The 226,604-nt window shown below is 44.6% G+C and overlaps 6 protein-coding genes across 16 annotated transcripts; 3 read left to right on the top strand and 3 right to left on the bottom strand.

Annotated features, from left to right (window-relative positions):
* Nucleotides 1-2,414: 2,414 nt before the first annotated feature.
* On the bottom strand, nucleotides 2,415-13,463 carry smek1 (SMEK homolog 1, suppressor of mek1 (Dictyostelium)). Its single transcript, XM_018733863.2, has 15 exons — nucleotides 13,322-13,463; nucleotides 11,905-11,960; nucleotides 11,551-11,649; nucleotides 10,415-11,032; nucleotides 8,697-8,774; nucleotides 8,419-8,535; nucleotides 8,150-8,266; nucleotides 7,200-7,331; nucleotides 6,811-6,913; nucleotides 6,254-6,412; nucleotides 5,679-5,848; nucleotides 4,826-4,968; nucleotides 4,173-4,363; nucleotides 3,647-3,873; nucleotides 2,415-3,439 (listed from the first exon to the last, which is right to left on the bottom strand). Exons 1-15 carry the CDS (start codon nucleotides 13,461-13,463, stop codon nucleotides 3,314-3,316), a joined length of 2,478 nt encoding a protein of 825 aa, XP_018589379.1. The 3' UTR covers nucleotides 2,415-3,313.
* A 3,337-nt stretch (nucleotides 13,464-16,800) lies between these two features.
* Nucleotides 16,801-21,650, bottom strand: eif2s1a (eukaryotic translation initiation factor 2, subunit 1 alpha a). Of its 2 annotated transcripts, XM_018730391.1 has the most exons (9): nucleotides 21,617-21,639; nucleotides 21,474-21,528; nucleotides 19,607-19,877; nucleotides 19,432-19,511; nucleotides 19,140-19,291; nucleotides 18,778-18,884; nucleotides 18,314-18,411; nucleotides 18,029-18,172; nucleotides 16,801-17,892 (listed from the first exon to the last, which is right to left on the bottom strand). In XM_018730391.1, exons 3-9 carry the CDS (start codon nucleotides 19,845-19,847, stop codon nucleotides 17,767-17,769), a joined length of 948 nt encoding a protein of 315 aa, XP_018585907.1. In that variant the 5' UTR covers nucleotides 19,848-19,877; nucleotides 21,474-21,528; nucleotides 21,617-21,639; the 3' UTR covers nucleotides 16,801-17,766. The 2 variants fall into 2 exon arrangements, with proteins under 2 accessions (XP_018585907.1, XP_018585898.1); XM_018730382.1 differs by having other exon boundaries at nucleotides 21,474-21,650.
* An 814-nt stretch (nucleotides 21,651-22,464) lies between these two features.
* On the top strand, nucleotides 22,465-26,785 carry LOC108923005 (V-type proton ATPase subunit D-like). The gene is made up of 9 exons (XM_018733446.1): nucleotides 22,465-22,655; nucleotides 23,791-23,908; nucleotides 24,082-24,161; nucleotides 24,275-24,342; nucleotides 24,441-24,485; nucleotides 24,868-24,971; nucleotides 25,503-25,569; nucleotides 26,261-26,339; nucleotides 26,428-26,785. The coding sequence occupies exons 1-9, from the start codon at nucleotides 22,615-22,617 to the stop codon at nucleotides 26,570-26,572; spliced, it is 747 nt and encodes a 248-aa protein (XP_018588962.1). The 5' UTR covers nucleotides 22,465-22,614; the 3' UTR covers nucleotides 26,573-26,785.
* A 3,150-nt stretch (nucleotides 26,786-29,935) lies between these two features.
* pals1a (protein associated with LIN7 1, MAGUK p55 family member a) lies at nucleotides 29,936-56,538 on the bottom strand. Its single transcript, XM_018733435.2, has 14 exons — nucleotides 56,396-56,538; nucleotides 39,225-39,742; nucleotides 37,667-37,875; nucleotides 36,116-36,193; nucleotides 34,185-34,334; nucleotides 33,937-34,098; nucleotides 32,865-32,942; nucleotides 32,298-32,481; nucleotides 32,084-32,155; nucleotides 31,922-31,993; nucleotides 31,472-31,639; nucleotides 30,984-31,186; nucleotides 30,623-30,733; nucleotides 29,936-30,276 (listed from the first exon to the last, which is right to left on the bottom strand). The coding sequence occupies exons 2-14, from the start codon at nucleotides 39,676-39,678 to the stop codon at nucleotides 30,100-30,102; spliced, it is 2,118 nt and encodes a 705-aa protein (XP_018588951.1). The 5' UTR covers nucleotides 39,679-39,742; nucleotides 56,396-56,538; the 3' UTR covers nucleotides 29,936-30,099.
* Nucleotides 56,539-63,630: 7,092 nt separating this feature from the next.
* fut8a (fucosyltransferase 8a (alpha (1,6) fucosyltransferase)) lies at nucleotides 63,631-123,359 on the top strand. 6 transcript variants are annotated; one of them, XM_018732584.2, is made up of 12 exons: nucleotides 63,631-63,796; nucleotides 80,390-80,433; nucleotides 102,426-102,441; nucleotides 102,660-102,908; nucleotides 111,123-111,241; nucleotides 112,091-112,256; nucleotides 113,667-113,781; nucleotides 117,190-117,427; nucleotides 119,660-119,906; nucleotides 120,836-121,012; nucleotides 121,111-121,261; nucleotides 121,889-123,359. In XM_018732584.2, exons 4-12 carry the CDS (start codon nucleotides 102,706-102,708, stop codon nucleotides 122,216-122,218), a joined length of 1,746 nt encoding a protein of 581 aa, XP_018588100.1. In that variant the 5' UTR covers nucleotides 63,631-63,796; nucleotides 80,390-80,433; nucleotides 102,426-102,441; nucleotides 102,660-102,705; the 3' UTR covers nucleotides 122,219-123,359. The 6 variants fall into 6 exon arrangements, with proteins under 6 accessions (XP_018588100.1, XP_018588090.1, XP_018588070.1 ...); XM_018732574.2 differs by adding an exon at nucleotides 80,013-80,074 and having other exon boundaries at nucleotides 63,632-63,796; nucleotides 102,426-102,908; XM_018732554.2 differs by having other exon boundaries at nucleotides 63,632-63,796; nucleotides 102,426-102,908.
* A 43,518-nt stretch (nucleotides 123,360-166,877) lies between these two features.
* On the top strand, nucleotides 166,878-226,401 carry gphna (gephyrin a). Of its 5 annotated transcripts, XM_018732801.2 has the most exons (25): nucleotides 166,878-166,995; nucleotides 184,245-184,323; nucleotides 190,210-190,267; nucleotides 190,564-190,656; nucleotides 192,515-192,609; nucleotides 192,744-192,810; nucleotides 194,436-194,708; nucleotides 195,001-195,129; nucleotides 197,015-197,149; nucleotides 205,600-205,641; nucleotides 206,848-206,922; nucleotides 212,089-212,131; nucleotides 213,912-214,049; nucleotides 219,726-219,818; nucleotides 220,270-220,325; nucleotides 221,158-221,277; nucleotides 221,902-221,960; nucleotides 222,056-222,209; nucleotides 222,311-222,432; nucleotides 222,540-222,627; nucleotides 223,092-223,165; nucleotides 223,421-223,485; nucleotides 225,483-225,586; nucleotides 225,709-225,805; nucleotides 226,008-226,401. In XM_018732801.2, the coding sequence occupies exons 1-25, from the start codon at nucleotides 166,932-166,934 to the stop codon at nucleotides 226,139-226,141; spliced, it is 2,457 nt and encodes an 818-aa protein (XP_018588317.1). In that variant the 5' UTR covers nucleotides 166,878-166,931; the 3' UTR covers nucleotides 226,142-226,401. The 5 variants fall into 5 exon arrangements, with proteins under 5 accessions (XP_018588317.1, XP_018588340.1, XP_018588324.1 ...); XM_018732824.2 differs by lacking the exon at nucleotides 195,001-195,129 and having other exon boundaries at nucleotides 226,008-226,400; XM_018732808.2 differs by lacking the exon at nucleotides 205,600-205,641 and having other exon boundaries at nucleotides 226,008-226,400.
* Nucleotides 226,402-226,604: the final 203 nt, after the last annotated feature.

The following is a 226,604-nucleotide window of genomic DNA, read 5'->3' as shown; positions in this document are numbered from 1 at the left end:
TAATGCACTGTGATTGCCTTGGCAACGTTATGACGTCATGGCACCACTTTTCAGTAGAGTAATATATTCCCAACAACTTGCCTGCTCCTCTACCTTCCTTATGTACATTAAAGGTAGTCTTGTGAACAGAGCAAGAGATAAGCTTATGTTCACAACTTTCATTACATTTTGTATTTATTTATTAGATGCTTTTCTCCTGGGGGATGCAGTGGCACAGTGGGCTGGACTGGGTCCTCCTCTCTGGTGGGTCTGGGGTTCAAGTCCCGCTTGGGGTGCCTTGAGACGGACTGGTGTCCCGTCCCGGGTGTGTCCCCTCCCCCTCACGCCCCGTGTTGCCGGGTAGGCTCCGGTTCCCCCCGACCCTGTATGGGACAGGCGGTTCAGAAAGTGCGTGCGTGCTTTTCTCCAAAGTGACTTCCAGTGAACTCTATGTAGTGTTATCAGCCCACACCTTATTTACCAAGGTGACTTACACTGCTAGATACACTACTTACACTGGGTCACTCATCCATACATCAGTGGAACACACTCTCTATCACTCACACATTATGGGGGAATCTGAACAGCATGTCTTTGGACTCAACTCAACTACATACTGAACACACATTCATTCATTCTCCCCCATTTGATATTAATTACACCCATGCATCTTTAATGTGTCCTTTATAAGGCTGTTCTTCCAACTGCATGTACCTTACGGGGGGTCGGGTGGGATCATAGTAGTGAAATAAGGTGATAAAAGTAATTTAAGAACCTTAAAAATCCCATTGCCAGAACTGGAAGAGCACAAAGGTCTCATTCATCAGCCTCTCAGGTAGCTCTTATAAGGTACCTTGACCTCAGTCTCTCAACTGGTGTTCCAGGGCACAGTGTATAACCCTAACCCTCCCTGTTCTTCAGTGACACCTTCCCTTGGCTCTGTCTTGTCTTCATAGGTTCCATCATTGCTGTGCTGCTGGTACTCTGCTCCTTTGTTCATTACAGATGTAGGTTTCCGCTCTTATCGCAGCTTGTTTCTCACATATAACTGACATATACAACTCAAGTCTTTCTCAGATGGAGATCCTCTGTCTCAAATCACATCCCTTCAACGGCTGGGAACTTCCTATCAAATGAAACAACTCTCATTTCATCCTCTTCCTGAATCAAAAGGCTGGGATTAATTAGCAACTCAGGTCTCTGCTTCTCCCAGCACAGTGAAGCATAACCTCGTCCTCCAGTTACATCATGCGTAACACCTGCATGATCTGCCCATATTTCAGAACACACTCTACATAGCTCCTGGTTGAGGGCAGGGTGACTTCCCACCTAGACTGCTGCAACTCCTTTTCGTAGGAGGGGTAGCCTCTGCCATTCGGCTGCTCCAGGTGATCCAGAATGATTCTGTACAAGTTGTTTGACCCACCAAGCGTTCAAATACATCTCCCCTCCTCGTTTCTCTTTGTAGGCTTCTGGAGACTGCCAACATCATGTTCAAGACTCTGGTTATAGCCTACAAGACACTGAAAGGATCTGCAACCTAATGTCTACAGGACCCCATCTCTCTCTAGCCGAGCAAGAGCGCTATGCTCCTGCACCTCTGGTTGCTGGGCAATCCCACTGACAAGGACCAAAATCAAAAGCCTGTTGGTCCTTGCTTTTCTGTACCACGGTGTGAAACAACTATTCCAGTTCCCTCAAAAGTGCAGAATCCCTTTCTGCAATCAAGAAAGGTTTTAAAAGTATCTTTCAAAACCCGAGTTCCTACTGCTCCATAAATTATCAAAATACATTACGTACCTCACTCATATTGGATTCTATTAGCATGAAGTGTGCAAGCACAAATATTGGACAAGCAGTGTCAATCACTTGTCTGCATTTAAACCTATTTGTCAGGTGTGAAGAGCATTTCTTCAATATGAAGAAAAGCAGCTGTTAATGAATGTAAATGTACTCCTGCTTAAATGGTCTTCTGTTAAGAACCAACAGTAAGAGTTTAACCTGTGATCAACAATGTGTTACGACTAAATGCTTAAACTGTATTCATCACTGACTATAGACACCACTATGAAAAATGGCACTGTAGGCTCAAATGAAATTGGGGAAAGAAGTATACAAACAGCCCAAAAAAATTACATGTCTTTTCTCTCTCTCTCTCATGTTCAGCTTGTCTCAGGAGCAAAACCAGATGCATCATTTCAGAATATTACAACTTTTGTAAAACCCAGTGGAATTACAGTGACATTTTATAATGCTGTTTTATTATAACTGACAGCATCTGACATTTTGTTTAAAATATAAATTAAGTCACAAAATAGTATTGCTACTAGATGAATTTGTTCTTTAGTTAACCCTTTAGTTACACCAGAATCACCTTGAAGTGAATGACAAAGATCAAAGTAAAACACAATGCATGTACCAGCACAACAGTGAAATTATATTACATCAAAGATCTTTTTTAATGGTCCCAAATATACTTAACAACTAAGAGTACACTCATGAAAAGAAAAAGGGAAAGATATGACAAAATGATCACATCTAGAATTCCACTCAATCTTTAATCAAGAAGGGGTAATATTTCCAAAATCTGCAGTTTCAAAGGGCAAAAGAAGAACGATAAAAGAGGGGGACTCCTCTTCAACTGCTCCCCCTACAGAGGTTTTAAAAACCTGATTTAAACAAACTGAAAACATCCTGAACATTTAAAGGCAGGTCTTAAAAAATGTAAAGAAAAAAGAAAGAAACTGCTGGCATTTTAGGGGAGGAATTTCTGTTGCGTGATGACACTGGTGACATCAGCATCAACAACAGCTTAATACTTCTTCCGAAGCTTTCAGAGTTCTGGTCCAGAAAAAAAAAAAAAGAGAAAGAAAAGAAGGAAAAGTATAGTCTGCTCTGACAGGAGTGGTCACTGGAGGGTGAGTGGTGGTGGTTATGGATCTGCAGGCCTACTTGGGCCGCTACATTGTTCATCCCTGAGAGGGGGGTTGAAAGTAGGGTCCGAAACCCAAAAGCGCTTTTGGGTGTCATCTTGAGTCCGGTTTCCTCCCCCCAGAACTGCTTGTAATCATCTTTTTTCGTCCAAGAATGCTGAAATTCCTCTTTTCTTTCTCATTTCCTTCTCAGATTGGCACTTGAACGACAAAATTGCGTGTGAAGCTCAGAGTTTTTGGGGTCTTTTTTTTTTTAAGACCTCTACACCCACAACAATATGTGGACTGTAATAACCTGTTTATTTCACTTTTTTAAATCCATTACTGGAGCTGTTGGAAGTGAAAGTTTCCTGACCATGTCTATTAAAGTTCAGGGACAAGCATGAGACAACCAGTTATTTCTAAGAGCTCAGCTTAGACTTCTTGGAAAGTGGTGGACTCTCATCCCTGTTCTCTGAATCATCTTCATCATCATCCTCCTCATCATCATCATCATCAGGGTAGTCCACCAATCCTACTAGTCCACCCTGGAGGGAAAACAAAACATCTATTTAAAAAAAGTGACCAGTCCCACAACTGTCAAAATGGCATTTTTCTGGGTTTTTGACTCAAACAAAAAGGAATGAAGCATTCACAATTTATAGTTAAAAGAATACTTATTACAATTTCCCCCCATTTTTCTTATAGCAGAAATTGGATCATACTCTTTTAGCCATAAAATGGCACCAGATTACCTTGGTGGTGATGGCAGGAGCAGGAGGTGAGCTTTTAGCTCCAGAGCCTGGCGACCCAGGGGAGCCAGTTGAGCCCGGGGAGCCTGGTGACCCAGGAAGGTGGCTGGCAGAGGATGGGCTGGTGAGACTTGCTTTGGTGGTGCTAGAGAAAGACAGCTTGAAGCTAGGGCTCTGGCGCCCTGATAAGCTTGACTTCCCTAGCACCTCCTTCTCCTCTGCATCTTTTACTAGATGACACAAAAGAAGAAACACAAATAACTGCTTGTGTATCACCTTCAGAAACAGAACTACAGGGAAAAGGATGAGGAAACTAGCTATCTGCAGCACTTGTTACCATAGGCTCATGCAGTAAAATACAAGAAACTGAAAAGCATTTTCATTTTATTCACTAAACTGATGTACACATCACAGTCAAGCCACAATTTGCTGGATTTTTAAGCAAACTGCTTAAAATCAAGCTGCCACTTCAGGTTATAACATGTTCTAAATAACCACATGTGCATAATAATAAAATTTTTGTACATACATTTCCTCCTTTCCATGAACTTGCTAATGGGGTCCATTAGGTCTTCATCACTCTTCATTTTGTCTGAGGGTGGAACAATAGCCTCTCCATCTTCTAGGTCATCCTCATCAGTGTTGAACCACATTTCCTCCTCATCTTCAAGTGTGCGTGCATCCCGCCGATACCGATGATTCCTCAGGATTGACCGCATGCTGTATACACATGGACAAATCCAACTGTTTACTGTAACCTAAAAACTTCACTATAGCCTATGCACAGCAAGGAAGATAATCAGAATATATTGAAATCAGTTCATTTAATATAGCACTTGCCAAAAGGGTGCCTCAGAATGCTTAACAGAAGATGTATGTTAAGTGTAAAAACAGACATAAAACACAGCACAAGGAACAGCAATAATGCATAGTAAAAAGCAAATGCTGAGGGGGGGGGAAAAAAAAAAAAAAAAAAAAAAAACTGCAGAGGAGGAGGGGGGGGAAAAAAAAAATTCTTCTGATATGTGGGGGGGGGGATTCTCTGAGGGTCCAAGGCCAAATGGCCACCCACCTCTCTTAGGCATGGTAACCATACATAAGGTTACATTTCCATTTCCATAAAGGTTTTAACTGCTTGTTCTGCTACAAAAAGAAGGAACATTGGACTTTAGAGTGTTGCACCTGTCCAGTTTTGGGTGGTCTTGCCTCTCCCTCTGTTGTTCGTAGCGTAGCTTCAGGCCTTTGAATGTCTGCACATAATCTACATCTTCAAGTGCTTTCCAGTAGTTCTCTACAACATGAGCTGTCAGAGACTTCATATCCTCCTGGAACAGAATAGATCAGTGTAAGGATAACTACAAGGATTCATTTACATTTACATTTATTAATTTAGCTGATGATTTTCTCCAAAGTGATTTACAATATAAAGGTTACAATTATTTGCCCATTTATACAGCTGGGTAATTTTACTGGAGCAATTTTAGAGTAAGCACCTTGCTGAAGGGTACTACAGCTGAAGGCAACCTTTGGATCCAAAGGCTATAGCTCTAATCACTACGCTATCAGCTGTAAAACTTTAGATTTTACATTAATTTACTCATCAAAAGCTATAACCAAAGTAACTTACAGGTGAACACAATGTAAGCACAATAATATTTGTCCATCCCACATTGACTTTTTTTTCCCCCCCAGACTACCTTTTTCACAACAAAATCATTTGTTTTCTTCAGAGAAGGTCAAGGGTTTAAATAATCCTATAACGGATACTTTGAGTAAAAAAACAAATGTATCAATTTTCCCTCTCCATTTTAAGAATACTACAGCCTTTCCTACTTGTCCCTTCCTTTCTTATGCTCTTTCAGTAGCTCGAACCAAACACGAGTACAAACAGAACTGTTTCTCCCCTGACCAAATAAGTACTGTGGGAAATCTTGGATGAATCTGCTAATTAGTTTGTGTTCGGGGGGGAAAAAAAAAAAAAAAAAGAAATCCGTACCCAAAAAATGGTTTGTGCAAAATATTGCAAGCCACTTACCACTCTGATATACTCAAACATTTCGATTATTGCAGAGTTCATGAGGTTGTAACGAGATCCATTGTTAAGGAAGGCTTTTACCACTGGTTCAAACAAGAAGTTCCTCATGATGTAGCGATTGTAAAACTCATCTTTCAACCCAATTATTTTCCGCATGAAACGAAGAGCACCTGTGCAAAGAAGTTTGATAAATGTTTTGCACAATGTATAATACAATCTGACCAACTGAATTTGTAGCTTTTTTGGCATATCTAATATCTGAACACATTGAGAAAAACTTGCCTCGGGGAAAAAAATGTTAGTTTGATCCACAAGTGCCAGTGTTTGTACAATGCTCGCATACAGACAATACCTATGCTTTAACTTAAATAAGTCATCTAAAACAATCACATTACTACTTTGTACAGTCACACCACTGTGTACTTAAATAGAGCAAACACTATTGGTGCTTTATGTTATAACATACAAACTACATATGATCTACTGTGAACTTCACTTTTGACTTTCAGAATATATGGGCATGACAGGAGATAACTACTGAACATTTTTTTATTTGTTTTTGCTGGTTGACTCACAGAGTGCAAGGAAGGCATGTCGGGAGGCCATGAGCACCAGCACCCTACGCAGGATGTCCTTGTTGATGATGTAGTTCTTGATATGGTAGGTGTGGTGTTCAACGCAAAAGGTCAGCAGCTCCAGAATCAGTGCCAACAGTTGTGACGTCTGGAAGTCATCTACCCAGGGCATGGACAAAATACATATTTCACTGTAAACTGAATTCTTCACTTTCTGATATGAATAAGGAAATATTCTTAATGGATGCTGATAGATTTCACAAAAAAAAAAAAGAAATCAAGTTTAAAAGCAGGCTGAATTAATGTGGAAAGCTAAAGTTGCAAAACATTTTATTACAAGTTAACTCAGAAGTTACAGAATGTTGCATTCAGTGTTGCTGATGTTAAACATGAAACACTACAAAAGTAATAATGCACAATTGTTGATCTAAAGCAACAAGATGCATGTCATTACAAAGAATCAAACACAATGATGGATAAAGCCATCCAGCCTTAGAGACACAGGAAGCAGAAAATGATAACATGCTCCCAGAGTTTAGAGGAAGTAAAGATCTCACCTTTGCTGGGTTTCTCATCTGTTGTGTTGGCCAGCAATGGTGCAGAAAGAACATGCATGCAGTGCTTGTAGAAGAAACTCAAGAACTCAGATTTCTCTGTTTTCTGCAGGAAGAAGCTCAAATGGTGATCAGCTCCAAAAAACACATTTGAACTACTTTTTAAAGACTGAAGGGTTGCACACACTGACACTTGACAGCTAAGTAAAATGTTTAACTTAATAGTTCTAAGTGGCTGAGGCAGAACACAACTGCTTCACTTAACCAGTTTCCCTTGGTTCTGTTTAGCAGCTATGGGTAAAAAGTACTACAAGTGCTGAACTATATGTGAAAGCCTCACAACTAAGAACAATAACAATAAAACTGCTAAAAGCCATGCAGCTGAGCCTCACATTGGCTGTGGCCAGCATGTTCTCCGGATCCACCAGGGTGCGTAGCAAGCCCATCAGCTGCACAGCACCACCCAACTCTGGATCCGTGTCACAGATCATGTGCTCGATGATCAGGTTGATCAGCAAGATGTCCTGAAAATACAGTGAGGCAAGTCAGCAACATCTGAATTCATGATCTGTCAAAGTCATTCATGAATAATAAAAAAAAAGAAAGAAGTCCTTTCATGTAAAAAGTGTTATAATGTTCAGAAAGGTGTTTTAAGGGATATGTAGGCAATGTATGCACACCTATCACAAAAGCATTGGCACAAGGACAACAGTGAAGTATCACAACTCTTGAGATGCATTGCATATTCCTTTACCTCACTAGGCAGTTTAGAAACAAATTTAGTTATTTTCTATGCTTATAGTCAATGGTGGTTTCACAGGAAGCAAAAACAATGCATCAGTTGTACAGATATTTTAAGAACTCGGCATGCATGGGGAAGAAAGCTGTTTGAGACATTAAAGAAATTCTTACAACTGAAATAATTTGGGAAATCACCTTATGTCATAACAAACCACTAAACCAATCAGGCAAGATTGCTTTGGATTTAGAAACTGTAATTCATAATTTTGTTCAGTTAAAGCACAATGTAATTTAATTTTCAAGTTATTTCTTGCACTTGCTCTGTATGCTTAGGCCCAAGCATACTCTGCAGCCAACAATTCTGGATCAAAATCATTAGATAAGATTTTAACTACACCTGTTAAAACAGGTGTACCAAACAGCCACCTTACTGATGTTGACAAGAAAAAAAAATGCTGAAAGCCTTACCAACCAAGTTGTCCATATTATAATGCTTCTGTGCTAGTTTGGTGAAATACAATACAAAACAAAAGCTACAACCAAAGTAATGAAGTCAACAGAACCAAGCAGATCCTAAAGATTCCAGAACTAAGTTACTCACATCATCATTCTGCTGAGACTCCTGCATAACAAACTCCCGTACCATGGAAGGATTGTACTCCACCAAATAGGAGAAGATGTCAGTTGCTGCACTGCGCACTTGGGGGTCGTCCATTCCCTGCTCACCATTGCATAACAATTAGTTTTCACAATTACACAATGTTACTAATTCTGACAAAGTAATATTTCTGTCACTATACATCTCAACATAATAAATTTCAGTGAAGAGACATTCCGCTAACTAAAGCGTCAATCAAGCAACACTCTTACCAATATAACTTCAAGTGCTGGTAAGATGCCCATATTTGACAATGTTTTGAAGAAGGCATCTCTGTTTTGAGGTTGTAATGTTTGAGAAAATGCGCAAAATTCCTTCAGGAAATTTACCTGCATAGGGTGAAAAAGTACTCTGTGAAGTTATGAGTATGGTAATGTCTACAATTACAGTGAGGGTTGATTTTTTTCTATTTTTATTTAAGCTGAGCTATAACATAAAATTTTAATGCAACATAGATATATCAGGTATTTTCAAATGTAAATATTTTTACCAGCTCATGTCTTTTGTCGTCATCTGTTGCTTCATCAGTTAGTTGTGCAAAGAGATCTGTCAGGAACTTTTCATCGTCCTGATTTTGCATATGGGGTATAAGAAATATTAATTAAATTGCTGCAAGCATACTACTAAAACATTTCAGAAACTAGAGTAAACAATGCCAAGACTCCTTACCTTACTCATCTTACAAGCAGGCAAATCTTCAATAAATAACATACAATGAACAGACAACAGACAACTGCTATAGTACAGCTTTCACAAAATATCAACCATGGATCCTCTGGGTCTTTAGGTAAGAGTTGTCAGTCATTTAAAAAAATAAAAAAATAAAAAAACCAGTTTCAGACACCTCCTAAATATTGACATTTTCAAAACATCCATACTGAATTAATCATATTTCATTACTCATCCAATTCTAAGAATTCTCAAATGAATGTAAATGGAAATTCTTCTACAACTACTTTAAAAACCATAGGTATAGATATATTTATATTCTTAACCCTACAAAATTTTAAGGGATTACTTTGAACTCCAAGTGAAACTAATACATGTGAGATTTCTCTTTTATAAATTTAATCACATCACAACCATAAAACATGTTCATCCTCAGAAAAATCATTTCCTTTTAAATTTTAACGCTATTTATGTATGCTCCTGGCTCCCTCCCAGTGGTGCGATGTTTGAAATTTTAGTCATTCATTTAGCTAAAATTTTGTCCAAAGCAACTTAAAATAATTTACTGATTTATACAACTGGACATTTTTATAATGGAAGCAGTTCAGGATAAATTCCTTTGTGAATGATATTACAGTGAGGATTCAAACCCAGGTCTTTCAACTTCAAGACAATGAATAAACACTATCCCATCTGCTGCCTTGGTACTATTTTGTCAACATCTCAAGTTGTAGATGTTGGAGTTCACAGCACAGAACTGAAATTTAACATATTCCCTATAATAAATCATTGCTCCTCGGACCAGAAATGCTCCTGACTATATATTGCAATGATTAAAAACACATTCAGATCAGAGTTTGTCTTACCAGCGTTTACAATTTGACCAGGGGAAATAAATAATTGGGGCAAACAACATTTAAATTTTAATGACATTTCAGTGTATTTTGCTTGATCATTTTCCTTGACTGAGGACATCAAATCATTAATGAGTAAACTTGTTTGGTAGTACTGAGGCATATAGTATTGAATGTTTATTTAAAAAATAAAAAATAAAAAAAAAAAAAGGTTTTCCACGTAACTATCAGGAATATTAAATTTTGTTGTCCTTATTAATCGTCCATTTTTGAAATGAAAGTCAACATTGTAGTCGGTCAAAACAGCAACACATAAAATACTTTTTGAATGTAAAACTAAAACCGTCCGCTCTTTACTTTATACACAGGTTTAACTTATTTACTTATGAGAAAAAATTACATGAAATAATACTAATGCAAAATTAAATTTTTATAAAGCTATGCTGTTATTTCAAGTTCAAAACTGCTTCTGCAGTAGCCCTCATCTGCATAAGTATAGAAGGCGAAAAATGAATAACCAGCTACACTTTTTTTTTTTACAACTATTCAGAAACAAAGTTTGTGGGTATGTGTAGAGTCCAAAATACACAAACAATATCTCACCAGCAGAGATGCACCTTCAAAAATGCAGAACTGCAAAACGTGATTACACACTAAAAACGCACAACATATTATAAACACTTACCTGCAACATTCCAACAATTTCCACTTTGTTAAAAAAGATAAAAGAGTGGAGAGTGGACAGCATATTCTCCTCAAACACCGAAGGGGTGGGGAGGACCATGTCCTGAATGTACTGTACTCGATACGTCTGGTGGATTTTCTGCTTCAGTTCAGGGTCTGATATGGGAATGACCTCCTTGAACTTTGCAGTCTTTGTCAAGAACTCCCTGTGTCTCCTGGGCTGGGGCAAGGAGGGATCAAACTCCAGACAACCAATCACGTCCATGATACATTCCTCTGAGAACATAACCTCGAAGAGTGCTGTTCTGTTCAAGAGAAAGATTCCCTTTATGATCTCATACAGATGATGTAGCCCCTCATGGTTCTCCAGATCTTCACAGACATGGAAGAGCTCCAGGAGCTTCTTGATGTAGCCCTCATTCTCCACAGCAAGGGCAAGCTTCTCGCGGCGCAGTGGTGATGGCAGTGATGATGCCACCAGCTCCGCAACCTCCTCCAACCGGCTCAGCTCACAGGGAGGCAGTTCCAACCCAGGGGATGACATGTCATCGAAGCGCTCCTCTTCAGACTCATCCACAAGCTCCTGGGTGATGTCCACTGATGGATCTTTACCCTGGACCTGGTAATAGAGACATACATATATATATATATATGCCTATATAATTGCAATAAAAACAATCTTTATATCCAGAACAGACAAAAAACTCACGAACACTGGGATCACAGCAATGCTGAGTTCGTGGCTCAAATGTATAATGTAAAATCTAAATTGGTATTTCATCATGTCTTATTAGCAGGGTGTGAGTGATGGAGAGAGTGTGTTCCACTGATGTATGGATGAGTGACTCACTGCAAGTAGTGTACCATACTAGCATTGTACATCACCTTGGTGAATAAGGTGTGTGGGCTGATAACACTACATAAGAGTTCGCTGGACATCGCTTTGGAGAAAAGAATCTGCTAAATAAATAAATGTAAATGTAGCAGTATGAAATAACTATTTTGCACAAACTCAAGGTAAATATTTTTAGCACCTGAAAAACTTTGTGTACTACACATCTTTACTGCATAGCTTGTTTATTCGTGATGATATACAAGTCACTGAAGTGCAAGATGGACCATCCTAAATTGTCTCACCTGGCATATTTTCTCCCATATTTCATCACATCCTGCCTTCTCTTGAAAACTGAGTGCCAAGTCATAGTTTTCTGCTTCAGACCATACAATTAATGTGTCCTACAAAAATCAATCACACACATAGGACTCAATACAATTAACTGACAGAATCATCAAGTAATGCTTTGGGTAAGGTCAGCATAATAAAAGGAACCAGACACTGCCACACTCTACAAGCAAGTTATTTCAATTACACTGCTTCAAAAAAGATGAAGCCAAGCTAATATATTGATTGAAGATTACAATTTTATCGCAAGGATAAAACAGTATTTTATAGCAAATCTGTAACTGATGGTGGGGCCCTAAAGTACTGACCTGCTGTTTCTGGTATGCAGTGTTGGGATTTATTTTTGATTCCAGCAGAAGAGAACCTGTAACAAAATATTTATATTAGACATGCTGTATCAGCATTCATGATTTTACTGCAAACAAAAATGCACAAAACATTTAGTTGCATTATGCTTCATACTTAAATCACAATGTAAGCAATATTAAGTCAATGCTTGATCCCTCACTTACAAAATCTGCTATTTTTTCTAACAACCATGCCCACAGAGATATACCGCAGTACAGGAATAAAGCGTACATAAAGGTACCAAGAAGTGAGTGACTGTAACACAGAGTGCTAAAACACAGATATTAACCAGTAAAGAACACCAACAATCAAACAGAGCTGTTAAAACTACCAGTTCCCGAACAGACAGTTAGAAATTAACACTGCTACCGTGTGACTGTATACTGTTGCAACTGATGTCCACATTTGTTTCATCTTGTACTCTTATCAGTACATAATTACAAAACAATGTCAACAATGAGCCTTTACTAAGTCGTGCCAGTCACATGTTCTGAACTATTAAATGGTCTTCTGTACTTATGGTGCAACAGAAAATTGTTCTTTAAGACTAAGTTGTGGTGTGAATTCCTGTGATGTATAAAAAAACCATCTTAAACATGTCAGACTGAGTTAACTATACATAAAAATTGTACAATATGTAGAGTTAACAGCAGCTTTAAAAGAGTAACCACATCATGTGTACTAAAGTTCAAGTTTTGTTAAGCTGTCCACTTATATTGAGCTGCTTGCAGAAGCAAGTACAATTTCAGGATTAATTATGTTTTTAACCAAAGAGGCTGTGGAAGTAGAAAGGTTGGAAAGTAATGCTCATCAAAGAACCAAAGATCAATGCAAGAAGGGAGCAAAACACAACACAACATTTCACAGAGCTCACTGTCTTGAGTAATGAACTATAAATATTAACTGTAACAGTGTATATAATTACATAAACATTAACACTTCAGTCTGGCTGCCAGGCGGCCAATTTCAACATAACTTTTAGGCAGCGAATACTAACAATCAATCTGACAAATGTGCTGATTGAAAACAACTACCTAGACAATGTATAATTATAACCTTAATTTAGCTCACTCCTTTTTTCCTAAACGCGACTTAAGGTGTTGGTTTTTGTGACTGAACTGCTTAGTGATTTCATATTTTGGGTACTGTAGCAATTGATCATGCTAAACACTTTGATCGAGGTACTGCAACACGACGGTCTCTAATGGACACCTCATAATGAGGAGGTGTCCAAACCTCTACGCCACCTGCTGACAGACACGTAGGTAAGTATATCCTATTCACTGCACGCTCTCGGCCAAAGAAAGCTACACATGCATGTGACATGCTGCTCTAATGCAGACAGAGCAGAGGCAGGGGGGAAGGAGGAGGACTCACCGTCGCTCTCGGCCCGGACCAGCAGGGACATGCCTTTGAGGCGCTCCACGTACCCGGAGGACACATGTCCGGTGCCGCGGTCGTCCCACTGCCGCTCCTCGTTCAGGGTGTAAACCTTCACTCGTCGTCGAGTGTCCGTCATTGCTGCCCGACAACAACACCCGTAAAATCCCGCACACTGCGAACCGAACGGCCCCGGAATTGCTAGGCACCTCTCGTCTCGTTTTGTGTTATTTTCCGCCTCCCCTTCTCTTTTGTTTAGTTTAAGGCGTGCGGGTGTTCACTCAAAAGCTTCCGAACACGAACATGACCAGCGCGTGGCGGGAACACTGGGCTCGCGCGGGGCCCACGGAGCCGCGAGCCAGCGAGCCGACTAGCGAGGCCTCCTCATTACCGCCATTATTATATTCAGATGTTGTTATTAAAGTGAACGAGCCCCGGTCGTTTAAAACGGCGAAGAACTATGAATTAAAACGGGACGTCTTGTACAACTGCCGTACAGTTAACACACGCTACCTATATATCGGAATAAAACTGAAAAGGTGAGAGTGAGAGAAGAGTCTTCGGAGCAACAGAATCAGTCGTCTTCAGCGCTTGTTGTTTCTCATTGTCTTTCAACGTAATAACCCGGACGAGAAGTTAATTACGACTATTTCCACGACAGTGTACGTACTAAATAGTTCTGCCATCAGCAAGCCGGCTGCCTCTGTGTAGCTCGCTAGCAGCACATTTATTCTTTATTATTTATATCTTGCCCGAATGTTCCGCCATGTTGTTCTGTCCTACGCTCGAGCCGCCGAGGGACGAGCCTCTTCCCGCTAATTCGCGAACATATCGATTTTTTACACGTAGAAATCGACACGATAATCGTGTGTTTTTTTTACCAGCTTTTTAACGTTTAAATAATGTCCTTGGTAACTTCCGAACGTATTATTTTGATAATTTCAATTCCGTCAGTCAGTATTCCGCCATCTTGGGTCCCCTCAGTGTGTTAGCACAGGGTCTCCTGTCCACCGACGGCAGGGGCAGTTCTGTGTAATTTAAAGAGATAGTACCTTTTTAATTAATTGAGCGACTGCGATGAAGTACTGTATCCAACAGTCCTGTATAGAAAATAATATTAATTATACACACACACAGATTTAAATACTTTGAGGTGGTGAAGTCTCCTCAGCAAACTGGGCTTATTATGGCTATTTAACACTTTGACAATATTTGTCTTCATGTGTAAAATGAATTTTGTACAGTGCCAGTTGAGTTTACTTGTAGGGGAATTAGTTACCTTTGTGAAGCATTTGGTCAGGAATTTGATCAGGAAATGAGTCATATCTTTCCAGTTTTTCTGTCAAAGTTCCCAGAGATTTAGGACACTTATGAGTCTGTTTTCACTCTTCTGCCCAGTTTAACCTATTCAAGGGTTGCCCAGATGTACTTGCACTTTTGGCTGGTTTTACTCTGTAAAAGTATATTAAAAATAATCAAATTAGGTATAAACCACAGTTCCTGTAATTAAAGCTGTTTTGGTTGAGGACTTGGTTCTTCTGCCCATCATGTAAGCTGTATTTTGTGTAGGTTACTGTCTTAATATGAATTAACAGCAAGTATTTTTATTCTAAGGGTTTTCACCCTTAAGATATTTAACCCATGTTGCTTTGGTACAGGTGTGTGGTGCTCTCACCATTTCTCATCCACAATATGGTAAATACTAAAATGTTACACACACATACACTTATGTCTGAAACCGCCTGTGCCAAGCGGGGTTGCGGTGAACAGGAGCCTAAGACGGACACACCCAGGACGGGACGCCACTCTGTCACAAGGCACCCCAAGCAGCACTCGAACCCCAGACCCACCAGCGAGCAGGACCCGGCCAAGCCCGCTGCACCATCACACCCCTCACCCAGATAATATAAATAGTTGCAAAGTTAAGTAACTTCTGCTCACCTTGGAAACTGATTACTTAAACTAGAAGGGATAGCTACACTCATAAATATTAACCCATCAGAACATTGAGTGAGCTGTAGTTCATCAATAGATGACAGAATCAGAAACCTTAGTGTCAAGAATGATGTAGGAATGTGTGTGTACCTAAGTAACAAACCCAGTTGCTCTATATAGCTGTATTAAAATTTGTATGCTTAGTACAGCCATGTATAATCTAATAGCTTCTCGCCACCATCTACATACTGCTGAGCTTGAATTTTCCACTGTTTATTCTTTTGCCCCAGTTCATCCACTAGATGTGAAGTTACCTGGTTGTAAGTGGTGACTGTGAGCCCAGTCACAACAACCTCCCAGGAGTGTTTCTCATTGACCTTCATCGCTGGACAGAGCCATGGTGAAGAAAGCAGGGCAAAGCAAAACCAGACGAGCTCAGCGAAGTGCGAACAGCAACAAGCGTCTGTGGAAATAACTGCCGGCACTACTGAACACAAGCATCGGTCACGGAAACTAAACGCAATGTTCTGAATCCCAGCATGATGGCAAGGGAGGGAAACAGAAGAATGTCCACGAAAACACTACATACAGGAGCAGAATAAGTAAAACGGAAATCTTCGGAGCGAACGCATCACATGAGAAAACAGACTTGTGCAAGTGTTTATTTGAAAATGCTAAATGTTTTGATGAAGCACCAGACAAGGTGAAACAAAAAAATGTACACATGCTGTGCCTAGGACAGTATTTGCACCTTGAAGGTGTAAAAGAGCTATGTTTAAGACTGAAACATAGCTTGACACTCCTCTTGCTTGATCTTTCCAGTAGTGGAACCTCGTTCTCAACGGACGGCTGAAGGAACAGGATGAACTAGTGGCCCCTTGGCACACAGCTCCACGTTGTGATGCTGCCAAAGATGAAAGTGCATAGCTGCTCACTGTGTACCTGTGAATCAGTTCAAGTGACCATTCTGCTCCCCTGCAGTGTCTGCCAGGCTGCTGATAAGTACAGTGCTGCTTGAAAGTATGTGAACCCTATAGGGGTGGTTTTTAGTCTTGTATAAAATATTAAAATAGTTAAATCTAAATCTTAAATGCTAAAATGAATTACTTACACACCTAACTGCTCTTACCTACCTGGTTTAACCAATGCAACGTTGGTGTCATGTATTTTAACACCTGCATTACTTCCACTTTTCTACTGGACACGATTTCCTCTAAACCAACATATGGAAGTGGTCATTACACACCTATTCACAACATTCATCCCCACCACTGTGATTTGAGTCTGTAACCCTCAGGGTCACCTGCTGCCACGGCAAAACTAAACTTCTGAAATGTAAACCATTAAAAGGTGGTAATGTCAGTCAACTGACTGAACTACACTTTAATGTTCTTCATCAAAGCAATTTTTGAAGAAATTAAATCAGTCATGAAAAATGATTATAATTTTACACACACAAAACAATTCACTGCAAATAATAGACATGGAATTCTGAGATGAAGCATACTGTACACTTCTGACAACAGAAGAATAAACCCTATTAAATATTTATCTAACTAACTCACATTACAACTGAAATGACCAACTGCAGCTAATTTAAAAAGTGTAATAAAATAATAAAAGTATAGTTGCTCATAGAGATGGATGTTGGAAAATGATTCTATTCCATTGACAAATGCTATGTAGAGCAGGGAATGAGCAAGTCCACTATTAACGGATAGCGTGTCCATCTTAGAAGATACTGCGCTTATTGTCGAAGTCAAAAAAAAAAAAAAAGTCTTTTCATGATGACTCATGGAATAAATGTTAACCGAAATGCCCCCATTACTTTATATCCCTTAATACATATCCATGCTACATAAACTTGAGTTTTAACTTCAAAACCTTTATTCCGAAGAGGCACCGACTCCTTACCTTAAACAAGCACTGAGATTACTTTGAGTATTAAAAATACACAGCACTATTGGTTCAGTCTGAACTCATTTAGAACAGTTTTGCAACCACTTCAGTGAAAGAAACCCCTGAACAGGGCTCAGGGGTCCAAATATTTCCAAACTCTGTCCACACCAGCTTGAGCCATGAATTTTGCTCGTTGGACTGCAGGTTTGTAATGTCATAAAATCCTAAATATACCTTTTCACATATTTTAAGATGCTTTCTATTAATATCATTTACTGTCTGATAAAAAGTATTTATAAGTATCTGTGTATCTCTTTTTTCCTTACACACCTCTCTTTGAGTATCATTACAGTAGCTAATAAAGACCAGGGTGAGTATGTGCTCCAATGTGTATATGACACTGAACGCCATCCTCAGCTGTGGTCCTCTGTAGGTCTGTTTGGAGTTAGGCCTCCCATCTTGTAGTGTTAGTTTGGGATACACTTTATTTAAGAGTTCCACTTCAGAGGGGCATCCTGCTTAACACAAAGCTGCAACTGTCCAGCTGTGTGGCCTCATCCTACTGGCCTTTCCCTCCATTTCGCTGCTCCTGGCCATCTTGCAGACCACTAGTCTTCAGTCTTGGCCTCAATCTCCTCTGTGTCATCATCACCATCTACCTCTGCGTTTTCTCGCTCGAGCCGTTCCAGTTGACGTGCCAGCTCTGTCTCGTCCGTGTCCGTCACCACCTTGGGCTTGTCACAAAAAGGGACACAATGCTGCAGTCACCCAAGTGGACAACTTTTAGTAGGTGAACACACAGATCCTTTTGCTTATGTCAGGCCATGTCCTTCAGCCTCTGACTCTCCGCAACACTCAGCTAGTACTCACCTCCATCTGAATGTTGAAGACCCCCCTCTTCTCCTCAATCTTCTCTTTGATGGCAGTCATAGCCTGGTTGAGAACAGACAGGCCTTCTGTGCGCTCCAGTGTCGTGGTGGTCATCACATAACGTGGCGGGGCTATCAGGTTGATCTGAAAGCAGGCAAACTTTTGAGTCTTATGTCAAGATGTTTAAGTTCGTTGCATGTAACTTAAGACACCAAAACTTGAGGCATTGGTCAAGTCTTGCAGATATTTGGCTCTCAATATGACTTGACCCTCACTGTCACATACCTTGATTGGCATTGCTTCTGTGGAGCAGTTCAATCCTGCTCTTAAAGCCTCTTTCACTGCGTCGATGCCCTCATAGCCATAGCAGGCCACCTCAACATCTGCAACGCAGTTCCAAATACTTAAACACCAGATTGAGAGCCACTTCGCCATTAACCCGCAGCGGATTTAGTAACAAGTTGTGATCCTGTAAATTTAATCTTCATACGCAATGCTTCACCTGGCAGGCACACCTGCACTGCCTGCATGGGTATAGATACGTGTAAAATTCCCTATGAAATTTTAAATGCTTGATGCAATGTTGTTGCAATCATTTATTTGATACTTTTTCAAATCCAAATAAATGTGTGATTACTAACACAAAGCAGAGAACCATGAAAGCAGTATTTGACTTTTGTTACGCCCTTGCTCAATTTCATTAAGTTTAAACCATTCACCCTTTCAACAGAGTCACGGGAATCCCTCACCCGCTCTGATCTTCACTGCCTGTGGGGTTAGCCGTCTGTTGATATTGTCTATGAGGACCCTCCTTTCATCCTCTGTCAAGTCTAGACCATCCAGTATGGAAGGGTCTCTGCAAGTGACCAAAACAAGACGACAGTAAAGCACAGAACTCAGGGATTCTGTTTGCTGTACTTTGCTTTACAAATGAGAATAAAAAGCAATACTGCTAAAGCTCTAAAAGTAACCCACTGATGTTGTGCAGTGTTTCTGGAGAGAGCAGAAACAAATTATTGACTAAAGGGTTTACCTTAAAATGGGAACACTAATGAGATGTCAGCGGCAGTCCCGTATTAAAATTGAAGGACTGCTTCACATGAGTACTCACGACACAGCTTGCTTGAAAACATCATAGGCGCCGTATCCAGGGCGCTTGTACTTCTCATCGAAGACCCAGGCAGTGCGCTGGTACAGGCTCTCCAGCTGTTCATCCTTATTATAGTCTAACACCTCAGCTACATGGCGCAGGATGCTGTACACCTGTCGCAAAACAAATCATCAGGAAATTAATGGAATTAAATGCACTGTTTTGCACTACTGGTCTTAAAGTTGTTACGTTTTTTACAGTACAAAAGACTCGAAGGCAAAAAGATGCAGACAAACAAGTAGGATTGGCTTACAGTTTTGGATTTGGTGAACTTGTCTTCGCACTTGATGGCCTCCTCAGGTGAAACTCTCCTCTTGGACAAATCGATGTAGCCTGGAAAGAGTCAACAGAACCGCCTTAAATATTCACAATAATACTTTACAGGCATGAAATATTTAACAGGATTGACCGGGGTCACATTTGCGTACCTTTCTCCTTATCCACGCGGATGACCACAACGCACTCGTTGCGCCCGATGCGGATGAGCTTGTTAATGGAACGGATGCGTCGGCGGGACAGCTCGCTCAGCAGTATCATGCCCTCGATGTCGTTGTATTCCAGCAGGCTCACGTAAGCGCCCATCTCGGCAATGGAGCGAACATTCACCATCACCACATCCTCCACCTCCGGAAATTTGTGCTGATAGAACCGACAGCTGGGTCCCGGCATTCTGAAAGCAACAGGAGGCCACAGACAGATCTGGAGAAACAGCAAAAATTAAAATAAATGTGTGTACCACCTTAAATTCCAACTAGAATCAGATGATCAGTGCACATCATTGTTTACAGTGACATAAAATATGTACAAATCTTTACACAATTCTAGAAAAAAATTTTAACAACCATTAGAAAATCGATACTCATGTCTATTGGTAATATAATAATATACGGATAAACCTTGACGCAGCTACTCCTGTAATGTAACATAAATGTTTACATATTAATATATATATATATATATATATATATACACACACACACATATATTATTAGGAAGGTGATTAGGAATTGTCAATACTTAAAGTTTTTTGCAGTTACTCGTGATGAACTTTGGTTCATATGGTTGAAAGAAACTAACTGTACTTTAGCATTATACATCCGTATCTAAGTCTCTCTGCTAATGTAATGTACACACTGTATTTTCTATGAGATGTACATCACTTTGGAGAAAAGCATCTTCTAAATGAATACATGTAAATGTAATATACAGGTCTTTATTAGCTTTATGACAGATTATTTTAAAGATTCAGTCCTGTCTATTGATCATATTATGGAATTTCATATTGGAATTTAAACAAGGATTTCAGTGCCTTGTGTTCCACTCATGCATGATGGGTATCTCCCATTTGCACCAAATCATAAAGTCAGACAGGAAATATGACACATTCTTTCTCACTGCAGATTTATGTCATGTAATAAATAAAACATATGGGAAGCATGGTGGCATAGAGAGTAGCGCTGCTGTCTCACAGTGCCTGGGTGGTGCAAGAGGACGTGGGTTCGATCCCCACTCAGTCTATGCGGAGTTTGTGTGTTCTCCCTTTGTCTGCGTGGGTTTCCTTCGGTTGACATGCTGTTCAGGTTCCCCCATAGTGTGAGAGTGACAAGAAGAGTGTGTGTGTTCCACTGATGTATGGATGAGTGACCCATTGTAAGTAGTGTATCTAGCAGTGTAAGTTACCTTGGTCAATAAGGTGTGTGGGCTGATAACACTACGTAGAGTTCATTGGAAGTCATTTTGGACAAAAGTGTTTGCTAAATAAATAAACGTAAATATAAAAAGTAATTTTGGAGGAAAAGCACAAATCCCTGCTATACAGCAGAAATTAACACAATGAATGTCTGAAAGGGACAAACTCCCAATCTTGTCTTGCAGCTCAGCTGTGCTACAACAAAGTACCAGGCAGGAGAGCAGAGGTCAAGTGTACAGACAGAGGTCTGTCCTGGTTAGGGACATTTCAACGGTGAAAGGCTGTAAACATCAAAAAGTATCAAGAAACATCATGATCATGAGAGAGAGAGAGAGAGAGAGAGAGAGAGAGACCAGGGCGTGTACAGTTCACACTGCCTATCATGATCATCATCAGCATCTGCAGGGAGAGCAAAGATAACTGCTGCTTTTCCCCCACTCACTCATTCATCCACCCACTTAATTACTGTTTATTCATCATCCTTCTTCAGGCAGTCCCTAAATTATAAATAAAATTCAATTCATTCATTCATTCAGTACTAACCCACGACGATCATCCATGATTCCATCCATCCATTTGATTTTCGTTCAAACTCGAAAACTCACCTTTCTGTATTTCTATGTATGTACAGAGCCAAAATCTGAGGTATTTCTTGATCGTCTGTAAACCAAGCAGCAAATGTTATCGGATTAAAACCACAACGACGGACCAAAAACCCCGTGACAACGCGCGTCGCACGGTTACCAACCGCTCGCCGACGACGGAAAGTCAGTCTCAGCAACAGCGTTGGAGGCGCGCGCGAGAATCACGAGAATCACGAGAACCACTAGAATCGCGAGAATCTCGTAAATCACGGCAATCGCGAGAATAGGAGCCACGCTTGTTAGAAAATTTATGAGTTTGAACAAATTTTTTAATTGGACATCGCTGCACATTTCCAGCCACTGTTTTTTTAAAAATAATTGTGATTAAATTTTTCTTTCTTGTTAAATCCAGATTTCACTTAAATATAAGTTTTCTTTAAGTAGGTTTGGATTTAAAGAAAATCCAGTCTGGCGTGTTGTGCGGCACTGCATCGCCTGATCATGTAAACCAAGGTTTGCGATTGCCGCATCATCTTGGTTGATACTACACTTCTAGATTCATTTGGATAACTGTTAACTTAAATATATACTGATCTTCAATTGGATAAATTGGCACAAATAAATTACGCGATTCACTAAATCATATCCGTGTAAATCAAGATGATTTGTACTGACCTTTTGTTTCAAATTGGACCATATTTCAACACTATGCTGCACTCTTACTTACGCTGTGCAGTTTGGACATTTCATATACCCCTTGTAATCCTTTAGTAAAAGACAGCTGAGTATGTATTCTCGTGTGTTGGATATATACATAGATTTAGTAAAATCATAAACAAATAAGGTAAAAGAATGTCCTAACATAAAGTGAAAAAATAGGTTATTTTACTAAGAAAAAGAATATGAGAAAATGTACAGCACTGTATTTGTAGTGGTAGTTCTGTGAAGTAAACTACAACTCCCGCCATCCTCCAGTGGCACGGCACCCACGTAGCCCAGCTTCTTCGGCCCGTCGGGCACGTCGGGGCGGACGTCTCGCGGAAGTCGGAAGTTACAGATACGTTTAAAATTTCGAACGCGGAGTGTTGGTTCGTGACCGTATGCCGGTCGCGACAGTGGTTGAGACCCGCTTTGCCCTTCCGTATGCGCGCGCGCCGCAGACATGTCGGGCAAAGACCGAATCGAGGTGTTTCCCTCTCGCATGTGAGTGACTCCGTCCGCCAGCTCGTACCGACACCCAACTCGCTCAGCTGCAAGCAATCATTTCATGCATCATCATCATCATCATCATCATCATCATCATCATGCATGGCTGCCGAAAAACACGCGATGTGTTTGTTGTTCTTCGCAAGCGCGGCCACAGACAGAGAGTCAGCCGCCCAAATGTCACACGCCGGTTCGCCGTGAAGAAGAACTGTTTCAAACCATGAGCATGAGAGACAAAGAAGTCCAGCTGACACCGACATGCCATGGTTCTTAATTACAGTAACATTATTCCGCTGACACATGATCATAAACAAACATTTTTGAACATCAAATTAATTTAATAAAGTGAGATTTTTAGACTTAGTCACGCCTCTCCAGCAAGTGGTAATTATTATTAATTAATATTATTTATTGTAAATATTAACGACCCGCGTTACTGTGTGTTTAGGCGGGAAGATTTGGTTATTGTAAATAGTTGGATTATGGGTAAATTGTTAAGAACGTCTTAAACCATCGGGATCACCTCTGGGGAAAATGATGGGGAGATGCGTTTCCCAGTTTCTTGAGAGAAAGCTTGGTGGCGGATAGGTGATCACGTGACCTTCACTGTACTGCCTAGGCTAAGGTAGTATATACTAGTAGTGTAGGAATTAGCTGTCTCAAGAATATATAAACATTGAGACAGATGTTGTACAGTATATTCTTAAAGAGACAATGAAATTAGGCAATTTTTAGGTATGAAATGGCACGGTTAATATTCCAAATGAGAAATGTGTATAAAATACATGATGATACTCAAAAATCTCTGTTCCTCAGAACTGCTAGATCCCTTTCAGCCTTCGAGAAGGGTGTCAGAATTCATTGTTTTTGGTTCAGCCTCCTCACCTTCTCACAGCTCCGTATGCTTGCCTCACCCCATCCGTCACAGTGATCTTGTTTCCCATCAGTTGTGTAAGCAGCTCCTCGCGTGAGGTGCGCTGGCCGGAGCAGTGGTGTCACACGCACGAGCTGTACTTAGATAATTGTGTTTCTCCATCTGAAGCGCTGTGAAATGCACTTTATTTTTCCGGAGTGGTGCGCCGCCGCTTTCGTAAATGTAAGTGTATTAAAGTGCTTTTCCCTTGTCTTTCAGGGCGCAGACCATCATGAAAGCACGCCTGAAAGGGGCGCAGACTGGCCGAAACCTGCTCAAGAAAAAAGCAGACGCCCTGTCCTTGCGTTTCCGCCAGATCCTGCGTAAGATCATAGAGGTGTGGTCCGCAGCATCCCGCAAACATCTGCAAGAGCTGAGGAGCTCCCATCCATGAGTCAAAGTCGAAATGTCCGTCATAAGTCATCGTCATAAGTCTGGATAGCGAGAGCGTTGGGTCTGAATCTCATATTACAAAAACAGTGATTTGTACCTGTTGGTGTTTCTTTGCAGACAAAGACCCTTATGGGAGAAATCATGAGGGAAGCTGCCTTCTCCCTGGCTGAAGCTAAGTTTGCTGCAGGAGACTTCAGGTGAAGCTTCAGTGTGAAATACATCTTAAGTATCTCCTTATTTCAGTTTGTTCTGTCTTTCTTTGGCCAAAGGTAACCACACCTCTCATTGAACTTTTGTGTCCTCATTCTAGCACCACGGTAATCCAAAATGTAAACAAGGCCCAAGTGAAGGTCAGGGCGAAGAAGGATAATGTAGCAGGTGATCTTCCTGGACCATCCCTGGGCTTTCTTGTACGTCTTAAGTCTTTAGCTTTTTTCGCTGCCGAGTTCTTACTAGTTTTTTTGTCATGTTAACAGGTGTCACTCTGCCAATATTTGAACACTATCAGGAAGGAGGTGACAGTAAGTACCTCTGATCTTTCGACTTTCTCTTTGTAGTCCCAGCTTCCAAGTCACAGTAGATCAGATTTAAGCCAGATGGCTTCATTTATGGCTGCATTATATTCCTTTTATCCAAAGCAACTTACTTAGGTTAACAACAGCAAAGTTCATCTTGAGATTTAAATCTGCAATCATTTCTCCAAAATTCAGCTCCTTAATCAGCAGGCTGCGTTCCTTCCTGGGTTGCCTCGACTTTCTTTCATTCACCAATTTCAGCTGCTGCTTATCCAGTCAGGCTCACTCTCACGTTTCACCTGCGTAGTCGGTGTTGTTCCCGTCATTCGGGAAATGTTTTGAGACCGTGGCGCCGTTCCCCTGGTGAACTAATGACCCTTCCTTCCAGGCTACGAGCTGACCGGTTTGGCCAGGGGAGGTGAGCAGCTGGCCAAGCTCAAGAGGAACTATGCCAAAGCAGTGGAGCTGCTTGTGGAGTTGGCTTCGCTTCAGGTCCTGAGCCTCACTTGCGCTGCGTGTCCTTTCAACCACATTCCCTCCTTAACTCTTCCGTTAACGGGGAAATATGCACTGAGTTGGCGTCTCCCTGTGTTTGGGTTTCCTCCTGGAGTCCAAAGATATGTTTCAGGGGATCTGGTGGCTCTAAAATGCTTTTAGTGTGTATACAGGGGCGAAAGAATGTGTGATTGCCCTGAAGTGGGGCTGGCACTCCTCCAGGATACCCTGTTTCATACTCTATGCTTCCAGGGTAGACCCAGGATTGCTGTGATGCTGCAGTACTCAAATGGTCATTGACGACAGATGGATGGATTATTCAAGTGTTTTGTTGGCAGCAGCATTTTTCCACCAATAGTTATAAATGTGAAACAGACATTTTTCTGAAAGTTGAGAATTTTTGGCTTTCATCTGACTGTTTAAGTTCTGTACTGTTGTCGCCACAAGAAAGACAGTGCGTGGTAATACCTGTAGGTGTCCTTTGGCGATGGCTTCTAACACTCCTCTGTGACTCAAATCATCTCACAGACTTCTTTCATCACTCTGGATGAGGCCATCAAGATCACAAACCGCCGTGTGAATGCCATTGAGCACGGTGAGCCTTCATCTCCAAACAGCTTCCTGGAGCTGAGAGATTCTTAACATAGAGTACTTTTTTTTTTTTTTTTTGTTTTTTTTTTTTCCCCCACCCTGCTGAAATTATATGTTCAAACAGAAGGCATTATGAAGGATATCTCAGGTGCGATGGTAATAACGGTCCTCTGTTTAGGCCAAAAAGGTTGGTCAGAATTGATAGCTGTATTGTAGATTTCCCATAAAAAGAAAGAAAAAGAAAAAACAGATCCTTCAAAATGCTTTGTATTTTCTTAACAGTAAGACAAGGGTAAGTCTACTTGTACTACAATACAAATTTTTATCAGTTGTTGGGATCCCTGGTCCTGGTGAGCCTTGTTTTTTTTTGTGTTATCTGACTTGTTTTATAACACAAGTTTTCTATAATTTAATTTTGACTATTAGTACATTTTGAATATTGAAATGCATTTGGTCAAAATGACCATCAGTTAAGAACATTGACTTCAAAATCACAAGTATCAAGGTTACCAGGTTTTGCATTTAAATAAAGTTTAAAAATATTTGATCCTAAAAACATTTTGGTATGCTTAATTTTTTTTTCCTAACAACTGGAATAACTTGGATACAAAAAGATAATCAATAAGGATCAATACAGCTGAAAGTACCATTCTGCCACTGAACTTGACCCTCAGCCATCTCTTTGATTTGTGTAGTGATCATACCCCGTATCGAGCGAACTCTGTCCTACATTATCTCTGAACTGGACGAAAGGGAGCGAGAGGAGTTCTACAGGTAAGTGCACCCTTTCCCTTCACTCTTCTATCTCCATGTGGTTTCAGCACCTCCTGATGTATGCTGATAATGGGTGACCTCTCCACAGGCTGAAGAAGATCCAGGAGAAGAAAAAACGAGTTAAGGAGAAGACAGAGAAAGAGATGGCGGCACGTTTAGCTCAGCTGGGGCCAATGGCTGAGCCGACGAACTTGCTCACGCAGGGGGAGGACGAGGACTTGTTATTCGAATAACCCCTGGACCTCTCTCCAAGCCTGTCCCAAAGCTCCCGAGTGCCTGACGTTTTACTTTTTGTACTTCTTCTGAATGTCATTTTTAATGTGCTTTTAGAAACCATCGCATGTGAACATTTTTTGTTGTTTTTCCAAAAAATCAAATTTAAGTGTTTACCAGAGGTTCATTTTTACTGTTGAAAGAATTATTGACAGGTATTGAGGGGGGGAGTATTAGAAGTATGAAGATGTTATACTAAAAGAAATTAAGTCTGGTAAAAATGAAACATATTGCAATTGCATTTAAAACGTACTGTGATATCCTTAACTAACTTTTTTTAGGACAGACCTAGTCAGTCTAATTGAAGCAATAGTGTCTTTTAAGTGTAAATTGTCAGATGCTTAAAGACCAACCACTACCTTTATGTGCAATTGAATGTAGCAGGTGCTTTACCTTCTGTACAGTGGTCCAGCAGCGCTTTGATATTGCTGCTAATTCACCATTCAGTTGTCACCTGTCTGAGGTTCTCTGCATCTCCACACAAATTGTTCATGTCTATGCATTGCCCCCTTTAATTATAATTCCTGAATTCCCTTGTTAGAGCATAGAATAAACAGGTTAATGTTCACATCAATAATACTCCCCCTTAACACTATTACAAATCAAATGTTTGTGGAAATGTTCAAAAAGACATAGCAATGTTTATCTACACATCTCCACTTACAGCTGTGTAGTGTTCAATTCCTGAATAATAGAATAAGTAAAAAGGGGGGGGTTGTGAAGAGGCACCCTTAGGCACTCCCTAAGGGCATCATCTGCTGTCCACATGGGGGGAGAAGGCACAGGTGAGCTAGGGTACAGCCTCTTGCATGATTGAACAAGCCTTCCGGAGAGCAGAATGGAAGACAGCCAGTGCCTAGAATGTGGTTGTGTGCACCTAGGACTTTTAGAACAGCCTCTTTTAAGCATTTGGAAAAATATTAGTTACTGGTCCATACCAAAAGCTCCTTTGACAAATGTGTGTTTGAAAAGTGCCTAAATTCAACTAGAAAGTCTTTGCCTTTAATTTGTATACGTACCTGTGGTTATTTGCATTTTCTCCATATGGCAATTGTCATTGTGATGCAGTTTTTTTTTAGTATAAAAGACTGCTTGCTTTGAGTGCCAACTTGCTCATTTACAGACTTGTCAATTAGCCCTGTCCTTTTGATATCTCCCACTCTTAAACACAAAGATTAGCTGGAGAACAAAATACCATATTCCACTGCAAGTACTACATTTATGTACCAGTACATACTATGCATGCATTGTAGACGCAATCTCAAAATGCAACCGAAAAGAAAAAACAAACATCTTAAAAACTATCATTCTGATCTTTAATTTAAAGAATTCATAGAATAAAAAAAGATTTTCCACAAAGTGATTTTAATACAGTTCTTTACATTCATTAGTTCTACTTCCAGTTAATTGGCTCATATCTATATCACATGTTTACAGGGAGGGACAAGACACCCCCTCCCCCCAGCCAGCCACACTGTGGAAACGGGAGCAGGTGGAAAAAACCCTAATGGTACATTGTTAACTGAAGGTATCTAAACCAAAGCATCATAAGTTCTAAGTTACCTTCTACAGCTGGGGGTAGAGAAGTCTCAGATCTTAGAGTGCCAGAGTGCTGCAGTCTCCCGTTTCTCTGAAAACAAGGCTCTCAAACACAGCCTATGGAGAGCAATGACAGTTTCTGCACCAACTGCTCGGTGGGACAAAAACTGTGCGTACGGTCCTCCACAGACTGCCTTTGAGGCACCTCTTTTCAAACAATGACTGAAGTTCACTTTCTAGTTACACCAAGTTCCTGGTGGGTTATGCTCATTTGGGTTTTCACTGTGATGTGTTCCTGTGGCCAGCCAGGAATTAAACAGTATCAAACACATGAATTTAAAAAAAAAAAAAAAAAAAAAAAAAACACATTAGCATGTCTGGCACTCCAGGATCAGTGTGGTATACCCTAGTTCTATACCATCACAATCTGTAACAAAAAAGAAACATGGAGTAATGCACTTGGTCAAACCATTTCAAAGAGGGGGGGGAGAAAAAAAAAAAAAAAAAAAAAAAGCACACTATAGCACTCCCCCACCCAACAACCCCTTTTGGGAGTGCCAAATTTACACACACATTTTTGAGAGCAGATGCTAAATCAACATAACAAATATGCCAATACACATTCACTAAACTGTGCTTATGCATGTCCACACAGACAAACTCATTAAATCTAAAGCGTCTGAAATAAATGTAGCCCTGGTCATAATTGATCATTTATTGAACTGTAGAAAAAAAAATAGGCAGACCAAGTTGAATTAATTTATATTTAGTAGCATCAAACAGATGACACAAGTTAAAAAAAAATCTAAGGAAAATCATTGTGCCAATTTCATCCTAATACAATTTGGTGATGAATAAAATGTACATTTTTCTACAGTCATATCACAGGTAGATGGATTTATATCATTGTCATTTAAACACTTCTACTCCTACAATACTGTTGGTTATACTTCTGCAGCTCAAGCAGCATCTCAATACTAAGTATAAGAAGTGTTGCTCCTGCAGTTTTAAGCACACAATCACCGTAACTGTTTGTTCATGCTTTTTTCTAGAGCAGAAGTTTACGGCCTGAAAGACTTGATTTACGTACACACACGGGGTGACTGGTCATAAAAGTACAACCTTTAACAGCTGATAGTCACAGGCAGGGCGGCCACAGACACAAAACGTCTAAGGGATGGAGCTGATCTTGAACCACTTTCACAGAACAGAAGTCCAAAAGTGATCGAGGTTCATCCCTTTCTTATGGTGAAACTGAATGGACTAATGCATCTGCTGTTCAAAAGCCAAAAAAAAAAAAAATGTATTGGATAACATCCTACACCCACCAAAAAAAGTGTAGTTGCAAACCACCTTCTCAAATTTAGTTTATGCCCTCCTTCATAAATAAAAATTAAAGTGACGGTTATTACCATTACTGTATTTAAAATGAAACACTGCCATATGACAATGTTCCAGTCAGAAGACTGGTCACTCAGAGCTTAATTATCCACATCCTTCTGAAAACAATTTAAAAAAAAAAAAAAAAAAAGAAAAACTTTAGTGTGTAGCGTAAGCTGCTGAATATACCCTTTTGTCAACTTTCTTTGCTCAAACTTCATAAAAAATATATTTACAATTATAAATATTAGTTCAAAGTAGTACATAAGTACAACCTATCTCTGCCACCAAGTGCTTGCTTGTATATTTATATATATCTGGAATGTGCATACACAATTTAAGATGAAAATGAACAAAAATAAACAAGGTTGGACAAAAAAAAAAAAAAAAAAAAAAAAAAAAAAAAAAAAAAAAGACCGTCTTAGACCAAAGAAGTAGGGTCTTATCCAGCACAGCCTAATGTATGGTAATTCCAGCACCTGTCACAAGGTGGTGTACCACAGGAGCTCCAGGGTGATCCATGTGCTTTCCAAGCTGTGGGGAGTGGCAAGGGTGAGAGGGTGAGCCTTCAGCGGAGCCATGAGGAAGGCACCCACTGTGGCTCCGTGTCCAGCTTGTTGATGAGCCGTAGCAGCTCCTGATAGGCTTTGTCCAGGTCGGCATTCACAATAGCGGCGTCAAAGAGGTGCCCGTAGTTCTGTTCCATTTCACGGGCCTTCTCAATGATATCCCTCAGCTCCTCTGGCTGGTGGGGGAAGGGTGAGGCAGAGAAGCGATCAAAACGCAGAGGTGAGTTTGTTCCAAAAAAGTTAATTTGCTTGTTAAGTCTAAATTCTTGCAAAAAAAAAGAAGCCAAGACTAAAACAGTTTTCTTATAGTTCAAAGGGGTACATGTGATACAACCACTACCACAATACAATAATACATACAAAAATATAAAGTTGCACAACATTACATGTTTTGTTTGACTTCACAAGGAAGTGCAACAGTGGGGAATCTCACTGCAGTTGTACTGAACTATGTGACATGGTTGCATAAATGCTTATTTGGTTAAAAAAAATAAATCTGGAACATGGAAGAGACTGAGGTACCTTGGGATTCTTGTTCTCCTTGGCCAGCAGGGCACGCAGTCGCTCTTGAGAAGGCGGAGCAATGAAGATGATATAGGGCTTCAAGTCTGAGCAGCGTAAAACTTTCAAAGACTGTACAGAAAAAAAACGGATGCAAAGACATGGAGGACAGAGAGAAGGAAAAGAGGTATAGACACAAGAGAGGATATACAGATGGAAAAAGGGACAGGGGACACAGATAAAGGGCAGAGTTACTACCTTGTACATTAAGAAAGTTAAGCATGCTTTGTGAAATACTGTTGGAGAACGCTAAATAAAGCCTAACCAAGACCATGTATTTCTTGAATGAATCATCAGTCCCATTGGGTGCTGGCCCATCTACCTGTGTGTGCACGCACAGAACGCAGATCTTTCCGGTGTTGATGAGCTGCCGGACCGAGTCGATGCTGGTGCCATACAGATTTTTCTCAAATTCACCTAACTCGATGAACTTCCCAGCAGCAACGTCTGCCTCGAAGGCCTGTCGTGACACAAAATGATAGTCCCGACCGTTGAGCTCCCCCTCCCGCCTGCTCCGTGTTGTGTCTATAGGGGGGTGATGAGATGAGACAGCAGGGGGGGGGGGGGAATATAGATGATGCACACACCCTATACATTAAAAAGTAGTAACATCCTGGTCTTGTGAGACAGTGTCCTCAGACAGGACATTCATTCTCTCCTACAAACCAATGCTTCAGAATAAGGGCAGAACAACCAACCCTAAAAACACTAAAATGTAAAGTCCTGCAAACATTCAACAATATTTCATCTTGCATTTGAGATTTCAAATTGCCATAGCCCTGTCTGTGCCTCCTGCCAAGGGTGTCTTACGTGGAACAGCACCACCAAATCTCTCTGGCTCATTGGACAGGAGCCTCTGTCGCAGTTCATTCTGCCCGCAGTTGGGAGGACCAATGAGAGCAATGGGGCGTTTTCGATTGGCTGGCTGGTGATAAAGGGCCATCTCTTCATATGTCAGGATTTCCTCATTGTCATAATCTATAAAAAAAAAAAAAAAATTGCACTTTAGGCTGGAGAAACTCAAAGTGCAGCACTCCTCAAAAAAGTAGTGAGAAGTGCATTAAACTGAAAATTAAAGTTTTATTCAGCCACATCCTTTTAACTACAACATGCATGTCAAGTATGCAGCCCACCAAAATTGACTTCCATGGTTTAATCACGCTTGTGTTGCATAAACCTGAAAATCCCTAGAAATGGTGAAATTTGAGACTGAATTAAAGAGACTGGAAGAAAATTATACAGGCAAGGCTGAAAGCTCACCATCATTTTTATGAGCATTATACAGGATTTTCTTCCTCTTCTTCTTGTTCTTCTTTGCACACCAAAGTTTCCCTGGTAAAGAGAAGATCAGATGTAAAAGGAAAAAAGACATCATTCAAAAGAAACCATCCAAGGCAGATATTATTTGAGGAAAGAGCTTACCCGACTTCTCCGGCTCCTTGTCTTCCTCTATGGTCTGCTTCATGGCTTCTCTCTGTTGCTGGAAACTTTTCCCTGAGCACAGAGAGAGCAAAAGGTTGTTACTAAAACCATTACTATGACAAAGAGCCACAGATGGGTGCCCTGTCTACAAACAACAGACCTCTCTCTATTTCCTGTTGTACTCTGCACAGGCGAGCTATTTAGCACTTTATACCTGGAACCAGGCCAGCAAGTGGCTGATTGTCTTCATCTCCATCCCGGTAAGCCTGCCACCAGTTGGGGTCATCTTGGCTGATGATGTGCAGGATGTCCCCCTTTTGGAAACAGAGACCCAGCTCACGGCAGGGCACATAAGGGTCATCGGAGGGGTCGTAGTCAAAATGGGCCTTCACATGAACCTGAAAAAGGAAGGGTCACGATAATGAATTCAAGGGTCACGAGTCTTTAGCGCTAGCAACTTGAACTGTGTATATTAGAGCCAAAATGCACATATAGCACATTTATTCTTTGTAAAACCTAGCTGGATAGCAATTCACTAATATAGCAGATCATACAACCTCAAGAATGGACTTTCATTCAGCAATAGAAACATTAAAAATACTCAAAATCCAATAAAAATTTCATGTGAACATGCAATAAACTTCCAAGTAATGGTTTCTGTATAATTTAAAACATTCGATAATTAATAACCTGGCAGTCCTTGTGGGAAGTAGCGAACTTTAGGAGTTAACAGGAATGCAGAGGTGAACAGAGCACCATAGCTGCTGACGCAGCCACTTACCACAGTTTCCTTGGTAGGTGGGGGTTTTGTCTGCGGACTGGGGATGAGGACAAAGGTTAGCATGCCGTGCATTTCAGCCTGAGTGGAGAGACAAAAAACAGGGTCAGCACCTGGGAAAAGACACCGCTGACTGACCTGTCAGTACCATGTGTGTTACTGGGAGGACATTTTACTAGCCAACGCTCTGATAACAGAACTTTTTTTTTTTTTTTTTTTAAAGAAAAATACTCATACCCTAAGAGTAATGTATCCCATGTTCACCAATCAAAATCTTCTAAAGAGGGGCAGGCATTATTGGTAATTTAAAAAGGAACATTATTTGGGCAAGCAAGTTAAATTTAACTTTTCGTTCAAAGATGCTATATTATTACCTGATCAAACTTACTTCTAATGCTAACTACTATAATATATAACCTAACAATATAACATGTTGAGCCATTTCCTGCATTATGACATAGCAACGCGGGTGACTGCAGGGTGGGCAGATAAACATCGGACGCTTTTTGATGGTGAAATGGAAAAGACTTTTTGGTCTTGGAAACAAGTGTTCCATGTAACTAAACTTATCACAAGCAAAAACAAATAATGAAAACAGAACAAAACAGTAAGTGCAAAACAATTACTGTGGGATGCTTATCTGCCGACCTGTAAAGTTAACGGTAAAGTCACCTTCCTGTAAGTTAGCCCCATCCCCTTCTGCTTGCTGTCTGTGGAAAAGTTTTTATATAAACTGACGTGTCAATTCATTTGTCATTTTGCTGATAACTACCCAGTGTTTGTGCAGCTGTGGTCTCTCTCTCTTGCATGGAGGAGGTGGGAAACAGGAATTTAGAGGTTTGGGCACCTTTTAAAGTATTTCTGCCCATTTCGGTTTTATTTTAATTCTACTGTGCTTTGGAGAGTCTAGGAAAAGTAGCATCAAAGCTGAGTTTTGCCAGAATCACAGTTTTTAAAGACAGGGCCTTTTGGCTGTTTCTATTTTAGCCATTTAGTTAATTCACGTAATCTTAAATGTCCTTTCTCTGAAGACTGTATTTTACATTTCACTTTGTTGCCAGGGGACTGGCCTTACTAGTATGTCGAAGACCTCATTTACGTCCTTCCCACGGATCTCAATGCCATTGATCTCCAGGATCTCGTCTCCTTCATGGAGCAGCCCGCTCCGCTCAGCTGCGCCGCCTTTCACAATACGGCTGATGACAACGCTGTCCATGTCATTGCGTACAGTCGCACCCTGGAAGGCAAGCAATCACATGAGGAAGTCCGACAATCAACACTGTGGTAATTTCAATGCTAGGGCAAGAGGAGTCTGACACTTACCAGGGGGATGTCTCTGGCCTTCTCCAAATGTACAATCTTGACTGTTTCACCTCCAAATTGTGTGAGAATCTCTGAAGGTCCATCTGGAGAACCTGAGGGCTCCAGCTGCATCTCCTGCTCTGCCACACTGTCATGGGCCAGCATCAACGCCTGGGCATTCCCATTTACAACACACTCAGTGACATAACTGACACTCACATTCATAAAGTGACTGAAGTCATAAATAGAGTCCTTGCCTTAATGAACATTTATAAAACAGCTTTAACAATACTTAAGTCTGTAAGAATTAGCGCTTAGTACTTAGCGTGTTACATTTTAAAACCCTTCGGTCAGACAAATAAACCAAAATTATTATTGAAATGTAATTCATGCATAAGACCCACCTGTGAAGCAGTATGAAATGAATCAGTTCTCTTGATTATGTGCACCATATGTTTTGAGTTTCCCGTCAGCATTAACGTAAAGCTTTCTACTCCTGTCCACTAAAACACTGTATGACAGCAAAATGATCTCCTTCATTTGGATTTAACTCAACTTGAACACCAGTGGCATGGTGGCACAGCAGGTAGTGCTGCTGCCTCACAGAATATGGCCTGTTCCAGCATAGGTCCAAATGCAGCTCAGGAGGTGTGGAGGCTGCATGAAATCCCCATGTCTACGCAGGTTTCATCCCACAGTCCATAGATTTGCAGCGCAGATTAACTAGACACTCTTAAATTCCATGTGTGTGGCTCTCTTGCGATGGACTGACTTCTTGTCCTGGGTGTAACCCCACCTGCCTTGCAACCAGTGATTCAAGGACAGAATGCAGACTGCCGTAGCCCTGACCAGGACAAGTAGTTAAAAGTGAGTAAACTTGAAAACAGGCTGTGATGAGAGGGCAGCAGGTAGCATAGTGGTTGGAGCTGCTGCCTTGGAGGTTACACGTTCAAACCTTTTACTATAGTGCTCTTGAGCAAGGTACTTACCCTAGGTTTCTCCAGTAAAAATTACGCAGCTGTATAAATGGGTAAATCAATGTAGTTCCATAGTTTAACACTAAGTCGATCTGAAGATAGGTGTCAGCTAAATGAATAAGCGTAAATAATGAAGTCATGAGAAGTCTTATGAAGTCACCTGGGGAGGAGATAGGGTTATGCCAGGATTCCCATGAGGACCTTTATTACTACATGAGGTCAACTGGCAGGATGCTGCGTGGCTAATCCGCTCTCTTGCCCCAGTAATGGAGTAAGTGTCCATAATTGGATGTGATATCCAAGAAGGGTTAATCTCATATTGGATCTGGGGTCTGGCAGGATGTTATGTGCTAGTGGATTAGTCAGACGGACAGGATTTAACCATTAAATGTGGGGGTGTGCTAATAAAACAAGACCTTTAGTAGTACTGATTTTCTGAAAAAAGTTAACATCTGCTGTTTTCTGAATTACATAAATTTTTAGGAGCGCTTTCACAGCTTTTTTGTGCACGTGCTGAAAATAGCAGAAGTAAAAGCAACTGAACGAAAATTCTCTTAAAAATTGGAAATACCCGAGTATTCATCACTGGGCCTATACTTCAGGAATTTCACTAGGATTTAAAGTAAAGTTAAAGCACTGCCTGGATGAGGTGCTCAATGTCACATGGACCAGATACATTTCCTTAACGTACTTTTTGCTCATCCCATTAATGGAAATGCTTCAGTTGCTCCAAGGAAAGGTTACATTGACCCCATGTGCAGTTAACCTCAGTCTTGCCTTCTCCCATTCCCATGCCTTCAGCAATGTTCTTAGCCCAAGCTTATACTGCCATTCCCATGGCAAAGTGCAGAACTATAGACAGTAACACTCCACCTGGATGTTGTGCTGAATCTTATGAGGGACAGATATATGAAATCATGGCAACAAAATACAGAAGATGCAAAGAGCCTTTCAGTGTACAAATGTGTGACACACCTGCAGGTGTGGGGAACTCAGCAAGGTACTCAATTCCAAACCCTCTTTCAGCTGGCTGGATTGTAGCATGGCCTGCACCTGGTAGAAAGAGACACACAACAAGACAGGACTGGTTCAGCTGGGTAGAGGCAGCAGGTGCAGAGCACCCAGAGACATGGAACAGAAAGGAGTGACTCACCAGTGGAACAGGTGAACAGCACCTACACAATAAAAGGGGAATTAAACTAAAGGATGGATGAGGAACACCATGCCCATTGAGAGTAGTTAATTATCTTGAAAAATACCAAACAAAGCAATTTTGGGTGCATTCGGAGTCCGTGAAAAGGCACAGAACAAAAATGACAAACTTCTATGCTGCTTATGACATTAAGTTTAGTATTTGTGAACTGTAAATTTAAAATAGTAACATACAAATTAAAGAGGAAAAAGTCCCTACTAGTTCCCCCTAAGCTTGCAACTGTTGTGTACTGAAGAACCTCAGTCATAAGAGGTCTTCATAAATGCATAACTTCCAAATATACCAACAAATCAGGCCAAACCCAGTGCCCTGACCAAGGCTTTTTACATTTCCATGAACATGACAGTTTTTCATGGACACCAGAGGCAAGACAAATTCCTTTATTTTGGTTTGTTGCCTAAGGGTGTTTAGACATCATGGAGAAAATGACTAGTTCAACAACTGCAAGAAAGCAGATAATTCAAACACACAATGCAACCTGACATTTAGCAATGACATTCCTCAGTTCACATGAACAGGCAGGTCCATTACTCATTACTTAGTGTGAGAGTTAATGTTCTCACAAAAAGATGGCAGAGGAAATGCAACAGTTCTCACAAATATGTTTCTTAAAAAGAACATCATTCCTATACTCAGGAAGGCCAAATAGTGACAACAAATAAAAGCTCGCTCTCTCTCTCACACACACACACACACACACACACACACACACACACACACACACACCATTGAGATTCAGAGCAAAGTGAGGCCCTATTGTCCACATGGTTCTGAACAGAACTCCCACCCTCCTACGAGCAGTCCTAGACTCTAATGAAGACTGTATACAAGGGGAACTCTTTGTCTCTCATTGTATAATAATGAATTTGAGGAAACAACAAGTGTTTATTTTTGACTCATTAACACACTACAGTACAGTAGTTCTGGCCAAAGAACCATTCTCCTAACCCTGGCAGAGAAAAACCACAGCCTTGTTATGAGTTCTTGGCCAAAATGTTTCATTCTTAATTCATTTCTGCTTAAAAACAGAGTGAATTATTTCCTATTTTTTGTGAAAGTGAAGAAACCTTTGAATTTGCTTTTATGAAGATACTATTATGAAGTGGTGAGAACAGATCATTAGGGATACACATCATTTTATGTATTTGAGGTCAAATTTAGTGTTATCCATTAAATGGATAACAACCCATATCCACAGAGAAGCCACCATCATACTTTAAAATAAAAAAAACCTCCTGATTTTGAATACAATACCACAGATACTGTTTATAGTTCGTGTTCTCAGAAGAATGTGAAAGCCAGGGCCTCCTTACCTCTTGAACAAGACTCTGCGCACAGGCAGTAAGGGGAAATGGCGGGCTAGCTCGGTTCATATGCACTGCCACAGCATTATGGATTTTGAATGCATTCTGGAAGTCAGTCTTCTGAACTAGTTGCAGAACCAGTTCCACGTCCTCTTGGCTCTGGACATCACCAAGGCAGTGTTGCACCTGCTTCAAGGACATCAACAGGTCCTCTAGGTCTGTAGAAGGGATTACGCTCTGTTAGGGGTGTCTGGCCGGTTCTGGTCTATAGATAGGCCTCAGCCCTCAATAAAAAAAAAAATAAACTAAAGTAGCTGTTGAAGTGTCAGTTCAAACAGTTATAAGTTACAGAAGTAAATTATAAAACCTAAATCAGACCTTTGAAAACAAGAGCACCACTTCAAAAAAAAAATCCCCACAGAACTAGTTAATGCTGTTAACATGTTCTTTAATATTTTATTTATTTATTTATTTTTTTTTTTTTTAACATGTGACAAAGTAACAAAGCATGGAGCTATGGACCCCTGCTGAGAGCAAAGGTAACAGCAGCAGCTGAATTCTGGTAAAAGCACAGGCTCATCTCCTCCCAAAATGTTAACATCTCAAGTCAAATATCACAGCAACCGGCAGCTACAGCAACATATAATTCAAATCTTACCAGTGCTCCACCACACACCTTTGTCAGACCTCAAGTAGTGACTAAAGCTATCTGAATCTATCTACCTACAATTTACCTCCCAAGAGCCCTCCCGAAAGAGTGCTGCAGTATGCTGCAAAAAACGCATGGGCACGTGCCTGGAAGTGACTGTGGGGGGAGCTTTGTACTTGGAGGGGTCTTTTCTTTTTTGGTCAGCTCTTCCAAGTTTAAATTTTGCATGCCCACACTCATGAATAGCTAGGTACACTTGACTGAGCAGAGATAGAGCAAAAAGTATGGAGAATAGAAGAGCCAAGAAACTTCGAGATAACAGTAAACTCTTAGCAAGACTAAAGCACGCTCAGGTCAGAGTTATATAACAAACTTTTTAATTAAAACTTCCTCCACCTTAGACAGGCACTGCACTGCACCCCACCCCAGGAATTTGACATACAAACTACCACCCACAGCTTTCATTAGTGGCATGAACACTACCTCTCTAACCTCCTTGTTTTGCCTGAACACTGACCATTCAGACCTCGCATGGTGGTTATCTCCAGGTCACGGAGGTCAAACCCTATGGATCACCAGCTGAAATATCAAGTTGTCAAAAAAAAAAAAGTTAGGTTCTTGTGCCCATCTTAGTGTGCACTGTGGGGTTGAGAGGTGATCTGTACACAAAGAAGCAGTGTAATCAAATCAGCTCTCCTAAAGAGTCAAAAGGCTGACATTTATTTTAGCTTGGTCATATTAACCAAACAACATCCAAAAGAAAAGCAGCAGTGAAACTGTCTGACAAAACTAAACAACAAATTTCCAAAGACAACTGGAGCTGGCTGAGTCCTGGAAACACTCCTCTTGCATTCTTAACTGTCAAACTGCTGTAAAGTCTCTCTGTTCTCAGGAGACATCATGTTTATCTCAACTTACCCAACAGTGCAGGGGCTCCTCCCAGTCCCTGCAAATGCCCCAAGGTTCCACCGGGGCCCTCGATGGGATCAAACGTGGGGTTGTCAATGCCAACTTTTGGGTTCTGCGACAGCTTCTTGAGGCGGATGGAGGAGTTGACATCCAACTCCTGTTTGTTGCGTCCCTCTTCTTCCCTCCTCCTTCGCAAGTCTTCCTGGTGCTGGCGGATTCTCTCCAGCTGGGCACTGCGACGTACAGGCAGGGTACGTGCCCCAAGATCCCCGGGGCAGTCCACCGGCATCTCTCTATGCCACTGTGACTCCTCTGTGGCCTCAGCTGACCCTGCCCCAGTCCCACCAGCACCATCTGAGTCTGTCACATGACCATTCATGTGTGAGGTGGTCATTCTGCCACCTGTCTGGCCCTCAGTCTGTGTGTTGTAGGCCGGATGCGCTATGATGGGCAGTCTCTGCATCGCCTTAAAGAAGGGGCCATGACATGACAAGGATGTGCGTCAAGATACTTTCCGGAGATTAAACCTGTAACGGAAGGTAAATTAGAAGTGATGCTAAATTCAGCCTTTATGGAGAAATACTGCCATTTCAAATACTTTCTTAAAGTCATTCAGATAGCTGACCTGGTCAACAAGGGTTGGAGTTTTAATAGTTCTAAGCTACATACCTTTCAGAAGGTATATTACAAAAGGTATTGTTGATGTAATGGACTTTTATATTTAAATTGTTCTATCAGATGTTCCACACTGTGGAGAAAAGCATCTGTTAAATGAATAAATATAAATGAAATCCACTGCACCTTCAAATGTTGTTCTATCAGTAACTGCCTACCAATCTAATAGTTACCACCTACTGCAAGACCAATACAATGCATCAGTGGGTTCAGAGAAATAAGAGATAACTAAGCACAAAGTGAGAAAGATCAGTTTCCCAGTTGTGAAGATCATTTACAAAATGATAATGAAGTTTGACATTGGATTTTTTTTTAAAAAATAACTTGTATTTGTACTTAGTACTGTATAAACAAGGGAACAGTGAAGAATAATTACTTACCAACAAATGTTACATAACAAGGGCTAATGTGAGCACAGAGCAGACACAGGATAACCTCGGGGCACCTTGGCCAAAAACAGTCAGAAGGAAAACTAGCTCAGATAACTCCCACCACCCCCAATTCCTGGTATGCCACCCTAGCCCCCCCCATTCAAATACAAACACCAAGCAACATCAGGGTTCCATCAACCTTTTAATTCTCATGTCAGTTAAACTGATATAATCCAGGCCAGGTTTTTGAATCCACTTGCTATCAATTAAATTGACACTGAAGTTTCTCACTGATAATGTGAGCCTCTCTCAAACCTTGAGCAGAGACACACTGCAGATCTCCACAAACACTTCACAGTGCAGTCACATTTGAGTTTCAGATCACAATGCCCAAAAGAAAAATGAACACATCTATGTTTACTCATTTGTTGTTTAATTTAATTAGTTGTTAGTTTAAGAATGCTGCCATGCGCAAGGACTGCACTGTTGACCTGGATGACTACACGTCAGCAGTAACCAGTTACATTAGCACCTTCATCGAGAACACTGCACCCACCAAACAGATCCGGACATACCCCAACCAAAAGTCATGGATAAACTGAAGTTCGATCCATGCCGTGTGCCTGCTCTACTGCATTCATCTCAGGCAATGCCAGTGACTACAAAAAGGCCAGGTATGACCTTCGAAGAGCCATAAGGGCTGCCAAGAGGGAATACAGACAGACTGGAGTGTCATTACACTACTGCTGACACCCGGCGCATGTGGCAAGGTTTACAGAATATCACAGACTATCGGAGCAGAAGCAGGTGTGAGATCACCGACAGCCGCATCACACCTGACAAACTCAATGAATTCTTTGCCAGTTTCAAGGTCTTGAACAACAAACCACTGGGTATTAAACTGACTGGTGGGAACACACAGAACCCACCATTCACGGTCACATCTGCAGATGTGGCAAAGACTTTTGGGTAAATAAACCCACGGAAATCACCCGGCCCAGACAACATTCCTGGACGCGTACTTACAACCTGCTCATCGGTGCTAGCTGATGGCTTTACGGATATATTCAACTTGTCCCTTGCACAAGCCTCAATTCCCACCTGCTTAAAGAGGACCACTATCCTGCCGCTGCCAAAAACAACAAAGCATCCTGCCTCAATGACTACCGACCCGTTGCACTGACTCCAATAGTGGTGAAGTGCTTTGAAAGAATTGTCATGAGGTACCATCCAGACCATCGCTCCGGACACTCTGGACCCTCTCCAGTTCGCATGCAGACGGAACAGATCCACAGAGGACGCCGTCAGCACAAACTGCCCTCGCCCACCTGGAAAACAAGGACGGCTATTTTCGAATTCTGTTCATTGATTACAGCTCAGCATTCAACACAGCGATACCGTCGAAGCTCATCAACAAGCTTCACAATCTTGGTGTGCAATTCTGCAACCGGGTTCTGGACTTTCTAACGGGAAGACCCCAGGCCGTTAGAATGGGGAACCACACATCCAGGTCAATAACCATAAACACAGGAACTCCGCAGGGCTGCGTGCTGAGCCCCATACTCTACGCACTCTTCACTCATGGTTGTGTGGCCTCCCAGAACACCACCACCACCACCATCAAATTTGCTGATGACACGACAGTCATTGGACCGATAACGGGTGGCGATGAGTCGGCATACAGGAGGGAAGTGGCCGACCTAGCAGAGTGGTGCCACGACAACAATCTCTCCCTCAATGTCAACAAAACAAAGGAGTTGATAATAGATCCACGGAGAAGGAGGAAGCAACACTCGTCGCTGCATATTGGTGAGACAGTGGTGGAGAGAGTGAGCAGCTTCAGATTCCTGGGTGTTCACATTACTGAAGATCTCACCTGGACTCGCAACACAACGCATCTGGTCAAGAAATCATGTCAGCGTCTGCATTTCTTGAGAAGGCTGAGGAAATTTGGCACGCCAGGCCGAATTCTCAGAAGCTTCTATAGGTGTGCAATGGAGAGCGTCCTCACCAGCTCTATCGCAATGCGGTTGGGAAGCTGCACGATGCAGGATCGTAAGGTGCTACAGCGAGTGGTGAAAGCTGCTCAAACCATCTCTGGAACATCCTTACCATCACTGGAGAGCCTATACCGGGCCAGAACCATCAGGAGAGCCATTAACGTCATCAAGGACAACAGTCATCCCCAGCACAGCCTTTTCACACCCTTACCATCAGGCAGACGCTACAGGAGTGTTAAAGCCAGAACCTCAACGTTGAAAACAGTTTTTACCCACAGGCCATCAGGCTTGTGAATGACACCCATCCACTGCCTCTCCACCCATCACAGCAGACAGTTCACCCTCTGAGCCTGAGAGGTGTCAACTACCCCCATCCCTCCTACACACACACCTACAACGCCAATAACATCAGAGACCACAGACTGCCTCCGTATACCTTGCGCACACATATACCCCCCCGCCAACTGCGAATAGACCCAATCTACCTCCGCAGGACTTTGCACATGTACGACTTCCATGTTTACATTGCGCACTGCACACTTTATATATGTATATAACCTTCAATCTTGGATTTTTGTAATTTGTGACTTTGCACTAATAGTAATTTTTGTAAATTTGTGATTTACGCCTTGTTTTCTCCTTTCGTTCTTGTAATTTGTCATAGGCTGCTGAGAGAATTCACAGAGTAAGAATTTCACTGTATGGTGCAACGAACTGTTTACTGTACACATGACAAACTCTGGAATCTTGAATTTTGCTCATCTTCTGTCATGGCTTCACTGCAGGATATCTATTTAGAAGTAGGGCTCTATGTGACCATGCAGTGAGACTGGTGTGGTCTCCAGCTGCGCGTACCGATAACCCCTGTGAACTGTCCATCCACCCTCATCAAAACAGCTCAGATACATTCCTTCTCCCACACACAAACACAGAAACAGAGTTAACAAAGTGAGTCTCAGGTCTCCAGTATACAGCCTCTTATTTCAAGGACATCTTCAATTTTGTATGAAGAGCCATGCTAGACTGGTCACAAAGCACACACACCTTCACTGGGGAAGTGTAGCCACGATCTTGCGAAATTAGCACTGTGACACTGAACCTGTGAACCCATGGGGGAAGGCTAAACCTGTCATAACCCAATCACTAATTCAGTCTCATACCACTCTCTGGAGGCTTTATGGCCCTATATGGGCTTTTTGAGAGGCTTTTATGCAGACACCCGATTTAGTCGCTCTCAGACCTCCCTTATCTATAGAGAGCAGCTGGGCAGTGCTGTTAGTCCTGTCAGCCTGTTAGCCTTGGATTTGGTGGTGACCTTTGTCAATTTGCTGTCTTATTCAAATCATACAAAACATCAGTATTGCAACATTCGCTCAAAAAATGTACTTCACACATAGACAGAATTTTACCTTATAATACATTTAGATGACAATTTTTTCACTATCAAGGAAACGAAGTTTAGCCATTTTACTTGAGACATCGTGCGTTACAACAATTTTGCTCTTAATGGATCCAAAACCAATTAGGATTTTTAAAGAATAATTTGAAACTGTCACAACACTGGTAATAAACCTCAAACGTTATCCAGCCAGTCACTGAACACGCTCCAAGTAAACGACAGTGCTTTCCAAACAGTATACTGAAGGAGAATTAAGTTCTGTTGTGTACTTTATTCTCAATTAAAGCTTCTCTAGCCTTATTTCAGCATTCACTGCACTTTAATGGCATTCAGTATCTGCAAAGTTGAACAAAATTACCTTCTGCTATTCTATGCACCCCTGGAGAGGGAAGGGGAAAAAAATCCAGCAAACATGGCTATATATAAATGTAATAGATTATCCAGTTTTTTTATTACAAGGTACAGTAGTATTCAGCTTTCTCCAAAGTGTGTGACGTGTGCTTCTTCAAAAACAAACCACAAGGTTATAATAATCCTTGGGTCAGTAATGCTTAGAACATACTGACTGATATGTATTTTATCATTTGTGTTAAGAAAATTAGCACTGCCTGGTCTCTTTCCCCTTACTTCACACTACAGATTACTGTGCTCCGACTGCCCCACGCATCACCATGACAACAGCTCTGACAGGGGCATGAGGTCTCAAGGCCAAAAGAAAGGGAGAAACATACAAAAGACACACAGGCTTTACTTGAAATTCTGACTGAACGGAGACCTCTCCTCTGGGTTTCTCTGTCCCACTCCTCTCCTTCAGAAGACCTGGTATCTCTACACTTCCCCGACAGGATGTTTTGGTGAATATGGCAGCAGGGCATGGGCAGGCTCAGAAAACCCAACAACACAAGTTCAGTTAGGAGTCAGAAAAATCTGAAGTAGGATGCAGAAGCAAAAGGGGGGGCAGAGATTAACAGTAGAGCCACATGACATGGTTAAAAGAACAGCTTGTCATGGACCAAGGAATAGTGCCCTGCCTTTAAGACCACACCGGTGGTTTACACACTGGTGTGGTCACCAAGACGAAATCTGTTACACACAAGAGGGTGGTAACTGCTATGTAATTTTTTTAAAAAAAAAAAAAAAAAACCTGTTGCCATGCACACCAGGGTAATCATCACCAAGATATCTACCTCTCACACCAAACGAAAAACAAAGGCCCACCTATATGCAATTCCATTTACTTTTTAATAGTTTTGAAAATCTGAACAACCACTTGTGTGTTGGAATTTGTAAACACTTTCTATATTTTATCTTGCCTGGCTTTTAAACTTCAGCAGTACTACCAATGATTATGTGTACACAGTCTTCAACAAAAGGTGATCATAATGCTGTGCAGGGTTTTTTCCTGCAGATTATAAATCATAATAGAGGCTCACAGGCAGGGAAGTTGAACGATATCAAACATGAAGCGACAAGCAGAGCTAAATTCAGACCCCCTTTTAGGATGAAGAGAACACCTAAAAACCCCATAAATCCCACAGTTTTGCTAATCCTCACAGAGCTGAAACATCATTCCTTTCTTCTACTACTTCTAGAGCATAGGGGGGGAAATCCCATGATGCTGAGCATGAGAATGTGGAGTGTCCTGCAAACAGCATTCCAGAGAAGATCGCCCAGGCACAAGGGACCTATTGTTTGCATGAAAGTGTGCACATGCCGATATGTGAATGCACAGTAAGCATGGGATAACCACAAGTACATCAAACTCTACGTTTATATCTAAGAGCTCAAAGTACAGAAGAACTGTTTTGAACTGTTCAGAGCCCATCCTTGTGGAATCAGCTGGTAGCATGATGGTTAGAAGAGCTGCCTTTGAGTCCAAAAGTTACAGCTGGAATTGAGATTTAAACCTGTAGTACCCTGTAGCAAGGTACTTTCCCCAAAACAGAGCCAGGAAAATTAACCAAATGTGTAAATGGGTAAATTACTGCAAGCAGCTTAACACTAAGTTGCTTTAGAGAAAAGTGTCAGCTAAATTAACTAATGTAAAATAGGGGGATGGGGTTAAAGGAATAACAGATAAGATGGGGTTTAGAAGACAACAGAAAGACAACTTAGGTATTCTTAGAACGAGCTTTATTGCCAAGTATGTTCACACATACAAGGAATTTGTCTTGGTGACAGACTTCCACAGCACAGACAGAATGACAGTGACCAGACAGATGAGAAGATAGAATATGTGAATGAATGATAAAAAAAAATACATAAAAATATTAAGTACCCAATATAAAAAAATAGCCTGATGGTAAATGCGCACTAAAGGAGTAAGAGGATTCAAGAATTACACTCCTCTACAGCATGCAGCAAGAGAGAAACTGAGTAAGCGATGGGAAACACAGGGAACAACTCAGAAGTGATCTCTCCACTGTGTACCTGATGTGTAGTGTACAGTCTGTTCTACACAGCAAGGCCAGAGCCACAGCCAACCAACCAGCTCAGCAGACTTTCAGAGTACTCTTTGTATGACATGCAGTAAGCACATGTGACATCCTGCTGTTTTTCCTCACAGCCATGCCACACCTTGTCTGTGTGTTTAAAGTTTTGTTTGTATGATTGAATGTCAGGTCCACATATTTACAAAAATGGCCATTAATGCCCTGCTTGGAAGCACTTTGCTCCAAGAGTGGCAAAATGGAGAACAGGTAGCTTAAGAGACAAGAAAATAGATTTGCAACCTGAGGTTTTCTGGTTCAAATCCAATCTCTGTCACTACTATAACACCCTTGAGCAAGGTACTTCCACGGAATTGCTCCAGTGAAAACCAGCTTCAAATAAGAGTTGGCTAAATATTTAAGGACGATGTAGGTAGAGGGGGTTTGAACCCCGCTGCTGCTGCAGTATCCTTGAGCGAGGTGCTTATCCTAAAATTGCTACAGTAAGAATAATTCACTATATAAAAAGATAAATTTATACGAACAATAAGTTGCTTTCAGCCACTGTATCAGCAAAAGGGCTGAAATCTTTTTACTCTGTCAACTTGATACAGATCTCAGCCTTCATTCTGGCAGACCATGATACCTGCAAACTTCCCAACTCATTTTAAGGTACAGACTCACTCAATAATCTGATGAAAGTTGAGGACCCCTGTAGTAGAAAAATTGACAAATAACAGAGATAGTACTGAACTCAATTTACTGCATCAAAACTTTACCTTCACATACAATTATGCCACAGAAATATTTTTAACTTTAGTGTTATTTTGAAAACATGTTTGTGGATCATGGACCCCCTGAAGCCCCTCCAAGGATGCTCAAGGGGTCCATGGAACCCAGGTTAAGAAAGCCTGCTTTAGCATAATAATCAGTTCAACCTCTGTTAAGGGGGGAGGAACCCTGTAGGAGCCATTGCAAAAGGAGGTACCAGTGGACATGGTGAATTTTGCAGAGTGGATGTTACTCTTGCACGTGCTTGCTCACAAAGAATAAACACACCATGATTTTTCCTTTACATTTGAGTCAGGTGCACACTGTCAGTAAGACTTAAAGCACAAGCAAGCCTTGCTAGACCTAATGACCTATCCAGGGAGAAAAACTTAATACAATATACAGTAAGCACTCCATATATTTAACATTTTAGATTAAAGTTTAGTACAACTTCTAAAAATCCCACACTAAAAAGACTTCATACCAACATGTAGTATCTCTAAAATACTATACAGAATTTAAATTAGTCTTATGCCACAGCTGAAACTGAGTTAACATCACCCTTATTTCACCATTTCAAGAAACTTGTACCACTAAATTATTTAAATCTCTTTACATTATATTGGCAAAACACCACTAATCCTTGCAGAACTGATTCAGTTATTTATAATTTTACTTTCAACACCTGAAGGACTGCAAGGCAATTGTAAACTTCTGTAGCACACTTCTCTTAAAAGCAAATGTACCACTTCAAAGACAAAATAAGACAAAATGCACTTGTGTTTTAGGAAAGGCCATTTTCAGGCATTTCAGAACAAAGTATTTAGTCATATCTAGAACAAAAACAATGCACAAATAAAACTTTGAAAGAATATCTACCATCAGAAAAATGCTCATCCAAGGATAAAACTCATTCTGTACTAACAGTTACCACTTAAATCAGTAACACATGAACACACAAACAGTTGTGCATAGCCACTCCAAGTGCTCAGAGTTCCTGAAGCAACCATATCTGCCACATCACCCCCTGTTCAGTTGTTGTCTGGTTTCTTGCACAATTGATGTCCAGAACCATCTGCTGCTTAAGGAATAAGCCATGGCAACACTCCTAACCAATACAACATACTTGCAGCAACAAGAGGAGCAAGATTCCCATTAAGACATCATCACTATCCACAAACATGGTGTTGGAGGAGTAGATAAGGCACAACTGAACAGGCAGTCATCATTAAGAAGGAGATCAGTGAACATGTGTACAGTTATTTTGAAATTACCAAGACACATGTAAAGCTTCTCATAAAAAGCAAGGTGATATACTGACTTGTACTATTAGTATTCAACTATAATTTATTATACTTTGGATAATCTGTACTTTTACAGCAACCCAGATTAATGCCGATTTCAGATTAAGGATATCATGATTTGAAAGGTTAGCCATAAAAAAAAAAAAATCACAAAAAATACTTTTACAGTATATAGAGAACATAGAGTTTGCATGTTCTTCCAGTGTTTGTGTGGGTTTTCTCCCACAGTCTGAAGACATGTGAAATGCTGATTAAACTACCCTTAGTGTGGTAATGCTTGAGAGACTAAGAATGTGTGTGTGAGACACTGTCTTGTAATGTAAAAGTGTCCTGTGCAGGGTACTCATTAACAAGTCTTGTACCCTGTGCATCCTGGATGGTCTCTTGACTACTGTGACAATGCACTGGAAAAGTGGTTAATGATAGTGGCTTGAAAGATGATTTATAGAAATAAATTATAAATGTGGCAATAAAAATGAAGGACAATGCCTTTGAACTGGGGGAGAGTGAAAATATTTGTTTAAAAGTCAAATCTTAACAGCAACACATTGTATATAGTTCATTAGCAATGTCATCAAATCAAAATTTATGTGCCTTGGTCACATCCCTACGTCAATTTAACATTCAAAACGCCACATGTTGAAGTGACTCAAGAGTATATTGACATTCATTTTTATATAAAACAAGAACGGTAACTGAAGCGCTCAAAAATTTGACAAATTTAAACATGAATGCACACAATACCAGTGAAAAGTAAGAAAACCTATGCAATACTAGTATGGGACAAAAAGAACAGGTGAGTGAAGCAAAAGCAACACACTGGCGCTACAAATCTTAGGCAATTGCTGTAGAAGAAATAGGCACACATGTAAGATCATTTACTGATCAAACTTCTTAACCAAATGGCTTGGGGGGAACCAGCTGGGTTCCAGAAAACTTTTCACTGGTACTGTAAATTTAAAATTTACAAGCTTTTGGGATTCCCTCTGAAAGTTAATAAGCATTTTGAACCACATAACGATACGGTAATACAGTTCTAAGTCTATAATTTGAAAATGCATTGTAAAAAATGCCTTTCAGGAAATTTAGTGTATGAACTCTTAAATTATTGGGTTCTAGATCAGTGATTTTTATGACATAACTTTTTCGGAATAAACTGGTTTTAAACCAGTTAACGGTAACGGGTTACTAATTTGAAAAATATTTTCATCCTTAGATCAAACAGCTGATTCCATGGGAGTCATACTTGGGCAAATAACAGTTCTGTACATTCAGCATTCAATCTGTTCTCCTTTTATTCAGTCCAAGTCATTGAGGTCACAACTCCAGATTCTTAACTACTTGTTCATGAATATTACATTTCTATTTATTCATTTAGCAGATATTTTTTCTCCAAATCAATGTGCAGCTCAGCGTAAACAAAGTGCACTTCAACAGATGGAGACGTGCACATGCCCCCTCCAAACCTGTCAGTTTATTCAACAGCACAATTTTTGTCAGCATACATTACACAAGTAGCTGCATACAGAATTGAGTACTTTTTTTTTTTTTTTTTTTTTTAAACAGAATGCAGTGAAAGTTTATATAGCAGCTAGACAATCACTATCTCTCACTTTTGTGTGAGAGGGCGGCTTCATTCCACCATACTGGAGCCAGAACCAAAAACAAACTTAATGTTTTTGGCCTTGGACCTCCTGTGTGTGGAAGCAGCAAGGGGACAAAAGCAAAGGACAGAGCAGTTTGTCTAGGGTATAGAAATTGAATTTAATCGGGTTAAGTCCAGCAGGCTTCAGGGAGTAAATCCTATCTACATAGGTACTTTTTACTGGCCAAATAACTCCTGTAGCAGCATTCCTGACCAACTCTAGAGGCTTGATGGCACAGGCTGGACAGGAAGGGCCTGCAGTAGTCCAGGTCACCATGGCCTGAACCAGAAGCTGTGTAGAGTGTGTTGTGAAGAAAGGGCAGATTCTGCAGAGGTTATGCAGGACTGGGCTGTGGCTTCGACGTGTTGGAGGGAGTAGAGTGTTAAGCTGATTGTTACTCTCAGGCTCATTAACGATGATATTGATAAAATGACAAAAAGTGTCCACTTAGAGTTCTTAACAAGTGAACAGATTTGTTTGGACATGAAGGATCTTCGTTTCGGAGATAGGTTGGCAGAGTAAGAAATGAGGCAGCAAGAGACATTATAGGCAATTTCATTGATTGCAGGACATTGCCTTAAAATATCAATGGATCTGTGCCAACTACCTTGCACCTGCTTCACCACACACTAGCACCTTTATCCACCTACTTGTTTCCTTCTCTTTCACCTACCACCTTTGTGACCTTTGAGCTATTCAGTATCTTCTTCCAAATAGTAGAGAACAACAGTCTAGTTCAGTTTAATAGGAAGCAAATTGACTTCTGTACATTTCCAAACTGCAACAAGTGAATTCAATCCTCAGTTTGTGACAATGATCGTCGATTAAGTAAATCCTGTAAAGTGTCATGCAGTACAAGACCAAGCTGTCTTCTCTGGGGTAGTTACATGTGAAGATGTACAAGCCTGTAACATCACAGAGGCAGGCCTGGCCTTGGGCATATGACGATAACCCTCCTCTACAGGACAGACCTGTATCACAAACATGCAAGAACATGCAGAAAGGTACTAAAGATACAGACCTTCATTTGTCTGACAAACATGAGCTAAGTACTCAGGTTTAGACAGTGGCCCATCCAATTTGTTTATTACATGTTGTATGTACCCTGGAGGTGGGCAGCTGGAATGCAAGTTAACATGTGTTTTTCTTACATGCAGGTTACCAACAGATAACATTTAAGTAAAAAAAAAAAATAAAAAAAAAAATTTTTCTTCATAGACGCCTGCATTCATGGGAAGTTTGGATAAAAGTTACAAGTACTACAATGTTATGCTTTTGTCAATAAGCATATTTATGAAGCAACTATCAAGGACATAACAGCAGTTTAATGCTACTGTAATTCTTGAAAGACACCTGCAATGCAGACAAAAAACAGGAGAAAAGATCTTCGTTGCTGTGGCATGAAATGTGGTAGTTAAGGGAGGGGAGTCTGTCACTGTGGAAGAGAAACAGATTGTGTTTTTATCACGGCTGCAGCAATAACAACATTCCGACACTCCCCGCTACTATAACTGAGAACTGCGGGTCTGTCGCAGCAGAGATGTCCGTACCACTGTGTACCAGTGGCAAGAGACAGAAAAAGAAACACAGACAAAGTGAGAGACAGAGCCAGTATGAAAGACCAAAAAAAGTCAGAGAAAGAACAGCATGCTGTGTAAGTGAGTCAGCAAGAGAGAGAGAGAATGAGTCTCCCTATTAGCCTGGGAAAAACAAGCAGAGTGAAAACGGGCAGAGGGTGCAGCGCAGACTTCAGGAGACTGCAATACCAACACATGCTTTCACTCACATACACAGGACTTAACACACCTCTAGAGTATAACACTGAACAGTCAGCAGGGGCATCTCACTTGCATTCATACAGCTCTGTACCATCCCACACAACAGCCCTACAGTTATACAGGTTACAGATTCAACAGTTGACCTTTGAATTATCTATATATCTTGACCTTGTACTGTAACAATAGGTTAAGCTAATCAGTTGATTCCATTAGGGATTACAAAAACATCAGCCTATTCTGAACATGGAATCCTCAAATACTGCACATGCAAAAAGGCAATATAATTTGTCACTGTATATTTCAATGCAGAACTTCTGTCCCTACCATTACATAAGAAGCTGAACCCAGAACTTTAGGCAACCAACTAGTTTCAATTTTGAGCTGTACTGGCTTGTCAGTGGGCAGAAGAACATATGTTTAACACTGTTCATAACGTAAGTCTATCATCTGACCGCACTTCTGCTGACTGGCATAAGATCTAGGACACGAATGGGCCACGACATAAGCCTAGATCAGCCTTTGCCAGCAAAACACAGGACTGCCCTCTGACATTAGATGCAGAGATGTGCTAGGTCAGTTCATTTTGATACATTAAACTACTCTTACTCTATCTGTTAAACGCCACATTACGTGTAGGTGCAAAGCTTCATCTATTTCAAGTCTACCCCATTCATGAGAATAGAGCATATTTTCCTGCATTGGTTAACCAGACACCACCAGATAAGGCCATGCTTCTAAAAGATTATACAAAATAAAGAGCAATGGTGTGTCCACATAAGCTATATATAATGACAAGCTGTCACAACATAGAGGAGAGGTGTTAAGGGTATCGCCATGCAACATACACACTTGAAAAAGTAACCTCACTTACCCCAGTAAAATACCAAACCATTTAAGTGACGATGCCACGAAAAAGCATCTAAAGTTTGCTAAAGCATCTCTGCATTAATTATCAGTAAAGATCATAAACATTGTGAAATTCATCAGCCAAAAAAAAAAAAAAAAAAAGCTTACAAATATAAGCTTCCAGAGTCTATGGTGCAATGCTGAAAGGGCCAACAAAAGCAGGATAAAATGGCAAAGTGACAAAGACAAGTGTTTGTAAGAGATTAACAAACCAGAAGTGCTGTTCCTACCATTATCTACTAGATGAGCCATTATTTACATTTCAGACTTCTCACCTGCAAAACCTTAGATTTGTATCAAGATTATCTAGTGGAACTGAACACAATGGAACTGAATTACTTGCCATGTCCTTTGCTGCCTACACTTACATTTATTTTAACTGACTTTTCCCCAAAGCAGCTTACAATGTTAAGGTATCTACAACAATTTACCTATATATACACAGCTGGGTAGTTTTTAAGTGGAGAAATTTAGGGGAAGTACCTTGCTCAAGGGTACTATAGCTGGAGGTGAGGCTTGAACCTGCCATCTTTGGGTCCAAAGGCAACAGCTCTAACCACTACGCTACCGCTGCCCTACCAATGCTTTCGTCAATGCTTACCTTTGGATCGTGAACATGGCGAGAACATGCAAATTGTACACCCTGAATCAAAGTGGAACCTAAATTTGAATGTGTAGCTTAGACGCTGAGAGGCACCAACACTGTGGTGTGCCACCAAACCATGTTTTTTTCAACCATCAGACATTTAAAAAGTAGAACACCAATATTAAACCCTTGACCTAAACTCTAACACACTGCACATTCAAAAGGCGTTTTCACACAATCCTACGTTAATCCGATAACACAAAAGTTACATCTCAAAGAAACTACCTATTTCACAGCAGAAAAAACAGAGGGGGAGAACTTATCTACCAAGTTTGCACTGAGCTGAAAACACTGATTGACAATACTAGAACAACCTGAACAATATACGACTACCTGTTGAATACAATTTGTTTTGAACAACTTTCATCTTTTTTGGTGAAAAATCCTACAAGGGTTGAGGAACTTACAAAAATAACTAGTGAGTTACAAGAAAAATTCCTCCCCCCATTATATCTTCAATTCTGCTTTACATACAGTAAGAACTGATCCCCTTTAAATTTGAAAACAGTCATAATGCCATAAAAGCAGGACAGTCTAACAAACTGTCCATATTTACATACAAGATTATGTGTAACCACAGAATGTTGTGTAGATTCAACTTCTGCAGTGCGTTACACCAGTGTGATGACCTGCTTAGCTGGGTAACTAATCCCAAGATTGTCCAGAAGGAATTTCCCCACCCAACATGTTTACAAAAGAATGATGGCCAAGTCAGCAGAATACACTCTGGGTCACAGATCTGCATTCAAGCTTCCAACACATCAAAACCCCTGTCCCTCTCTAGTTCAACCCATTAGGGTGACTTAGAACCACAATGACATCTTCCATGGCAACCTGAAAAAATATTCAAGCGGAGGTTCTTGGGCACAGAGGTACTTTGTGCCCTAGGTCTAGCTTCAAACAAAATTTCTATATTATCATCTCAAAACTCTCTCCACTGATAAAAATATTAGAGAACTGTGAGCAAACTAGCCTCTCAAAGTGAGCAACCATGGTCCATTTTCTACTCAAGCACCAGAAATGTTTTTTAAATGCCAAAGTTATTCATTCAACTGTAGCAATCCTGTAGTTCTGAAACTAAAAGCTGTGCCTTGTACCAAAGTCAGAAATACCAAAAACACATTTTACTAAAAAGTGTTGAGAGGGGTCATGAACTTCCAAATCAAATATGTTACACTCTGTCCATATTATTTTGTGCAGATTTTTTTAGATCTGGATTTTGCTAAGAGGATATTAGAAAACAGGACACAGACGGTATTTGTATGATCAATGCCACAGAAATGTGTGACACTGTATACTGACAAAATAAGACAACAACCACAATTATTTTGCTATGCTCAAGTTCAAGACTCCCACCTTGACACTACTCCTAAACACTTTCACTCCACTGTCCACCATAGAACTTCCACTCTGCCTCTGGCCCCTATCTGCATACACACCAAAAAGGATCACTTATTTTCTCCTAGCTCCCATGCTGTGCAATGACCTTCCCGTGACTATAAGATTTACTCCCAGTCTCTCAATCTTCAGTCACCTCTTGAAGACCCACCTTGGAACTGTTTTAGCCTGTGCTTTACTGTACAATTTAGTGGCATTTACTTAGCATGTCTTACATACTGTCCAATTGGAAATAGTTTTATTGGGTATTATTTTCAAACTGATCTTGTGTGACCTAGTATTCAAAATTTTTTACCATGTAATTGCAGCCTTGTACTCTCAAAACCATCGTATGCAATGTACCAACTTAGTGTCACCTTGATCAAGGGGATCCACTACATAAAAAATAAAATAATTTATTACCATAGTGTTATAACTTCAGTTTTTTCAAGGCATACATACATACACACATGTCATTGCTTTACTGCTGTGAGCAAGTCTGATTTCTTTAGCTCGTACAGAGAACAATCATTTCAATCTATTTGTATGGACACTGATTTCTTAAAAAAAAAAAAAAGATTTGTTTGGCACAGTACTTATCTCTGGCACACAGTCAGGTAATTGAACATTTTGGAAAGCGGAAATCACAAGAAATGCAAGATCCCTGTTCGGTAATGAAAGGAACAAACACTTGGGAGAAGACAGAAAAGATTTCTGCAAATATCATCACATCATTAGTTAAAAGCAGGATGAATTGGTGTTTTGATTCATGCCAGGTCTGAAATTTCAAACTGCACACTAAGGCTAAGGCCATCTTTTCAAATTAAAACCTTGCAACATAATTTTGAGCTTATTCACTTATAAAAGGGAAAAAAAAAAAAAAAAACTGCCCAACTTAGTCAACTTGCAAAATCTCACAAGTGGCACCAAATGTCAAACATCCAACGCTGACGGCGCTAAAGGCCTAGATATTTTAAAACTGAAAATGATCAATTTAAAAAAATTGTACTCAAATGTAACCCGCTGACCCCGTGACCTGCTCCTAACACGTAATTAGACGCTTAAACCACCTGCGTGTGACAGTCTGGTCCACAAAGCATGATGTAAACAAAGAGCAGCTTACAGACACATGATGATAATTATCGGTACATCAGATCAGCTCGCAATCGGACCCGGAATAACCACATTCAAATGCGGAGGCACCCGTTCACGCAAACAACCTGGGGAAGAGGGCTTTGAAAGGTCCCGAAGTTATATAACACACAACAACAGAGGGGAGTTATTAAGAAAGCTAAAACGTACGAGTTCGGCTAGCTTCTAGCAGCCCAGTAGCCAGTAGCACGCTAACAACACACACACACAGTCACAGTCAACACAGTCAGGCTCTCCACAGTAACCGGCCACTTCGTCTCTAGCTTACACCACTCACACCGTTTAATCAACCGTCGCTGCTCATTAAGAGTTTTTAAAAATTTACAGTTATTCGGTTACGCTGAATGTGTACAGCGAACATTGTCTCTCTGAGGAAACTTCACAACGACGACGACGTCGGTTGGGAGTGTGCGTGTACCGTCTGATAGCTTCCGAGCATTAAAGTTACCTTAATGCGGGAAAACTAAGGTTTTTTTTTTTTTAAATTGAAAAAAAAAAAAAAAAAAAAAAAAAAAAAAAAAAAGTGTCGTGGTTACAAGCCATTCCCACGTTGCGCCTGTTTTCCGTGGCTTTGTTTAAAATAAAACTAAAAAAAAAAAAAAACAGAAGCGCCGCGGAGGGCCTGTCGCCCGGGCAGCGCTTCGCTTCCCACCTCAGGACCTGTTGCTCGTACGACACAACTCGCCAGAAGAGCGCTTTCAAACTGTGCGAAAGAGCACTACTCACCCCGTTCAGAAAGCGACTTCTTGTTCGTGAACTCCCACTTAGGTTTCTTGCTAGAAAATGCAAAACGAAGCAATTTACATGGCATAAAGAGAGCGTACGAGCGCAAGCTCCCCACACGTCTCCTTTGGGCGTCCGGACGGGAGTGAAAGAGGCTTGTCCATAGTCCGGCTGTCTGCGCGTGACTCCACAGCGCCTCCCGCGTCATGAGACGCCACGTTTGATTGGACGTTGCCAAAGTCGGTGTATGGGTTCACCTCGGACCGTCCTCCAATGAAAGCTTCCCTTACATCATGTGGCTGAAGTACCTTTTTCCCAAAGGACGGTCCAAAGTAGCGAATTACAGCGAAACCTGTCAAATTTCACAGAATCTACAAACAATGAATTCCAGGAATTCCGGGTAGCAAATAAATAAAAATAGGAAAAAACGGATAGCGGGAATATTTCCCCATAAGAAATAATGTGCGAAGTCATTATATAGTGAAGTGATAGCAGGATTTAAAATATGCAGTTAATAGTGGGATGTAGGACCGTAGTAGTAGAGTTTTATTTGATTTTCTCCCTCTTACTATTTTTATTCATTTAGCAGGTGCTTTTCTCCGAAGCAGCTTGCACTGTTAGGTTTGTATAAATACTTGCCAGTATTTACAGTTTTATTTTGCTGTTTTTTTTTATTATTATTATTTTTTGAGTCAGCAAGCTCTCAGTAGTACGTTACATGGTCTGGGAGGTCTTTTTTTTTTGTCTGTTGCAATTATTATTCTGAAATATTAAAATGAGAATGTGAAAAATTAAATGGGCAAATCATCTGTTTTGTTTTGTTTTGTTTTGTTTTGTTTTGTTTTGGGGGGGCGCAGTGGTGCAGTGGGTTGGACTGGGTCCTGCTCTCCAGTGGGTCTGGGGTTCGAGTCCTGCTTGGGGTGCCTTGCGACGGACTGGTGTCCTGTCCTGGGTGTGTCCTCTCCCCCTCCAGCCTTGCGGCCTGTGTTGCCAAGTTAGGCTCCGGTTTGCTGCGACCCCGCTTGGGACAAGTGGTTTCCGTGTGTGTGTCTTTTCTGTTGTCCCTTTTCATGAGTAAATCTTGTGTATTGTATAGTTCAGCACTGTGTCACCGTACTGAGAAGAGCATTACATAAAAATAAAATTTCAGTGAATTAAGGGCGACTTTCTTAACCCCCAACTGTCCACCCATTACCTTGATTTGAGGTTGGGATGCATCTCCCATCCCTGTCTGCCCCATCTACCCTACCTGTTCCTGGATTCAGAGGTAGTTTACTTCCCCTATGCACATCCCCCGCATTTTCTGGGTTTGGGGGTGGGGTGCACCCCCCACTCTGGTCTGTCTGATCTGCCGCGCCTTCGTACACCTTGTGTTCCATTATTGGATGTGCCCCCCATTCCCACCAGCACCTTCTCCCCCGGATGTAGGTTTCTTCCCTTTGCCTATATGTCCCATCTGCTGCACCTTTGCTGAGTTCAGAGGTGGGGTGTCTCCCTCACCCCCCCTACTCTATCTTTACCTGATTTCAGAGGTGAGGTACCACTTCCACTTCATCTGTGCCACTTTCGCTTATGTTCAGGAAAGAGGTGCCAAGCCCTATCGCCAAGATTTTTACAGATCTAAGCACATACATAAATCAAGGGAGATCTGTATTAATAAGCTTTCATTGTCTGTTGTTATTATTAAGCTTTTATTGTTTTTACTGTTGTTTTTTTGACAAATGACAGCTGAAGAAGTGCAAATCAGTTCAAAAAGAACTGAAATCTAAAGCACAGCAGAAAAGTAGTTTCCGCTGTAAATAAAAATATGAAAAATCACAGCATGCAGTTTCATTTTTTATTTTTTGTCTATTTTTTGGTAAATTAAAATAAATACACACACACATTTTCAGAACCGCTTGTCCCATACGGGGTCGCGGGGAACTGGAGCCTACCTGGTAACACAGGGCGTAGGGCCGGAGGGGGAGGGGACACGCCCAGGACGGGACGCCAGTCCGCCGCAAGGCACCCCAAGCGGGACTTGAACCCCAGACCCACCGGAGAGCAGGACCCGGTCCAACCCACTGCGCCCCCCCAAAATAAATATATTTTACGCTCAAATATTAGAAATATTGCAACTGACTGTGAGTTACACACCAGATGTGCCTCCGGGTCTAACTGTAGTTGTGAGAGGCACCAAGGCACGAGCATCCAGTGCTTGAACAAGACAGAAACTCAGTCTACCACCACTGAATGTCTCACCTAATCAAGTTTAGGGCTCGTTTTCCCTCCACAAACAGTCTAAGTTGCATTAGCCTGAAGCCTGAAGCAGCAGACTGCACCTTCCATATCTTCATGTTTGCTCATGCCGCAGGGTTCATTCTCCAAACCTCCCATTTAAATCTGAGCCCTTTCATTCTTTTCCATTCGATAATTACATGGAATACCAAACAATAATTAGATGGGGGTGAAATAAGACTGGCCTTATAAAAGGAAACAAATAGGGAACATAAAACCTTTGAGTCTGACTAACAGGAAAATGATTTGTTCAATTCCCACAAGCATGATATGGTGCACTGATATGAAAAAGAGGCTACAAATCAGGGTCGGAGGGCATGGCGGCTCCTAGCGCAGCTTCTGTGTTAATAGGTTCAGTTTCTTCACCCCTCTGCAGGGATTTCTTTGTCTCCCATTGGGCCGCATGCTTTCAACCGTAAGTTCAGCCATGTAATTACAATACCTTATTTAGCCAGTTATTTAGTGACCAATTTTCTTAGCGATGCTTTAATGTGGGGCTGCCTGTAGTTCTCCTGAAGCCGTGTGCATGCTGGTGATTCCAGGTATTCTGCAGAACTTCTACTGTCCTCCTCATTTCTTACCCTGTGTCCCCGATGAGGCCAGATCACACACGCGTGGAAATACAGCATATCCTCAGTGAATGAGCACAGAGGATAATTTCGGAAAGGACAGGAGTGATGACGTGTCATTCCGTAACCAGGCTGGAGACCTTTCTTGTACATCCGGAACATTCTGCTGCACACCCTGAGGTGGTCCAGACTTGCGCACCACTGGAGCAGTCTGGGAGAAAGGAGGGACCCCTGCCCCTGTCTGCGGGAGGCTGTGATCTCCCTACCGGGCCCCACAGCATGGCCTCCTGGGCGCAACATGCAAACGGCGACGGAGACGGCTACCTCCGGCGCAAGCCGCACGACGTGATGTGGGTGCATGTGTCTATGTTTCGTTTTTCCTCACGTTGTTCTCAGTATCAAAGGGAGGAGTAATCGTATTTCCCGGGCATCCAAAGCCGTGAGGATGTAGTGCTCTTTCACTTTTCCCACCAGCGAGACACACAGAAGACAGCCACCATCCAAACACACACACACACACACCACGACAGTGAACAATGCAGCAGTTTTTCTGCATCAGGAGAAAGCACCCTAACACAAATTACATGACAGTAATTTATAAGCTTTGGCAAAGTTCATCTCCATCGTGCCATTTGTTTACTCTCTTGAAAGCCATCTCGGCAAAGGGCGCTTTGTGCTTTCAATTTGTCTATTTAAAAGCAAATGTTTTGGTACAGTCGCATGGGCAACACTGATAATCTATTGCTTGGCTAACAGTCCTGATAGTCTGATCCAATAAGTTTTCGAGTGGAAAATGTACCAAAAAAAAAGTCAAAAATATGACTTCTTGAAATTAATTTGCAAAACGAATAACGATGTCGCAAGCCTTTCAAAGAGCTACGAGGAAGCAAATAGACTGGATTTCACTGGCAGTCGACCTCAGATGACTGTGCTCTACTTTATATCACCGTTGCATGAATTCAGCACCACAGCTATTAGCTCACAGTTGTTAACGGGCAGATAAGCAAAAGCCGTAGACAGGAATTTCCAATAACTCTGCTGCAAGAAAGAAACTTGACAGTTATTTATGAGAGCTGAATACAGAAAGTGAAAAGAAATAATCATGTCTTGGACCTTGGAAAAAAATGGTAACAGTACTAAGTTATATTATGTGACCTTTAAACTCAGATCTGCAGCAGCAGCTACACTGACACACACTGGGGGGGTTTAGTATAGAGATATTAATTGAACATGCATATGTCACAGAAGTATGTATAATAATATACATGGTAACCAAGAGGAAGGCCTGCGAGCACTGTGAATACAGACAGTTACATAACCGTGGGGGCAGCAGGCGGCGCGGGGGAAAGGCCTGTCACCTCCCAAAGAAAAATCCTGTGTAGCCCTGCTTTGGGAAGGGGTGCGGTGGCGTAGCGGGTTGTACCGGGTCCTGCTCTCCGGTGGGTCTGGGGTTCGAGTCCCGCTTGGGGTGCCTTGAGGCGGACTGGCGTCCCGTCCTGGGCGTGTCCCCTCCCCCTCCGGCCTTACGCCCCGTGTTACCGGGTAGGCTCCGGTTCTCCGCGACCCCGTATGGGACAAGCGGTTTCAGGCGATGTGTGAGCCCTGCTGTGGTGCTTACCCAGCTTTGTAAGCTCGGTTTGCAAGTACTTGGAGTATGTACTTTGGTTCTTTTGCCATAAATTTGGTAGTAAAAACATCTCCCTGGACACTTAATGAAAGGCAAACCTGAGCAGACCAGCAGTGTCCTTGTGTGCCGCAGTACTGCTCTTCTAACACTAGGTGGCACTACTATAACAATAACGTCACTATCATTTCCTTGCGCTTCACTAAATCATATTGCATGTTTCCTTCCTCCGACGTCTGACTGAACAGTCATTGTACTTATCTCTTTCACCTTATTATAGGAGAGTCTTCTCAAGGGCATGTGCGCCGCAGTCTCAATTCACATCCGCAAAGGACACATTCTTTCATTAATTCATTATCAGTACATACTTGCCCAATGCAGGGTTTATCGAGGTTCAGAGTCTATCCTGGATACACAGGGTGTGAGGACAGGATGCCAGTTGGTTGTAGGGAAGAAGTCTCACACACACACGCATACTGAGTGCAGCTCAGAGTCATCAATTGTCCTGAAACACAGATCTTCGTACTGTGGGTGGAAACCAGAGTACCCAAAGGAAATCCACACACACAATGGGAGAACGTGCACACCCCACAGAGACTGAAAGAGATTCAGTGAATCCATGTCTGAAACCCCAGTCTAGGAGCTGCTAGGCACCAGTGTGACCTGCTGTACTGCCCCAAGGAGAAAAGCTGAAAATTAACACTACGTTTTACCAAGTACATTTATGGTTCAGGTAACTATAATCTGTAAGAGTGAGAGAGAAGCAAAAGCGTGAATAAAGTGAGTAATGGCCAGACGGCAATGGACCTTCAATAAGGGCTAAACACTTGGACTACTGTCACTGACGGTTAAGTACAGAAGAAGAGAGCAACACAGTAAACCCGGAGCAGCACAGTAAAGCGAGTATCATCTCGTATAAATGATGGAAAACAAAACAGAGTCAGGTATTGACAAGCTGTTAAACTGCACTCTGCACTTAAACTTAAACTGCACCGCAGCACCATATGCACATTCCACACATGCATTTGTAGCTTATTCCTTGTTAAAGTTAGTTTGTTGACAATTCTACAAAGCTAATTTACTAAGAACTCACGAAAATGGAAATCTCGTCTTAGATCAGATGTGCTAATTACCTCTATTTAATTGGACTTTCTCAGCAAAGTTACTGTCTTATTTTGTGCTGAATAAGGTTCAAGCTGGGAGAGATTTTACATTTTCTACATAATGCTTTCCCCGGTTTATGACTGTAACTACAGGCAAGCCTGGGGAAATATTAACTCGCTATAGACTAGAGGCAGATAAACAGAAAAGCTTTTTATCTGTGAGACATCAACACATTCTTTTCAACCCCGAAGGCAGTGACAAAACTTTAAGTGTTAAGGAATAAACAGTCTGTGACATTGTGCCGTAGCCTAACGGCTTTATGCGGAGCACCACTGAGCCCATGTCGGTGGAAGATGATCCACTAATATTTTGAAAAAACATATCAAATGCATAATAATAATAACAAGAAGAAGAAGAACAACAACAACAATTATTATTATTATTATTGTATTATTTCTACTACCCTGATTTGGACAAGTTAATAGTCAGTCAGTGATCTAGTGAGTGAGTAAGTACTACTTCTGCTTATTGGTTTTGCTATAGTCGGAAAGCCCAATTATCCAATATAATTTTTATTCATTAAGAGAGACATCAGGGGCACGGTGGTGCAGTGGGTTGGACCGGGTCCTGCTCTCCAGTGGGTCTGGGGTTTGAATCCCGCTTGGTGTCCCTTGCAATGGACTGGCATCCTGTCCTGGGTGTGTCCCCTCCCCCTCCGGCCTTACGCCCTGTGTTGCCAGGTTAGGCTCCGGCTCACCGTGACCCCGTATGGGACAAGTGGCTCAGATAGTGTGTGTAGAGCCATTAGTCATTTATAGGCTACAGATGAGTGTTTTACTAAAGAAAAGGAAAACTATTTACATTTAATCATTTAGCAGACACTTTTCTCCAAGGCGAAAACTAAATGCCTCTCTTACCTTTCTTACAAACCTAACGGTTTCATCGTTGGATTTGGTCGTATAGCAGAACGCACAGTTGTCTTCTCCAGCCTCCTGGCTTTAACCTCTCTTACATCCTGCTTTCTGCTCTCCTCTCTCTACTCCTCTTTTCATTTACGCTCACATGTTCTTAGCTCTTCTTACCACAGTACTTGCTCATGGTTCCTACTGACACTACAAAGGGCTCTGCTTAAATTCAGGGTTATATCTGGTATAATCTGGCACCGATATCTGGTTTTCTGCACTATATTTCCGCACTGCTGTACAGTACACAAATTAATGTGCATAACTGGGCATTTTATATACGTGAAGCTTCTCATGATTTTTGGCAGAACAGTGGGTTCTGAAGCTTTGGTAACTCTAACTGTAAATTCTAGTTAGGTGGAGGAATTAACTGCATGAGCCTTCCAGGTTGGCAACGCATATTACATATATCAGCTGGTTGAGTTTCTACTGTTCTTCTTCTTAATAATAATAATAATATAGTTGGGTGAAATAAGGACCGGGATGTAACTGTCGTCGCTGTGGCGCACGGACCCATCCTTTTGAAAACGTCACTTTGAAATAATATTGTTCTGGAATCTATTGACTCGGGGACCGGCGGCCCGATCGCGCTGCGTGGGGGGCGAACGCGCTCCTCGCAGATCACCGGTGGAGCGCGAGGACGACGAGCCGCGGCACGGGTGTAATACCGCAGTCTGGCACTAGGTGGCGCGGCGCGGCGCGGCGCCAATCCAACGTGTCTCTCGCGGAGCCAGGGCGCAGTAACTATCTACACTACAACCCGCTCAGTTCCTGTTTCCGCCTCGGCTTTGCGCTGCATCTTCATACATTTGCGTCTCTCTCCGAGACTTTGCGGATTTTTCGGAGGGGAGTACAGCGCGCGGCCCAGGTAAGCGATTCCCTCCCGCGATGTGGCTCTGGGGAATTGGCCGGCCGGGGAGGGGGGCGGCTGTCAGTAAGTTCTCTCCATCCTCCTCGGCCTGTTGCTGCTCGTCCGCAGCGGAATCAAATAGCTGTCAGTCAGTGGTTCCTCAGAGCTGCGGCGCTGCTGTCTTTAAAAGCCATCGGGTTTGACGCGCGGGGAAGTGGGGGTCGGGCGGGGTGGGGGGGGGGTGTTGGCGGAGCCTCTCGCGCACAAACAACCGTTGTTTCGAATGGCGCTGGAACGCAGCGTGTGTTACCGATTGCGTCGAGAAACGGTGATCCGCCACTTTCGTCCCCCAGTGGACCGTTCAGTGCGTCCGGTGCTTGGGGCCGAACAGAGGGGTGCAAATAACAGTAATAATAACACGGATGACAGTAATAGAAATAAATAATGCGAGTGTGTGTCACTGTGTGTGGAGCTTCGATCGCGGTGCGGCTCTCTCTAGTTCTTCTTTCTCTCTGTTCCAGTCGGAGATGCTCTTCTTCTTCGTCGGAGTCACAGCGGAGGCGCTTCCTTTTGTGTTTTTTGTGCGCTTTTCACACGGCTCGTTGTGTGAACGCGGGGCCGCACGCTGACATTCTCGCGTTCGCGCCGCGCCGCTTTGGTTGTTTACGCGGTTATCGAAAATTCGGTTAAACGTTCTTATCGGCGCCGTGTCTCGCTGCGCTCCTCTCGTGCCACACATTTGGTCCAGTCAGTGTGAATACCCGTTTCGTTGTCAGCCTCCCCCCCCTTCTTGTTGTTTTTGCCCGATTTTCCCGGCGACTCTAATTCGGGGAATTTAATACTAATAATAGCCCGAGTGAACACACACAGTGCGAGCCGGCAAACTGCTGTGCTCTCCGACAAGGGGGGTTTCACACGCGGACTGTCCAGAACCACGGCGCTCCACCTGTGAGCCGTATGTTGTACAGTGAATGCGAAACCGCGTGCTGCTGGCGTCAGGCTCACAGCGTCAAAAGTGTCCCTCGTGGTGGAAACGACACGAGGAGATGCGTTTTGAACGGGGGGGGAACGTCTCGGGGCCGCCGCTGTGCTGCGCCGGCGAGAAACGGACGCTCGCTGCTCTCTGACTGACTCCTCCCTGCCTGACCATCTGTGACGGCGTTTGAGATCAGGTGCGTTTTTCCGCGCGACGGTCGCCGGCTGCGAGGCGGGCCCCCGCGCGCACCACGCTGCACGCCCGGCTCGAGCAACGACGTCAGTCACGAGGCGGTAGGTCCCAGAATTCTGCCGCCTCTGCCTCTGCCTCCCACCCGCGCGCGCGCTGGAATCTCCGGCGTTCCATTGTTGCCGCGCGCACAATGTCTGCGAGGGGGCGGGAAGGGAAAGAAGAAGGGGCTCTCCGCTTCGCACAGGGGAGCTTTTTGTTGCTGTTCGTGTAGACTTATGTCATGGCACCCATTTTCTTTCCCCCACATTTTCTCTCTTCCTCTGTTTAGGACAGAGCGGCTCGACGATTAACTGTGCTCTCTCTGTCTCTCTTACTCTTCTTCTTTTCTTTTGTCTTGCTCTTTCTCTCTCTGTCTGTAATGGCCCCCCCATGAGTGCCCCTTTCCAGGAGGGGATAAAACCTGTGGCACAACAGCTCTGCTCCTCCACATAAGTGGTTAATACAGGTGTGATGGTGCGGCAAAACACACTAAAACACACGAGCGTGTTGCTGGGGACGCTGCTTTTGCCCCGTCGCCCGCCTCAGTGGCAGAAATTCACAGAGAATGGCTTATCGGCCTTTCCTGTATCTCCGTGATAGGGCATCTCAAATATTCTTGGCAAACAGCTTCCGCTTTGGTGAATGAACTCTGCCGTAGTGTACTTGACTTAACGTTATTCACCACGTGTGAATGGTTTCCTTGTCCGTGCGTACACAAATGCACGGGCGCGTTTATTTTTGAGGAACTGACATTTGGTTGTTTCGGTTGTTGGCTACCCGGAAAGGTACGTGATTTTTTGAATAGGCTCAGCACAGCATGGTTGATGACCATGCAAACTTCCAGGTTGGAGACTTTGTTGTCAGAGAAAGCACATTTATTTATTCTTATCGACATGCTCCTGTAGTAAAAGTTCTACACTTGGAGATGAAAATAAAACACGTTATATCTTACATTTATTCGTTTAGCAGACGCTTTTGTCCAAAGCGACATACATCTCGGCAAAAGTACAATTCGTGCATTACATTAAGAGAAATTATTTGTAAACAACCACGAATATGGAGTTAGGCCTGCCATTGACTACTGATGGGCGCTGGAAGCCTCGTTGACTAGTATTTAACGCCGTAAATAAATGTACATTCAAACATTGTCACGTCAGATATGGCGTTTGCTCGGTGCTTGTTGTTGGATGACACTGAGGAAAAAACATCTACAGTTATACCCCAAGATATGGCCGTTTGAGTGACACGGATTTGACTTTACATACAAAGAGTTTTTAATATATTGCCTCCTTCACTTCATTCGAGCTATGAATGAATTCATTTGTATTGTTTTCCTTGATTTCTTTTGTGTTTAATCTTCTTTTTTGCATTAAAGGTTGAATTAATGCATAAATACGGTATTGTACGTATGTTTTGTTGGCGAGTGTTTAAGCGTATTTGTGCATAATAGCCGCAAAAGAGCCGATCGAGTGTGCGACACCCGTCCGGTGTTAGGCAATAATGAAGGGGAACTGCATTGTTATGATAACCAAGGTTAACTGCTGATGTTACTGTAATCTATTTTAATGGGATCTGTGATAATTTACCATAAATGGGTGTCAAATTTGGTGCTCAGGAACACAGAAATTTTTATCATTGAATGATAATTAATGACAATAAGTGGTTGTTATGCCTTTGACTTATGAGAATTTACTTTCCAAAGGGGTTTTCAGGAACACGTTGCCTTTGTAAGATGGGGGAATGTAAACTGTATGCTGACTTTGACCGATGTCGTGTCTGGGAATAAGGGACCGCAGGCAGCGTCGTGGTCGGAGCCTAAAGACGTGAGTTTGAATCCCGCTTCCTCAGCTCAATAAATGGGTAAAGCGTTGGGTGTAGCTTAATGTGCGTACTTCACATGGTAACGCCACATGGATACTTTGTCGATGAGAGGACATACACACCATGTTTCTGGGATTTAATACAAATTCACTGGTCTCTGTGCGTTGCCCTGTACACATTGAGCAGACTGAATTACACTTTCGGGAGGGTCCGTGATTCTTTCCACTTAAAAATTTTGCCCTTTTTGCTCTCTTGTTCCAGTTATAACCCTGAAGATGAACAGAATGAAAGCCGCTAAGCAATATATTAAGTGGATGGGGCCTGCACAGATTTCCCTTAAGAAGTGGTAGTAAATTACTTTGATAAAACTGTCACAAGTAGTTGGAGCAGAGTGTCGGTTAGCGTCAGCGTGAGCGCGGTTGCGTGCATGTCTCTCGCCAAAGGCTTTTTAAGAACTCTTGCGGTTTCTGCGGCTGAGGGTGACACAAAGGGATTTCTGTACGGAGAGATGGCCCTAAGGCCCACAACACACACCTACACACAGACACTCGATATGAAGTAATTGTGTTAGCTAGTTCTTCAGGCTTTCACTAGTGCGTCCTATTCTTTATTGTTGAAGAGTAAACCAGGCCCATCAGTTTTCCTGCACGTTTGTGTGTGTTGGGTAGAACAAGAACTAGAGAGGACGAGCGCACGCAGCATTTCAACACACGTCCGTACGCTCGGTACACGTTCAGGCAGTGTAATTTAATACAAATGAAAGTACGCGAGAGCGCGAAAAGGTGTGAGAATTCGGTGCGGCTCAGTCTGTCGGGCTGCCAAGTGTTTAGCAAACATTACACTGCGAGGCGTGTCTTATCTGCCTTGGCAAGGCCTATCGCGCACTGCGTTAGGCGTCGGACAGGTCGTTTGCTAACTTTTCCTCGAAGGGGCTGAGTGTGCAAGTGTCACTGAGCCGTGCGTTCTCCACACCGCGCACCTTAACTGCACCCGAAGACGTTTACTCGGTGGAACAGTCGCGTTTCCCAGATTGATACTCTTTGTTGTACCCTGTCCTCAAGGATTGCATCTGTACCACGGGTGTTATGGCACGAGCATCGAACCGTAGTGACACGTTATCCTTCATGACGTCTTTATTATTTAGTTATTTGTATTTTTCGCTCTGCCTTGTTTCTGTCGTCATTCGATTGTTCTAAGAAATCTAGTACAATGGTGTGTTTAACGCCATAGATGTGTGTAAAATGGATTGCTGTCTTTCTCACGGGCACGCCTGAGAGAGCGTATAAAATCTACTTAGGGGAGGTGAGGAAAAGCTTGAGGAATCAAAAATAATTTGTTAGCTTTGCAGGCTTGACTCAAATATGACTTGTTGAATCATTATGTAAACACATACTAATAAGGATGGTAGTAATTAATTGGGAATTGCCAGTAATGGTATTAAATCGAAGTACTGACATCGCAGTCAAAGATAACAATAACCACCTCAGTGTGCATCTTGATTTTAGTGATCATAAATGCAGATAGTGTTTGAAATGAGCCGGTTCCCGAAGCATGTGGGTGTGCTGATTCTAAGAATCATTATAAGATAATAAATGCTGTCAGGTCTGTAGCAGGGCTAGTGGACTGAAGTGCTCTCTGACCTTCGTCTTGCATAGTATCATGGCCAATTTTGGCAGGTTTCCATGACAACATCTGTGCATTTCGAGGCAAAGTAGTGCTGGCTTTTTTTATTATTATTATTTAAATATTGTGTGTATTAAGAAATATTCTGCAGCGGTGTGTTTAATGGGTGATATTTATACAGGAGAGGGAGGATGCCGCGAATGGACCATGTGTGATAGATGAGATGCTGTGGAACACAAGGAAGAGGCTAATCACACAGAGGCGATCGCTGGCGGGAAGCCTAATGGCAGCCCCGTAATGTTTTCCGCATGATGAATGCTCAGACAGACCCGTGCTCAGCGGATTACAAGGAAGAGTCGATATAGAAGAGCATCGAAACGACTCCTCTGAAAAGCCAGGCAAAAGTGGAAAGAGTTATGGTGCGGTGACTGGGATGATACACGTGTTCCTCTAAGCTAATTCTTTTTGTTCTTAGTTCCCGTTTTGTTTCTCGTTGGCACCACATGAAGTAGTCAGGACTTCTGCTGTGTAAATAAGTAAGCATTCCAAAATGCTGCCGAACATGCAAGGGTGCTTACCAGTTTGAGCCTGGATAGATAGCCACCGGTCTTGAGAACCAGGATGGAGGACTGAGTGTAGGTCCCAGAGCAGAACCCATAGTGATGAGGGGCCCCTCCCACCCTGAGCATACAGTTGGAATCCGTTGTTGAGCACAGAACCATGCGGACAGGTCGAGGAGAGAAAGCTGGACAGATGCATGATGTAGAGGGAGGAAGTAAATACTTATACTTTAAAGACCATTTAAATAACATTCCTCTCAGCATCTGCTGTGGATTTTCAGAACATGCTGGGCAGGAGAAGGTTGTCCCTCTCATTGTTGACATTAAGTTTTGTTCCTATGCAGCTTTTTTTTTTTTTTTAGCAAACAGTAGAGGGTCCTCTAATACCCACCGGTGAAGTAGTTAGGGTTAGGCCTGGAAACTTAGAGCGGTGGTGTTTTGACTCGGTTGCAGTGATTTCCTCCTTGTCTGTGCCGCTGGTGCCACACCTGAAAACTCCAGAGCTGAGCATCTGCTGCCTTTTTACCTGGCACTTTGAGGCTTGCCGTCTTGCTTTCATTCAGGTGAGACACGCTTGTTGCTTCTCCCTTGCTCACCTGCATTGATAGCCCGTGGTGTACAAAGACCCCGGGGCCAAAACTCAAACTGACATGTGGAGCAAAGCATTTCCGTGGGGTGTGTGAGGTTATGTTTTAGTTATGACCAAGACCTTGTACTATGTCAGATGGCTTGTGGTAGGGTGATATAAATCAAGGCTTAAAGAACAGACATGGCTGTTGGGTTGTGGACGGTGTAAGGATGAGGACACTCTAAACTACTGGTGTGGCAACTTTGCAGCTAAACATGGAAAAGTCGGTCAGTTCATGACAGTTAAGGGTCGGGAGAGGATTTCAGGGTAAGGTGAGTGCTTGGATTTGCTTGGTTGTATGTTTTTGGCACTGTGCTAGTTGAGCACCTCAGTACATCGGAGGGAGCAATATTATGAGAATCACTTCTAGTGTCATACAATGAAATGTCCAAAGTGACGAGAATTTCGCTGCACTGTAATATGCAGTACAGCCCCCAGTCAGGTCATATGCTGGAGAAGATCGTATGTACAACTCACTTGAAAACACAGAGGGAATACCAAGGATGTGCAGTAAGCAAACTTCTGTTGCTATAATGAAAATCACTGCATGCAAAATGATGGGCAGACGACATTGGCTTGCCATGTGGTTGGCCGGCTAACTGGCAGTGAAGAGTGCTTGGTTGTGTTAATTTGGTTGGATGAGTTCCAGTTCTGCCAGCTGTGACTGCAGAACACAGTAAAGGCCTGTTGCAGTCCACTGCATTCGCCGTTCAGATCTCCGCTGGAGAGGATCTATCCGGCGCCTCTCGTTTTCTGGTAATAGCTCCGTGCTCTGTAACAAACTGCCAGATATCGAGCCCCATCCTTCCTGTTGAACGATTCGCAGAGGAGAAGAGCAGATGTACCAAAAGGGTATTCCAGACTGAAATGTTGGCCAAACAGACCAATTGTTACATATTTATCTGTTTTGATTTTATGCCTTCCATAAGTGGGGCACGCATCAATGCCCAGAAGGGAAATGCAAGCCAGGGTGGTTCATATTTAGCTCACAAGTTTCTTTTTGATGTAAAGCTATCACATTTTGAGGTGAGGGGGGCACGGTGGCACAGTGGGTTGGACCGGGTCCTGCTCGCCAGTGAGTCTGCGGTTCGAGTCCCACTTGGGGTGCCTTGCGACGGACTGGCGTCCCGTCCTAGGTGTGTGCCCTCACGCCCCGTGTTGCCGGGTTAGGCTCCGGCTCCCCGCGACCCCGTATGGGACAGGCGGTTCAGATGATGACATTTTGAGGTTATATGACTTGGAGCTCTTGAACATATTGGGGGATGGACCGTTTTGTCTAATCTAGACTTTTCATCGAAGGCCTGGGTTCAAAACCTGGGCCACAGCAATATCAATAAGCCCTGGTGTTCCCTGGAAATGACCAGATGCATTCACAACATATATTGACTTATGTGAGACGACAAGGTGGTAATAGCCTGGTTCTCTCCAAAAAAAATGATCATTGCATCGGAATGCAGGACACTGCTTCTCTAATAGCTCATTGCATCAATCATCCCTCTAATTTTGTTCCACTTAGAGTCCATGCAGCAACTGATAGGCTTCTAGTGATTTCTCAGTGTGGAGGAACAACAAAAAACCATTGGAAAATGTGCCACTCCCGAGCAAACAAAATGCCTTTAGAGTAGTATATGTTTTAAAGCAACTAAAGAAGACTGAAGTAGCTGAAATCATATTACTGTCAACTTCGCTGGGTGGGAAGAAGTGTGTTCCACTTGAGCTAAGGTGTATGCTCAGTTTTGTCCCAGATGAAACCCTCAGCTCAACAATAGTTCCGCTAATAATGGACCCCACTGTAAGCTCTTTGCTGTGATCATCCTTTTTCATCTTTATTTCCCCACAAACTCATGTTTTAAAAGTTAGATTCTCAACAGCCTATATCAAGGTCCACAAAGATCAAAGAAACGCCTGTTTGTGTAATGCACTGATAATTATGGATTTCTTGTTGCCTCTGTAGCCGTACATTTTTATAATAGATAGAAAAGATGTATTTTAAGGGTTTTAAGCAGTTAATGGTAATCAGGTTTTGCTCTTGAAGCAGACAGTCAATGCAGTGAAGCCCTTCATTCAGTAAAGCTGCCGTCTTGAGGACTAAGGCCAAAAAAAGCACAATTTCTAATTCATGTATAGCTCTAACTGACACGTTACCAAGACACTTATTTTAAATAAAAGAGAATGTGGATATTGTTTTTCTTGTTTGTTTTGCCTCTATGTGTTTATGTGTTGAGCCCAGTGAGGTACGCAATATGGAATGCAGAGCATAAAGCACAGTAATCCTTTGATGGCTGTGTCAATGAATTATTTAATTGTAGATATACCCTATTGTCCTCCGCCTCTGAAATAGATCCTGTATGGAATACGTAATCTAAGCCTTGTTACCAAGTAATAAAAACCTCACAAGATATTAAGACCTGTGGAAGATAAACCCGCAAGATGGATTCTCTTCTAGTCAAGATCATTTGATCAGAAGGTGGATAACTTTGCCTGAAAAATCACTATGACTGCAGCCAAAGCCTGTTATCTTTGTTTTAACAGCGCTCGGGACCCAGGAGGCTATACGCTCAAACAGCGTGAGGGAGTAGTCCTGCTCAGCAGCGAATCCTTCTTGGGACAGCGAAGTCAATTCATGTGAATGGAATGATGAGTGATGATTCAAGCACACTGACGTGAATGGTACGAGGGACGTTAGCGAGTGCCGTTATTTTCATTGGTTGAGGTTCAGGTTCCACGGCATTCGTTTGTTTCCAAGATTGATCACGGGCATGGAATCTAGCTTCTGTGATCTTGTACCATTGTGTCCACAGGGTTTTACCCCTCGAGTAAAGTACGTAAGCAGCATTGTTTGTGTGGGTGTGAAGCAGTACAATGAAAATCTCAACAGGTTTCATGTCATTTTTATTACCTGGCATATGTTTTTATGCACCGCTGCCTTGGTTGGAAGTCTGCGTCTACGGAAAATACGCTGCCCCATAAATAATGCAGTTCAGGTGGAGTGATTGCATTAACTTAGCAATGTTTCGGATCACTGTCTCATCTTCCATTGCCTTCACACGCGAAGCATACAAGCGCTTGGCTCTGGTTATGGACAGCTAATGGAAAAACGGAACAGCGGATGAGTCAAGAGCATGTAAGAAAAGGTGATAACATGGTGAGTGCTACCGCACTGCAGTGCTGTCAACTTTTTTTTTTTTTTTTGTTTGAATAAACTCAGTACCATTGCTAGTTTTGCAATGGAAAAGATGTCCTCAGGTGATACCGGTGCCTAGAGTTTGGGCCCCTGGTATAAGAGCGAAAAGAGGTGAACCGAGTAGTACAAATAGCTGGAAGAGGCATCGAATGTGCAGAACTGTTGTCTTTTCAAAAGTTCTTGCTGAAGGTTGGCTTTTGGACTTGAGGAAGAAATGCTTTTTGTCCCCCACTGGCCCCCATAGCTCTACTCTAGGGTCGGAGTATGGTGTCCTGAGAGCAGGAGCTGGAACACGGTACCGTTACTGGTCGGTGGAGGCTGGGCAGCTGCAGTAGCTCCCAGAGGGACCAACCTGCAGAGCGGAGTGCCGCAGCAGCATATGTGGCCCCCCATGCTTGGTGCCAAAGCGAAGCAGGACCCGTCTTGACAAACGGCGTCTAAGACTAATAAAACAAGTGTCTGTCAGAGCCCACTAATACGCGTGGTAATCGGCGTGCCCCACGTCAGAGAGAGCGACGGGCGGAGAACAGCTTGGAAGCGTCTGCGAAGACTAGACGTCCGATTGTGGCCGGCAGAGATTTGTATGGCCCGGTTACTGCGGTCAAATTATTCCGGAAAAGCCGAGGGAATGCTTACAAAAACGAACGCCAGAAGAGGAAAATGGAATTTCAGGGTCCCTTAATGGCAGGGAGGCGCTGCCAGTCACTCCTTGCGGGAGACTGTCTTCCATGCGGCAGGAATGCCAGAGCATTACTGGCAGGCAGTGGAAGCACAGCTGATAACACAAAAGAAGGGCACTCCCCAGGGGTCACGCAGTTAATTCTCACTAATGCCGTATGGCTGCGTGCGGCACGGTATATCGAGAACCGCAGCCCTCAACAGGATGGCCTTAAGTGAGTTTGCAAAGTATATGGACTACTAGGTCTGTACATTTCCGCAGCTGACTGCTACAGGGGGAACCTGTTGCTTTGTAAATTATGTAAATGGTGAATGTCGTCCTCTTCAAGGAATAAGTAGCAAGTTATGTCTGGAAAAAAGCCCAGCTCTTTAAGGTGTAGTTTTTTTTTTAACAGCTGTTCCATTGCATTTACGTTTAGATTCATTCATTTAGCAGGCGCTTTTGTCCAAAGCGACGTACATCTCAGCAAAAATATGGTCAGGTTGTTTGTATTTTTTAATTGTTTATATTTTGGACTGATTTTCTTTGTAAATCGAGTACTTTAAACGTGTACAACAATAAAACCCTTAGAAGGTTTTTTACTGGGCCCCCTTTCAGGCCGTACCATAACTATCCTTGTGCCCTGTATTTTCAGGATAGGGTCTAGGCCACCCCGACCCTGACTTGAACAAGCGGTTAACAAAAGTGAGTGAGTGTTAAATTAGCATAATAAAAAGACAAATACCAAAGTCCAAAGAGAAGGGTTTATTTAGTACCCCAGTGCACTCAGTCCCCAGCTGTTCTCCATGTTTTTGGTCGGTCTTTGTGCAAGCTCAGTGTAAGCCTTGTGGTAGACGCTTAGAGTGAGAGGGGAAGAGCAAATTTACTCTCAATCAAGTGTTTTGGTCTGGTCTGTCCAGTCAGGTTATATGTACATGGAGAGGTTAGGCTGCTTCCTGGAGATAGGATTGGGGTTTAAGGGAAGGAAAGGCAAAGTACTTTAGCTTTTAGGCAACAAACGTCAGCCTAGACTGCCTGATCAGAGGCCAGACAGGAATGGGTACAGCTTCACCACTCAACCATGGAAAGCCCAAGATGGCAGATGGAGATTAGACCAGTGGGTGTCAACTTTGAGGGGTTTTGGGCTAGCAGAGGCGCAGTGTGACTTTCCGAGGCCACATCCATCTCCGGTACAATTCGCAGTCAGCAAAATCATCTTGGCAAACGCTATCCTTTTAAATGAAAGAAGTATTGCCTGAAAATCAATGATTCCTTCCAGTCGATGGGTTGAGCCTTTGCCCAGAAGCCAATGAATGCCATCTGTCACTCGGAGTCTCCGCCCCCCCCCAGGAGGCAGCACATGCCCATCGCCACGCTGAGTAGGCTTTTCACCAGAGCATCCATTAGTTACCTCCTCCTCTCGCTGCCTCGTTTCCTTTCGGGGGCCTGAAACAAAATGTACGACATTGGGGTTGAAGGCTGGTGGCGTGAGATGGAGGGCCCGATTTGGGAGGGTAATGGTCTTCAGTAACGGATTACAGGAAGGTCCGTCGAAAGTCAGACCCTGGGAATATTTGTACAGCTGCAAGACGTGCCATGCAGTAATTAATTTATTCAGCAATTAATTTTTCCCTCTAATCAAGTGATCAAACATCAATATTGAGATCATGACTGAAGGAGAGGTGACGCGAACCATCTCAAACAAGGACAGGTTACACTGTGTCTGAGCAGCAGGTAGCACTGGTGCCTCTCAGCTCAGATCTGGGGGTGAATCCAGCTTAGATTGTGTGGAGTTTGCCTGTTCTTCCCCATATTTTTGTCCAAAGACATATGTTTAACTCTGCGTTTGCTTGGGTTTCATCCCACGGTCCAATGACGTGTGAGGAAGGCGGTGGTAAACCACTTCTGTACTCGCAATTACCACGAAATCCACAAGCTGTTGCCATGCATTGGCTTCGACCTGGCGGTATTTACCCTACCTACCCTTCTACCCTGCTGAGAAGTTTTCATGATTATATGCTGACAAACATTGCCTGCAGTATTGCTCAATAAAATCCCTTTTCCCGTCTCGCCTTGATTAATGTTTACTTTGTCGAAGAAAGGGCAAAAAGAAATCTTTTGTCTACTTTTGGAGTGATACACATAAAAATGCACACCTGCATGCAGGGAGACACAGTGTATATCTGATAAGATGTTTACTATGTGAGCCGAGTGTGAAATGTGGTACGGCGGCCTCTGTCTGCGTCGGGCTGGTGACAGACTGTGATTGACCATCCAGATGGCCACAATTCCAAGGTGTGAGACTCTCAGCAGCTTGTTCTTTCTGCTGAGCATTTTCGGCCTGTCGGTCTCCATTTATTCCGCCGTCTCGCTCCGTCTCTCTCCGTTTCTCTCCGTCTCTCTCGTCTCCATCCGTTCGGTTCGGCTCAATTTCAAGACGCCTCACTGGTACCTTCAAGTGTTATCAAAGCAGGTGGAAGATACACGTCTACCGAAGTACTGTTGGTACCTTCACACCAGCGTAGGCAGAATCAAGACTCATTTTCTGCACTCTGGACTCTGATTGTATGTAATGTTTGTGACAGCATCCATCTCTTAGCGGGGCTAGTTCTGCCTTTTTACGGTACGGAGATGATATACTGTTCCATTAATCTTCCGGAGGGGTTTTTTTTAGCCGAGTTAAAATGAGGGTTTGGACAGTTGAACTGGCTGTTTTGCTTTGTTATGAACAGCAGATGTGTGTGTTTGTGCTGGTAATGACCTTCCAGTAGATCTACCAAGAGTGATACAGAGCATTTTACGTCATTTAAACCCAGCTGATGTGTCTCCTGCTGTTTATTGCAGTGCGGTGTTTGTCAGGCGAGATCAGCGGAGAAGGTCCGCCGGAGAAGGTCCGCTGGAGAAGGTCCAATGGAATTTCCAGTAGACTGCCAAGCTGTGGCCTCCAATTTTCCGGACGGTCCTTTGCAAGGAAGGGATGCTTCGCGAGCGTGTTCTTTCGGTGCAGTTACTGGGCTCAGCCACGGGGTTAAATGTCTCAGCCTCTAATGAGCGCTTAACTATTCCAGCGCGCTCGTACGTCACGTTTTGTGTTCCTCGTCTGTAAAAAGTGAGGCAGAGGCAACGCGCCGATAATGGCACTTACTAGTGGAAGTGGAACCTTTTTAGCCAGGAGACCACTCTTTTGCACGAAATAAACAAGAAGTGCACAATTAAACGAATCTCGATGCAAATTTTGTGCTGAGCGAGGTCACTGCGCTGCCTGCACAGCGCTTGCATTTTCCTGTGATAACAAATAGAGCCACAAGAATTGTAATTTGCATTTGTGAAATGGGGGGGGATAAGTTCAAAATAGGGAGTGAACTTTGAGATGACCTTGGATTTTTTGCGTTTTCCTTTTGTGCCGCGATTTGATTTAATTCGGCTGTGTCGGGTTAGCAGTTGACTTGCTGCTGTGGTTTGTTTTTCACTCAGCTGACTTCCAGCTGGCTCATGGCTGCAGACTCCTCTCAGGATATGGATTATGGGTTCAAAATGTCATAAGCAGTAAAGTGAAATGATGCTTCTGGTGAAACTGCTGTATGCAGGAGTTTGGCTCTTTTTGTTGGAGCACATTTTCATTTATGGAAAGTTCACTGTGTGGTGTACTGCCTTTCTGTGAACTTGTGTAGCCCTGAAAAACAGCGTCATCTCATGCCAATTCATTTCTTGTCGATTTCCTTAAATTTCAGGGGTTAAGTTTACTTTTGGAAATGTGGCTGTCCTTTACGAGGCGCAAAAACACGGCCATCAAGAGAAAACAGAGATGCATTAAATATGGTCATTGTTATTGCTAATATTAATTTATGGGACACCTTGGTCAAAGAGCACTTACTGTATTAAGTTTGTATACTAAGATAATCCAGCCACTCATCCGGTCATGCAGTCTCTCTCTCTCTCACACACACACACACACACACACACATTCCCACACTGGCAGCTTTAAATTCCTCAGTTCACTGGGAACACGTGTACCATGCCGTAAGACTGTACACCTGCTTATGTGTAATTACATGTCAGTACGCAGTATACAGAACATATTCGGATTGTATGGAATATCACCAAACACTCACAAGGCCTGCACCTCCGTACCATCCTGGTAACCATGCCACCCTAACACATATACCTAGTTACTATGAACACTTAGCTGCCACGGCTCCCCAGTTTAGACCCTTGTTTGATAGAGAAGGTCCAAAATTGTCCTCTTCCCCTTCACCCTGACACTCAGGTTAAAACATTGGATGTGGAAGGCCTGAGTCAGTGTCCTCACATGTCTGTGGACTGCGGGAGGAAACCAGAGCACGAGGAGGAAACCCACACTGACACGGAGAGAACACATCGGGCGCACAGGATGAGCCGTATTGAAACCCACGCCCAATCCCTCAGCCCAGGAGCTGCGAGGCACCAGTGCTACCCGCTGCATCACCAGGGTTGTTGAAAGCGTGAGCTGTTTTACGACTTCCAGTGGTAGAAGAAGACAGATGCTGTGAAAGTGCCTTGGGTTGAGGTCCATTAACTCGAGAGGCACGGAATACAGAAGAAGTTGCAGTTTCAGTGCGAGGGATGGAGGAGGTGATAGGATGCTGGGGAAACACCCTCTCCCCCCCCCAGCATTTTTTTTTTTTTTTTTTTTTTAAAAAAAGAACATGAACTCAATTTGCAGGGCTCCTTCAACACTCATCCTGAAGTGTTGGCGTTTTTAAAAAGTAAGTGCAGCTTAGTCACAATTAATTAATGGGAGCTGCGGAGGCTGAATGCTAAACAGGTAATTGCTCTCCAAAATGCCGCCGTGCTCAGCTAGAAGGAGCCTCGCCATAGTTGCTGTGCACGGGGACCCCGGGGAAATGTAACACACACTCTGCGTCTGTGTGTCTTAGTGCGTCGCACTTGTGCGTGCTTACAGTATACGCATGGCTTCATTGACAGAAGCCTTGGCAATCGGTTATTGCAGTAAGAGATGCGATCGCAGCGTCGGCACATTCCCAGGTGGCGGCAGAGTTTGCATGGCTACGGGCGGACAGGGGGCTGGGGAGGGGGGGGGGATTGGATTGGGGATTGTTCTCTGATGAGAACTTTGAAAGAGATTTTGTGCCTAAAAAAGAGAACCGTGATGCTGCGCAAAGCATTGCGGTAAACCACATTCAAATTACTGGGGACTTTCTCAGTCCCCCCCTGCAGCTTCTTTCACACCATCTGCATTTGGTGCTGGAGAAGACGGAAAATTTCGTTTCACTTCCACCAGTCAGAAGGTATGCGACACACACGTCGTGTGTGGAAGTTTCGTTTTCTACTTTGAACATTAGTTTTCCCAGAACTTTTATTAAGGATTCAACTCGCTGAAGGTTTTGGAGGTGTGTGCTTTATACGGTTGGAAAGAAGAATGCTCTTTTGTGGTGTTTGCATTTCAGTCTACGAAGCATTTTTTTTTCTTCTTTTTTTTTTTTTTTTAGCCACATCCCTTTTCTTTGAATTTATTTCCTCATGAGAAAAAGCACAGACTCGTTTTTGAAGGAGCGTTTCCTGAACACGGGTTTAGGGCTCAGAGCCGTGCGTCGACGCGCAGTACCTCGCCCTTGTGGAACACCAGGGCGCACGCTGTCGTCAACCTGAACGTATCTGCAGTGTTGGGCAAGCCGGAGGTGTTCTTTGGGTACAGAGACACGAACATCACACAGATTATAGCTACTGATGGATGACTCGCGTCTTCCGCTTTCAGGAGGTTCCTGCAGAAGGATTCCGAAGCCGTACCTCCAGCTCACCCACGTACATATGCTTTGCCGGCCACCCTCGGCCCTATGTGGTACAGTCGAGTGGTACCTCTGCCTGGATGACCAGTGAGATTCATCACCTTCTTTCCAGTACACACATACACATTGTCTGAAACGGCTTGTCCTGAGTGGGGTCGCGGTGAACCGGAGCCTAACCCGACAACACGGGGCGCAAGGCTGGAGGGGGAGGGGACACACCCGGGACGGGACGCCAGTCCGTCGCAAGGCACCCCAAGCGGGACTCGAACCCCAGACCCACAAGAGAGCAGGCACAGGCCAAACCCACTGCGCCACCGCACCCCCCCCTTCTTTCCAGTACCAAACATTAAATACCTGGTTTTGCCCATGTGTCCTCTGCACTTGCATGATGTTGTGTAAAATGAAACGCTGCATCGTAGCAATGTTTGCTATTTGGTGCCGATTTTGCATATTTGGAGCTCTCTGGCATTATCCTGTCTGATACAGAGAATTAGGAACAAGGAAATCATTGTCACAGCCCGATGTAAGTGACTCACTGCCGTATCACGGTCCATGATGTTAGGTCGTGTTTTTTTTTTTTATTTGTAAAGTGCGTGACGCAGTGCCCTGCTGAGATTTTGAAAACTTCTCTATGGAAGGTTCAAGTGTTATTGAAATCTTATTGTTATGTATCATCTCAGCGTTGTGCTAATGGATATTAAAGGAGTTTTCTAATCGAGCGCGAGAGATAATGTTGTTAGCATCATAAGATCGTTCTTTTTTCACAGTGCTGTCTTGGCGTATGAGAAGAATTGAGGTTTGCTGAGGCCATGGGCTGCTGGTACACCTGGTCAGTGTTTAATAACCTATAGCAACGGTGGCATCATTTTTTGTCCGATACCTTGTTTTCGAGTCTCTGAAGACAAGTCACCTGCACATCTACTGTGGTCCATCACTATCACCAAAACAGCAAGACACATGAGAACAGACACATCTGTCCTGAGCCTGTGAGACTACTGCACATTCAGATCACAGATGAGCTTAGATGTGTTGTGCCACATTTAGCGAAGAGGAAGTGACCCCCATCAGACTTAAAGTCTTTTTGTCTTTGCTTTAAACACAGCATTTCCACATAAGTGCTATTTTTTCTTTGGTTTTCTTGCAGAAAGACATTTTCCTGGATTCCACAGTGTCTGGCACAAAGTGAAGGTACGTGTTTACGAAAAGGCAGAAGCAGGTCCGTGGTACAGCTGGGGTTGTGGGTTGGAAGCATGATGCCTCTGGACACCAGAAGTCAGCCGAGGTCTTGAGGTTTCTATTTTTTGTCTGCTCTCGCAGATCATCTTGTAGATGAGGGCTGTTCAGTATGCGTTTGTGGGATACGTTATTTACGCTGGCCAGTCGACACCTAAAGCGGCTTTCGAAGTCACTTACCGTCACGCACTTGTTTTGACGATTCATAACAAAATGAAGAGCTGAAGCACTAAAACCAATGCACAGTGTGTCGGTTGAAGGCCATAGGTGGTCACCCCTGCTCTTGATGGTCATAGTAACCTTAAAGTTCCATTTATTTATTCAGCAGACACTTTTTCCCAAAGAGATGTACGGTAATTATTAATCACTGTTTAGCTGGTTCCTTCATTATTTTTATTGAATGCCCCTACTTTGGCTTACAAAGCATTTCTTCGAGTACCAGATTTAGATTTTGTGAAGCCCAGGATCTTTACCTTAGTTCATTTAGCAGATGCTTTTGGACAAAGTACCGTACAGTGATTATTTACCCATATTTATCTGACACCTTTATGAAGGGTGACTTAACAATGATAGATAGACTTCATTAAACCGCCTATAGTCAGTCAAACGTTTATACAGCAGAGCAAGGTTTATACATACATGCATAAACACACACATAGATACACACTACTGGCAACTCACGTGAAACACATTTTTTGACTGTGGGAGAAAAGCAGAGCACCTGGAGGAATCCCACACGAACACGGGGGAGAACATGCAGACTCCACATAAACGGAGTGGGGATCAAACCTGCATCCTGTGGCTCAGCTCAGGTGATGTGAGGCACCAGCACTGCCTGCTGTGCCCCCATGTTACCTCCTCAGTTGAGTACTTCTTCTACCTTTAGAGAGACTCTGAACAGGTTTGGTATCCCCTCAAGCAGCAGGATTGTCTACAGCTCAGCAGGAATTTAGGCTCCTTTACAGTCATCCAGAAGCGGATGGCACGTTGGGCACAGGGCAGCCTCGCAGAATACTCTCTCGCCCGTCTTTTCCACATGTGCCATCATTAGCAGTATTTCTAGTGAGTATTTGATGTGTACCAGTCTGCTGCGAAATTTGCATCATCCTGTTTGTGAAAGTTTAGGGGCCGCATTCTTTGGTGGGCTGGTTTTGACGGACAGGAGAGCAGAATGCCTGCGGACCGCGAGCCGCCTTGTCTGCCCACTGAAAACACTAGGGGGAGGAAGCACAAAGTCTGGTCACACAGGAAGCGATAAGACTCGAGGCAGACTCAAGTGCTAATTCGCACTGACGAGTTCATGAGGCTTCCATGCTCGCGAATGTGAAAAGACTTCGGCGTCTGGACTCTGAACTGGACATGTCCAAGTGCACCCCAGCGCGACAGTTCTGAGCTTTCAGCGACGCAGGTATGGATCGTGTTCAGTCTGAATAGCGCTCTGACACTGGCTATGAAACTAGGAAGAAGGACAGGCCATCATCATCACAGCCAGCCATTTGCAGAACTTACGGGAGACAGACGGCCACTCGGCCCCAGCGTAAGAACAGAGTGGCTATCGGCGCTGGGCCCCCTTCAGCAAGTTCACTGGAGCGTGACCCAGGCCATTCCTCTTTTTGACTCGACCGTATTTCCCTCTATCCCCTCTAAAGACAGCTGGGTCAGAAGGTGGTGATTTAGGACTGTAGCCATGGAGGGGATCCTGGCCCGGAGGGGACTGCGGGTTCAGACTGGTGGTGAGGGGAACCAAACTCACGTGGAATGCCAGAACGCCCAGTCTGCTCCGCATACTCGTCCAGCACCTTGCAGAATGGAACAAAAGATCTTCTGGTGGAGCTCAGCAGGCTGAGAACATTGTGGGGCTTAGCAGTCGCCAGAGAGCTTTACTAGCTGTCTGTCCTCACAGATAACACACCAGTGACAGTGCCTACAATTTACTTCCCAGATGTTCTTAACGGATGCATCATCACGGATGCTTCATCGCGTCACACGTTTCTCTTGGCGTGAGCAAATAATTTGATAGGACCTGTGAATCACTGGTAGCGCTTTGTTCCTGGGCGCACAAGTGCATTTTCATTTCCTACTATAAAATATTTTTGATTGTGTGCGCCGTGTGCTCATTGATTGTGCTCGTTGATTAATTTCTCAATCGCATTTTATCACTTCCCGCCCATGTTCTCACGCATTGACTGTAGCTGCAGTTTAAGCCGCCAGGAGAAGAGAAGCAGACGCTACTTAGTGAATCACAGGTGACTGATTTATTGTGATTCTCCAGCTTCCGACCGCCTTTAGGAGCAATTAACTTTTGTCAGAAAAATCCCGTCACATAACAGGATGGCTGTTGGCAAACAAAGTGGAACAAGCATCCTGATAAATATTTCCAACGGGCAGGATGCTTTTAAAGGAGTGTACGAGATGATGTGTCGTCGGCGATGGGTGGAGAGGGCTATAGGGAACGGTTTAGGCCTTCCGAAGCTGGGAGACTGTGCACCGTCAAGGCTGTTCCACATCATTCCCCATTCCGCATGTCCCTTCCTCCCTAGAGTTTGCGCACCACGCGTTATGTTATTCGGAAAGGCCCTGCCTCGATGCATTATCTGAAGGGGAAAGGAGAATAGACTTAAATGCTTGCATTCGTCCTCTCCCTCTACGAAACCTTCCAGTTGAAGAAATATTTCTTGACTCCCTGTCTTGTTCAGCAGAACGGGCACCATTGCACGTTGTTTAGCGTGCCGGTTACTGAGCTGTCTTTTCCAGGCCGCGCGCTGGCAGCGTGTACACGCCTACCTCCATTCCTCTGTGCGAAGGGGGGTGGGGGGGTGCACAGCATGCAGAGAAGCCTGCCAGCAACGCTTGGGGATGTTGTGGCAGAAATAAGTCTCTCGCGTCATCAGACAAAAACACCTGGAAGGTGTAAACCGGAATCAGCTAAATGCAAATAGAAAACATTGCTAAAAAAACATTTGGTAGGAGAAGCTATGAAAACGTATTCCAGCAGACAGCTTCGTTGCCATTTGTTCCGAAAATGCGAAAGTTTAATGGTTAGTGCTATTTGATTTTTGGAGAGTTTGAAAAATTATAGCATTTTTTTTTTTTTATTTAAAAGTGTGTGGAAGTACGGTCCAACTTGTTTTCGAGATCGTGTAAATTACAGTAAACAGTTTGAGTCTCACACCGGTTTAGTACTATAGTGAAACAAGGTCAGATGTTACGTTGTGGTTATGATCTGCCTTGGTCAAAACATGTTGACAGACGCTGGTTTAACGCACCTTCTACAGAAACGGTGCTGTAGTTAACGATAAATGTGGCTTTGTACGGTGTAATAGAAACGTACAGTGTAGATATTCCTCATTACAACTTGTTCTGAAATATTCTCATTTTAAACCATAGCATAGTCATAAAAAACTTTAGTCCCAGCATTTTTTTTTCTTTTTTTTTTTTTTTTAAAACTTCAATTTGGATTCATGAAAACATTTTATCTTAATCCTCTAGATGTAGCTCGAAAGTCAAAAATCTGCAAGTGAAAAATAAATATGAGCAATAAATATATAATAAAGTGGATTTACTGTGGTGGAGACAGAGTTGCTAGGCAACATTTGGAGGCTGTTTACAGCGTTCTTAAGCAAAAAGGCTGTTTGATGAAGCAATAGGCTTTGAGACACAGCTTGTCCCCGTGGCTTAGACTGATGGAGACGACCTGAAAAGAAAGCGGTCCGTTTAATTAACAGCTAATAATACAGTAAATAGGGTGAAGGCCAAATACGGGCTGACCCCCACTGTCAGTTCTTTGCATTGTACTCCTGCCTTCCCCCTCTCTTTCATTTCTCAGTTTGTGGGAATTATTCTTTCGACTGCGGTGAAGCAACCTGTGGAGGATGAAATGAAAGGCCCTCAGGTAGACTGTCAAGCCGCACGTGTGCATATGGGGCATGGGGTAGTCTGTTGGAGGGAGGTCAGGGGATCATTCCTCATTAGCACTGACAGATGTGTTCTTTCAGAGGCAAACGGCAGTCCGCGCTCTGTGAGCTGCAGGCCGTCATGCCGTGTGAAATTGTCGCCGATTTGCTGTAGGCACAGCGAGGTGAAGTTGGGGTGAGTCACACCATAGCCTAGAGCCCGAGGGTTCAAAGGTAGCAATAATACAACGCTGGAGATGAAACATTGACTCGCTAGAAAGATTACCCCCCCCGCATGTACACCCCACTGCCCATGAACATAATGGATTGAATATAACAAGTAATGAAGCTTGTTAGGCTCGTTGCATAGCAACATGCAGAGAGTCTCTCTAAATACAGATTCAGCATGGTGGATCCTAGCAACCAGAGCAGAACTGAAAACAGGAGTTACCTGGAGACTGCACCTGGCAGAGGGGATGACGCGACCTTGGCTTGCCCCCAGACGCTGCAGCAGAGCCGCATGGTGTTTACATTCCTTGGGTCTGCCCGCCTTCCCATCACATCAGGCCGTATAAATAGCAAGGAGCTGCCCATCCATGATGATTGTGCCTCCGGAGCAGCGCCTGCGCCGAGTACTCCGGCGCGCTTCCCGACGGCCCTCTGCGCGTCGGACGCAAGAGCGACCGTCCTTTATCTCGGCTCCGGGAAAAGGAGGGAGATCGGCTCGGGAGAACGGGTTGGATCGAGCCGTACGGGTTTGCGAGGACGGTTTGAGGGGGTCATCTTGGCAGCTGGCCAGCGTGCCGTCCCTCCCAATAAGGAGCCAAGCGCTCGTACGAGCGAACCGGATGGGTGCGCGGGCAAGCGCCGCCGCCTGGAAGTTAGCTCGATTGGAACGGACAGACACGATGGTAATGTTTCTCTCTGTTCGGCAAGACGTTGCCAGAGGACTCGGAAAGCTCAGGCCCGGCACACGCCACACAGAACAACGGAGAACAGAAATGGCAGATAAAAAAAGGGGGGGCCGAATAGAGGAACGATCTCATGAATGTTTTATCTGCCCCATCTCCTAAACTGCTCCGGCGAACGTGGCTTTACCTTTTTAGTTTCGGATAATGCTCTTCCTCCTCCTCCCAGTCCCTAACGCTGCTCGCCTGCATCTTTTTATTTATTTATTTATTTTTTTCTCCCTTCTGCTCTCGCTTTTGATGTACAATCCACAGAGATTAGCGTTCCCCGTGTGGTGCAGCCCCCATGCTGTCATCGCCGGTGCTTATTACACGCGCAGAAAACAGTGCTATCAATAATTCATAACAAAAATTCCACACACAACAATCGACGGAGTATTACTAAACAGCGGCGAAGTGAGCGTGCGGTTTGTTGGCGTGCGCTCGGGGCCTGGCGAGCAGGTCGCAGCTTCTAGGGCCCGCGGGCCTGGAGTCTGGGCCTGGAGTCGCTGCCTCTGCAGAGAGGCTAATCGCAGGTCCTCGCTGGTTTTTCCCGTCTCGGAGACATGTTACAAAGAGGGAACCCTACCACGTTTTAGCATGAATTCCCCACAAAAAAAAAAGGTTGGTTACGAAGGGCTTGTGAAGCGTTTGGAAATGCGGCGTTTTACCGGCGTTCGAACAGCGTTTGCGATTAGCGCTTGGGAAGAAGCGTTTTGCGGAGGGGTTGTACGGAATCACTTAGAACGCGACGCCTGCATTATTGTCGATCGGCTCGTCGGGGGGTGGGGGGTGATGCCGCGCTTAAAAAACAGCGCTCTCTCGCAGCGCTAGCAAGCTGGAAATGGCTAGCTAACCCTTAGCGATCGCTAACTGTTCCGTAGCGTTAGCCAGCGCGCGCGTTTGTGAAAGGTTCATAGTGAGTTGCTAACTGATCCAGTTCTACTGGAAAATTAAGGAACCTCGATTTCAGACTAGGTCATATCTCAGATTACGTGCAGGAGTAATAATTGAAGTTATAACTGTACGTTACGTATTCATCAGAGGACGACGGTTATTCGAAACGCTTTCCTTGTTCAGTAGCTTGTGACAGATGTTCCTTTATTGCCCTGTTTAGCGGCTGTTTACATGATAATTTAGTTTGACGACGTTTTTGTTTTGTTACGGTCTGCGCAACTTCGGAAAATAGTTATAAGGACTGGTTGGGGATGCATCTTATGTTTTCCCCCCCAGTGAAAGAGACATCGCAGGGATCAGGCTCGTAACAACGAGCGAAATCGCGTGGCCCCTGCCGGCACCGTCTCGCGCGGCTTAATGACATCGACGGCCGACTTCCTGCGGGTCTCCTGCCAAGGATTCGAGCGCCACCTCGACGCCGGCGCTCGCTTCCCGGGCGACAGCGTGGGATTTCCGCAGACAAAATGCGGACCGTGAACCTTCCTGTCTCCGTGGGCTCGACGCTGGCTCCGAGCCGCGACCTTGGCGCCGAGACGTTACCGCGGCTCACCCGGCACACGCGTGCAGGCACGGCTGGCGGAATGACTCTCTCGCCCGTTTCCTCCAGGCGCTGGGCTGCCCCGGGGGTTCGGGGGGTGGGTGATGGCTGATGGGGGGGGGGGGGGGGTGGAGGAAGCAGGTGTAGGCCTCAGAGGACGCAAATGGACTGGAAAAGGAACGGAACCAGACCCGCGGGTTAGCTTTCGCGAGCGCAGCCTCGGCTTCCCGGCAGCTTCTGTGGGAGGTCGGTTCTCGCAAACAGCAGCCTACGGGACATGCGGCCCGAATCTGGGGCCCGTCTGCTATTTCAGGCTGAACGCGCGTTACTGCCAGATCACCGCCCCGTCACGACAAATGCTTGCCGTTAAGGTGGGCCCCCATCTTCTCGCTGCTGTGTAGTTTGATTTCGTGCAGTCATGGCTTCCTACAAGAAGTGCAAAGCGCCTCGAAACTCGACTGCTGGCTGCAGCCAGACCGCAAGTCGGCGTTTAGAAATGGGTGAGGGAAAAAAAAAAATCCACGAAGTGCGCCAAACATATGTTTAAAAAATGTGTTTCTTCAAGTATAATGTGTAGACTAGACAAAATTTAAAAGAATATGTTTTTCAAAACACCTACTTCAGGCATGCATTCCACCAGACACCTGGTGTTTAAAAACACCATTTAATACGGTTCTGCCGAGGCCTTCTGACAGCGCGGCTAGTCATGTCGTTTGCTGCCTTTCGCAAGATTTCCTGTGCAGGTGTTTTAACTCTAGAAGATCGGTGTGTTTTAGAACTGCTGTTAAATGTTCAATATATTTGCATAGCTGCACCAAAAAAAAAAAAAAAACTTTAACAAGAAATGCGCATGCCACTTTGATAAAAACAAGAACTTTCCATTGTACGTAAACGTGGAAAGCAGCGGCACGTAATTGCCGCCCTACGCTCATGTTTCGGAAGGTTGCTATATATAAAGTGTTGAACTCTCCAGAGAGGTCCCCTGAAACCCTTTTTTTTCCCCCTTTAAAACAGGTGCTGTGTAAGCAGAGGCAAGCCAGAATTGGACAAGGTGCATTTGTTCTCATTGCACAGCTAATGATGATGGTTTGCCTTAGAAATCACTTGCGCGAATGCCGTGTGCAAAAACGGCAGCGTTCTTAGTCGTCTCATCACTGGCAACAATGAGCTCAGCCAATGGCTGCTCTCAAAAGAAAAAAAAAAAAAAAACAGTTTCGGAAATATATAACTATTTATTAACTTGACTTGCCGCTGACCACCCGCAGGCGGCTCTGACTTCTAAAGGGGTAATTTATTTTATGTGACCATTGATTTGTCCAGCTGTTTCCCTGTGCTTTGCTCCTGTTTATGTATTACTTTAACCTCAGCTGGACGACTGACTGAAACATCTCCTCGAAAGAAAAGAAATTCACCCGAGAATGGAACCAACAAGAATTATGCTGCAGACGTGATCTAATGCCTTTGCTATTGTGTGGGGCTGCTTATAAATGGGACTATTGGGAAAATGTGTGACCGAAAGCCACGGACACTGCATGTGATTACAGATGGGTACGTGTGATACAGGGCGGCATTGGGTAGAGCTGGTGTCTCAAAGGCCCATCCGTGGGAGTTGGTTCGGATGAGGGTTTGAAACTGGCTCTGCGTGTGGAGTTCTTGGCAATGCTTCATTGGACAGGTGCTTATTGATAATGGATGAAGGTATTAATGAATAAATGTAGTATAAAATACACGGTGGCACAGTGAGTAGAGCTGCTGTCTGACGGCGCCTGGGGGGTCCAAGAGGATGTGGGTTCGAGTCCTGCTCAGTCCACGTGGAGTTTGCATGTTCTCCCCGTGTCTGCGTGGGTTTCCTCCGGGTGCTCTGGTTTCCTCCCACAGTCCAAAGACATGCTGTTCGGCTTCACCCATAGTGATAGAGACAGTGTGTTCCACTGATGCATGGATGAGTGACCCATTGTAAGTAGTGTACAGTACTAGTAGTGTAATTCACCTTGGTGAGCAAGGTATGGGTTGATGACGCTGATGCGGCTCAGTGCCCTCGTCCACTTGTGTGTTCAGCATTGCTGTCGTTTCCCTTGTTTTGTTTTACTGTGCCCATTACTACCACTAAACACTCTTGCTGTACACGTACATTCTTTTGTAGACACTAAAAGCTTTATTTGTTTTCTCCACATGAGGGTCACTCCTATTTTCTAGGAGTATTTATGTATTTTATTAATTATTTTGCCGGGAGTACAAAGTACTTCTGTCTTTGTGACCGACTGGGAGCTGCTAGATGCCTGGGAGCGGTGATCATTTTCCCTCCTTCCCTCCTTTCTTCCTTTTACTGCATTATTGGTGAATCGATTAAAACTATTTGCATTTAATCTCGAAAGTGTCAGCGATCAATACTCCCACCTTTATGTTTTGGAGACACAGCTCGTGCCGCTTTCCTTCCTCTTTCTTGTTCCCCTCTGCTACCCCAGCACAGGAGCAGAGAAAGGGCTGCCGGTTGCTGCTGTCATATTCTCATTTCTTAACTAATCCACGGTAAAATGATCAAGACGGGAAACGCGCCAGAGGAGTGCAGTCCTCCGCCCCGGCTGTCCCTCTTCCCCGGTGCGACCCCCTCCTTGAGCCGCCGTCGCCTGCAGCAGGGCCCTGGAAAAGGTCAGCTGTCACTTCTCGTCGTCGGCACATCTCGGCTCGAGATGCGCAGAGGGAGACGAAACAGAACTGACTCAACATTTAGGTAATGGAGCAAAATATCCTCAGCTGCAAGTCGCAGCGAGCCCGAGCGACGCAGGATTAAACGCGTCCGGCCTTACGGCCGTTTCCTCGTCTTATTTCGAATGCGTGTCTTCGCCAGACGGCTGTCCCATTGGGACATCTCATTTACCTTGGTGGGTGTGTCCCAGATATTATTTAAGATGCTGTAATTAATGCGCCAGCCAGCCGTGCACACAAGCAAAACAACAGGTACATGCATACAAGGATCATGAGAACCGCCCATAAATTCATGTTGTTACCGCTCGACTAATTTGGGTCGCGGCGTGGCATCCCAGACACCCCGAAACCCTCCGATTTCGACCGGCGCAGAACGGAAAAGCGCCACCTGCATTTCGTCCGGAATTCCCTAGGCCTCAGTGTGGCGAACGCGCACATCCGCTTGGCCACGGGGCCTGGAAAGGCCCATACACGTACACACTTATAACCAAGCAGACAGGCACGTGGAGCAGAAACGGAGCAAACGCTGGCGCCCGTCAGAACAGACGCGCACGCACAATGCCGGCGCGCCGCTTCAGGGTTCACCCCGGCGCGCGGAGGACGCCGCACGGCTCCAAACCTCCCCCGAAAGCGGTAAGCCGTATCCGTCCCGGTCTTATTCGCCGTGACCTCTCTCCTTTCTGCGCGACCCAAAGTTGTGGAATGTTCCGGAAACAGATTGTTCCGGCAGGTGCGGCACACTCTATTAGGACATTTATTGAATATAAAGCTAATGAAATAAGAGAATTATGGAAGCGTTTTACAGCTAATTGTATATCCCTCCTCCCTGATTAAGCCCGCATTTGCATAATGATTCAGCTGACGATTCCCACAAGGACCCGCTTTAAAACCGTTTGGTCTGCACATTCTCAGCATCAGTGACCTTGGAGGGCAGTCTGCGGGATTTTTTTTCTCCCTCCGTGGTTCTCCAAAACTTGCTGTTGCCTGAAAGTAGAAGGTTTGATTAAGCCAGCTTGGATTTCACGGGCCACAAACCAACCCGAGAACCGTGGCATCCAGGCGCCGTTCGGATCTGGGAACGCTAATGCGCAGAGTAACAGAAATCTGGAAACCTGAGTACCCCGCCTTGTAGAGATCAGCGGCCTCACTTGGGGTCCTTGTTGACACATCCCTCATGCTTGTGTTTCAGCTGTGCACAGCACCAGGCAAAATGGCTAATTAGCTCCCCTCTTTAACAAAGACAGGTGGTTAATTAGTCAAATGAGGTGGAGTGGGGCACAGCTGGATAAAATATGTGTTGGACATGTAGCCTCTAAGATGGCAGTGGACGACTACTGACACTGGCGGATAGCGACAGTTAGTGTCCTTCCAACTTGTCCACTCGGTCCCATGACGCTTTGGCGCTTCCGGACCTGGGGGACCAGTACTCTGGAGACTCAGGTGTATTTCCCTCGAGATCTCACAAACACCTCCCCCCCCCCCCCCCCCAATGGAGTTAATGGACTTATGCGCAGCCCGATTTGAGATACGATACTGTGAGGTGCAGAGAAGAGCATGAAAAATTCAGAACCGTCTTTTGGTTTCCTGTAGAGAGTGATTGCAGTTCTAGGGCAGCGATACGTCACTGGTGTGATACACTAGACCGGTGACATTATCACGCAGTGCTCTGAATACGTGCTTATTCTTATTTGCTGCTTCTCCTTTGCGGCAGCAGAAATTTTTCTCATAAACTCACTAGCAGCTGCAGTCATGGACTGGAATTTCTGAGTAGGACCTTTATGTCTGATGACCATAATAAAGAAGTACCTCTGTGTTTAATGACCATAATAAACCTAAATGTTGCTTCTGATGTACAGTGTGTTAATGATGGAATTCTGTGCCAGTTTACTGACTTGTCATCCAGGATTGGTATTTTTTTTTTTTTTGGGTATTTAGTCAAGGGCAACGGTACATATGAGCGACAGTGGCCGAAAAAATGATGCTTCCGTATTTCCCTCATTGTGGAATCCGCTGAGCTGTTCTTTGATGTTTGTTCTATATTTGATCTTTCCAAGAATGTACAAAGGTATATGGTTTTTATTATATGCATAATGTTTTCTTTGCAAATAATGTGCTTTTATTATTCAGTATTCACCATTGTTAAAGACTTTCTCGAAAGCAACTTATGACGTTAGGTTTCTACCCTAAGCTATTTATAATTATTTACCTGTTTATAGAACTGTGTCATTTTTATGGAGCTATTTATGGTAAACACCTTGCTGAAGGGTACTACAGCAGTAGTGGGGATTTGAACCTGGGCCTTCTGACTGTAAAGTGATGGCTCTAACCACTACACCTCCTACTGCCCCATTTTGTCCCCCCCTCCCCAACTTATTTATTATGACTCTAATAGTTTATAAGTGGCTGTTGACAGGTGGCATTGCTGAGCTTTTGAAAACGTATTATTTCCCTATTGCGGTGAAGTTTTCACGATGTTTATCCCTTTACGGGAGCAGTTGTTGTACTTCGGCGGGTTTATGTAGCCCGTTGCATCCCGTCTGGCTATTTATATAAGCACATGAAAACACTTACACTCGCGTAAAGAACAATAACTGACGGCGGGCGACTACGTGACTGGAAGGCATGACTGCAGTCCTCTGATCAAAGCCACAGCATGGACGTAAACCCCCACCCCTCCATAACCTCGATGTCTCCGTATCGCAGAGGCACTTGCGCAGCCTTCACCGCTCACTTGTCTCTATGCAGCAGGAGCAGAGAACACAGCAGGATCATGCACAGGGGCTCAAAGTATTTGTTCATACCACCCCAGTTTACCCCTGGTCCCTGGGAGCATATTGTGTCTTTTGCAGTAACAGAGGGAAATTTACATACAGAAGCTTTAACCTGACAGGGTTCGCCAAAATACCAAAGCAGAGTAAAAAACATGTTTCTGCCACTGGTCCTATAAGAGGAGAGGCATGTTTCACTACCCTGTAGGGTAAAATGTGTAACCAGGGACAGAAGTGTACAAATTCACACTGATCTCTGCGAACGGTTCGTGAACGGGTTTCTCGAACGGCCTCTTGGGTAAGGCAGGACCCCCCCCCCCCTCCCCCGAGAGCAGCCACAGGTTGTTTAGCAACGCTTTTCCTGGCTTAGTTGTCGACAGGAAAGCGAACTGGCAGCTGAACAGAAAGTGGTTAAAGGGGCAGCAGACCAGCTGATCCCAGCCGGCTTCTTCTGTTAAACAGCAGGTGCTTTGTGAAAACCCAGAACGGAAGAGGGTGAGCCTGGGAAACGCGGCTGCGTGGCTCTTCTGTGGTCAATGGACCTACAACGGGCTGCACCTGAACTTAAGCTAGGCGCGACCTGATGCTTTATTTTAATAAAGTAGACAAGAGTAGAAAGAAAGTGGTCGTCATGTGAGCGGAGAGGTGCTGTCCACCTCACACAGGTCAGGGAGGTCATTGCAGCCATGGTCAGACCCCACTCATAGCCAGCAGAAGAAAGCCTGCAGATGCCACTGACATGTAAATGTTTATTAACCTTAATTTAGGGGACACCTTTATTCAAGGTGACATAAAATGTTTGGTTTGTACAGTAGGATACAGTAATTTACCCATTTATATACCTGGGTAATTGATGAGTACTTTGATCAGGGTATAAAGCGTGGAGGTTCTCGGTTCTGGCTCCGTTGTGGTGGAATGACCTCCCCCTGTCACTCAGAACTGCTGAAACTCTTGTCTTCAAGAAGGGTCTGAAAACTCACCTTTTCCGGACCCGTTTCGCCCAAGATCTCTCCAGCTCGTGTACGGTGTAAATGTTCATGCACCGTAACTTCATGAGCATCACCAGATAAAGCCTTTATTCAGCCGCTACTCCGGCATTGTTTTTGCTTGCTTGTCGACCTTATAATATTATTTAAAGAAAAAAAATTTGGTAGGACGGTATGAGGATTTGTCTGTCCTGCGCTTTATGCACCTACTTGAACGATGAACCTCGGTGCAGCAAGCGGAAGGTAGCAAACTAGGTTTACTTGGGACTTTCATGTCTGCAGCTATGTCTCTTTCTCTTAATGTCATGCATAAATTGTAATTTTGCTGAGATGTACATCGCTTTGGACAAAAGCGTCTGCTAAATGAATACATGTAAATGTATATTATACTGGAAGAGGAATTTGAGCTGGGGTCTTCGGACGGTAAGGTGATGCCTCTGACCGCCGTGGCACCCACTGTTACGAATGGTACAAATGAAAGGTTTTTGTAGGGTTATTATAGCAGTGAAAACAGGGTATGGGAGACGTGGTGTAGAGTGTGTGTGTGTGTGTGTGTGTGTGTGTGTGTGTGTGTGTGTGTGTGTGTGTGTGTGTGTGTGTGTACCTTTGCCGTACTTCTGATTTGCGCGGTAAGCCTGGCTACGTAGCTAGATTGACATGCGAGATCTGCGAATTCAACACGTGAAGCTTTTTATGGGGGCCATCGTGGGCAGCGGTCTTTTCTGTGTACACCAAATACAGTGTGTGTGTGTGTGTGTGTGTGTGTGTGTGTGTGTGTGTGTGTGTGTGCAGGCAATAATCGCAGCTATGGTGCTGCAGGAATCGAGCCTTTATTGCCGCGAGAGGGGACGTTCAAAGTGCATTCCGCGGAAGGAGCAACAGAGACTGTCTTTGGCTTTCGCTTCATTGCATTTTAAAATTATTCTGGCAGTTAGGGATATAAATCTGACATTTATTGTTTTAAAGTAATTTGCCTTTTGTATTATTTAATTAGTTCTTGAAGTTAGGCCCCAGCTAAAGCAATAAGAGTAATGAAATGACTGTGCTTAACATTTGGTTAGCCCTTCTCGCTGCAGTTCTTTAATGTTATCCTTCCTCATGAAAGTCTTTCAGTGCAGCGTAAGCCCCCCCCCCCGAGAGCAGTGCGCCAACACGTTTTTGAGGATCCGCTTAGCTCTTATTGGCACGCCGGGCTGCCAGGTGCTGTCACCTGAAGGATAATTCGGCAATTCGTCCGCAGTTTTTCCGAGGAACGCCCGTTTACCTAGGAGGCTGTGAGGAAACCGGAGCGCCCCGAGGACAAAGCACGCAAACATGCCGGGAACATGGAAGCGACGCAGAGAGACGGGAGGTAGCCGTGGGTGTAGCTGCACTTTCGCTCCAGGTGTTTATATGCGTTACCGTTCATTGGCGCAATCTGATTTATTAATTCAATTAAATAATTCCGAGGGAAGTTGCTGATGTGATAAAAAAATAAATCTTCAGATTAAAGGAGGGAGTGGAAAGAGACCGAAGTTCAAGGTTAGTCAATGTGAAATAATCCGTTATGTTTGTAGCTGAGAGCTGTAAAAGCTCATTTGCGTTTTACGAGTGAATTATTAAACCGGAATGTTCCAGCTTCCTTGCGCCCCGCGGACAAGATCCCCGCATATCGCAGAGGCGTTGCCCATCTCCCGAGTCTTCTGGAGTGCCAAGCCGAGAGGTTATGAGTTCCATTTTTAAAGCCACGCTTTCCGCCGTGTCTCTGGATTTTACCATCTGGTGTCAACGGAAAGTTGATTCCAAGCCCTGGGGTTTCTGATGGGATACTTGACAGGCCCACGAAATGTCAGTCCTCGTGGGAGAAAGCAGCTATAGTCTGCGTTTCGTGCCGTTGAGCCGCTTTTTGAATTTCTCTGGCTCGTTTTACTCTGTGGCGCACCTCCAGATGCACTCTTGGACAAAGATGGACAATGTCGACAGCAACAGCAGTGAACCTTCGGAAAGAGTTGTTTGAATGTACTACCATCTGGCAACATCCATCCTCATCCATCCTCATCCATCCTCTTGCATCCTCTTGTCCAGTGTAGGGTGCGGGTGGTCCAGAGGCCATCCTGCAGATACAGGGTGTGAGACAGCATATACCCCGGGTGGGATGCCAGTCCATCGCATGGCAATCGCGCAAACATTTTGGGCAATTGAGAGCTACGAAATGACCTGAAGCACACCTTTGGATATCGGCATTGTTAGAACATACAAACTGAGCTGGCTTCCAACCAGATACAGACTCATCCAGATTCAAACCCATGTCTGAACCCACGCCCCAGGAAATAGTCAGGTCCCAGCACTACCTTCTGTGCCACTCTGCTGTCCATGTCGGGTCATTGCTGCTAATGTCGGTGAGACTAGTACTGATTCGAGTTCGCGGTGCGGACTCCCACCCTTGATCGGTGCGTTTAACCTGGACCGATACACTATTACGTGCTTTTGTATCAACCGTAATTTGCATTCGATTAGCCACCAAAGAATAATAACAATTTTGCTCACGGAACACAAAGCTGTTTTGAGGCGGTAGCGCACTTGTAGCGTGCGGGAAGAAAGTTTAATTTAGATTTATGACATCACTCGACAGATGTGGACCTCGCTGTGCCGACCGCCACCGTGGCAGCGAATGAGAGGAAGGAGGAATGGACGGCGAGCAGCTTGCTCGTTCGCCAGACAGATGTTCAGTTGTCCGGAGAGAGCTGGGGCGTTCGGATGTATAAATAACAGATGGGCAAAACCGTGCGATGTTTTACCAAAACCTGGCTTTTACAGCCTGCGACTGGGGCCGATACGGGCCCTCTACCATGTTGTAAAGCCCCCCCCACACGCACACATCTTTGGCAGTTTCACTTCATTTTGCCTACCAACAGAAGGCCCGTTACCCACGGATCCTGCGGGTGAGCGAGAAGCAAGGGGACGCCCGTGGTTCTTCAAAAGGTACTCAGTCATAAGCAGATTGTCTGAACTTTGATTTGGGAGAAAAGCGACTCGCCACCTGGAGCATTATATTTATAACGAGCATCAATTATGCAGCCAGCCGCGCCCCACGACCACAGCGAGACACGATTCCTGAGCTGCGCTGGCGTCTCTTGCTTCCATTATTCATCGGCTGAATCCGCAGAGCAAACAAGTCTGGACTCGGTCGTGCGACGGCGCGCCGGAATTGGGCTCTGCGGCGGTCTTGTTCATTTTTCCACTTTGCTCTTCTCGGGCCAGCACCAGCTTTGGACGGAAAATGGAAACGCTAATTGAACCAAAAGGTAGCAAGGGGCCCCCGCATACTAATACTAATACTACTCATTTTGGTGCTTATGAGACATGTATCCAGTGTAGCTACTTTTCTACAAATTTAAATATCCTGGGAGCAATTCGGTTTAACCGTCCCCGATGGCGGAGCAGCACGACCCTCCCGGGAGCCATTCGGGTCACTGATCCGCGTTCGTCCCCTTCGTGCAATCCGCGTCTCCTCGAAAGCGACCGGTTTATTGTTGCATTGTTGAGGGGACAGCAGGTAAAGTGGTTAGAGAGCTACCTAGAGCTGCCACCTTTGGACCCAGCAGACCAAGGTTTGATTCTTCTAATTCCTGGTGAGGTACCTTTGGGGCAAGGTAATTAGCCTAGTTTGTCCCTTTTAAAAATAAACCGTTTGTGAAAACTGGGAAATTACTTCAAGCAGCTAAACATAGTAAGGTGATCTGGAGAAAAACATCCGCTAAATAAAAGGTAAATTTATACCGTTCCGGTTAAAACTGTAAGTCCACGTGCTTGGAAGCAGTTTGTTTCCATGAGGCATTTGGTTAGCAAATTCGATCAATAAATGAGCTGAAATGTCTTCCCAGCTCTTGCATCAAATTTCCAGAGGTGTAGGACACTTGTGGGTCTTCTGTTTCACATTTCAGTCATTGGACCCCATACATTACATTTATTTATTTAGTAGATGCTTTTCTCCAAAGGGACCTCCAATGACCTCTATGTAGTGTTACCAGCCCACACACCTTATTCACCGCAGTGACTTACACTGCTAGATACACTACTTTCACTGGGTCACTCATCCATACACCAGTGGAACACACTCTCTCCATACAAGTGCTGCTCATATTGCCCATGTGTACTCACTCTTTTCACTGGTTGCACAGAGCAATAATAAGTAGAACAATCACTAACAGGATCCTCCGTAGGCTCATATATGATGCCACAGTTAGACAGCGTTGGGAGGGAGGCCGTTACCGGGGCAGCCAGCGTTTGGTGTATCTTTCACAGAGAATATATGAATTTAGGAGAAGGACTGACAGTGTGTGTGTACTTAATTCGAATGAAGATATAAGTCTCTCGCCACGATATCATGTGTACATTTCCACATCAATAACAGCCTAGTGAGCTGCGTTGTTCCGAGTGCCTTGGATCCTGACTTGGATTACTTAGTTGCTTATTACGCATTTCTATACGAGGTGCCTTGCGTAACTTAGAGTTTTCAGACAGCTGGATGGAAATTTAACTTGAATTCTGGGTGAGCGGGGCTTTTCGTGCGATTTGAACCTTTAACCTGTTGCGTTCGGGCAGTTTTTTGGTTGTTCTCCACCCTGGGTGCCTCACGAGGCATCATCCTGCTTTGGCCTGAGCCCGATTCGCTCAGTCACTACATCGTTGAGCGGGGTCGTCGTCCGCGTTGATTTTTGCAGTCAGTTACCTCGTGTCAAGAGCATTCATTTGTTCCTTATTGTTCTTGACAGGTCAAGGGAGCTGTGTGTATATTTATTCATGCTCACATTTCCCCTAAGTACTCTGTTAGAAGGAAAGGCATTTCTTCAGTTACAAGGTGCTGAAAGATGTGTTCATACTCACCCAACACCACCAGGTTGGCTCAGTAGCTCGTTCCCTCCCAAACAGATAACGATAATTGGATATTGGATGCGGCGCAACGGAAGGCGTTCATAAATAATTTAAAATGAAGGCAGTGATAAGTAAGCTTTTGTCACAAAAGAGTAAACGCTCCACCAAGATTTTCATCTGTTCCTCCTCCTTTTTCCACAACGAGGTGGGAGAAACTCCTCTTTTTGGAACCGAACCTACCTTTGGAAGAATGAAACCGTGAGCTTCGGACCTCCCTCGAGAAGAGTGCCGGGGAGGAGGATGAGGCCGTTCGGCAGAGACGGCAGCTCGCTCAATTGAGTATGAGCCTCATGTCTTGGTATATTGATATTTAACTTTTGAGGCGAGATATTATGCTGTAAAGAAGTCAATCTAATTTGAACGCTTAGTGCTGCCTGGGTTATAAATAAAATGGTCGCAATGCATCTTGTGGGCTGACAGCGCACTGGGATGAAATTGCCGCTCAACTCCACTCTCAAGATGCATTTAGAGCGGGTGACAGATGAGTAGCCATTTCCTGTTATTGGGTTTTAAAGATCAAATGTGCGAATGTTTCAGGTTGCCTTAATCTTGTAATAAGTTTATTTTTGATTGAAAATGCAAGGCGCGTTTGGTTCTTAGAGAGGTCAGAAATGTGCAATTTTGTGGTCGAATTCTCAGTCTCCTAATGTGTATGATCTTCCAAATAGTACTATTCAGATGAATGCTTTGCAGATGGCGATGATCTCCTGAACACCCTGGTAAAAGGGCAGTTTTTTAATTTACGCTGCTCGCCTGATCTTTTGCCAGATGTCGGAGGGGGAGGGGTAACCGGGTTTGGCAGTTAGCGAGCCCTTGGCGGACCTCGCACGCAAAACCGCAGCCAGTTCGGACCTGGGGCGGGTGTCCAGTGCGCCTGTCAGTTTGGTCCAGTGAGGGGAAAAATGCAATAACGTGTTACTCGAGATTTGGATAGGTTTTTCCAAATATAGCCGAATCCTGTATGACTGATACGAAAACACTCTCTCGCTGTCAGTAACCACTTGTCCGAGTCAGGGTCGCAGTGGTCCGGAGTCTTTCTTGGATGCAGAGGGCTCCAGGCCAGTAAGGGTACGCTCTGGACAGGACGCCAGCGCGTCGCGGTGATAAAATTACAGGAGACATGGTCATGTAGGCTATAGGTAGCCCTGTAGATAAAAACACAGACCGTTAAACAGAAGTTTGATCAAGTCCCACGATGGGCCCTACACTTGTACCCCGGAGCAAAGCAATTATCCGCTGAAATCTGTCTCTTTGGATGAAGACGTTCGCTTAGCAGCAGCATAATAACGGGGAAAAGTGGCGATATCTTTGGATTTCTCGGCAGCGAGTTTAAGGAATAGACAATTCTAGGCGTTTGGCACTGAGTTTTATTTTCGGAATGTTTTCGTCTTCTCCCTCTGACACGAAGCATTGGCGAAATGAGATGATTTGTGCATGATTAAACCTCCCCAGCCCCTTAATGTGGCAAGCAGGATATTTATCAGAAACGGTGACAGGCAGCTGTATTAATCTAATGAGTCTCATGCTGCATGAGGCTTGGCTCTGCAGCAAGCAAGACTCATACTTGTCACTCGGATAAGGCAGCCCTATCGATGCACATCGAACCACGCCTTTTTTAGCCCGATCGACTGTGGGATGCGTCTGCATGATAGGTGGTCTCACGAATAGAACCGGTTGCCATTCTTCAGTGACGCTCAGCTGAGCTTCCGTAGGGTGCGGTACAAAACAGTCATTCAGCAGTACTATTATTATTATTATTATTATTATTATTATTATTTTTTTTATAGAGCGCTCTTCTCACGCAGTGACACAGAGCGCTTTAACACATATATAAGGCAAAAAAAACAGATACAAACAAAGAAGACGGTCAACGCTCATATCCTTTGTTTAACGTTAATCGCATCGGGAATAATCACTATGAAAAGACGGTTCTGGCTGTGTGAGGGAACTGGGTAGGTGGGTAGTCCTCTTGGCATCAGTGATCACTAACAATCTCTTCCGGGGACCGTAGTCCTGCAGCGCAGCGGAAGGGATGTTTGGGCCAAGCTGTTGACCGTGAAGTCGTGGACTTTTGTACAAGTGAATAAACATATTTGTCTGGTTTGTCTTAATGGGCACCCACTCAGAGGATGCCCAAAGAACCCTCCGACCTTTATAAGGAAGTACCCTGCCAATAGGCGAAGCTTTTTTTTATTATTTTTTATTTTTTTTTTTTATTTTTAACCGCTTCTGCTGCCACCCTTTCTGTTTTATTTATTTTGAGCACAAAAACAGAGCAGCTCACAGCTCCAGAATTATGAGATGGATTGCACCAAGAAGAAGCTGAAATAAAAAGCCCCTTTTCTCCCGTTTTCACGAAAACGAACCGGGTTTTATGATACATGTCAAGCCCGTATTTACTGGCAGCCGAACGGGTCGTGTTCCACCACATCTAGCCTCGGACTCGCCATGTTTTCATTCGTGAGTCTTCTTGGTTACATGGAGAAACATCCACTGTGGCATATTAAATATCATCTACTGGGCACATAATGAGAGCAGTATTCGTTTTCATTTCATCGATGAATTTTCGTGTTACGGAACTGGTTTTGCCATCTTGGGTTGCGCTAAACTTCTGTGGTGATGCCTTAAAGGACAGACGGAACAAAACGTTGCTTTTATTGATCGTTACGGATGGGTTTTGTATCCTGATAGAGCAGGATTTGGAATAAATCTCATGATGTGAACGGTGTGCTCTCTCTGACTTTGGTTATTATTTAATGATTGTAAGGAGACAGGATTTCTTGCAATATCCTCCAGCAGTTTGAGTCCATTTTCATTTATTCATTCATATATAGTATTTGAAAGACAGTTTTGACTGACAGCAGTGACATTTATTTAATTAACGTATGAGGTCACACACTCTTATTTGCGAGGAAGGACTTGCCTTCTTGGAGATGGAAGAGATTTTTTTACATCTCATTTCCAGCTGATGTCTTCCTGGAAGTAGCAAGCGTGAATATTAATAAGGAAGTATACATAATTATGACAATATTTTGAGGTGAAATGTATTTCAGCAGAAAGTGGTGGGAGCTTCTGCATGAAAGATAAGTGCTTTCATCAATTAGGAAGGTATAATAATAGAAAATCCTTGACTGCGGAAGAAGTGTGCCTCTTTGTCCCGATCGTATCACATTTCTTTTTGCGTCTCGGAGGTAGGGACTGCTTGTCGGCAGCAGCGTGTGTAACAGGAGGAGGATTTGTAGTTAGACTACAATGGCAGGAAAGGGTTTTGAATGTTTGCCAGATACAAGAGCAGTCGAGGTTTAAAAGACCAAGAACGCGTGATGAATGTTGCGAAAACATTATAACAATTCACGACGAGGGCATCGTTCTACGCTGAGGAAAAACTTGAGAATGTTATTAGCATTTTTTTTCCTCTAACATAGGCAGCGGGTCGTTTTCATATTCAAATTTTTCAAAGATTAGCATTGAGGTTATCTTGTCAAACTTAAAGCTATGATTTATTATACATATAATATACTTTTGACCCTGTGTCCCCTCAAAATTCATAATGAATTAAGGATACTCTTACATCCATAGCCCGTTCTGTGTTCTCACTACAATCAGTTATACTGTATGTATAATAAATCATGTGTATTATCTCATGCTTTCTACTGCAGATCTCGGTGGATGTGGGACCCAAAATTCCCACCTTGTCGGCCTTCAGAAATAGCACAAAATTTATATTTTACTGACAAACCGCTTAGCGTCTCTTTTCCTTTGTAACATTAAATGGGATTGGGTTTAAAAAAGGCGTGTGGCAACTTTCTGAGCATGTTTTCGAGTAGTTTAAAGTCTCCTCTTTATTATTATTCTATGGCAATTTAGTTGGAACACGAATGTGTTGTGATGTAATTGTTCCTTTTACCTTTTTTTAAATAGGTGACTTGCTACTTTTTAACTACTTCTGCAGCTAAATATTTTGCAGGGATAATTCAAGCACTTTTGCTCCTACTGCGATGTTAACATTGACCTTCAGGTTAGAGTTCTATGTCCTTAACCAGCAGGTGATCTCCTGTCCCTGGTGGTGTCTTCACCACGGGGGGTGTTACTGTTCCATGTGATGCTGAAGCAGGCAGTGCTTTGGTGACTGAAGATTGCTTTCCAATAAGTCTTCAGCTCAGAGCAACACTACGACTTTGGCACAGAATCTGTTTGCAATATATTTCAGTGCTTTTTTCCTTCTTTTGGTTTTACAGAAAGAAGAAATCTCAGGTACTAGTCCTCTACCGGGAAGCCACAGTCCCATCGTTTGTGCTGTCAAAACAGGAGGAAAGGAGAGTAAGGAGGAGAAGAAGTGGACGTCATTCACCTGCAGCGCAAGTGCTGGCGTAGTCCTCTGAAAGACCATGCGCTAATTCGACAGGAGGTGGAAGCCGAACCAAGCTAGACCCCTCTCCTTCCTGCCCTGACCCTGCTCCATCTCCTCCGAGGTGGTGATGATGCCCCTGGGTGCCTTGTGACCAGGGGGTGGGAAAGATGCGCCCGTGGACGGGCTCCTGGCGTTGGGTGATGCTGGTCCTGCTGGCTTGGGGGACGCTTCTCTTCTACATCGGCGGCCACCTGGTCCGTGACAGCGAGCACCCCGAGCGCTCCAGCCGAGAGCTCTCCAGGATCCTGGCCAAGCTGGAGCGCCTCAAGCAGCAGAACGAGGACCTGCGGAGGATGGCTGAATCCCTCAGGTGACGGCACACCCCCTCCCACGCTGAGGGGTGGGGTGGAGGGGACGATGTATGGGGGGCGGGGACACACAGAAGGGGTGATACAGCGAAAAGTCTCCTGGGTCCTGAGAAGAGTTCTTCCTCCCCTCTCCATTACTTGATATTTGTTATGGTTTACCTCTCTGATCCTTAAAGTTCAAGAATTTAAGTGTCACTGACAGTGAGTTTCACAAGACGGTTCCTATGTAAATCACAAGCGAACGAGCGCTGGCACCGTCCAGAGTCCTGGGGAACTTTCCCAGACAAAATTGAAGTCTGAGACTAAATAAACACAACCCGTTTCCCAGAGCAGCTCATAATTTGGACTGACTTCCAGATGAAACTTAGCACAACAGCAGCCCGAAGGCGAAATCCACATTTCAAATGGTATTGTGTTTGTTTGTGATCTGCTCCTCACCAAAGCTTGGGGGGGGTGGGGGCATCTGTGGTGAATGGGAAGGGAACTTTGAATTACACAAACAATCAATACAGGCTATTGTTGGTCATTACTAGGTTTTGCCCCTTCGGGCATAAATCAAGTTCAAGTGCAAATGGCACTGCACTTTCATCATAGAATGGACTGGGATGGGATGGAGCAGAGTCCTTGACAAGTGGCATCATGTCTCATTCTCCAGTGCACCTCCTCACAGACTCTGACTTACCTATGTCTCCTCTGGGCGACGCTGCCCGAGGGCATGGGGAACTCGCTCGCCTTGCCAGTCCGCATCACGCTTCCAGGGGTGACCTTCGGCTCGTGAATGCCCAAGGCGTTTGGTTGATGGAAGGGGGCACACGGAGTTGTTGCACGCTCAGAGTGGAGTGCTTTTACACGTCCATTAGAGGCACGGAACAATGCAGCCCTGCCTCTTAGGCACATCGATCACAAGTTCAGCCTGACTGCAAATACTTACAGGGAGAAACACCAGGCTAGTTGATTTCCCCTGTCGCCGTGGGGATATTAGCTCAATTTAATGTCATGTGATCAGTGTCAAGCGTTTAAAGTATGGCGAGAAACAGTGTGGGGCATAAGCCACCTTGCTGTTTTTCATAATGCAAGAATAATTTGGAGGTCCAAGCTTCCTCTCGTTCCCTTGAGCAGCTTCCGCTCCGCAGTAGGGTCTTGCCCCCTCGGTCCTCGTCGAGGGTCGCGGCTGCCCGTGGACGTGACGGCTGCGCTGACTGATGCGGCTTTGATCGACCTCAGATGATGAAAGGGCGACGGATTCACCGGGAGAGCAGGCAGAACCCTATATGATGTTGCCAGAAGAAAGATGGAACTGATTTGTAGGCCACCGCTACGCTTGGAGATGAGCGGGAGCAACGGAGCAGAGGGAGTACATAAAAAGAGATTAACTCCCCAAAGAGAAGAGAAAGAGGGCCCTTTCTCAAGGCCGCGGCGCGAGATGGTCGGCCCACGGCTTGCTTTCTTCGTCTCGCTGCCTCCCAGCTGTAAGCTCGGCAGCATCTGAGTTGGAAGGGCCCCCTAAATCCCCTCACGTTCCCGCCTCGCTCCCCTGCTGCCTTCCGGGACTTCGCCGTGACCAGGAGGTCATCTTCTCTGAGCTGAAGCGGTGCATTTCTTGTTTCATTCATGCCTGTGAAGTAGGAGTGGAATGTGGGAGATAGCGCTGACCTGCCCTCAAACGCGCTGCCGTCACCCCTAGCAGAAGAGTCCTGTTGGGAACTCCACGTTCTTTTGAGAGCCGCGTCTTGGGCACCGGACCGAATGCGCAGAGATTAACCAAATCAGACAGATGATTTTTTTTTTTTGTTCCGGGTGAGGTTTTTATTGTTAATTTAGTTGAAGATTCGGGTCAAGTGGAAGTTTAGTCTCTGTTCTGGTTGCCGAAAGCGCAGGGTCTCCCCGGCTGCCATTTCCTAGGTTACGCAGGTTATGCAGAATGCAGAGAGAATTCTTATTTTGCTGTCATGGAAACCCGTAAGGGACCGAGGTGATGGAAATGTTGAAGAGGCAGGAGGAGGAGACGAGACGGGCCTCACCTTGCCGTTGGATCCGAACCTCCTTGATTCCTTTGAATTAATCACAGTGAAAGCTGTGTGCGTGAGGGTCGCCCCCTGGCTCTGGGTGAATGAGGCAAGGATGCATTCATGGGTTTCTGATAACACACACTCCACTCCCCAGGTTTCTTCAACCCATAATAGGAGAAAAATTAATTTAAAAAAAAAATTGAAATTGACCATAACTACATCTGGAATATATAAAGATATATATGCTAAATGTATTTTACATATCATACTAATTTACTAATGTCTTAGTAATTTACATGTTGTGTGTGTGTGTGTGTGTGTGTGTGTGTGTGTGTATATATATATATATATATATATATATATATATAATATGAGACAAATATGAAAATATTTAATAACATGCATCAAAAACTTCTTTGTCAAGAAAAAACATTTCTCTTACATGGGAGCACAGACACCCAATAAGCAGAAGGGGGGTTTCCCTCCAGCTATCATTAACTGAGATGCCACGACACACACACACACACACACACAGACACAGACACTAGGGACAGCGTGTCTTTCCCCCACTGCTTCAAAAGAGACACTTTTCACCTGTCTGGGAACCAGGGGTTTCCAGCTACTTAATCAAAACCACCGCAGTTACCGCAAGGAGCCCGTTTCCAGCCCACCGATTGCCATGGCGACGCTAAACTCACACCCTAAGGGCAAACAGTGTGTGACATCTAAATTAAACCCATTTATTTCTGGTTCCCTTTTTGTCGACTTGCCTCTCAAAATACAATAAAATGGAGTAACTGTAGCTTACAAGTATTGTGAGCGGAAAATGTACTTCCTTGTTTCTCCCTTGCGGTGTCGTTTCCTGGCGCGTTTAGTCCAGCTGTGTGCGTGTCTAGTCCCTCCACTCTTTAACTGCGAGATCTGGCGAGATCTCCTTGATTTATTGGATGTAGTATTGCTGCTCTATATAAAGCCATTTACACACAGAGCCCCTTTTGCGAAGTCCTGTCCACTTAGTGCCGCTCGGATGCAGACTGAGGACAATGGCTTCTGTTACTCTGAGCAACACAGGCTGGAACGTTGACCCCTGTGTCATCAGTTCCTTACTCGATTTATATTACTTCTCAGATGGCTTAAACAAATTATTAATATTTGTCTGCTAGGCGCCGTTGTCCCCGTGACCCTATTAGGACAAGAGGGATGGATGGATTGATGGATGGACGGACGTTGTCCAAGGCAGCTTAAGTGTTTGGTTTGTATACTAGTGTACTAACAATGGTATTTTTTACTGGAGAAGCCCATAGCAAGTACCTTGCTCAAGGGTAGTGCAGCAGGAGTGATACCTTCTGATTGCAAGGCGGTGGCGCTAACTACTAAACTCCCTACGCCAAAGTTTTCATAATTGACCCGTTAAGCGATCGTGTGAATATCTCATTGTAGGGTTTCCACCGAAGATATCAGGAGAGAAGAGCAGGCACACCCTCGAGACGGTATAAGAAAGAACCTGATCGCAGTTCCAGATCTTTAACAGCTACGCTGCTTGTTTGACAGCAGCGTAATAATTGGAATACCTTCAATTATTGAATTTTCAGAGAAGGCGCACGAGTATTTTTAATTCCCTGTCGTTACAATACATGGGGGCAAAAAAGGTAATCAGTTATTCCACAAAAAATGTGCGCATTTGTAATGAATCCAAGCTTTTGCCATACTTAATTAAGCTCTATACCCATTGTGGCTGATTTTACATAATACTACTTTTGTTAATGTGAGTGAAGAACGTCTGAATTAATGGAGCGTATTACATCGATGGTCTATTCAAACATCTGTCCTCCGTGGAGATCAGACAACAGGAGACATCAGTATGTGCCACTAGATGAACGGTGTTCGAGTTTCGTAACAGAAGTCAAGTTAGGTCAAAACAAAAAGGCAGACTTCACCTTATGCTTTGCCATAATGTTTATACTTTCAAGTTACTATTAAAAAAGCATTACATAACATAAAATTCTGTTTATTAGCAATTACGTCCCAAAGTACCGCTGGAATAGCTTACATAAACCAGCGTCGCTTGCGTGCCTTTATTTGAAGCCCTTGCCTCTTGAAAGAACTTATTGTCTCTTATGAATAAGTGGAGATAAACATCTGCCGGATGAATAAATGTAATAATAATGTAATGCTGTGTTGTTCGGCTGACAGTTTTATCCAAAGTAACTTAGAATTCTTATCTGTTTGTACAGCCGGGTATTCGACTGAAGGAAATCAGGTTAAGTACCACGCTCAAGGGAACGGCAGCATCAGCCGCTTTGTTGAGATTTGAACCAGCAACCTAAACCGCTACGCTACCCGCTGGCTTATTTTGGTATTACGAGCGTAGCTTTGGGCACCGTGCATTAATGAAAGCGCGATGTTAAAGTGTGTTCTCGGGCTTCGGACTGATGTATGCGTGAATTTGATGTGATATGATAATAATAAAGCCGTTTGCTGCGATATTAGAGTGCGGTAGTTCTTCTGTATGGGAATTTTTGATGGCGCTAATATTTTGATCTCATTACTTTCAAATATCCCACCCACCAGCAGTCAAATGAATGCAGCGCTGAGCATAATATGTTTCACGTTTGCCTCTTTGTCCCGCTATTACAATTAGTCATGTGAATTAGCTCTCCCTTGCATGGATTATGGAAAAGATGAAAGGGAAACGAGAAACTAGGATGGCTGCGCTCCAGCATTTACAGTACGTTGCGCTGTGACGGCGATTGTTTTTGCACGTGGGTGGGCACGGGGGTGAGCAAAATTATTCCACTTTGTTGAGCCTGTGATTTAGCTTTTTTTTTTTTTTTTTTTTTTTTTTTTGTTTGTTTGTTTTACTTATCAGCGTTATTGACTTTTTCGTCTTACTTGGCGTTTTCTTTCAGTAGTTGGTACTGATACCTGGTAGTGTAGTAGTTAGAGCTGCTGCCTTTGAACCCAAGGGTCACAGGTTTGAATCCCCCCAGCTGTAGTACCCTTGAACAAAGGTACGTATCCTCAATTGCCCAGCTGTATAAATGAGTAAATAATTGTAGGTAGCCGAGAAAAGCGTCAGTTAAATGAAAAAATGTAAATGTCTCGGTCAACATGCTGGATTATCGATCTTTTTTTGCAGTGGTTACAGTTACTGTTCATTGAGTTTATATTTTTTGTGCAAATGCATCACCAAATAATTCAACATTAAATAGTAGTTTATGCATTAATAGATAATGAATGCGGCAGGGGGTGTGGTGGCACAACGGGTTTGGCCTGTGCTTGCTCTCTGGTGGGTCTGGGGTTCGAGTCCCGCTTGGGGTGCCCTGTGACGGACTGGCATCCTGTCCTAGGTGGGTCCCCTCCCCCTAACCGGCTCTTGTTTATGCTTTGATCAGAAATTTTGCTTCTTTTTTTGGCTTCCTTGCCCATGACCAGGGAATAACTGGGACAATGGCTAGCGTAGCGGTTAAAGCTGTCGCCTTGCGATCGAAGGATCCGGCTTAGAAACCCCACTCGTGCCGCAGGACTCTTCGAGGTGCTATCCCTGAATTGACGCGGTAAAAATGACCGTCCTAACATTGCGAGTAGCCTTGGACAGAGGTGTGAACCGAATAATGGTGAATAAGAACAGTTACTTGGACTGATAATTGCGGATAGCATGTGTTCCTTTCTTGTTTGCAGGAAGCAGCTTGGGTGTGTGCTCAAGGATCTGTAGGCAGCGTTCCACAAATCGTATGAATGATTCAGAAAGAAGAAATGTTCTCGCATGCAGCATGACAGCGCTTCCTCTTTCTGTTGCCTGCTTTCACATCGCAGCCTACGTTTGTCTGCCCTGAATGTATTATGTATTATGCGTATTTGTATCTGCTCCCGTTGACTTTCAGGTTCTCCGACGATGCTCCGGGGCACCGAACGGCTTTCGGTAACGTGTCCGCTTAGTCACGTGGGATCAGGTGAGCTGCAGGAGTGCTGGGCCTTGAGTTGCGTGAGACACAGGCCATCTGATACGGTGGTTAAGGAGCCTTCTGCATTAAATGCAGGTGAAGCTTCTGGATTGGAACTAAGAATTTTGCACCAGCAGGTGCTTACGCTGTTGGTTTACATATCTTCGGTTACTCGGGGTCATTTCGGGCCCAAATGGTTCGCATCTGCCGTGAAACTAAATGAATCATTCATCCAACTTGAGAAGGACGCAGCAAATTGCCATAGCAGTGTTGCGCAGTGCAGAATGAAGTCCCTGGTTGGTATTTAAACTGCTCTCTGGTTGTAGGTGTGCCAATGAAAGACGGCTATAAAGCATTGAGCGCCGGAGAGTTTACGCGGGGCCTTACCTGTCTTCTGCCTCGCTGCGTGTGGCTCCGAGGTGCACCCCCCAGCCCGGTTCCGAACACGTTTCCGTCAAAGTCCTCCTCGAAACGTGTTCCGCCGGGCCGGGTTTCACGAGAACGGAAACCGATGCTTACCCCTATCCTCGGCTATACCGCGATCCCGTTCGTAGCGCTACAGCGGCGAACGGTCAGGTTTTCTTTAATTCGGAACGTGTGCGTTTCGGTCGCTGTTTCTCAAACTCCGTGGTTCCCACCAGAAGTATTTCCGCGCTGCGTGTAAAAATTAAATGAGGTTAGCAATAGTGTTAAAGTTACATACGTGCTTTCCGACCGCTAGGTGGAAGGTTCCAGATGCGTCGTGATGACACACTACAGCCGACCTTATAATAACCAGTGTCGTTCAGAGCATCGGCACAATAAACACACCCACCCAGCTGGCTGAGATTTTGAATGTCTAAAAATGTTATGAGGCTTTAAACACTACTTTGGGAGTGAAAACCAGCTATGCGATTTTAATTAATTTGAACTTTCTTCACTGCGTACTGTGGGATCTTTCGTCTCGCTCCTGTAGGATACGGTAGGATGGGATAGGATAGGACAGGGTGTGGCAGCGTGGTACTTTATGAATCCCTGCTGGGAAATTCACACATTTAATATACATTGGAAACACACGGACATAAAGCGTAAGAAGTATTGATATGTAACCGTAGTGATATGGAGGGACCTTATAAAGTCTCCTGTATGGCGATTTGGTGTGAGGTGTCTACAGCTGAATTATTCAGATGTCCTTGTTTGATTAAGGCAGCCATGCTTACTTTGTCAATATTATTCTCGTAGATAGGGGAAGCGAGGTGCGAGGCGAGCGCGTGGGGGGTTCTGTATGAGTGTGGGCTTGGGTCAAGAACCTGAGCCTTAGAGCCACAGATGAATCTCAGCGGACAGTTGTCCTTGCCATTTACTCTCTGCTTATATATAAACTGCAGTCAATCACTTTCTGAGCCTCGAAGTAGTTTTGCCCTTGAACAGCCCAGAATGACATCAATATTTCATATCGCCTTCCTCCCCCCCCCACTTCAGTTCTGCATTCTGTTCTCTCTCATATGCAGTCATATTTCAGGCCAGACAGAAACGTACCAAAACCGTTCTGGCAACCAAGTGGGTATGTTCCCTGCAGGCTGTCTGAGAGCCGAAACAGGAACTGCATGTTAGGGGAAGCAGAGCAAAGTATTTTCATTTGGAGCCAAGGAGGACCGTCCTGGAGCGATCAAAGGCACACAAGGCAAAATATTCAAAGCGGTTGCGGCTCTCTCCCGGTACCAGAAACACGATTTCCAGCGCGAATCGCACGTGCGCGCTGCTGCGTTCCGGAAGCGTGGAGGTCGGACCAGGAAGAAAGGTGGTCCGTTGGATTATAGATTCATTCGAAGGGGTGCGCTCTCCCCCCGAGACCGGCTGGCCTTCCTTTTCACCTAATGAACTAGGATGAGCTGCAGAGAAGCTCAGGGGGGGCTTTGCTGGTATAATTTGGTTTGGTGAGTGTGGAAGTGTTTTCTGTTTTTTTCTGCTTTGTTTTTCTTTTTTTCTGACTAGGGGGTTAGGATGGTTTACTCACTTCTTTCAGGTGTGTCACGGGGCACAGAGCATGTGATGAATAGCTGTTGCCAATAAGTGAATTGCCAGCAGTTGCCACGGCTACTGATCACCGGATTAAGTCGATGCCGCATTCGCAGTATATACAGTCCTGGGAAACCAGCCAGGCGGTGCTTACCTTGACCTGGAGTTCGTGCTGTTATGCTCTCACAGACACACACACACACACACACGCGTGCCCATATAGTGTTCTGTGTGGCAAAGACCTGCTGACTTTTTTCTCCTGCAGGATACCGGAGGGACAGGTGGATGTGGGACCGGCCGCAGCAGGGCGCCTTCGCACCTTAGAGGCGGAACTGACCCGAGCTAAGGAGCAGATCGACAGCTTCCGCAGGCAGTCTGGAGGCGGTGAGGCCAGCGGCATGCTATACTCACCTGCCCGACACAGAGAGCGGCGGTTAAAGGCACTGGGACGCTGACTCTGAGTCAGACTGTTGGAAATTGTAGAGGGAAGCTATGAGCTTCATAGCAGAAATAATCCCCTGAGTCAAATAATATTGCCCAATGGAGGAGAAATAACTTTTTTTTATGTCCTGATCAAATTCATTGGTCAGGTAAATACTGGAGCACGGCTCTCGGCCTTCCCTGCGATGATGCCCGACGGAGGGGGTTGCTGCCTGTGTAGAAGGAAAGACAGAGGTGGTAGTCTGTTGTTTTCTTGCCGCCGGACTCCAGAAATGCTCGGATCCCCCGGTCCGTGGCTCGAAGGTGGAGTCGGAATATTTCCCGAGTCCCCTGCCCCGAATCCCACATGGGCTTCTCCAGTTTGAGGGCCTGCTTCTAGCTGGGAACGTGCATCACTTCCTCCTCCTCTGAGCCACTCCTCCTATTGTTCCTGCTGCGGTTTAGAAGTAGTGCCAAGGAGATGAAGTGACCGAACGAATCCGTTAAATGATGTAGGACGTCTTTATAAGCGGAGATGAAACATTTTAAGACACACAAGTTCAGGCTTGATTTCCGTGCTGTTAATAGTACAGTATCTCAACGGAACGCTGTAGGCTTCTGTCCTGTGTCTAAACCGTTCTCATTGCTGCTGTCGTATTGCATGTCGGGACAGCTTTCTCGCAGGAGGTGCATTCATGGTACTGGAACCCTTTACCGCTAAATACGTCACTACCTGCTGCGGTGACGAGAGTGTTGAGATCTGAAGCGCTTTGCCATCCTACGTTGACCTCTCACCTCCCTCTCCTCACCTAGCGGGCCCAGGCAAAGAGCACGAGGTCCTGCGAAGGAAGGTGGAGAATGGCGTTAAGGAGCTATGGTACTTTGTGCGCAGCGAGGTGAAGAAGCTGAGCGGGGTGGATCCAGCAGACCTGCAGAGGCACAGCGCTGTCCTGCTCGAGGACCTGGGCACCCAGCAGAGGTTAGACGCATCGGGGTCTGCCCGGCCTGGGATCCAGCGGCCGAGGGCGTGGTGTAAAATGCGCTCGTACATAAATAATTCCTAACTCCACCCCAGTGGAAGTCGGAGTTGTATTTTTGAAACGTGGCTGAACTTTAAGAATGGGCGCATGCACACGAGATGTGTTGTACGGGGTTTGCTGTCCTTGCGGGGACATTTTCCTCTTTGTTCGTGTCTCCCCAGCGCTGGGAAAACATGCTCTCGCACCCAAACTCACTTGTGTTGTCTTATTTGTGGGGATTTACACGTATTTCGAAAATGTCCCCTTAAGGTATTTACAGTGTACGTAGAATGTATATATTAAAAACGACCTAAGCTACCCCTTGCAGAAAGCAATTATATTGGTTCTGCACCAGTCCGGTCACGATAAGGGAATTAATGGCAAATTCGGCTCGTGCTGGAAACTGTCTGCCGGGTATAGAGGTGTTCCACTGAGCTGCACGCACCTTAGAGCAGGGGTGTAAAAATCAATCTGTACGAAAATCCTCACTGTAATAACTTAAATAACACTGTTATTTGTACATAAATGTATGTAGAGAATTCAGGAAATGCCTTTTTCAGTCTTCCAGAGAGTCTCTGCCTCATTCGTGCAGCTTGCAGAGTCCCACTCGCAACCCCCCCCCACCGTCCCCAGGCCCGCCGGGTAGAGCAGAGCCTGGAAAATCACGTCCGCTTCCCGGAGAGCAGCACACCGGGGGGGCGGGTGGGGTGGGGTGGGGGGGAGTCCCTATTTCCTACCATTGATTTATGTGTTTATTGTAAATAGGTCTGTAATTGCTTTCATTTCGAGTCGGTGATCAGCGACGATCACCCCCCTCTTCATCCAAAACCCCCTCCGGCTCAAGTGTACCCAATCATGTCTCTGGTCCCTGACAAATCCTCCCACTCGGAGGTTCTCACCGTCCCATGAAATTGAAAAGCCTGCTGGCCTCTCGTGGCATGGGCTTGCTTGTTTGGACCTGTATGCGGGTTCGGTAGCACCTCCCCATTGCATAGTCCCCAAGTGAATCATTTTTAAGGGCGTAAATGAAAATTTTAAAGCCTACCCGTAGTTTAAGTGACAAGTCCGTGATTTATAGGTTCGTTGAAAGTGTGCGAATGTACCGAGTTTATGACGGAGATGCAAAACGGTTTATTGAGTCTTGATAGCCGTGATAAAGCCTTGATATTATTTCAGGTGTGTGCTTGCCAACATACTAGCAGGGGACATGAAAAGTGATTTATTGTTTGTGGATTAGATATCCGAACGCTTGCTTGTTTGTTTGTTTGTAATACCTGTCAGTGAAAGACAAGTTCTGTCAAAAGAGGCTTTGGATCGAAGGGAGTGGCTGACGGCGACACCTGACCCTGCCTGTCCCTGTGCGAATTCAGGTCCATCGTGACGGACCTGTATTACCTCAGCCGGGCGGATGGTGCTGGAGACTGGAGGGAGAGGGAGGCGAAAGAGCTGTCGGATCTGGTGCAGAACCGGATCACCTTCCTGCAGGTATGCTGGAGAAACGGAGCAGGAGCATACTGTCGCACCTGGACCAGGTTTTGCTTTCTTACCACACAGAGCACCACTCGCAACATCGCTATTATCCTCATCGTCGTTAATTAATTCATTGTTTAGCTGTGACGTTCACTCAGATCAGCTTCCACTGTATCCCTTTCACGCAGTTTTCTGTTTTTAACTAGAGGTGTTCAGGTTAAGTACCTTGTTCAAGGATACTAGAGGGCTGAGCGGCAGTTTAAATGCAGCAGCACCGGAATCTCCACTGCCACCAAGCCTGCTTTTGACGGAGCGTGGCTAAAGTACTCTGAACTCGTTTACCTGGCGCTTTTCTCCAAAGCGACTTACAATTATTTACCGCGGTTGGGTAATTTTACTGCAGCAATTCTAGGGTCAGTACCTTGCTCAAGGATACTATGCCTGGAGGTGGGAATCGAACCTGCGACCCTTGGGTCCAAAGGCAGTGACGTCAACCACTACGCCACCATCTGTCCCTGCGCGTTTAACCCGTGTCCGTAGTTCGTCCAGGTTAGCGCGGTACCCACCTCGCGGCGAAAAAACTAGGCACAGCAATGCAGCTGAAGAAACTGTCGTTAGATTTTAAAAATAAAAACGACAAATGACTAACGGATTGTACGAAGCAAATGTAATTTGCCACCCACGCCGTCTTTTATTATTACCCCTGTAACTGACCGCACCTCGGTGAACATTTTGATCTAAACTTTAGTCCATTGCTTTAGCGTAGTAGTAGCTATAGCAACCGTTCCTGTAACCGTGTCAAAGTTTTGCAGTTAATAACTTGGCTGACATCACCAGCAAGAGTAATTTTGGGGCAGTCGGAAGAAACAATAAATAACATGAGGGCGCAGCAGCTTTTCTTTCTGGCTTTTCTGCCCTACAACAACTGTCGAGCGGCAGCACATAAAGCACCGGGAGAAATTTGTTTGGAAGCGAGAGCACATGTCCAAAGTAATTCATTTTACAGACGTTTAAGTGGCTTGTGTTGGAGGATGCACCGCAAACATTTTTGCTCTTGTAGACGACTTTTCTTCCATGTGTCTTCGCTTTCGTGTAGAGCAGTAAATGAAAATGCCCGCGGCGGAGCCTTCGGTGTTCGGGACAGATCGGACCCCCGCCGCTGCCCTTTCGCTCCCTCCTCCTCCGCATTCCCATGTTTCTTCATCATATCTCGTCTACCTGCGTTGTCCCTTCTGCTTTGCCTCTTTCTATTCCACCTGTCCCATCCCTGTCCCATCCCTGTCCCATCCCTGTCCCATCCCTGTCCCATCCCTGCTCACCCGTCCCGCTCTTGTATTCCATCCGTCTCTTCCCTCCCACGTAGCCCGTTTCTCCTCTGCGCCGACTCCTTGTTCATCATCCTCATTCCGCATATTTTCACGTGCCTCGTCGTCGGTCTTTCTCCTCAAACCCATCGGCTCCTGTTTCCGTGTCACTTGCATCCCTCCCCCATCTCACGTTATTTGTCATGCCTTTCGATCTTTGAGCCGAAATTTCTGTACCAGCAGCGGCTGCGATTCCCCCGCCGTCGTTCCTGAGGAACGAGTGTGCCGAGCGGCAGCGATTCTCGGTACCTGATGTCCGGTGTCTGTCTGGCCGTTCGGGGGAACGCGTCGATGGTAACGGCTGCCACCGCGTGCTTGCAAACAGGTGTCCTCGCCTGTCCGTGTCCCCATTAGCAGTCCATCCCTCGCCATTCGACATAACCGCTTCTGACAGCGTAAGGATTCCTGACACATTGGGCCCAGCTTGTGGCACAAGGCCCGCGGTCACATGGTCTGTCCTGGAGGTACCGTCCTCGCGCCCCCACCCGCCCCCGCATATCCGTGCAGTCGCTGCGGTCGACAGCGCGCGACATGGCACTTTAACTTCATGCAGCCTCTGGTTTATTGATGATACAAATAATGTAGATCAGTAGCTGTCGAGTCCCCCTCCTGCGGGACTGCAGCGCTAGCTGGTTTTCATACCAATTAGAGATTTAGTGTAATGAACTCTTCGCCGCGAGCATCCGAGTGACGTCCCTGCTTTCTGCCTCTCGGACCTGCGCCTTACCCGGGTGAAGCGTGTCAGTCTCCAGGCTCATTAGCTGGAAATGCCCTGTCATGCGTATCTGAAGAGCTTCAATTCTCCGAGCATCGGACTGATTTATATTTCAGGCGCGATGATTAATTGAACACGATGAGAGAAGACTAATAAGCAAGTAAACATTTTATTTATAAGGCACATTTTAAATCACACTTGCAGTTCACATTTCTTGCTGTACATGTGAACTAAAATCATTAAAAGGCACAGTGAAAGAACAGACTCCCGGATTTGACTCGGTGCTTTAAAAATACACCTCTAACGATATATTTGTTCACCCAGAAGGTTTTAAATTAGGGCTGTTTGGAGAAGGAACTGCCCCTATCTATATTTTTGTATACAGTATGTGTCCGGTCCTGTTTGTATTTGTTCTCGGACCGCCGTTCGGCAAATTGGATGTGGGCGCAGCCGAAAAAAATCGAGAAAGTTGGCAAACGCTTGTTGTCAAATGACTTAACTGTGGATTTAGCCGCTACGGTGTGATGCTGCCGTGAAAAGAGAGGTCATTCGCTTGTCTAATTAATGCTCCGCAGACATGCCCGCGTTGATCTAGGGAGTAAGATTGTGTTCACGAGTAGCTATATTAACGCCTGATCGTCTCAGACGTATTCCCAGTGATGGGATCTGGCATCCGCTGTTATGAATATAGAATTACACGTGTTGCGGTGGATGGATTCATGGATAAATCTCTGTAATATTTAGCCCGATTTGAGCTCTAGTGCCATCAGTCTCGTGTACAGTCGAGGTTGTGTTCGGAATGCAAGAGAACGAGGAGGGTTTTGATGGGCAATTAATTTATTTTAGGCTTCTTGATAGCAAACTAAACGCATAAAAAGTTGTTCAAAAGATATTTCAGCGTGTGAAATTAAAAAAACGAAATTGATGCGCTATAGACAGGCTATATAAGGAAGCACAGAAGTCGCAGCAAAGTGGATACTCGATTCGAGAGATGGAATAAATGGGAAATAAACTGTACCTAAAATTCATTTTCTGTGGAAAGTCATTTTCTGTGCGTGTCAGAATAGCACGCTCCAGTGCATTTCTTCTGTGTGTATGATGATGATGATGGATGGTGTCATTTTGGTTAATGCACACTTAACCAACTCAGTTAGTCCATTTAAATCTGCTTCTTCGAGTAAATGAAAGCACGCGCGGAGGGGGAGTCGGGCGCAGCTGGGAACGGCCACCGAGATCTTGGACGGCGCCGTCTGGGCACCGTTCTCTCCGTTAGCCGCCGAGACTATTGACGGGCACACGCCGCCGTGTTTCCCGACCCTCCCTCCCTCCCTCTCCCTGCCCCAGAACCCACCGGACTGCAGCAAGGCACGGAAGCTCGTGTGCAATATCAACAAGGGCTGCGGCTACGGCTGCCAGCTACACCACGTGGTCTACTGCTTCATGATCGCCTATGGCACGCAGCGCACCCTCATCCTCGAGTCCCACAACTGGCGCTACGCCCCCGGGGGCTGGGAGACCGTCTTCCGGCCCGTCAGCGACACCTGCGTGGACCGGACGGGCGCCTCCACGGGGCACTGGTCAGGTGAGCGTCTGCTCAGAGCCCAGGCGCTCCCCGGTACGGGACGCCGGTAGGTAAAGCGTGGACGTGAGAAAAAAATCCTCCCCGTTTCTCTGCTGTCACAGCTATCCAACCGAAAAATGCTGCATTTGTTTTTGAAGGTAAGCAAACATTTCCTTTTACCGTGGCATGGATCACGGTTTGTATCTGGGTGTATCTGTGTAATGTAATTCGTACTGAGCATTTCTTATAAAATACTGACATTTTCCCTTGGAGGGGAGTGCAGCCAGTCGGCCTTGGACCTCAGAGGCTTTTTTTTTTTTTTTTTTTTTCCCTCCTGTACCAGCTGCACTTCTTCCCCTTTTGCCTTCTGGCTTTTTTCCAGCACTTTCTAGCTGTGTATTGTTGCTATTTCTAATAATACTTGTAGCTTTGCAGTCTATTTTTGCAGCATTCACCATTACGTGCTCAGGGGGAACATGTTCGGAGGGTTACAAAAATGAATTTAATTGAAGAGTGTAGTTAACCTGAAAAGCAGTCGCTGGGGCTCACCTTCCTATTTTTCTCAAATATCACAGGACCAGCTGCCTTTTTTTTTTTTTTAGGTCGAACACAGTGATTGACAAAAGGCAACAAATAATATCGCGGCGTGCGATACACACAAAACACTGGCGTTTTGCAGAGTCTGCCACGCTTCCAGGGCACGTCGGAAAAGGAATCTCTGTTGATGATGTAAGAAGGTGAAATTTTTTTTAAAACAAAGGGCCAGTTATCTGTTCAAGGTGTGCTTAGTAAAATACCCATTGGGTATGCCGAGAAGTTGTCTGGCAACTAACAAAAGGAAACTTTTATTGGGTTTAACTTGTTGCGCAACTCTCCCTCAATAGTTGGGTTTACATTGGCTGAGCGGGCCACAAAATCAGAAAAACGGGTTTTAGACGTTCCTTGGATGAGACAGGATGGGCCACGATGATATCTAACGCTGTGAATGCAGTTGTGGAAAGGCCAGGCGTCTTCCTCTGGATCTGCATTGCTGTGGGGGTCCCGCCATTAATTTTGTGCCCTCATTTTCATACACGGAATACATCCATCTGCAATCCACCCGCAGCCCCAGACAGGAGAAGAGTTTTGCTCTATGAGCATGTTCTCAGAACCTTGGACAGAAGCCCACGATGGCCTTTTAGACGTGCGACGGGAGAAGCGGACATGTCCGACAACAGGGCATCGGTGGGGCCTGGGGATGGAGTTGGGGGAGCGTAGTGTAACACACACATAAATACACACACGCTCAACTGTCAGATGGCAAGGAATGGGAAGACGCAACCAGTGCAAGCTTTGAGGTGTATTTTGGGGACTGTATTCTCCAGTCCACACCATCAATTAAATATGATAAAAAAAAAAAAAAAAACATGGTTGTCAAGTACCAACTGATTTATTCTGATATGCGGGCAATATATACTTTACATTCTTAAGTGTCATAATCAGGTTGCTATGGAAAAGAGGGAGTTAGAGGAGGGTTTTTAGGGGAAAAGTGTGTGAATGAGAGCAGTATATGGAAAAATACTCTATGCTTGACATCTGCTGTCAAGTTTGAGTCTGCAATATGTAAAATATTTTATTTGAAGAAAATATTTCTTCAATATTTGGAACTGTAGTTTACTTCATTTATATTCCAGGCACGTTCTAGCATGCATATACACATGCATAAACATCGGTCGAGAAGATTTCTATTCCAGGAGAATTCTGTGACTGGTTCGCAAACTGTTTACTTCTGGTCTTATAGGAAAAAATGGATTGTTACAGATTTTATCGTCTTCCGGGCTCATCCGATAAAACTATTTCTCAGCATTTTAATTTTTTTCTACCGCTAAGTCTTTTTCTTAATAGTTCTGACAAGGAATGGAAGAAACACTGGTTGAAGGTGATGCAGCCGACAAGAACTGATGACTCCGCCAGAGAGAGAAACGGTTCATCCCACAGGGGAACAGTCTTTTCGCGCTGTTATAGATCTAAACTGGATTACACGGTATTACACGTATAAAATGATACCTAACAGTCATTAGAATGATGTTCATGGCAGAAAGGTGGAAAGGATGGGTGGAGTGATTCATTTACAAATAGTAAATGACGGGAAATAACCGCGTCGCGAGAAGGGAGTTCCATTTTGAAGGAATACGACACATGAAAGCACGATGGAAACTGTTGACGCCGTCACTGTTGCCAGGCTAAAAATGGCTTTGTGGCCTCACTCTCCAGGGGAGGACCACGACCGCGATGTCCAGGTGGTGGAGCTGCCCATCGTGGACAGCCTGCACCCTCGGCCACCTTACCTGCCCCTGGCGATCCCCGAGGACCTGGCCGACCGCTTGCACCGTCTCCACGGCGACCCCTCCGTCTGGTGGGTCTCGCAGTTCGTCAAGTACCTGGTGCGCCCGCAGGCCTGGCTGGAGAAGGAGATCCAGCAGACCACCGCCAAGCTGGGCTTCAAGCACCCCATCGTTGGGTTAGTGGCTCACTGCCCCGCCCCGCCCCGCCCCCGACCCGCTCCCCTTCCCCACAAGGCTCCACCCAGTTTCTCCCACACCCCTCTTTCTTCCTCATCCATTTGCTCCGTTAATCTCCTCCTCTCCCGAACCGTACCGCACTCCAGTTTATCTGTGTCATTCCCCTAGGTTTAACGCACACGTTCCCATCACTGGGGATGACAAAGAAATGAAGTGCTTCTCTCCCTTTGTGTTTTCGGAATGAAATTTTAATGAACTTCTCAATTTTTCGTGCGGCCGCGGCGTCGGGGAATAGCAGCAGGCTGGAAAACGGCGCGGGCGCCTGGAACGAAAGCATCGTTCCCGTAGCGCGTCTGCACCCTGGGCGTTGCGCAGAAAGAGAAGGACCGCAGCGGGCCGCGTGTGCGCGAGCGCCCGGGCGTATTGATTATCTGCACTCGGCACCGAGTGCCCTGGGAGGGTCCGCTTTGCTCTCAGAAAGCGATTAAAAGGAGGGGGAGAGAATAGAGGCGTAAAAATGCCGTGTAGGGAGGGGCGTGCTCACGCAGCGCAGGAGGGGTACAGCACACTTTCGCTGGAGAAAGAGCTTCTGTCAGCAAAGCGCCCCCCGCCACCCCCGCTCAGCTTCCCGCGTCCGGACCAATCGCGGCCACGCAACCTGCTGTTCGCATCGTGAAACTGTTTTTTCTTCTCTTCCCCACGACACCTGTATAATCGCGTTGTCAGAAGCATTCGAGGGTCCGTCCACAAACGCACGCGCGCGCACGCGAACAGAACGCATCGGCGCTCGAACACGACACGCACGCCCTCGCATTCCTGCGTGCGGTCTTCCCAAAAGCATAAACGCGCGCGCACGAGTACGTACGTACGCACGCAGTGATGTGCGGAGCGAGCACGGTGACAAAGCACGATCTTTCCCCCCCTGCAGAGTGCATGTGCGCCGCACTGATAAGGTGGGCACGGAGGCGGCGTTCCACTCCATCGAGGAGTACATGGTGCACGTGGAGGAGCACTTCCAGACCCTGGCTCAGCGCATGCCCGTGGACAAGAAGCGCGTCTACCTGGCCACAGACGACCCATCTCTCCTGCAGGAGGCCAAAGCCAAGTGAGCTCCTCTTGGACTGTGTGTGTGTGTCCTCTGAGTTTGAGTGCGCGCGCGCATGCAGTCTCGAGGATCGTAACCTGCGCATACCCTCCCTGCAGGTACCAGGATTACGAATTCATCAGCGACAACTCAATCTCCTGGTCCGCCGGACTGCACAACCGCTACACGGAGAACTCCCTGAGGGGCGTGATCCTGGACATCCACTTCCTGTCCCAGACCAACTTCTTGGTCTGCACGTTCTCGTCTCAGGTGAACACCTCCGCGCCTGCGTTCGCAGGAGATCGTCGGGGTTGCGGGTCCAGCTAAGGGTTTGGCAAAGGCTAATTAAGCCTGTAGCGACGGATAGATCGCAGAATTACTCTTTAGAAGTTTCCGGCAGTCCCGATCGTTCCCGATCCCAGGGAGAGAGTGAATGAGAGAGAGGGACACATGAAAGTGCATTGAAGTTGAAAGATTTTCCCTCAGCCTGACAGCGTGCCCGTGGCCCTCGAGGGCGTCCTTCAAAACCGGTGCAAACGTGCCCTCGAAAACCCTCCTGACATCAGCGAGTCGGGTGACGTAGCCTGAACGTTAACTCTGTAACCCGGACGCAACCCCCAGGTTAAGGACGCATACATTTGCAACCTGGTGGTTTGCCGGTTCGAGTGCTCAGGAGCCTTAATTTAGTATCCTTGAGCAGGGTGCTGGGCCTGGAGCCCTCCAGTACAATACCCGGTTATACCCAGTATAAATGGCTAGCAGTGTAAGCTGCCTGAAAAAAGTACAGGGATAATATATAATAAGAGCTTAATGGGTTTAGGTTTCTCTCTGACTCCGAAGCGCTCTGCCCCTAATCCGCGCTCCCGCCCCGCGGCCTCGGCTCGTCTCGTCCCGCAGGTGTGTCGCGTGGCCTACGAGATCATGCAGACGCTGCACCCAGATGCCTCCTCCTTCTTCTACTCGCTCGACGACATTTACTACTTCGGCGGCCAGAACGCCCACAACCAGATAGCCATATACCCACACCAGCCGCGCAACGCCGACGACATCCCGCTGGAGCCCGGAGATGTCATCGGGGTGGCCGGAAACCACTGGGACGGCTACTCCAAGGGCGTGAACCGGAAGACGGGCCGGACAGGCCTCTACCCATCCTACAAAGTGAAGGAAAAAATCGAGACAGTGAAATACCCCACGTACCCCGAGGCAGACAAACTGCTGCATCTTTAGGCAGCCGAGACACTTGAATCCGGACAGGAAGGAGAGGGACTCATAGGGGAGGAGGTTTGCACTGCGCTTGTGTGTGTGCGTGTGTGCGTGCGTGTGCGTGCACGCACGCGAGTGTGTGTTGACAGGGTGTCCTACTAGTCGTGGGACCCCGTCCAGGCTGCTTACTCCCCTGCAGTCCCTGACCCTGGTGCCCTCCAGCAACGCCATCAGGGTTTTGAAAAAAACGAATAAACAAGAGACGTGGAAAATGGAGCGGACTGATCTCTTGTTTAATGAAGGGATTGCTGTCACAACTGTTTTATTTAACAAAGCAAACCATCTGATGATGGGTGGGGGGGGGATGCGCTCCCGACTGGAAAATGACTTTCCATCTTTTCGCGTGCTTTTCTTTGTTCCCGTGCTCGCCGACTGAATCTTCCTACCCAGCCAGACTCATCCCTTTCCTCTCGCCCTCTTCCCAGCCGCCGACATTCACTCCGCCTTACCTCAGAGTCTTCATCAAAACGTGTCCGTTCGCTCGCTATTAATTTATACAGAATCGTGTTTCCGGTAGGTGATTTCAGCTTCTTGATTTGGTGCATTTCTGCGGGTGCGCGCGCGCGTATGAGTCCCTACTACGGTGCCTACGGAAGGAAGTTGCTTCTCCTCTTCTTTGGTGGACTGAAAAGGAAGCAGCGCTGACAGTGAAGTTGACTTTACCGGACTCAACACGGTACCGCGCTCCCGCCCCGACTCTGGGCGCAGAGGACGACTGAACCGCACAGAAGGTGTTTTGTCATACTTAATTCTTTGTTCATTCATGTTTGTTTGTTTGTTTTGTTTTTTTTTTTAATATGCTGTACAAATGGAAAAAAAACCACTGACATTGAAAATAATGATGACAATAAAGATGATAACGGTCATGAGAGGTTTTACTCAATCGTAAAGAGATTTTCATAATTTACATATCTGGGGGCTGTCTTTGATAAGAGCCAATGTAAATAAACCTGAGAAACCAATCCAGGGTGCATGGTTTCACGGATGGGAAAGTAAAGCAGCGCCCCAGCGACGCGCCCCAGCCAAAGGGGTGGGCGGTGGGTGGAGCCGCAGGGAGGAGCCGAGTCCCAGCATGCTTAGCGGCAGCCTCGAGAGAACCGGACAGAAGGGGTAGACCGTGCGGGCCTCGTCAACTGCAAGGATGACTTCTCTTGCCTAAAACCCATCTTAATATTTTATCTTGATCCCGTTGTCTGATACCACAACATCTCAATCCAGCATCGCTGATGGTGCCGTCGTTTACTCGTGAACAGCGTTCGGCGCCGCATTGTTTATAATCACACGGTGAAGCGCTAACAAAGGAGATTACTTACTCTTCAGGGTGAAGGGGAGAGAGAACCTGCTATTTCTTTTCAGCTGTCAGACAGCAAAAACTAATTAAGCCTACGGTGACACATACGAAATTACACTTCAAACACTACCTGCATTTCACACCCCCTCCTTCCCAACCAAAAACAGTCCTCAAAAAATCTCTGTTGCAAAAAAAAAACAAAAAAAATAAGAAAAACAGACAGAGCCTCCAGAGCTTTATAAACGCGCAAGTCGACTGGGGGGTAGTTTAATTAAAACACAGCGATCAGCAGCACAGCATGTCTTTAGCAGTTATTTAAAAGGAACATTGGTTCAGTCAATTCTTGTGTTAATTGGACGGGAAGCAGCGCTTCCCGATGGATAAAAGCAGGGCGGTATCGCCTCTCGGCCCTCTAATTTAGAAGCAGGCGTAACATTGTTCGTCAGGAACTGAACCTAAGCGTGCTCGGTATGGTACCTGTGCTCAGGGGGTCTCCGGCACTTACGTGAACCCCATGCATAGAGTCCAGCTGGGGATGGAACCGGTGTTTCAGCCGCAACTTGAGTGCTTTCCTCTCCCGTGTTGGGTCCTCGAGTGGGTTCCCTTCAAGGCTGCTGGGAAGCACCGTAGTTCATGGCATTTGCATACAGTCTAATGCGATCAACCAGCTGTATGAAAGAGAAACAGTTCTCATCTTGAGAGAGTTGGAGAACAAGCGGCGAACATCAAAATTTAAAACGAGCGACGGAGCAAAAACGAGTAAATATAAAACATTAACACGAGCGACGAAACGCGTTGCGGTACCACAGCGTTTCGTGAAGTCGTGTATCTGAGTTTCGTACTAATGCGCGATCAGCCGGGAGTAGGAGGAGGAGATAACGTGATCGTGACACGCGGCTTCGCACGAGCCGTTACAAAGTGAGGTTACATCAAGCTCTTCCATCTTCGCTCGACGTTTTTGTTCCTTTTCGGTAAGGTTCACCGCGCCGTTACGTGAGCGGGAACGGCACGTACAACTCGGGCTCCAAAGGAACCTCCTTTATGACCAGTTCGGCCGGTATTGAAACAGAAGATGCGGATATGAGACGGCGCTGTGTTACAATGAACAATAAAGGCACTGAGGCTGCTCTCTTGTACGAAACAGTAGCTGCTTTTGAAATAAACATGAGAAATACCTCAATACAGCTGTATCTGCAGAGTTTTTGTCTAGGAGCCGATTTGATCGGTTTGGGTGCAGCTACATGTGAAGATGTTTCCAAACTTGAACGCGGTAGCAGATGTGTGTGAAAGCGAGCGGCTTTGCTCTGTGGCCCTTCGGACTGTCAGCAAAACGTGAAACGAAGGTCATTTTCGTCATTCGGAATAACCGTCTGTCGCTTTAGCGGGGCCGCGCAAGATGAGCGAAGCCTGGTAAATTTTACCGAGCGAACGATGTGTCGACTCTGCGCGTTTCTGCGTCACCCTGCGGCGGCGACGCCTTTAAAACACATTGCGAGCCGTTTGTATTGTGACGACCCCGCGTTACTGTTTTAGGAGGGAAACTCCTAAATGTAAATAGTTGCATTATGGGAAATAATGTGAAATGTGGGTATGCAACCACTGGGGGCACTTCTGGGGAAAATCATGGGGTGACTGTGTTGGAGGAGAGTCTGGGGATGTTAAGCAGCTTGGCAAGGCTGGCTGTAGGTGCAGGTTCTGGAAGAAATGGGGTCCTTGGTTCGAAAGCATTGTTGCCCTGGTGCTGGGGTTCAAATGAATTGTTGGTAATGGATGTTGCCTCTACATCCTTCTTTGCCCCAACCCGCTGCACTGCGTGCCACAATATCCATTCTTCAGAGATGCTGAGTCAACGTGGTCTTGGGTCGGTCAGCCACCCGCACATGGGTTTCGGGGTAGCGGAGGCTACGGAAGTGGTTTGCACCGCTATGTCTTCCTGTGCATTTTATTGGACTCTGATAGGAAACGCGCAGTAACGTGAACCGGGCTTCAAGGCCAGATCCGAAAGCGGAGCTCAAGTGCCGCGAAGCTTCAGCGCTACCTGCTGCGTGTCCAGCCACCCTGACATCGCAATGCACCAAGAAACATCAGAATTCTCTTGGGCACGTCACGTTTTATTGCTGACCTCAGTATTCGCTCAGTGATATCACCGCTTCTCCAAGCGTTCTGCCCGGGTCACGCCTGCTTTCTGGGAGACGTCAGCTGTCTTTCAGCAAAACCTTTGTCCATATATCTACTGTACGTTGCTGGAGTTAAGGACAGCTAAGGTTGCACTTCTATTCTTTTAGCATCCCCCCGATCCCTCTTCAATTTCGCCCTTTTTTTCTTCTTTTTTCCGGGAGCATAACTGCTCTCTCAGCGATGACCGGCTCTCGCACCGTCTTTTCCTCCAGTGCTGCAAAACTCTTCCCCGAGCGCCCTGCATTATGATGACCATTACCGTCGAGTGCTTGGCGGATCAGATAGCGAGTGATTTAGCGCCGCGCTCGTCCGGACGGGCAGAGAGAAACTGCAGTGCTACTCTTATCTCCGCACACGCCATATGTCCACACTTTTACATAAAGCTTTTCATTGTTGCCCATCCATCTTTTCCTCTGGCACCCGAAGGAAATGGCTGCTGTGTCATGCACGCTGCCCTTAAGGGCCTGCGGCACGGAGAGCTTTATTTCGATGCCTCGGCCGTATTTGTTGCGGTTCGCCAAATCCTTGTCCGTCCTGCATTTCGATATGACCGTACCCGTGGGCAGCCGAACACCCTTGCGGTGTTCCGGGAAGAAACTGTCCTCTGAACCAAGGAATTTTGTCCTTTCCCACTCATGGCCACCAAACTGTAACATTTCTGTAGAGAGAGGTTGGGACGTTAGACATCAACGAATGTGAGTGTGCCCTCAAGTCAAGTTTTTGAGGTTTTTAAATCACATTTTTATGCAGGGGGGCACGGTGGTGCAGCGGGTTTGACCGGGTCCTGCTCTCTGGTGGGTCTGAGGTTTGAGTCCCGCTTGGAGTGCCTTGCGATGGACTGGCGTCCCGTCCTGGATATGTCCCCTCTCCCTTCAGCCTGACGTCCTGTGTTGCCGGGTTAGGTTTCGGCTCGCCGTGACCCTACTTGGGACAAGCGGCTTCAGACTGTGTGTGTATGTGCGTGTGTGTGTGTGATTTTTATGCATTTAATTTCCTTGGCAGCCACACTATTGACTATTGTGTCACGGAGTCTATATTAAGTGTCCTGCTCAATGATATAACGGCACAGCTCCTTACCTCACTTTTAAACAAAGGTGTTAGGAATTCCATGTCTTTTACCGCTACACCACCTGCTTCCATCACTAATTTACTGTTTGGTTTGTTTGAACTGTTGGACTTTTTGCTTAAATGCTGCCGCCCAACAATGTCATGAGTGCTGGATGAACGAAAAACACCTGCACCTCTTGCACAGATGGATGCCTCTCTGCTTACTGGGAATGCTCTTAGTTGTACATGACGATGACGATGATGATGTAAGGCTACGAGGCTGGTGAGGTTTGGGTATCAGAGCCTGCTGGTGACAGCACTTAGAGCCATCATGTTGTAAGAAAAGCACCAGGGTTCGAATCCCTAATTGTGCTGCAGTACCCCTGGGCAAACTTGTCCTGCTTTGCTCCTGTAAAAGTTATCCAGCTGTGTAAATCACTGCAAGCAGTATACAAAGTTAACGTTTTATGTTGCTTCAGAAAAGACAGCTAAATGATTAAATAATAATACCTTTGCTATTTTAGATCAGCCAACAGTTTTTAATCTTCAGCGAAAGCCCCGTTTTGTGTCATGCGTCCCAGGATATTCAGCTCCCTTTTAAAAGTGAGCAACCTCAGCACTGACTAGATGGAAGTGGTTCAATTAAGGAAACATTTCAATCAAGTTCTTAAGAGCTCAGCCTTCAGGTCACTTGCCAGCTTTCTAAGACCAGCATTTCTTTTCATAGATGTGCCGTTTAGTATTAATAAATATTCATTTTGGAAATCAAGTACTGTGCCTTTTGAGACATTTTGTCCAGATGTTGTTAAGCGCACACACACACACATACACACATACATATACACACGTTGACTGAAACCACTTGTCCCAAGCAGGCTCGCAGTGAACCGCAGCCTAACCCGGCAACACAGGGCGTAAGGCCGGAGGGGGAGGGGACGCACCCTGGACGGGACGCCAGTCCATCACAAGGCACCCCAAGCGGGACTCGAACCCCAGACCCACCGGAGAGCGAGCACAGCCTGCTTTGCCACACTGCTCCACCGCGGCCCCCCAATGTTGCTTGACTTCCCTGAAAATGATTTTCATCTAAAGCCGACTAAGAGTTTAATAAATTCCTACCGCCGAATTCAACACGAGAACCAATCTAGTTAAGTTCCATCCTGAGGAGTACTTCAGCAGGCATCTTTCTAGGTTTTTAACCAGCAGCCTTCAAGTTACCAGGCCATGACCTAAACCGCTCCGCTACCTGCTCCAGCTCTTGCTTTTTTCGGCTGGATTTATTCTCCAGACAGAATGTTTTGTGATATTTTCTTGCAAACAGAGCAGAAAACAGCTGTTAATCAGCGGCGGTTGGTGGGGTCTGTATTTTAATACTCTTCGCTGAGCTTGTGGAGATTTTATGGATTACCATTTGCATGCACTTTTGATGTAGGATTATGTTTCTTGGATATTATTTTAAAAATACCCCTTGAAAAATTGATCATCTTATGTATTTGGAAAACCGCTGTGAAAAATCCAACTTAAAAACAAATGGAAAAGTCAAAATATGAAAAACAGCACAAAATATATGTATATATATGCATGTAATATATATTTAAAAATGTGTTCTTATTTGAACCTGGAACCTTTTTTCAGACGACCTCATCTTTGTTACCGGGATGCCGCGTTGTGCGTTGCGCACACAACCCTGCTGTTGCGGCGTGTTGTTCAAAATCCTTACGTTTCGTGGTCCTGCGTTGAGAAATTAGCCGGAATTTGCTTTTCATCTCTGTGCCGTAATTGAGGTGTCATTTTCAGATATTTGAATAAATATGTGATGAGCGAGAGCGGGGGAAGGACGCGGTGCCCCTGATAGGCCAGCCGCTGTCTTCGCTTCATTCCCCTGCTTCAATTAGGGCTGTGCGAGAGCTCCCTGCTGCCTTTGTTCTGGTGAACAAGCAGAAGTGAACTTCTCTTGTTTAATTAACTGGGTTACAGAGGTTAATAAGTTGTTTTATTCCCTGAAACCATTGGAAGATTATAAGTGTGCCTGTCGAACTGAAAAGGGACTTTGGCCCCTAAGTGGATTTTTTAAAGGACTAAGTAAATTATACAAAGTGTCAGATATTTCACATTTTCACTTTTTCTCATATGGTTTCCACCTGTGGGCAGCTTAGAAAATTGGTTCCTTGTATTTAGTTGTACACCAAAGTGCAGGAGGGTGTCAGAAGCTTGGATCATCCGTCTGTTTACTTAATTATAGCCTATTAGTCAGGGATATTTTAATAAGAATTTTTCTGGCTTTGGCAGTGACCCTGTTGTGGGTAATGTGGCACGGCGGCACAGCGAGTAGCGCTGCTGTCTCACAGTGCCTGGGTGGTGTGAGAGGATGTCGGTTCGATCCCCGCTCAGTCTGTATGGAGTTTGCATGGCGTCTGTGTGGATTTCCTCTGGGTGCTCTGGTTTCCTCCCACAGTCCAAAGGCATGCTCTTCAGGTTTACTCATAGTGTGCGAATGACACACAGAGAGTGTGTTCCACTGATGTACGGATGAGTGATCCGTTGTCAGTAGTGTATCTAGCAGTGTAAGTCACCACGGTGAATAAGGCGTGTGGGCTGGTAACACTAGAGTTCATTGGAAGTCTCTTTGGAGAAAAGCATCTGCTAAATAAATAAAAGTAATGCTATGTATGCTGAAAATGGGAGGACCTTGCAGAACCACATCATGAACACGGCATCATTTCTCTCTGAATTCAGTATAAGCTCGTCTTCCAGAGCTCTCTCTCCACTTTCAGAAAATAAAATGTGACAATGTTGGCCTTACAAAAGCAATGTCAAATGAAGAGCAACCTAGTCAGGGTGGATCCTTTCAGGGAAGTGAGAAGTGACCTTCTCTCTCTCCATCGCACAATACTTCAATATAGCGGGGGCTTTTTCTAAGGAAGCGGAATATTATTTAAAAAAAAGAGAATATTTTAATGTAAAATAATACCATCAGCTGATACTTAATTATTTAAATATCTGGGCAAAACATCTTCGCAGGTTAGAAGTATCGGGGTGTCGCGTCATTTGGAAGAACGGCAGTAACGGAAACGGACCGGTGACCCGAACGCTGCTAGTCCCCCCCGTTGGGCTCCTGCTCTTGAATCACTGATAACGCAACCTGAAGAACTCCATCCGAACATCCGGGCTACAGCGGAAGCCGGCCTGAATAGCTGTGCTGGCTGAAGAACAAGATAACGGTATTAAGTTTGCAGGGTAAGGCTGAGATTATGACTGCAAGGGTGAATGTGCTGAAGTGGGCAGCCTAGTTGAGGCACACTAGTTCATTCTTTGCCTCAAAAGAACTTGACTCTCGCTGTTGCCACCATCCAGATTAGTCTGGCAAAGCGCAACGCACCGGAAGCCAAAAACCCGCTCTTCCGTATGCCAGGTAAATTCTGCCAGTTTTTTGAGGGGTATTTTTTTTGTCGCCTGTTTCTACTTTATATTCTGCTGGATTTGCATAACAGCATTATTGCTCAAAGTAGGTTATCAGATTAAGGAAGAAGAGTAGAGCGAGGCTACGGCACCGCGTGGCTGTTTACCGCGTCCCGCTGCCGGCCTGCGCCTTCGCCCCAAAAGGCAGCGGAGCCGACGCGCGGCAGGACCGCGGGAGCCGTCCTCCGTCCTCACGCTCCGTGTCCCTCCCCCGCTGATGGATATGTCCTCGTCCCGAGCCCTTGGCTCAGCGGCCCGACGGAGAGCGATGGGGCGGCGGGTTGGGAATTTTCCCCAGGAAGCCTCATTTCCCAGGACTCCGCCGACAGGACCGCTGTCTGTTTCCGACCCGAATAATGGGATCTCCGCGCGAGCAACCCGTCCCGAACGAGGCAGGACCCCTCTCGCGACTCATTCCCCGCACCGAGCTGGTGCAGCCGTTCCCGTTGTGTCCCGTTAACCAGAGCAATTTTATTACTCTGCTGCTTAGCCCACACTTTATCCAAAGCAGCTTATGATATTTACCCATTCATATTATACGGCTGGATATTTGACTGCATCATTTCAGTATTTTTTTCCACTGCTTCATGCAGCGGGGGCCCCTCCTGGGACTTGAACCGGCAATTTTCAGATAACAAGTCTGTGATTATGCTGCAAAATCCCCACCCAGGGAGTGTATAGACAGATAATTCTTTGTTTAACGTCGTATCGGTGTAAAAGTAGGGTAAACATTCCGGACCAAGGGTTCACCGCTTGAACTCCTTAGGCCTTTGTTTTCTCCAGGACCCCCCCGGGGAGTCTCACCGAGCCACCGACTGCCGCTGATCGCGTTCGATGTCCACGATCTTCTCCCGCACGAACACCTGACCGGGAATATGGCAGCATCTGCCGCGTTCCTCGCGGAGGATTAGCCCAGGTCTCCGTACGGGAGCGCTTCGTTCCCTGTTCGGAGGGGCGTCGGCATCCGTGACGATTCGCAATTAGTCCTCGAATGCAAAGAGCAGAGGTAAGGCTGCGTCTAATCGACATGTCGAGAGGAAAATAAAACCGACCGGCACGCTTCAACCTCTGGCACTAGCCATTAATAATTTAGCTGTACGAAAAGCTCTCTCTGAATCTTTTTAAAGAGCGCTCCCTCGCAGGACCGTCAGGAGGAGGGGGTAAACGGCGAGGTTCCCGAGCGCTTGAAACGTCTCAACGTAAACGCGTGTCCGGGGAGGGGAGTTCGGCTTGCGGCAGGAGCCAAAAGCGAGGCGTAATTCCCAGCGTCCCATTCTTCCGCTTACGCAGGATTGCCCTTAACGCCCTGCTCTTACCCTTCAGACGGAGAGGTGAGGATGAAAATTCCTCTTGTCCTCTCTCCTACTGGGCTGTTGCGTAGACCTTCGTTACGAGCGGAGAACCCGAAGCCCGGACGGCTGTCGGGAGATCCGCGTGGATGAGAGCGGCGCGGCGCGGCACGGCACGGCCTACGCGCGGGCAAGGCCGGCAAAAAGGCGCCGTCTGATCTGGGCTGCGGTTGCGGGATTTCTGTGTTCTGCTGATAAAGGAGAACCGAGCAGGCCTCCTGGCAGCAGATGCATTTTGATGCAAAGCTGCTGACTGCACCGAGTCGTATTAGGATCCTTTGCCTACAGCCCAGCCCGGCTACCTCGAGGGAGCCTCCGTTTCTAAAAAGTGGGGCCAAGAGAAGAAGGAAGCGTCTTTCGGAGGGGGCGCATGTAGGGGTTCTATTCCCTAATGCACACGTGCGCCTTTGAGGAGCGTCCCGTATTCGGTAGCAGTGGCAGAGCTGTAAACAACACAGCATAAAAGTTGTGTATCCTTTGGCCCTACAGAGGTCCAGCTGTATATCTCTGGGAATGTAAAACTCGCTTCTCTCGCTCCTATCAATAACGGGCACGACAAAAACAATATTATGTATAGAATTTAATACACAGCACAATATGTTCGGGAATTTCTCAGCTATATGCTGCGGACGGAAGGGGGACGCGGTGGTGCGGCGGGTTTGGCCGGGTCCTGCTCTCCGGCGGGTCGGGGGTTCGAGCCTTGCGTGGGAAGCCTTGTGATGGACTGGCGTGCCGTCCTGGGCGCGTCCTCTCTCCCCCAGCCTTGTGCCCGTGTCGCCGGGTTGTGCTCCGGTTAGCCGCGACCCCGCTCGGGACAAGTGGTTTCAGACAGTGTATGTGTGTGTGTACTGCAGATCTACTCAGACTTTATGACACTATATCAGTGAATAAATTTGTAAAACAAGACGCAAGCAAAATTACCTTGTTGAACCTGCGATTCATGAGCAAATACACGGTCGCATACGGGCGGCCCCCACCACCTCCACTCCGAAGACGCTTGTCAAGCCCGAATCTTGGCAGCAATCTTGGAGACCTCTCCATAAACATATCAGAGGCTCAGGGCCACAAGATGAAGAGCAGAGTGGTGATCACAGTTTGCCCCCCCCCCCCCCGAATGCTTACCTCCTGGTGAGCATCCCGACCCAAACCTCAGCACCCCCTCCTCCCCTTGTGGGGCAGGACATTTTCTGGAGAAATACCAGTCCTTACAAGCTCATCATTCTGGTGCAAGTGTAGCTGAACGGGATTCCTACGCATGTGACACGAGGGAATATTGAAGGTCGCATTTTGGGATTGTTATAAGGTTGATAAGGCATGAAATGTGGCAGGCCTTGAGTCAGAGGGTAAGACAGGGCGCGGATATGAAAGAGGGAAGGAGGAGAAGGGTAAATAATTTCGCGGAGCCATCTTCGCGTGGAAGAAGGAATGACTTTGCAGCAAAGTCAAGATTAACGAAGCAGGGAAAGCCTGGAGAAGACAACAATAATGAGGAATGCCAGCTAAATGTCTGAGTGACAAAATAATGGTGGAATGTTGATCGTGTGAATAAATACGCATGCTTACATGTAGATTTTGTGAAAAGGGGCAAGGGATGCGTAGCGGCTCAAGCTGCTGCCTTGCACTCGAAGGGTGCGGGTTTGAATCCCACCTCCTGCTCCAGTACCCTTGAGCAAGGCACTTACCCTGAATTTCCCCAACAGCAATTATGCAGCTGCGCGAATGAGTAAATCGTTGTAAGTGGCTCAACACTGTAAATTACTTTGGAGCAAAACACGAGCCAAATGAGAGAATGTAAATATACATAGAGCAAATTATTCCTCAGATCTACTCCGCCTCCCTTTTCCGGCTCGTTGGGCAGCGCGGGTCATTGTTTCGTTCTTCGGATGAAAACGTCGATGTTTTAGTACATCTGAAATTGGCCCGTTTGGGTTTGAGCGTCTGAGCAGAATTAATAACAACATTTTCTCATTTTACGAGGAGTAGCTGAGTCAGTTCCTCGACCGTGTTGAGCTCAGGGGGGACATTTTCAGAGATGTCATATTTGTTCTGGGAGCATGTCTGTTTCTTATTGCTTCTGCCGTAGCCGTGGTCTTTGAGTCAACCCCCCCGCCCCATCAGAGATGCTCTCTGACACGCCACTTATTAACCTCCCTCCTCCTCCTCCTCGTCCTCCTCGTCTCCCAGGAGATTAACAGCCCCTGCGATAATGATGCAGGCGCTGGCGTTTATGAGAGATACATTGAGAACGATATGCGGATGCGGTCCTTTCCTTTGCGGAGTCGTCTCACGCCGCAATTATTCCACCATCAGCGTCTGGAGATGAATCAGGCCGTGGCGGAATTATGGGATGCCTGTAAAAACTGATATATGGCGAGGCCTGTGCAGTCCAAGAGCAGATGTTCAGTCTGACTGCATGCATTTTCACTTTGACTTAACGGAGCAACTGGACTGATTTGTGTCCTATTCTCCCCGACAAGTAAAAAATAGCAGTTCCCAAAGTTAAACACAGGCCAAGTCTCAGGGTTTACGACAGCGCCGCGAGGAAAATTTAAGACCGTTCTTTTCACGCGAAGCCATTTGTTTAAAGTTGGGCGGAGAACTGACGAGGGAGAAAGAGAGAAAGTGCGAATGCGGCGGTGGACGGGTCACACCGCTTGCACCCCGGATCGAGGCCGAATCCGATAGCCGAAGGCCCGATCGAGGTAATCGATCCCAGCGGGTCACGTGCCTCATCGCCATTAATTCACGGCTTCGCTGACGCCTTTGTCCGAAGCAGCTTACAGTATTTGGCCCAATTACGCGTGCAGGGTTTCTTACTGGAGTAATTTGCGGTAAGCGCCTTGCTCGAGGGGACTACGTCGGTAGCAGGGAGCGGGACTTGAACGGGCGACCTTAGCAAACGAAGTCACGAAGCGCACCGGGAGAAGGATGCGGAGAAGACGAGAAGATGAAACGAAACCCCGAAGCGAGTTTCGCCGCAATCACGGCGTTCGCCGGCCTCCGCGCATCTCCCCGGATTCAAAGCGGACCTCCGACATCCTCGACCACGTGCTCTCTGTCGAAAGAGGCCCGGAAAGGAAATATCAGATAGAGGCATCTCATGCATAATTTGGGGGGGAAATTAGCATTTAATACCCCGTCTATTTTACGTCCTCTTAATACCAAGGACTGTTTGTTTTGTACAGGCGGTGGGGTTTGGCAAGAATTGTCGGTTATGTAAATGCAACGGCACCACGAGTGTTCTTTTGTCACGCTAATCATGCAGCTACAATTAAACGGAGCCAAATAAGAGATGGAGAGGGAGAACGCGAGAAGTGGGGGAGTTTACAATGGGGAGCGTTCATTCAGTATTCCTGGCACAGGAGCTGGCCAGCGGATGAATCCCGGCGTGAGGGGCTGTCAAATGGTTTGTTGTCAGCTGAGTGCGAAATGAAATATAAAATTAAAAAAAAAAAAAAAAAAAATAAGAATAAACCTGGAAATTGAATGGAAAAGGACCGCAATGCTGACCTATTGCTTTACCAGCTGAGAGCTCGCTTTCCTTCAATTTCATCATATATAATGGGGATTGAAGTTTCCATGCAGGATTAATAACGTGGTGTAAAAGAGAGTGCCATTCTCTCGCTCGCACTCATTCTTTAGTCTTTTATGCCGAGGGGAACGAATGCAAATAGGAATATTTCATTGTAGATTTGTTTATATGTGCCCGGTAACTTCAGCCTAGGCCGCCTCTTCCAAATTGGTCACACCTGGATCCCGCTCCCTAACAAGAATCTGAGGAGTCGGGCACACGTGCGGAGGAGAGCGGCGCCGCCGCCAGACTCCGGAACCTATATTTAATGCACTGCTCCGTGGTTCAATTTGCTTCGGTCCTGTTCGGTCCTACTCGCTCCGAGTTTGCTCGTTTTTTTTTTTCTTTCCCTTCTTCTCTCCTTCCCCCTCAGCTGTCTTTTGTGCACGTGGCATAGCTGCAGGTAGGTGGTGTGCGAAAGCAGGGTACCCTTGCTTTCATAATGACAGCCTTATGCGGAAATAAATTTTGCCCTTGTATTTCTATGATCTCCCATATTAACAAGTACATGTGGCATGCCTGAGAGGATCGTTCGCGCTGCAGGAGGTGAAAGTGTTTTTGTTCACGGATCAGAGATAACTCTACTGTACACCGTCTGCGCCTTCAGTATACACGCGCAATCTGTAACATTATTTGATTTCCTTTTCGAAATGACTGCAGGAACGAAGCCGGCTGATCGCCGTTTGAAAAAAAACGCCGTATACCGAATGGCAAACATGGGAACAAAGTGCCATTGTTGACACGCGCATGTGAAACGCTTTGCTTTGAAAGGCCTTCTTTACTCTCGACGCACTGCTGTTTTTGCAACCGCGCTCCTCTTTGCTCCGAGCACACGAGCCCGCTGGGGTTCGGCCGACGTCTGACATCCCGTACGCCCGAATGTCAAACAAGAGCACATTTCCTCCACAAAATATGCAAAACGCGATCATTTGACTAGAAGAAGGGCGGCAAAAGCCAAGGAAGGTGCCGCCGCGCAAAGATCGCTGTTGCAAGAATTGCAGGACGATTGAGACATCCGTGAATCGGACGATTTTTCTTTCGCGGTTTCATAACCCGTATACGTTGGGTCCCGGTGTTGCGGCCACTCGAGGTACGTATCCTCAAAGATGCGAACGTTTTTCAGGTTATTAATCTGTTTTTAGTCGTGCGCTTCTGTGTTTTCATTTACTTCTGTATTTCCGCAGAGTAGGAACGCGTCCTCGGAATATCCGAACGCGGTTCTGTCGAGAACACGCCGAAGCACGAAGCGGAGTGACTCGGGTGCGAAGCTTACGTTCGGCGCTCCGTCCGTGCTACGGATGCTTGAAGAAGGTGTCGTGGAGAAAAGGTGACGAGGGCACGCTGAAGATGCGATGACAAAGGACCGCGGATCTCGAAAGACACACGACGCGGAGATTTAATGGCGTGGAGCTCGGTGAACTTTGGGCACGAAACACAGGGTCTTGACGAAGATGAGAGGTACGCCGGATCAGAAGTACACCGGGCGTCTCTCTCGGGGACACGCAGCTAGCGTCCTGCTCCCCGCTCACGGTTTTGTTGGGTGGTTGGATCATCGCGTGGGGCAAGGCATCGACAAAAATGGAATAAATGAAGTCCTCCAGAGAATGTTTTATTCATGACACTTTTATGTGAGGTTTTTACAGAGCTTAATCTATGAGTAAACTGAAGGATTCCTGTATTTATTGGTCGTTACATAGTGATAAAAGTGACTTTGGATTTACAAACAAAGCGAGTTACAAACGGACTTCCGGTCGAAATCACGTTCGCAGGCTGAAGACGCCGTGTACAGCCGTGCGTTTAGACATGAGATTGAAAGCGTTTAAGTATGCGTCGTGTTCCTTTTCTGTCCGACCTGGGCACCGAGTCCTCTTATGAAACTGTTGAGAATTATTAGCATCACTGAGAGGGCTGCGGGGAGCTTTCAGCTTACAGACGTCAGAAGTGTCCGTACCGTGGCTGTCCACTTTGACCGAGGACTCGATGACCCGTACAACGAGCTGGGAAAAGTGCCAAGTGAAGGAGACGTGGCGTATGGGTCGACTTCGTTGCGTGTGGAAGGAAAGCACAAAGAATAGCTGCTGGAGAACCTCTAAAGAAACATCATTCGCTCAACTGACACGTTCCTCCGACTCACAATGTTAAGTTGCACTTGAAGAACTGGGACAGCTGGTAGTGTAGCGGTTGGTGCTGCTGCCTTTGGATCCAAAAGTTGCAGGTCTGATCCACACTCCCAGCTGTAGTACCCTTGAGCAATGCACTTACCCTAAAATTACTCAGTTGTATAAATGGGTGAATAACTGAAAGCTGCTTTGCAGCTTTAAACTCATCGGTTAAATGGCAGTTACTTAGAGCGATTCACCCATTTGAACAAGTGGGCTGTTTCTACTGGAGCAATTCCGATTACGTACCTTGCTCAAGGGTACAACAGCAGGAGGTGGGATTTAAGCACGGTTCCTTCAAATGCAAGGAGGCAGCTCTCTCTACGATGGCGTCTATTGCCACACCTTCACAAAATCATGTCCAGGGTTGCAGTAATCTGCTGTTCTGCATCCTTGTGACTGACTGAACTTGCTCATCTAACAACCCTGAAGTGCAATGTACACATCTGTTACCATGACAACATAGCCAGGCATTTTTGGTTGCCAGAACAACCGTAGTTATCTGCAGCGGTTCCCCCGAATCAAAAAGTTCTGCAGATAAATGCTGTCTAAATGGCCTTTCACTTTGTTCCTCTGACTAAAATAAGGGAAAATGTAGCAGTGAGAACCAATTACCGGGGGCAAAATAATATAACCATCAACACTTCTGAAGAAGTATGGAGTGTGACATTTCTTTAGCTAATTTTTAAAACGTTCACGGAGCAGAAATATTAACAATTAAAAAATCATCAAAGAATTGTTGTGCATGTTAAAGTACATGTTTCAAGTGAAAGTACAATTTGCGGTGCTATTTCATCCAGTATTTTATCCAAGATAATAAGTGTATTATATAATATAGCTGTTATGTGTTACTATAAACCACTTTGCACATATTATTTTTGCATATTAATAGTCCATGTTAATATGCAGATATAATAAGCGCACATGCACATGTACAATCCATGATTCGCGTTGTTTTTCGTGTGAACCACAAGTTGACCACTTCTCGAGAAAGATGTATTACTTTTTGATATCTCATATACTTTGTTGACATCACTCCGATGCTCCATCTGACGGGAAATGACAATGCAACTATTATGCAGCCCTCATAATAGCGTAAACAATAACTTTAAACGTGAAGATCGGCGTGCCAGCTGTGGCCTGGAAGGTCACGTGTTCGTATCTGGGATGGGGAACTGCAGTCGGACCAGAAACCGAATCTCAAACCCGGGAATGAGCTTCTCGAAACCTGCCAGGCCTTTGAAGTTTAATTGGTCGTCTCTTCGCCCTTCTCGGGGAGATAGCGGCGGTGCGGAGGAACCCCGGAAGCATCCCGTGTGCCTCGAGAGAGCCGAAGATCAAAGCATCCGTGCTGGACACGTGTTTCAAGGTGTGTCCGCGTCTGTGTCTCTTCACACTAATGGCTGTCTGCGCTCGAGCGGTTTGAGAGTAAGCGCGTGCGTGCCGGTCCTCTCGTTCGCTCCTGAGAAACGGAGCATCGATACACAAAACACTTCGTGACGCGCGAGTTCGGCTCATCGCCATTAGTTAGCGAGCTGTACTATTCGGTGCAGCTGACGCAGTTTGATCTGTTACCGAACCCCACTCGGCAGTACAAGAACTGGGCCTCGTCTGGGATTCGAACCAACAACCTTCCGGCTGCGAGGCCGCGCATTCGCGCTGCGCTTCGCCTCTCGGAAGCTCGGCTCATCCGCGAGTCTCGCTGCAGCGAGCGCGGCCGCGGCTGATGAGCTCGTGCGCAGGTACATCCGCCTTGAGGCTGCCTGTGGGCGTGACCGTGCTCACCGCCCGCCGCGCTATGGATATCGCTGTCTTTCGTTGCCGCTCTTATTATTATCAATATACACCTCCTGAGCAGATATCCTTTCCAGGGCATGATGTGCTGAGCATAAATTCGTGAAAATGAAAGCCCTTCTTATACAGTGCAAAGTGCATTAGGAGTTATAATTTACGAGCCGTCAGGCAGCGCATAATCTTAAATTAGTGACTGAAGGTATTATTGCCAAGATGAGTCTGGAGTTGGGCAGCTGAAAGAGGTCAGTTTTCCGTCCCTTCGTTGGCAGATTGAAGCAGCTGGTTAAGCAACGAGGTGGGTAACGGAACTAGTTGGAAAGAGTCGGCGGATCCCTTTTAAGAGGCACTTTTGTTTTATTAAGAAGGATCCGGCGATCCCTGCGGACCGTGGCGGCGCACGGCAGAAACGAGGTTTTGTGTTGTCTCGGAGCGCGTTGGCGTGAAAATTCCGCTCGTATTTTTGGGCTAGGGCGAGGAGGTGTAGATGTGGAGAACTTTGGCTCCCCTTGGTTTCTGAGTTACCCACTGGACTTCGCTGGAGGCGAGTACAGATCTGACAGCGGAGGCTGTTCCGCTGCAGCCAAAAATTTCCACACATACAAAATGTAAAATATGATACCGGCAAGGAGTGGAACAAATAGCGCTACGCCGTCCGTAGTCGCTCTTTTCTAACGGCCGCATGTAATCCAGCACCCGGGCAGCGGGTAGAATGCCACCGTATGCAGGTAGCATCCGTTTATGGCCCAGATTCCAGTGATCTTGCAAAGATGCAATTATCTAGATGGAATCACATGCCAATAAGCAGTCTCTTTGCTAAGTGATTAAACGCACCCCATGACAACATGCGGCTTTTATCGGGAAGCAGCGACCGAGCAGAGACTCTATCGTTTCGGAGTTCGGCGAGACGCACCGAGGCACCAAAGTGCGCGTGACGTTAAAGTGTCCACAATCACCGATAATTTGATGCAAACCAACACAAGGAAAACAAACACAATGGCATCACGTTGGCATATAAAGACAGAGGAGATTAAATGGAAGGAGGGGAAGAAAAAAAGACACGCTTTGCACACTGCAGAAAGTACACGATGTTGCAGCGCGGAGTTCAAAGCGTAATTGGGAACTTATTTAATACTGCTGTTTTTTTAAACACTTTTTTTTTTTTTTCCCCTTCTGAAGATCATTTTCAGCGCTATTCCAGCAAATACGCTACGTGCTGCTGCAAAAGCCGCGAAAGCGCCCCAAGGGAAACAATTACACCCAATACTGTGTCATTGAATCAGACAGCAAAAGTCTGACTGATGTAACATTACTGTCAAAGAGATTCATTTCAGCTTTTGCAAAATTTGTAACACAAAGCTTCAGGATAATACTTGACTTTGAGAGCGTTCAAGTGCTGTGAAGCTTCCCTTCCAGTTCCCTTTTGTATGTTTGCGTCCTCGTCCTTAAACCCTCCCGGTCCTCCTGTTCGGCAACAATGCAGTAATTTACAAGATAATTGGAAATCAATTTCAGGGAAGAATTTGCACCGCATGTCCTTGATAGCGCCGTAATTTATGGACATTCAGAAATGGGAGGTAATTAGTTGTATCCATGCTGCTGCTCAGAAAGTGCAACATTTTCTCCTCTGACTGGCATTTTGGCTTTTTTTTCCACCGTAATCTGGCTGAGCGCATGCACCGCACCCGTGTAATAAGGGCTTGCGGGCCGCGAGTCTGCAGTTGTGCTCCTGGAGATCTGGTGTGTACGCAGGTTCTCATTACAGCTCGGCCCTTAAGCACTTGATTGAACAAATTATTTGCCTAATTAAACTAATGCACCCATCGCTCTCCAGCTCTTATTGGGTTCGAGAGCTGGAGAGACCGGACACCTGCGTCCCTTCAGGAGCAGAACCAGCGACGGGAAATGAACGGGACTAACGGGGCGGGCCTTTGCCGACGCTCTCCGTCCACTCGTCGGAGAACAGAACCGGTGACGGGAGCCACATCGATCGACGCCTGCCGGTCTTCATGTAAACGGCGGCCGCGGGGGGAGGACGCACTAGAGGCCGGCATTGAGCTCAAGGCATATCGATCCCTCTCCTGGGACAGGGGCCAGGATCACAGGCGCTGGATTAAAACTGCTGTCATGAGCAAAGTGGTCTGAAAGAGTTGCGCTCCCACAGGAAATGTAAAAACCACACTTTCGGTGCTTCCTCTCCATGGGATGGACTCTCGTGCCAGCGGCGTTCACAGCCACGAGTTGAGGGAACCTCCGTTGGCAACCGCACTGCTGGTGCCTTCAGGAACTTGGCAAGAATGTGCCATTCAACCTCTCCTGATATAATGGTTATGAAAATGGTCACGAACACAAGAGCATCTCATGGGATCTCCAATACATCTATAAAATGCGCAACTTTTTTTGCTTGCAACGCATCCAGTGGGACAAAAATGTCGTTGCTTGTTGCCGGCATTCCCAAGACATGGTTTCTGTCATGGTGTCACAACGGAAGGAAGCCGTCAGACCCAAGTGCGGAGCGACGGGGTTCAGAAGGGGAATCCGAAAGCCGTGGTCACAAGACAATCCGAGGGTAGCCGACGCACAGACGTTACCGGAGGGACAATCCGAAAGCCGTAATCCCTGAGACAAGCGGGAGGTCGAGGAAACCGAGGGATCCAGAGAGAGAAGGGAAAGGATTCGGGAGAACAGGCTTGAGGACGGATGGAACGGGAAAGGTAAGGAGTCAAGGAGCACACAAGAGTGATGATCAAACGCCGAACAAGGTTCCGAGCTCGCGCGTGCGCCGGAGCGCCCTTTTATGCGGTCGTTCCCCGATCCACCGCAGGCGATCCTCATTGCGCCGAGGACGGCGTGACAGTTACGCTACCATGGGTTCATAGGGAACTTTATGAAGGCAGAAGGTAACATCTACATGTTCACGTTGGAGGACATGGCTGTAAAAACTCATCCTCAAAGGAAAACGGCGTATCACGAGATACACAGCAGAGTCAATATCGCCCGAGGGTGCACTAAGACATCGGCGCACACGGCACAGTAACGTCGCGAGGCAGCCGGTCTTAGAACTTACTGACTACCACGTATGAGGGAGGTCTCGTGTTTTCATGGCCACATTCAACATAACTAAAATACCGATACCACTTTAACTCCAAAGCCCCTAGCCGTTGTCCAAGTAAAACAACTTTTCTTGACAAAGCGCCGCTCCTTAAACCTCATTGTGCCACAGCTCTGCAGGATTTGGGGGATTATGATCTGCACAACCCAAAACAAACTTCTTATTTATTGCTTATGCACAAAAAGCTGGCCCGGGTAACAGTAGCCGGATGCACCTGAGGCTGGTTAAGCCTGCGGGAGCGAGTGGTCCTGAGGGGATGGATGCGGAGTACATTTGGAGGGAGAGACGGAATACCACGAAGCAAGCAGTGCGGAGCCGGAGAACGGCCGGCTTGGCTCCCGCTCCTGCCGGAATCTCGGCCGCTTCTCTGAGAAAGGTATTTTATCGGCTCCAGTAGCGCAGCCCTCACCGTGGACTGGATTATGAAGGATGGGAAGGATCTGCAATCTGAGCGCACGCACATGTGGAAGGACAAGAGCCAACGTCGCAGACTTGTTATTAGTACCATTTTATCGCACTTTAACGTGTCCCGGCTTACAGTTGGAATTCTCCTTAAGGACCTCCTTCAAGGGTACCGCGGTTGGGCTCCTGCTCGATCGTGAAAAGTTGTAAGTCCGTGGTGTTAAATACCACGGAACCTTATGCCCCACGTGGTTGTTGGTTTATGCCTCAAGAGGTGTCCTGCTGCGGAGGTCACGGCTTCACGTTCTCGTACGCATCCCGACCGAGTCCAGGCCTGATTGGCTCAGACGTCAAGAAAGCGTGAGCTCGACAGACACCCGACTTGCTCTGTTTTCAACATCACCGCAGGCACTCCAGTCCAGAGTGGGTTCAAGTACTGGGTTGTATCAAAGTTTAAAAGCTCTGAATTATTCCACACTTTTCAAGAATCCTTGATCAAGTATTTAACTAGTACTTTACTGTTCCAGAACAATGTAGAAAGTTGTTTAATTTTTTTTTGTGTTTTTCTTTTTTTAATGAAAGTATTATCTAAACAAGAGGGCGCGGTGGTCAAGTGGGTTTGACTGGGTCCTGCTCTCCGGTGGGTCTGGGGTTCGAGTTCCGCTTGGGGTGCCTTGCGACGGACTGGCGTCCCCTCCTGGGTGTGTCCCCCCCACCCAACCTGACGCCCTGCGTTGCTGGGTTAGGCTCTGGCTCCCTGCAACCCCGCATGGCACAAGCGGTTTCAGACAGTGTGTGTGTGTGTGTGTGTGTGTGTATTATCTAAGCAATAACAGTCGATGGCAGGGTGGGGGTGCCACAAGGTCATGACAGATGTGAACAACCTTTCTAAGGTTTGCAGCTGGCGTTCACTATCGGCGAGAATTAGCGAGGACAGGCACAGGGGAGGCGTCCAGGAGCCCCACCGCATGACACCACACACCATGTGAATTAAGGACAAAACACGAGCGGGAAGCACACCGTGATCATGGTTGGAAGCAAACGGCCACAGACGAGCTACGGAGGAGGCGCCGGGGTGCGTGCCGCTCTCGTCAGCCGTGGAGTGCGTGAGCATTTGAGGCAGGTGTCCGGCACGGATGGGAGCGAAGACGCTCCCCGCGACAAGCGGCGTTCTCTCTCTCAACGCGCCAATGCAACAGTCAATAACGTGACAACAGCGCAACCTGCCACACGTGCGCGTGCTGCGCGAACACGAGCGACCTTCCTCCAGCAAGCACGGAGCGACCGTCTGCGCGAGAGCCGCCGCTTTCCCTTTTCGTGTGCTAATCGGCCGTGGGGCGAGGCGAGTTTCTCCAAGACGAGCGGCTCTCCGCGAGGCCTCTCCGGCCGGCCCTCGGCCGCGGGACCCCTCCGAACGCAGCGGCAGGCTTCGGCTGGGAAAAGGAAAGATTCTCTTAATTACGCCGGCTGCTGTTACACGAAAAATACAGTAATGATGACGGCGAAAGTGGAGCAAAGCAGGCCTGGCCACGTCTCTCTCCACCGTGCTGGAAAGCGAGAACAGCCGTCCTGGAAACACTCCTCTCTGTCACTGGGGCTGGGATACAGACCATTCATACCATTCATTGTTATTGTTACGAGTAATAATTACTCGTTTCAATGTCGAGGAATGAGGGACGAATGTATAACAAGGAAAATGTCAAGGTCTGGGTGATTGTGGGAGTCAGAAGCAGAAAGTGGATTGAAACTGGGGAAAAAAGCTCAGTTTCCACTACCACTACCATTATTATTATTATTATTATTAGTAGTAGTAGTATTATTATTATCTAATTTGTTCTGGGGAGAGGGAATCTGAACTCTGAACTCGAAGTAGGGAGGAAAGACCGTATGCTGACGAGCACGTGCGTGGATATGGTGTAAAACAGGTGCGGAAAAGTAGCTGCGCAAGTCAGTGTGCGTGTGTTGCGTGAGTGTGTGTACGCATGCTGCACGGTGAGGGGGTCCGAACACATTCGGGCAATTCCGTGCTAATGAAACGTGTATCATACTGAGACGGTCGAAAACCATTCTTGAGGCATTCACGGGTGACGAGCCATATGTCCTACGCTAAGGGTGTGGGTCACTGCAGGCCCCCAAAAGAACTGGAGGAAGAACAGGGGTTAAGGACGTGGACTCGTAACCTCAGGTTTGCCGGCTGAAGTCTCTCTGACGGTCTTCTGCAGCATCCCTCAGCAAAACACATTCAGTAGATACTTTTCTCCAAAGCTGGTGTGGTGGTGCAGCAGGTTTGACCAGGTCCTGCTCTCTGGTGGGTCTAGGGTTCGAGTCCCGCTTGGGGTGCCCTGTGACAGACTGGTGTCCCATCCTGGGTGTGTCCCCTCCCCTTCCAGCCTTGCACCGTGTGTTGCCAGGTAAGACTCTGGTTCACCGTGACCCTGCTCCGCACAAGCGGTTTCAGACAATGTGTGCGTGTGCTTCCTCCAAAGGAGCTTCCAATGAACTGTATATAGCTTTATCAGCAATACCTTGTTCACCACAGTGAATTACACTACCTTACAAAGGTCACTCATCCATACACCAGCGGAACACACACATGCACACGCTCTCTCTCTCACTCACTCACACACTATGGGGGAACCTGACCAGCAAATCTTTGGACTGTGAGAGGAAACCAGAGCACCCAGAGGAAACAGACACAGGGCGAGCATGCAAACTCCACGCAGACTGAGCGGGGATCAAACCCATGTCCCCTTGCACCACCCAGGTGCTGCGAGACAGCAGCGCTACTCACCATGCCACCCATACTTGGCCGGAGTTGTCTGGTAAAACATGCAGGTATATCAACGGCCCGTGTAGAAGCACGGGCTGAAGAAGAGTAAATAAATAATTGATGGAAGCCTGTGGCGGTGTTACTAATGCGACTCTGCTCTCGTCACCTGAGTTTCGGCCGCGAAGGCCATTTGCCGCAGCGCCACGTTTCGCGCGCGTCGGCTCAGGTGCCTCAGAAGCGGGGGCTGTCGGTTGTTCCCTGCCACCCGCTCCACAAGGGTGTATGGGTAGAAAGAACCCCCTCCCATCGTGTGCCCGTCTCCCTGCATCGCCTGCGTCTTATTGAGGCCAGCGCCTGGAGAGCGGTGGGGGGGGTCTCACGGAACAGAGGGCTGCTGTTTGATACGAAGAACAATAGGCGCCGTGCAGCGAGCCGCGCTGGAGCCGAACTTCACTGGGAAAGGGAAGCGATGCCGTGCGATCTCAAAATAGAGCTTTTAGGGAAGTTCGGCGGAGACCGCAGCTCGATGCGTCTAACAGACCTTTATCTCGAAGACAAGGCTGTCAAGTCGCGTCGGCAGCGAGCGCGCGGCTTTTTTGCGCTTGTGTCCTCTCGTAATTACCCATTATTTTTATTCTTCGCTTAGATGACACTTTTCTTCAAAGTAACGCAGAATGTTAATTAGCTTACTATTATTTTCACACGGACTCGACTGCCGAAACAGTTCAGGCCAAGGACAGCGTTCGAGGCTACTACGTCCGGGGCAGCGATTCAAACCTCGGGCCTTCGAGTGCAAGGCAGCAGTTTAACTACAAGGATACCTTTTAGTGAACACATCCTTATTTTGATATCTTTGTCATTTAGTTCCAGTTTTTCTCCAAAGCGACCTGACAACGTGAGAACTTTACGATAAGCGATTTAGAACCATTAACCCTTTACACAGCAGGGTAATTCTTCACTGCTGCTCCTCCAGGTAAGCACCATGATCGAGACTAGTAGAGTGGAGCATGAAATTCAAAGCTGGGTTTCTCAACTGCAAGGTGACACCTCAACAGCTGTGCTGCCTCCTGCCCTGTGGGTCCCGTGGTACCAGGAGGCGGTACGGAATACCCCCCCCCCCCGAGGGCTACGAGCCTGATTGGCGTGCGTGAGGGGGTCCTCCTCAAGTTGAGCACTTAGATCTGTGCAGAAAGCTCCTTGGGGAAGCCTTCCAATGTCCACCTGTCCCAAAAGAGGACCATTAGAGAATGCACACACACACACACAACCCCCATCCCAGCGAGCACAGCCACTCTCCCACAAGGCCCTGTGGCATCCCAGTGCACTGAACCTACTTTGCGTGTCCACTACTTCTTCTTCTCAAACTTTGTTTTCTTCTCCAAAGTGAAAACTCCGGGGGCGTAATCTAATTAACACGGAACTATTTCGAGCGACGCTGTTGGAGCGGTGGGCGGGAAACAAAGCATCTCTTAAGGCGCGTCACGTTATCGCCATGTAGCGTCTGACAATGGCTTCGGCTCCATTTATTCTCTTGTCATTCTAGAATGTCGCCATAATTACGAGAGCGCCTCGCCGCCCACTCGCGCCGCGCGCATCCGTGGCCTCTTGTTGGGGATACATTTCGGCTCCCTTCTGAGGTACCCACTGTGTTTTTACTACACAGCAATGGTGTAATAGCTAATAGAAGGGTTCCCTAACTCGGCCCACCCCCACTTGCCGATTACCGGTTGCTAAGTGCCCCGCCCCCAATAATCCACAGCACAATGAAGGCAGTAAATCCGCTCGGAGGTATTTATGGCGTCTCTTTCGTGAAGAATACGTCCTTCTCCGTAACGAACGTCAGTCCTCACGCAGGAGGGAGGCTATCGTCCTTTCATTACTGCGGAACGGGGCGAGGCTCGAACCCGCAGCCGCTGCGCTGGAGGCCTGTTGCGCTGCCGGAGGAGCGTCCCTCCCTTCCAATCGTTCTCACGGTGGATGAGGTTTCCGCAAACTGCCTCGGCGGAGCTGGGTACCCTTGTAGGCGTCTTGTAAACAAATATTACTGCTTTTATCCCGGTTCATTCAAATTAATCCCAAGTGTATTATTCTCAGGGGCACCGTGGTGCAGCGAGTTTGGCTGGGTCCTGCTCTCTGGCGGGTCTGGGGTTCGAGTCCCGCTTGGGGTGTCTTGCGATGGGCTGGCGTCCCGTCCCCCTCCGGCCTTATGTCCTGCTGTGTTGCCGGGTTAGGCTCTGGCTCGCCGTGACCCCGCTCAGGACAAGTGGTTTCAGACTGTGTGCGTGTGTATCATCCTCTCAAAGTGAACCCATGAAAGTGTATCAATATTATTATAGCTACAGTCCCAGTAACGCGACTCATCGCATGACACGCATGTCGATGCCGCCGCTTCACGTTTATCGCTGCGGCTCCTTGCTCCTAATTACTCGACACGTGTCCCGTGGGAACCCCGCGAGGGCCTGACGCAGCGCGCGCTCCACGTGCCGCTCCGCCTTGACCTTCGGGCGAAAGGACGGCCCGAGGACAGCGCTGCCACCTAGCGGCCGCACAGGGAAGGCGCCTCTTGCCTTAAAGGAGAAATGCGCCCCGTCTGCTCTTCCCGCTCCGTGGAAGGAAGACCGCGAAAACCCTTTCGCTAGCAGTAATGGACAGCGAAACATGTATTGTAACGAATTTTAACTTAGTACATTTAGATGATCGTTTTTTTTCCCTCTTATGTTCGATAAACGTTGCTTTTTATTGTTCTTGTTGCTTCAGATGATCTTCATGAACTCCCCGTTAACTCCTCGAATTCCTCCTGCTTCTGGCTGGTCGTGGCTGGGGACATATTGTGCGTGTGTGTGTGAGTGGAGCGGCGTCGCCTAGCGCTCCACGCCCAGCTGTTCGCGTTTGATGACGCACGACCGCGAGATGGCGCTGCGCGCTTCCTCATTTTCACCGCGCGCCTTTTTCCCGCCCGATCGCGGACCCGCTGACGGCGGCGCGGCGCGTGATCGTCACCAGAAACGACATTATTAGCATTCGGAGCCAGATCATATGCTTTGCACGTGGTAAGCAGCTGTTCCTTCTTAAAAGAACACGTCGGTTCCTTAGTACGGCTGTAGCCATGTTTAAAAAAAAAAAAGCAAAAAAGAAGAAAGAATATTTAATTCAGTCATATTGCTGTGAGCTGCCAGCATCTCTGTGTTCTGTCATCTCTGGAGGAGATGGAGCCTGTGGAGCCCATCAGCGCATCAGCGCATCATCACCGCTACCCTTTTGGGTCAAAGAGGAAATAGGTGGTCCCGTCGCAGAGAAACACCGGAGAGCCGATTCCGCTGCCCTCTCGCCTCCTTTCAAAGAGCCTTCCTACTAAAGGCCTTTTATTTCAAGGAGATCATCTAAATTTAACTGCAAACAGTGTCAGAGGCGAACGTTTAGCCTCCAGATTCCTCGGCGCTTCGAGAGAACTCCTGGGTGTTCTTCGCAAGCGTGAATCCGTCTTTAGGGGTCACTGGGTTCCCGGGTTAAAATGTGTGATTTTTTTACGCGGATGGTGCCTAATGGATATGTCCGGCCTTTGCCTCCAGGTTGTTGGTTCAAGTCCCAGGATGAGCCCTGCAGCAGCACTGATTGTAGAGCTGCATATGCTCTAACATAAGTTTCTCTATTTTAACATCCACCTGTAAAGGATTAAAAATAGAAGTGACTGGGTAAATGGGTCAATTAACCAAATTACAAGTAATAATAGTAATTGATAGTAATTCTGTAATAATAATGATGATGATAAAATTTGGATAATGGTTATATTCAGCTGAGCTTTTTTTTTTTTTTTAAAAGCTGTGAAGTTTAGTAGTTTCAGGTTATATACAAAGTGGGAAGAGCAGGTTTTTGTGCTACTCTTCGGGGCAAGATCAGCGTATGCAAGGGTCTGCTACGTGAAAGGAGGTGGGTTCGATCCCCGCTCAGTCTGTGTGGAGTTTGCAAGTTGCGTGTGTTTCCTCTGTGTGCTCTGGTTTCCTCCCACAGTCCAAAGACATGCTGTGACAGAGAGACTGTGTTCCACTGATGTATGGATAAGTGACCCAGTGTAAGTAGTGTATCTAGCAGTGTAAATCACCTTGCTGAATAAGGTGTGTGGGCTGATAACACTACATAGAGTTCATTGGCAGTCACTTCGGAGAAAAGCATCTGCTAAGTAAACGTAAATGGGAACAACTGCTTTTCTTTATTGTTGGCACAAATCATATTAATCAAACTGCAGCAACCGTGGATCTCTGGACGCGGAGGTGTTTCGCCACGTACCTCCTGCACGGGTCCCCGCGGTCACAAATCTATGGTCATTGCCTGCTTTGCATGCTTCCCCCTCACCTTTCCTCTGCCGACGATGACTATTCATGAGCTAAAGTTCCTTGGAATCCGATAACCCTTCAAACGACTCACATTTACGCTTTATTCATTTAGCTGACGCCCTTAGCCGGAGTGACGTGCATTATTCATCTGCTCAGCGGATGCTTTCTGAAGCAACTTAAATAGCTTGTCACGTTACTAATTTATGGTGCTGGATATGAACTGACGCCATTCAGGTTAAAGGAAATTGCTCAAGGCCATAGCAATGCCTGGCTTTTCAGTCACAAGTCAAGCATTTTAAGAGTTCTAAAGGCTACACAACCTGCCTCAGGCTTTCAACAATCCTCCCGACTGTATTTAGTCAGTGATACAATATTTTGCAAATTTTTATTCTTAGCATATTATTTCTTAGTTTACAACGTCAGGGACGAAAAGCAGGAGCTGATCAATTCCGGTGTTTTTCCTATGTGGAGCGTTTGCTTATTTTTCCCCAAGGTTCAGATCGCACTCCTACTGTAGTACCCTTGATCGAGGTACTTTCTCTGAACTGATGCAGTAATAACGTCCCGTATAAAGGGCTAAATCACAGTAAGCACAAACCTGGTGTTAGTAAGTTACCTTTAACAAACATTTCAGCATAAATAATGCTTAATACTGATAACTTTTCAGTCTTCTCAAGATGCTTTCATGCATTTTTTCATGTTTTACTTGGCCGAAAATAGTTTTTAGGGGGTCACAAGACAGCAAGGCCTCTTAAAGGCCAAGTCAGTAGGAATAATAAATGTGAAGAAATATCTCTTCACATCATGGTTAGGCAACTGCTTTGGACACATTCATACAGTAGCAGGGTTAGATGGGCAAAGTTGCCCCCAGTCAGCTTATTATCATCATAATGATGTCACAATCTGGAGATTTTTATGAAACCTTTTTTCCTTCACCACAGAACAGTGTAGACATACAAAGTGTTAAAGTTTTCTAGATTCTCTCTTTAATTGCGTATTTATTTTTTTATTTGGCTCATGCCTTTGTCCAGACAAGGATGCATATGTCTGAGGATATAAATGACCCTGATTTACTGTCCATGTTTTGTTTATGCTAGTCACAATAAAATGTGATTTGTTTCACATTAATCAAAATATTTTTGTTTCACCAACATATAGATCTTCTGCAGATTTATACAGTATAATTAATAATAATTTTACACTATCATTGTTTTTCTTTTATAGTTTTAAAGAGTGTTCACTAAATGTTTAAATTCCCCTCTCGATAAACTGACATCTAATAATGTCAACCTCAGAACTGGCTGTGGATTGAATTTTTTAGATGAATATAGTAGCACTTTGAGAAACATGCAGCAACTATTGGGTAAAGTGTGTGTAAAGCAGAGGAAAAAACATTGACCGTTTCCTTCCTGTAGTGTGACTGCGGTAAACGTTCAGCCGTTTTTTTATTCCCTGCAAATTTTACCCTAATTGAGTGGTTCACACATATGAGGGAAACCCACAACCGCTTTTTCTTTGACAGATTCTGTGCAGCATGGAATCTTTTTTGCCCAACTGCAAACGTTCACATCACACTTTGGTTTGTTTATGTAAAGCAGCATCTGGAAGCAGGCGCTATAGCGATATAACAATGCATTTCGGGGCTGTGAAAATCTGTCGGAAGACAAACCAGGACAGCAGCGTGGATGTCTGATGAATCCGTTTTCCTTTCTCTGCTTTCTTTCACCACTTTCATAAAGAAAATGACCGACACTGTGCCGGGGTTCATTTAAGATAATTATGAAATCCCGTCTTCCCATTCCGTTTGGGTTTATAGAGCCGGTCTCTCTGATTCGCGCCGTAATTATTGAAACGTGCTACGGCGAGGCAGGCTTTTGCACAGCGGAGCGTGTGTTTCCCAGCACGGCACACCGTCGTGCGAACGCTCGTCCGAGAGGGGGCACAGCGGGGGTCTGCGGCACATGTGATGAAAGCATATGTGAAGGCCCTCTGTTGTCCACTCCTTCTTAATTAGTTAAACTTAATTAGTTAGTCATACCAGGGGTCTATCAGCACACAGTAGATCATTTAGTTTAGGCATTCCTCGGGATACTTTCCCCCGACCCCCAAAATCGCTCGCTCTCTCAACCCCCCTCCAATACCGCTGACTTTTTTTTTTCCAACAGATAAATCAATGGAAAGTTGGACCAAAGTTGCTCTTTGTTTTCTGCAATCGGAGGAAGAGATGTGGGCCAAGACGTCTCCACGCTCCAATTTCTGAGATTCAATTATGGTCGAAATTACAAGACAAAACACATAAAACACGGAAGAGGAATGTTTGTATCCAGCCCCCTCCCCCCCCAGCCCCTCTTAAAAGTGATTTGGAGAGGCGCTCAGATATGCAGCCACAACCCAGCTGGATATGAATCATACACAATGGAGGCTGACATTAGGCCCACATTAACATAAATGGGCTATTGATTTCACCCGGAGTTAACGCTCCCTTCAATTCCGTGCTTTCTCTGCCTGGCGGGTGCGAGGGACAGCGCTGCGTTGAGCGGGAGGCCACGCTGGGGTGTTAGTGAAGAAGGGAGTAAATGACAGGCTGGTGACCCCAATGTCCCCAACCATCCTGCCCCACATGGTGCCCATTTGCACTAAATTTCCTCACTTAGGTGACGCTTTCCTCCAAAGCGACGTACAATGTTAAGCTGCCTACAAGCATTCACCCATTCGTACAGCTGGGTAATTTTACTAGAGCAATTTGGGGTAAGTACCTTGCTCAAGCGTACCGCAGCTGGAGGTGAGATCCAAACAGAAAACCTTCGGATCCAACGGCAGCAGCTCGAACTGCTACTCGAGCAGGTGTAAAGTGTCTAGACTTTTCAGAGAGAAGCGCCGTCATCGTGTCTTGCAGGTGGCGGACGGGACTGGAATCCGTATCTGCGGACCGACGGTCCGGCACGCCGGGCTGTCTGACACCACAGATGAAGGCGTGGGTGGGGTGGGGGGGCCTTCCCTCCAGATACCCCACCCCCCCCGACACATTACTCCAGAATGTTCAAGGCAGAGAGGGACTGCATTGGCTGCAGCTCACAAGTGTCAATTGTAACGATCTTGACACCTTCCCCATCAACCACCCGCACACATGCGCTTTCCCTAAATCGAATATCTATCTTTCCCATGATTGAGGGGTAAGAACAAAGTGTATTTGAGGGAGGAAATAGTGTCTGGGGGGAGTCAGTAGCGACGGACAGTAGATCAGTAAATAAAGATTATAACCCCCCTCTCTTTCGTCCAGCGCCTACTGTGCCTCATCTGGCCCCAAGTCAATTTAATTTAAATGTAAATTTCTGCAATGTGGAGCCTTAAAAGGCTTGTATTTGCAAAAAGAGAAGTTAATGAATGTATTTCAATTTTTATGTAACTCTGCCGCCCTGTGCTCCTCTTTGATACATTAACTGCGTGCTGACAAGGCCGCAGCTACGCTCTGGCAGAAGAACCTCCAGTGCTCAGGCCGCCCCAGTGTCACTGCTTCTCCTGAAGAGGCCAGGCAAAGCTTCTCAGGTGATCTCAGCCTTCCCTTTTTGGACAAGGTACTCCTAACTCTTTATCCAGCTGTAGTCATGGATAAGAAGTTGTAAGCAAGGCCATTTTGCTATATAGGGCCTCTTTGGATTCATTATGTTACAGTGAATCAATCCATCCATCCATCCATCCATCCATCCAGAAACACAGGATGCAAGACAAGGCACACCTTGGATAGGATGCCAGTTGTGAATCTACTCTGTGTGAAATTCTATTCTGGGGACGGGATGCAGTCGGCGTTTCATCGAAAGGTTGGCCGCAACTGCTTTGGTGTCAGTGTTTGGGTTTCAGGTTTCTTCTCCAAGGACTGACTGTTCAGCATGTGCCCCATATCCTCGCTTCCCAAATGTGTCATGCAACCAGGGCAGCGGGTAATGTGGTGGTTCAGTTCATGGACAGGTAATCAGGAGGTTGCACATTCCAATCCCAGTCACCACTGAATCTACCTGGTCTTCCCGCTTGGACGCGGTGGCTCTACAGTTGCTTTCGGAGAGCCTCTCCCTGGATTAGAGCCGCTGTGGCACGCCGTTGGACCTGGATGATTTAGACAGATATGTCCGCCAGCCATATCAGCCTCCTGTAATTAATGCCATTGATTCCTCATCTTTTCTCAGTTAAACTGGGCAAGATCTTATTGCAGACTGGACACTGATTCATAATCGGCCTGCCTCGAAGGAACCTCAGAAACGTTCATCATGCAAAACTGAGAGATGCAGTTTGTCCAACCATTGATCAGTGTTAACCTCAGCTAAACTTTAAGACGCACCAGTTTGTCAAGAGCAAATGTTGCAGGGTCCTTTCAAAATTTTTCAATTAGATTAGACGATTCGGTCGTAAGTGAACTTACTCAGCCGCCCATAAACCTTTAATCATTTGAAGAAGTAAGCTGTTAGGATGAAGTACCACACCACGTTAGTGAACGGTGAGCAGCAGCTCCTCTGTGGGCCTTTAAGTCCACTTACATTTAATTTGCATTAATTTATTTAGCAGACCCTTTTCTCCAAAGCGACTTCCAAAGAACTCTATGTAGTGTCATCACCCAATACACCTTATTCACCGCGGTGACTTACACTGCTAGATACACTACTTACAGTGGGTCACTCATCCATACATCAGTGGAACACACACACTCTCTGTGTCACTCACACACTATGGGTGAACCTGAACAGCATGTCTTTGGAGTGTGGGAGGAAACCAGAGCACCCAGAGGAAACCCACGCAGAGAATATGCAAATTCCACACAGACTGAGCGGGGATCGAACCCATGTCCTCTCACACCACCCAGGCGCTTTCTTTACTCTTGGGTCTTCATCGAACAAGTATTACCTGTCAGTAAATACAGAGATACATATTTTATGAGGACATTGTGGTGAAATGGAAGCAGCCTGGAGGGAGATATGCCAGTTTTCTGTTTAAATGTGAGAGGAAAATGTAGCTTAGATACCTTCAACTTGCAACACACAGTAGAGCCTCTCATTATTCTTGTAATAGGTTCCAGAGCACTGTCTCTTTTCTCAGTCTGTCTTTAGGTGTTTCTTCCTGTTTTCCCTTTCGGAAGTCAGGTTTGCATTAGATCAGTTGCTCCCTTCAGCTGTTACAGTATTCCTGATTAGGGATTTCTAGTGCCACGTAGCTCAAGTCGGACCAACAGCATCACGCAACACCGGCTCTGTCATATTGTATTTGTCCTTTGTCCTGCCCCTTCCTCTGGAGCTATTTTGTCCTAGCGAGACCCGTGAGTCTTCACGACCTGCCATCACGGCTTACATTTCCCGACCCCCTGAAGATCCCGCGTCGACCGGTGGACCAAGGGAGCGCTGCAGAAGCTGCTCACACAGCAGCGGCACTGCGCCGTACTCGTGTGACTTGCGCAGGCAAAGGTGGGCAGCCAGCTGGCCTCGCACCCCCGGAGGTTTTTTTTTTTTTGGTCCTCTACCTGCCAGCATCAGCACATTTCTCTTTGCTCCTCGCTTGCCTTCTGCCTTTTCTCCACAATTGTTTTTAACTCCGTCCTTCATTTATCCGTTGTCGGTAACCGCTCCTCCAGCGCCGGCTCACGGTGGTCCGGGACCTATCCCGGAAACACGTCGCGAGACGGGGTACTCCCTCCCTGGGTGGGGCGCCGGTCCATCGCAGGGCAGTCGCACACACTCGCTTCACACCGCAGGCGATTTGAAGTTGCTAGTTAAAATGAAACACACGTCTTTGGACTATGGGAGGAAACCCACGCGAACGCAGGGAGGACGTCGCTTACCGACGCACACTGACCGGGATTCAAAGCCACGTTCAGACACACAGTCCAGGTACTTTGAGGCGCTGGTCCTACCCATAGCGCCACCGTGCTGCCCTTTTTTAACTGCCTTTTTAATTTTTGCGCTCTGTTTTACTGTACTGCTCGCACATCTCTCTCTGTACTCTGCACCCCAGGCTGGGAAGGGCACTATATAAAAATGAGTTGAAGCAAGCCGAGCTGAACTGAGCTGAGCTGAATATACGACCCCAGAGTGCCGCTCAACAGTAAATCTTCGACGCCGCTCTGTACTCCTGCCTCCGCCGCAGCCTCCGTGCGCCGCCTCCGAAGGCATCAGAAGGCAATAATTTGGGACAGATTAAGAGCCTACGTGCGCTGAAAGAGCAAGAGTCCCATTGTGTTGGCCGGGACAGGGTGGTCATGGAGAAAATGAGCGCGGCGCCGCCCGAGAGCCGCGCAGCCCCCCCGGGTGGTTTAGCCCGATGGGACGTTAACAATCCAACCGGTCGTTTCTGAACGGCGGGCCAGTTTCATCCGGCCGTGTAGAGGTGCCGAAGAACTGCCCTGCCCGCACCCGGGGATAAAAATAAAATGTTGCGGGAGCGGGACTCCATTCGACAGCGCACTTTGAGGGGCAGTGGAGACAGTAGCAAGACAGCATTGTTTCCATACACCGCGGCAGTGAAGTCTGAAACATTTCGCAGCAGCACACGGCAGCCCTCGGGGGGATGAGCAGGTCACGCCGGAGTGTCACACCACATCCGTGTCGCGCGGGCAGCAGCGGCTCGCGCAGTGTGACCGAGTCACGGTCACACCTCGGCGAGGGTTCCTTCACATGTCGGCAGCGAAGTGCCGCTGTCTGGTAGCGACGTGTCAGATGATTAGCGCAATGCGGAGAAGTCGGGGTATCGCGGGGCAGGGCTGTTCCACTTCAGCCTCGGAGGGTCGAGACCCCGTGGTTCTTGTGCCGGTTTTCGTTTTTCTTATTTATCCGACACTTTTCTCCAAAGCGATTTGTAATGATTTACCCAGTTATACACCCGCACGATTTTTACTTGAGTAATTCAAGGTAGGGGGCGCAGTGGCGCAGTGGGTTGGACCACAGTCCTGCTCTCTGGTGGGTCTGGGGTTCGAGTCCCACTTGGGGTGCCCTGCGGCGGACTGGTGTCCCGTCCTGGGTGTGTCCCCTCCCCCTCCGGCCTTACGCCCTGTGTTGCCGGGTAGGCTCCCGTTCCCCGCGACCCCGTATCATACGGGACAAGCGGTTCAGAAAATGTGTGTGTGTGTGTGTGTGTGTGTGTGTGTGTGTGTAATTCAAGGTAACTGCCTCACTTAAAGATACAATAGCAGGAGGTGGGATTTGAACCTAGGTCAGTGCAGGGCAAGGCAGTCACTCCAAGCACTACAGAGCCAGCTGCCGGTGAACTACCTGACCTGACTTACGACCTTTGTTAAGTCCATTCAAATCCTTGACTTTGTATCAAAGTGTCCCATTTCGCACAGTTCTTCACTCTGCTCTTGCTGTGCTTCACATGCTCGAGTCCCACCTGCCTGAAATCCAGCAAGAGCAGGATCAGCGAGGAGGGCAGGTGAGAATCAGCAATGCGACACGCGTGCGCTTCGGAAATGAGCGGGTGCCGATACACGCGCGGAGGCTCGCAGCTTGCGGACGATGAGCCTCCCGCACTCTCTTCGTAACCTAGCGCGGAGGGTTCTTGTTTTTTCATCCAAGCTCAAGCATCCGTGCAGCTTCGCCGAGCGACCTGGGGCCTGACCTTCGCCGGTGAGGCGAGCGGACGGATCCCCATCTGGGTCCCCAACCCCCTGGCCTCATTACAGAAGAAAGAGAGAGGGTGTTGAGAGCTGCGATGGCCTGCAGCCAACACTGGTGAGAGGGTTTCACGCTGTGATAAGAGATGTGAGGAGGAGCAGGACGTGTGATGGGGTGAGAATGGGCTCCTTCACCAACCGTGTAATACAGTTTATGTGGGAGCAAAGTGGCAAACAATCATCTGGGGCGTTGCCTCGTCTCCACCACTTCGAGCGCGTGAACGTGTGTGCGTGTGTGTGTGTGTGTGGCTCTCGAGATGGCGTTCTCCTCACATCCTGTGCTGAGGGATGAAACATTTGTTTTCAGTGATTTGGGACACCTCTTATTATTTATGACTTATGCGTTTAGATGACATTTTTTCCAAAAGTGAGTTAGAATATTAGGTTTGTACACGCTACTGCTAACAATTATTTACGCGTTTATGGAGCTGAGTAATTTTTACTGGAGCAATTCACGGCAAGTACCTTACTCAGGGTATTACCGGGGAGACAGGTAAGTCAAACCTGGGTTCGTTGACTGCAAACCACTCCACTGTCGAGGACAGCCACAGAGTGAATCGTATCTGGGCGTGTGGTTCAGCAACTGGTGGGAGCCTGGAGCAGTTTATTGTTCCTCAATCACACAGCTGTCCTGGTGGTATTTAACACTACCACCCCAGCGGGTCTGTGTCTGGGCAAATCCTGCATCTGATGGAGCAGTCAAGGAGCTCCAGGAGAGGGATTGCTACGGGAGGCTGTCGCTTCAGATCAAGCTAGTTTCCCACTCACCGCGCCCGCCGCTTAGCCTCAGATCCTGGGTGCGGCTGAGGACGCATTTGTCTGGCGCTCTCAGGGCCTCGGCTGCTAAGCGAGGCCTTAAAGAAAAGTTTGGGACTCCTCTCTCTGGCGGCGTGAATGGCAGGGACACCAGCCTGCTGCTCGCCCACCCACACAGGAGCTATTCCTCTAAAGAGGTGGCACTCACTTCAGTGTGAATGCGAATGAGCTGTTCCTTTACCAAGGCTATATCCTCCTCCCCCCCCCCCCCCCAGTCTGAATACAGATAAGCTGTTCTTTCAAGGAGGTGGCACTCCCGCAGTCTGGCTCCCACAAAGCTGTTCCTTCAAACTGCCAAGCTCTCTTTCTTCTTTCAAAGTGGTGGCAGTCGCTCAGTCAGAATGGAGATATGGCGTTCCTCAAGGTCAAGGAAAGATTTGAGAAGCCTGCACAACTTAGAGGTTTCTGTTATTCGGGACTGGGCCAATGGGTGGCTGAAAGGGACAGGGGACTATGGAGCCATTCCATCCATCAGACGGGAAAGCGGCTCAATCTTTTGTGCCGGTTCCTGCTACTAAAAATCCAACAATGTTCCTGTCGTGCAGTTAAGGCCCATGCGCAGTGTGTGTATATTTGTCTTTGGATCAGTGCTTTGTAGCATAAAATGGTATTGTAATTATTCTTTATCTGACTGCTGCATTTTTCCAAGGGGGCTGTAAGAAGCAAAAGTGCTTGCGAAGTCATGAGGGAACAATCATGTGATGACAATCCGTGATGGAATATTGTGCTGAAAAGACAAGGCCATCATAGAACTTGACTAGACACAACTGTCAGGACTGAACAAAAGAAAATTATTACAAACAGAGGCAAGAACCAAGAAATAACAAGCAGCCAAGTCAAAGTTATTACAAAGGGACAAAGGTTAAGGATTCTGAAAAAAATACTCTTATTACAAAGGGACAAAGGTTAAGGATTCTGAAAAAATACTCTTAGAAGCATCGTGGGTAAGACAGAAGAGAAGAGGAGTTTAAAACGGTTCCAAGATGATGAGTGAAGAGATGTCTCTTCAGAAGAAAGTCGAAGGACCAATAACAGCCCCGACGTTGAGCGGAAACTCGTTCTATGGCCTGGGAGCCAGAAGAAGAGCAATGCTTTGGCTGCGTCTGAGGAGAGGGGGCAAGGAGATCAGGCAGGTAGAGGCGGAGCGGCGCAGGAAGATGAGGTGGTACAGACGATGGCGGAGAGAGGTGACAGTCTGTGTGCAGTAAGGAGCTGAATCGCACAGGGATGTGTCGGGTAGGATGAAGGCCTTGATCTGGATCTTGACTCTAATAGGGGGCCAGTGGAAAAACCGAGGAGAGGTGTGTGGTACGAGCGTATCGTCCGGTAATTAACTGTACTTGTGATCAAATGGCAGTAGATTCACATTGCTGGAGCGCAATTATTATTATTATTAATTTTTATTTCCCCTTTTAGATTCCAGACATTACTTGAAAAATACTGAATGTAAAACGTCACATTTGGATGCCTCAAAGTGAATATTGCTGTAATGTATGAATCATGTATGCCGACAGAGGGAAACACTAAGACACCATTAACCACTGACGCACGGGAAGAGTTTAAGACACTTTGAGACACTGCTGAACAGAGAGACATCGGCGCTCAAACTCCAGAAACACAAATGCCAACAGCAAAGGCAACAGTTTTGTAGCTTTCAGCTTCATTTTCGGTAAATGATTTTAAAGTTACGTTATTTGACTACAGTGACTGTTTGGGCGCAGTGGGTTTGTCCAGGGCCTGCTCTCCGGTAGGTCTGGGGTTCGAGTCCCGCTTGGGTTGCCTTCTGATGGACTGGCGTCCCATCCTGGGTGCGTCCCCTCCCCCTCTAGCCTTGCGCCCTGTGTTGCAGGGTTAGGCTCCGGCTCGCCGTGACCCCGCTTGGGATAAGTGGTTTCAGACTGTGTGTGTGTGTGTGTGTGTGTGTGTGTGTCAGTGACTGTTTGAGGATGACCCAGTTAGATGATGGAAGTCAAACTGGGATGAGTTAGTATGCCCACCGCTGGATGATATCTTGTTCTAAGTCCGGTACTTGATTTTTGTGCTTATTTAACGATGTACCCTAATGCCGGCACGTTCCGAGCTGGAGTTCAGGGAAAGTGTCTACTAGATCACTGTGAAATTAAAAGTACAGACACTGTTTTCTCACTGAAATGTTTCAGTTAAAGCTGCATTTGTTTTTGCAGAACAGACAGACTTAAAAAAAAAAAAAAAAAAAAAAAAAAAAAAAAAGAGCACTTTTCCAGAAATGGATGAGTGCTGTTTAGTTTCAGCCCAAATGAGATGTTTCCTTGCAATAAGTGGGATGCGTGTGTTGCTGCCATATGAGAGCAAGAGTTCATAATATTTCAGCATTTTACGTTGTTGATATAATTGACTCTGCCTACAGCTTTCGGCTTTCTAAATAGAACACGTAAAGGTCACGGGTCCCTCCGTCACGCAGAGGCTAAAAATAAGAAAAGAAAAAAGCATGTACCGTGTAAAATTGGGGGCAGTTTCCCACTAGAGATGGTATTATTCACTAGGCGCACGATCTTCCTGTTTTTCTCTTGCGAACTCACACATTTACACTCGTTTCATCTGTGCTAGTCCTATGCAGAAGTAAACATGCGGTAACTAACTCACTTTCCTTTTATCCATTTTATGCATATACACATAGAAGAACACATAACGAACCTTAATGGATCTACAAATGTGTTTTTACTCACGGCTGTTGCTACACTACTTCTTTTATCTGTCTCCATTATATTACATTCGTATTACTTCATTTAACTGATGCTTTTCTCCAAAGAGAGGGTAGGGTAGGGTAGGGTAGGGTAGGGTAGGGTAGGGTAGGGTAGGGTAGGGTAGGGTTGGGTAGGGTTGGGTTGGGTTGGGTTGGGTTGGGTTGGGTTTGACTGGGTCCTGCTTTCCGGTGGGTCTGGGGTTCAAGTCCCATTGGGGGTTCCTTATGACAGACTGGTGTTCTGTCCTGGGTGTGTCCCTCCCCCTTCAGCCTTACACCCTGTGTTGCCGGGTTAGGCTCTGGCTCCCCACGACCCCTGTATGGGACAAGCAGCTTCAGATGATGTGTGTGTGTGTTTTCTCCAAAGAGGCTTGTAATGTTAAGGTACTTCAAACTATTTACTCATTTTTACTGGAGCAATTTTAGGGTAAGTACCTTGCTCTAGAAGGGGGTGTGGTGGCGCAGTGGCGCAGTGGGTTGGTCCTTGTCCTGCTCTTCGGTGGGTTTGGGGTTCGAGTCCCGCTTGGGGTGCCTTGCGACGGACTGGCATCCCGTCCTGGGTGCGTCCCCTCCCCCTCTGGCCTTACGCCGAACGTGCCGGGTTAGGCTCCGGTTCCCCGTGCCCCGTATGGGGTGAGTGGTTTGGACGGTACTACAGCTGGAAGTTAGATTCAAACTGGCAACTTTTGGATCCAATGGCAGCAGCTCTAACCACTATGCGCTACCAGCCGCCCCATTACAGGGCACAACACATACATTCACATGGCACTAAAGGTTAACCTTTAAAAATTAACCTTCGGAATTCTGATACAAGATGAGAGGTTGCTGTGCGGTTGTGCCTCACAGGGTGCAGGTTATTCCCTCTCATACCCTCTTCCTGCCACAGGTAAACCAGTGCCATCACTCTTTACTCCAGCGACTCTTGTCTCCTCTGATGACAAGACCGGGGTAACTTGACTCCGTGCTAATGGAGGAGAACCCGAAACAGCTCAGCTCTGACGTAAGACATTTTCCTCCGCTGTCTCCTGAATCTTTAATTCCGCGATTTTTGCTGCTTCCTGCGTGTTGTCTTCTCTCAAGGAATAGGAGCTATAGTTAGAAACTCCAGTGAAAGTTTAATGATTGAAGTCCTCGGTGTCCAGCTTTATTAACTCTCTTCTCCGTCATGCGTATCTGGAAAGATCTGAGGCCTGAGCAAATCTGCTTTGCCGTATTGACGTCTGTGGTGTCGGGGTGCGGCAGAGATAAAGACGAAGCGAAGCTAGAAGAGAGGTGGTGGGGGGATAAGGGTTAAGGTACCTACAATTATAGCAGAGAAAGTGTGGGAATGATGGTGGGGTGGAACAGAAACAGACTGCTTCCTTTAGCTTCCCTGATCACAGCTGGCCACAAGCAACCGTTGTTACCGCCGCTGTTATGTAACGCAAACACCCAATGCAATCTGTTCCCCTCTAATGGGCTCTCCCGCAGTCGCCATAAGCCTTCTCCCTGGCTGTCGGCTCACAGGGCCCATCGGCTCCGCAGTGAAATTCACTCACTCGTGCAAAATACATTCAGCTTTTTCTAAGGCACAAATTTCAGCGCTGTTGAAAAAGAAGTTTTGGCAAAATGAAAGTATTCTTTCTGTAAATAACAGACAGAAAGTTTGTACATACCCTCAAGAGGTTGCACTTACGATGTCTTTTTCGCAGGCGTGCTGGATGCTGTATTTGTCCGTTGAATGTCAATCACAAAAGTTCATATTAGGTCTGCTAGGAGATTTTGTAGGAGTTCGAGTTTAACATTTTTATTGTTTAACATTTATTCATTCAGCTGACGCTTTTCTCCAAAGTGACTTACAATGTTGAGGCACTTACAATTATTCACCCATTTACACAGGTATATAATTTTTACTGGAGCAATTTAGGATAAGTGTTTTGCTCAAGGATACTTATCTAATGCTTGGTGAAATTCGAACCGACAACCTTTAGATCAAGAGGCAAAAGGTTTAACCACTATACTACCAGCTTTGGATTCCCTTTGCAAATCTGTAAATAATTATTGATTAAACTATGAAAACCGGCAAGCTTCTGCAGAAGTTACAGTTGCTCGGATTGGCAAAGCCCATACGTTTCTTCCCCATAAATGAACCCTGTTCTTCTACATTCAGCCAGGAATGAAGCAGTGGACAGTTCACACTTGAACTCAAAGCAAACAACAGCTTTTTTAATGTTTTTGAAGGAAAATTTTGGTCTCGGCAAAAGAATCGTGGTTGGTTAAGGTCCTATTTCAAAAGAGTATCTCTCCAAAATATTCTAGTAGTCCTGCATATGCTGAGGTTTGGAAAAGTCCCTGTTTCAGTCATCTGCCCTCATCTTTTGACTGGATCAGATGTCAAGCTCCTTTTCCATGTGATTTCCACATTTTCCCAAGATTCATATTAAATATTAGTGTTCCACTAATGCAGGCTCCAAGAAAATGAGAAATGTTGCCTTTGAGACAGCTCCAGGTGTTTTTTCATCAAGTGCAGTGCTTGGATTCACATACGTTAAAGACTCATATTAATTATGCCCAACTTTCAGATGTGAAAAACTGTTCAGAAGTCAAACTCTTAAGCCAAGGTCTTACATCATATCAAAGGCTGAGCCATGACGTTCATCTCAGGACTTTCAGTCCTTTAGAACCTAATTAAGTTACTCATATTCAAATCTATGAGATGCATCAAAACTCAGAGGGATTGACTGTTACATTTCAGTTGTGCTCCTTAAACTGTTTTTCATACGATCTCTAACTGGGTCTGTCAGGTGGTCCATAAGGGATGCACCTTTTCTTCATTGTCGAAGCATCCCTCTCAAGAACATTGAAATCAGAAATGCTTCAGTACATCAGGTGGTTGCACAGTAGAACAGAATTGGTGCCTCACAGCTCCTACACTGTGGGTTCAGACATGGATTTGAATCCAGCTCAGTCTGTGACGTTTGCATGTTCTCTCCATGTTTGTGTGAGTTGCCTCTGCGTGGTTTGGTTTATTCCCACAGTTAAAAGAAATGTGTCTGAGGTTAAGTGTTGCCACTACACTTCTCTTAGTGTGCATGTTAGAGTGAATGGACTTGTGTTCTGTTGAGTGTGTATCTTGCCTCACACCTGGTATCTCAAAGACAAGGTCTAGATGACCAAAACGCTACAGCCCTAACGAATTAAACACATGACCAGATGAAGCAGATCCACATTTCAGTCTTTTGTATCTGTTTACCAACAAGTTGATTACATTAATTTATTTAGCTGATGCTTTTCCCGGGGGGGCACAGTGGTGCAGTGGGTTGGACTGGGTCCTGCTCTCTGGTGGGTCTGGGGTTCGAGTCCCGCTTGGGGTGCCTTGCGACGGACTGGCGTCCCGTCCTGGGTGTGTCCCCTCCCCCTCCGGCCTTACGCCCTGTGTTGCCGGGTAGGCTCCGGTTCCCCGTGACCCCGTATGGGACAAGCGGGTCTGAAAATGTGTGTGTGTGTGTGTGTGTGTGTGTGCTTTTCCCCAGAATTACTTAGAATGTTAATCTACTTACAGTTACTTACCTACTTACACAGCCAGGTAGTTTACTGGAAAAATTCTCAGTATGTGCTTTGCTTAAGAATACTAGAGCTGGAGGAAAGGTACAAACTTGCAGCCTTTGGGTCCAAAGACTGCAGCTCTAACTGCTATATTACCAGCTACCCCGTAATTATTATCCTGAGAATGCAGTAATCACAATATCAAAATTTATCTGGAACCTGAAAAATAAACATTAATTTTTTTTTTCTTCTTTTTTGCATGCAGAAATTTTTTATTTAGGATCTTAACATTTGATAAGGCAATATTTAAATTCTTTGGGACCATTTGTTACGAAAAAACCAAAACTTCATTCTAATTTAATGGCATGAGCAACTAGGCATCAAGATTTAATCTGTTCTGGTGGCCTCTGTAGGGCACATTAAGTTACATTATGGTCCTTTAATTACCTAAATCATTTCAACCTGGCAACGCGTTAGGAGGTGAGAACAATATTGGACTGCTTTCTCCTGTCTCCCGTAATTAAAATTTGTTGATAAATGGTTCTTCTTTCTTCACCCTATAATGGAACACAGAGAGGGGAACAAACACTGATGGACAATTTTTAATAACCACTTTGCAGACATCCCAAGATCTAGTGCCCCAATATTGCTTAGATGGATTCCTCTTGAATCCTCCCTTTGGTTGGTAACAGTAATCTATAGAATACAGAGAAGCACTGTGATGCCATTGGTCAGGTAAGAGAGGCTGCTGGGATGAATGTATTACACTAGTGTCTCATACCTTCGTCTATAATTGTTCAGACTTTGCTGCTCCACTGACAACATCTTCACACGTGATGGCCTGATTTCCTGATTTTGCCCCAGAGCAAAATTTGAACAAATATATAATACATCAAAACTCTTTTTTGCTATCCTTCTCCTAATGTTTCAATTCAGTCAGTTATTTTTGTTTTCCTCAAACAGCTACAAGCACTGCAGAATTTTAACTTGTGCAAATCTTTATAAACAAGGCCTCAGATGCATTGCCCAATCTTCAGTCACGTTCATGTGATTTAAAGTCATCCCCAGTAAACTCTTTGTTGTGAATTTAATCAGATTCTGAAATAAGTCTGAATGTCTGCAATCATACATGAGCTGAACACGTGCACAATCACACACACACACACACACACGGAGCTGGGGCTCACTGTATCTCTGCTCCCTGCTCCACTACCCCTTTCCTATGATGTGGTTCTCACTGAGCAATCTGCAGTCCTTCTTTTACAAAAATCTTTGATTTACTTCTTTATGGGAAGATCTTCCTCCTGCACGATGAACTAGATTGTCCTGCTTCGACTTTTTTAAAATTTAAAATGGACATATTTTTGTTTCTTGATGCTGCTGCCATGGAATTTACACAAATGACTATTGCCAGCAAATAGGAAGATGTGTTGTGTTCAGATCATAGTCTGACGGTATGAAAAATTTAGAACATGCATGTTAATAAGAATTTATCTGAAGTTCACACACACAGAGTCTACAGCCGCTTGTCTCGAGTGGGGTCGCGGTGAGCCGGAACCTAACCCGGCAACACAGGGCGAAAGCCTCGAGGGAGAGGGGATACACCCAGGATGGGACGCCAGTCCATCGCAAGGCACCCCGAGCGGGACTCGAACCCCCAGACCCACCACAGAGCAGGCCCCAGCCAAACCTGCCGTGCCCTCCCCAGCTGAAATAGTGCAGTGCAATATTTACTCTATTTTTGAAGACATACTTATGTCCTCTGTTGCTCCAGTGACATGGGAATGAATGACACCGGTTGTGACTGGTGGTACCTCTCCAGATCTGGGGTGCTGCCCCACATTTCCGACCACGGACACCGAACTTAGAAATACGTGCCTTCGCGAATATTCATGCAGAGAACTGAAACAGAAGTTGTTCTTTTAATCCCTATGTGAAAAGAAAAGGACTTGTTTGCACACAGAGATGCTCGCTCGGTCAGACTAAATATAGAAGCAGGACTTTAGCCTCGGGATTGAGCTTTACAGGTCAGATTGTGAACTTCAACCAGGGCTTGTGAGCAAATGTTACCTACAGTGCAGATCCACACTATATTAAAATCCATTTCTTCAAAATGTTATGAGCAAATGGACCCAAAAAGCATTTATTTCACGTTTTATGTAATATCCAGGATAGGACCTAGTATTGCAAATACAGCAAACATTATTTTCATTATAACTCAATTGTAAATTATGTGCAATTCGCAGACTAATTTATATAAAGTTCATTTGTACTGTATAAAGAAATTGTGTAAGCAAGGTGATTTGTTGCGTTTAAATGGCATTACTTTACTTTTACCTTACTTTATACAGTACTTAAGCGCTAAGTTAACGTGATATCGGCGATCGACTTCTCTCGCCTGTTTTCCCTCCTCTCTCTCCCTCCACTCCCCTCCCCCTGAGTTTGATGCGCTCGACGCTTGACTCCTGCCGCGGCTCCTCAGTGCTGGGCGACAGCGCTGCTAAACATGGCGTCGGAGGGGATGATTTTAACGAACCACGACCACCAAATCCGCGTCGGAGTGCTGACAGGTAATTGAAAAAACGTCTGGAATCGATCGTTTTCGCCGTGGTGAGCTGTGTGGTGCGATGTAGTCCGGTTGTCCTTGTTGTGCTGTTCGCCGTTGCGGTTTATTCCCGCGGTTCTTTCGCATCTGTCTCCGAGCTCCACCGCCACTCAGTCCAGCAGCTCCTCAGATTCATTTCATCATGCTCTTCCCGGAGGTCCTAACCTCCTCGACAGGTTTTATCGGGCTCGGAAAACGTACGTTTCCTTCGCCACCTAAACACACATTTCACAAACGGTAAGGTGCAGGTTTTTGAAACGGTTAGAAAACAGTTCGGTGTGATGAATTATTCATGTCCCGTCAGCGCGAGCGCGGGCGCGCGCCGGCCGTCCTGACAGCGGCTTCGTTAGCTGTCCGTGCTAACAGCGGCAGTCTCACTTCTATTAAATATAAGGCCGTCACATTCACCACCATCATCATCGATGTCAGTGCAGACGCTTCGCTCTATATTCAGCATTTCAGTAAAAACTATATGAAGTGTAGGTCATCACGCTCATCATAAATAATAAATATTTAAATTTTATGATTTTTTTTAAGCGTACGATTGTTTGATTTGTCCTGTGTTCTAGTATTCAGATCCTTTTAATTTTCTAATCATTATGATAATTATATTATTTAACATGTTTACATGCTAGTCCGCTATAGTATGTGTGTTTTCTTTCCGTGGTTTATTGTTAGATATGAGAGGAAAAAAACGGTAGTCGGATATTGGAATTTGCGAAATGAAATCGTGATGTCTGACTGAGGTCAGTAGACAGTTTTTATTTACAGTATATGTTTTCCTCAGCTACGCCGGTGTTCTTTCCCTGTTTGGACACTGTGATCCAGTTCCTCGGCTTCTGTCTGTCGAGGCGATAGATAAACCATTCAGTTAATCTGTCATCTAGTGTTTTTTATCGTGTTTGTCTCCAACATTGTCCGCCAACCCGTTTCTGGGGAAAAGAAAATAAGAAAAGCTTATGCGACGTATAGAGAGCATTGTAACAGAGCGATGTGGCAGGGAAACCCCGCACTCCCCCCTCCCTGATCCCCTCCTCCCTTTTTTTTTTGTCCTCCCCCCCCTGTTCAGGTTTCTACAGGAGAGAAAGCTCTGTCTGTCACGCGGGGTGCTGAATGGAGCACCCAGTGCCCGTGGGTACCCCAGATAAGACCCCCAGCAGAGGAGGCTTCTCGCTGACTCAGGAGGACACATGGGTTGTGGCAAAGGGATTCCCCTGTAGATGTGAAGAGTATTCTCTTTACCGTTTGCACACACACGCACGCTCCCTTTTATGAAGACACAAAGTGCAGTGTTACTTCCTGGCTTGATCCTCTTCATGGTCTGATGTTCTGACTCGGTACGCAAGTGCAAGCTTTGCGATGACAAACGTTGCCTGGCCACGTGTGAACGATGGGGCAGCAGCGTCCGTGCGCCTGTTCTATGCGCGTGAGAGATTGAAGAGGTGCGGCTGCAAGGTGGTTATAGATGGATCAGGAGAAAGATGGCAAAAATAAATTACTGGCTTTTATGCGGGAAAATGTGTGACTTCGCATTTTAGGGTTTTGATCAAATACATTTTTGCACACTCTGGCTATTTTTCCCTTGTTTCTTTTTGGGGGATTGGGAAAATACATAGGTAACTTCGTTTGTGCTGTCCATGATCCTGTGCTCGTACCATTTTACCATTAGCAGAATCTGCTTGGAGTTGACTTTTAACGCTTCCAGCAACCCCTCTTGGGATCAGGGCAGGTCTTTATTTCTTTTTCTTTTGTGGTCTGATGTAGTTTCACTGACTTGCACAGCTTTAAAACATCACATTCCGAACCACTGTGGAAAAGCAGCAATTAGGATTTTAACACAGGTACATGCAGATTGGACTTCTGGCATCTTTGATTGGTGCAAATGCATTTCATACATTTTCATTTAAGAGGAATTTATGCATGCAATTTTAAGTCTCATACAGATTTTAGGTTTTTGTTTTCCTGTAAGATTATATTAGGACAGTAATTTTGCTGTTGCCGTATCGGTGCTTGCAGTCACTTGGATTAGGAAGAGTAGGGTTGAGGAGACCCTTTTCTAGGCTCTGTCCACAGTGATAACCTCAAGTAAAGCATGTGAGTAACTGAGCACTTGTGGTTTTGGTTTCCTTTTCATGCGCTAAACTTAGTTATGTGACAGTATGCAAACAATCGCTACTCATTTTCAAGTGTTTAATATTTGACAATGTTTTTCATGAAAATTTGACCAATTACTCTATTTGACTTGTGCAGTATGTTCAGTATCCATTTGAACACAATTGCAAATATAATAAATTGACATGTATTCCTGTACTTATAAAGTACAGCATTATGTGCTTTGCTGAAAATGTATTGTTGTGCACTATTTCCCATTTTCTTCAGATGATGATTGATTATTGCTGTATCGATTGTACTGTTCTTTAAGATGTTTTAGCCAGGCAGCTCAGGGCAGGGTAAATTTCTTTGTACCAGTAATAAGTGTTTGCCAGCTACATCTAGGCATCCCCAAACCCCAGTGTTATTGCTGATGCTGGATCCAGTTCCTGGATATCCCAGACAAACAGCACAGTTCGCATAGTGGTAAATTGCCAATGAAAAGGTTCAGTGGGGGATTTCATTCCTAAGGCAGACAACAGATGCCTTTTTTCTTATTCTTTTTATATTTGTTTATTTTATTTATTTATTTATTTTTTTTTAGCAATAACAAGGCAGAGAACTTGAGCCTCTTGGATTTGCGTGGGTGGATTTCCAAAGTTATATCTTGATCTGTAAACCACAGTTTGAGAATATAGTATAATTTTATACAGGTTTGTCCAAACAATTATAGAGAAATGAATGATCACTTTGAGGCCTTCATTGCTCACAGCATTTCTTCCAAGTGTTCTATTGTTATTGCTCACTGAAGATGTGCACCTGCTTAACATCCAGCATCATGTGCTGTTTGACGGGTCAGATGACATGCATCTTTAGACCTTCCTTGTTTTTTTTTTTTTTAAATATCACCTCTTTGCAGAGTGGTCACTGATAGTTGGCTGGTATGTGGTAGATGTCCCCTAAAACTAAGCAGTGGCTGTTAGAGTGGTACCACTGTCTGTTTTATATATTTTGTGCTACTAATAAGATCTGCAATTTTTCATTGTTTTGGTTTCATCAAGGCAAATCCCGGTGTTTGATTGTGCTGAAGAGTTTTTTTCTTACCATCCCAGAAAGTTTTATCTCTGCCTTTGGGATGTGATATAGGTTTTTCTGATCTGGACAGCCGCTGTGGAAGAACATGTCACTGTTGCTCCTAAAATGAATACTTGCTTGTTATGTGATTCATTAGAATCATTTAAAATCCATCCCATTGTGAAATGTTTCAACAAACTGGGATCAATGGAAGAGGCTGTGAATATCAAGGGTCACTATTAGTTTACATTTGAACTGAAATGTTATATTAAATACTATGTTATATTCATTTATAGATATTTCTGTGCATACACTGTGGGTTTATGCTTATTACTTGTCATTTGATTTTATTGTTTTTTTCTTCCTCTGTGCCTCCTTTGTTAAATTTTTATGGTTCATTCCCAGGCTGTCAAACTTGGAAAGCCTAGATGAATTTTTTGCTCTGTTTCAGTCTAGCTATATTTTTAATATTGCTATAAAGGGTGCAAGAGTGTGGCTTGGGGTGTGGATTTTCTGGGTGCAGGTAGTCTTTCGGTGGGTTGTTACCAAGCACACATAAGCACCTAATGACAAAACAAAAATAATAGCAACACCATACTTAATGCTGGCTTAGCAGAGGAAAACAAACAATTCAATTTGGTAGCTTATGTGCCAGGTTTTTTAGGAATTAGAGGGCTTTGTCACTGAAAGTTCTCTCCTGGTGCCAGGCTCATGTCAGCTGTTGTTCATGACGTGGTAACATTTTGGTACATATGTGGCTATACAGCTGAGACGGTACAGGCCTCCTACACAAGTATTCTCACTTTGTGCAGCAGTGACCTGCATATCAGAGGTGTTCCATTTTGGACAAGCATCTGGGTTACCTTCGATGTCAGTTTGATTTTAGTCTCACCCTCAAAGAATTTTCTTAAGAATCTTAAGATTTGTATGATGGAATTAATAACACATTTCCAAAAAAGGGTTTCTCAGTTTTTTTTAAACGTCATTTTTAACTATCCGTGACTTTGTCTGTTGCCAAAATAAAATGAAAGTAGAGCTAAAAAACATCAGTCAGAAATGTTGAAGTGAGATGATCTGTCTCTGGTGCATTAACTGAAGATTTCGCTTAATGTATGATATTAATAGACCTCAACCCAAGTAAACGTGCATAAATGCACTCACATTATTTAAAAAATAATCATGTTCATTTATCTGAGTATTAATAAATAACATAGACCATATAACACCAAAACTATTTTCAAATTTGTTATGGAGAATATGTTTCAGCTGACTTCTGCTCTGTCTCTCAGACCATTGTTACATTCAAAATTGCTTTCCAGATTAGTTTCTCTTTTAGGACAAATCTTTAAATCCATATAGCAACTGTCAAGAAGCACTTTGTGGTTCTAGCTAATGTCATTAAGATTTTATACTGTAAAATGACCTAAGATGACATTTCAGAGTTACAGATGGTTGCTGTACTTCTGTCCAGCCATAAATTCTTGATGGTCATTCCCACTGATTATCATTTTATTAGTCTGTAAAATATGTTGCCAAAACTGTTATCATTATTAGTGGACTAACTTAGTTGGTTTAAATTTTGTAGCAGTTGTGTGGTATCTATTCCTGAGGAGAAACTTTGCAGATTACATTGAAAGGGTTTTATTTTATTAGTTAACAAGGTATTATTAAAAGATGCATGTGATCTCATGAAATGTTTATTGGTCTAAATACAGGTTGTTAAGGAACTGGAATTTCTAAACATTTTTAAAATGTCAAAAATAAACCCATCCTATGCTTTACTTTGTGCTCATACTCCAGAATTGACAAAACCGGACTTCCTGCTTCCCTTAGACTCGCATAAGGAACTTCCTGTCCTCTTTCCTGATGTCTATTCATCAGAGAGCGACAGCTACAGCCTGCTGAGGGCTGACACGCTTGAAACACTGCAAGATCCATTCATAACAGGTTTACACTATAGAACAGTGTTTATGTTCACTGCTGTAATATTTTTAAAGCTAGAGAACCACTGATACTAAGTCAACTGGGAGGATGGCCATATTCACTATACAAGGCTCGTTTGTATTGGATTGGGTATGGGATTACAGTGTTTGTGTTGAATTGTGTCAGTTGTCTTCAGAGGTGGCTGTCATGTGCATTTAGCTCTGCATGAGGTCCAGATGAAGCTTTAATGGCCATCAGTGCGTGACTGTCAACTGGGTAAATGACAACAGCCACCCTTTGGGCAGTTGTGTCCTTTTCTGTAGACAGGTCAGGCTTCTTACAGGATCTGTAGATCTGACAGCCTGTATAGAAACTAAGAATGAAGTTAATGGTGTCAGAACTGAGCAGATACAGATCTTACTGACAACAAGAAAAAGCAAATGAAACAGTCCTTATTACCTCTTTTAGACCTGTAACAGAATCAGATAATCATAGTTATTAATTAAATTTTAGCATAACGTTGGTGAAGATTTATTTTGGTCTGGATATTCCCCACTAAAAGTTTTTGGAAAATACTTGTTAAAGACCTGTTACACAGTTTTTTACTCATACAGACCGAAACTTATTGTGAATCATTTTGCAAGCCTGTTACAAGTGTTTCCTCATTTAAAAAGTGAGGTTGTGAGAGGGGTGAGTGGCAAAGTATATCATGGTGAAATTTATATTTTCTCTCGTAACCCATTTAATTCTTGCAGGGAACATTACCTTTCAGCATTTGAGTTGTTTCTTGTTCTGAAACTACATTTCTATTGTCTTTGATTAGGGGATTCTTTTGGTGTGTCCGTTGCGTGTGCTGTCTATGCACTGGCTGTCCTTGCTGTGTCCTTGTAGAGTGATTTGAATTCACAGTGTGAAATTTGCAGAGGCCTCTCCTGTGGCTCAGCTAGTTCTCAATTTCAGGCGGTGGTCTGCTCAGACTGGGTTGTGATCCAAGCCCAAGTGCATTGTATCATTTGCCAACAGTAATTGGAGGTTCCTTATTGCACAAACAGATTGGACTTTAAAACATATTGTGTGTCATGGAAGTATGTATGGAGTAGTCATACAGGGTTTGCACCACCTGAGAGAGAGACCACAGAGAAAAACATGACTCTGGTGGCAACCTAGTCTTTTATGAGCAAAAATGAGCTGAAAACGTGTCACTCGAGAGACAGAACACTCCAGATATGGTGCTGGAGAAATTGAATTTATTTCACATTGTGACTCCATATATGCTTTGACTTTGATTTTCTTCATGGAAGTAGAGAAATAAAAGGGCTAATCTAGCGGTACACATGGGAAACTTGCATCCAAGTGGCTCGTCATAAATGTTTCACTGCTGGAGTAAGCGGGTAGCGTTGTATTAGTATCCACACGCACAATGGCTGCAACTGCTTGCCCCAAGCGGGGTCGTGGCGAGCCAGAGCCTAACCCGGCAACGCAGGGCGCAAGGCTGGAGGGGGAGGGGACACACTCAGGATGGGACGCCAGTCCATCGCAAGGCACCCCAAGCAGGACTCAAACCCCAGATCCACCAGAGAGCAGGACCCGGCCAAACCCACTGCACCCCCTGCATTAGTACCATGATCTTGCAATTAAAGGACCTGGGTTTGAATTCCTGCTGTTTATTTTGTGCCCTTGAGCAAAATTTTTGTTCTCCCCTTTTGTTCTTTTTGCTAATGAGTGTATTCATTGTCACTATGATTGAGTCCATCCATCCGTTTGCTGGTCACTGTCTTCTTCTTTTCCTTTCAACTTTCCTAAACATTATCGTCTTTTCGAGACAGTTTAAGCATTGTAAATGGCTTCCGAAGTATGATACCTTTGGACGTATTGCATGAGCAAGGTACTTACTCCGGTAAAAGTTACAAAGCTTCATGTGGGTAAGGGGGTAAATAACTAATTAGGTTAGTGGGCGAAGATAACAATGCAAGTCGCTTTGGAGAAAAATACATCTAAGAAAACAAATATAATTGTCCTCTACACAGTCTTATTTCAAGGCCCGTGCTTTGAGGAGAGCATAAGACACAAGTGACCAGCTGTTAAACTCGTCATTGGTGTAAATGCATGCCACAGTAAGCTGCTGTCCATGGTCCTGAACCATCTTTTGACAGAACTGGTGGAGAATGCAAGCCTTGTTTTCCACTGGCACCTTCTCTTGCTACACCAGAGGAGCTGTCCAGGTTTGCTGTGGTCTAGGTTCCATCTGTGTGTAGGTCACTTCTGATATTTTAAAATCTAGATATGCTGTTGATGTCTGGATTCTCTTTTATTAAATGTGTAATTGCCAAGGATGATTTACACCGTTCTCTACATGTACAAGATTCAGTGACATTTTGTATCTATTCTTGCTTTAGCTAATTAAAGTAACGCAGCCTGGCGATGGTCTTATAACTTGCCATTTAATTGCTGTGAAGAGTTAGGTGCTATTTTTGTAAATAGTGTTGGTTTGTAAGCTTTGTTGTCCGTTGGTTTCTTTCTGTGTTATGACATAGGCACTGGAGTGAAATATTTGTGTTTGTTAAACATAAAATAATATGTTTTGAGGGGTTCTGTATCAAGTGGATTTACTTAATGGTTATTCCCATAATTTGTATGGCTGATCACCTCTTCTATCATTAAAAGCCAAAGTAATTTGTTTCATACAATAAATTCAGATCTCACATAATTTTAAAAGATTAGGTTGCCAAATGGTCACAATTATTATGCAACATTTGTAGGATTTGTGCTTGAAATGTGCAGATCCAGTAGTACTGTTGGATGAAGTAGTGTATTTATTTCATTAAAAACTCATTAAATTTCATTCATTTTTAGTAAGGCTTATGCTAATAAAAATCTCATGCTATATATATTTTAGGTTTGTGCCAATCAAAAACTATAAACTTGGCTAACTATACAGTTGTTTGTTAATAGCTTGCGTTAAAGAACTCTTTGCCTAATGACAAAGCATTTTGATACAGGGAAGTGTCTTTAAAGAATGATGTATCTGTATTGGAAAGAGAACATCTTGGGTTTTGTTTGTCCTCTGATAAAGCACAACCAAGCCGCCCGTGTAATCATCAAGTGGCAAAACAGTGCAAGTGTTTTAAAATGACATTAAAAAGCATTTCCCAGAAAAGGAACACTGGTCCCTTAAATATAACCTTGTCTTAAAGTTTCCAGGTTGTATCAGTGTGCAGGATTGTCCTTCAGCTTTGGAATAACTGGGCCACAAGAGGTGACATGTATGTTTTTTGTTAACTTCTTGAGGGACTCTCTTTGACAGCCCCTGGGTTTTTAGCACAACTCAGTGCCCCAGACCCAGTCAATGGTTTTTTAATTTATTTATTTTGGTTTTGCTTAATATGTGATTGGGTGCTGGTGCTCAGCTCCCTATGAAAAAATAATAACCAACACCATTTTTTAAAATTCTTTTAATTATGCTTTTATTTCTTATTACACTTGTATTGATTATTTGTGAATTTTTTGTGATGTGTGGCATTAAAGTAGGGATTCAGTAGTTGCAGGTGAGCAACCTACACTGCTGTAGCTTTGGGCTGGGTTCTTTATTTGGGTTTCTTATTTATAATGTGCCGTAAATACTCCTGCCAGGGGACTCAGAATGCGTAGGCACATGCACAAGGCATCCTGGCTCAACAGAGAGAAAGTGCTGTCTGCAATCTGCTCAGTGAGGGGGAGACAGACAGACAGACAGACAGACAAGGCAGTCCTCTGTTATTCGTGTCTGAAAAACTCTGCTGTTGCTTCCTGATCCATCCAGGTTGCTGACATTTACATTTATTGATTTAGCAGACACTTTTCTCCAAAGCAACATACAACTCAGTGTAAACAAAAATGCATTTCACAGCAGACAATGAATTATAGAGGCAAATATGTGAATCTCATTGCACACTCATTTTTTCTAATACCTCAGATTTCTTCAGTGGATATCACAGGAATGGCTGCGTACAGCATGGTGCGCCGCGTCATGTTTGACTTACCAACTAACTGATCGAGAAATGAACCAACCCTTGGTTCCAAATTAAGTTTGTAAGTAGGGGACTAACTGTATTTTTGCTATATGTGACTATGTGAGTGCCTTTCTGTTTTTTTCTTTTTTTTTAAATCTAAATAATTCAGCTTTATTTTCCAAAATGTCCCTCAACATATTTGCTTCAAACTGATCATTTAAAATGTAAGATTTCCAAGAACCAACCGTCATTTCTACCTGCGATGCAACAGGAGGGTCATTCATTCTTATTCCAGACACTAGGCTGGTAAATCATTTTTTCACAACATGGGCATATCCATCTTTGAATTTATTGTTTGATATCCTACAACGCATTGTTATGCTTTTAGTTGAGGGTAGTGCTCATTATATAGTCATAAACAGGCACCCACCGTTCCACCCACCAAACCAGTGGGAGTTACTACTTTTCTTGCATTGAGGAGAAGCAGGTAATTGTCAGAATGCCTGTGCACTGGGTGGGTGATTGGGAGAATTGGGAAGAAGATGCAAAAGTGCCTTTCATATAGACACCTTCAAAGTTTAATGGCAGTATTTTTGATACCATCGTCCTTTCTGGGTGTTTTTTTTTATGATCTTTACTGTACCCTCGCTTGGAAAGCAGGGCTTTTTGCTTTGTTAGCCAGCAGTGATAGATTGGCTGTTTTTCTCAGACATTGGTGAGCAGAGTAGACTGAAGGAGCTGCATAGTTATGGGAATATGAAGCTGGAATGTAATTGCCACAGCCATCCAGAGGATTGAATGTAATGAAGGTGCCTGCTGACAGGCAGTTTCATTAGTGATGCCGTGCCTCTCGCAGTTGGATACTCTGTCTAAGCACCGGGGTGCCATGTTCAGGAAACTAAGTAAAGAGTTGTTTCAGGGATGTAGGAACACCAATCTACCACAGCACTATGGATTTAGGGTTCAAGGTGAAGGTGTGTGTTTGGGGAGCCAGTATAATTACCAATTTAGGTCACCTATGTAGGTCAACGAAAGTGCTAAGTGTTTCAGTTTAGTAAATGAATGGAAAATTATGTTAAATAAATTCTGGGTGTTGGACAAAACTATTCTCCCAGAATTCATGGGAAACAGCAGGGATAGAGCAGTACTCTCTTTGGTCATTCCATCAAATTTGACCCCTGTCCATTATCCTTATGTTGCCTGAATAATGGGTAACGAAAAAGCTGTCATTTTTATTTCACTTAAATATCTTTGCAGATGGGCACCCAGTAAATTAATGGAAAGTATGATTATGTCTGTATGTGACTTCACCCTTGAAAGAACCTGAGTTTAGCAGGTAAAAGTGAGATTAAATACATTGCATTTTTTCATTTTTTTGAGGTTTATGCCTCTGTCAAACCAGAGGGAAATGCAATCGGCTCAAGGTTTGCTCGTTACATTTTTAAGATCGGAATTCAAAAGATGATTTATTCTTGTCTTTATGCCAGTATTTTCATATAATGTGATGTCATACAAAGTGAGTTTTCTTTTGTATGAAGTGCCCTTTAAAACATCACATGATAATACTACTTCAGACCTGGACACTAATGTTAAGAGGTAGAGGACATGAAAGGGAGGTTTTGGTTTATTACAGAATTCCAGAGGAGAGCTGAATTATGCACGCTTTTACTTTAAGCAGACAAGCTTTCGTGTTAAACTTGGGTCACTATGGTTCATAAATTCCAGACAGGCCACTTGGATCTGGCTGACTTTGCCGTCTACTGGCTCAGCTCATGGAGCTGAAATCTAAATTACACACCCGTTATGTAATGACATGCATGGACACAGGATGGGGACAAGGGGGAAGTTGGTGGGGTGGGGGATGACAGTAGGTGAAATAAAAGACGAATGGAAGCATAGATCTATTACTGACAGCCCTATGTGACTGCATGTGCCTGAGAAAATGGCTTGGAATGTGTATCCTGGGGTGAGCTGGGAGGTGTGCAGAGAAGAAATTTAACCAAAAGCTGGAAAAATGTAAGGAATGTTGAATGGGGGTCAGTGAGAAGGTAGATTGATGCAAAACAGGTGGGAGTGTGTTACGGTGAGGTGGAGAAGGTAGGGGATGATGGGAGCAAAGAAACACGAGCAATAGTCACTTTCAATAAAATGTCTCCATTTTCTACCACTGCCTTGTATACTGTATTTTCAGCAGCTTAATGTGTAAGCATCTATTGAATATTTATATTACCATTAATAAAACATCAATATCACAGCGGGATTTGTGGGACACAAGTGTCGTTGTTTCCCTTTGATTAAAAGGAATTTGTCCAGGTAAGCATTGTGTGTGTATGTGTATTTTTTTGTGCGCCTTTGTGTCTGTGTGCTTGAACCATGGCATTGGTTTCAGTTTTGAGTCCCTGTTTGCCTGCTCTGCCTTTGACTGTGTATTACATGTACAATCTGCAGTTGCACGACAGCACATGCCGGACTGATGTGTGACTGCAGAGCTGCACATGCATGAGGTCTGCGCCAACCCGTGGGCGTGTGAGACGGACTGCATTCTGCTGAGTAATTCCTCAGGGCTTGGAGCCTCTGATCTTTTATTAATCCAGGCAGCAGAAGATGGTTTTGTTGAATGAATTACACCGTGGCGCAAACCATAAACACTCACGGCTAGGTTGAGTTTCCACTTTTTCCATCCTTCTCCTGTACATCGAGATTGAACAGTGTAGACATTAAGGAAAAACTGATCATGCATTGAAGAAAGTCGTTTCAGAGCTCTTTCTGTCTGCTTGAACACCATTACCATCCAGCAGGATTTGTACCACTGATATAATTCTTTGCAGCAAGTCTGAGTGTCAGGCCAGTGTGATTGATTTCAAAACATTTGGCTCTAGTATTTGTACCTTGGTTTTCTCAATTTACGATCATAGTTTGAGCTGGAAGTCAGTTTGTAACTCCAAAATCCAAATTCACTTTGAGCACTCATTCACAATCCGTACAAGTGTAATTATACAGACATCTTTCTATCAGTTTGCTGGTCAAGTTCTGTAAAAGCCTCTGACAAAGCAATAACAAGTAATCTTTGTAAGACTCCTTGAATATTTCTTATGGTCAAATTTAACATTGAAGTAATAAAAAAAGAATTAATGAATTTGATGTGTCTTTTCCACAGCCTGCTGCTCAGTCAGGACAATTGACCTAATTGTCAATGTTTGTTAGGTTCTGGCCACTTTTAACTGTAATGCAATACTACTACGGTAATACAAGTTGGATTCAGTAAAAGTCTTTGATAATGCATTTACTTTGCTTAAACGTAGACTTCTTTAGCACTTGAATTAAATTAAAACTGTGCTAAAAATTAAAACATAAAATATGTTTTTTCCGCTTCTGTTTAATGCAGATTGTTGACCGATGCATTAATTATTTAGCAAATGCTTTTATCGAAAGTGACATACAGCTCAGCTCATACATAAGCATAAATGTTTTATTATGAGTATCCCATGAACATACACATTTTTATCTTGTTACTGATCATCAGCACTTACAACAAAATGGAGCTGTGAACACTATGGAAGGGAGTTGATTAACTCTGATCCCAGACAAACTGTTTTGGCAATAAGCCAACAAATGGTTAACCACAGAAATGCAGGTAATTTTTTACTCCATAATAAATTTTACAAAGCATAAGAGTGATTAAAATGCTATTAAAAATAAATAATCTGGGGAATAGTTTTTCTGGAAAGTCTTCATAATGTGAGGGGCCAGTGCACTTCAGTGTGTTTGGAGATTTACAGTGTTGGATCTGTGCTGTTAGGGATATAGAAGGTTCTTCTGTTTTTGTGGTCCCTCACTAAATGAAATGGCCACTGCTTCTGTATAGCCTCAGTAATTCTGGTAAAAGTTAAGTAGATCTTCAGTAGAGACAGGAGTGAACTACTGGATCAGTTTTAGTGAAACTGAAGAAGTTTAGGACAAGGGAGTCTGATGTGGTTTCGGCAGGATCCATTTCTGTTACGGCCTTCGCCATACTGTTGTTTTGGCACTGTTTCACCAAGACCGTGCCAGGAGATCTGTACTTGGAGCACAGCTGTAGCAAAACCACAGTTCCCGTCCAGCTGCAGTGCAGTGCCGAATGTTAGGCTAGTAATCGCTTTTAATTTTATTACATTTTCCAGCATCCTTCTGCAGAGCAGGCCCATTATCACATTCCCAGTATTACGTAAGCCACCTAATTTAGATCTGACATGAAATAAATGAAAATCAAGCTATTGGGTGGCTCCGTCTTGTGGTTATAAATAGCTTTTCTTGTGAAACGCTTATCTGAAAATGTGTTGTACAGGGAAGATGCTTTGAAATGCAGCCCTCTGATTAAGATCCTATTGTTGTGATCCTGAGAGCCCCCCCATCCCTCAAGTCCATGTATCTGCTTCTTATACAGTGAGCCCAAAGGATCTGCATGTACTTGTCACTGATCTGTACATCACTCCAGATTGAAGGGTTGAGCAGAGCTGACCGTGCACATGCTCATTAGCCAGCCCCACCTCCATTGCCTCGCCTCTTCACGTTCCATCTTCCCTTCACGTGTCCTCATGAATCCAAATTCGTACACACAGGCAACAGGGGCTGCCCTATTGTCTTGAGTCGGCAGGAGCAGGGCAGTGGGAGAGCAAGGAAGAGGGAGTCTTTGGGAAAAGTGGCAAAGGGGTGGCATACAAAAGGGGGGGCAGTCACTCTGAAGATGAGGGATGAGCTCCCATCTCAACCCTTACTCATCATTAATACGGTTGCTAAGATACGATGAGCTTATGTTTGATTAAGATGTCTTCTGTTGTTTCTGATACTATATTTTGTTTTGCACAAAAAACCACTTATTTAGAAACAAATTAGCGATTAGGAAATTAGTATCTTTAATTTTTTCCCTTCTTTTACTGGTGTTGTTTTAATAAATCACAAAGCTTGTGTTTGTTGTCCCAGATACTGTTGTAGTGTTTATGCGCTCTTTGCAACACGTCAAAGTGTGGCTTTCTTCTTCAGTGTGTGCCAGCAAAGCATGTACATAATCTGAATCATTTTAATACGTTTAATCTTTTTAAGAGATGCTTTTCTCTTAATATACATGTACAATAAGTGCATTAAGGAACACTAGAGCTCATAAGCATAAATAAAAACTCTGCAGGTGATCTACACTCATAGCAGGATTGCCTTGACATAGGAAAGGTATATAAAGCTATGTAAAAAATGCTTAGCGCATCGAAACTGGTTTTTGTTTTTAGGGTCTTTGTATTAAAGTACACTAAAAGAGCTTGGTTTTGAATTTTGAAGGAAGGATGGGATTGAAATAAATGAATATTTATTAATATCCAGCATGTACTGTAGGGGTTAGAGCTATGGCCTTTTATGCAAAAGATATGGGTTTGAATCCCCCTACTGTAAAACTCTTGATTAAGGTACTTACTCTTGGTTGCTCCAGTGGAGGAAATTGCCCATCTGTATGAATGGGTAAATCATTGTAAATAGCTTAGTGCACAGATCCTGCATTGTAAATCACCATAGGGACAGCAGACAGCATTGTGGTGGGAGCTTCTGCCTTTGAATCCAAAGTTTGCCGGTTCACATCCCACCTACTGCTGTAGTGCCCTTGAGCAAGATACCCTCAGTTACTCCAGTAAAAATGACAAAGCTATATAAATGTTGTTGTAATTGTCATTGTCAATAGCCAAGTCTTGTAAGTAACTTGGAAGAAAAGTATTCGTAATATTCACTAAATGAGTAAATTTAAACATGGACAACGTTGCCAGCTAAATAATGGTTAATATTTGCAAGATTTCCACAATAATTACTGGATTTGGAGAAGCACAACTCCGATTGTGCTGATATCACTTAACAGTTCTGATGTCATCTTGGTCGCTATACATATTCTGTATTTTAATGCTGGTGCAGCCCGGATCTTGTACAGTTTGGTTTTTAAGAGGGAGTTTTATATTTCATGTCATTTTGGTTTCGTATGCTTTACGGGTTTACGTGTTTTTCTTTTTTGTTGCTTTTTTTTTCAACAAACACACTCAGAACTGAAAGGTTGTTTGCATTCCTCCCAGCAACAGGGTTTCATGAGACAAGGTGCTATAAGTGTTGGCAGTTTATGCCTTCTCATCTGGAGTGCTGCACACCCTAGGCTCTGTCTATGGAAATGAGGACTTGGTCCTTTGGTCCTTGTTCTCTGCACCCTGAAATAGACCCTGCACCTGCCCACCTCTGACTCCACGCCTGAGGTAGTCTGTACAATTCTGCTGCTGTGACAACGCAAGGGCATGGTGGTGTTGAGAGGTGTCTACCTACCCTCTTCACTGCCTGGCCCAACTGTCTATGCTGCCATACCGGCATGTCTGACCCAGCTCTCTGCGCTGTATTGCTTAGCCCAGTGTCCGACACAGCTGTGCTGCACCATCTCTTACACACCTGGCCTTCAGCACCTGACCAGGTTGTTCACAGCATCTCAACCACATTGTCTGCGCTGTCTGACCCAGCCATTTGTGCAGTCTCGCCCACGCTGTCTGTGCTCTGTCACACTACTGTCTGTGCAGTCTGAGCTGCCTTGTCTTTGCCATCTGAAGCACCTTTCTGCACAGGGTGTGTGAAGGAGCTTTGGGCATTAGTTTAATGGTGAAGGTTGTGAGTTTGTGTACCAGGAGAAACCTTTCTGTTTTACCCTTGAGGAGGGTACCTAAGCCTGAACAGATTCAGGAAGAAAGCCTGGTATAGTAAATGTAAAAGCATTAATGATAATCTTACAGGTGGCTGGACTTGAGAGGCTTGAGGACCTCTTTTTTTTTTTTTTTTTTTTTTTTTTACAGTGGTGCACCGCGCATGCTCATTGTGGGTAGGCATCTATTTTGTGGTGCTGAGTTTGGTGAGTGCCAGGCCCCTCTAGCCTCACAGGCGAAACTTTGCACGCAACTGGCCACTGAACCGCAGCAGCAAATGACCCAAGGCCAACGTTGATCTCTTCCGGCACGCCTTCCGCGGAGCAGCCGGGCCTCTGCAATCAAACAGAGCCTCGGTGCCGCATTCTCCTGGCTCTCTACGCACACTAATTGGTCCATCCAGAGAAGGGTTTAAAATTCCTGTCAGCCCCCCACCAGCCCCCAGAGCTCAAGTTTGACCTGAAAAGGAGCAGCACGGCGCTCAGGGTGAGGCAGCAGCCACAGTGTTGATGGAGCACTGCGTTTGCTCTCCTCCTTTCTCTCCCGTTTCCCTCCCTTCATCTTACACTTGTGCACGGGGGCGGGGGAGTTTAAGCTGGATCTTCAGACACCGGTGACGTGAATGTTCTTTTGAAGCCTGTTCCCAACTGCAGTCAGATTCAGTCGCTTTTTCTCTCCCTCCCTGCTCTCTCTCTCTCTTTTTCTGTCTTGCCTTGACTGTCTGTCTCTGTCCATCTTTCCAGCTCCTGCGTTTGCTGTAGGCAACAGTTTGTAGCTCTTAGCAGGGGCTTCCATTCAGAGTATGGGTCTGCTTGCTTGGTAATCGAAGCTCTCCCCAGCACGTGCCTACACATTCATGAATACGTTCCTGCTCATATACAGGTACACACACAAACATATGCTTATGCAGTGCACAGGCACTTCCATGAATCATATGTGTACAAGTGCACCCATATTTATCTTGCACATGCACACACACACCTAGAGGGGAGGAGCCAGTGTGGACGCATCAGTACGTGTCAGAGCCACTATGCCATGCATCCTCTCGGCAAGCCGCTGCTGTTCCGCGTCTTTGATCGCAGGGCTATTTTTAGACTGTGGAGGGCAAGGGGGCAAGAGGATGCTGCAACAGCAGCGCAAGCCTTACACTCCCCGCTCATCTCAGCAGGCGCATGCCAAACCTTAGTTATGTATTTAACACAACGCATGTCGTTCCTCTGACGCTCATCCACGTGTCTGCAGTGTATAATCCTCTCTGTCTGTACAGACTGCCCGTCTCGGGTTCACACTTTAGATTCAGGTTGTGGCAGAACCCTTGGTGGTTTTTTCATCCTGTTGTGTGTGAGACTTGGGGTGATGGTGTAGGATTGTATAGAGTTTTTTTTTTTTTTGCCTTGGTGATGACGGTCACATTTCTGTCCCTCTTGCTTCCTGTCTTCTTCTTTGCACAGTGAGTGACAGTTGCTTCAGAAATCTGGCTGAGGACCGCAGTGGAATCAACCTCAAAGACCTCGTCCATGACCCCTCCCTGTGAGTATGCCAACCTGACACCCCTCTGTTCATATGTACAGCCCTCCCACTTCTGCTGAAACATATACCCTTTTGCCTGAGAGTAGGATTACATACAGTATAACACAGGACACACGATCTTCACTGAGTGTGTCCTTCACGTACCTCAACCCTCCTGTCCAATGTTACCACTGTCACAAGAACAGAACCACATCCTTTCCTCCCTCCTTTCCTGCAGCAACCCCTCAATGGAGCCAGGGGCCAATTACTACCGTGTAACATGTCATTTAAATAATTGATTAATCTCAGTCCAATTATGCTCATGCCACACTTGATATTTCAGGGAAGAATGTGACACCCTGACAAATCAGCGTGATGGATGGTGCATTGACAGTGCCAGTGTCTCTGCTGCAGTGTTAAAGGGACTTTCAGTGTAACTGTCACAAGCACGGTGTTGTGCAGCCAGTCAGTACCTATAACAAACAGCAGTGTTTTTAACCAAGTACAAGTTTTCTGTGAATAATAGGAAAGAATGGTCTATATAGAAAATTGCCATCTGAATTTTAGACCTTAAGTTTTCATTTGAGTCAGTAATTATTATTATTTACTAATTTAGCTGACACTTTTTTCAGCGTTACTTACAATGTTTGGTTTGCACACTAAGCTACGTAAAAAAAATTATTTACCCATATAGACAGCAGGGTAACTTTTACCCATTCAGGGTCAGTACTTTTCTCAGTGGTAGTACAACAAGAGCATAGATTTGAACCCAGGTCCTTCAACTGCAAGAAGACAACTCTAACCGATACTTATTCTTTGAAATGTTTCCGGTTGTTTCTGCCTGTGAACTTGGGTCCTGAGAGCCTGCACCTGCAGGGTGGAATGACCATTTTTTCAGGCTGATACAAGAGGTGGCAGTGTGTCTGTGACTGGGCTCCAAGGAGGGAATCAGGCCAAAAGGAGGTGCCAATCCATCAGCAGTCATTCCATCAATGTTGTGGACAGATATCTTCACGGCCTTCCTGTTGATGTACACCCCTTTCTTTCACACTCTGCCACATTCATCTCTTTATCATTACATTCATGGGAAGGCCAAGAAGATATCTGACCGCTTGTGTCACAGCAAGGTTAGCAAAATGTGTACACAGACGAACATACCAGCTGTCTATTTTTCATCTTCCACCTCACCCCACCACATTTGACACCTCTCTCTCACATTTCTCTCTCTGGTCTCAGGGATATCTGCCAAGAGCCCAGTGGTTCTGTTGTCGCCATAGGCGACTTCGGCTGTGGTGTCCCCTTGTCAGCTTCTAAATTACCAGAGATTGAGACAGCGGGGGGCACATCTTGGCAGCAACTTTCTTTTTGGTCCCAGTGTGCCAGGAGAAGACTGTTACAAGTTGCTACAGGTCCATCCACAGTCCTGTCATAGGACCGTGGGCGTCTACAGCTTCACCTGCTGCCGTTTGAGCTGATGTCAAGCCTGTTTGTGTGGTTACAACAACTTTTGTGTTGGTCTATACTATTTTCATGGAGCTGCACAGATCTCCAGTGTGGCTGGTGAAGCCACATAAGGTGAATAGTTCAGGCAGTGTTCAGTCCATTACATCTGACATACTCGATAACTGCTGCTGATGTATATCTTGCTTTCTAGTCTCTGGTGATGTCTGCCTTCCTCCCCTGGACTGGCTGACATACCTTAATTTTGGTTGGCATAGTGACTGATAATTTTTACAAAATTTGCCTTGATATATGGACTGATAATGTGTGCCTTAGCTTTTCTTGGTTTCACAATTGTTTTCCTGATGTTCATTTGGTGCATTTATAGAGTTAGTGAGTTTTAAAAGCAGTAAAAGGTTTTTATCAGTTCTTATAGTGATTATTTTGTGTTTTCTTTCTACACTTCTGTGAATTAAGAATGTGGTTCTTAAGAACCCGTACTGGTTTCGTTTTCTAAAATAAATTAGTTTGTATGCCCATGGAAGTACAGGAAGTGGGGAAAACAAGTAATGATCCCAGTTCCCTGATAGTGCAGATTGAGTTCTGAATTATATAACTGTGTAAAGTGCAATTATTCCACGGTTGATGACAAATGAAGTTGTCTGAAATGGGGCTAAAACAAATTAATCTCTCCTGTGGTTTCAATGTATTTTACTGTTAGCGATATTTGTGGTGCATTGTTGGAGACTTTGCTCACAAGTAGAAGTGGAGTGTGTGGAGAGTCATGTGTCTTTGAGATGTCTTTATGTGTGTACACATTCTGCTGCAACATGAAGGGTTAGATATCTTCTTGGCCTTCTCTGTCTCCAGAACAGTCTGCCCTGATGCTCGTGCTGGATAGAATGACAAAAGAGCAGGTTGGGTTGATGACTTGAGACATTCCAGTTCTGTGCACCTAGACAAAGCGAGGATACTCTTTTTCTCTGTCTTCCTCTGTCCTGCTGTCAGACAGATGTATCCTCAAACAAACCACTTGCCACAGTAGGGATTCAGAACACAGGTCTTGTCCTCCACAACATGTCACCATTGATTTCCTGTCATCACTAATTGAATTTCTGCTCCTCTGTCATTATTCTTTCAGACGTTTAATCTTGGGACCCTCTTGATTATTTTCTGGTTGAATATATACACACACACGGGCGCACACACACAAACGCACAGACTGGTTACGAGTGAATACCCATCACTTTCTCCATGAAGATATATAGGGAGAGACAGATGTTGGGTTTTTCATAGCCAGCCTTGCTAGCTCTTCCAGGCTTGCTTACGGGAAGGTCATTGAAAGTAACATTGCTCGTGTCATTTCTCTAAGTAAAGTTCTCCGCCAAGGGAGGAATTGCCAACCCGTAATACTGCTGAGGATGCTTCATTCCAAACGAGTGCTGCTGTGCACTGGCCTCCTGGAGCGCTCCATCCCAGTCGCAAGTTTTGTGAGCAGAGGTGGTTTCCTTGGAAACCAGATGAAAGACCACTGCTTACTTTGTGTTCCGCATCTCATTTTTAGTTCAAAAATAAAAAATCTCAAAGAGGCGATTTAAAATAATAATAATAAATAAATAAAACTGTAATGGCAGTAACTTTTGAAGCTAACATTTTGGCTGCAGATGCTGCTACACTTTTGAAATTGTATTGAAAGGAATAGAAAAAAAAAATCTCAAAATGAAACTAGTCTTTAGAGCTCGATTTAACATCAGTACTTTAAGAATGATCGATTAGTTGAACATCACACTTCCTGTCAATTTAAAAGCTTTTCAGTGCTGCTAGTTTCTTTTAGCTATACTCCCCTCCTCTTGCTCTCTTCTGACTATACTTCTGACAGCTGGAATAATCCCTAAGAATTTGCCTTGGTTAAGCCAGCAATTTGTGTTGGAACTATATAAAGGCCATGTTGTATCACTGTGCATTATATTTTGTGTTGGAGGTCTGTCGCTGCAGTTCGTCGTATTTCGGTTGTTTCCCGATGTTCATTCTTCTCGTGTAGTTGTTTGGCTGAGCTTGAGTTTTATGCAGCTACTCGTGTGATGAACATTGGTTCATATGGTGGAAAGAAACATACTAACTGTAATTAAGAATCACACGTCTGCAACTATGTCTCTCTTTCTCCTAATTTAATGCACACATTGTAATTTCTATGAGATGTATGTCGCTTTGGAGAAAGGCATATGCTAAATGAATAAATGTAAATCTAAATGTTAATCCTGTTCAGGTATATATTTTTATTTAGCTCTTACAAGTTATATTTGTATACTACTTCCAGTCATTTTGCTTATTTATAAATTGAGTAATTTTTTACTAGGGTAAAGGAGGTTGGGTTAAGCACCTTGATCAGGAGTGTTTCAGAAAGAGTAGGGATACAAACTCAGGATCTAACCACCTTTGGGAGTTATGTGTAAGATTAGAAAATGTATTAAAAAAAAAAAAAAAAAAACTATTTTGTTTTGATTTTTAAAAGAGAACTTGCAACATGTTACACTTTAATATAAATTTCTGTTTTACAACAGAGTTAATGCTAATGTAGGTGTTCTTGCTCTAACTGCTATATAAAGCAAAGAGTCTTTTTTTTTTTTTCTTTTTTTTAAGAAAAACACATTTTTTCTTAGATGCTCAGAGTGGAGAAGGACTGCAACACCATGAAGTGCCATGCTCACATTTCACGCCAGGGGTCCTGGCTGCAACCGAGCAGGTGTGCTTACGAGGGCGGAGGACTGTTATCGGCAGTCATGGAATAATAGTCACGGTTTCAAACCTCGGATGTTGCACGGTGCTCGAGAGTTTGAAACCCGCTTATAGAAAGCTTCTGGGTTTCCAGCACAGCAGGGAGTATTGCATTTTTGTAGATGTCCCCGCCCAGTCTGAGGAAGGGAATAATATGCTTGCATAATAACTTTTCTATACAGGTGGTAAAATGTACAAAGACGAATTAGCAGTCATGTCATGCTGTTTTCTTTTAAGATTAAAACCCTTGTTTGCTTCTAATGCAGCAGTGCAACCTGGAAATGAAATGGAAAAAGTGTAAATATTGACTATTATTTCTTATATTCTTATTGGTTTCGTGAAAACAAACTTCGGATTTACCCATTTACACAACAGGTTATTGTTAGTAGAGCTATTGCTATTAAGTACCGTGTTTCAGGGATCCAACAATAGACACCTGCTTTGATTACCATATCCACTATGACATTTTCTGCCTTCAGAATATAAGAAGTATAACAAATATCTATAAAATAATGTAAGTTACAATATTTTCTGTTATCTGTGATGTATATAATTTTGTCTATGTATTCTAATTAGATTAAGGTGGAAGTTAACTCACTTGAAGACCAATTTCCGCCAGCCTCCTTTATATGCTGATCTACATCATTTTTCAGATCAAATTAGTATAAATCCACCCCCCAAGTAATAGCAGTTGACGTACTGTTCTAGCTTTTTTCTTGACTCCTTATGACCATTAATTGACCATTTTTATGATGGTCCTAATGATGGTGCCTTGAGGAGACTACATGTCAGCATGGCTCTTTTGTGATGTTGTGCCCTTGCAGGGAGGGAAGGCTTAATGTAGCTTGTTACCTTGTACATTTGACCTGAGGGCAGCCAGTGGGTGGTCTCATGTACCCACGATATGGGCCTCGTTTTTCCCATTTTTTTCTCTTTTCTTCTACTGTATGGCTTTCTCCACTTCTGTGCTGTTGGAAAGAACTGGAGGCTGCTGTGCTTTTGCAACTTTCTGTATTGTGGGAGGAGGGGGGAGCACAGGCAAAAGCTGTGTGGATTCTGAGGAACTGTTATGTGGGGGATCGTCATAAAACTGTGGTGTGTCCGTGTGCGTGGGCAGCACTTCACCTTCAGCATGTTTGTCTTTAACCTGAAGTCGTTTAAATTGGGGAAAACAAAAAACTGCCACTAGAGGGCGGAAGGCGATATCATTTTTTGGCAGTAGCTGAAATACACTTTCTTCGCAGCTCCCCAGTTCAATTCCTTTTGTGTATAAACCCCTACTAAATGCAAGTTTTTTGCTTAACTCAGTCTAATTGAGCTTTTTGACCCATCATCACCTCCTTGTGCTGATGCTGTGAAGAATTTCAATAATCAGCACAAATCAATTGCCTGGTGAAACAAATTTGATTTTAGGGTTGTTCTGAAAGGGTTTTTAGAGAGCAACAGCACGACTTTCAATTTGCAATCCTGTGACCATGAAGGAAGTTGCAGCTTAGTGTATGGTTTTGATGGGAATGTTTTTTTCAGTGACCTGGTTATAACAAATGAACAACAGGACTTTAAGATTGTACAGGGGAGTCATGCTAATAATGACTCCACCGCCTCTATACTGTATTTATATTCCTCCCATAAAGCTGTAGCATGAACAATTGGCATGAGGAAGTCACATGTTGTGTGTTTCTTTCCCTTTAGGCTGGGAGGCACGATTGCAGCCTATAAAATTGTCCCTGATGAGATTGATGAAATTAAGGTGAGATTCTCTTTTGTTGCTGTGTGTTCACCTTCAATGTGACCTTTATCCATTTCTCTATCTCTGTGTAAGGCAGTTTGTCCAGTTATTTTTGTATTTGTTCAAAGTTAAAGTTAAGTTAAACTTACAATTTAAGTAGCAGTCGAGTACATTAAGTGTATGAAGCAAACATTAAGGTTGTGGACACAGAGGCTGAGGATATCCTAGGGATACAAAGATTTCTGTGCTGAAACTTAGTCAGAAGAGTTGGCTTTGAAGAATTTTCTTGAAGATTGCTGCTGTCTCCCCTCTCCCAGGAGACCCTTGTAGACTGGTGTGACGAGAAGGAGCTGAACCTCATCCTGACTACTGGGGGCACTGGCTTTGCCCCACGTGACGTCACTCCCGAGGTAGATGAGGAGCCAGCCGTTTGTGTTTGTGTCCATGTGAGTGTGTATGCATGTGTATAGCATGGCACTCTATGCCGTGGGGTTGTGTGTGTCTGTCCTTCATTGCATGTCTCTGTGGTCTTAATGTTTTCTCAGACTCCAGTTCTCTCTTCTTGACAGACGGACTCAGCAAATTCCAGCCATCTTTGGTTTTCCTATTCCAAGTTTTGTCATCAAGTCTTAACAGTTATCTGGCATTTGAATTGACACAAAACTGGCTGGGCGAAGCAGTCTTCATGGACCAACAGGATGCCTGAGAAAACATTTGCCTGTTTCTAGTCACAGAGTCCAAATTGCTCTGGATATGGAGTATAAGAAAAACAATTTGCACAATAAACCCACTAAGCTTTTTGCTGTTGTGTTCTCTGCACTGATAAGATGCTGTGCAGAAGAAGCAGTATGCAAATAGCGTCTGAGGTAATAACATTTGGACTGCTCATCTAGGAAGGGGAAATTAATTGAACGTGGGGCGGCTGGTGCTGTCCAGTATATCAGTCAGTAGACTATCATTGCTTATCTTGCTTAATCCAGTATGGAGTTCAGGCCCTTCCCCTAATGTGGTGAAGCACCGCAGGTTTCTTATCCCCAGAGGAGCTGCCAAATTGAAGTGAATAGAAACGGGGGTTGACGTTGAAGTAGGCCGCGTACTTGCGGTCAGCAGGGTGTTGGACTTATGTCTACTTTGACAAAGATACTCGTTCCCACACTTCCCCTTCCTTTTTGTGCTCTTTCCCATTATCCTTTTTTTCTATAGTTACAGTACTGTTTTGAGTGTCTCAGAGATAGCTTGCACTCAGTAGGCCAGCTGAGTCACATTCCACCTTATCCCAGGTCAAGGTAGTAGGCGCTGTCACAGATTAGGTGCTGGTGCACTTGCTCTGAACTTCCTGTGGTACTGTCCTACTGCTAAGACGTCGAGAACAGGGTGACCAGGCCTAGTCCTTGAGAGCCGCAGGGTGCGCTGGTGTTCGCTTCACTTGAGCTCTTTATTGCTTTACTGAAGTAATTAATTGGAGAATGATTTATCTTGTTCCGGTGTTTCTGGGGTAAATCAGTTGCTGATTGAGAGGGAACTGTAAAAGTTCTGGTATTGCAGCCATTCAGAACTGGAACTGGCCAGCTTCATGAGAAGAAGGGCAGTTTATCGTATTTTCAGATAGCAGGAAAGAATGAACGAACAGCTTCCTCCTCTCATTTTTAGCACTCTGTGCCATTGGGGTTCAAGAATGTCTATAGCTGCAAGTCATTTTTGACAGAATTATCTAGAAACCAGTTGTCTGTGCTGCCTCTGTCAGTAAGCTCTCAACAGCGCTTAGGTCTTGGTTGCCTTTACTGTTCAGTTTCCTGAAATGTTTAGCTGTTGGTGGTCTGTACCAGTGAGGTCCCTGCAATGAGTAGCTGTCAGGGGTGTCTACCAGTAATATTGAGAGCCAGTTTTTCTGTGGAACATGTAGCTGAAGGTGCTCTATATCATTGAGCTCTTGATGATGTCTAGGTGTTGGAGGTCTATAGCTTTCAGTTTCCAGAATTGTCTAGTTGCTTAGTGAGCTTACAGCGATGTCTAACTCTGTGGCCTGCAGCTGTGGGTTCCTAGTGTTGTCTTCCTGTCTTTGGCCTGTATCACTGAACTTCTATGGATTTGTAGCACTCTGTGGCCTAGAGAAGTGAGTTCCTACTGAAGTATGTTTCTCTGTATGAGTGTTCTGCGCCAGTGTTGTCTCAGCAGTATCTCTCAGTTAGCTCTTGGTGGTCTTCTTTAGGCCATACAAGGTGCGCTCTAAACTGGCAGGTGAATGATCCCCTGTTCTCCCTCCTGCAGGCAACAAAGGAGGTGATTGAGCGTGAGGCTCCAGGGATGGCACTGGCCATGCTGATGGGATCCCTCAATGTAACACCCCTGGGCATGCTCTCCAGGTGAAAATCAAAGTCATCTCCTAATCGACAAAAACTACCCTGGGCACAAAGGCATAGGATGCCGGAGAACCATATGCACGCTTCTAAAATACGCAGACACGTTCAGTTTGACAGGACCTCCTCTCTCTGTGCAGGCCTGTGTGTGGCATCAGAGGCAAAACTCTCATCATCAACTTGCCTGGCAGCAAGAAAGGCTCACAGGTAAGGGTGTCAGTGAATTATGCTGTGAGTAAGTTTGGGAGGGAAAATAGTTTAGAGAAAGGATGACTGACCTGGCTTCTTTCATTCAGTGTTACCCCTAATGGGAAGTTATATCCCATTTTCTGTCCACTCTTTCTTTTTTATCTCTTTCTTTCCCAGCAGTGACCATTTTTACGACCTGTGGCTTTGAGTATTTATTCAGACTAGAGTGGGTGAGGGTGGAGATTTGTAGGAGTGGGGTGAGAGGTTTGTGAGAAAAGGTAACATATGTCTACAGTACCAAGGAAAAGTGTAAGTACATTTACTGGAAACTAGTTTTTTATTGACAATGTTTTATGTGAAGATCATTAGTTTGAGTTCACTTACTTTCTTTGCTAGACTATTCATTTCGAAGTTTGAGGTGTGTTTTGGATGGGTATCTTGCCAAAGAATGGAGAATTGCCCAACTAACTGTAATCTTAATGGGATGGCAAGGCACCAAAGTATGCTGTAATAGTTATACTATTTAGAGATTACCAAAGCCAGACACCACCTCCTCACAGACCCAACTAATGGGCTCAGCCTCTCTGTGTTTTACCAGAAGTTAGCAGTCGGACCCAAGTATTTCTCACTTTGACTCACAGGTTCATAAGACCGACTTTTATTCCTCAGATGTCCAGTGTCTGCCTTTTCTTTACTATTAAACCTTGTTTGAGGCAAATGTACTCAGGCTTTTGACTGACACTTATTTATATTCATAAATAAATATCTGTTCTACAGGTCGTCTTCCTTTCTACCGAAGTGGTTGTATGTTTATTTTCCAGTTTAGTGAAAAAGGATTTAAAGCACACTTGCTGGTATTAATCGGTGCATTGTTATTGATAACATGCATAATGTCTGTGGCAAATGTCCTACTGTAGTCTGTCTAGTCTGAGCTAATAATTAATCTTGTTTCTGGGTATTTAGTTTTGTGAAATGTTTCAGGCTTAACAGAAGGAAAGTAATGATGTAATAAAGCAGCTGTACAGTGTCAGGAAACTTGTGCTGCAGCTTGATGACATTCTTTACACAGTGGTAGTTTCTTTCCTCCAGTGCTGACATCACGGCCAATCCTTTTACAGCAGTAGTGGTCACAGTTGCAGAGATAACAGCCTGGCATTAATCTCCATCACCCGTCATCCTCAGCCACAGACAACACTTAATGCTTGCATGCTTTGAATTTGGGAATTCAGCCTAAATTGGAATTAAACTTGGAAAAACTTCACATTTAGACCATGTGGGTTCTATTCATGCAGTTGTCCCTGTATTTTATATTGCAGTTGTTAAGTGTGTTTATTCACAGCCATCTCTGAGAAACTTACAGTTATCAGAATCCTCTCTGTTTTGTCTGTAGATGGGCTTGTGATTTGAGTTTTATTTTGTCTCCTTTGATTCATATTTCTTGTTGAAAATCAGCAACTTTTAGGCTAAGTATCTTGCTCAGGAGTACTACAGCTGAACATGGGATTTGAACCTGCATCCTTTGGTTCCAAAGGCAGCAGGTCTAACTACTATGCTACCAGCTGAAAGTCGCTGAAATTTTCTCAAGGTGCTCTGAGCCAATGACTGGTTCCTTAAGTGTTGTGTCTCTCACTGCCCTGCTTCAGGAGTGTTTTCAGTTCATCCTGCCGGCACTGCCACATGCCATTGACTTGCTGCGGGATGCTGTGGTCAAGGTAAAAGAGGTGCATGATGAGCTAGAAGACCTACCATCACCGCCACCACCCCTCTCGCCTCCTCCTGCTGCCAGCCCACACCGACAAACTGAGGACAAGGGCATCCAGTGTGAGGAGGAGGATGAGGAGAAGAAGGACAGTGGTGTGGCGTCCACTGAGGACAGCTCATCCTCCCACATCACTGCCGCTGCCATTGCTGCCAAGGTATTGAGGGACAGGGAGGAGAAGCAGATTGTTGAGAGGAAGGAACAGTAGGGAAAATGTGACGTGGACCCAGGAGTCCTATGGGCTCCTATGTAGTGTCCATGGAAAGTTTCTTTTCTTTTCCACCTTGTGATGATGTCATGATGTATGCAGCTTATACCCTCCTCATAAGCCACCTCATCACTGTGCATGTCCATATTTCTTGTATCCATACTGTGAGAATGACACAGTGCTGGATGTGATCACAAGGATGTGTGTGAGTGTATGTTTCCTCCACTGTTCTGTTCACAAGTGTCAAGTCCTGCATCAGAGTGAAAAGCCACGCTCCCAGCACATCGTTGTCATGGCAAAAGGTGGGCAGTCCATACCTGGCCTCATTTCCCACACCTGTCATTCTTCCTGCCGCATTGATCACGAGCTGGTAAGACCCCTCCCACAGCTCACTAATGCCTTGACATAATACACCCCCACCCTCTGTGACAGGATGCCTTCTGGCCTTCAAGAAGGCAGCATCTTGACTCGCCATCAAGAGGGCAGTCTCCATGGTAACCATCCAGTACATGATGTCCTTTTTGGCCCAGCAAAGGAGAGGAGCAATGTAATTATTTTTATCGATTCACCTGTCAGATCCCCTCAGCCAGGACTACTTAGTACAGCATTAGTAGATAGAAGAAAGACGACAGTACAAGGTCCTATATTACAAACGTATAAGGATCCCATTGTGCAATATTTCACCATTACTCCAGTGAAATAGCTATATAATATTACAGCTGTAACACAGTGCCAACCAATCTGGTGAATCGTTCATTCACAGTGAAGTCAGTGTTTGTCTTAGTCCAGTGCCAGGTGTACCTTAAAAAGTGACTTTGGAGTATAGCAGAGTGCCAGGTAACTGTCTCCTTCTGGGCATCCAGAGATGAAAATAAGCAACTTGTGGAAGTCTAAAAGCTGGGAGAGTGGGCCTCAGAGCAGAGCAGACAGATGGCCGGGGAATGGGGAGAGGAGGTGAGAGACCAGGGTGCAAAGAACATTTGGGGCCTGGATACTCATAGGAAGAGCGGACAGGAAGTTCAAGAGCACTGAGTCGCTGTGGTGAGTCAGTGGGGTCTGGCATTGGATTATTTTTAATTTGCAGGATAAGTAACAGTGGATTTGGTTTGGGCTGCAACGTCTTTTGTTTAACTTAGCTCTTTTGCCACTTGTTGATTTTGTTTATTTTTTTAAAATGACTTATATTTTTTAAAAATGAATGTTGAGATTTGGTATGTTGCTCAGAGTTTGGGCTTTGTCCCGGGACTTGAACTGTCAGTCTTCAGAAGTCTCTATCTTCATGGTAGCATCAAGTAGCAGATGGATCCTCTGCGAAGGGTTTCACCGCACATCTTCTTCCTCAGTGGTTGAACCCTGTATACACTACAGCTTTTCTTCCGTAGTCTGATTTCATCCCCCATTTATGTACAACACCACTTAAATAGATGTGTTTTGAAGTTGTGTTTGATAGTACTCTATGTTGTACAATAAATTCAAGCATTAATAGTTCTTTTGTTTAGTTATTTTAATGAAGGCAAAGAATTACATATGGATGCCTTAAAATAGCATGAATAATAACAGAATATTGCTTTTCAGTTGATGTCAAAGCGAGCGCTTAAGTCCGGTGAATGAAGTGTCCCTTGTGCAGTCTGCATTGTTTCTAAGAACCAGTGTCCTCATTAAATACTACGTTGTTAATTTTCTTAAAAGTATTTGATTGCTGAAGCAACCTAAAATCTAGCTTTTCTAATTAAAAAGTACTGATATGTTACAAAAAGTATCTCGGCTGGTTGGAATTTTGTTTTTTTTGAACACTTCTCTGGTTTTAGAATTAAAATAAATTCCACAGCAAGGGATGGATAAACATAGATACCATATGGCTCACACGATCAGTCTGTCTGTCTTGCATTCTCTGTAAAATCAAAGTCACAGTTGTATTTTAATAATTGAAATTGTTTACAGTGCAATGAAGTACAAAGAATTTGAGTTTGATTCAAAAATTTCATTAGGTTGTTATTTACAGACTTCAACCAACCCTAGTGTTCTCATATGTTGTGGCCCCCCACACATCCTGTGTACCATCAATGATTTAATCATGTTTAAGTTGTATTCTATCATATTCATCCATATTCAGTCATCTTTCTTAAGAACCCAGGTAATCCTTTCAGCAGGTAAAAAGCTAAACATACAACACCTACAATAACGTGTCTTCCTCTCTCTGTCTGTCCTCCTCACCTTGAGTGTTGTTACAGTGTTCTTTTCTGTGTGTGGAACAGATTCCGGACTCCATCATCTCTCGGGGTGTCCAAGTTCTCCCGCGTGACACTGCCTCCCTCAGCACCACACCCTCGGAGTCACCTCGTGCCCAGGCCACCTCCCGCCTCTCCACCGCCTCCTGCCCCACACCCAAAGTGAGTGCCGACCCACATGGCTGCTTTCTCTACTTGGCATCTCAACCCTGTCACCTCCCCACCCTATTCTCACCCACACCCCTGCACATTGCCTGCCTTAGCACATCCTGACTGAGGAACCCTCACATTGTGCCTGTGGGGAATGGAGGAATAGGGGGTGGGAGTATGATGATTGTTTGAACAGTGCTGAAATTTTTACTCTCAACATGTTTGCAACAGTACCAAGCTGCCCTCTTGATTGGAATAATTGTGGTTTGTCACAACAGCTTGCATTTCCCCTGCTCCCACCCTTTTGCTTTTACACATCATTCCATTCCTGACAGCAGAAGCCCCTGATTGACTGGGAGAAGTACAACCACAAGGAGTGGTCAGGTTACAGTCACTTGCGCTCAAGGAGTGTTATCGGTTTACAATCATTCTAAAATCGTGTCATTTTTTGTTGGGGTCATGTTGTATTTGTGTCATGACTGTTTCTGCAAATTTGTTTTATTATTGCTCTTCTATTTCTGAAATGTTTTGAAACTGGGAATATTAAAAGTGCAGCTTTCTGTTTTTGTTGTCTTTGATGTTGAAATATGTTAAAATGTTGGTGTGAAAATATTGTAATCAGGTGTAAAAGTTTTATAGGATGTCTAGGAAAAATGCACAGGGTCAAAGGGCAAATGAGTAGCAGTAGGAGTGGACAATTTATTGGGGAGAGTCCAGTTTCGGGATTTTAACATTAAAAAGGGTTTTTCGTGATCTCTCGGCTCTATCACCTCACCCTGTCCCTATAGTCATCGCAGTCACTTTAACACCTCAGAGCGGCTATTTCATCACCTTTCTCTCTTTCGCTATTTCGGTTTTCACCACTTCAGTCTGTGTGTGAGTTTGTGTATGTCTGCCTATGTCTGTGGAGTAGAAACATAACTCCTGAAAAGCAGAGTTTTTGGGGTTAGTCAGCTGTTATAAACAATAGCAAAACTTTGATTCATTAACTTTGCTCTGCTCTGTTTTTGAATTTTGTTGCATTTGGGAATCATTTATTGCATTAAAGTCAAAGTTCCCACAATGACAGGTAAACAAATGATGCCCACTGTGTGTCTATCTTGGAGGTCTCAAAAGGGACTTGAATCTACTTGACTAATTGGGCCTTGAAATAGACCTTGAACCTAGCGCTCATGCAGTGCGATACAGTACTTTCTTGTGGTAGAAAAGATTGCACTTCGTTGCTCTTCAGTTGTACTTCATTTTATGTTAAAATAATCAGAATTTTAAGCATGTTTGTAATAACTGATGATTAGTGTAGGAGACTGGAGCAAAGACTTGCAAGGGAGTTTAGGCTTCCTGCTTGAGTTAAGTTTAGGCCTGAGTGGGTGCTTATGGAGTTCTCAGCCCAGTATGTAGTGTAATCTTCATCTCTTGCAAGAATGAACGGCAATGGTTTTTCCCACCTCTTTTAGCGGAACATGGGAATTCGCAACATTTGGGTACAACAAAAAATACATCAACAGGGAAATGAGTTTGTAGGAAACATGGCATGGGCAGCTAACAGTCTCAGCTCTGCAGATTCTCACATCAGCCAAACATGGCAGAAGAAAGTGGACCATTTCTGCCTCTGACTTGGAGTTCCAGATTCCCCCATGTCTCATTCTGCATACTGGTAACTGAATCCTGATCAGGAGGTGAGCTCTAACCCCATCCACCAAAGGAGCCTTCTGACATTGCCATAGGCCTTCTCAAGAAAAGAAAAAAGGATTTTGATCACAGTTGTCAGAGTGTGTTGTCTCAATGAAAGGTTTGTGTCCAGAGCAATCAGCCTTCCATTCTTCTGAGGTATCCTACTTATTTCTGATAACAGACAAGAGCTGACATTGCCCAGGTGTGTCTGCACTATGAATACATTGAGCTTAGCAAGGAAAAAGTACTCTAGCATCAACCATAATTTTCTTTCCCCCGTAGCGTTTACTGCAGTGATGTTATGGTTTAAAAGGTTGAATCTGGGTAAATCGAGTACGTGGACTGTGTTGCACGGTGAGTCATTGAGGAGCAACAAAACATGGTTTGGGTGGGTGTGGGGAGACCTGTGAACTGTGCGATTGGCTCGTGCTGGGATTTCATCAGTCCTGCTGTAGGGAGAGGGCGTGTTCTCAGGGCTCCAAGTGCTGCAGTCTCCTCCACCTGCAACACAAATAATGAAAAGACAGGAACTCCAGAGTCCCCGTCATATGACCCATATGTTCCTGGTCCATAGTATATTACAGAGTCCTCTATCCTCTTGCCTGTGTGGTCACACAGCCATGATAGGGGCTTTCAGCTTTCAGTGGTTTCCTCATATTGTTTTTGTTTAAGCACCTTCATTTTCCTGACCATCCATGATAGCAGTTGAGGTTGGGCTTTGTTGAGGATGTTCAGGAGGGGTGATTTGGAGTTCCTGTGCTTTGCTGAACGAGGCTTATAAAAATGAGTTGTGCTTACTTTCCCGCCAGAGGTGGGGAGAATTTACCGGTGCCGAGAAAGACCTCCTTTTGATGTAACTTCGTTGAGCAGCGCTGACAGAGAAAAGTGGGGGGTGGGAGAGACTGGGATCTTCACCAAGCAAAAGACAGCAGGAGAAGAGGTACTTGTGAATACTAGCTAGATATGGTTGGGCGGAGGGTCACTGTTAGAGCTGGTCCCATACAAAGCCCTCTCATTGACATTGTCCTTCGTTCTGACTAACTGCAGCAGGACAGACCTTCACCCTTGTACCCATATTGCGTAATGGTACTGAATTAGTACGTGAATCAGAGTACTTGGCTTTTGCAGAGAAAAATATGTAAAGCAATATGTGGGCTTTAGATATCACAGGGTGAGAAGTGATCCTCCCTTGCTGTGTCAGTGTCAGGCTATGTGGGCTTTGGGGACATCAGCCATCTATTTTGCTGTAGGAGTGAGGTTCTCCTGTGGTGTAAAGGGCAATGGGAGTAGCACTAGAAGAAGTGCCTCCATCTGCCCCAAACCTCCAGTCATCAGACACTTAACTGCTCAGATAACGGATCAGGACCTCTCAATCCTGTGGGGCTCTTCCATTCATGCCCTGCTCCGTTCTGTTCTGCTTGCTGTTAGCCCCCAGTGGTGTTCATTGTTCCTGTTTACTCTCCTCTCTCTCTCTCTCTCTCTCTCTCTCTCTCTCTCTCTCTCTCTCTCTCTCTCTCTCTCTCTCTCTCTCTCTCTCTGTTGCTTGCCCCTCTCCTCTCTCTCACACACACTCACTCCCCTCCTCTCGCTCTTTCTTTTTCAGTCACCCCTCCTCCTCTTGATCTTTTCTGTCTCCATCTCTGTGTGTATGTATTTGAGAGTATATGTGTGGGAGAGTTCTTTCCCTTTCAGAATCAAGCTAAAGGATGGTGAGTACTATCTTTTCCTCCTGTTTTGTTTGTGAGAGCCTGGGTGTTTGTGTGTGTGTGTGCACATGTGTTTGAGAAGGGAGAGAATGAGCATAAGTGATGGGAAGACACTATTTGACAAGTGTGCGATTGATGAGATCTGGTGTTGGGGGATGGCCAAGAGATTGCATGTGTTAATCCAGACGGCCAGATTGGCATATAAAGTTGTCGAGATAGGACTCCAGCCGACTACCAAGTCTAAGGTCCAGATTTCGGCTTGCAGCCCCTGAGGGACCCTTCTGTGCCAGAATCAGAACACAACACGGAGCTTTGATGGGGATTGCTCTAGGCTTTTATATGAGCCAGGGCTTTCTCCGTGTAGAATCTGGTGTTCAGTATTCTGAACTGCATAAGTTGAAGGACCAGAGCATTTTCAGTGACCATACAGCTAAACACATACAAAGATGAAACTCCCATCTGCTGATTTTGTGTATGTGATAATGTATGGGTTTTAAATTGAAATGTGCAGTGCCACACACATACTGGATTAATATCCAGTTTGTAATTGTTTAGCAGTTGTGATTCAGTACTACGTCATGTCACCAAACACAGGTTGTTCCATACAGGTTTCTGAATGAGGTTGTTTGGATTTAGTTGGTTTTCTGGTCATGTGATCATGCGTGGGAAGATCATGTAGGAGGAGCACACACAGTGTCTACAAATCTAATTGCTGAAACTAGGCACAGTCCACCTGATTTCCTTTTTCATGTGTTTCGTAAGTGTCTTCCTGTATTTGAGGAAGGGGCTATGGATGCAATATGATACCTCAGCCAGTTTGTGCATTCCTTTTTCCAACAGTAACATTGCTTTGGGATCAGTTCTGTTCCTGCGTGCTTAATGTCCACAAGTAGGTGTAATTAGGCTTGTGTCTGAGGTATCCATAAAAGATCATAAGATGTTCTCTGCTTAGTTGTGGGATGTCTTCAGCTATGTGGGTGTCAAGAACTTGCGGAACTATTTGAATTTCATCTTTCAGAAGCACACATTCACTTAGAGACACAGCCATTCAGAGGATTTACTCTGTGTGATTGGCCCATGATGGTCATCCATTCAGGATGTGTCATGCCTCATACTCTGTGTCTCTGGAATAGACTCTGGACCACTGTAGGCCTGCGTTGGACAAGCATTTATTGATGATGGATGGATGGATAGACTGTGGCAGTCTTAGCTGTTGTATTTTGTGAATGGGCTTTCTTTTCCAAAAGGATCATAAAAAGTAAAACATCAGATATTATCAACCCTAGTCTGAAGACATTTGTGGGCTGAAGTGTTTTATGCAATAGAGATCAGCCTGTTTGTGTGGGTGCAGGGTTATGTGGTCTTCCTGTGCACTTAAATGAAAAGAGTTTTGTAGTTTAAGAGTCATGTCTGCAGGGAGAGTGTTTGGACGATTGGGGATATTTGCGAAGTGTGGGAGCAGCACCAGCAGTTCTGCCTCAAGGGGTTATGAACGGCTCCACAAGGTTGTGTACACAGCAGTCTGTTTCAGAACAGAATGTGCAGGATACCTGTGGTAGAAAGCGAGGGACTAGGAAGTGCCGGTCCTTGCAGAATTTTCAGAGAAACCAGTGAAGATGCTTTAAACCCAGTTGCTGTTGTATGTCAGACATTTCAGCTCGTATTTGATAGACCAAATACTAAAGGGGCAGTTTGTGATGAGATTTGTGTACATTGGGGAAAAAAGAAACATAGAAAGAAACATTGATAATATTATTCAACAGGCCATCATTCCCTCTTTTTCCCTAACCTTTCTTGGAGCACCAAGTGAAATAAATCAAGGCAAAAAAAAAAAAACACAAAACTCACAGAAACTAAAATGCAAAATCCTTATGGACCAGTTCATCTCACTATCCCTCAAAAATCTTCTGTTGAATCTGAATAGCTGTCTCTTACGCTGTCCTCGGTGCTCTTGAATTGATTACAGAGAGCCACATATCATTTCTTGGGGGGATTGGCAGCCTCCTGCTGCTGTTTCACCTTCCGCCACCTTCCTGAGTACACACACGTATGCAAAGTCATACACACAGGCACATGGTATGCAGATTTCTTGGGGCAGTGGAATCCTTTAGAGACCTAGACACTTTGCATTTGAAGATGCAGCACCTAATGTTTAAAACTTGTGGGACAGTGGTCAAGAGCAGCAGCGAAACACAGTTGTTGTGGCTGTTGCACTGGAATCTGAAGGTTCTCAGTTCAAAGCCCATTTCAGCTGTAGTAACCTTGATCATCCTTAACCTTGAATTGGTACAGTAAGAATTACCATGCTGTGTCACAGAAAACGGTAAAGGTGTCAACAGAATAACAAATAATAATAACAGCAGTGTGGTGCGAACTGTCTACAACCGAGCCAGACCATTACTATCATCTGAACAGAGCCTATTTAGTAAAGGAAAAACAAATAAAGCTACACCCTTGTCACCTGCAGATGGTAGCATCCAGTGTTTTGTTGTTTCCTACCAAGTGATGGTCAGGGTTGAAGCCTGACCCAATAAGTGCTCTTCTACTATTGTTTTGGGGTTGACTGAAGACAAGTCAACATTGTGGCCTTCCTGATGCAACTTGCATACTCTCCCTCTTCTGAAGTTTCTCAGGGAAGCATTTTTTTTTTTTTTTTTTTTACAGTGAAGCAGGAAGGTGATTTGAGGGGAAAGTGGAAAGGGGAGGAGCAGTTGATTGTTCCCAAGTTTACTTGCAGCAGTGTGCTGGAATCTTGTTGAAAAAAGTGCCATTAATAGCTCTGCTGTAGTTGTGTGTTTATTCCCTCTGATTCTCATTCAAAAAAATTTTTTTATCCCAATTCAGACTCCTTCTGGCTATTGAACTAAATGAACTGGAGCTGTGGGAGGTTTGGGCATCATTCATACTAAAATTTAATGGCAGCAACATTCACAAGTCTAATTACATTATTCAGTTTAGTGCTATGTCCACTCCGATTGGAGAAAATACACTGTAAAAAAGGTGGCCTGTGTCTGTCCCTAGATGGTATGTGTGTTTATGTGTATGGAATGGAGCAAGCCCTACAAAGTAAAAGCCTACACATCAGTTATTACCCCCAGCACGTCCTACTGCCGCTGGCTAACGTTTCCCCTCTCCGCCCCTGACAGTGATGGAGGAGGAGGTCCTCTGAAGCGTAGGCTTTGTCCTTGCACTGGCCACAGTAATTTACAGATTTTTGTAGCCTCTCCTCACCAGTCATGACTGTTAGACCCCTCCCCCCCCGACAGACTTACAGTACAGTCCTTCCTATTTGGTGGACATGACAGTTGCGTAACAGATGAGCGCAGTGTCTGAGTGATGCATGCATGGAGCTGTCATATCACATTCTGTATTCTTGTACTGTGTTGTGGCCACCTGCAAACCCTTCATCCTGTATATATCATATACATCCATATATTTGTAAGTTTCACTTATATGTAGAGTTCCACAGGTAAGGATAGTCTTTGTAATGGTGTCATTTGTGTACAAAGCCTTTCCTGTGAAACAAGCATATGGCCACACAAGTTCTTTTTCTACTGTTTGTGATGTTTTTGTGTTTGATGTGGTTTGTCATCTCATATTATTATACCTTATCATCTTGCTATTCATGTGAATGCCAAGGCTACAAAGTTGAGTTAGACTGAGTGTGGTAGTTGAGGACAACAAAAAGAATTGTTTTACAAGTAGACTGAAAATATAGTGAAAGCAATTAAGAATGAACAAGTTAAGTATAATGGCAGCTGCAGAACTGTTGCATGCTGTTGCTGAAGTTTGGGAAATTAGGACAGTGTAATTAGATCTACCTGAAGGGTGGATCAGCCATCTTTGAGAGGCTGGAGATAGCAAAACTGGAAGTTTGGTAGTGAGAGAAAGGAGGACAGGCTAATTTGGGGAACATTGCCTTGGGTTATGGTGGTAAGACAGTGTCTGTAAATAGGACTGCAGCAGTTAATGGTTAACCTGGGTAAACCACAGTAGAAGTTGTGGTAATGTGGGAAAAGAAAGGAATTCTTAATCATTTCATGTTGTAAAAAAATGTAGTAAATTGAGATCAATACAGGACAAAAGCTTAACGTTTTAACTGGTACCATAGTGGTTAGATCTACTTACAACATTGTTACCTACAATTTTTCACCCATTTGTACAGCTGTGTAATTTTTACTTGAGCAATTGGGGGCAAGTACCTTGGTCAAGGGTGCTACAGCTTGAGGTGGGAATCAAACCTGTGACCTCTGGGTCCAAAGGCAGCAGCTCTAACCAATACACAGCCAGCTCTCCCACATTAATTTGCCTTTTCCTGTCATTCCAGAGCCCAAGGTGGGCAATCACAAGAGCCATTAGGTCTGTGAGTTCTTCCATTGTATTCCAGCACACAAGTGAAGTGTTCATACAGCCATACAGCTGGAAAATATCTAGCTTTTTGCACTTGTGAAGAATTTAGTAATACACTCACCTTTCCATCAGCAACCTGTTTCTGGCTGGAAATTCCAGGATATTTCCTTATTTTCCTTTTCAGATGATGTCCACAAATAATCAAGTGCAGGACAATTATTAGGATCTATAGCTGCTGTTCTCTAGTGTGATTTTAAATCCATACCTCAAATTCACCTAACTGAAGGTGGCTTACTTGTATCCTGCTTTGCAGTGCTGGTGTAAACTGAAGGCAGCAACTGTTGTTGCACTGTTATAGTAGCAGAAGTGTTTTTTGCTGATTAAAAAAGTGATTTTTATATTCAGTGTGTCGTCATACAGTTGTTTTTTAGTGAAATGACTTGAATTGTAATGTTGTTTGATTTATGCTAAACTACTTGTAGGCTACAGTAACCCACAGGACAGTGAATGTCTTGATACCAGTATATAGTACTTAGTGATCGTATTCAGAGTCATGTTGTTGCCCTGTTGTATTGGATATGCCCCACCTTTCCATTGAGCCTCTACCCTGTGTCAAAGTGTGGAGATACACTGTGATCCTCCAAGAAGCAAGGGGGCGCTGTCTGACTTACTCCCACTTTCCCACTGTTTCTTTAATCCTCTTCTTTCTCCACTCCCCCCTCCCATGTCAACCAGGCCCGGCTCCCTTCCAGCTCATCCACCTATAGTGTTTCTGAGGTACACTTGCATGTGTTGTTTGCGTGCCACATTCTCCTTGTAGCCATGATCAGGCTCCCAGCCCCCCCCTCCACCTCGGCTTTGTGTGTGTGTGTGTGTGTGTTTGCCTGTCGCACAGCTGTGCCCCCTCGTGTTCGTAATCGCCTCTCAGGGAGGACACCAGTCATCCAAGTGCCTGACATCTATCTTCTGATGCTTTTTTGGCATTTTAACTTTTTTGAATTTTTGAGGGAATTATCCTTTCCATAGTTTTTCACTTTTTCCAGTTACTTTTTTTTTTTTTTTTTTTTTTTTAAAAACTTTCCTCAGCGCCCTGGCCATTTGTGAAAAAGTGTCCTTTAATCTCAGTAGTCAGAACTGAAAGGTCTCCTTGTCACTTGCCTCTCTCTGCTGAGAGGCTTCTGACCCTCTTTTTCAGAATCATTTGTATTCACATCCAGGGCAGAACTTCTCAATTAATTTACAGCCCTCAGTGCAGTAGCTGGTCTTTTTGAAAGTGTCCTAATTTCTAAAGTAACTGTCAGTAACTAATTAAATGAAAAGCTTTGACGTATGGGAGATGTTGTTTTTGGCCCCTTGAAAAGGCGGTTGGAAGCAGATCTGTTTCTTCTCTTATTTAAATAATGATTTAGTCATCTGTATTTACACTGCTATCCAATCTTTTTTGTAAAAATGTAGCAGTCCAGGCAGGTGAAACTCTTCTTTCTTTATTACAATATGTTTTTATATCATGTTTATATTTTTGCCCTCATTTTGTTTTCATGCCTCAGCCATGTTATCATGAGTCGACAGTGCTGGTCATCCTTTATATTTATCTCACTGGTTGTAATGTATTGCAACCTACTCTTCTCGATTCCTCATCTTGTGTTTTTATGAATCTATCATATCAGCTCAGAATGAGTGTGTTTGAACATGCCTGTTTCTGAAAGAAAGTGAAAGTGCTCTTCAGGTGTAAAGGCCTTTAGATATGTGAATTTGAATGTACAAGGTATGTGTGTGAGAGGAATTTTGTATTTCCAGTTTGATGGTGTGTGAGTGAGAAATTTTGAATAAGGTATACAAGCCTTATACCTTAAGTATGTTTAGTGGGCTTGTATGTTCTTGTGTGTCTGTGTAAAAAGGATGGCGAAAGGAGTGTTAAAGTGTGTGCGTGCGTGCGTGCGTGCGTGTGTATTAGGCGAGTGACTATCCTGTGGCTTTCTCCAGGCGTCACGGAGAGAGTTCAGGGCTCACCTGGATGAGGTCATCACGCTCAAGTCAAGGTACTCTACCTTGGACCAGGTAAACGGCTAACCTTCTTCCAGCCTAACAGCACGCAGACCACACCTCACAGCTGTGATAACGGAAGGAAGAACCCTTTAGTGAAGTTGCAGCTATGTCTCTGACTAATGTGTGCATGGGCATCTCAGTTTTCCCATAGTGTACTGCACATGCCACACCATGTTCACATTGGACTGCAGACACTTCAGGCACAGTTTTGCCTTTTGGACAGGGTGATGAGTCCAAGTTGACTCCTTAGTGTAGGACCATTCCTCGTGCAGTAAAGCCATAATGTTCTCTCCTTGAGACAGTCTGAAAAGGAGGAACTTAACACCATGTGATGCACACAAGAATCAGAGGCTGATTTGAGGAAACATCATAGCCATGTCTCTTTGCCTCATTAATTGGGAAGAATGAGACAGGAAGGACAGAGAGAACAATTCCTTCTGCACAGATAATGAATTATGACAGAGGGTAGCTCTGCGCATACCCCTCACACTAGTTCTGATGAGGTGGATCTCAGGTGTACAGGTGTATCTCACCCACACCTGTAGAAGTCGTTACACTCTGGGTTCCTTGCCACCAGAGTATCCAGTCAGGGTAGAGGCCCTGCTGAACTGGGGCCACAGCTTTTCCCACTGTGCTTGTGCCCCATTACTGCCCATTAATTGTCATTCTTGCACATCATTGCTGTCCCCTACCGTCAGTTTCTGCCACTTGTGGACCCTGTCTGTGAATGTGTACTTAAGTTTGACTGTGTATGTGTGGGGCTTTGTTTGAGAGGGGAAGCAGCAAGGTGGGGAAATCATTGCTGTGGGAGCTAGCTTCAGATCCAGAGTTAATGTCCCACAGTTCACTGCACTTGATCTTCTCTATCATTCATCCATCTTGCCATTCATCGGTGCTGTCATTTGTTCATCTGTTCGCGCTTGTTTTTCATTGTGTAACATGCTTCTTTATAAGGATTTGCCTTGTCATAAGACAGCTTATGTGGAAAATTCAAATTCTTTGCCAAAGATGGCTTCGTTGGCATTGAAGTGAGGTGAACAGGAAGAAAAGGGAAAATATAGAGGATGGCTGTAAACTTCATAAAAAGAGTAATCACAGCTCCCTGTTCCTTGCCCAGGGTAATTTGTATTCTAGTGCCTTATGACCTTAGCGAAATATTATACCATTTGAGTTAGTAACTGCTTTTTTGATTGTGGAAAGAGCTCATTAAGGTGAAATGTCGCTATCTCTGTGCCATATCTGTTTTACGTGGTTAAAATTTATTTATGGTATCAAATTAGGTATTTATATTACACTTTCTAAACATTACATTTCGGTGACATTGGCAGCTGATATGTGGTATAGGCAAGAATTCACACACACACACACACACACACACACACACACACACACACACACACACACTGTCTGAAACTGATTGTCCCGAGTGGGGTCGCGGCGAACCAGAGCCTAACCCGGCAACACAGGGTGCAAGGCTGGAGGGGGAGGGCACACACCCAGGATGGGGCGTCAGTCTGTCGGAAGGCACCCAAAGCAGGACTTGAACCCCAGACCCGCTTTAGAGCGAGACCCGGCCCAACCCGCTGCGCCACTGTACCCCCCTAGGCAAGAATTTAAATTTGCAATTTTTCACCGTTGCAACTGTTTGCTATATTATGGTTATTAGTTGAGTTTTTCTGTAGTGCAACTGCACTGTAACAAATTAAAGTTGTCCGGATTCAAGGAATGTAAATATGCAAGCTCAACAGCAGCTTATAATGTGATTTAAACTATCCAAGTGAGAGGGGATAGATATGTTAAACCACTGAAGTGAAAATCAAAGTGAAATTTGGCTCAAATATAGCGATAGCAAATTGCACATAGTGACGTTAATTGGATCATGCCTCCAACAAATTTATATCCACAAATAGTGTATTTTTTGCTGGTGCTTTGTGGGAGTGCAGTTAACACAAAGTTCAGAAACATTTAAGGAGCTGAAAAATGTCAGTACCGCAGGATAAAGGGTGACAGAGGAGATACTGAACTCTGCTGGCAGATGGAAGATCATCACTCAGAATTGATGATGGAAGAGAAGGAAAGGACTCAGCTGGAGCGATGAGTGTCACTTGCCATCTTCTGTAGCACCATGATTTGTTTTCTGCTATTGTTTTTGTTTTTTTGTGAAATTTGTGCTCCTCTCTGTCTGCCTCCAGGGTGTCACGCTGTGTTCCTATGTTCTGGCTCTGCCATTTTTTCCTCATTTTAAGATTCTGCTCACCTATGTACACAGACATCTCTTTCTGCATAATCACTAGCGTCGGTTGTGCGCTGGTTTCGACCAGTCCCATCAGATCCCATTACTCTGTGTGACTCGATTTGAACTAATTGATCCCATTGGTTTTCTGTCCAGTTGGCTCACTCTGGCATCTCAATTGGCGGTCCTTTGTTTGGACGTATTTCGGTGACCTCTGCCGTTTTGTAGTTCTGTTACCTCTCATCTCCATGGTAATACACAGCACATCATTCTCCAATAGCACCCCTTTTCAGGTGTTAGCCTAGCACTTTCCAGCAAACTTTTAGCTTTTTTTTTTTTTTTTTTTTTCCTGGCCTCCTGCTGTGCTGCTTTTGTCCAAGGCACGGCTCCTATAACCAGGTCAGATGGGTCTCCAACACTTTCGAGTGTTTGATGGAAACTAAGGGGAAAATGTAGTAAGGACGTGTGTATGAACAAAGTGAGCATTGAAGACACAGACACAAAGTCCAGGTGGTGGAGACTGTCTGTTTTGTTTTGCATGGTCTGTGTCAACTTTTTTCCCTTTTTTTTTTCCTCTCATACATGCTAAAAGCCCATCAGCATCCCTTTTGCTGTTATCTTTTAATTAAAGTATGTTTGCCTGTGCAAGAGTGCGTGTGGGTGTATTTTGCCGCATATGGGTAGAAAATTGTTCAGTCCATGTTACTGAATGTTCACTCCACAGCGCTCTAGTACTCATCCCTCGTACTGCACTTTCTTTTCACCTTCAGGAACACTCCACATCTTAGCTTTATTCTGCCATACAAAATCCCTACATAGAAGAGACAACTAATAATACTTTTCCATTTAAATATTGACTCCACTTTGCAATTTTAGCAGCCTTGCAGACCTTAAAAATTGTTAAAAATAAATTCAGAATGAATTAATTACAAGACCGTCTTTGTGTACTTAGCATGTAAATAGCTAAAGTAACAGATGGTAAGTTCTCAATGGCTTGCTTGCTGCAGATGATTTAAAATTGCCTTATCACGGTTTATAGATGTTTGCTACACAGAAATGGTGTTACACTGTATTGTTTCCCTCTTTTTCTTTTCATCCTTATTCCTTGTTCTGCCTTCACTTTTTTCCTCTTAAACATCACATAGGTATTACTTTCACAAGAATTTGAGCTAACGTAGGAACTGGACATGAAATGCTAATTTCCTTCCTCTGCTTAGTTGCCCTCTTGTTGTCTATTCTGTTTCTTCCTATGATTTTTTTTGTCTGCATTTAGAATGATTCAGTGGTGATTTTTAAATTCCTTTCTGTTCCTCTGCCCTGTCTGTTGTAAACCTTCTGTTTTTGTTCGTACAATAGCTTCACTATAGGTTGGAGGGGCTTAAGGATGATCGCAGGAGTCACCGGACCTTCGACTCGCGAGTAACTATTCCCACCGAAGGAGCCGCTTCCATTCGCAAACTCCGCTTTGCGTTAGGAGTCCAACCTCCTTGCTTCCTCTCTCTTTCTCACTGTCACTCTTTCCTCCGTAGCGATCTCTCTGTCCTCTAACATTCTCTCCCTTTTTAATTAGCTGTATGGTGTGTTGGATCTCTGTGGATTTTCAGTTCTGTTACGTAGTCTTTTTTTCCTCCGTTCCTTGTTTTACTCTTGGTTTTATTCCATTTAGATGCAGTTTGTTTCTGATTTTTGTTCTCCTCTGGGCTGTAGGGTCATGCTGTTTCTCACCACAACCACACCCCTCAACCACCTCCCCCATCCTTTCTCTCTCTCTCAGATCCTGCCTCTATGTTTGATCGGTTTAGTGTCTGTGGCGATCTTTTTAAGTTTGGTTTGATTTCAGACATCCAAAGAGTGTCTCTGACGGCCGTGCTGGACTCTCGCCCATGTGTCACACCCCCTCTAGGCCAGGGACGTTGTGTCATAGAGGTTTTAGGGGGATCAGGCTTGGAGATGGGAAAGGTGACCCTAACACTGGCTCTTGTAAACAGAATTTGGTAAAAACTATACAGCTACATGTACAGAAAGTGGTTTGTCTTAGTCCTTAAAGGAATATTGTTTAATAAAACTCCGACAAAGTGTTTCTTAAAGGGAACATTCTCAGTCCTGTGCAGTAACACAGCATCGGTGAGACTGGTGCAGGATAACACAGATGTGTTTATCACCAGACTGTAAATATGGCAAGGAGTATTAAGAGGGGTGAGCTGTGAGGAGTGCTGTCATTAATGCAGTGAAGAGACTTCAAACTCTAATGTCCATGGCCTAAGGGAAGACCATTTTATTGATTACTCATTCATATTGTAACAGAAGTTTTAATTGTTTAACTTACTTTTGTGACTTATTATTATTTTTATTATTATTATTATTAGTCTGTCTTTTTTCCGAGTTTTCCATGTCCAGATTATATTCCTTATGAGCCTCAAACAGCTGTGCCTCAGTAGGAAACTTAAATTTGATCTTATTCCATTTGCCTGGAAATTTCTTAAGTGAAAAATGTTCTGTCTTTCTGTCGCAGAGTGGAGCCGATGACAGACAGTGAAGGCACACTGTAGAACTACTATTCTGTCATAGGACAGAGAGAGATGGCACATAGTACACTGAATATTTACAGATTGCTCCTAAAACAGCCATCATGGAGGTTGCTGTATTATCAGTAATAATAATGATAATAGTAGAAGAGGCTTACAATAGTGTTAGTGTATTAGAAAGACTGAACTTTTTGGGGAGGTTGTTCAATTTTAAGGACTTTGTAAGACTGACATTAATAGTAAAAACTTAAAGTAAACAATTCTTATGTGTTACTAAGGTCTTGTGTTTTACTACTGTTTATGGTTTTTCGGAGAAAAAACAATAAGAAGGCTTTTTGGTCCTGTTGTGGAGCACAAATTTCAATTCCCTTTGTGGTTTCACACATCTGTCTCCCTCTTGCCTTCTCCGTTTTTCTTCAGGTCCAGTCGCGGTGCAGCAGTAAAGAAAACATCCTCCGAGCCAGTGAGTACTGCATGCTAATTCTCATTGCTGTTTTTATTGGCATTGTTATTTAGCTTACACCTTTTTTCAGGATACTGTACAATGGTCAGGATTATAACATCAGTGCTTTTAGGAGTACAGGGTTGCACACAATCACAGTTTTAGACAAAGTGCAGTACTGTAGTTAAATGGGCAAGGCCAAGAATAACAAAATAAAACTAAACTGGCTCCTTGTTTTACAAATGGTCGACTTATGAATTTTTAAAGAGACAAATGTTGTACAGTTTATTAATTTATCTTTTAAATTGAATTTTCTGCACTTTCTAGTTTTCTAAAATGTCTGCTTGTTACCGTGAAAGCAAGCTGCATTTATGCTTTTGTTTTTAGCTATTTTAAATTAGTTTTAGTTCAGCTAAAAGCTAATAAAGGTATTAAAATAAAAAGGTTTTATTTATTATAGCTGTATCGGAGATTTTTACAGAACTTAACCCTTAAATAAATAACGTCTGCATCAACAGCTTATTGATTGGTACTTAATTGTAATGTTGGCTCTGAACTACTGGTCCCAATTGCGTTCTTAGACTGAGGAGCCATTGCGTTAGGTCAAAATGTTACTATTAATAAGGAGACAGAAAAACAGACATATTAGGTCATTCTTAATGTTGACAGTTAATTGGGTAACTCTGTGTTGGCTTACAGTATTATGCAAAATAGGGGGACTAATGCAATATACATTGCCATTAATCTTCATTTAGTTTTTTGCTGGCAAACTGGAAGTGCTAACTAGTGAGATAGATGTGTTTTTTCATAGGCAACTGGCACTGTTTTTTAATGTAAAAAAAAAGAAAAAATTATTTGTTTAGCTGAAACTTTTCTCCAAAGTGACTAACGGTGTTAAGACACTTGGAATTATTTACCTATTTATACAGCTTGGTAGTTTTACTGAAGCAATTCAGGGTGAGTACTTTGTTCAGGGGTTCTACAGTTGGAGGTGGGATTTGAACCTGCAAACTTTAGAGTCCAAAAACAGCAGTTGTAACTACTACACTACTGGGTGTCCTTTGCACTAGTTGTGTTTTTTAAGAAGCTGCATGGTTAAGTACTCTAAACAATGACTAAATGACTTACTGATGGGTTCAGTGTCAATTTGAGCTGTAGGGGCTGTGCTGCCATCTGTTGGTTTGCAGAACAACAACTTGAGTAGCATTCTGCTTTTTTAAAGTGGAGTACCCACATAAATACATGACACTTCTGTCTCTGAGCAGTGTAGTTGATCTAAACATGCATTTTAATCACCAGACTGTTGCAGCACCCAAATGTCTAGTGGCTTATAATGGGTTTCACAGTGATAACAAAGGAGTTTTTTTTAAAATATATGAAAATAACTCAAAATGGAAGATGGATGTAGAAGAAAGACGTAAAGTGCTGGAACATTAACTGAGTTATTTAATTCATATGTAGTACATCAAGTATACGTTTGTACGTATTCCTGGGATGTGATGGGCTGAAAAGTGTTAAAGGTTATTTCTCTAGTATGGAAAATGTTAAGCCTTGTGTTAATAATGTAATCTGTCAGATATGCATTCGTTAAGTTTATACTCCTAGGCTTAAATCAGGTTTTAAATTAAATTGCTCAGTGATGAATACTGATGATTAGAAAAAGCAGCTGATGATGGACATCCTGGCTGAGTCCATGTTTCCTTCAGCATGACTGAGTAATTTGATGGTTATTTTTGAGTGGGAAGTAAGGAAAAAAAACCCTAACAAGCCTGTTGACCTGCCCCCTACCCCCATTCCCCAGGTCACAGTGCAGTGGACATCACTAAAGTGGCACGCAGGCACCGGATGTCACCCTTCCCCCTTACCTCCATGGACAAGGCCTTCATCACTGTGTTGGAGATGACTCCTGTCCTAGGCACTGAGATCATCAACTATAGAGGTGAGTAGGGCTTGCTGCTCCCCAGTCCAGCCAGATACCCATCATACCCCTTGCTATATGCCTTCATCACTCATTCAGGCTGTGTATACACACCCTCTAATTCTAACAATGAGCATTCAAACAGTTGTATTCTTTCCTTTGATATCCTCCTACCGTTCTGATTAGCCAGTCTCTCACTAATGATTCTCAACCCCAACACTGAACACTCCCTCACCTGTGATTTCCTAAACCAAACACTGGACACCCCCACATTGCCATACCACACACTGGAAGTGCCCTCCCCTCTGTTGCCCTGCCCTCATACACCTACTCCATATTAAAACTCACTTTTCTAAAGCACATATTACTTGATTCCTTCTTTTTGGCAGTCATATCTTCCATTTGCAGGTATTCCCTTTTCCTCATAGATTGCCATAAATGCTTTGAACCCATCCAGTCACACATTCATGTGAATAACTCACTCTCAGTTCACAAAGTTCTCGTAATATAGAACACATTACTGTCAAGGGTATTGGACAGGTTCTCCACCAAAATGTCTGGTTGTGCAGAAATGTTATCTTCTCATTTTAGTATGTTTGAGTATATTTATATAATTTCCCATCATTGCAGCAAAGCATGCACACACACTCGCACACACACAGAGTCTGAAACCACTTGTCCTGAGCGGGGTCGCAGCGAACTGGAGCTTAACCCAGCAACACAGGGCACAAGGCCGGAGGGGAAGGGGACACACCCCGGACAGGACGCCAGACCGTTGCAAGGTTCCCCAAGCAGGACTCGAACCTCAGACCCACCAGAGAGCAGGACCTGGCTAAGCCTGCTGTGTCACCGTGTCCCCCTGCAGCAATTCACTGAGATGGCAGTCAACACAATATTTTTGTGTGTAAACAGTTATGCTGTTTACATTTATTTATTTAGCAGATGCTTTTCTGCAAAGCGACTGCCAATAAACTCTATATAGTGTTATCAGCCCACACACCTTATTCACCAAGGTGACTTACACTGCTAGATACACTTCTTCTTACAATGGGTCACTCACCATACAGCAGTGCAACTATTACTGGAGCTATTAGTGGTACACTGACATATTTCATACCATGGCATGATAATAGAGTGCATGAACTTTTGTATGGTGTGAGGCATGTAGCCCATTCATCCCAGCCTAGTGAAAGGCTATGCTGGAGTAACACCACTAATGGATCACAGCTTAAGCATGTGGACCTTGTGTTTACTTAAAGTAGTTGTGGAGGCTGGAAATTGCACAGTCCTTATAGAACACCTCACCTGTGTGCGATAGACTGTGGGGCTGGTGACTTTCCCAAGTGACTTCAGTGTGGAAGAAGCTCCCTTTCTTTACTACTTCTGTAGCAAAGGCAAAGAAAAAAATCTGTACTAATACCTCCCTGGTGTGCTGACATCCCACAGGTCACTGATGTTGACCCCCTGCTTGATATGGGGCAGTAGGTAGGGCAATGAGTAGAGACCTCTCTCTCTCTCCATCTCTCTTGGTGTCTTTCTTATTCTCCTTTCATCAAATGCAGTGACATTTCATCTGTGGGTCATCAGGGGGCAGTGGAGTAGTAAGGCCCAGCCCTAGACTGCTGCAGTTTTTATGTGAACCTGGTTTTATATTTGCTTTTGAGGTTGCTGATCCTTGTTACGCAAGAAACAAGTAGGTGACATTCCACATTTGAGCTGTACAATGTTGCCTAGTGGGAGGGGTGTGAAACGCAGCTTCTTATTTTCCTCAGCCCCAACAACCTCCTCCCACTGAGGGATCACCACAGGCATTGGTCAGATCCATGAAGGCAGAGGGGTTTGTCAGAGAGTGGAAATTGGAAGACCGGCGGACGTGAAGTCTTTTTAGGTTGTAAAGTACAACATGCAATTTGTTTTATTTTACTCATAATGGTTGCATCTTGATGCTACAAATTCTGCTTGCTGTCAGCAATTGGAGTAACTCATTTATGAGTCACAAAGTGACCTTTTGCTTATCGTGATGCAGGAGCAACCTATTTTGCACGAGACTTGCTGTCTTTCTCGTTCGTGTCATGCGTGGGTCAGATGGCTGAGCCCTAGGGAGCCCCAGCGTGACTTCAACACACCTCTAAAGTCGGCGGGGCTGAGATGTGGTGAGACAGAGGCAGGTCTGATGTGCCGGCTGAAAATTTAACTACTGTACTTTTTAAGCCTTCATTCTGAAACAGCTGCATTACCTCAAAGCTACCATTTGCTAAAGGATATGTATCCCCCCCCTGCTCGATATCCTGCCATAAACAGACTGGGCAGTACAGATAGACTTTCCCAGGGTAGTCTCCACTGGAGTAGAGATTAAGGCCCACTGGTTGTCAGCATCCTTTAATGTGATTTGTCTGCTAGACAGAGACACTGAAGACTACCAGAGTGCAGCGCTTTTAGTGTGTTTGTGTTCTTTAATTCCTCCGTACTGAGCATCTTGGCAGAAGCTGACACTGAGGCTCACACTGCTCAACTGTGCTTAAGAGTTCACTGGATGACATACAGTACTGGAATTTACAGCTGCACAGACAGATAGGCCGTGAAACTCGGTTTTAGAGCGGCACCATTGCGTGCTGGGAAGTAGTAACACGCTACTCCTGAGTTCTAGGTTAGGGTCTGGGTTCAGAACCTGGCTCAGTTTGTGCAGAATGTGATCTTTTTTCAAACAGTTCGTAGTTCTTGGAGTCTTATTGTTGAGGCACAGTAAAACTTAAGAATTAATTATTGTGTTATATTGTGTGGATGGGCAAGTAATTGTAACATTACTGTTTTTTTAACACTTTGCATTTTAAGTTGTCTTGGATAAAGGCTTCATCTAAGTGCCAGATGATGATGGTAGTAGTAGTAATAGTAATAATACATTAAATTTACATTTATTCATTTAGCAAATGCTTTTATCCAAAGCAACGTATATCTCATAGAAAATACAAATTGTGCATTACAGTGTGGGAAAGAGACATAGCTGCAGATGTGTGACTCTTAAGTACAGTTTGTTTCCTTCACCATATGCACCGACATTTATCACACAAGTAATAATAATAATAATAATAATAATACAGCTGACCAGACAAACCTACAGTGCTTGTGACTGGGTTTTAGAGCTGTGAGTACATATTTATTCTGTAATTCTAAGGCTCAGAACCACATTTACAAAAGAATTTTTTGTTCAAATGTTGTGCACGTAGTCTGTTTTGTCCTAGAGATGTTTAGAGAGACTCATACTCTTTGCTATAGACAAGATTACAGAGTTTCCTAGATGAATAAAACAAAAGTTTCTCAGGGTTACTCAGGGTGACCTCAACTGTCAGTAAATCTTTTAAATATTTGAAAAGGTTTCAGTTTAATAAATACATAGAGAATTATTATGAATGAAAAACTCACTTCCCTCATGTCAGAATTGGATAAATATGTTAAAAATTCTGATAAGGTAACCTTGTCTTGAACAAATAATTTTTATTTACCATACTCGCTGGATAAGGAGGCATAACTAAACATAAGATTAAAAATGGAAGTGGGCTAGACTGCTTGAGATAATCCAGCTCAAGATTATACGGAAGTAGCCACTCTGCCCTTCGTAGTCCTGAATTTGCGAGAGGATCCACAGCAATTCTTTGTGTATTAATTAGAGGGTAATTAAGGGGGACTAAGAGTGACTAATGAGTAGTGGGTAAATTATTTTGCAGTTGTGCAAAGTCAAAAAGCTTTCCCTTTGCAACAAGGCTTTGGGCCTGTTTCTTGCTTCAGTATCCTACATAGTACATTGCTAAATAAGATGAATTATTTGTCTGAATAAGTCAACCTTATACACAAACTTTATAATCTTATTCTTTTTCTTTTTTTGGGGTGGTTCCTCAATTCTCGTGTCTTGTGTTCGTGATTGTGGTTAATAAGACGACGAGGAATCGCAGAAATTTATGGGATGAATTGGTTAACACTCTGCACTGAACAGGAGGGAGACAGCATTTTTTTCTGTCTTTTCAAATTAATTTTAACTTTGATGTAGTGTGTCCTCTCCCCCTTCAGCCTTACGCCCTTTGTTGCCGGGTTAGTCTCCGACTCACCGCGACCCTGTTCAGGACAAGCTGCTTGAGCCAGTGTGTGTGTGGCTGTCAGTAAATTTTTTGAAAATATAAAGTCAAAGTATTTATTTATTACAGCTATATCACAGATATTTGCAGAATATAACCTGTAAATAAATAGTGGAACACCTATTATTAAGGTTTTATTCATTGTGGCTTAGTGGTAAAAGTTATTGAAAGTAAGATGAGAAATAATATTAGAAATAACAGGCTTCCAGTTCTTCGTAGGTTTAGGAGCCAGTGTATTTTTGTTGTATTGTTTACCTTATGGTTGTGTTTTCTTATGGTACCTCAGGCTCCCATGTGTATACTGGCTGAGCGCCATCTCCACACTTATATGATTTGACTTGACTGGTTATTGAGATTTTCAGTGAATTTGTCTGAGTCATTTATAATTAATGCTCTTAAACCTAAATAACTGTGATTCATTAATGCATTAACACTCTTTTAGGGTTAAGATTAATGAATTAACCTCTAAATATTAATTAGTAACATTTTTTCCGAGATGCATAAAATTTAAAGAAAGTGTTTATTTTTTTATTAGCACAAATATTGTACTCCTGTATAATTCCAAGACCAGTGTTAGAGGACACATTTGCTGAAATGATGTCTACTCATGTCTGAATAATTAAATCTACGGTTAGAAAAAAATCAGCAACCATCAAGGAGGTTCTGGGTTTAGGACCTTAGGACCAAGTTTTTCATTTGCTGCAGTTTTCTCATCTTTGCCACTGCTTTCTATAAGTTGTGGTTGCATGTGTGTGACAGGCTTATTTCATGCAGGTCACTCGATGCAGGTCTGTTTGATTGCTAAATAAAGGGAGTAGAGAAGCACATACATGCTTGTTGCAAATGTGGGTATTTTACTGCTATAAGACTCCCCTCTAATCAGCTTCCAGCACAATAAAAGCCTCTTGCTTTTTCTGTCGGTCTCCTTCTTGTGTGTTTTCTATCCCCTTTCATGTGGAGAGCTGGTGGTTGTCCCTCTCTCCAGACATCTCTCTCTTTCTCCCCTTCAAGTAAATGGGAGACAAAGGAGAAGCTGTAATTAACTGATCTATGTTTCATTCTGCAATGTTCATTCTGATCTACTTGCTTGATCCTCATGAAATAGAAAAACCCACCATCTCCTCCTGACTCACTCCAGTATCACCCATTTGAACTTTTTCACATTTTGTCTGTGTGTATGTGTTCCTTGGATTTTTGATCTCTAACCCTTTGTTAACCCTTATCCTGCCACGTAATGTATGTGCTTTTAATAGGGATATGGAGCATGATTAGTAATAAATTGTATATGTGGTCATCTGTACTAAATTTTCTGTCGTATGCAGATGCATTCATGCACAGTATCGTGCACCTCCCAGTGCAAGACTGTGAACTGGTGATCTACACTGCAGGACCTACATTATACACAGAGCCAAATGTACTGTCATGCTTTCCTCAGCTCACTTGGGGAGGGGGCTGGATGAGTATTTCAGCAAATTCTCGTAGGCTAGGACTAAGAGCTGGCACATACGCTGTCTGTCTGTACTGAACAAACAACCTCTTGCTGTGTGCTCTTTCTTCTCTCTCTGCGTAGATGGGATGGGTCGAGTTCTGGCACAGGACGTCTATGCCAAAGACAACTTGCCCCCTTTCCCTGCCTCCGTCAAGGACGGCTATGCTGTCCGAGGTAAAGAGCTTTTTTTTTTTTTATGTAGAAGGACACATCCTCGCCCTTGCAAGTTAATTTATACATGTGAACCTTACACTGTTTTAATATCAGAGCTTAAATGTAAATGTCACAAATGTATAACTTACAAATAGTCATTACTAAAGCAGAAGATAAAGCAGAGCAGCCAGCTTTTTAAAAATATTAACTCAGCAGAGATTAAGTGGGAGCAAAATTCAACCCAGAAACTAAACCACAGTAAAGGTTTTCATGTCCTATAGCGGTAGCAACAGAAAATCCCCCTTCTGTTCTTCCTCTTCAGCCCAGCTGGCCCTTCATCTCTTAATGAGTCGTTAGTGCATTTAGAGTTGGCTGGGCATCATTAATAGATACACGACGACATATACAGTATGTGTGCAGGGGCCCTCTGCTGTATTTCTTGCTCTCATATCATTTTGTGTATTTGTTTCAGCGGCAGATGGCCCTGGAGATCGCTTCATCATAGGGGAGTCACAAGCCGGAGAACAGGTGAGGTCCTCCAGATTCATACGCTTTTCGGTTTCTTGTCTAACCGAGGCCATGTGACTCTGTCCCTTTTTTGATACAGGTCACCACTTGTGATCCAGTGACGTTTAGCTACTTTGATATTTAATACTGGTGGTGTGTGCCTATACCCCCTGATTTTTAATACTGATGACAGCTCTGTGCCACCCCTTGATATTTAACACAAATGTTGCTTATACCCCTGATTTTGAGCACCAGCCAACTTGCACCTGCTCATATTTAATACATCCGTAAGCCTTATAAGCTTTTGTCTTTATCACCTGTTACCACCACATCAGCCATTCTGAACACTACTAACACTTAGATTCTCACATTTTAAACACTTGTCTTTAACTTCTGTATTAGTCTGTTACATTTCTGTTTTTCTATGCATTGTGTGTTTTACAGAAGCAAACAAAAATGATAATCTCTGGTTTTGGCATTAGACTGTTGTTGCTCATTAGAGGATCTTTAGTGGGGTTGTGTAAATGCACCATCTCTGTCTCTGAGTTACGATATTCCCATGGGCAGGAAAACCCTGTGGTGGTCTTCACAGGTCAGTACTTCCATAATGAATGCATGCTTTTTCAGGCTAGATGACAGTCTGAAATTAGTGCTTAGAATCAATAGGTATCTGTGTTTTTTTTAATTATTTTTCTGTTCTTTTAACAGTTTTTTTTAATATTGTGTGTCTTGGTTTTGGTGTCTTTGTTACAGATATGGTCCATGATACATCATTTGTTTCACTATGTGTATTTGTGTGTTTCTGTGTATACTTTATGTGTATAACAGTGTGTAAAATTTTGTCGGCCCACAGCCCACCCACACAGTGATGCCAGGCCAAGTGATGCGGGTCACCACAGGTGCGCCCATCCCCTGCGGTGCTGATGCGGTAGTGCAAGTGGAGGACACAGAGCTACTCCGTGAATCAGAAGATGTAAGTCAGCCTTTTCTTCTTTTAATCAACGCAGCTACCAAAACGCCCCATGTGTTAGGGGAAGGCATATATGATTCCTTTTTGTGGCATTAGGCCTGGGAATGTAGATGTTATTTATTAATTAATTTATGCCTTTAACTGACACTTTTCTCCAAAGCAACTTAGAGTGTCAAGCTACTTACAATGGTTACTCATTTACATAGTTGGGTAATTTTTACTGGAGCAATTCAGGGTAGGTACCTTGCTCAAGTGTACTACAGCAGGATGTGGGATTCAACATAGGGTTTTCCAAATGTTGTTCGACCATACTACTTGCTGCCTAGGTTAAATGGAATATGGCCGTATAGGTTGGTACGGGGTTAGAGGTGGGTTCATGACAGTTGGGCTGGCCTTAATTTGCTCTAGTGTCAAAATCCACACCCTCGTAGCTGACTCTAGTATTAGTCAGAATGAATGTTGAAGGTGGGAGTGGAAAGGGAGGTGATCACTTATAGAGCTGAAGAAACAGGTGGGGTGTCAGGTGACGGTGGCCAGTATGCATGGAAATAGCAGGTGAAAGTTGATGAGGTAGATGGGTGCAGCTTGTGCTTTCTCTGGGAGTGTCTAATGACTCTTCTATTTCAGGGAACAGAGGAGCTTGAGGTTCGTATTCTGGTGCAAGCACGCCCAGGTCAGGACATCAGGTCAGTGTAATCCATATCCCTACAAGCCCACTGTCCTTGGCCAGGCATCCTTTTTCACTCATCCCACTGTAACTTCCCCACACTGTACCACACAGGCCCATCGGACATGACATCAAGCGAGGAGAGTGTGTCCTGGCCAAAGGCACACACATGGGACCCTCCGAAATTGGCCTGCTAGCCACTGTTGGCGTCACAGAGGTCGAAGTTCAGAAGTTCCCTGTGGTAGCAGTTATGTCCACTGGTAACGAGGTTAGGAGATGAGCAAACTCAGGGACGCGTGTAATCTTGGACGAGATGCGCACACAGCCTGGTCCTAATCCATCCTCTCTGTTTGTCTGCTTGTGGTGCAGCTGTTGAACCCTGAAGATGACTTGCACCCTGGGAAGATTCGAGATAGTAACCGCTCTACCCTGCTGGCCACCATCCAGGAGCATGGCTACCCCACAATCAACCTGGGCATCGTTGGAGACAAGTAAGCAGCCTCAGACGCCTGTCTCCATCAGCCACAGTTGACTACCAAAGCTGTAGTCACACTAATGTCAGTGGTCCAGTGCAAAACCCTTGTCTCTCTGTTTACAGCCCTGATGATCTTCTAAATGCTTTGAATGAGGGCATCAGTCGTGCTGACGTCATCATCACGTCTGGAGGAGTGTCAATGGGCGAGAAGGTAACTGCTGCTCTAATAGAGGGAACTCGGTTTCAGCTGGATTTCACTGTCCAATGAAAGGGCAGTATCTAAGTGAGGAAAAAGTTGAACTAAATGCGTTTGTCTTGAAAGAACATGACACATGTGTTAATGTTGATCCATTTTGCATGCACTGTTGCCACCTAGTGGATTCATGGGTGTCTGAGATTACCTCTGCCTGGCAACAGCCTATGAATATTTCTCTTGGTATTCCCCAGCAGCTCTCTGGCTTTTCTGCTCTAATAAACACAGTTATTTAATAAGTCTGTCACCCCAGTGTCAGCTGTAGACAGCATCCAAATGACAAGCTTGTTTTACTCCAAGGAGAATTACTCATTCAGGATACAGGAAAAGTCAATTAAAAACAAGTGGCACAAATTAACAGGAAGGGGCCTTTCAGATGCTGAGAAATAAAAACTGAAAGAGGCCTTTTCACTGCCTTTCAGGACTACCTGAAGCAAGTTCTGGACATTGACCTCCATGCCCAAATCCACTTTGGACGAGTATTCATGAAGCCAGGGTGAGTTATTTATATGGATGGCTGGATGTCAGCAACAGTTTGCTGAACTTCAAATTTATTGCTTTGTGTATTTATAAATGGGTTAATTGTTACCTGTTGTCTGACTGTTGCAGCTTTTATGTTCATTGCATTTTTTTAAACTGCTACAGAGTTGGAAGCTCATTAACAGGGTATGATGAGTCACTATAATTAGAAGACTTTGCTAAGGGGCAACCTACTGCAAGATAACAGTCTCTGTCCACTCTCTGGTTGCAGTCTCCCCACGACATTTGCTACACTGGACATCGATGGTGCCCGGAAACTCATCTTTGCACTGCCAGGTATGTGGAAGTGTGCCAGGAAGTTTTCTGCTCTGGGGTTGGATTCTTCATTGCTCCACACCAGTGAGCAGTCCAACCAAATCCAAGGCCAAAAGCAGCATTTTCCTCATGAGCTTCTGGAAAGTCCTTCCACCTCGGAGTGAGAATCTATTTAGTTATTTGACCCGGGGAGTATACCTCTTACTCCAGTTGTTCTCTGCTGCAACACTCTGCTCTTTACCCACTGTGTGGTAAACCTTGCAGAGAGAATGCTTCTGAAAGATTTATTTAGCTCCAGTAAATGCTAACATCTGAAATGCAGAACCATACAAGTCCTCGAGGGACTGTTCAGCTACGGAGACCTCATCTCTGCTCGTGTGAAGCAACAGGAGTTGCAAGCTCGTATAGGTCCAGCGCCTTCAAGTGAACAGCACAATGTGCTTGACAACAGGAGACCTGAAGTGGCTGGATTGCTCTGTCCACCCCTTCTCCATGTGGTGAAGACCTAAATAACACTCCCCTACGGGAAACAACAGAACTCTGAGAATAAAGGTGCCGTGTCCTACAGCTTTCTCCCCCCACAATCTCTTCTCCCAAGAGGGGAGTGATACCCTTTATTGTGTAACCCCACTATAAAACAAGCTAAAATCATTTTTAGCATTTGACCCCTGCTACATGGCTATCGTTGCCTGCTATATTAACTTTCGCTCTAATATGCTTACATAAAGAGATCCATTTGGTGTTGGATCACATATGAATGGTGCCAGACTGACACACAGTCCCCCAGTTTGGTTACTGCCACATGACCTTAAAGTTGTGAACCTTCCAGTTCCAGCCTTACTTGGAACCCACCGAATTTATCTCCCCCTGCTCACTTAAGCGGGCCTTCCCAATACCCAAAGAGCCTGCCATGGCCCTTTTGCCGTGGCTGAGCTGAAAAAACCCCTGGACCATTTCCTTGCCCACGCTTGGCTGCCTTGATCCTAAACCTAACTCCCATGTGGGTTCTGGCCTTCCAGCCTTCAAGCCCCAGGAGGGCCTCAACCGTGGTGACCACCACTGTGTTTATATTCCCAAAGGTAATTTCACCTTCAGAGACACTGGGGTGACTCTCCTCGAGCCCATGCCAGCGGGCGACAGTGAGCCAGGCAAGCAGCCCGCTCCACCACCTTCCCATGGAAGTAGGTGTTCCGCGTGATCCCCAACCCCCTCTATGCGCATTGAAGCTCAGAAAACGGAAGTGGACTGAACTCAGATGGGACTTTTCACCCCCATATTGAAAGTGACATATAAAAACTCAAAAGGACACAGCACCTTTAAAAAGCAAGCCAAAAACAGATGGAAATAGGACATTGATCAAGTGATAGATCTTTGACCATTTGCACTAGTAATTGTGGGCTACTCTGTTCTGTTTTCTGAGAGTTAGGTGTTTAATTTCTGTCCTCCCCTCCTGCCGCCCTAGATTTGTGCTGTCAGTGGTAGTCAGTAGTCCCGTGCTCTGAGTGTTGCCCCAGCCCTGCCGCGTTCTTTGTCTTGGCTTGGGCTGATGTAGGAACAGTCACGCTTTGCAGTCATGCTGTCCTGCACATACATTTGCAACAGCATGCAGCGGCTGACTGTGGACCTTGGCTTCCATCAGTGTTCCTCACTTGCATATCGCCGTCTGGAGAGGAGTTTGTGGCTCTTTCTCGATTTTGTGCTCATGGGCCTCTGCCCCTTTCTTTACCTCTTTTTTTGGCTTTGTTTTTCTGTCTGCGGGATTCTGGCCCTCCTCTGTTCCCAACCACCCCACCACATTTCATTCCTTTCTCACATCCCCTAGAGACAAGAGCAGGTACTGCATTTAAACAAAAACATGATTGTCTTGCGCCTTTCATCTGTGATGTCCCGAGAAAGGTTTGGATATCTGTAAAAACTGGTGTCCGACCCTGTGTCATTAAGCTTTTTTTGTTAAGCTCAAACAAGCTGTATTTAGCAGTTCTGTTGTTTCTTTCTCTTTCTCTCTCACATGCACACAGGTAACCCCGTGTCGGCTGTTGTCACCTGTAACCTCTTTGTTATTCCTGCCCTGAGGAAGATGCAGGGAATCCTGGACCCCCGGCCAACCATCATCAAAGCCAGAGTATGTGCAATCCCAGTCCCACAACTAGTATAAGAAAATGCACTCTCACCTGACAGGATGATAAAAGGCAGGTTGCTGAATTATGAGAATGAGGCAATCGGTGTTTGTCTTCTCCTGCGCAGCTCTCCTGTGATGTGAAACTGGACCCCCGGCCTGAGTACCACCGTTGCATCCTTACCTGGCACCACCAAGAGCCTCTGCCATGGGCACAGAGCACAGGTACTAGGCCAAGCGGTGGTCAGAGATGTATAATTGTAACCTAAAATTTGTCAAGAGTACAAAAAAAACTGCCCCTCTTATTTATTTCTAATTTTCTTTTTTCCTATAAATCCCCAGTGATCCTTGGACAGTAAAGACTTGTTAATGAAGCACTCTTTAAAAACCCTTTGACACTTTAATCCCCCTCTCCCTTCATCTCTAGGGAACCAGATGAGCAGTCGACTGATGAGCATGCGCAGTGCCAACGGACTCCTGATGCTACCTCCTAAAACAGAGCAATATGTGGAGCTGCACAAGGGCGAAGTGGTGGACGTCATGGTCATCGGGCGGCTATGATACTAGAGGGTCACACATAACACTGAGAGGCACGGGGAGGGGATGTGGGAGGGGTGTTTTACGGTGCATGTCCACATATCATTACTCTTCTGTAATATGCAATGGCACAGCTGGTTTTTATTGATTTGGGTAATGTTGATCAAGTATAATCAACGTCTCAAAACACTAAAAAAGTGATAGGGGACAAGAGAAATCTAAAAACATAATTGTATTTCAAGCAAAAGAAATATTATATTAACTTTTAAAGTAAGAAAATATTAAAAAAGATAAGAAATTTATTCTGTAATATAATTATTATTATGATTACTCTTATTATATTAAGGCTATGTTTTCTCTTTCATTGCAATTGCTTTGTGTGTTAAATGCTAGACCTTATAGATAGCAGTAGCATTCAATAGAAAGCAGTGAGTGACTGCCAGGAAAAAGGTTTATTTTCTGACCTGAACAAATGACAATGAATAAA

This window comes from Scleropages formosus, chromosome 15 (assembly GCF_900964775.1).
Source record: "Scleropages formosus chromosome 15, fSclFor1.1, whole genome shotgun sequence".
NCBI lineage: Eukaryota > Metazoa > Chordata > Actinopteri > Osteoglossiformes > Osteoglossidae > Scleropages > Scleropages formosus.
Note: the sequence above shows the minus strand (reverse complement) of the source record. Positions and strands in the feature narration are given on the sequence as shown.

Coding starts and splice junctions, on each gene's coding strand:
- gphna (XM_018732801.2), top strand. CDS start 166,932: ATGGCGTCGGAGGGGATGATTTTAACGAACCACGACCACCAAATCCGC. Junction 190,268..190,563: donor ATGAGATTGATGAAATTAAG/GTGAGATTCTCT, acceptor CCCCTCTCCCAG/GAGACCCTTGTAGACTGGTG. Junction 221,961..222,055: donor CGCCCAGGTCAGGACATCAG/GTCAGTGTAATC, acceptor TGTACCACACAG/GCCCATCGGACATGACATCA.
- smek1 (XM_018733863.2), bottom strand. CDS start 13,463: ATGACGGACACTCGACGACGAGTGAAGGTTTACACCCTGAACGAGGAG. Junction 11,961..13,321: donor GGTCCGGGCCGAGAGCGACG/GTGAGTCCTCCT, acceptor ATTTTGTTACAG/GTTCTCTTCTGCTGGAATCA. Junction 3,874..4,172: donor GTTCATGGAAAGGAGGAAAT/GTATGTACAAAA, acceptor TGTGTCATCTAG/TAAAAGATGCAGAGGAGAAG.
- eif2s1a (XM_018730382.1), bottom strand. CDS start 19,847: ATGCCGGGACCCAGCTGTCGGTTCTATCAGCACAAATTTCCGGAGGTG. Junction 19,512..19,606: donor CCGCGTGGATAAGGAGAAAG/GTACGCAAATGT, acceptor GACTCTTTCCAG/GCTACATCGATTTGTCCAAG. Junction 18,412..18,777: donor GGCAGTGAAGATCAGAGCGG/GTGAGGGATTCC, acceptor ACTGCGTTGCAG/ATGTTGAGGTGGCCTGCTAT.
- fut8a (XM_018732584.2), top strand. CDS start 102,706: ATGCGCCCGTGGACGGGCTCCTGGCGTTGGGTGATGCTGGTCCTGCTG. Junction 112,257..113,666: donor GACCTGGGCACCCAGCAGAG/GTTAGACGCATC, acceptor GTGCGAATTCAG/GTCCATCGTGACGGACCTGT. Junction 113,782..117,189: donor ACCGGATCACCTTCCTGCAG/GTATGCTGGAGA, acceptor TCCCTGCCCCAG/AACCCACCGGACTGCAGCAA.
- pals1a (XM_018733435.2), bottom strand. CDS start 39,678: ATGCAGAGACTGCCCATCATAGCGCATCCGGCCTACAACACACAGACT. Junction 34,099..34,184: donor AGGCCAGAGACATCCCCCTG/GTAAGTGTCAGA, acceptor CTTGCCTTCCAG/GGTGCGACTGTACGCAATGA. Junction 31,640..31,921: donor TAATGCTCATAAAAATGATG/GTGAGCTTTCAG, acceptor TTTTTTTTATAG/ATTATGACAATGAGGAAATC.
- LOC108923005 (XM_018733446.1), top strand. CDS start 22,615: ATGTCGGGCAAAGACCGAATCGAGGTGTTTCCCTCTCGCAT. Junction 22,656..23,790: donor GAGGTGTTTCCCTCTCGCAT/GTGAGTGACTCC, acceptor CTTGTCTTTCAG/GGCGCAGACCATCATGAAAG. Junction 26,340..26,427: donor GAGCGAGAGGAGTTCTACAG/GTAAGTGCACCC, acceptor ACCTCTCCACAG/GCTGAAGAAGATCCAGGAGA.